The sequence below is a fragment of the Ptychodera flava genome, chromosome 9 (genome assembly GCF_041260155.1).
Source record: "Ptychodera flava strain L36383 chromosome 9, AS_Pfla_20210202, whole genome shotgun sequence".
Lineage (NCBI taxonomy): Eukaryota > Metazoa > Hemichordata > Enteropneusta > Ptychoderidae > Ptychodera > Ptychodera flava.
In genome coordinates, this window is record NC_091936.1 from 27,433,546 (window position 1) to 27,699,228 (window position 265,683).

Sequence of the window (265,683 nt, forward strand, 5' to 3'; positions counted from 1 at the left end):
AACCCTATGTAATCTATCAAGATGTTTTAGGAGAAGTATCAGAAACACAAAATACAAAGGACGTCTAGTCTGTATAACTCAACATAGATATGCACTCTCTTCTGATTTATGTACTGCATGCGTATAAGTAATTAATATGTATGTATGTATGTATGTATGTATGTATGTATGTATGTATGTATGTATGTATGTATGTATGTATGTATGTATGTATGTATGTATGTATGTATGTATGTATGTATGTATGTATGTATGTATGTATGTATGTATGTATGTATGTATGTATGTATGTATGTATGTATGTATGTATGTATGTATGTATGTATGTATGTATGTATGTATGTATGTACGTACGTATGTATGTATGTATGTATGTATGTATGTATGTATGTATGTATGTATGTATGTATGTATGTATGTATGTATGTATGTATGTCTGTATGCATGCATGGATGCATGTATGTATGTATGTATGTATGTATGTATGTATGTATGTATGTATGTATGTGTGTGTGTGTGTGCACAGGGGCTCATAAATGGTTATTGAAGTCAATATTACAGAGTTTTTCTTTCTTTTTAAATGTTACAAATAAACCACTGCAGCTGAAGAGCACAACATTTGTGTAGCTGTCTTTTGTGTTGCTTGTATTGGCATGTATAGTGCGTCCTCGTATGTTTCCCCCAGCAGCTGCAGGTAAAGACATAGACAACAATGTTTTATGCAATGTTTAGTTTTGTTCTTGCTATACTGCACTTTCCGAAGTGTGTTGTTATGCAATAAAGTGATTAAAGAAAGTAAATGTGACCTTTAGTTCCGTGACCTCTAGCCATGCCTATTTCCTGCCCTGCCCTCGCTATGCTTACTGTACTAATTTCCCAAATTAGTACAGTAAACACAGTGACGTCTGTACGCATGGCCAGTAGGCATGGCCAGAGGAATTGGCTAGAGGGGTCACGGAACTAAAGGTCGTATTTACATATGATCACACACCCCATTGAGGGCGCACTATACATGCCAATACAAGCCACACAAAAGACAGCTACACAAATGTTGTGCTCTTCAGCTGCAGTGGTTTATTTATAACATTTAAAAACAAAGAAAAACTCTGTAAGATTGACTTCAATAACCACTTATGAGCCCCTGTGGTGTGTGCGTGCGTGCGTGCGTGCGTGCGTACGTATGTACGTACGTACGTACGTGTATGTATGTATGTATGTATGTATGTATGTATGTATGTATGTATGTATGTATGTATGTATGTATGTTTGTGGAAGGACGCACGAGGGACGGACGGACAAACGGATGGACGAATGGGGAATGGATGCAACTACGTATGGTATACCGGTAGGTGTGTAAAATATACGTAGGAAAGAGGAATTGAAGTTTATCTGGGTAAACGTTTGCCAACTTTGTTTCTTTCTTTTCCTGTTTTTGTCTTCAAAATAGGTGCACGTGCGAAACACATGGTAACAACCAGTTGCATGTCGATGATGGTTCTGTTCAGTCTGATGGCTATCAGCTTGTTCTGAACGTCCAGGTTACACAAAATGCAGGTCTAGAAAGAAATACAGCATTTCACACCTGTGTATGTAGAATAGATGGTCCAGGACCAAGGCTGCACACAATATTAAGCCCTCATCGTTTCATGTAATCAAGATAACGCGATATAAGTAGCTTGAATTTGTGATTGTTGTTATCATAAATTTCAATGTTTAATAAATCGAAACAACAACGCAGATTTTGTCATCTTTTTCTCAGTGTCATGAATTAAGTTTAAATGAGCTCTTTATATCACAATTTGTTGCTGTGTCAAAACTTCAGCGTTATACTTGTACCATTACCTTGTCAAATTTTAGCTCTAAGCTTTCCCTTGAGTATCACTATGTTACAAGACTTTTAGATTGTGGATATATTGTGGATTTATCAACAACATTCATATTAAAATAATGTTATAACAATAATCGAGGGTGGATGACAGAAATATTAAGAATTAGCTAAAGCAATATGAAAGCACCTATGCTTTTTTGATCTGAACAACAAACTTGCCTGTAATACTATTTTTCGGGTAATGAATCTTAATTGCGATGGCTTTATTCTCGAATAGAAGTTCAGATTTGTTGAATTCATCCAATTTTACCACCTTGATACACCATAGCTGAAAGTTGAATGGTTTCCGTGATCAATAAATTAAGCATCATTTTGCTTTTACGTCTACAGTCTAATCCCTGCTAATCAGACGACACAGACGATGTCATTGTATTTTTCTTTCGCAATAAATTGAAACTTTGCTGTGAAACTAGTATCCATCGTTCTTGTGTTATTGTTGACACTTAATCTTTACAAGTCTTTCATTTATTATTTCGGGGGGGGGGGGAGTCACTGTACAAAGTTTGGAACTAGCGGAACAAATTACCCAACATTTTGTGATATTTGAAATTCAAAATGGCCGCCATCTCTGTTTTAACTCTGTGGGGAAAAATTAAATTCTGGATTTTCGAAAATTGGACGGTAATAAGCCCCCACAGGGCTATATCAGAAAATAATTGTAGAAATTTGAGAGTCCGACTATCTGTCCCCGAGGCGCGTTCTACCTTTAAAAACATGATGACAACCGTGCCGAAAAGGACCTTCGAATCGACTTCAACGCCTTTAGTGACCAGCGACTTGTCCGAAGATATGATACTGTCGGGTGTACGATTTATGTAGCAGCCTTTGAACGAATTCACGGGAACATAATCACATCCTTCATTATTCAACAACACGCTCAGTCAGTCTAACCAGTGGTATGAGAGTTTGTGCCGTACAACAAAAACAGGATAACGATCAGATAGACCAACTTCGGGAACACACACGTATAAAAAATTCATTTGGGCAACTGACATAGACATGATCAAGGAGAGTTATTGACATTGGTCTGGTGAAAACCAAGACGCAGACAAGCTGTGTAAAATTCAGTGAATCCACTTAAAAACGTAGTGATTGTTACCATTCTGGGATGATAAAAAGTTAAAATTGAAATCTCTCAAAACGACAATTTCTTTATCTTCAAGAAACAGAGTTTCAATAAATAATTCGATTTCTTTGTCTATTCAGGTGGCCTATAAACTCCAACAACAATCAGTGGGCATGCGCTACTCATTTCAAGTTTGAAAACAATCATTATAACACGCTCCAGGCTCATTCGTGTTACGTCACGTGACGGGAAAATAGATACGTCTAGTCCCCACAGATTAGACAAAAGTGACGTAAGAGGGTATATTTGAAAGACTTTTCCCTAGGGAAATAGTTTCTGACCAAATTTGGAAAAGTGATCGGTCACGTGACCGTAGTGTCGTCTTCAGCTTTGATGACTGAATTAGACTCATTTTCTCTTCTGCGTTTGAACATAATTTTGGACTTAACAAGCGCAAGAAGCCCAGCCCCAAATAACGATGATCTAGATACAATCAACCGACACCGATGATCTAGACACAGTCGACCGACATCAACGATCATACGACGTTAAAAAAGTCGACAAATCCACACTATGACTATAGAATTTATGCGCCCGTCAAACTATTCACAGATTTTCTCAGAAAACAAAATCATGTTGACAGTCAAATCAATCTGCGTTGCGAGGACTGTGGACGGCCCCGCTGTTGTCAACACATTCAGAGACTTTCGTTTTTCCATTCTCGGGATTCGAAAATTGAAGTGTAGAGGGCGTTGCACTGGAAGAATACCTTCGTTACAACCACAGCATTAAGTGCTGTAAGACCGATAAATTTGTGATTGACCCATCGCAAACTATTATTTTCAGCGTTACGCTACACCGTACCTTGGATTAACAGGGCCAAGCGGATATCTCGGATGCTAATCTGATCATCTAAATGGATAATCAGATTGCATTGATATTATGGGTAAATATCCACAAATCACGAAATTGTTTGCTTTACCAAAAGATCGACCTCAGACAGTGGAAAATGCTTCTTATAAAGCCATCAAGTCCCAAAAGTACATCTTCCCTAAACCACTTCGCTCCAAGTGCCAGTTCGTCCTACATAGCTTCACCCAAAAATTACCAATTGCATGTACATTGCTTAAGGTTTAGTTCTTTCGCTTGGAAAGCGCATCCCAGTACTTCTGTACGCTTGAGCAAAAATATACTGAATATATATAGTTTTCTTTCACATTTTAGGTTTATTTTTGTTAGTTTTCTTTGGTCAAACTCTCAACATGAAAATAACACAAACCAGGAGTGCTTACATACACCATTAATATTTCGACGCAAGGCAGAATCAACAAGACAATCACAACCGAGCACAGCGTACATGTGATCCCAGAGATATTTACGTTTTCTTCGTCCTTGACGCAACGTCATTCAAAATATTTAATTTTCCCCGTGACATGAAATGGCGCCGATTCAGCTAGTCTACGCCCGTCAGGATATAAGAAACAGAGCCGTTTTTGCCTTTCACCGGCTTTCGACTTGACAATGCATTTCGTAGCCAGTGCCGGGTCTGCTAACTAGACTTGTCATGAGAATTTGAACTTTTCTTTCCCATATGGCTAAGTATTTCTACTTAAATAAATAAATAAATAAATAAATAAATAAATAAATAATTCTTATTAAATTCTATCGTACTTGTGATGCCAAGACATTTTCACAGTCTTGAGGAGCTGAGCCTTCTTCAAAAGACTGCATGTATAAATCTGTTATATCGGTCCATGTGCATGAATTGCACGCGCAAACGGTTCTTCGCCGCCACATAGAGATGGCGCTATTGCTCGTCCAGAAAAAAGTCTGCTATGTTATTGTGAATGGGTTTCAACAAAAGTTGCAGGAAACATATTTTTTTCAGAATCTTAGAAAAAGGGAAAGTCGCTGCGATAGGTCTATAGGAATGATATGTTTTTTCAGCAATCTCGATTGCTCATAGGTTATTTCTTTTAAAATAATTGTCATAAAGCAACATGTTTCTCTTTCGCAATATCAATTTAAACCTTGCAAGGTTGAAGTACTGATGAAAACGCTAAACGTTCCTTACTGTAAAGAGAGCATGTAGGGCCTAGGCGTCCGCTCAGTACTTTCATTTCTGGGCTTTGCGAAAACCTTTATGGGCAAGGAAAATTGCAATTCTTCAACGCCGGGCTTTAACGTTCAGTTATTGCCAGGACGGCCGTGTTCTGAGCTGTGGCACTATGTACATGTACTTCGTGCTCGGCAACCTGTTGATATCAACGCGAGTAATCACGGCGTCCACTTTCACTTGATCTCGCGATAGTTCAAACGAGACTTTACCCTCTTGCGTGATCTCGTCATGTATGAACAGACTCGGCACTTCCGTAAACTCTGTGAGCCAGGCAGCGAGCCGAGTTACTAGTTCAGTGCAGTGTAGTGCAGCGTCGTAGTAGCATCGCTACAAGTCACTACATGTTGTAGACTACGCTTGTTGTGCAAGTTTTGTCTGTGGTAACCGAGTTACCATTCTACCTGATGTTTTGATGGTGTGATGAGCCCGAGATTCATGAAGCCCTTGGTGTTATTCGCAATCCCGGGGCTATACCTGGTCTACCGCTACAACCAGTACCGACAAGAAAAACAGGAGCGGAGTAAAGACCACAGAAAGATCACGGAGAAAGAACTACAGGCGCTCCACCACAAAATTGTAAGTTTTTGGCACTACTTCTTTTATAATAAATGTAACTTGTTCTTATATCAACGGGGAGGGGGTCAGCAAAAATATGGTAATCCGTTGACTGAGTCACTGAGTGCGTTCGTATTTATATCACTGCAGATCGGCAAATCTGCAGATATTATATCAAAATTTATATACGAAAACTGTCTTTCAGCACATTGTTCGTTTTCTTCGCCCAAAGTCAATTTTCAAGTAACAAGCGGGCGAAATTGCTTTGCTTTTCAATCGGTCAGTTGGCGACTGCTTTTTGCATGAGAACGGAGGAATTCCTCCATATACATTTTGGAAGGCGTTCCACGGACTTGCTCAGTGCAGCTGCAGTGAAGTGGTAGCCAGCGTCGCGTACGCGTGTCTCGCCCATACATGTTGTACAGACTCGATTCATAATTATGTTTACACATCTTTCAGTGATATATGCTATCAATTTTATTAATAGTTGGTCGTCCTGAGGCGTCGGTAACAGTAGGTTGGTGTTACGCCGCATCGGTGACACGGTGCTCTTCGCTCGCTCGTCTCCCAGTTACCAAAACCGCTGTGACGGTTTGTTTACCTTTCGCCTGTTGACAAAATGAATGGATGTAAGAATCCCTGTAAACAAACAAAATGTATTCCACATCCCACTGTGAATTATTTATGCCTTACCAGTGAATTGGAGCCGTCATTGATCGAAAGCTACCTGTTCCTTTGTTTCCCATCGATTCCTTCCGGTTTTATTCAATAACGCTCCTTTGTTGATCTGTCTTCGGCGTATCTGCTGATTGTCTCCGGTTAATAACGTTGAGATATCGCGGGTAAAATCGCCTTTTCGTGCGATAAACCATCGTGACTCGAGAGCTTTCCTTGTCCAACACGCTATTTAGCCTCTCCAGAAATCCAAGCTTTCAAGTGTTTAAAAAAAAGTGTGGCTGCTAGCAAAATTATATACCAGCGGAACTTTTTTCAATTTTTCAAAATAAACATGGAAGCGCTTTTACTATAGAAATCATTTAAATTCACAAAGATAGCAATGCCTTTAACTCCAGTCAGGAATTTTGTAAGCTTATTATTTCAAGTGTTTTATCAGTGAAATTGTTGATAATATACTGGCATAACAAACCTAGATGTCAATATCTGTAATGGAGATGGCATGTTCTATGAGAACTAGCATAAATGAGGTGGCACATTGTGAGAGTTGTCCTTATGTTTAAACTTTTAAAAATTGAAAAAAAACCAGCTTTGTTCTAAATAAATTTGATTTTCCTTTGATATTACCGATGTGAACATCTGAATGGATTCACTGGAGATTTGTTTGAACATAATGAAATTAAAAAATATGTCTAAATGTTTGCTTGGAACAGGGTGTTATGTAATGTTTTCCCATCAGATTGGTGGTGGAAAAGACAAAAATAGATTCAAACACAAAATGAAATTCATATGGCAGCTGGAAAATTGTGCTATCTTCATTTTTTAAATTTTAACAAATTTTCGCTGAACGAGTGTGATATGTTTAAGACATCAGGGATTCCTGTTCCTGTATTTTGTGGGTCTGTATTTGAAATCCTGCCGGTAGGATACATCCTTAACTCATTTGTGAATCACTTACATGCACATATTTATAAACTGTGAGACCTGCAGTAAAACACAGGCCTGGGATGTTTCTCTCTTGCGAGATCAGTTTAAACCATGTTATGTGACTAAACTTTCTTTGGCATACCTATCTCCTACCAACCTGTTCACCCCAGTTCTTCGTAAACAGGTCCACATTTACTATTGATAAAAAATATGTGAGGACCAAACCATAGTGATGAAAGGTTATATTGCACTACGATACATAGTCAAGAATCCGGCTTCCAAACAGGTCATGCTTGGTGATATACTGTAAGCCAAAAGCTTGCAGTTAATTATCTCAATTACCAATAGTCCATCTTTTACTTTTTAGGGATTCAATTGTGATTTTTATACTGCTCTTCCTTGGGAGGATGATAGTTTTAACCCTCTCAACACCATGGTTTGTCCCAAACCCATTGTAACCAATGGTGAGTGTGGACCTGTTTACAGGAAATAGGGGGATGAACAGGCTAAAACCCTCTGAGCGCCAATTTTGGTCACCTTTATAAAATATACCCTAGTCAATTTTTTCAAGTTTTTGCCAAAATTTTGATAAACAACTGTAGTCAATGAAATGTGATGTTCATTTGGTCCAAAATTATCAAAAAATTTCATAAAAGTTCATAAAATTGGCAAAATGTTGCATTTAAATTTTGGTGGGAAACATTACAGCACTCAAAGGGTTAATCGGTAACGAAAAGTATCAATAGGATTCAGCTTAGAATGCTGGGAATACCCTGTATCTAAATGTACAAATATCAATGCAAGAAACATGTATTGTGGTATTTTCATCGTGCTTGTATAACATAAAAAATATAACAGAAAAATAGTAGTAGAAAATATGTGAATGTTATTCCTATATGTATCACAAAGGAAATAATACCACATTCTCATCACAATACCTCTACGTGTAATTCAACAAATGTAGGAGTAAACATGCATATAAAATAAATAGTGCCATAAAAATGAATAAAAAAGTAAATCAATGTCAATGTACATAAACTGCTTTCATATTTTATAAATCATAAAAGAAATATTAGCCACAATCATATAACCACACAATTATATACTGAGACAAAATGGGAATAAACACGAATAAAAAATAAATTAGTGATGATTATTATTCATTACATTTATTATATTTTATATATTACTTTTTCCTGAATAATTAAGAGTTAATCAGTTTACATAAAATGTTAACATTTCACTACTGAAATAAATTTTTAAGATGTATTTTGTTCAGTATTACTTGTCATCTTTTCCTTTGTTTAATGTGGAAGCTGCAAACTTTGACACACCCATGCAGTACAGGCATGCTTTTACTCATATATAGTAATATAAATATATCTCTGTACAGGAGGCAAATCGTATGTTGAGCAGAACTGATGATTGTATGGCAGATGTGTGCTAGACTTAATGATTCAAATACACCATGTTGTCTTAGTGGGTTGTTTATGTAATGATTCATCATGATTGTTTGTCGTAGGCGAATGGCCCTCTTTTTTTGCGACCAGCATAATTGACTAGGTCGGTTGACATTTCACGTGGGCTGTGTGGACAACGGAAGTGTCGTCAGAGCCAAAAACCATTGGTATTGACAGAGGGAGATCAACATATTGTTGATTATGTGATGCATACTGTATAAAAACTAATCCTTTTTCAGCAAAGGAGAGGTCATGTTGAGAAGATGGTCTGGTGTGTAAATTTTAATACCCCAACCAGCAGAGAAATCAGTTTACTTTTATCTCAATAGAAAGTTCGTTGAACTCAATGTCAAGGTCATAGAAAACAATGTGTTTGATTTATTACTTTTACTTTGGTTTTTCTAGTTTTTCATTTTTGTGAACTGGAGAATTAAAATGAAGATGAAAATTTAATGTGATTTATAGAGACTGAACAAAATTATTTGTAATAATGTTTTGTACTGAAAATTTCCTGAGTTGTATTTTAACCTAAGTTCTATTGCCTTAGCACAATAAAAATGGGTGATCATGTCTTTTTCCTTTGATTTTTTAGGAAGAGTGTCAAATATATAATTCAAACCTACATACTAGCACACTTCATGGTAATAATAGTGTGTATAAATTATTTCAACAGAGCCTCTGGGTTTAGATATTTCAAAAAAGCAATATTAGCGTCATGGGAGCTTGATTGAAGAATTCACCACGCAAATGATTGAACTTCTGCCTCCAGCAGCAATGATCACACCCTTTGTGAGAGTTTGTGGTTCGAAATTTTATCACACTGACGAGGGAATATGGTATCAAGAATAATATGCATTATGCAGTCTTCCCCCATATATCCTCCAAACAAATATCCCTTTACTGTCTAACACAGACTGATGCATTTCAGCACAGACATGGAGCATGCTACATGTATAAATGCTGTTTGAAAACTATATATATATATATATATATATATATATATATATATATATATATATATATATATATATATATAATATATATATATATATATATAGTATATATATATATTGATATTGATATATTATATTATACATATATGTGTGTTGTATATATAGACAGATTGTACACCTTGATATTTGACTATATATTGTTATAAAATCATATGTAAATATATCATTCTCTCTCTCTCTCTCTCTCTCTCTCTCTCTCTCTCTCTCTCTCTCTCTCTCTCTATATATATATATATATATATATATATATATATATATATATATATATATATATATATATATATATATATATATTTTAAGATCTCCCATTTAAAGATCATGAGTATGAAATTTGAGAGATGAACATTTTGTTTATTGGGTGTATTCTTCAATTTCATGTGTATAATCCATGTCAGTTTGATGGCATTGAGACCTATTCAATTGATGTAATAATGTTGAGAATAGACGTTCAAAGAGTTACATGCCATTACAAAATACCAGTAAGAAATTTTGTCACCCCATTTTACTTCAACTTGTCACTATAACTTATAAGTACAAAATTCAGGGAATGGAATATTATGTTGTAATCAGCAGAAGATGGTGATTGACTTGCACAGTGCAACACAATAATTTCTGTCAGCAATACAGAAAGACATGCACATATTGATTAGTTAATGCCGCGTCGTAGATCATACTCTCTCCAGGAATAGTTTTGTAATTCTACACAATGTCTCTAGCTCCTATGAACACCGCTGGTGTGTAAGCCTGCATGCATGAATTGAAATTTTGATTGCATAATACAGAAGAAATGAATGAAAGACTGTAGAAATGCATTCCAAATGTCCCCTACGACCCACACAATATATTACTCTGTTAAGTAACTGCTCCACAGGGAGTGTTTAAAACTCTGACTTGAACATCGATGAACAGCATTTTCCAAGAAAGTGTCTTGCTCCACAGGGAGTGTTTAAAACTGTGACTTGAACATCGATGAACAGCGTTTCCAAGAAAGTGTCTTTCAAATGTAATTTATTTCCATATTTATTCTTCATAATGGAAAACATGTCATGACAGTTATCTACTTGGTGCAGAATCACCTTCGGTGCTTGCTGCCAATAGAATAATCAGGAGAGGTCTCTTTAACTGTAGTTATGATCTACATTTTATAAGAGAACTGCACGGTTTGCAGACTTTAGATAGAAATTGACTGAATTCTTCACTTTTTTTAAAATTAAATAATCGCCATTTCTAACTGAAGTATATTGCAAGGATGTGTATATAGTTGCTGCAATGTTGTCCATGTGTATACACTAATCCTCTGAGTGCTGTAATTTTTCCCACCAAAATTTTACTGCCACATTTTATCAATCTTTTATGAATTTTTCTGAATTTTTTTAATAATTTTAGACCAAATGGAAATCATATTTTATTTGCTACAGTTTTTTATCAAAATTTTGGCAAAAATCTGAGAAAAAATTGACTGTGGTATATTTTATAAAGGTGAGAAAAATTGACGTTGGCGCTGAAAGGATTAAATAGTGAATGATTTTAGGCCAGTAAATTAGAAAGAGCATGATTTTAGACCAATGATTCAGAAAATGAATGCCACCGATCATATTCTCATTTTAAAATCACTCAGTTTAAAAGTTTATATGCATACTCAAACTGTACTATTTGATTCTGTTTGAATAAATGAATGCCTTTAGGTAGCAGGGATGCCTTATACATATGTATGAGTCAAAGCTTAGGCTAAAACGATGCTATATACAACCATTTCTAAGGATAACAGAAAAAATTTAAAAATACCTAGTCATCATGCAATTTCATAAAGATACACAATATTTCAAAATGGTTGACATTAATACTCACTGACAGGTTTTTGTATCAGTTCAGTTTGATATTGACTGTTCACATGGTTTGTGTGTCCTTTGATTCCCTATTAAAGTTTCATTTAGTTTACAGTAATTGCCGTCACTAATCCAACGGTACAAACAAAGACATCATGAATTCTGAAGCTATGTTTTTCCTGTATCTGTTTTCCGTACATTATTTAAACAATGGGAGGCAATTTCACAGTATATAATGAGACCATGGCATTGAAAAAAATTGCCTTTAAATTACATAACGTAAGTGCAATACAGTATGTGATATTTACTCTCCAATTTAACTGTGATGGTTTATTTGAAAATACGGGGATCCAGTGACTTACAAATCAGTTTTGTTTCCTTATCATAAACATTTGCAGCTTATCAGAAATGGCAATATTGGAACAGTCTGTTGCCATTTCTTGGGGAATGAGTCACAGCTCTGCAGGGATCTGAGTTGCATTTTACTTTCCATAGTGACACGCTGGAGAGCTTTGTAGCTTCATCAGTGCACGAAAAACACTGTAGCAGTATATAATTACATGTGTATATTCTATCAATATTTCACTGAGATTTGTCCCACACACTATTTAAAAAGTGGGACTTTCATAAATGAAACCAGAGAAAAGAACACGTACATGTACCAGCATTAACGTGTTCACCCCAACATTCCTGTAGCCAGGTCCAGATTCACCATTTATGACAATGAGTTTGGGCAAAACCATGCTGGTGAAGGGGTTCAACCGCAGTTCATACTGTGTGATTGGTATATGGTAATTTAGCAGTCTGTTTGGAAGGTGTAGATGTTAAAAGCATATGCTGACATCTTTTTAGTGGAAATTGTGTTTTTTAATATTTTCTTGTTAAAAAGAACGTCAGTTCAAGTAATCCTACCAATCAAAATTTCAATGGGAAAAGATGGCATCTCTAATTTAAGTGCTCCTAACTTTGTTAAATGTCAGATAAAATCACGCAAAATGATTAAATTGAGTAAAGACAGTTACTTTAATGGTAGGGAAACAAAGGTTACCGTCTAATTTGAAAAGGAAGTGTACTTTAATTATGTAAATACAAATAATTATTTTTGATGGGAACATCATAGGTGTACTGTAGTACAGTGTAGTTTGCATGGAAGTATAGTGATTTTATAGTGATAGTGGTGTCAAAATTTTAATGAGGTTAGTGTATAAGGAGATCACGGTACCGGGTCCTGTGTGTTTTATTCAAGGCGTAGACCATTTCTCTCGTTACAAAATATGAAATTTATTTTGATGTATATACTTCCCATCCTTACTCATCACAGCATCGTGGTATGCTTCTAGCTTTTAAGATGCGATAGAGTCTCACCAGTGATCCATTAAATTTTGAACGAGCCGACGCAATAAAATATTCTCCTTAAGATTTTCAGTTTTTGATGGTAGGATTGACTTTGTCACTGTTTTGCAGTCGTGATATACCCGGTATGACGTAGCTAGCAGTTCATAATAGGCATATATGATCCTTCAGTACGTGGCTTGTGATGGAATTATTCACACGCACATACCTCTAAGTGAAAGCTCTATCATCAGTATTCTAAATTTAATTTCGCCCTGGCGACATTGATGTAATATGTCTCATTGAAAATTGTTATTAAGGCCACTCATGCCTATTAGTTAAAAATAATGGAAATATTGCAGAAAAAATATGAGCCACATTTTAAGGGCAACAATGATAAATTGACAGTTATCAGGTGTGACATGCCATACATAACATGGCAGTCACTCCAATGCTACAAGCTGACATCTTTTCACCGCTTTCAAATATTTTGACATTCTGTAAATGACACTGATTTAAAAACGTGAAAAATGAATTCTCTGTCAAGAGTCTTTGAGTATATTAGAAAAAAAGTGGCTCCCTTATTGACCCCAAGTGACACATGTGTATACACATGTACAAGTTCTTATAGGAGAGCAATTACTGGGGAATGTTGAACTAGCTGCAACCATCGGTGCAGCTGCATTAGTGTAAATTTTGCACTCTGGTGGCTAATAGGAATTATGTAAAAAAATCACAAGGGGCATATGCATCGTGAGTCTCATTTAACATGCATGAAGAGGCCAATTTAGTGCCCCTATGCAATGTGATGAATTGACGAAATTGATGAAGCTTGATCGAAAATGGAAATTACATCACTTCACTCCATGAATTTCAAAGAACTTCTCAATGGAAGCAATGCTGAGAGGCTCATTATAAATCTATCATAATATCAGCCTGAAATATAGGTATTTGACATATATATATATATATATATATATATATATATATATATATATATATATATATATATATATATATATATATATATATATATGTATATATGTATGTATGTATATATGTATATATGTATACACACACACACACAAATACACACACACACATACGGTAGATGCTTGAACAGAGCAACCTTATCTTTAAATTGAAACAGCTCACTGAAATAATTGAAGTATCATTTAGGAATCTAAACAAGATCACACATTGCTCTTCTTGTCAGATATATGATGTTTCTATGTACTTTCTGTTGATGATATGCAAACTTATAAAACCATCAGTAGCAATTTTACCCAAAACAATCTTAATATATGTGTTGATTGGAAAATGACAACTTCTTCAGTCAAAATGTGAATATTATTATATATATTGTATAGTGTTTAAGAAAATCCTTTCATTGTTTACCGGCAGATATATTTACTGTTGACAGGAGCTGAGCCAATTGTATTCAATATTTTGTCTACACCATTATCCTATGGATGTAGGTTGAGCAGGAAAATTGTAAATATTTCACTTTTATAAAATTCAGGTAGTATGCGCCTCGAAAGTGAAAGACTTAACCTCTTGCTCAAACTTTCTTAAAGAAATCTTTCAACCATTTTTTTTCAAAATTAAGCATAAAAATTAGGGGTCACCATGCAAATTTTGGTACTAGAGATACAAATAACTCAACATTTTGTGATGTTTGAAATTCAAAATGGCTGCCATCCCTGTATTTTTGACACCAAGTGCTTTAAAATGAACCCTCACAAGTGGTATATCAGAAAAGAATTGTAAAAGTTTGAGAGTCCAAATATCTGTCCCTGAGGCGCATCGTACCTTAAGAACAGTTTCTGTAATCTGCAGAGTTATATTTCTGTAATCTGCAGAGTTATATTTCATGAGGTACAGATTTGTGAAATTGGAAGTCCAAGTGATGAAGGCAGGCATTCATAATGCAAATAAGACCCTCTCATTTTAAGGTAGAACTTGCCTTGGGGACAGAGAGTGGGACTCTCAAACTTCTACAATTCTTTTCTGATCTACCACTTGCGGGAGCTCATTTCAAAGCTCTTGGAGAAAGAAAAACTTCAGCGGCTTAGTTTTTTGAAAATCCAAAATTATATTTTTCCCCCCACAGAGTTAACACAAGAATGGCAGCCATTTTGAGTTTCAAGTATTGTGAAATATTGGGTAATTTGTTTCGCTAGTTCCAAACTTTGCACAGCGACCCCAGATTTTTATTGTTGATTTGGTTAGAGAATGGTTGAAAGTTTCATTCAGGAAAGTTTGAGCAAAAGTTTAAGTCTTTCACTTTCGAAGTGCATACTACCTTAATGTTAATAGCCAATCGAATAAAATGGTATATTTTGCTCCAAACTTTATTGACTTGGCATAGCAACAAAACATTTCAATATTCCATAAACCTACAATTTAGTACTTCAATTGACATTTAGATTGCAATATGCAATAGAGAAGTTGAGTGTTCGAAGACATATAAAACATTCAACTGTATTAATTACCATGACAACCACTGGTCTGTCAGCTCGAAATGTATATCAAATAAGATTTCTGAGAAGTTTATCAGGGGCACTCAACCTACAGATTTCAAGAGGTAGATGTACTCACTAGAGGTTTATACTATTCTGAGGTACTACTTTGTGGAGAAAATTACATTTTAGAGGGTGATTGAAAGTTTGCAACATTGATTTTCCTTCCACAATGATTTGGGAGGTCCCGTCGTGTTATTCCATGACAGGAAGACTCCCTACTGACTCCCTCACTGTTACAAATGCTCCCTTCAGCCCTCTTCCCAGCTCACTGAGCTCCCAACCGCCCTCTCTCCTCTGCATTATCTTTACCCTCACCACAGACAAATAACCCATGAAAACAACCTAATCCCCTTTTCACAGCTGTCTTGAGAGCTTAAAAATTTTCCTTCAGTTTCTCACTTGACACAAGCAGGAAATTCCCTTGCCTGTTCAGGATGATAAATTTTTTCTGCCTCATGTACACCCATTCCCTGCTACTTGACATATGAGAAAAATACATACCCGTCTGCCAAGAAATGGCTTGTGAATGTCTTTTTTCAGCATTTATACCACTATTGTCACCTTGTTAAATGTGAAAATGCATGCCATATGCAAATTAATAATATGCATGATTGCATATTTGTTTATAACGGCTAGATTAGGCTTCTCGATGTCATTCAAATGTTGGATGTCTAGTGTACGAGTATTGAATCATATGTTTGTGACATTTAATACAAATGAAGGCAGCTTCTATATGATCATGCATGTAAAAGTTATCTGTCAAGAAACAAAATTATCACATCACATAATTCTTTGATGAAACATGCAGGGTTCAATTGGCACTGACTATTACTTTCCGAAGATTATAGAGAGTCGAATCTATGTGCCAAGCTAGAACGGTAATTGTAACTACAGTATTGGCTGACATGTTCACAGTTGTGACTCTAAGCGTAAAATTATATCATCAATACTAGGGTATATAAATTGCCTGAGGCTGTAATTACTCATCTAGTACCGAGAGAAGAGTCTAATTGGGCTGAACATGGCTACTACATGACATTTCAGTGCACTCTTCAATTCACTCGTCAATGCTAAATTGTTATTTTTTGTTTTGAGGTCTTGCTCTGCAGCATAAAAGAGAATTTCTGTGCAAATGTCGCCATCCATAACAGATGGACTGTCAGAACCATAACGAGGAGAGAGTTTTCTTTCTCTGAAGCCTTTTGAGAGTAATTGCAGATGGCAGTGAAACGGCGAGGTGTGAGTGTTAATTACGTGAAAACATCTGAGGACTATTTTCGCTAAGTGCTTTCATCTGCTTAGAAGTAACAGAAATGGCTCTCAGAAGTATAGTCACGGCTGGCAAGTAATTTGACCTTTCAGAGCCGTGAAAATTGTAGAGAAGGCTCGTTACCATAGCGAGTGAAAAGTACATGGACTTTATCCCCCGAAAATTAAACCTCTCAATTATGTTACAGAAGAAATGTCTTTTAAATGCAGAATGTACGTGTTGTATATACGGGACTTGATTGCTATCAGAGAGAAATGGAAAAGTTTCAAACATTCTCTTTTGCTGATGTCAGCGTCATGTAACTTAATTTCACTTCAGGGTCCCCATCAGTGTCATATTACGAACGTGGCGTGATTTATTGAATGTGAGATAATTAGAGAAAAAAATGTTAATGATGTCCATTGTGATATTTATTGGAAATTTGGATGCTGCCCCAAGCTGCAATCACACCAAATTAGAGGATGGTAATTATATTAGATGGCTTTGATAGGCAGAACTCAACAAAACACCATGCTCTGCAAAGAACGAGTATCAAAACATTTGCGACTATTTCCTCTGTTTTCAGCATGTGACCAGGTGCAATTTTTGGTAAATTTGATTTTTCTCCAGTGATGTTTGTTGCTCTTTTGCCCCGTCTAGGATAATCAGAAATGTGAAAAAACCACTCAATGAAATTATGTTTTGCAATAAAGTAATAGGTAGAACAGATTCTTTGTATATGTTCATGGCAAGGCCTGATCAAGTGACATAATTAAGCGAGTCATAATTACGGTAAACCAACAAAACTAAAACTAACTTGTCTGGGAAATACAAGCCATAGAGTTTAAATGGAAAAGTTTCAACATGTGTACAACATACTCAGCTGGCTGCTGTCAACTGCTTGTGTATCTTCTGATTCTCCATAGATATTCTCCTGACTCCTTCAATTCACATAAAGGTACATTGAATTTAGTGAACGCTGACATGTCCATGGCTGCGGTTTCTGAAGTTGATAATTGTAATGTTGATGACAGTGAAGATAAACTGCCTAGTCTCATGATGGCAATCAGACTTTATGTTTGTATACACCGCAGGTTTGACTTTGATAGACTTTATTAATTTTCTTTTACCCTGAAGGGTTACAGATTACCATTGCTGTGATGAATTCAGTTGAAAGTTACTTACAAATGCCCATTTTTTTTAACTTGCTGTCCAAACTAACTCCCATGAGATCTGTTTTGATGTGATAAATCTTCAATTATTATGCCTATCAAAGGTTCGAATGTGGATGCTTTTTTTATTCAAACAGTACTTCCTCTGTTAATTGTTTTGAAATCAAATTTTTGATATCTTTTGTCTTGAGCAGTAGCACAAATTTCGCAATGCAACTTTTTAAGTTGAAGAATAAAAAAACAAATCGGAAAGCAACTCTTACTGCAGGCTGAAATCAGAGATTTTTGTTTGAAACAGATTTATTTAGAAACTGAAAAACTAAGTTTTTAATTAACAAGAGTGGATCTGCAGAAAGTGAAAATAAATATTCTAAAGCCTGTAGTGTGCTCAACTAAGCACAGCACAGTAGAGAACGTACAGAACAGCACAGCATGACACTCTAAAATTGACACCACTAAAGCACATAGGGGCAACAACCAAAGTTGCACGTTCACAGATAAGTCAGAAAGTGCCACTTGCTGACCACTTCTACAGGACAAAAAGTACATGAAGCAAGCAATAATCTGTGGGTAGGAGAATAGTAACTCAACGTCAAAAGTGAAAGTGTTTGCAAGATGGTTGGTTCTGCTGCTCCATTGCATATGATAGAGATAAGCAAACTTGAAGTCCTTTGTCTATGTTCATTAATGTGTAAGTATTGTACCTGTCTCCATAAAGTGTGAATTACTGTAAAACAAGTCTTTTTAGCTGGTATCCTTTTTCAGCTAATTTAGCTAAGTATTTAAATCGCTAATTTAAGATACCCCTGATTTAAACTTTTCCCCATATTTACTGTGGTGGAAATATCCTTTCAGCCTAAATTAAAAACCCACTGATTGCAATGAAAATCCAAAATCGCTAAAAAGGCATGCAGCTACATGTAATTCAAAGTGTTTTACAGTATTGTGTGCATTTTACATCACACTCAAAATGTTCTAGTCTTACAGTCTTGCAATACACATTTCCAACCGAAAATTCATCTCGGTAACTCATTTGTAGCACTATTGAGACATTTATGCAGATTTAAACCTATTGGTTGTATTGCTTCCAATAGTATCTAATAATATCTATGCCAGCTAGTTCTCTGATAAAATGTCTTTCAGTATATCAAATATGCTCTTAGACTCTTCCCTGAAAAGCTTCCAATCTATCATCAAATGCTTCAAGGCAGACTCACTAAGATAAAAAGTCTTTGAAGGCGCAGAGTTACATACTATGCAGAACTCTTTATCAGTGAATGATGATGCAGGTTCCCCCATATCAAATCAGTAAAGTGTTCAAATAAAAGTAGCTGTATCAGATTTGCATAAAGCGACTAATTGATGCTGGTCAGATTGAAAATTAGCTACGTGTACCAGCATATGAAGCTGGATACAGTACATAAATTGTTGAATCTCCAGGAATAAACCACAGGTAGCAATTTCTGATAATGGTCACAGATCTCATTGAAGTAATTGAAAGCTGATACTGATATTGCACTGTACTGGTAGTTACTTGCCGTCCCAATTAAAAAACATCAGTGTAGTCTGTGCGTGCCAATCCATCAAATGTGAAAACAAGGGCTGTGAGTAACTTAGGGCTATGTGAAACCCAGGGCTATGAGAACCAAGGGCTATTAAACCAACTGAAGGCTATTTTCAATGCACAAGTTGTTTGTTCATGGGAGCTCATTTTAACATGGCAATTACTGTAGTCGCTACTCTTTGAGTCAGTATATGCTGCATTTGGAATTTTTTTGCGTGAGAAAGATCACCTATGTGTGTCATTATTTGCTGGTTTACTTCAATTGTATTTGACAGTAACAACTTTAATACAGGACAATTATAGTATCTCCACTGATGTGACAACAGGCAATTTCCAGTTTTTATTGATCATTTCTTTGACAAATTGGGGTTTCGTTAAAAAGCACTGCAAAGTTTCTTAGGTGTACGGTTTGAAATTCCATAATGTTGAGCAATTAATGCAGACATCGAAAGATCAAAGGTCATACTTTCAAATATTCCTTTTCAAGTGATACATCTGTCTTTGTGCAACTTCAACATAATGAAACGCATCAGTACAAGACCGTACGAGCAGAATTTAAGTGAGCAAACTAGCATTTTAGATTGCCACTTTTTTCAAATTCTCTACCACTTTACAGAATGTGAAATTGATGAAATTAATGATTTATGTGATTTTTCAGATATGAAAGGTTCCAACGCAGAATGTACAATTATGACACTGCATATCAACAGCTTTACTTTAATAAGGAAATAATTGCTGTAACATTGAGAGCTATATCACCAGTACTGGCAAATTGGATACCTCATGCTGAGCCTTAAACCTTGGTTGAATGTTTATTCTATATTGCCTCAGTGGAGATTTTTTATTATTCTGATTGAAAGTTCTGAATATTATTAGCATAATTTAAAATGGATATTTGTTGACAAGTGTATCCACTAAAGCTTTGCTATAGGAGCATCACTAGCTGGGTGATAGCTTTGAGTGACATCCGCATCAATGCTGAAGAAAAACAATGGATCAAAGGGATTGAGTCGTGTTGTGATTGGCTCAATAAAAATTACGCTCCCATTGCTGTTTATCAACAATGTAGAGCTTCATGTAGCTGATATGTTTATGATATGACTTGCAACTGACATAATACCCTAAGGCATTATGAGGTATATTGGAAATTTTCACCCCAGAGGCAAATGGGACGCACATGAACAAACCTCATGAGCAGGACTGTTAAATAATATTGTTTTTGTTACGCCATAATCATTACATGCAGTTCACTTTTCAAAATCAATTTTCACCATTTCTTAAGAGTTTTTCAGAATCATTGCCTTATGCTCTTCAGGAAAACCTTTTTGAAAATTAGTCTTGCACATATCAAATTACTTGCACAATAAAATGCTAGTTTCCTAAAAAATCTTCACCAAGAAGTCAGATGGAACAACGCATTGTGCATTGAGTTCATCAGGATAACACTCACATCTCCCTGTCATTGTTTCAAACATTATCCCAGTCAATTACTATGAAAATGTTAATAACACATTCCTGGCTTACTGCCTGACATTTCTGAAGGCTGACATTAATCTTGCTCCTTATGTGTAAGTTGTTCATTAAACCACCTGTACTACTTTGCATGTGTGAAGATGAAGTGTTGCCTATAGTCCCACGGCACCGGGATTTGTCCATTTCTAGTAATTAGCTTACAGGTGTCTGGCATTGCATCCATCTCAAAAAAGTGGCGTTGAGACGGGATGTAATTATCCCCGGGCAACGATTTATCAATTTGGAGTTAGATTGTTAACATTTCATTGAGTGGAAATATACGATGCTCACCGTGTAAGTGATTTATTAGCAAAATAGCGCACACCTGTGATGGACAAAGTGGAGAGATTGTACATTTATCTAAGAAAACTATGTGTTATTGTACCTCCAGGGCATAGTTTTCTACTGTAGTGCTCCCTGATGTGTGATCGGCGAGTACTTTTCTGTAAATTAAAGCTTGTAACCATCCTTGGGCACTTTGCCATGCCTTGTGGAAGGCTATAGCAAGGTGAAAAAGAAAACGAATCCCAATTTCATCCGCGTATATTTCATGATGTTCCTTTCAGCGAATCTTGCCCAACGAAATGTTTGATAACATAAGTCAGGTGCTGCCAACTGGTAAATTTCATGAATTTCGCAAAATCATCACAAAACATGTTTTGAAGGCTGATATACCGATTTTTCGTATTTTTGACCTTGACCCAAAATTTGGAGGGGAAAGTAGAGCTGTTCGTAACTGCCCTCCCACTGGCATACACGGAAAATATGCCCTCCCACTGAATTTTGATGCCCGCTGCCCTCCAGTATCTATAGTCTGCCCGCTCCCCACTCCCCACAACATTTCACGCTCCCCTCTGCCCTCTCCCCACTACTGAAATTTCCCATTGCCAACTAGATGCCTACTAGGCAACCCAGATCAACGCAAACCGTGGGAGCAGCTGGCAGTATAGCTTGGAACATTGCTCCCCTCTAAGTAAGGCGCTAAATCTCCCCTCAAGTTCTATCAACCACGCCGCTTTCCCCTCACTCTACGTATCTTCTGGTGCCCACTGTCAAAAATTTTCTCCCCGCCCACTGAAAATAGTGAAATTTCTTCCCTGCCCACAGTAAATATAGATTTTTCCTCCCCGCCCGCTGATTAGTTTTGAAATTTGCCCGCCCGCTGAAAAACTGCACGAACACCTTTTTGCACGAACAGCTTAGTTGGCAGCACCTGATAAGTATGTCCATGTGTTGTACTACTAATGTCACGCAAAAGTTTCAGGCAAATACGCAGGACTTTCATACTTTGAGTGCGTGCATATCATTCCAACATTATTTTATTGCAGCAATGTGCTAATGCATAATTATTTTTATCTTATCCGAAAGGGTCAAGCTACATTTCTTTATTCATTTCTTTGGAAACTGTATTATACAGTTGAAGGACAAGCTAATGCATGTGAATAATTGTTGTTTCCGGAATTTTTCATGCATTTAAAGTAACTTGAAAATTTCAATTATGGCAAAACAGAAGGGAGCATTCCATTTCTGTGTTGACTTTTATAATGTTGCCGAAAGTTTTGATGATTTTGAATGACTGATCATATGAGGGCATCTATAGCAATTTTTTGAATAACAACCATGTTTTCATTTTCGAGCGACTTGGTTATACTACACACGTGATTGTTGCATTATTAAACATCCAGTATAATTAACACCATTCTAAAATGTAAATTTTAAAACATCTAGATTGGTCTTGTCCAATCAAGACTTAACAGGCAGTAGTAAATGAGGAAGCACATTGCAGGCAGCATGTTGGTCACAATCTTATTAACTTAGGTATAGTGCTTTTGTCAAAGATGGTGATTTTACAAGGCTCCCAAGTCATTTTACAGGGGTTCCAACATAGAAATGCCGAAGAAAAAACAGTTGGCCTTTATCTGAAACTGAAGTCCTGCACTAACCATTGATGATTGCTAATAAAGTGAATGAAAGGGAGATTACTTAATGGTTACTTGTTAAAATACACCTCAACTTAGGAACAGGTGTACAAGAAAAAACTGACAGAAGTCAGCTTGTCCTCAAATTTAAAAAAACATATCTAAAATATAGCAATATCTGGAGTCTGTTTGAAAGTTAAGTTTTATCTATATGAGTACCCAACACCTTTTCTGCTATCTTTTGAGCATGTGAAATTTTGTGACACATAAAATATACTCTCACGCATGTGAAACGGTGCAATTTCAGATTTACAGATTTTTCTTGAATATAAAAAACCAAAAAGTGTTTCTAGGAAATCATCATACCAACCAATGGTGCATGTGAATACTGAAAAGGGTGCGTATATACCAGCGGCAGTTTTTCTTCTGGCAAAAACATGATTTGAGTGCATTAATGTCTTTACTTGTTTCAGCATAAAGCTTGTGCAAGGTAGATTTGCATGTAATGACAGGAGCTTTAATGAGCCACAAACATTGACATGCCTTTTTTGAAAATAGAGCAGCATACAGATCTGGATTTTGTGTGAAGGGACATGCACATGAATAATCATGATTGTGTGATGTATTCTTTGAAAGACATATATTCTGTTATTCTTCTTTCTTACAAGTTAGAATTGCCCAGAAATTGGCGTTCAGAGCCCATCAAAACTTGCCAATTAAGTCAGCGATTATTAATTTTTTTTGTATGAGCTACCTAAGTTTTGTGACACAACCACATTTTGATAGGTGGATTAACTGGGGAGCCCTGAAACTGCCAAGCTAAGCTGTGTAATTAAGACCGTCACATTCTTGCACAGTGGGCATTCCAAGAACTTCAAGGTGTATTTTCAAGATGGCAGGCAACAGGCACAGAAGGAAAAGGATTAGAGAATGTAGATGCACTATTTAAGGTAGAGTGCGCCTCAGGGACAGATGTTTGGACTTGTTTGGTCCACCACTTGTAGGCATCGGTGCAGCAGTGGTGTAACTTGTCTATGTGAAGAGGGTAACTGTAGTCTAACTCATAAATGAGCAATTATCCACAGTAATTCAGATACAGTGTAAAGCTCAACAAATCACATCTGGATTCTCTTGTGTTCAATAAAGCACCCTGCCTGTTCAAGTTGCTTAGCATAGTAGAGATGGCTTGTGCATAGACAAAATATTATGGGATGTAAAATTTTCAGAAATTATAAATCTTGCAAGAAATGTTCAAGACTTAGCAAAGGCAGTTACAGATGTTGCAATTATTCCTTCATGTCCTTAAGGGGTGTTTTCTGTTGACTACTATAAATGGTTGTACTGGCAATGAAGTTACTAAGTGCAAGCAAATTGAATTACAGTATGAGGAAAACTCATTAGTGGTACAAAAGTCCTAAATGACAGACTTCTTTAATGGGAAAGTATTTTGTTAAGTCAATCAGTTTGAAAGGTTTTATGTCTTCTTACTGATTGGCACGAATGCCCTGCAGAAGAAAAAAGAGCGGCACTAAAAAAGAAAGGTTGGACTTTTAAAATAAATGAAATGGTACTTCAGCAACCAAATACCACTTGACAAAGTGTCGTTTACAAAGGATGATGTGCGTCTCTGTGACCTTCTGATTTCAGACAGATCTGGAAACAAGATAAACCAGCTGCATCAATGTACGGACACTACAGATTCAGTGAAAAATTTACTCAATACTTACTATAGACTCAAGCCATTTAGGTTGAAACTTTTCTTCACAGTTCCCTCTTAGTTTAGTTGTCCGTCCATCGCAATGAAAGGGCTAGCATTCCTAATCCTCTTCTCCTGCAATTCCGATTTACTTGATGGAATTTCTTTTAGTGAATTTTTGCACAGTAACACCATATTGAATTCATGATAAGCAAGTAGCGTATACACTTACATTTAGTGACCTGCTTGAAATTTTGACAAGTGATAAGACAGGGAAGCATATTTTTGAAATTTTCCTTATGACTCAGTGGACAAAGGATGATTTCTAAGAAATTATACATATTTGACACATGTTATCTCTTTATGATGGGGTAGTGGATGGATATGATGAATATATGTTATATATATATATCAAAATCAAAATGCCAAAGTTCAAGTCTACAGTTTATTACGCAATCAGTTGGGAAAACTAAAGAATACTGGTTATGAGTTTATGCTAAAATGTTTGAAAGTACAACATTATCCTAGGGGCAACATGTTTCTACAAAATAGATTTATGATTATATCAGCTAAAATAAAATAATATTGATGTAAGGAGTCTATCATAAGGAGAACTGGGCCCACTATAGTTCAGTTTCATCATTCATCTTTTGGTCTCTGTTCAATGATATTGGCTAGTTTTATCCTATGCACGGAGGGAGAACATTACACGGCTAACAGAATAAATTTTTGCTTTTCACCAAACCTTGTAAACCTCCCACATCTACCATACTTCTTTGAACTAGATTCAATATGAAAGCGTGTCTTCACGGCAATGTTTACTCGGCAATTTAGGTCAGCAAAAGCTCAAAATCTGTCTGCATGGAAACCGTGAAGATATTCCACTTAACAATTCCAGGTTGAATATTAGAAGAGCTCTTGATGACTCATGCAATGTTTGATTATCTTTCTACAGTTGGTATTCAACGCTTTCAATAGCTGTTCACTCTCTTGTAAAAAGCTAACCTGAAGGCTTTTCTTTCTTCTTGAAGAGAAATTTTGCTGATTTTGTTGTTGAAATGTGGTATATGAGAAGCACTTGATTAGCTTCATGATAAGTACTCTACTTATCAAGTATAATGGTGCGTACATTTTGAACAAAATTTTCTGTTTGTCTGTAAATTAACTTGTATGAGTGCATGCCATGGTTAGTCCTCGGGGGAACTTATGAATTGGGTGGCATGTATGTGTGTGTGAGTGCATCTGTGCATATGCTTGTGTGTCCATGGAGATATCTTAGACTTGCTCAGGCTGATATCTTTGAAATTTGCACAAGGATAACATGTACATTATGACGTACATGTGCACGTAGATTGGTTTTGTGATATGATCCAATTTGGCTGTAAGGTAGCCATTTTGTTTCTATTTTTTTCATGTTTACTCCCATTAGACACACCTCCACTGAAACATATAAGCACAAACAAAGACAACAGACCATGATTGACACATGCACGTCAAAAACTCGACCAGTAATTTGAATCTTTATCCAAATACTTGAAAGACTTGGTTCTCTTTATCTACTATGTTATGTACACAACTTCACAAACTACTTTAAACGTAATGTACATGCATATGCAACTGTCCAGCTTGGATGATTGTCCCTGTAGCTTTACTATAATTTCATTTGTGCTTTATATATCAACAGTGCACATGCACATCAATACAAGGTCAACACTTGCTTAGTCATTTTCCAGATATGCTTTAACCAATTACAAGTCACGTCATGATTTCTGTCAATGGTTTCCGAATTTATTAACCAAACAGGGACTATGTCATTTACAGTGACTTGTTCAAACAATGATAGTAACAATTTTTGTTTGTTTATTTCCATGGTAACTTCCATTCCCCCCACACTCATCATGACCTGAGTTCAATTAGTCTAGAACATTCTCAAGGTCACTGCCCTTGAGACCTCACAACCTTGAATTCAATTAGTCATGTTTGGAATGTTCTGGAAAGTTGATTAGTTGTGTAAGAGAGATAATTTTAGAACAGTAATTAGCATGTCAATAAAAGTTCTAGATTGTTCTTATATGCCTTTATAAAAGGGACGTGCACAGCTTCCAGTCAGACTTTTGGGATCGTGTCTCTTGTGTGTTACTAAACTCCAGCAGTAGTCATTCTCAAGACTTTTCAAGACCTTCACTGCCAACGCTGGATTTATACTGTGGACTTTGTGCAGCTTCAAGCCTGCAAGGACTGTTCATTCATCCAACTGACTGTTACAACTCTGAGACTGGAGCTTTGCCGTCCCAGCTGAGATAAGTAGTCTGTACACTTTTAAAGCTTGTACTCTATCCCTGACTTAGCAATTAGTTTTTTTTCGTAATAAATTTTGTTTAAACGTTAACTGCTGAGTTCACCCTTTTGTTCGTTTTCTCTGCACGTAACAAATTGGGGGCTCGTCCGGGATACGAATATTTTGAGCCGTTTGACAACATTTTGCCTGCCTTTTTTAAAAACTACAGTATTCTGTGAACTCAGCGAAATTTAATCATGGCGGAATTTAAACCAGAGGAAATGGATGACCTTGATCAGGACACATTTGATTCCCTCAGAAAAGACAACCTCATAGCACTGGCCAATTTCCTTAAAGTAGATGTCCAAAGATCTATGCGCAAGCGAGAAATACAGTTCAAGATTGCAAAACATTTAGTTAATTCTGGCCATTTTGAGGAGTCTGCCTTAAAAGATTATGAGCCTGAGTCTTCCTTCGAACTCAAAAAATTGGAATTGAAATACAGGCAGATTTCGAGCTAAAAAAATTGGCATTAGAAAAAGAAAAAGAATTACAAATGAAAGAAAAAGAATTACAAATGGAAAAGGAGAGACAGGCATTAGAAAAAGAAAAATACAAATGCAGTTAGAAATGGAAGAAAGACAGAAAGAGAGGGAATTGGAAATGAAAGAAAAAGAATTGCAAATGGAAGAAAGACAAAGGGAGAAAGAAAGAGAGGAAAAAGAAAAGGAAAGAGAATTAGCAGAACACCGACTGCAGTTAGAAATGAGACGTTTAGAGCTTGGAAAGTCAGGAAAATTCTTCCCTTCAGACGGTTTTGACATCACTAAGCATTTCAGGCTAGTTCCCCCTTTCCAAGAAAAGGATGTTGATAAATATTTCCTTCATTTTGAGAAAGTTGCTCAGAGTCTGAATTGGCCTAAGGAGTCCTGGTCTATGCTTTTGCAGAGTGCTTTGGTGGGTAAAGCCAGAGAAATTTACATTCAGTTGTCAGTAGAGCAGGCTTCAAATTATGATTCTGTGAAGGAATTAATTCTCAAGGGCTATGAGTTGGTGCCTGAAGCTTATCGTCAGAAATTTAGGGATTGTGAGAAGGCGAAAGATCAAACTTATGTTGAATTTGCACGAACAAAAGAACAACTGTTTGACCGTTGGTGCTCTTCTGAAAAGGTCAGTCAGAATTATGACAAATTACGACAGCTTTTTTGATTGAGGAATTTAAGAGGTGCATCCGGAGTGACATCAAGACGTTTATCAATGAACAAAAGGCAGATACATTGGAGGTTGCTGCACGTTTGGCCGATGATTATTCATTGACCCACAAATCTTCATTTCTCAGCAAACCACCCCAGTCCTTTTCATACAGAAACAATGCAGGTAAATTTAACTCCTCCTTTTCATCCAAGAATTTCTCAAAGGAGAGTAGAAAATCAAATGACAACAGTTCACAAAATTCAAGTAACACTCCCACATCATCAGATCCCAAGTCTCAATCTCCTTCTGACAAACAGTTCGGTACACTTACTTGTAATTATTGCAAGAAAGACGGCCGTTTAATGTCAGATTGTTTCAAATTGAAAAGAAAACGTGAAGGTCAAAGTGGTCAAAGTGGATCTAAGCCAACCGGCTTTATTTCTTCATCAACTCATTTAGAGTCTAATAATGTGTACAACACATTTTCTGAGGTTAAACCCCTCTTATCCCCAATTAATGAGGTCAAGGTCAATTCTTCTCAAGATAGCATTATGGGTATTTTCGAGCCATTTATTCAAATGGTTTTATATCACTTTCTAGTGATTTCTCTTCCGCTACCCCTGTCAAAATTTAAGAGATACCGGGGCTTCCCAGTCTCTTTTGTTGGCAGATACCCTGCCATTTTCTGAAAAGTCATTTTCAGGTTCTAAAGTTCTTATTAAGGGGTAGATTGTAATGACTACATTCCTGTTCCTCTCCATAATGTCTATTTGTCTTCGGACTTTGTTTCTGGACCTGTGACTTTAGGTATTAGGCCTTTTTTGCCTTTTGAAGGGATTCACCTTCTTCTCGGAAACGACCTTGCTGGGGACAAGGTCATTACTAATCCACTTGTGACTGATAATCCTAGTTTAGATCAGGATCCAGAGTCAATTGAACAAGAGATACCCGATTTATTTCCTTCGTGTGCAATTACTCGAGCCATGTCAAAGAAAACTTCCGAGAATCAAAATACTCTCAAAAATAATGTCACAGATGTTGACTTAAATGACACCTTTCTCAGTCAGGTGTTTGACACGGATCATTCCGTTATCCCTCATGGATTTGAAACTTCCAGTAAAACTTCTGCTGACCAAAGTCAGACATTTTCTAGATCAAATCTCATTGCAGAACAACACAAAGACCCAGATATTTTGTCTTTGTTTGACAGGGTAGATGATGAAGGTAAAACTTCAGATAGCTCTGTTTCCTATTATACAAAATCTGGTATCCTCATGCGTAAATGGAGACCTCCAGATGTTTTGGTTGATGACGATTGGGCTATAAAACATCAATTGTGGTTCCAAAGCCCTACCGTGCTGAAATGTTGCGCCTGGCCCATGAAACGCCCTGGGCTGGTCACTTAGGAGTCAGGAAAACTTATCATAAAATTCTCAGTCACTTTTATTGGCCTAATCTCAGGCAGGATGTAGCACATTTCTGTAAAACTTGTCACACATGTCAAGTGGTAGGAAAGCCAAATCAGACCATTCCAAAGGCCCCTTTACAGCCAATTCCTGCATTTCAAGAACCATTTAGTAGGATTCTAATAGACTGTGTTGGGCCCCTACCAAAAACAAGATCAGGAAATGAGTACATGCTGACAATTATGTGTACATCAACTCGGTTCCCAGAAGCCATACCACTGAGAAACTATAAAGACAAAGACTATAGTGAGAGCTTTAGTCAAATTTTTCACTTTATTTGGCCTCCCTAAATGTGTCCAGTCCGATCAAGGCTCCAACTTTATGTCTGGTATTTTTCAACAAGTAATGGATCAGCTAGGCATTAAACAGTATAGGTCGTCCGCCTATCATCCAGAAAGTCAGGGTGCTCTTGAGCGATTTCATCAAACTTTGAAAAACATGATTAGGACCTACTGTTTTGACACAGAGAAGCAGTGGGATGAAGGAATTCATTTTCTGCTCTTTGCTGTTAGAGAGTCAATTCAAGAGTCTCTTGGTTTTAGCCCATTTGAGCTTGTATTTGGACATACAGTCCGTGGCCCACTTAAGCTCGTTAAAGAGAAATTCCTATCAGACGATGATGATTGTCTGAATATTTTGCAATATGTGTCAGATTTTCGTACAAAACTCTCTAAAGCATGTGAATTAGCCAGAGAAAATCTTGAGTCATCTCAGCAGTCAATGAAAATCAAATATGATAAAAGCACCTCAAAACGGAAGTTTGAACCAGGTCAAAAAGTTCTTGTTCTACTTCCGGTTCCTGGCAAACCACTCCATGCTCGTTACTTTGGGCCATACCTAATTGATAAGAAATTGAGTGATTTAAATTACATCATAATAACACCTGACAGGCGAAAACAAAAACAGCTATGTCACATAAATATGCTTAAGCCATATTTTGATAGGGATAATCCTACTATAACTCAGCCTGTCAGTGCAGTCAGTTCAAACCATTATGAAGATAGTGATACTGAAACTGACTTGAGTGAAAATACTCTAAACTCAAAGCTGGGCTCGGTCAAGCTTCAGAACTCAGAAATCCTGGAGAAGCTGGAGTCTACAAAGTTGGCACACCTCCAGCCAGAACACAACAAACAGCTGAAAGAACCAATCCATGAACATTTGTTCCAAGACATTCCAACGAGGACAAACATCACCTATCACAACGAAGATGTCTGCGACAGTAATCCAGTGGAACAACATCCAGACAGACTGAAAGCGGAATATCTCCAGGAGGAAGCCAAGTATTTGCCGAACAATGACTTTATAGAACTCAATACAAATAACCGGACTTTGCCATGCATACTTTATGCCAAATTCAGTGCCATTTCAAGTTTTCCAATACCAAATTGCAAGAGGATAGTCATGGGACCGATCATCCTGTTTGCTATTTTTAACAAATTTAGCAAATTAACAAATCCCAGAGAAACCAATCCAGAGAAACTACTCTACAATTGAAAAAGAGTGTTTATCTTTGATATTAGCTTTACAGCATTTTGAAGTTTATGTTACTTCTTCAAATCAGCCAATAGTGGTTTATATTGATCACAACCCTCTTGTTTTTCTGCAGAAATTTAAAGGCAAAAATCAGAGATTGCTAAGATGGAGTTTAATGTTACAGGAGTTTAATCTTGACATTAGACATATCAAAGGCAGAGACAATTTAATTGCAGACTGTCTCTCTCGTATTTAGAGTTTATTGTTGTTCACTTTCAAGAAATTTTACTTTAGAGTAAAACAAAATTTGAGTACTTAAATCCTTTTCAAGATTACATTTGTAAAAGAAAGATTTTTCTTTGAAAAATTTTCTTTTTTTTGAAGAGGGGTGTGTTATGTAGGTCATTCCCCCCACACTCATCATGACCTGAGTTCAATTAGTCTAGAACATTCTCAGGTCACTGCCCTTGATGACCTCACAACCTTGAATTCAATTAGTCATGTTTGGAATGTTCTGGAAAGTTGATTAGTTGTGTAAGAGAGATAATTTTAGAACAGTATTAGCATGTCAATAAAAGTTCTAGATTGTTCTTATATGCCTTTATAAAAGGGACGTGCACAGCTTCCAGTCAGACTTTTGGGATCGTGTCTCTTGTGTGTTACTAAACTCCAGCAGTAGTCATTCTCAAGACTTTCAAGACCTTCACTGTCAACGCTGGATTTATACTGTGGACTTTGTGCAGCTTCAAGCCTGCAAGGACTGTTCATTCATCCAACTGACTGTTACAACTCTGAGACTGGAGCTTTGCCGTCCCAGCTGAGATAAGTAGTCTGTACACTTTTAAAGCTTGTACTCTATCCCTGACTTAGCAATTAGTTTTATTTTTCGTAATAATTTTGTTTAAACGTTAACTGCTGAGTTCACCCTTTTGTTCGTTTTCTCTGCACGTAACATGTGATATTCAGAACTGTGATTTGTTAACTACATGCAGTGAAAACTTCATAACAGTCAATATGTCTGTAAAACGTGGAATGTAGTACATGTATTTGATGGGTTGGATGAAAATGTGGGACTTTAATGAGATTGCAAAAACTGAAATATCCTATTTGGATGGTTTTAGAAATCTCATCTATTTTTGAGTGATCACATTTCATCTTGAATTTATACAGGACTTAATTGCCGTATGTGATATTCACTAGTAATGTACCATATAATGAGAATTGGGGTCAGACAATTTACAAGCATTCATAAGAGTGTGCTATTGTTACTCTGAACACGACACGGTATGCAGATATCAGTTTGTACACTCTGAAATATGATGTTGTTAGGCTCGTTTCATGGAAAAGATTACATATATGGGGCATTGTGGCTTGAAATATTGCGACAGTCAATCATGTTCACCAAGCGCATACACCACCCAAAGAAAGAATACTGTAACAATAGATTTGGAAAAGATAGCATCATTTTGCAATCACTTATCGGCACACTGATGACATTGATGGAATACATGTCTTAAGATCAGTCTGAACTGGTATTATTGTGAGCTCGGTGTTTCAACGTTTAATTGGAATTTATGTGTTTCTTGGCACCGTATTACAACACGGTGTCCTTGGGAAATGATTTACAGGGCGCTCAAATTTTTAAAAATCTCCTTTCGCTGTCAGTTTACTTGCAGCTTTACCCGAGAGCTGTATTTTTCATCAGTTTTCATGCAGTCAGATTTCCCAGGAATGTGTAATTATGTTGCATTCACTAATTGTCACAAAAATTCTATAATTAGATTCATTCAAGTTTAATGCCACTATAATTTAATATATTGATTGAACAAAGTCACATGCCGGTCCTAGTTCATCGAGATGAATGTCATATCAGCAGATAACTTAGAGTTTAAATTGGATTGAATGATGACAGAATATATCCTCATTGTAGCAGTTTGTATTGTTTTTACTATTGGAATGAGTGGTAACCATGGCATTATTTCCAGTTTTCAAGTTCAGTTGTAAGTTTGAATGTGAAATGTGTTTCTAATGAATTAGTTTTCCAAAATTATACTGCAAATAAATGAATGATTAGCTCAGATGTTAGAGTTTGTTACCGCTCAGGATCTGGGATTCAGGACTCATATTGTAAAGTGTAAACGGGAAGAGGTCCAAATGGCAATGGAACTCAAGCAGGATAACAGATTTTAATATTTGCGTATTCAGACTTGTTTATAATATCGCACTCTTACAAGATTTGGTTTGCTATCACCAAGTCCATGATCACTTAATAAATAAGATTGCTTTTTAAATATCCAATTAAGAGCACTGCTTATCAAATAGGTCGTGTTATTTGTCATTATCAGTTGTTCTATGTCAATGTCTGTTGATCAATTCATGTCTTCAGGAAATCATTTCCCTGAATTTTAGTTTGTTTGTTGATATTTTTTCATTCAGATTACATTCAATTCTGATTGTCAAAACTGAATTTTTGACAATATTTCTATAGTAATATTTGGTCAACACCTCAGATACAAACTTGTTTGGTTTTGGTGTTATAGATTCAGACGGATGTGTTCTCATGTTGATTTGCTCAATTATGGCAAATGCGCTGATAGTTACAGTGCTCTTCTTGATATTTCATGTCAGGCTTCTCAAAGCATGTATATTATTATTGTACAATTATAATGGGGAAAGTCACTGGTGTACATAACCAAATGGGAGTGTATAGTCACTGGTGCTATTTTTATCGACTATGAAAATGCTGCATGCAGTGAATAAGCAGGTCTTGCCGGGGAAGACGGCAACTCTCTCAAGGAAAAGAGTATCAAATTACATCATCTCTCACCAAATACTGTCCTGTATAATCCAAAGATCAGAGTCTTTTGTGAAACAGTACACCAGTACTTGTAAGGCTAATACAGCAATTTGTATTATGTTTCTAAAATCTGCTACGTCGATGAAGATTAACAGTGAGAAAGGTGATATTAACACATTCTGTATTTCACGGCAAAATATCAAAGTCAGGGGTTAGCTTACTTGTGATATATAGGTTTGTTTGGAAGATGGTAGGACGATTGCCTGAACGTTTCCATTCCATTACATGATCATAAAAAAGTATGTGTGGGCGGATCATGAAGTATCCTGGGTCTGGATGAAATCGTTAAATCTTTTCATTGTGTAGGTGTGGTATAAATTGTGTACGTACATGTAAGATAGTGCTGCCCTTGCAGATCAATGTTTGATTGGGTTCGCTGCACGGAAAATGTGAAAGCCATTTGCGTCAATAGCTAGATGTGTCTTCCGGAGTTGTCCAAACATTGCGCAGATGTCATGAACTGATTTCCAGGGATGTTGTGAATTTCTTCAACAGAAATTGTTTGGAAAAATACTGAAAAAATTGTAATATGAAAGTCTGCTTTCAGAGTGATCTTACTGCATTTTGTTGCTGCAGGTAGTATAAAAATGTTATGTACTGTATTTTATGCATTATATGAAGTCATGAGCATTTGAAAGATTTTCAAATTTGAATACATATTTTTAATCCAGATCACATGGACACCAGCGCCGTCTGAGAATTTAATATGCATGATTGTATGTATATGCTTGATTGAAATTCTGCTTGTGAGCTCAGGTAACCATGGCTCTTGTTAAGCATGTCTTTTGAACCGTTGGCAGAGAGTACGTTGCGCACTACAGGGCAAGAAAAGAAGTCGGTAATCAGCATTCAGCAGGCGTAGTCCAAGACATGCACAAGTGAATCATTCTGCAGAAAGTGTTCAATGCAATAGTTCAGGGAGAAAATTGAATGTGTGAAGAGCTATGCGTGCATATGCTATGTGTCTAACCTTGTGTAATGATGTTATTGAGAGTGAGGATGCAGAAAGGTGCATCCACACTTGTTCACGGTATATTTTTCAATGAATACTTGCAAAGAGTTTGATTTTAAGTGGCATATATATTCTTGTCAATCCAAACTGTTTTACATCAGCTAGGTCATATTTTAGCTATTTCCAACTATTCTGTTGACTCAAGCCCATTCATCTATATATTTCCGTGTTTTGATGTCCAACTTTGCTCAGAGAAAACAAAAGAATTTTTTGTTGTTGAAGGTATTACATACCGTAGAATGTGTACTTTACAATGTACAGAACAAAATCAATGACAGAAAGGCACTTAAAAACCATTGGGTCACTTCCCAATGACTTGCCCCTTGCAGTACATACATGTAACATCAGCTGCGATGTCATGAAAATTATTTTATATTTTATATTATATTATATTTTTTTAACCCTTTGAGTGCTGTAATTTTTCCCACCAAAATTTTAGTGCAACATTTTAACAATTTCAATGAATTTTTCTATAATTTTCTTTATTATTTTGGACCAAACGGACATCAAATTTCATTAGCAACAGGTTTTCATCAAAATTTTGCCAAATATCTGAAAAAATTTGACTGAGTTACATTTTATAAATGTGACAAAAGTTGACTTTGGTGCTCAAAGGTTTTCAACAACATTGCAAAAATGTTTTGATTTTAATGTACAGACATCATGCATCGCAGAAACTCATGTACATGAATTTGTAGCATGCTTCATTCTTCTGTCTGTATCATACTAAGATTTGTCAGAAATTCTGGTTTCCTAATGATGAGACCGTTGAAACTGAAAGTCATAAATAAAGTTGACTTTTTAACTCGTATATATCTCAGCAAAAGTAGTTCAAACAGTTAATCTTCAAGGTCAACATGTAAATATTCACTGTCACTGCTTCGGGTGGTTCTGCATCTTAATGCACTTTGATTTGAGATAAAAGGCAGTTTTTATCACTTTGAAACACAAAGCTACATGTATGATTGTTAGAAACAATATAATTCAAGACTTGCTTTGCAGTTTACTGCTGGCTGTTTGAAACTATTTATGTCTGGCTAAATGAACTGGTACATCTCACCATCAACAAAAGACCAATGAGTTCAAATTAGTCTGTGTGTGTTGAAATTGTTAGATACTACCCTCGATCTACAAATGGCCTGTACATGTACATCCCTGAGAAAGCTGTGAACCCCGATATCATGATAAATGGCGACTGGGTGTGAGGAATCAATCTTCAACAATCAAGCTAAGCATTACCCGGAGCTGTGACTGTAAATTAAGAGTAACAAAACACTACAGTGTTATGTATATCTCACAACCGCTGACTTCAAATGAAAATTTCAGTATTGCCTGATGAAATGTGAATCGTACATTCAGCGAGTCAAACCCCCATCGCTCACAGTCACATGGCCACAAATTCCAATTTGCATCTAATTGAAATAAAGGGGAGTGATTCCCTATTAAACTGGCATGGCCTGAAATTGAAATTCAAACGGGGGAAAAATGCAGTCGCTAATAAAAGCAATTTAAGCTAAACAGGGAAATCCATTAACAGTGCTAATTCCATCAAACTAGAGGGCTCCATCATGTTACTGTGCTAAATAAGAATTCCAGTCAGGTATCCGAGAAGTCTCCAAAGCTTCAGTTTAATCAGGCAGGCGAAATCCATAGTGACAAGCTACGGTGAGAATGTTTCTTATTTCCGCCTCCCGGTGCTGATTGTTTTGACTGCTACTAGTCTCAAGTGGACGGTTTTTCTTGTAAAATGGAAATTATGAGAATAAAATCTCAACAGAATACATGTAAGTATGTGATGCGTCCTTGTCGTGATGAATTGCAATGCCCCGCTAGGAATTACTTTTTTCTCATCTTCTTCTTCTGTGGTTTCAAAACTGGCATGAAGTTTCTATCGAAGCTACAGTACAGCTGCTCTGTACTCACAGCCATGCTTTCACAGAGTATTACGGTATTTGAGTTCAAAGAACTGTAATGTGTAGCTCTCTGAAGCATTGATGCAGATTACTTGTTGTCTTCAAGTAATTTTGCTCCAGGCTCTTTAGCAGAACAAGGTAAAAACTAGTTACTATGTACATTAGCTTGAAGTGTAATGACAGAAATGTAAACACTCTTCTTCCCAGCAGACATTTTTATATTGAACTTACTATATGAATAACATATTTCTGAAGGCATAATGTAGGTCTACATATCTCTTGCTAACATTTACCCAGTAATCTATGAGCTCTGAAATGTTTACCATGGATGTTTTGAAAATTGACTGAAAAAATTCCATACAAAAACTTTGAATGCTTCTTTCTCTCTGTGTCATGCACTACCTTGTTCTAAAAATGTTGTTACAAAACGTCAACTCTGTTTGTGTTTTTGCTTTATTTGGAAGTACTAAAATTGGTCTGTCCAGACTGAGGTAGACTTTCTAAGAATTCAGCCAGCCCAAGTGAGTCACTGCTGCCATTGTGCCGGGCACTGTAAGTCTTATGCGGCCATTTGCCAACATCATTAATACTAATCGTGAAAGTCCCGAAGATGATTAGTACACCAAAGCACTCTTAGACTATTTGCCTATACTGTTCTCGTGTACCAGCATGTGAATTCCTGTTCTTGAAGCAGCTGAAACCAAAGACAATTAAGCTATTCCCTTTCATTACCTTGAAGTTAGCCCAGACGATGTCATCTTTGATAGCTTGTCTTTATCACTCTGTCAGCACGTATTTGCTCATATTCTTCTCCCTTGATAGCTGCATTGGATCTTGTTATCGGGAAAAAATCTGATTTGCATCAGTAATTCATACTGCATGGTCATATAGTCAGACTGTTGCGGTAGCCCAGCTAGTATATATGTGTGTGTGTGCATTCGCATTTTTCTTGGCTATGAGAGACGCAGTAGTGCAAGCTCTATGTTTGTTTCTAATAGGATTGATAGTTTTGATGCTCTTTTACGAAAGCAAATGTATAGTCTGATGAAAAGAATATCTTACAGTGAAAATACAATTGTAAGAATGGTCAATGATGTACTGTTTTACAGTTCTGACTTGCGTAACCTGTGGAGAAAGTCGATCTTTCATGGTTAGTGAATGAATTTATATATGGATAGTATATCCAACACCATTTTTTTTGTATCACAGTATCTGTATTTCCTTTGTGTAATTTATATGGACTAATGTTGTCCGAAATAAACAAATAATAAAAAATAATAATAATAATTCTGACTGCCCTTCAGGTACTGCCCATGTAATAAATTCTGAGCACTCTCAAGTGAATACGCTCTCTTATCAGATAGTTTTGCCTATGTAACTTTAATCTATCAAAACCTTGGTCAATTTTCCGGCTACTTAAGCTTGCTCTGAGGCAGGTCTAGGGTCACAGACACAAAATGCAAAGATTTATTCTGCATATTGCTTTGCAATTGATTTTATGCTTATTGCATTTCAAAACGCGTGGCCTCTTGACCGTTACATTCCAAGCTAAAATACCAGTCAGCCTTAAAATGGTACAAGCACTGAGACGACAAAAAAAAAAAATCCATATTTTGTAATGAACGGTTAATTGAAAAATTCTACTGTACTGCCTGCACTGTCCACATATGGAATGTCGTGACAGTACAAGAGATTTTATGTCCAGATTTGATAGCTGTACAAATCGATGTTGTCTGGTTAATAGAAAACGCATCAGATCATTCTGTGATTCTGTATTGCCTGTATGGATGATTGACTGCAGTAATCAAAATAGTTGATCAGTCCACATTATGGCCTGTAGCAGCTGTATCATCTGAAATTGTCAGATGCTTGCCATCAAAAGATTTTTTCCCCTTTTCAGTACAATAATGTAATCTGCCAGCTTTTGCAGGGACAAATGGAAATTTATCAAATGTTGCATCCATCTGAAAATACCAGGTGAAAAATACTTGTACGTAGGTTCAGTCAATTAAATGTAAATTTATGTATTTGCTATTCCTCTAAAATATTCTGTCTGTTTCTGCAGTAAAAAGGTTTTGAAAGATGCAGAACGTACTGTTTAATGTGATCTGAAAACAATAGGCTTTAATACTGCAAATTATCCAAATGAGAAGACATGTTTTAATATCAATTGTGTGAGCAAACATGTCAAGTATTCACTGATGGTTTTGTTGTTGCCATCTGGCAATGTTTAATCATTGGAGTGAGAGAAGGAGAGTTTCAAAGGGATCAGAGCCGTTGAAGAAGCGACTGCAGGCATTTTGTTTGCTTTTTAACATGAGTATCGAATCAAGTCCGGCAGATCAAATTTTCAACCATTATCCATGCTTCAACTTACCAGCATTTACGTCACATAATTTCAACAACAAATTACTGGTCTATTGCTTTCCTTGCAACAAAGTGGCAAATTTGTCCATCAGATTCCTATTTACGGTAACGTTAAAGGTTGTCAAATTTGATATAGAAAATGGAACACAAAAAATGCTGAAGTTGCTATTGAGCATCCTGCCCAGAAGGTACCCATGTCATGATGTCAGATTAAGCAATTTTTCCAGCTTGCCTCTTCAGTATGGATAAAGTGCATGGCTTTTATCTGTCTAATCGGTGGACAAAATGGTATGAATGTTTTAAATGTAGCTGAAAGAAAGTCACTGTCACTTTAAATTTAATAGTTATTTCACTATAACTGACTCCGCAATCTGAACTTCAAAATTGCTATATCCAGGTTGCATCTGTTTTGAAATCACCCATGTATCCTTTAATAACACCTCATAACAAATTACAAGTTTGACACCAACAGTATTCAAATTTTTAACAATAGGCAATTCAGAATTGGAAATCAATAATACTTTGTTCCATAAACTCAATTTCTTGTTGTTATAGATGTTATGAAATTTTTATAAATGCGATGATTGGAATTATAATTTATGATTCTGTATAGTTATTGTTTGATAGCATTAGCGGAACAATGTCGAAATAGCATCAAATTTTTATGTCTTTTTTCTCTTAAAAATTACACAGTCTAGTTTTTGCAAAAAGCAGTGCCACTCAGTTGGCCAGTTTGTGTGATTACCAAAAGGCTATTCGAACGATTAGGTCAAGGAAAGCATATTCTAATATATTGCTGACAGAATCGATAATCAATATTTATTTTCAACTTCTATAAAATATGGCTCAAATTTTGTCAATGAATGGAAGCCAAGGTCAACTACACAACCCAATAGCAGTGAACTACCTGTACTGCTGTGTGAAATGAGAATTTGAGTATGCAGGTTCATAGTCAGGCAAAAACTCTTGCATGAATACAGGAAAGGGTATATTGATTCTTTCTTCTTCATGACGACATCCTCACAATAGCACCATTCCCCTGGCAATTTATGGCCCCAATCAGCCTGTTTTCTGTCATTCTGATGAAAACTTTTGAAAAACATCAATAAAAGATCGACCTGAATTTGCTCATAGAAAGAGGAAGTGAGCGGCCATAAATTTCCATCTGTGCCATAGTGTATGTATGCCGAGCAATTTAATTTCATTACCAGATCATTGCTTTTCATCATTTATAGCAATGGTAAATCTAGATCCACACTTGCTTTATTTGTGATAATGGCCTTCTAATAGATTCTGGGACAAATTAAAGTCACTTTATAGCAGAAAAATTTGACAATGACATTTTTCTTGATTAATGATCCTTTATGGCCTACCTTCAATAAAAGGCAAAGTGACACTTTGTAATGTCTCAAAAAACGAGCACAAATTTTCCATCACAATCCTGAGGAAAGTGCTGTTATATTACTTCAGTACTCAGAGGTGATCGCAGAGTGTTGGATTGTCATGCATCTCACTCCATTGAAGGATATAAAAATAACTGCAATACAAAGCAATTAAGCCGATTAAAATGCTGCTTAAGTAAATCCATTTTTACAAGCCTGGTGCCTAATTTTATTAATACCTATATTCCTCTGTTGACACAGTATTTAGAATACCTCGGCCGTATCCAATGTTTTGGCTCCTTAGTCATCTATGTTTGAAAAGACGACAAACAAAACTTAATGGTTTGAAAAATGATGGATCAACATCATTAAAATGATCGATTGGCAAACAGTGTTTGTTTTAGGGTATATTTTATGTAATTATTCTACAGCGAAATGATGAGATTTTACAAGACTGTAATTTTCTTTGCGATGTGATTTATTTTGTGTGTAGGTATTTATGAGACAAAAGCCTCTCGATCAGAAATGGCAGTTTCATTAGAGAAATCTTAGAGAGTTTCTGTGTTTACATTTGAAATTGCATTGAGTAGCAATTCTATATACACTGCTAGGCTGCCAGTTACATTGACTGGGGGATAAATGGAAACTAAGAAAATAATTTGTCAAGCCTTAGGATATGAGTGATACTGTGTCTAAATCAGAAAATGATTATTGTATTTATAAAATTTAGACTTTAAATTAAGGTGGCATCGCACTTAACTGACACATTTTTAAAGGTGACGTGAAAACCCTCCCCATACTAGCTAACTTTCAACCAGCAGAGAATGCAAAGTTTATTATGGTAGCAATGGTGTACTTGCAGGAAAAATGCAGTACATATTTGGGGTAACAGCACAATTTTTGTATCAAAAGTAGTGTTTCAAGAATAAAATGTAAAAATTTCACATAATTTGAACCATCTGGAATGGACTTAAATTCTCTTGAAATGTTGACAATGGGAATAAAAGATAGCCAGGAAATTGCATCATTTACATCAATGTCATTGTGCATAATGTACACTTGTAACTCTCCCAACTTAAGACTGCTTGTCTTGCTATGCTACCAGTGAATGCTACCAATATTTCAATCTTGGTGTAACAAATTACTGACTTTAGGCAAGCACTGCTGCGTAACATTGTAGAACTGCCAGTACCGGTATAATATATTGTATTTTAGTTGGAGAATGAATACAAACTGTTTGTTTCCTGTCATAATTATTTGTTAAACTCTTCACTTCCCGGCTCAAAGTTTTGCGAGAAAAAAAAATCACTTTATCAAACAAGTGTGTCATCATAATTTGTGTGCATGCTTTCATTTAATTATTTAGGTATTGTATCAGGCCAGATAAGGTTCTTACAAAGATATAGTAATCTGCATTAACATTGATAGTTGGGTCAAGTTTTACCCAGGGCATGTAAACCTGGAGATTTTGAATTCAAAAGCTGTATATTTAGTTAATATGTACAGCGTGTACCCAGGAGACACACTTGATAAGAACAGGCCTGCCTGGCAGTTCCTTCTCAAAATGAAACCGTGTATAAATAGGATTCAGTTGATGCTAACATTACAGAGTCCCCGTTGTCTTGCATCCTAATGAGTTATCTGAATATTAAACACAGGCATACAAGAATTGGATGCCGGAAATATGCCTATTCCTGTAGTGTTTCACTTCAATAAATCGGGTCTCAGTTCTTCATTTCCGCAATGTTCCAGATGTCTTTCAAAATCAAGGAAATGAAACGGGAGACAAGAGTTCGGAAGCTTTCCAAATCCAGGGTACAGGTAGATGTGGGCAGGATCTAATTGAAATGAATCTTCCATGGAGAGACTGTGTTGTAATTCGTAAGTGTATAGAAGTTTAATATTGCTCTGTTGCAGGTACATGTCTTTCCCAAGCTACCACAAAAGCAATTATACACAAAATCACACCTCTATTGAAAACTGATATCTGCTCATGACACTTTCCTTATCTACCATGAGTATTTCAGATATTAAAAAATATTTTTTAAGTATGTTTAATGTTTATGATCAATGGTTAGATCATAATATATTTTTGATAATTACACCTTTCAGCGGTTTTTATTTTGTAAATGTCTGCATTTGTCCATTGGACTGATAAAAACCCATGTACTTTCATCAAAGATTGCTTTGTACCTAGATGCCAAATTTTCTTTCCAATATATATTCTCATATTTGTGCAGAATGCAATCACCATATGTGTAAACAGTGATATAAATGCAACGTTTCCTGTATCATTAATGAAAAGGTGAACCAGCTGTTCATGCGTAAGATGTATTCAATCGTCAGGGTAGCGAAAGAGATCCGTGGGTTTTTTCGAATGAAAAAAAAAAATTTTGCACAAATTGCGTGTACACATGCCATTGATGAAAAAGTTCATCGCTAGCGTGATGTATTGAACATTTGAAGAGCAATATGTTTGCTGCAGAGCCGGGCTGTTGTTATTGAACATGAAATGTAATTGAAAGAGAATTTGAATTTCTGAGCCTGGTTACTATACAAAGATTTTCATTAAGCTGTGATGACGATGGGGGGGGGGGGGGGGGGGGGGGCAAAGGGTAGTAAAATGTAATCACAGTGTGATAAAAAGATGTGAAAATACCAGAGAGATCTGTAAGTGCTGTACACTTCATACAGTGGCTGTACAATAAAGAAATATCTCAAGAATAATGATCCAGTCTTTCAACCTTTAGTAATCTTATTCTTGTCAAAGAATGCCTTTCACAGTGAATAAGTAATTGACTAAGAAATACACTAGCTGGAATAATACTGAACCATAATATAGGCTTTGTATGATCTCAATATTTTTCAATCTCGCCTGTTTTATATATTCATTCAAAAGTAGTGCAGTCTGATATATATATATATATATATATATATATATATATATATATATATATATATATATATATATATATATATATATATGGTGTACATATGTGCTATTGAATAGCAAAACATATTTCTTTAATTCATATATCTACACAGGAAGAAATAATTGAATACTAGTCTATATGCGGATGCAATGCCAGTATTCTAAAAATATATATGGTGTATATATGTGCTATTGAATAGCAAAACATATTTCTTTAATTCATATATCTACAGAAAGAAATAATTGAATACTAGTCTATATGCGGATGCAATGCCAGTATCCTAAAAATAATGTTCTATATATGTATGTATGTTACCTCTGTCCATTAATAACAGTATGCAGCCAACTTTATATCCCTCAATCTTGTGTATTTATTGAAGAACCTACCATTGAGTTGCAACCTTTGTTGATATCGTGAGTGATGAAACTAGTCCCTTCACAAACATAAAAACCCACAAAGCTGTTAGGATATTTTTAGCATAGAAATATCGATTGGTTCTTTTTCAAAAGCGTACATGTACTAGACAGGAAATTTTCTGTGGGACTCTCGTACTGAATTTGTAAATGTTTGTTTAATAGCTCAGACATTGATCTTTTATGTATACATCAGAAAAAAATGGCAAAATGCTGAACAAATGTCAGCAATTTTTGTGGTAAAGAGCCAACAGATATTAATCATCTACTTTTTCAATTTATTAATCGTGTATATATAACACATATTAGGCATATATAAGAATAATGTTTATTACAGTAAAAATTGTTATATTATACTCAAAGTTTCAGGCTGTCATGAGCTTTCAAAACTTCAAATTCATGTTTTTCCCCAATTTTTAAATCAATTTAATAACATTTCTTCTGCATAGCCAGCAAACTCATGAAGGTGCATGAGTTAAGGGAAAAAATGTTCTTAACCCTTTGAGCGCCAAAGTCAATTTGTGTCTCCTTTAGAAAATATACTCCAGTCAATTTTTTTTCGGATTTTTGTCAAAATTTTGATAACAAACTCCAGCTAATAAAATGTGATATCCAATTGGTCCAAAATTATTCCAAAATTTCAGAAAAATTCATAAAAAATTGGAAAAATGTGGCAGTAAAATTTTTGTGGGAAAAATTACAGCACTCAAAGGGTTAATATTCTAACAGACAAGAGGAGCCAAATTTATTTCTACTACAAACACTCAAACCTGGTTGAATTTCACATCTCTATGATGTGCAACGGCACAAAGTACACATTTTACTGTGAGAACTGCTTCTATTTTGTGCATCGTAACAGGGATTTGCCTATCAATATTCCATTAGACTCATACTAAAAGGGAAAATTTGTTAAATGGCCACTACACTCTACAATAAATCACCAGAAGGATAATTAAATCTTGTAGTTTTGCAAACAAAATTAATCAAGATCAATGCTCACGTGTTGACTTAACTAGTAAAAGATGTGTGGGAGTCAAATATGAACACTTGCAATACACACAGTGGTGTCTATTTCAAGTTGCAATCATAAATTTCACATGGACAACATGGACACGACGTTTTTACCAGCTGTCATGCTTCTCTCTTGTTTTCTCTGTCTGTCTGTGTCTGTGTCTGTCTGTCTGTCTTTCTCTCTCTCTCTCCATATATATATATATATATATATATATATATATATATATATATATATATATTTCAATTTATACACATTTCAATTTATATATGTTTTTGTCTATTTTATCTCTTGTATTTGTCTGCTTTGCTTTGTGGTAACGACCCAAGCTCAGTACTTTGTTCTCAAGAAACACTACAATTCTTCATTTGATATTAGCAACAAGTGACATCTAAAATAATATGTTCGCTAGAACCTACACTCTTAAATTTGTCCTTGAAAATATGAAGCTGTCTATCAAACTTTCGGCACTTAGTTTTTTAGCTCCGCTGTCAGCGACGCGGAGCTTATCAAATAGGTTGATTTTCCGCTGTCGTCTGTCGTCGTCGTCGTCCGTCAACAATTGCCTTCTCCTCTGAAACTGCAAGTCCAATTGCTTTGAAATTTTATATGCAGTTCACTTGGGTTGATCTCACTTAAGTTTCTTCAAATTGTGGTGAAATTTGCATATTTGTATTTTTAGGGCATTTTTTGGTGTTTTTGGTAAAAAAATCTTCTTCTCTGAAACCGCGTGTCCGATTGCTTTGAAATTTGATATGCTGTTTACTTAGGGTGACTTCAGTCAGATTTATTCAAATCATGGTGTAATTTGCATATTTGTATTTTTAAGGCAATTTTTGTCATTTTTGGTAAAAAATCTTTAAAAATCTTCTTCTTCAAAACTACCAGTCAGATAGCTTTGATATTTGGTACATATGTCCCTAGGGATGATCTATTTGAGATCTATTCAAATTGTGCAGAAATATGCAAATTTGCATTTTTAAGGCAATTTTTGCCATTTTTGGTCAAAAAATGTATTTCTCAAAAAGTACTGGTCTGATATTTTTGAAATTTGGTATAAGGGTTTTTATAGATGAACTGATAAAATCTGTAATTTTGAATTTTTCGTTAATATTTGCCATTTTTGGTCAAAAAATGTGTAGTTTCAAAACTACTCATCTGATAGCTTTTTAATTTGGTATACAGGTTCCTACAGATGAATTGAATGATATTCATTGAAATTATGATGAAATCTGCAATTTTGTATTTTTGGGGCAATTTTTGCCATTTTTGGTCAAAAAATGTGTATTTCCAAAACTACTCATCTTATAGCTTTTCAATTTGGTATACAGGTTTCTATAGATGAACTAAATTTGATCTTTTGAAGTTATGATGAAATCTGCAATTTTTGTTTTTTGGGGGCAATTGTTGCCATTTTTGGTCAGAAAATTTTATTCTCAAAAAACTACTCATCAGATAGCTTTGGTTGACATGTTCTTAGGGATGATTCGATGTGATATATTCAAAGTATGATGAAATCTTCTATTGTGTATTTTTGCAGCTATTTTAGCCACTTTTTTCTGGCCACTGCATTGAGCTATCAAAGATTTCCACCTTCTTCATCAACATGTGTCAAAAATAGTTATTCTCTACATAAACACGGCGGAGCTATATCGGCGGCTAGGTCGCTTGTTTTAAATTCAGATTTTCAATCACTCTAATGGTACTAGAGCAGACATGCTCTCCCATCAACTGATGAAAATAGTTATCAAATAGCAAATCCCTCAGCTCAGATAAGACATTTTTTTCTATTGTTGTGTCATACAGATAGCAGTGCTTAAATGGTGAATGGAGTGAGCCGCAGGGATTTTTTCCAAATTCTATTCAATATACTGAGTCGGAGATAACAACATCCTGTCCACTGATAAGCACAATTCTTTCACAAAACTGTAGCAGTGAAACTTTTATCAACGTACTGGAGAAAACCATTTTGATTTATATTTGTAGCTATGTAGGTATGCTATTGCTATGCAGATTCCACTGTGCATGACAATGGCATGGCTCTTGTTCTGGAAACCTGGCAGGCACTGGCAAATATCACCTCATAAAATTGTATGGCGGATCATTATTAATATTCTTTGTCTGAATCCAGCCATCTGATTGGCTGAAGCGAGGGTAAAAGTTCTCAACCGGAAGAATGACAGCGGCGACTGGTAAATAATGTACAATAAATGGAAATCTATAAAAAAATATTTGATTTGCTGTGACAAAACTTTGTTGGCATAACATATGTAAACTCTTGGTACTTGTTGGTTTTTTTTGAGAGAGTTCAACATGCAAAGATGTTAGATTCTAAGCTTCGCTTTTACATTTTCCAGAAAATGAGTGACAACTCTTTCAACATGTGTGATTTATCTCCTACCAAATGTTGTGATTGAAATAACAACGTTGCCCATATTTCTGAAATTTTATTGTACTACATTGTATAATAAAGTCATAAACAGTGTAAGTTTATGTTGCGTAGTAGACATAAAAAGCCTCTGCGACAATTATTATTTCCTCCTAAGAATCACCTTCTTTTGCTTGGCAGTTATTCCCTTTGAAATATATGCTCTTTTCCTCAGAAAGGTTCAGATATCCACCACCCAGGACCCTCAGTTTGCTGTTTATGACAACATGTGTAGCCATCTGTATCCGTATCATGTAATAAACCTTGTGAAATTCTCTCTACTTGGAACTGCTTGTTAATTCTCACAGTGCAGGGAATCACTGAAAATTAAGCTAAAGGCTGCACTTAGCTGCTATATTTGCATCTTTGTTGTTGTAAATTCACCAACACCAAATCCTTTAGACTTTGTACATCTTTGTAAACAGTGATCTTCTAGGTATAATGCACTCTGCCTATATTGCATAAAGTGATACTTACAGTCACAAAAAAAATACTGATATCAAATATGAAGTTACCAAAGCAATAATGTGTTAACACAAAATTCAATTTGCACTATTTGTTGTCCGTCAGGAAATAATGATTTTGATCATTGATTTGTGAGCACATGCAAAGCATTTTGATCATACATTGTTTCTTTTCATCATTGTAAACATAAGCTTTATCTCGATAAGGTAAAAATAACATAAACAACAAAGTACTTTGATGAGAAGCTTATAACTAAATTGTTAATCTTGGAGTTACATTTATTATAATGTTTGCATACAGTAATGTGTGTCCCTTTGTGGTTGATGAAAAACTGACCCATTTTTCATTATGATATTTTTCCTGATAAGGATTGAGCCTGTTGTCATTTTGTGATCTAGATAACCAGACCATATAATGGTTAGATTTGTCCCCTGAAATTAGGTATCGCCATTTTGCGATACAATAAAGTTAGATAATGTTCAATGCATGGCATTTAATGATCTAGTCGTGTCCATAAAGTGTGTACTGATTTCCCCCTGTAATTCCTGTAAAACAATCATCTTCTCAGATATTGCCACCATCAACATTGACTCCAAATCTGATCTATTATTAGTATACCAGCTGCAAAATCTACTTCGCGTACAATGGTTGGTATCTAAACTAGGATTTTACCATCATTAAACGCAGAAAATACAGAATAAATAAATGAAAACTTAGAAATACACCATCTGGTGACCTTGCGTACAGTCTAGACTGCAATCTTCAGAACCAGACATGTTTCTTATCTTGTATTAACCTCTACTGCTCTAAAATTGTTGAACTCCAACCCATCGTAATATGTTGACGGAAGGAATGGGCTCTCATCAATGTTTTATAACAGTTTAGATTTAGGAGGACTAATTCTGTAGGAGATGGAAGCAATTTCCTTATCCCAGGAAAAAAAATTGAAATCCATTTTTCTGTCAATTAGCTCTGACACTGTAAGTACGGTCTTGGCATACTGATCAGTTTTATGGTTTAGTTGATGATCCTTAGCATACAACGTTGCTTAAAGCCAGCCATTTATTTCACTGTTATTAGTTCCAGCCCAATTTTGTAACATTATGATGTATAGTATTGTCAATCTATGTTGACAAACAGCCAGCACCTTGTACCCAGATACCCGAACCGGATACATGATATGTCAAAGGATCTTGAAAAATGCAAACTTTTAACTATTTAACTGTGTGATAGGTCTATCATTTGAATATGCATTGAAAGCATTAAATGCTACATCTGTTTTGAAATCAAGAAAGTCAAAATAAATAATTATGGTATTCTATAAAAAATATAATTATCAAAAATTTTGACAACTATATAGTCTTCTGAATTCATTAGCTAGTCGCACTTTCACATCCATGTCTACTTGTCATATGGAAAATATGTAATTTGGATGAATGTGAATTCTGAAGGCAACAAAAGCAGATAACCTTTATGATGAATTTGTTCATAAAGTCAGAGAACCTTGAGTATTGCATGGGTCACAGTCACATGTCCACACAGCCAGCTCACCTCTATGTTACACACGTATTCTCCATAATGGTAGACACTGAAAAGTATTATACACATTAATAAAGTATGTGATAAAATGCCAGTGTTTGCTCAGCCTGCAAGCGATCAATGACATTCACACAATAATTTGACATTAGGAATTTTGACAAGTGCGATGGCATCTATTTATACACTAGGAATTACGAGATAGAGGATAATAAAAGTGACAAATTTCATCTTTTATTTTTAATGTCATTTGATATACCATGATTGTATAATAATTGGTGGTGTCAGGATGAATGACCTGGTGATACTTCAAAGCAGGAAAGTCAAGAAAATAGGCACTTTTATGTGGTGAGGATATTTTAGATTTTTGAAAAAGTAAATTGATAATCAGCACTAGTGTGTCTAGCTAAAATGGTAACGTGTCCTTTGTAACCTTAGGGTCCCATCTGTGTCCACCCACTCACAGGGTCCATCTTGTAATTCATCACAGAAGTGGTTACAACTCAGACAATTGATAAATTTAACTTTTTACAGTGCTGCCCACATACAAGCTGCCTCTTTGCATTTATCAATTACTTTTTTTTCTTCTGTAATACCTACATGCGGTGTGTGTTTGGTTAGCTTAAAAATGAAATGGCAGTCATGATGTACCATTTCCAGTGACTATTCTTTTGGTAATAATCAACTGTTAATAAAATGTTATAGTTTGCTCTGCCTCATGTTTTCTTGATCACTAAGAACTTATTATGTATGTATAATAAAAATACCCTGAGCCGAACATTTCATATAAATAGCAGTTTCTTTCAGAGGTTGGATTTTTACCACCAACTAGTTAGCCCCTATTCCCTGTAAACAAGTCCACAATCACCATTGATTACAAAATATAATTTGGGCAAAACCATGTCATGAAAGGGTCATAAACCTACATTTACAGGGTGTTTTTTCCGAAGGGATCAGGTGTTTCTTGCACAATATCTTTAGTTTGTCACATCTTTGCGCCTTGTCCTCTGTCATGCTGTACTTTTAGGCAACTCAATTCATTGTGATGCTGTAATCTCACCATCTTAACACCTAAACATGTGTGAATGGAGACACTGAGAAAAAAACAAAATAAGGAATTAGAGAGAAACTTCGGCGAGAAAATTCCTACCTCTCTGGTTCATGTGCCACTTAACCTGTCTGGGTTACCCAGTTACCCAGGCAGCGAAGTACGTCTGCTTTATGATAATCAGTATGGAACTGTACATCTATTTGTGCTAATGCTCCTGCAGATAGCTCTTGCCAAAGCATCAATGCTGAAGTATATAGACTTACAAATACACCATCTACTCATAGCTTGTCAATGTCAATGTGACACACAAATTGCAGCCATATCCAACTGCAGGCTCCTTGACTGTCACACATAAAAAGTGAAGAAGGAAAACGTCACTGACTGTTCCACAGTAAACTACAAAATGACCTCAAACTTGGTAAAAAAAACAGTAATCGTTGTAAATGCATAATGTACATGTAATGTTGAATTGCTAGTACATGTCAAACACTTGTTTTTCGTAGGTTTTATCTTGCCCACATGATTTATTTCAAACGTCAGTTTCCCTTAGGAAACAACTGAAAACATGCATTGCACAAACCCAGAATGTCCTCTACAAAAAAAAATATGGGATTTAAACTTTTGTCATTTGGTTTGCGTCTATGTCATTGATTTTACAATGTCATAAGGTGTTTGCTTTGAAAATCTATGTTCTTGTCAACGTGAACGGTTAGTTGTAATTATTAGAATCCGACACAGTGTTAGTAACTTTGAAGTCCTTGTGTTTTAGTTTTGTTGCTCTCATATTGTTCATATGCCCATAGACCAATCGCCTGTATGTATTATGTAAAGTTACCACTACTGTTCCCATGAAGGCCACAAATTTACCATCGAATCTTTAGCCAGGAAAGTTGTCATGACATCAGTATTTTTACAGACTCTAGCTGGCAGTTGAAGGCAACCCAAGTTGGAAGGTTGTACTCAGAATTGTCACAATTAAGCTCAGTTGTGAACCTTCTGTTAGAGAAGTGAAGATGTGGAAAAGTGATATTTGCACTGATGGTTTGCCAAATGAGTCAGTATTGTAGGTTGTGAGTTTTCATAAAAATAAAACCCTATATATGCAAATATTTAGTGCTGCCAGAAACTCAAAATTTTAAAAAATGTTTTACAAACGAATGAGTAAAAATACAATTTATTCCTTCGGGAGATTATTTCTGTGAAAGGAAGACACGACAATTTAAAATAAAGTATTGGACACATCTGTTGTTTTGTACTCCAGCAGTCAAAGCCGGTCTCTGTCTCTCTTCAATACCCACAGAATTTCTGTCATATCACTGGATATTGTCACAACTGACAGACCACATGTTACCGAACACATGAGGGCCCCCGCAATCGCAATCCCGACCGGATATGCAATAATCAACAACAAACACAGAGCTTTTATAGCAGTGTCAGCTGTTCAAACTTTGCTACAATGATACAAAGAAATGATAGACAAGTCTTATAAAGCAGTCAACCTCGGGCATGTACAGCTATTATGCAGTGCTGGAGAAATATCCCACGATTCATTCTGATCTAGCTGCACCATTCTCAGTGAAGTTTGGCTATCCCTGATGCATTGATAAATCTATTGAAAGTGTTCTACAGAGCACGCCATTCTTTTTTATTCCAAATTTGAGCATTTTTGACTGAGAAAAGAAACAGCATTTTCTCAAGAAATCTGTCCTATACAGAGGCCACTGTTTGGGAAAGTAGTTGAACCCATTTTGTTTTACAAAAGAATATCAACATTTTCCACTTGCTAATACAGAAGAATTTACAAGTTAAACTATCAGTCGGTCATTAAGTTGCTTCTTATAAGTGGTGCTGAAACCGTCATTGTAATATCTGAATTATTAATTTATTCAGATCCTTTGTACTTTTGTACGGAGAGCAAATATTTTAAGAGACAGACAAGGTCCAATTGTACAAATCAAAGAGAATTGTGGGCAATTTGAAACATTGTGTATTTCACTGAGACATAATCATGCAGAGCTTAAAGGACACATGGAGAATAAAAGATGTGCCAATTGGCCATGGATAAAGACATAGCAGTACTGTAGTAAATCTGTATCAAACTTTGTATACATGTAAAAGAGGTTATTGGATCAGGCCAAGGTTTCTTTGAAACTCAACCGCTGTTGATAACAACCATTGAGCAAAGATGGATATTTATATCACAATTTTACCACATGAACATGTCATAATCACAATCACTTTACAATGTGAACTGGTCATGATTATCACATTGTCATATGAACTGATCTTGATTTTTTTTTAGCAATAAATATTCCTAACTTTCATTCATCTACTTTTATCTTACAGGAGAAACTACTATTAAAACTTGAACGATATGATGTTGACAAATCAACCTCAGAGGATGATGAGGTAAGAAAACAAACTGTTCAACAAACAAACAAATGCAGAGGGACTTCGTGTTTTATTCAAAGCAGAAACCTTAATGGTCCATTCGGTTTGAACAGTTCTTCAGAAAATGAGGAGTTGACTTAGATCAATCTTCCTGCCCTAATGAAAATAAAATTAATGGCCACATTTTCTTAGGTACTCAAATCCTGCCCAGCTGAGTTGAAATGAAGTTAGCCTTTAATTAGATTGCAGGGAGAAAGATTTTGATGCTGGACTTTGACGAGGATAATTGCTTATACATATTTAGGAAAATTTAACGTAATGAACGTTAGTTGAATTTCTTGAAGAATCCTGTAATGAGGTCATTGGCTATCACATTAATGATCGTTGTAATTTCTTTGCTCATTTACAGCATGTTCATTTAATTACATGCAAAATGCAAGATCATTCTAGATTTCATTTTTCACTGATATTCTTTGTCTAGAATCTTCTTGAATTCCCCTGAATGTTTTTATAACATTGTCGAAAATAATATACATGCTGGTCATGTACTTACGCGTCTTTCTGTTGGGGCCAAAGTTTTCCCTTGTGGCGTAATTTTGTAGAATGGCAGAATTCAAGGCATTAAGGTAATTGAATTTACATCATACATGTAGACAAGTGACTCGTTTAAGCAATGCAATTATGGTGGAAAACACTGAATGGAGTATTGTGAATCGAAAAAACTTCATGACTGTGATGGGCAGTGTTGCCAAAAGATTGGAAGAATCTTATGGTTCTGCGGGCTGATGAGGGGCTAGTGAAAGTTGAACATGCAAGTATGCAGTCGTTGTCCAATTGAGTTACAGTAAATTTGTGTACATACCTGCTTATGTGTGAGATTGTGTATACCTTTGTGTGTGTGTCTGTCTATATATATGTGTGTGTGTGTGTGTGTGTGTGTGTGTGTGTGTGTGTGTGTGTGTGTGTATTGGTCACATGGTATACACTTTTTTAATGAACAATACAACAAAATTAGAATTATGCACCACAAAAAGCTATATGTTGGTAAATATCTATCATTAATGAACTGCAAATGAGCATGGCAATATAATTTCAGAATTGTTGCGTGCCAGCTGTTCTGTCCATACATTACAAATGAATATTTCATACGCTTACATTGTACATTTGTTTCGTATCTAGGTGTTTCTATGAAGTAATAAATGTACTCAATAAATGTAATAAATTTTATATATTATTCGTAAATTCCATTTCAATTGACAGGTGTATTTTGTGAATTTATTGTTCTCTAAAATACTTATAAATTTACATAAAGTACAGAAACTATGAATTATGAGAATTAAAAGAAAAAATTCAATATTTTTAATTACAGGGTTGTGCCTACTATTGCAAGGAATCGTTAAGTAGTTTGCATGCATCGGTATATGGTTCTTATTTGCGTATGCTCTGAATTGTGGCAGTTTAACTATTAATAGCTCATATATTGGGGCACTGTTTCTGTGAGACAAAGACTCCATATTGATTTTAGGTCTGACGTTTTATATACTGCCTTCATCAAATAAACACACTGCTTGTGGCACAAACCTATTCACCGTTGTGAACTGATTGGAATTCCTTTCCCTTTGCTGCGCCGAGAGACGTTCTCTGTTTGGTGTCAGGGAATATGAATTAATTTCTAAAATGAATCAGTCATTTTCAAAAAGCATTGTAGCGTCGACACGCATCTACATGTGAAATGCCGTCCATCCAGTTACCCTGGGGGCATTTACACAATGTATAACGTACATGCGAGATGCGTGCTCAGATCCGTTGACTTAGGGGAAATCACGCCTTAAAGGGACGCCACAGATTAAACAGAAAGAATTGTTTTCATCTGAAATATTTATCAGCTAGTGCATTTTTGTCTATTATATCGCTGTTAAAATTCTCTTGAAATGCAGCTGTTTGAATTTGATCAATACTGAATACGCCATTTCAACTCTCACTTCACACTCCATGTATAGAAGTCTTTTGAGAGAGAATGAATTATTGTGTATATAAGAGTTCTCATTTACCACTTATATGAATTAGGTATTTGTTAACGATGACTATGTTTTCCATGAGGATGTGAAAACAGCAATATGCAAATTGAATGTTCTTTGCAAGTATAGAAATATGACATTTATCACAATAACATACTGTATATACTGTATGACATAGTCACTGTATAGACTTCTTATGATAGAAACATACCAGTTTACCATAATCTATAGGATATATATATGGAAGACTTTTTTCATATTACACTGATATCCATTTGCTAATGTTTTTGTGTCCTGTTTTTTTGTCTGTTCCTTCTTCACAGTGTGTTGTGTGCATCAACGCCAAAGCAACTATGCACACATTTCCCTGCGGACACAAAGTGGTCTGTCGCAAGTGTTTTGTGAAAACCATACAGGTAGCCGTTTCACAGAGGCTCTTGCCGCTGCGGTGCGTGATCTGCAGATCCAAGATACTGAAATTGAAGCAGACCGTCTCACTTTCTGTACTGTAAGCAGCGAAGAAGGAGTATATATGACCAACACGGACTCAGAGACTGTATAGTGTGTTAAAAAAGTATCCAAATTTTGAACAATCCAGAGGCTTTTATTAGAAAAAACAAACAAACAGAAAAACAAAAACAAAAATAAAAAACAGCATATGAATTCACCGTGGAAAGTTTGTAAACACTTAGCTGTGGACAGTCATTTTACGAGAAACTTGATGGCTTCCAATTTAATGTACATTAAGTCAAGAGCTCAGTGTGCAGTTTAAATCTGCGTCCATCCATATTTTTCCTACGTGTGTATGGGTACACGGATATGAATGCTTTGTAGCTAAAACATCTGGTAAGAATAAGTCAGTAATTATGGCGTGTTTCGTAGGATATGTTATTTACATATTTCAAGCCATGTTTCCCCGCGTCTGAGGCTCTACGCCATCTTCCACCGTCATGCTTACCCCTATGTCGTCATGGTAACCTGTGTTGTCAAATCATTGTCTCCCCATAAAGTCAAAATTGTACACCAACCATCCATGTAGTGATAAAAAGGGTTTTATAATAGTTACGATGTAGTTTTATAGTTAGAGTTTCTCAGTTTTTGATTTCACCATTTCTAGGTTTGCAATGAAGAGATGTTCCTGTGTGTATAACACAGCTGTGATCAGCCAAGGCTAGGGGTTTGTTATCAGGCCTGGTGCCATGATACTCTTTGCATTCCAATTTTAATGGATTATTGAAAAGTTTGTTCAGCGATACACATTGCCGGCAATATATTCAAGTGCAAATATTGAAATTGTTCTTTCAAGCTGTAAGAAGGAAGAGACGATGACTCTAAGTACTTGTTGACTCTGTTCATTTTCGCTTTCTTTTTTGTTAAATATATGCACAGTTAATTATGTCAACTTGATATCATGTATGTTTGCAAGAAGCTTTGACTATAGTTCATGCAAAGAAGCTGCATGTACATTTGGGTGCTTTTTTTTTATTTTTGTGAATGCAATTCCACGATCATTGCAATTATCTGTCAAGTGATATCATTTTATTTGCCAAAGGTCTCTCTTTGAAAATATTCCCCTAACATTCTTATGCCATTGCTGTCAAATACATCGAACACTATTAAACACTACATCGAAGATATGTGGACCAAAATTCCTGTACATTCAATGTGTTTCAGTGGTTACACGGATATTTGTGTTCAATGCATGAGTTCAGCTTGAAACCTGACTATTCAAATAATTTCTTTGGAGCATAACAAAGGAAAGTGAACTGTGTAAAAAAGCAAGGTTTTGGACAAATATTGAAAAATTAATCAAAAGTGACAATTGGCGCAGTATACACAAAGCAAGTGAAAAGTTAAATTACTCAAAAGCAGGCCGTCAAATCGTTTTTCATAAAAATAACTATAAGGTTATATAAAACCACTTTACTTTATAGTTTAGCCTCTGATTTTTCAAGCGATATGCTAAGCTATTTTCATTTGTAAATTAGAGTTTAAGAAAGGCCACAAGTTAATCAGAGTTTTGCCCCAAGTTACTGGGCGATGATGGATATGTATATACTTCAGCTGTGACATCACTGAAGAGTTAGACAACAATGAATAACTTTTTGTTTTATTCTTCGTAAGTTAAATGTTTTTCTTGCAATATTATGTTTTAAACTATCGCTTTAATTTAAGACAAAAGGTTTTGGTAAATTATTGACAAGAAGGACGGAATAATTAAGGCATACCAGTGTTGAAACTTTTTTTAAGAAAGACTTCTTGATTTGATTAGTCCATCCTTTTATTCCTGCCACCCCAATTTCCCTGTTGAAATGGCCACCTTTGTCATGGAAAACAATTGGGCTATTCGAAGTTTTGGTAGTGAAAAGGTTAAAACAACCAAGGAAATACAATAAATACATCCAAGTCAGTAAGCGTGCACATCTTTTTAAAGCATGGGTGGGAAATATAATTAAAACTGGGGCAGCTGTAGTTTAAGTAGTAAAGATCCGTTGTACTTACATTCCCGTGATATGGACATTTTAAGGATCAGTAGCTGTAACTCGTGATGTTTTTTCACCATGTTCATTTCTTTGTATCAGCTGTAATTTCAAGGTCATGTTCACTAGCTGCCTTTGTCTGTCCAGGTTGTCCTGACTCTCTGTATGTTCATTTCATCGCTGATTGGCCAGTACCATCTACTATAACATTGACTTTCATCTTTTGCACTGCATTGCAGCAGTGCTTTTCGCCCAGAAAAGCCACCATAGAGTGCATTGGTGCAATAAACATGTGTATATATGTGAAAAAAGTGAGTTACAGCTACTGTTCTTTAAAATAGCTAGTTTATAGACATATAGGTAGCACTGTTCATAAGTCTTGAGTACTTAGATTTGAAGACGTTATCCGCCTTATTCGGGGCAGAGAACCAGCGATGTGCAAAAATTTGTGTAAAAAAACATCATTTTCAAGGTTGACTAAGTCACTGCATAATTAAAGAGGACAAATAATGAACAATACAAAATGTTTGTGTACTGTGGTGTATGTGTATTTGTAGAGTCTTTTCAAATGATGATTGAATGATGCAAAATAATATTTTAATTATCTTTGTGTGATACACTTTAGAGTCCTTGTAGCTTGTTTTGACTGACTCATAGTGTGTATAAACAACAATGTTGACAATGCAAATATGGAAATTTATCGATCCTAAGGAATTTTCAAATGTCCCTTTCACAAAGTTTGTGATGTGAAATTGGAGCATGTTTGTGAGCTCTGAAAGCTTTTTATTTGCCATGAAACCCAGCACATTCAATATTTAGGTCAGAAGATGCTGTAGGGGCTATCTGGATTGATACAAATCTGTATGAACTCACTGAGTTGACAACTGCTATGTGTTCAAAGGTTATTCAACTCGGCTAAAACAACATCAACAACAATAATCATGATGGTTTACCCATACCACCAATTTCAGTTTGTTCATTGTCAAATATTATTTTGCTAATATTATTGGAACACCACATTGGAATAAATGAAAATCTGGATTGCCAAATCTCAGACTCTTATTGTTTGGAGAAATTTGCAAATATACACCCGAGTATACTGTAGTCTAATTCCTTAATCTCTGCTGTAATAACAATTATCCCAGCATTATCATGCTAAATTTATTGACGGAGGTATTCTTATCAAAGTAACTATTTCTTAAAAGCAGTAAATAACATCATTTTTATCATCATGTTTTTAACAGACTGGAAATGCATCTTTTTGTGCAGGAAACATTATTGTATGACAGTTTTGAAAAACTTTGGTGTTCAGTGATAGTCACCTAGGGCCAAAAATTTGTCGATTTCCAATCCTTTTAGAATGTTAAGGAAAGCTGCGCATCAAAATAACTGCTAAAAGCTGATTGGATGAAATGCCACCAGGTAAATTTGAATACCCAATAGATGTGCATGGTAGGGCAGTTCATGACTATCTGGCCTCAGGGAGATAATGAAATGGTTTTCTCTGGGCTGGACAACTTGTCTGTTCTCTGCACTGCTGGTAGATTTGCAGTTTAATGTTATGGAATTCATTTCTTGTACAAATAATATGTTACAGGCTCAGCGGGGATTTCCAACATACAGTTCCAATTATTATCATTAAAACTTGTACAACTGAGTGTCAGCTTGTCGCTATAACATCCAGGGAGGAATACAAAATGCAACAGGAAAAGTGCCAGGTTGTAAAATGACATGTAAAAATGTTTTTCTTTAGGAACGTCTGAATTTGTCAAGACCAGGAAACTCTTTCATGAATGTGTTAAACATTCTTTCATACGATGAAACAATGATGAACCGGGGCAATGCACTCACGTTGTATCAAACTAATTTTTCTGTTTTCCATTCCTGTCAGATTTACGACGTACACTGTAAGCGCATATGTATGATTGATGTGGGAAAGATTTTCTAATCCTTTCCATAACATGAGTGTATGACAAATCACTCCCTGGAGATGCGCACAAGTCGTCCCCCATGTAGGCTGTGATACAGCGCTGATCATGCAACCGTGACCGCTGGGCACCTGGCATTCACACAGCTGTAGATTATCAGACAATGCGGGTCTGTGTACACTTTACTCTCTTGAGTAGAAATCACACAGGAGCTGACAAACCTCCGCAGGTGGAGGTGTCCAGTGAGAAGTGATTGCACAAACTGTGCTTAACACAGTCTGTTCATGATTAATAGCAGCTCACACAGCTTCCAGAATGGTTTGTTTCTTATAGTGCACAATGGTATGTTCCAGCAAGTCCATCTATCATATTTCTCAAATATTTTTTTTTCCATTTTTATTCAATTTCTGTTTCAAACAAAAGTATAAAGCATTGCACCTTATAAAGTCACTGTGATAGATACATCGTTCAAAACGCGACATGGCATGGTTGTATTCTATTGAAAGAGCCGCAGTTCCAAAATATGAATTTCAGCAACGTTGAAATGTTTTTATTTTCTTAATGCTATATATATGAATTATCCCCAAGGCAAACAATATGTAATTCCTTTGGCCCTTGTAAAAACACTGTGTGTGGACATGTGTAATATTTCACAGGGTAGTCAGTGCCACTCTTGGTACATTAATGCTGGTTAATTTATGATTTTGTTCTCTTATAAAATTCGGGAAGATGCAAGAACGTATTCCCAGCACAGTCTGTACAACATTGGTGTCATGGAATGTTTTAGCTATGGAAGTCAAATTACCGTGACAACATTGAACGTATAAATGGGTGAAATTTTGCTCATTGGCCATGTGAACATCAGTTCTGGAGCCTGAAATGGCCTGGAAAAAAGAGCATCTCTCTATCTCTCTCTGTGTCTTTTCGATATCTGCCAAGTCACTGATGGCGCATCACTCCATTGAAAGTAATTATAAGGAAACAGACTGATGCAGGAACATGTCTCAGTATAAGTTCTGTTTCTTTTCTGTGTACATACAAGGCTAGAATGCCAATTAATGCCCAAGCTAGGTTACAGTAGAACATTATATGTCTCTGCCTAACTTTACTTCTATTGATCAAATGTGTAGTATGTAACGTGATGGGTAAACTTGAACTCCATGCATGAGGTAAGATCTTAGATTCATCCATTCCTAGTCCTGTCTAGCAAAGAATACGGGTCAACTTTAAGTACACACTACGTGCTAATATTTATATGTAAATCTCAGCACACCATTGTGAAAGCTTTGGAAGAGTATTCCATCTCAAAATTCTTCCACGTAGATAAAGAATTCAGATTTTTATTCACATTGAAGTCTTATTCAAGATCTGGGTTGAGTGAGAATTTCCCAATTCACTGCGAGTTCAAAGGAGAATACTGCAAGATTCCTCGGGCAAGGACGTAGAGTGGAAACTGTACCAACCTCATTAAAACACTTTCATACAGGTGACATTCCTCTACATATGACTGAACTTTGAAACTGAAACTGACAGAGGGGGCATCTGCTTTGCAAATTGGCAATTTTTGCTGTTTCATCCTTCATCTTTATCGTTAATGTTTATGGCACGACTTACATGTATGTATATAATACCACAGATATATATGACGAAACGTGTCATTGGTTTTTTTGATTTTCACAAAATCATGAGTAAACAGGACAACAATGGCGTAAAAGTAAGCTTTAGGACTCAAAGCATCAGCATACATTTTGACAACTGGGAAGGTAGTGTTAAAAGTGGTTATCTTAAGGTGGAACGCACCTCGGGGACAGACATTCAGACTCTCAAACTTTTACAATTCTCTTCTGATATACCACATGTGGGGGTTCATTTTAAAGCTCTTGGTGAAAGAAAACTTTTCACTGGCAAAGTTTTTCGAAATTCGAAAACTTTTATTTTTCTCTATAGAGTTAATACAGGGATGGCGGCCATTTTGAATTTCCAATATCGGTAAATCTTGGGTAATTTGTTTCTCTAGTACAAAAAATTGCACGGTGACCCCCTATTTTTATTCTTGATTTTGAAAGAGAATGATTGAAAGATCCCTTGAGGAAAGTTAGAGCAAAAGTTGAAGTCTTTCACTTTCGAGATGCATACTACCTTAATGAGTGTAGCCTGTGAAATATTTTCTATTGTTAAGAAGGACTCTCACAGGTATGCTTAGGCCACTCTTGGCATGAATATCCTTTGACAGCTGTGACTGATTTTGTTTTGGTGAAAAGCTTCAAAGCAATACACATGCTTTTCTGAGTAAGATGTAATGTAATGTAGATTGTTCTATTTATGTTTCAAGGACTCTGGTCCATATACAAAGGAGATTTGTAAGAAAATGGTGGTGTAGAGCTGAAGTGTAGATTTTACAGTGACCTTCATTATGCGTTTGAGATTTCAAGATGCTGCCCAACATACAGCTGTGGAAATAAAAGCACACTCAGCCTGGGAGTTTATTTGAACTTGTTTTGTTAGACTATTGGGATTAAGTGTATCCATGGGTGTGTGTCCATGCAACTGAGATTTTTCTCTTTAAGTAGTAGAAGGTATCAATCATACAAAAGGCTGTCACCAATACACAAAGCTGATGCTTCAAGAATGCACAGAATTTGACATAAAATATTGCCATCTGGTACTGCGATAAAGATCATAAATGACTGGAAACAAGCAAACTTTTCTGTACAAAGTGTGCGTATTCAACAATTCAAATGTGATGACTTCACAATGACTGCAATGCTGGCATCACAATTTTCAGTGAGGTTAACCTTTTTCTCCCATGATGCATTGCAGTGGTAGTCTGCATCTGTGAGAACTGACTGTTTTGTAAGTGTTCACAAATTTTTCATTAATTTGCAGAATTTTTGTGGTCACACGCTGAATTCTTCTGTCCGTGCTATTTCCTATCACTCATAATATGCAGGCAACAGTATTTTCAACTCGGCATTTTTTCATAAAGACAGCGCATACATATATCTATCAACAGATGCTGCCAATTTTATGGCTTAGGACGACCCCATTCCGGGTAAGGAAATAGGTTAATGCTCAATACAGACTCATTTCAGCGCAATCAGACAAGGCCTGGCCACAAATGGACCTACATGTACATCTAACACAGATGTTTTCAAATCTCATTAAACTAGAATACACTGTCCATCAGGAACACACATCATCTCAGAGGGGGCCGACACACTTACTGCACTGGCATCAATAAGTAATAACAATAATAGCAACATGGAGCAGTAAATTATTTGCATGAGAATTTATTTTTGCATAATTCATTGCCTACGCCATTAGCAGCCATTGCCAGTACAACAATTTGGAACTTACATGCACACAAATAAATATGAGCAGCTTGAGGCAGAAACTTCACAAGTCTGGTTTTGCATGGAAATATGCTCTGCAAACTACATTTAAAATGTTTTCACACTCCATTCTGTCATAAACAAGAAATTATCGTCAAAGTGTTTGCCCCGTTTTCATACATGAGGCACAGTACTCGCTGAGCACAAATAAACGAACAATACAACTGCTTACCAGCATACGATAATGCTTGACAATTCACTCTCAATTTCTTCTTGAAAACAAGCATACCTTACAACGTCTCAAGATTCTGAATACCTTCTGACATTATAAATTAACAAGACATATACTTTCGCCTTTTTGGACATTGTCTTTCTTGTTTTGGTTGTAAAATACATTTGGGATTTTAAAAAATATAAACCTTGACCAATTCTCATCATAAAAAATCTCACTGAAATGTACAAATTACTGCTGCTCACATTTGCGGTACTCTTTCTCACTTACTTTTTCAAAAGCATCACAAAAGTAATGCATTTAGGTAGTACATGCCTTTGAACTGAAAAACTGAAAGGCTTAAACTTTTGCCCAAATTTTCCCCATGGACTCTAACCCATTCTCTTTCAAACTCAAGAAGAAATTTCTGGGGTCACCATGCAAATTTTGGTATTGAGGAAAAAAAAAATTACCTGGCATTAATGGACACTTGAAATTCAAAATGGCCGCCATCCCTGTGTTAACTCTATGGGGAAAAGTCAAATTGTTGATTTTCACAAATACAAGACATTGAGAACTTCAAAATGAGCCCCCCTCCAACACACACGTTCAGCCTATCAGTATTGTAAAAACTTCAGAGTCTGAATATGTGTTCCCAAAGTGCATTCTAACTTTGCATGGCTTGTATTCTAGACCACTGTCTTGTCAAGTCATTCAGAATTAGTTGTATTCTCACAATATGAATCTTCTGATATGTGCACATTTTACAGAAAATTCTTGCATAATAAGCGTAATGGAATTATTCAAATAGTTCTTGAAACTCATGTCCTTTCAGAGCTAAATTGTTCAAGTTTTACAACAAAGCATATACTTGAACAAACTCTCGTACATGTTATGACTAATTTCAGGTTGCTATAACCTAAGCGTGTACAAAACAGCAGAGAATTGCCCATTTTTGTTCAAGTGTTCTGATTTGATGTTGGTACAGAGACCCACTTTGCTCCAGACATGACCGGGCACTGTGTGTTCTACATTCTACATAGAATGGAGTGTCAGTCAGTACAGTGTATGGCTTAAAAATTTACATAAAAGACCGACAAACTTATGTCATATCAGGCATTGCAGTTTATTTGCAGATGTGGGTCCCACACACAGGTACCTTTGGCAATGGGTTTATTTAAAGACTGTTTTCCTCTGATTGATGGACTTTTTCATTAAAGCTCTTCTGCTTTCATCTTGTTTCTGCTCCACGTTACTAACAGTCAGATGATAATAATGGCAGTACAAGTAGCCATTTTAGACACTGGTGTAGAAAGATGAGACGTGATTAGAGCCAAAGATGCAGGCTAGGTCCATCCTACACAGGGTATCTGGACTGTTGCAATGATGACTAAAACAACAGTTGCCAAGCTGGATCTATACTAAACAGGTTATCTGGATTGTTGGCAGCGGTGATCAGAGCCACCAACGCCAGGCTGGATCCATCCTACACAGGTTATCTGGACTGTTGGCAGTGGTGATTAGAGCCACGGATGCCAGGCTGGATCCATCCGGCACAGATTATCCGGACTGTTGGCAGCGGCCACCAGAGTACTAACTTTACTGTCACCTCCCTCAAACTGAGCAAGATCTGCAAAACATAAATAAAATACAAATATGAACCATTCTGCTAGGAATAGACTTGAAGTGATGATTAAATGTGCATTGTATGGCTCTGTGTTTTGACCATCTGGGAAATTATCAAGGCTTAGAGGATATCTTGTCTACTATTTAAAGGATTAAAAAACGTGTGAAACCAGCCACATGCAGACGACTTTAATTTCTGTAATAACAGCATATTTACTTGATTTCTATCAAGCATAAATTGAAATTGTTGTATCTATTAAACCCACCTATTATCGCCAAGGTTAAAATCACCCCAGACGCTAATCAGATGGTATTTTTCACATGTATTAATGAATATTGGAGTACTTTTAGCAATCTCAATTGATTTTTGTAATCCATTACAGCGGCCGCTGCAATAATGTTATCAGTCTGAATTTAATACCACGCACCGCAACATAACATGTGTTCTCTTACTTGCAAATGTACCAGACTGCATTAGACAGCTGAACTATAAAACGTAGTAAAACATTTCTACTGAAAGAAAAATGTCTATCATATTAAAATTATCAAATCAATTGATTCCCAAGACATATGGTGAAATTAACCCCTGGTTTTTAACTCATTATGAAAACTTGCCGCTGAACAGCTTTCATAGCCAGCCAGCTGCTGGCCACACATATGGCAAAACCTTGCTAGATTGCAGACAGAGAGACACAAACCAGTGTGTTGGACATACAACTCATAGAAAGTACAAAAATGCTTGGAAAACTACTGGCTGCTCGAAACAGTCTTTTGCATTTGAATAAGATGACCTTTAAACTCAATGGCACTGTAAAAATCGAGGAGTTGTGATATGTTGAAATAACACTTGCAATTATATTACTTCTGTCAGCGAGAGCTAATGCTTAACAACTTGGAAATTTACACAATCTGAGCAAACACGCATATTACACAGGTCTGTCACTTTTTTCCCTCCAAGAACATCTGCATGAAGAAAGATATATCACTGCTCTTAGTCTGAGTGCACGCTGACATTTGCGACCGTACTTCAACGCGGTCATAAATGGATGCAGTCAGCAAAGTTTCTCGTTAATAATTGAACAGGCAGAGCTGGAGTTCTTTGTGTTCGGCTTCAGGGGAGTGACTTGAAGGATGTGTTAATGAGAGCACTTTAAACCAATTTCACTCAGAAAAAAAACTACTCCTGACCAGAGTTACAAGTCTGGCTCCGATTAACTCCTTTCCAGTATGTGAGATCATTAACACAAGACGCACTCATCCATGCTTCATCTCAGGTCCCCCCTACATGTAACATTAATCTAAAGAAAGACATTTCCTGTATTACCAGGCCAACAAAATAGAAAAGAGGACTTGCACTTAAATTTGCTGCCATTAAAAATAGATGTTCTGGTCAGGCTAGAATCCCATTCGATTGTGTACACTGGCAATCTACATGTACTTGCAGCAAGTTCAATGGTGCATGTCAATGTGTGATGGAATTAAGCAGATTACACTGTCTCGAACATACCATTTCTTGAATTTCTTGAACTTGGCTTTAAAAAACTCACAAAAACTCCCCAAAATTCTCACGATTAAAAAAAAAACCTGCGGTAGTTTTTATTTTCTGTTACTGACAAGCTAAATATTAAAATACTGTAACTGAATGGTATCAATTACAACTTCAGATTTGTTACTCAATACAGCATTGTACGCATAACAATGCCTGCTGCTGATAAAAATTCAAAAAATATTTTCTTTGTCCGTATATGTTTCCAGCTGCAGCTCATGGTTTGACCCTCTACATAAGATTTTCATATTTTTCATCACACTACAGCAGTAAAAAGCATCACACTTTTTTTCAACCTCGACTGTAAGATTTTTTCAACATGTAGTACAAAATTTTCGGGTCAGCAATATGAGGATATATCCATTACCTCATTGGGAATCAATCCAATTGTCAATGAATAGATTTTCTGGGTTTCTTTACTCGTTATCTTCAAGGAGAATATCAATCCATCACATTCCCCCCTCCCCCCCCCCCATGAATATCAATATTTATGCCAGAGACCCTCATAATTTACATTGTGGATGTTACTTGATTCAATAAATCAGAAAAAATAAATAATATACTGACTAGTTATCTACAAAGTACTCACGCGAAAAGTAGACTAAAAACTATTACAAAATTTGAAACAAATGAGTAACAGCAGAATTAACAAGAAAGAATGAATTAAAGATGAAAAAACTGCAAAAAAGGGGGAAATACGTGTTGAGAATATGCATTTGTTAGCTTAACAGCCAATTATGATGTGCATTTAAGTCCTAAATTTAATTAAACGAGAGAGTATCTCTGTTAGATGCATTTGATGGAGACACAGAACATTGCTCTTAAAAGAAGAAACGCCGGCATGAATTTTAATAGTCTGTGACTGACCCATGTTATGTCTAGCACGTTCGATTTGTGATCTCCATGGCGGCTTTGATTGTTGTCTTAATTGGGACCAAAGCAACTATCCAGAATAAAAATACAACACACAGATGGGCAAAGTTGGTAAGCAGAATCGTTAAGGCCCTCTTCTTGGATTGCTGTTGGCTATTTGGATTTCTCTTTTATTCAATTACTGGCAGTTTATTTTACAACAGTTTCACTGAGTTCCTGTCTCTGAAAACTCCTGAGTGGTGTGTACACGGAGTGCATGAGAAATAAAGTTTTAATCTGAAGATCACAGTGTGGATGTTTGGAAAAACCATCAGTATGACTCCTTATCTTGACCTTATAAAATGATTTCACAGCTTTTTCATTCTGTGGCTGAAACTTAACTGGACAATGCTACCTCTGGCCGATACCATTGCAAGACAAGAGTTTTGAATGTGACCTCTGGCAGATACCAAATGTTGCAAGACTAGGGCTTCGAATGGTACCTCTGGTAGATACCATTGCAAGACTAGGGGGTTTTGAATGCTACCTCTGGCAGATATTATTGCAAGAACAGGGTTGAACAGATTACTACAGGGTAATCATGATTGTTTTATTATCCGGAATGGAAGTTCTAAAAGTTAAGGTCCTTCATCATCACACAGTAAATGACATCAAATGTTAGAACATTTTGTTACCAAACACTTCTCTTATCTTGTAACCCTTTCACTCATATTTTCAAGCATTGAAAACAATGGGGATGTACCAAAATATGGTGGTGAAGGGGTGTTTAACATTCTGCAATCAACCCAGTATTATCTGTCCAGTGGCATGCAATACATGCAATATAAAACCTAACACACAGCACTATCTCTAAGGATGTGTACAGAGATGAAGCAATGGGAATACAACAGATCGTCATGAACACATACTATGGTTTCATTCAAACAAGGTACACCTTGGAGATGTTGAAGGAACGTCTCACTTACTTTGTAGTCTCGTCATGATTGCGACAACCGCTTTATTAACAATGCTGATCAGTGCTTCACTGTCCATATCCTGGGGTTGTGTACTAGCTGTCTGTTTCTCCTCTTGATTCTGGGAGGAGGGGGGAAAAGAGATGAAAAAAGTGAAATTATGAACAGGATCTCTCTCTTCACTATTGTACCTGAAAGTCAGCGAACCTCCGTACATTAATCTGACATTAACTGTTATTAGGTATTTTGTCATCAACTGCTATGTCAAATCTCTTCTCATTGGCTTATTCTACGAAACTTTCTATAAACAGAAAGCATACAGCCAATAAGCTTGGTGCTTTATGAAAATTGACAAAATCATTTTCATAAGCGCTGTATGGGTAAAACATGAAATTTATTAAAACCAGCAGGAAAGCTGGATTTTGAAGTTGAAGCTTTCAGACCCTGAGGAATCTTGCTCACATTTTAATGACGGTCTCTCTGCATGAACTGTGAACACGTTCGATGACAGAAAGTCATTTCCGGTTCATGAAAGCTGGAAGATCAGCTTAGCAACTTGATATTCCGCACTGGACACATTTTAGCTCACTCCTTGCACGGTCATGTCACGCGCTGCATACAAATGGCACATCTCCAACCTAGACAAGCTTGATCATTACCCGACTTTTTTTTTCTCCTCCCTGAATTCCATTACTCAGACCTATTTATAGATTTGAACATCTAATGCTGCATGCATATGGAAACCCTGGCCACAGGTCTCTAAGCTATACAACATTACTTTCAGTGTGCATATTCTCGTGCTATTTCCCACGGGTAAAAATAACCCCTCTCTTATTTAGACTTCACAATGGAAAAGAGAGCCGCAATCCAGTCTTGAACACACTGCCTCTAGGCTGACAAAAACACTCTCTAAATACCTGTCTAATGCGTTTTACCCCTTTGCCGGGAATTTGCCTGGCAAACATGACAGTTAACATTGGAATACACGCAAATGAAAAGCAATTTGAATGATTACTTTTTTTTCTTCAGCGATATTGCACAGCCATTGGACCACACAATTACTTTCTGCCGTTATACGCTCAGCATTTTTTCAGAGATTAGTAGAACTGCCCTAAATTGCAATCCTGGGGAGTTTTTTGACTTCAACTTTCTCTTCAGAGTGAATCAGTGATTCTGGATTTTGATTAACACAGACAGGCCTGATGGAACCAGTATGAGACTCAGTGATCAGTCAAGTACTTAATAAAACAAGATTCTAATCTGCTTTTATGTTTCGGCTACTTACAGACTGCGGGTGAATTGACTTCTGCCCTAAGAATGTCTGTCTACTGACGTTTTAATGAGATCTCCAATGCCAGCATCGGCATTGCACTTGTGTTTCATTATTGAACAAGTCAAGAAAGCAGCCTAGCACCAGTAACTGCTATGATATTGTTCTACAGTGATTTTTATTTTACTTAAAATAATATTGAAATCATCTATTTCTACCTGTTACCTATTAATTTGTATACAGGAATAAATTTAAACCAAGACATCACAAGAGAATATGAAAATCTGACAAGAATTATCATGACACACTTTTCAGTGATGTTTAGATGACAATGACAAAACTGGCCCTGAAACGAAAATTTCATCATGATTTGCATAAATTCGAATGAGTTCAACCAAAGAAACATACAAACCAAATTCCTAGGCTATCTGACAAGCTATCTCACCGATGAGGTTTGACCACAAAACAAAAGAAGAAAGAATTAACAAAATAAAATTTGCAAATTATACGATCTGATCCCTAGACCAAGGCTGAATGAGCTCATCCCTAGAAATCTACACATCAAATTTCAAAAGTATTGGAGAGCTTTAAAGGGAAGATTTTAGAAAATAATTCTCAAATTGTGCAAAGTTTATGTTATTACACTGAATTATTATACTGGATTAGTGCATCTCTAGCAATACTTCCACTGAATACCAATTTGAAAACAATTTGACAAGTAGCTTGTGGGAAGAAGTTTTGGCTTTCATGAAAGTTTGTAGATAATGACAGACGCTGATGGAGAGTCACCTGTTCGATAAGCTCTGGGTTGTTGACAGCTGAGATAAAAAAAAAGCAATCTCCTGGTTCCTTGGCTGTAGGCTGAACAAACTAGTGCCCGAGTCTAATCAAGGGCAGCGATGACTCATACATGAAAGTTTGTGGTTGTGAAAGCTATCGATTGTGGATACAGATTTGGCTTTTTTTTGCTCTTTTAACAAGAATGCAGCTCTCACAGGCAGATCTGAAAATCGTTAAAGGCATCAGAATTTAACTTTGCAAAGACCAGTGATTGAAGGCATAGAAACACTCATGATGTATGATAATCAGTGATTGTAGAAATCAAAACAATGTAGTATTTGGAGCATATGATCTCTCTGCCAGTTTTTCAATGTAAACTTGTACAAAACCTGATGTTTACAAAGTGCTTTGATCAAGAAAACTGCAAACTGGGAGAGATCACCACTCTGTTTGAGTTGCAGCACGATACATTCTAATACACAGAATACATGCACCATGGTTAAAAGCCATCAACAGTTATGTCTTTTATAGATCCATTGCAGTGAATAATTTGACAACTACGCAATTTTTTTTGTTGAATCCTGGGTTAATTAGATAGACATGACCCTATCAGTTTGAAAAATTTATGGACCATATTGTAATAACCTTTGGCACGCTTCGGCCTTTTGTGACGTCAGTTTTTTTTCTCCGAATGAACCTTGTAATTTTAACAACTTATCAATGACAATTAATCCTGAAATGAAATACTGGAATTGGCTTCAAAGAACACTATTCCTATGATACTGGGGTGTCGTTTACTGGGACAGTACATGTACCTCTCCTACCACACAGGCAAGAGCTCTCCATGAAAATTTCAACACCTTTTTTACAATGTAAATATAGTTCCCTCTTTCCACAAAGTATATTCTGGTTGATATTTGGATCATGGTATTTTTAGGGTTTTTGACAAAGACAGGTACTAAGGTAGAAAAACAAAAACATTTTTTTCCTGTTTTCTTTAAATAAAGCACATAAATATATTATGGCAGTGTTTAATACCATCACTACACAAACATCACTACACCAAAATACCAATTTTCCTCATTTTCAGTTCTTGACATAAACCATTCCATTCAAAGCTTCCAGTCTTGCCTTTCTTTCGAACTGAATGCCGAATACTGCCCTCTATTGCCAATATTGGAAAATGTGATATTCATAGCAGCTTTGCCCTATTTTTTTATGTCCTACCTCTTGAGGGAGCCACTCAGAATGAAAGGAGAAAAGACTCCTTTACAACTCTATCAATTCAGTGAAACAATTCACATTTAATAAAATAAAATTGTTGCAAAAAAATCCCATGCTGCAGAGAAAGCTTGATGCAGAGACACAATCGACCACTCTGGTATTTTTAGATGAATTCTCACCTTTTTATCCCAGTAGATTATTTCGTCTCTGAGTATTGCTTTGAGTAAACTTGGCAGTTTGAAGTTTGGCTGTACAAAGCACCTTGCCACTGCTATCATTGAGGCAGTAAGGACACCACTGACACCAACTGATGTCAGGAATTCCGCAACGTTGGGCGTCAGACGGAATGGTACTGGACGATTAGCATCCAAATCACCTGTTACAAAATGAGCAATTCAATATTAATTTCAGAAAGGGCAAACATTAAAACACAGAGTGGCATTTATGGAGCTGTACACACCATACATATATGTCACTATATGACATCTAAACACAGCATAGCATTTACAGACCTGTTCACACCATACATTTCACTGTTTGCTGTTTACACACAGTGTGGCATTTTTGGACCTGTACACACCATACATATATGTCACGGTTGACATTCAGTATCATATTCTAAATATGTATCAGTGTGCTGTGCGATGAACAATGCAAGAACTTAAAACAATGTTTCTGCTTATGCCAAAAATGTTAAGGGCCATTTGGTCATTTTCATGACCTCTACATGACCTTCTACCAAGCATATAAAGTGTTTGGTCAGTGAAGTCTTCCCAATTGACACTTCAGGCTTGTATTTGCATCATTTTTCTGCCATCTATCAAATATTACAAGCAACATGTAGGATTATTTTCCAAACAATTAAGTAACTTGTTGATATACAGCAGCAATCTGGGTCACTGTAGCATTGTACAATTGGTCTTTAGTGACAATTGTGTCCTCTGTAACATTTATACAAAATGACAATTTTCTGACCATTTCACAGTTTTACATTGTAATATCTTCTACACACACCAACAAACCCTAAGGAGTTGATATTTCATGTATGTAGATTCTCACCTGTGGTGTCATCGACATCAAACCTGAAGTAGAAGACAGACAACTGGCCGCTGTCTTGCCCTATCTGTAGCATTTCTGGATTGAGACGGGTTAGATGAAGAACAAACTCTGCAAAGCCCAGCAGTGCCAGCTGCAATGTACACTGTAATCAAGAATTATATATAATGTTGAAAATCGATATCCACAATCAGTGATAAGGGTACCAAGGTTTTAACATACACATAGTATCAAGTAAACAAGTACACTCAAAAGTAGAACAGTAACAATACCTACCCTCTTCCCTAATTCCCTGAGTATGTCCAAGAGCCCTTTGAAAACTTTTGGTTATACATTTGCATAACTACTTTAAGGGCACAAAACAAGGCACATGAAATGCAAGATTTCGTTAAATTTGAGGCAAAGTTGATTTCAGAAAAATCTAATGGGCATTTAGTGTAGCCAGTTCCCAAATCTAAGAAATGGTGTTTTAGAAACAACTCCAAATAAACACAATTAACCATTCCATTCAATATATGCACTGGTGGATGTCTGTCATACCTGTTTTCTGAATGTCCAGTAATCTGTGGCTCCAGGGAATGTGTGAAGTGCCCATTCCTTGAGCAGACCTCTTGGTACCATGTTGGTCTGTACATCTTTGAGTATGTCTCTGAGAACTTGGTGACTGGCCTGGGATCCCCTGGACTGCACTGTAGCCAGCCTTTCATAGTACCTCACTACTGGGGCATCATGTTCTATCTGTTTCTTGCTACATCGCTGTGTTGGCATGGGTAACAGAAAAACAATGTATTTCAGAGGTGTTCAGAATTTTGGAATAGGAGGAAAATTAAGACGGACAGGTAGCGAGGGGAAGGGAAGAACTCTCAGGTGTTTTTCTATTCATTGGTGAACCACTTTTTGATGGGAAAAGTCAGCAAAATTAGTGAGCCATTGATAAATTTGTCCCAGGAGTGGTTCAAAATGAATATACTGACAGCTATGATCCCTCCATAGTCTAAGTGACAATTTTCCTTCTGTTTACTACTTGCTGACTTTCAAGAACACTTTGATAATTTTATACAAAATATAAAATTTGTTACACCTTTGGTGCGACTTACTTTCATCACTTTGAGAAAGCCTCTACATACAAAAAGGTTGACTACAAGGTAAAATTTTGCCATCGTATGAAAAACACTTTGATTTTTACTTTGCTAAGAATTACATGTCTGCTTTCTGATGTAAATTGCTATGAAAATTTTGCAACATTCAAATAACAGTACTATGATGTATTTGACTATGACAAAATATTTTACTGAGAAGCTTTGTGGTCAATGATTACCTGTTTGTAGATATCATTCAATGATATTGAGGTGGGATTGTCTTCTACAAGTCTCATCTGGGGAGACACTGCTATCACTCTGGGTACAGTGAAGTACAGATGACGTTTGGCAGTTTCCTGAAAACGTTATAATACACACTGTCATTAGATCAGGGCTCAGTCTCCTGTAACACTATACGATATGAATGTGCGCTCTTTACATGCACTTGTTTGACATATCACAGACATGACACATATCAGGCAATCCTATTACTTTTCTGTTTATGCCCTCTGGTGATACCAGCCAAACTTACCAGTATGTTTTAATCCGGTTACTTTTTAATGTTTGACAAGGACTGCATCACACTAGTGAATGTTTATATCAACTGATGACATGTGCAAAGTGTACAGTCACTTTGTTTCTGGAGTGGGAGACGATTTAATACTATGCCAGCACTGGACTTGAAATAAATACCACCTGGCACAACAGCTATGTTGAAATTAATCAGGGCTCTATGTTTAATCTGTTCAGCAGTTTACATGGAAAAGAAAAACTACAGATAAGAACAGCCACTGTCATCAGATATGAGGTTCTGGGCAACGTAAGGACTCAAGTGATGAAATTGTGGTTATCCTGCGTAAAAATCTGGCAGTCCTAAAAGAAGTGAGCATGAATCAGTGAATCACGCTACAATCAAATTTTCTGTGAATCTCAACAGAGAAATAGAGATTATAAAGGTGCCATACATACCTTTCTCTTGATCAAGAAATAATTGAGCATTCTGAGTAATTGTAGAACCCTTTCTTCCCGTCTAGATTCATTTAAACATCCATCGTTGACCACTAAGTAGGGATAAATCTGAAATAAGAGAAATAACACAGTGAATGATGATAGCAGTGAAGGGGAAACTAATTCTTAACATATCGTTATTGTTTTCCCAGGCTCATAAAATGTTAAACAGTACACTGTGTCATTACACTTGTTTCTGACTGGTTGTGTCTCAGTGAAAGTGTCATATATTAAGGCACTACAAATGTAAAAATTCTGTTGTAAAAATCTTTCATTTCAAGACTGGCTCACTGAATCTTGTGACAAATAAGAGACAGATCCAGTCTTTGAAGTACACAATTCAGTGTTTATGAACATTCTCTATTGATAAGGAGTCATTATTGTCAGATATGCATACCTAAACAATACTCGTGAATACGTGTCGTATAAAGGAAACCATTTCATTGCTACTACAGCATTTATGTTAACCAGCCTTGGGATGGGAAACATTATGAACTGAACATAAATATCATGTGTGGGTAAAAAAAAAAACAAACAGATGAACCACAACTTTTCAATCTTACCTTTCCATTCTGACCTCTGATATACAGTCGTCTTGCAGCTGTGTTATGTTTCTGTACAATGTCTACCTTTGGCATAAACCTGGCAATTCTCACATAGTAGTGACTGTGCTTTGGAAGCAGGAATTCACCAGGAAGATCAATTTCCGCCGTGTTGGTGGAGAAATTACTCAAGAAACGACATTTCTCCTCGATCAAGAAAGACCTGAGTGTAAAAAGTAGAAGAAATCAAATGAAGGAAAGCAAAAGAATAAAATTTGAAATCTCAATCCCAGGTTTTTTGATTAGTTCTTGTTGACATTGAGTACTTACATAGTGTAAGCCCTTTGTTTTCCATTGAAATATTTATCAAGTTGGTCAATTTGCTTTTAGTTATTACTGATAAATGACCTGCCTCTTTAAAAATAACTTACATACAACCATGGACAAAGTGTAGTAATATGATTACATTATGAATTATATTGATTCATCACTTTTGGAATATTCTTGATTTAAAATTCAAGTGCTGAATATCATTATTCATTTGAAATAATCAGTTTTAACATTATGCGTCATAATAAGTCATAAAGCTGACACATACTTGTCTAAAGATAGGCTGTAAAATGCCTTACAGTAAAACTGACTGAGAGACATCTGATTCAAGTAAAATTCAGTTTTGTTACATCAATTTCACTCTCTCAGTCTAACTTGATAGAGTCAGTGGTGTTAGATCATCCCCTTACTTTGGCAGTAATTTTGTCTTGGCTTCAAGAATCTTGATCCACTTCTTCAGTTTGGCGATCAGGTTGTGCAACTTCATGGATCCCGGCAGTGAGAAGTCAAAATCCGTGGTGAACTGCCCCTTCAGTCTCTGGAATACCGGATCCTGAGCCGTGGCCTGGGCCCTCCTGGCCAGCGACTCCGATGCTGAGCTGGAGAATGTGGTAGCTACGCTGGAGACATTCTCTATACCAACGCCAAAAGTGCTGACCAACTTCTTGACAAAGTTGAGAGTGTGGGGAGTCACCTGAGCTTCAGCAACTGTCAATGGAACAAAGAAACCACAGCTTTTTCAGAATATCATCAGAGAGAGGGGAACTTCTCAAAGGAAATACAAAGCATTGTTCGGTGATAGCTATATTTTACATGTTCTATTGAAACACCTAGTAATGATTGTTGGTATTGAAACATTCACCAGAAATGTAGTATGGTGTAACAATTCATTTATGATTATTTTTCTAAGTTCTGAGGAAGCAATTTTTTCACAATAATGAAAATGGAAAACAACAAAGTTTTGCCGTTTCCATGGTGAGCACACAGCACATCAACTCACCTGCACCTCTGTTTTCGAATGCCACAGCCTGACACTTGGCAAGTGCCTGTCTCAGCTGCCTGAGTACTTCCTCGTACCAGTTCTCCCTGAACCACACCATCTAAGCAACACAATTGCAAAACATTGCATCAATGCACACAGATACACCAATCAGAGTTACAGTCATAAAATACACAAAATATTCACCACAGAGTTTTTCTCAGATTGTTCAGCTAAAACTGTGAGTGACGTTACCATACGCTAGTTCTGATGACGCTTAAAACCCGGTGTGGGGTATAAAAGACCCCTAAAACATCGAAAATTCATAATGGCGCTTGAGTGACAACTGGCAACAGCAAGGTAGACCACTCCATGAAAATCAGCGGAAGTGATTCTCCAACAAACACTATTGGCATACCATAAACATAGACTGTTTCATTAACACATAGGCCATACAGGTATCCGCAAAGTTTCACGAAGCATTTTAAAATTACGACGACTGGGGGAAAAATTGCTTTCGTAACAAAGGAAATGGCCCTAAGGGAACAGTCATTCTGTGATTCAAACAATTGTCAATCATTCAGTGACGTGCAGAGGTGTAAACTGGTCAAACATTTGCTGTACATACGAGAACAATTACAATGTAAACAAACCATGTATACGCTTAGAGTTACATATATATCAGCGTGCACACAGGATGAAAAGTTCGTGGTTGTCATAAACTATTTTACTAACAAGCTTTTATGATGCAATGACATTGCAAAAGTGAGCCATTTTCGGTCGTGACTTAGCAAGAGATGAGTCAGTACCGGTACGATGTATTCTTCCGAAAAGTGGTTACACTGTATTTTACAGAACTGCAGGCAGAGTCCATAGTTTGTATTGACAATCACATCGAAAACAACAAGCCTCTATGATCAATTTAATTCCAGTCAGTCAAAGAGAGCCAATTTTTTAAACAGCCTCCCCCCCGAATCTATGGCTGAAAGTACCGGTACGCTACAGTCGCTTTTGATATAAATGCTAGCTTGCCCGAACAGCCGTATGGTTTATGTATATGTACACGTGTTCTCACACATGGCAATGACATGTCGTGTTCGGAGGGCTGGTAAGGTTTTGACATACCGGCTGGCCAAGTAACGTTTGGACTTCTGTTATGAGAATTAAACAAAGCTTGTAAGACATCAAAACAGTTGAAACATTGTATTTGTCAATGTCATTTCAAGGTGAGCAAGTGAGCGTCATCATCCCGATCTTCTTTGAAAGGCTTAGGCCTAAGAGGAAAAGTGTGTCCAAGATCGGCTCATTGACTTGGCACTGCATCGTAAGATTTCGACAAAGGATGGACTTTAACTTCTTTGATAATGACGATATCTATGAACCAAGTCCGTAGTTGATCCCATTTCTCCGAAAATAAAAACACAACTCGTGATGAGTTGTCCGAGGTCACCCTCAAAGCAACGGAGCAGCCGACCTCGATCCCTTACAGATATCGTGGTACGCAAGATTAAGGAAATCTCGATCCTTCCGTGATGTAGTGAACTTACTTTATTTTTTTATTTTAGCGATCGGTCATGACGTCGTGTCGTTCACCTATTTCCCACCATTTAATCCCGACCGTGTTTCTCAGTCAATGTTATGATCGGTAATTCGTGATTTCAACATACCAAATTGCCAGCTTCGGATTATTTTTAATTGTTTATTACTTTCTTGACGATTATTTCCACTAAATGTATGTACGTTGCCATTTCCGTATGTAGATAGATATGGCGGTCAGTAGCCGAATCATTCTCGAGCGATGACATGACCCCAAAACTTCAGTAAATCAACTCAACAAAAACTTCAGTAGATTAACTCAGCACGCTCCTGTTTTTATGAAATTGGTATTTTTTCCTCCTTTCTTTTTTCTTTCGGGTATTGCGAAGGCTGTACCTAAGCTTATAGTCAGAGCGTGAGTTGAGAGCAAACAGATTACGCAGATAATACGAACGATAGCAACCGTTACTAACAGACTCATTATGCAGAGCCATGCCCCAAAACGCCCACCCAACCTTGGCATTAATCCGGATCCCGGTCCATTTCGCCCCGGGCTTTAAAGCACATTAGAAGACTAAGACATGTATTTCATATCAGTTATATAGCAAATATCATTTCCCTTGGTCTTTAGTTTTTTCTGCTGTATACTATCTTGTTGCTACAACATTTTCTCTGCATAGTCCTCTAAAGGGACATTTGAATCAGCAAACAACGACCAGGTCTCTCACTTACTGCTAAACTCAGCTATCATGAAACCCTGTCTCTCCCATTTGTGTCAGCTCTACTACATCACTTGAAACAATAGGGAAGGTTCAAAGTCTGGCAGTAAACAGGCAAAAAAGCCAAACACCAAACAGTGTCCGCTTACATTTGACACGATCCTTTAATTATAGTCTCACTGAGACCAAAATCCACTAAAGGCAACCTACCTGATCCACAATGCCTTCCAACGAAGACAGCAATGGAGGGTGGATATCTCTCTGCATGTGCATGATACGACTGCAACGCCACATCGGGGCAGTTGCTCGGATGGGTCCAGGATCTGATGTACTGCTGGTGGACTGATTTGCAGACTGTGAGGCTGATGGTTGGGCACCTTCTAAACACCATGGGTTATTAGGAAAAAGGAAAGTCCAGCTTTTGATGTATGTACTGGTAAAATTTCATACGATCAAATCATCATAAGGTAATATTTGTTTTGATGTGCTTGAGTATACCAGCATACAGGCTGTACATGTAGTGCAATTTTGTATCATTGTATACTAGATTTGGGCTGTACAAAATTCACTAAGAATCTCTACCACATAGTCATTATGAAGTAGCTAACATACGGCTTAGGTACTGTTTTGTACCATTTGCCTATTTGTGCTTTTTTTAATTCAGTATAAAAATCTCTATTCCTGATATGATATAAAGCTGACGTACATATGCAATGTTTTCCCTATGTACAGTACACTCCAATGAAATCCTATTTTCCAGCGGAAACACCATGCACACTGACAAGCTTCAATCTGAATCTAAATGTGTTCATCAACTGCAACTCAACACTGATTTCAAAGCCACAGTGTAACCACTACATACCTTGCCCAGCCGATGAGGATGTTGTAGTAGTGGTAGCTGCAGCTGCCTGTGAATCTGTCGCTGTGTGACCTGCGATCTGAGCAAGTGCAGATGTCCCTGTCAACGCAGCTGTGGCGGCAACTTGTGAGGCACTGGGTGTTGTAGTCACCGTTGCAGTTGTTGTTGGTGTGGAAGTAGTTTCAGTGCTGTCTCCTGTCTTGCTACCACTCCTCGTAACGTTGACGGCAAGGGAGGCTTCACCACTTTTATCTACAATAGTGAAATTTCCAATAATTGTCAGACGCAAGTGGGCAAACAAACCATTTAATGTAAACTATACTCAGATTTGACATACATTAATCTGTCGGCTGAAAGCATGATGTGCATTGCAGAGATATGTAAGTTATCAGGAAAGCATACAGACAGAAAATATATTTTGTGTTTCCTTGTCCATATTCTACTCTAAAATAACGGTGTATGCCATTGATGTTACCACATCTCTGCTTTGCTTATTCAATTCACAAAGTCACCTAAATATTCATTCACATAAAATTTTGATATGGTAGTTCTTGACATCAGACATGAACACAAAAAAACACACATATTCCAATGCATTCATCTACTTGTGTTTACGCACACAGGAATATACGTTAGCATGTGTGCACACATGTATATAGCCATATAATGAACTCATATTAAAACTGATTATTAAAGTGGACATCATGTCCATACGACAATAAATCTGATCAACCACAAATAACACATATAACTGTATCTACAGATATGGAGACTGAACATGGACTGACTGACAGATCAGGATCGGTGTGAGAATGGATGGCTTACTTACATCTTTCCCTCTGTTCAATCTTCAAAGTAAGATATAGTGTTCTGATAGGGAAATAGACAGCCTGTGGGTAAACTTTACCAACCTGACCCAGCAGAGTCAGTATTAGTCTGCCCTCTGTGCGAATCAGACATGTCAACAGCTGTGGAATCCTGCCAAAGAAAGTGGTTAGAAAAAAATAAAATTTTGAGGTGACGGGCTGTGGTTTTATAAATCTTTCAGTAATCTGGTCAGAGATACTTTTCTGATTACCCTTGCTGTTGGTCAACACAAATGTGGCTGGAAAAATGCTGGTAGGACATTGTGAAAAGCGAACAACTTGCATTAGATAAGTTTTGTTTTTCCAAAAGTTGACTACATTGTCATCCATAGAGGCTTTCAGTTCGATTCAGAAATGTCAATGATAATAAAATAGTAATCAAAATTTTGGCATATCTTGATGAATATCTTACGCTATGCATCACAGCAGCTGAAACTGTATCAATTTGCACATTTGAAAAACACAAATTCCTAGTTGAAATCCATGAAATAAAAGGCTCTGATGTATTTACCATGGTAGCCACTGTATGGGTGGAACTCCAACACAATACTTGTCAACAGCTTCAGCTAGGCTGGATTTCTCATCATCATAGGTGAGTAACCACAACACTTTGGCGAGATACTTCCTGGATTTGCTTTCATTCTGATGTCGACAGGCATGTAAGTAGCAAGTGATGGCGTATACACCGTAGTTTATTTGCCTAGAGTGAACAATAAAGAAAATATTTCAATGTGTCATTACTATTTGTTGCCTATATTCACAAATATATTTTCCTGAATCTTTGTCAGTTTTTGTGTGCATAACAGCTGGTTTTCCTCATAATCAATTGATTGATATGGTAAAGCTACCACAATATTTGGTATAAGTTTACAGGAGTCTGGTTTTAAGTATAACACTCACACCCCACACCCCTTTTCCCAATAGACAGGTTCAATCTATACATAGAAAATAATGGCTTGTATCAAAGATTGGTGATAACACATTGAATGAGGATGACACATTAAAATTAAGGAAGAACGCACCTCAGAGACAGATATTTACACTCTCGAATTGTTAACGACACTTTTCTGATCCTCTGTTTGTGGGTCTCATTTTGAAGTTCATGAAGTAAAGTTTTCACTGGCTTATTTTCTTAAAAATTGAAAATCTAATTTATCCTCATGGAGTTAACACAGGGATGGACGCCATTTTGAATTTCAAATGTTGGTAAATATTAGGTAATTTGCTTCTCTGGTACCAAACTTTGCACCTTGACACACACTACAATAGCCTCACACATTGATGAAATTATGGCATGAACAACTTACCTATCCTTGGTTTCTTTGGTAAATAGCAATTCTAAATAGTCTCCCCACAGTGCCCAGGCTTTGACCAGTGTGTCATGCATCTGTACAGCAGCTGAGAATGCCTTGTTAGCTTCCTCAGACCTGGAAAACCAAAAGAAATCATACAGTCCAGGGTAAATTCTCCTACACAAGTACCCAGACTGAGTCAACTGTTATGTGAAAAAAAAAAGATGACTTCTCAAAGTTATGACACTGATAGCAAAATGTGAGAAAGTGAGGCAACAAGATTGATTCCCACAGGTGTTATGTATTTCACACTACACTGAATCCTAGAATTATAATTAGTTCTCTAGTAAAGCACACTGGAATCAACCAAGAAAACTGACATTCAGACTCTTAAAATCTTACAGTTTTTTGCCCATTTAACTATAATTTGCGTTGACTCATTATCAATCTCATAGACAGAGCACACCAAGTTGCCATCATCTTTTTTTGAGACGACTGAATCTTTGATATTTCTTACACAGAATTAACAAAGAGAAATGGCCATTTTCAGAAGACTGTATATTTGAAGAAACTTACTTCTAACATTCAATGATTAGCACTGCGACCCACTGGTTTATTCTTGATTATGAAAGAGGATAGCTTAAAATTTCATTGAGCATGGTGGAAATTTAAAAATTACATTGTTTTAGGTGGCTATTCATCTTCTTAACCCTCAGAGTGCTGTAATTTTTCCGCCAAAATTTTGTGCAAAGTTTTACAAATTTTTATTAATTTTTCTATAATTTTTGTGATAACTTTGGACCAAATGGACATAACATTTCATTGGCTACAGTTTTTCATCATAATTTAGGTAAAAATCTGAAAAAAATTTGACTGGGTATATTTTGTAAAGGCAACAAAAAATTGACTTTGGCACTCAAAGGGTTGATTAAACACCTACCTTCCAATCTGTGACAGGAACATTCCTTTCAGAGCATAGAACTCTGCTGTCATTTCTTTTGTGAAGTACTTCAAGTTTGTAGACTCAATGACTTCAAGTCCTTCTTGTAATTCATTCTTTCCCATTGTGCCGGCCATCTGTAGATAGCACTTCACTTGCTGCCGGATCTTCTGGAAGCAGTCGACTATCGGAACACTTGGTATAGTGTGAATGCTGCAAAACAATGGTCAATGGATGCACATTATGCATGCATTCATGGAGGATGAGGGGGTGTTAAGAAAAATATCATCTGACCATGCATCACAGAGTTCTGATTTCAATTTTCAGATGTTTTCATTTCTATGAGGACAATACCTTTCTACACTGTGCAACTCAGCACACTGAAATACCCAGTATCTAGCTTTGTGGACAAAAGCTGTGAATTAATTATGTATACTGTTCTTGTTGATGGGTAGACGGATGGATGAATGTAAAAGCCAAGACTACGATTCATTTTGACAATAAATTAATATTTCAAATTTGAGGCTTCAGAGGACAAACTAGTACCAGTAAAGCACATTGTTGTGTAAGAATGCTGCCTGAGTGATGAATTTACAGGAAAATGGTAGAATTTAAACTGAATTTCTTCACTCACCGACTGAGCCAATCCAGACAGGTCCCTGTCAATCCCTGTTTCCTGGCAATCTTGCCGTAGTAGATGATAGACTGGGCTGATGCGTGCACACCAAGCATTGAATGGCTCGAAGATTGCTACAGACAAGTCAAACAAAATTTTATATTACTGTGTATATGGAAGCTAAATACAAAGAACTGCACTGTAAAGAAAACTTCCATCAACCATACACACTTGCTGGAGTTTACATTTATGATAACAGTACATGAAATCATTTCACTGATATTACAGACTTTTCCCGATTAAACTAAGTACTGCTTCGCGTACCATTGTTTCAAGTGATACTCTGATCTTTCATTTGCCAAGATCTGTCAAACTGTAGCAATTCTACGACCTTTTGACTAAAGCCAGGGATTTCATTAAGAGCCAGCAGCCGGCGAAATTGACCGGTTACTCTCACGATTTCGCCGGCTACTTTTTTGGAAAATTTTGAGTCTTTCATCGCTAAAATATGTTTTACCTTCTGAAATGGATCGGACAAGTATCACAAGCTGTGCTATCAAACTATTCAACAGGTTTTATGTGAAACAAAGTAGTAGACGAGTGACTACTACGATCGCCGTGCAGCACAGTCTAGCTATACTGCCTGAATAAAAATCGGAATTGCAACGGACGATTCTATTGGCTACCTGAATTGCTGACTCCTCTGTGGTGCCTTTATATTCGCCAATGAAAACGTGCGTACTACACCTGTCGGCCGTCATAAGCTCAATTCAAAATGGCCGATAAACAACTGAAGGAGCGATCACAAGGTCAAGCTTCGCTGTACGATCGTGGGTTTTAAAGTGCACCAAAGAACAAGAGAAGGATAATTACGTGGATTTAAACTGTTTTCGAAGGCAATGGTCTGATTTTTTCTCAGAAAAACATTCCCGATTATTAGAGTTCGAATTTTAGTAGGTCGACGTGCGTTGCACTATTTTTTACATCCATGCACTGCCGTAGCCGTAAGTGTGAACGTATAGGCCTATATAACCAGCTGGAGGTATGATATGTAAGCCTACTGCTTTTCGGTCTATCCACGCCAATAAGAACGCGTCTAGAGTGGTTGAAAATACCAGCACACCTCTGAACTCACTTCAAAAACGATCGTCAGGTTAAATCCATATGTGAGCTTCTGAACGTACAAATTTTCATATCCTATATCAAGGTTCTTACTTTGCATACCCATAAGCTTATAGGCCTGTCAAATAACCTTGAGGATCTTGGTTTCTATTTGCGAAGTATGGTCATTGTTGTCATTTTTAATTATTATTGAAAAATAAATTATCCTTTTAACCTCCCTAGAGGTATAAAAGTTCTTCGTTTACAGATTTTCATACCCAACATCAGGGTTCTTAAGTTTAAGCATATGAAAAGTTTCTCGTGGCAGTTGCAAGCCCCCTACTTTTTTATTTTGGCCCCCTACTTCAAAACTTAGTGAAACCCCTGAAAGCTAAAGTGTTTCATCAAATATCATATTCAATTAGTTTGATTTTTGTTCTTCATTAATTGTATTCTATCATTCACATGAGTAGGTCTTACCGGATCATGAGTTGCATGGTTGTCATAGGATGACACTATTGTCAGGTAATGGTGTTGTCTCCACATGAAGATGTCACTCCAGTGTGACAAATCATCAGATACCATTGGAAGACGATTCCTGAAATGAGAATCCAGTCCAGGTTTGACAAATCATTGTGAAGTGTCGTGACATCTCAAAAGAATCACTGGACATGACTGTGAACAAAGGTACCATTGGTTGGAGGAAGAAAATACACACAGAAGATTAAGGAGTAATACACTGCATCTTTTCATTATTGGAAAACAAGTTTTCAAAATCATTTATAGTGAAACTCACCACTTAGTATAAGCTAGCATTGTGCTTCTGCAAGCCAATCATTTTCATGATTGATGTGGATGTGAAATTCCAAACCACCAACACGTCACACATCAAGGTACAGTAATTTTCAAAACAATTAAAGTTATCTGTCAGAGATTAACCTGTTCACCCCTAATGCCCTGTAAACAGGTCCAAAATCACCATTTGATAACAATGGGTTTGGGCCAAACCATGGCATTGAAAGGGTTCAATGGCATTTTCCTGGCTTACCTCCATGTCTTCACGATAGCTTTCATGTCATGGATGCTGGAATTACGACCAATGTTTGCCTGTTGTAAACCCTGGTGTATTTGAGCTGCCTCTTGTAGTTCAATGATACGTTGGGCAGCCTGAAAAATAAAATGTAATGACAGAAAACATTATACCCATGACAATTTTAACCAGTTTGTCGCATTTGGTTAATTATCAGAAAATTGTAAAGTCTGATACTGTACCTGTAAAAGGACAAAATAAATTCCTATGCCATGGTATTCTAGTGAAGGTTATAAAGGTGAAGAGTTTGAAAAAGTATGATTTCTCACACTGACCAATCATGAGGACTGTTTCAGAATCACTGTTCTGACCAACATTAAAAAACACTTTTCTATTGGTTGGAAGTCACAACACATGCTCAGCTTTCACTTGTCCACTGCATAGTTGTACCAACAAAGCATGCAACTTTCTATAACTCCTTGTCACACATACAGAATGCTAAAAGGAAAAGTTACTTCTGTTGCAACTATTTTGAAGTAAATACTGACCTGTAAGAGGGGTGTGTGTATGTGTGAAACAACAACTGGTAATCTTCTCCATTCTTTGATGGCTTGGCTGCTGGACATCTCTACTAAACGTTCAATCTGAAAATATGATACAAATACATTTATTTCTGTTACTCACGGAAATAATAAGTAAACAAATGAAATTTTCATCATTTGGTGAGATAAGTATTGTGTAAGCCAATGAACAGAAACAGTTGTGAAAATCTGAGGGTAATCAAAACACAGACAGACAGACAGACAGACAACAGACGAGAGAGAGAGAGAGAGAGAGAGAGAGAGAGAGAGAGAGAGAGAGAGAGAGAGAGAGAGAGAGAGAGAGAGAGAGAGAGAGAGAGCTACACACACAAAATGTCAGAGCATGAATCAATGTACACTTACAAGATTGAGATGATGTTCATCAGGATGGCATATTGCCAGATAACCTCTGTACATGTTGACTTTCCATGCTAACTCCCTTGGACAGCTCAATTCAACCTGGGATAGCAAAACACAGTACCAACTATTAATTACCAAAAAGCACATAGCTTACATGGCTTGCATAGGTAGTCTTTTTCACCAGCATCAAACTTCTCAGTTCAGATATCAGAGGCAAACTAATTACATGGTGGATGTGGAAAAAGACATCAGAGTTTGCTTTGAACAGTGTGTTCGTAAGGAGAGTGCATGTTCCTGGTGCCATTTCTGTTTTTCTATCCAAGAATATACCTGCCAAGTATGCTCAGTAATTGTTAATCACCCAAACTTCACAAATCACATATTGATGTGTTGTTACCTGGGCTAATGCTTCTTTCATAACAGACCAGTTTGGAACTCTCCAAGCGCTCTCCAGGACCAGATGTGGGTTGGTGTGACCTTTGGCATTCCCATAATCCATCAGTAGGTCCCACTGACTCAGCTCTTTGGAACACCTTATCCAGTGCTCTTCCCAGAGGCTGTATTCTGGGAAAACTGCTGGGAAGGCTGGACGGGAGTTGTGTTCAGTTCTTGCTTTGCTCATGGCCTGTGTGTAAGTGACAGATGAAACAATATTAAAATCTTCTAAGACGATATCAATATCAATCTCCGCTACAAGATGTGTTTAAAATGCATATGTTTCATTTACAATAAAATTTGAAAAATCTTGAAATTGCTATGGCATGATTTATTACTGTAACACTGACATTAAAAAGAGAAGACAAATTTGATTTTGCCTTTAATATTATTGATCCTGAAAACTACAGTGAGATGGTGAGTTTTCTAACACTTCGTTCTAAAACATTATCATGTTGAATTCCCTGTACTGCAATAAAGTGTGATACCTCTATGGACAGCATAAAGTGAACAGTTGAAAAATTGCATGAAAGGAATGCTAGCAGAATATGAGTGGGAAGACGAAAGAAATGAGCTAACCATTTCATATGCAGTCTGTGCCTGGTCAAAGAAACCTTGCTGTTCATAAGCTATGGCTGTAGCTGTCTCTGGGTACCGACATCTCTTCTGCCACAGACCTGCCCACATATCTTCCTCTTGTAACAGCTCGTACAGCTCTGATAGTGAATCCAAGGTTTCCTGGTGAAATAGAAGATGAATTTATTGTGATTACACAAAAGCTGTTTGTATTCTGAGTCAATCATAGTATTGATCAAACACAATAATATTGGAATAAGAATGAAATCACACTAAATTTTTACATCCTGAAATGAATGTCTCCATCCTAGTCATGTGAGAATGTCACTTCAACAATGTTAAAAATAATTTGTAACTGCTGCAAAGGCTGTTGATTGGCTTAATAAACATCTAGAAGACTACAAGAGTAATGAGGGGATCATACAATGGAATTCAAATGGACCAAGTTACAAACAAAACCATGAGCAAAAACGCACAGCAAAATGCGTGTATTTCTGAACAGGTTTGTACAATCATCTAGATTTCTGTGTACCAACATTGTGGGATCTCCTGGGCATACTGAGTCTAAAGAACACTGTATCCTTACTATTTCAGAGTAGAACACTGAAGAATGTCATGTTTTCTGGCCATTGTTATTTCATTGTTGATATCCATAGGAGAAACACAAAAATGTAGCACCCTTCCTCATCATATACTGCAGAGTACTTGATGAACATTCCTAAGATGAGCTTTTCCTTTCATCAAATCATTGCAAAAGTATGCTTCCTGAGTTCTTTCAACCAACTACACTGTGTAGTTGAAGACTCAGGGCAAAGAGAATGGCTGCACTCACTTGTTGTGGTTGAATGATGGCTTCCTGGTCATAATATTCACTGGCCGCCCTAGGTCGTATTGGTGCATTGAACCCACTGTCAACGGCATTCTGTTCTAACATCAGTGTACTGCGATGCCAAAGGTTGTGAGTCTTTCCAAGGTACTGTGGTGAGGAAGTAGTTAGACTTTAAATTTGTTTGATAAGGATGGCAATTTGCAATGCATAAATCAACAGTGGTATGGTAGTCTACATTGATGTTAAAGGGTTGTTTAGTCAAAAAGAAAAACACATATTTTTTTTTTCCAACCAGATTCTCATTCCTCCCAATTTGGATATGATAAAGTGTGTCATCATGGGATGAAACATTTGAACTACTGCCTTGTGCTCTCACTTTCCTTCACATTTTAAATTTAAAAAGTACAAGTGCTCAAATTGTGCCAAGTCTCACTGATAGGTCTATATATCTTGAAATTGAAGGTGTTCTGCTTTCTGGCCATTTGCAAAATTCATCATTATACTCTGATGAACTGACTCCTGGGACAATTACAGTCAACCAATAACCATACAGGACAGTCCAGAATGAGTAACACACACACACCTTGAGTACACTAGGTCTGATTGGTATGGCTGGCACACAGTGTGATATTGATTCCACAAAAGTGTTGATAGCACTTGGCTGGCACTCTCTCTGGTGTTGGTGACTGCCACTGCACAGGAACGGAACCATCTCTGCTGCTAAACTCTACAGAAAACAATGCAGAAAACAACTTGAAATTTCCATCTAAACTATTCTGAACTTCCATTATTATCACTTGTCTTTCTATGAAAACATAACAACCTTGAGTTTTAAACAACAACAAGTTACCCACAGTCCCTTCTGGTAGGCCTCAATCTGGCCTGCTGTATACCTTGTGGAGTATCCATTTGGTATAGTCAAATAACAAAATCTCTCTGCTCTTTCAGGCAAGACAGCAAACAAATATATGCATATATATTTCACAAAGAATCAAATAAATGCAAATATGAGTGTAAGGAAGTGTCCTGTCACTGATTGCATGCCTATCTGGAACAATCTTGCATTTACTTATTAAATTTGTCATAATATCCTCCTATTGTTGGAATGTAGGCACAATGACATGCATGCTTTTGGAGAATTTTTACTGCTCTGAAAAGGTATATAATATATGAACAATGGCCAAGACTGTAGCAGAGTTTTTATTCTGTGTTGTTTGTTTTCACAGTCTGACTCACCATCTGTTGTCTGTCTGTTAGTATTTTCCACAGTCTTGGGAACATTTCAATCCAGAGACAGTGTGACAGGTCAGAACTGCTGTGACACAGCTGAGACAAGGCTTTCAGGAATGAATATGTCTGAAAATATAGAGATAAAACACATCAACATTTTACATTTGCTACATGGTATCAGCACACAGTGGTTGGAGAACATCAATATCACTCGCTGTCCGTACGTCACTACACAGCTGTTGATCTGTATCTCAATGCCATGTACCCTCTGCAGTGGTCACCCATTACACTAGTTACACATTAATACTCAATCTCAGGGATGCAAGCTTACCTTGACGTCTCTGATAGACTCAATAAACTTGCTGTGTCTTGTGGTCAGAGCCTGTAGCTGTTGTTTTGGATCAGCTGGTGTCTTCAAGGATTGCTGGAGATGTGACGTGGATGCCATCATATCACCACCTCCACCGTCAGGGTGGGCCAGCTCTATGTCAATTTCAACATCCTAGATAACACAACGAGATAAAACAAAACAACTGTCAAATGGCTGTAAAATGCAGTGATAAATTTTGATAAAAATTGTCTCACTTAATAATTAAATTCTATTTCCTGTTTTGAAAACTTTGATAATTAAATTTTCATGTTAAATCAAACAGAATGCATCTATGTGACATTTGTAAATGTCAAAAAAAATCTAAAATTTTCTTCATCTTCCCCCTACTCCAATTAAGTACGTTATGGGTATGAAATTCCTTGGTGGAGTCATGACTTTCCCAATACATGTACTTCAAAAGTTTTAATTTGGCATTAATCAAAGACACATAATGTACACGCTTTAGAAAAAGATATCTTGGTATGATGGTCTTAACAAAGAACTTTTGTTAAATTTCAACAGTGACAACATATTGAGCATAACATGAGCCCCGCGCAACTAAGTTTTATCATGGCTTTTTTATGCGGGTATCTAATCAATGTCTGACCCACTGCCTGCTTGGCTGAGGCTGGGTTACAGTATGACACGGCACATGACCTCTCACCTCATCTTTGTGTGCATCAATAGTCTCCACATCCATGGGTTCCTCTTTGATGATATTGGTGATGGAGAACGCTTCTCTGTCCTGACTGTCGGCCAGATTGATGACAGACATGATGGCTGGCAACAGATGATTGGTGGAGGAACTGTTTATGGACACGCCACTTACACCAACTGCAACTATTAACTGTTGATGAAGAGATCAGTAAAATATAGTAAGACTGCCTATACACTATTGTCCTAGGTATTTACTTTTTATGCTGAATGTTTGGCAGGCAAATCATGTGATCATATTGGACTGAGCTGCAAAGCAGAAATTGACTTCAGAATAGTGCTTCAGCGTGAATCACATTTGTCAACATATTTACTTTGTTCCAATCAAGACAAGATAAGACATCATTCTTTGTTTACAGAAAAAAAAAGGAGAACTCCAGTTGCAATCCAAATTTGTATAAATTATGATGGATCACACATTCAAATTGCATGTGGATGATGTAAGTTTGTACAAACTTCTGTTAACTGACACGTGTGAGTTTATTTCCTCCAAGTCACAAAACCTCATGGACCTTCCAAAGATTTTTCCAACAGCTCTCAAAGAGTATGTGAGGTCAAAAATGCCATTTTCTAGGAGTGACTTCACAGTCACTGCATCTAATTTTTTTTTCATGATAATCAAAACAAAATTTCATGGTAGCAAGGGTATACAATAGTTGAATCAATTTTTAATAAAGTGAATTTCGGTTTTCAAGGACTTTCAAGGAACGATTTAAAATTCTTGGACTTCTGGGAGCACATAAACTTGTCACTTTTTTACGCAATGGTGTCACAAAGTTTTATCAATGAAGTCCGCATCTTTGATGGTAAAGTATCTTAAGAAGGCTATCACAAACCTCTATGCACTGTTTGACCCAGAAGTGTGTTCCCATGGCCTCCCAATTCTGAGAACACGTGATGTACAGAAGTCGTTCATACAGACGTTTCCTCATACTGTTATCAAATACCTGAAACATTAAAGAAGCAAATTGATCAGCATGTTTAAAATTTCAAAAGAAAGTCAAAGTTTCTTCATATGGAAACACTTGAAAAGTGATAAACTACAATGAACGAATTTTTGACCACAATTGTTTTTCTTGAACTTAATGTCGACGTACTCAACATTCAACTTTCACTTTCTCAGCTTTTAGACTATTATTGAGAAATTCCTCACATTTTTGTGTTGTAGTGTGTTGACTTTAACTTTATAGGTTTCTTTAATTTCAAATGCTTAGTTGACAGATAATTTTGCTATATAATCAATATTCATCAGGCAATTTCAGATAATTGAAGAGTGAAACAATCTTTTTTTAATTCTTTTTCTGGTCTGTAGGTCTGGGAATGAAAATTGAGTAAAACTGAGGTTTTGCCGCAATGCCAAAACTTGATTTATGCAACAGCTACTACAATGGAAACTAAAATTGATTACTCACTTCAAAAAATTTTTCTCGTATGTGTGGTTGGTTACATCGAAGGCCTGCCAGGAAAGCTGGTTCTAGTTTGGCTGTCAGTTCAGTGCCTGTCAGGGTCTCATCCCTAATTATGAAAACAACAAACAAAACAAATAAACAATCAAATAAACAGTGAACCAATCGACTTCATATTGTGAATCATACCCACTGATAAAGAGTCCAGCTCACCTAGTATGTTTTCACGATTTGCATATGCTTTGCATATATGCAAATGTGTAGGGCAACAAATATTAATATATGACTCACGAAAATTGTATTATTGACTTTACCTGTAAACATAGTTGACAAGCTCCAGGAATTGCGCATTGAGTTCCAAGTCATCAGGGAATCTCTTCTCAACATACTGCATCATTTTCACCAGGAGGACGGACTTCTCGCGGGGTGATGGTGACTGGTTGATGGCAATTGGACTCTGAAGGTGGACATGGAAACAAACACGATTAAAGCTGCAGGCAGCCTTGGTGGGGCCCAAGCAAGTTGAGCTCATTTGTGCATATTAATGATTCAATAGTGCTGGTGGCATCTGCATCTTAATAATTAAGACAGTGCTTTGTCCAGGAAATTAAAACTGATGTCTACAAAAAGACAGATGATAAGGATATGATGTTTCCCGGACACTTGAAATTTGGTTGTTCAATGATATGACAAGCAGGGATTCCAAGTCAAGAATAATGGTAATACCAATTGACAACAAATGGTATTGTCAGACAAGGGCCAGAGTATCTTCAAACTTTTGAAATTTCTGAACTCTTTGATTTAGTCCTTGAATTTACTTGAGTTAGCCCAAAAAATTATATCTGTAATATCTAAAACTATTATGAGTCACGGAAAACATTCTTGAGTCTGTGGCGTGTAAAATTGGCAAAGACTGCACACTGCATACACTACATTTGTATGTGCAAGTTATAAGTGGCTTTCAATCTGGATACTGATTTCACACATTCATGGCATTGACCTTGAACATAGGACAGACACAAGCGAAGTTCATAAACATCATAAAATTTCCAATTTCCAACGATTCATATTGGGTCAGAGGTTTCTGATATCAAAGACCTCCTGATGTACAATAGACACAGGATAAATTTTGCAAATGCTGATGCAAGGTTTCTACCTTGTTTTTGATCCAGTCTTCTACTGTCTTGGTGATGGCTTTGAGCACCTTGGCCTCCGGTGACTTCTCTATCAACAGTATCAGTATCATCTGGATGAAATTCCGTCTCATTTCAGTGCTCATCACACCTACCCTGTTCTTCACTAGATCCAAACTCACAATCAGCAGATCACTGGTTACTGATGGAAAATCACACATAATAATGTTGTTACCAACTGAAATTCCCACTTTCCGAATGGCAGCAGATTCTCGACAGGGCAGGACAGGAATAACAAATACTGCAACTTGCCCTCATAAATGTCTATAAAGTCGTTCTATCATCACCACTGTCTGTTTTTAGCTGACTTCTAAAAGTTTATGAGAATTAGCCAACCTTAGTTTCGATTATAAAGTGTTCCATAAATGGGGAGCACATACAGAAAAGGCTCTACTGCCATAAAAAAGCAGTCTTACAGGCTGACTTATACAAAACAAAAGTATGATAACTAATTGTGTAAGTTATCTCATTTTCAAATTTATGTTGAAATTCTTATTGACTGAGAACATATGTCAGTGTCAATAACTGTCGTGAAATTCCCTCTCATGTGTCTATGGGCTTCCAGATTTCAACATGGGACACCCACTTCGACATAACTTGGGTTGCTGGTACTATCAGAAAGCAAAATCAATGTAAAAGGCCGGGTCAATGTTGGAATGAAACTAGTGGAAAGTTAGCATAAGAAAAGTACAACAAATCAATGTGTAAAATACAAGACAGAGGGATAAAATGTAGGAGACAGGATAGATTTCTACTTATAATTTGTAAGATTTCTCACCTCAGCATCATTATGAGCACTTTGCATGAGCAAGTAGTTTTCATGACCTATTCTATAAAACTGGCAGTCTTGCAACAATAGGTTCATCAAATTAACCCTTTCACCCCCATTTCTATGTACAGAGGTCCAACCTTACCATAGAAAACAATAGGATTGGGAGAAACCATGGTGGAGAAAGGGTTAAAGAACACATACACAAGGAGGGATTTAGTATCAACTGATCCAATCTCAACAAAATACAACTACCTGGGGTAGATTCTCCGGTTGTTGTCGGCGAGAGATGTTCTCGTGTCATCTTTACTAGGGACCTCATGAAGACAGAGATGAGTCTGTCGATGTAGCAGGGATTTGACATACATGCTGATTTCAGAATCATCAGGGTGCCAAACAGACTGGCTGGATTGCCGCTAGCTGACCTGAAAATGTAAAATCATATATATGGTGATCTGTATGGATATTTTGCCATCATGAATGACTACTATCGTGACAGATTTTTCTATTTCTGTTAGTTTGCAAGAGTAAATTTCAGACTTTGCTATATCCTCGTAAGACTTCGACAACATTAGCTGTAACTAGCAGTTGATTTGGCTACCAACTCAAATACTAACAAATGTTGGTGCACACAGTTCTTATACAAAAATAGATTTGACTGTCCCAAAACTAAACTTATACAGTATTCCTGCACAAGCCCACTTAACTACGACCAAATCACCATCACATGGTGTGATTTGCAGGGCAGTCTATACTCTGGCTCTCTGTCCACCACTCACTGTTACTTACTTTTCATAGTTTGTCAGTCCTTCGTAGATAACTTTTCCAACGCTTGCATAGAGACACTCTAGTTCCTCATACTTGGAGGCAACATTACCGACTGTAACAAGAAATGACAAACATTTTATATCAAGGATTATAACTGTTTTCATTTATATGACAACCTTGGACTGTTATGAATAATCCCCTACTACTCTCTTCACTTTTTTCTACAAGAGTCAACACCGTGTCCTAAAAATACAATGTGACTGGATGATAATTGACATGGGAAAAGAAGTAGATATGGGAACCAATCTATTTGAAATCTATCAGCAATCTATTTGAAAACTAGAAAATGAACACATCACTTGCCATCAGAAGCCAAAATAAAAACATTTTTCTACATGACAGTGAAGCATAATGATTATTATGTCATAGTCTCCTTCAAGTCCTCAGTCCTTCAAGTCTTCAACTGGCAGTCTTTGGTAATACACAACAAAGGTATTGACACAAACTGGTAAAATTCCATTCAACTAACAAAATGGACACTAAATTGAGCAGTTTTCATTTCTCTTACTCCTTAAGATTTCAAAATTACACAAATGAAAAGGAAGTAAAGTAAATGATAACAAAATTATCACACAATGAATGTGACATTACTGGTGGGAAGAGAGTGGAACTAAACAAATTTTAAAATATATTTTGTTTATGTTATTTGATTTCTCTCATTTAATGCACCAATGATATATAAATGCTGCATTTGAAATATTGAGTACAAAGTATTTCTACTGGACACAGGAGCAAATAATACTATAATAGTTGACTTACTGGACTCCGTTGGGAAGAGATTCATGAGTTTGGTGAGCAAATTATGAACAGCCCTGATCACTTTAGAGTTAGAACAGGTCATGCAAGCCGCAATGCCACGCTGCAATGGTTTGAAACTAACCAAGATCTGCTGCTTGTTCTGAAAATACCGTAATTGGAGAAGAAAAAAAGAGACATATTAACAATTTTAACATTTGTTATCCTAATTCAGTCACCCATGTTTTGTGGTGAAAAGTGGTGTTTACCTTTGCTATTCTTTCCAAAGAATAATCTTACCTGCTTTATACTATCACACCCACTTCCGTATATAATGATAGCATTGGAAACAAGTGGGATATACCAATTCTGATTGTGAAACGGTTAGGGAAATGCATCTGTCAAATGTAGCATAAATCATGAACAACAACCTTTCAAGTACTTTATCAAATTTAACTTGTATTGTCATTGACAGTACATTTGAGCATCGATATTTCATGATGCAACTTTCCTTTTCAGATAGAGTCCCGTACTTTGAGCATTGCCGATTTACTTTGGTCAAAAAGTATATCTGAAATGAAAGTATGGAGCATAAACAGCACTAATGCTACAACTTTTACATAACTGAACTATTTCTGCTTGTATAGACGTTCACAGCCTCTTGGAAGTTGGAAAACTGAAGGTACAGCAATGTAAATGTAACTCAATACTTGACTTTGATGTTAAAAAAAAACATTTATAGCCAAGACTTGAGATGATCAAATCTTTGTCAGACAATAACACACCCTCTGAGAACTTGTTTGAGTAAAGAGATCACTTACCAACACACCCAAGAGGAAAGTCAGAACTTCCAGACCAACACAGATATTTGCATAGTTGGCTTGGGCTGGAGGATCCTGTTAGGAGACAGAGAGAACAATATCGAGAACAGTGTGTAAAATATGATCGCATCAACTGACAAATAAAAGGATCACCCTGTATACATATATTTATAAATGTATGGAAGCTATTGCATTGCAGTATTCAATCAGTTTCTTTGCAGAAAGTAGTTGCTGACCTTCACTGCCAAGCGTTAAGTCAGAATAGTAGCATGTAATCAAAAGATACATCTAACATTGGTAAAGTCATATCAAGAATATAGGAATTCTGAAGAAAGTTGCAGCTTAGAATAGAAACACAGGAACTGTCAGTGAAAGACAAACAACGAACTGAATGGTATGTTACTCTGCTATTCAATGTGTGAAAAATTGTTTCAGCAATGTCATTTCTGTAAGACAAACAAATCTACCATCTTTCGAGAAAGCTATGTAACTCACTGATATTTTGGCTATTTCATTTAGCTCAGCTGAACAAGTTAAAATTTGCTTCACGAAAGAGATTTAAAAGAGGCTTTTTTGAACATAGCACTCCACTTCATAGAACCCCCTCCCAACAAAAAATATCATGACACACAAGTGTTCAAGTTCATCTGTGTTAGCATGGAATGATTCTGCATGCAATCTTACCAATGTCATGAAGAGTTTATCAAACCAGGCTAGTTTCAGATCAGCTTGGGGAAACACTTCAGGGCGTACGGCCATCTTGAGCAACTGAACACAACGTCTGGACAGCAATTCACCAGGAGATCCAATGGTGGTGGCTGCCTCATTGACTTGACATGCAATACGCAGCAGGAAATTGACAACAGAGTCTGCGTATATCTTGTCAATGGGCTTGTTGTGATCCAAAGATACACTACGGGATCCCTGGAAATATCAATGCAAACAACATGAATAGCTAACATCTCTTCTAAGAGGATAGCTATAAATTTAGATAAATATTTTCACTATTTTTGTTCTATAAGAAATACACTTTTATTCATCTCTTCAAAGAACATTGAGATGAAAATATTAGCTCTGCAAACACTAAGCATTGTAAACAAATATGAAATGGTATTGTTGACAAGTGAATTCTAGTCTGGACTTCAATTCTGCCGTCAACAATAACACTAGATGTCACACACGTACAGACTTTACAGCAAGTTGAACATTAGACATTTTGACATAATATTTTGAGTAGAACAATAAACTATTTCACACATGGAACAAAAAAACTGTAAAATACATTACAAGTTGCAGCTTATGGAACATTCAATATTCAAGTGCTCTTTCAATATTCATTGGACTTTTACTGAAAGCGGGTCATCTGGGAATAACTACACCTTGGGTAAAGTTACAAACACCAATATCTGTTGTGTATGAGTATGTACACTGAAACATGGCCAGGTGTCAACACTTACACTGGCTGAAGCATGTCTGACTCTCTTAAGGTCAGGCTGACCTTCAGCGGGTGATGATGCAGCTCTTTTCATGGCTAACCCTGAGGTGAGTGCAGGCACTGCCTCCATCACAGGCTCACTGGGTTCTTGATCTTCCTTGATTCTCTGTAACTCCCACTTGATGATTACCTCGGCTAAATCTACGGCCAGTTTGCGGTGTTCGATGGTAGCCTTGGAGAGAGTGAACAGACAAATGCTGTATTATTCATCTGATGTTTCACATAACTTATCTTTATTCATCTATGCAAAGTGTACCTATAACTACTGTTTATGTATGCAAATCAAATTATATTGACTTATTATCATGGGTAAACGGTCCAATGCATGCTTATATACTAACTTTACAAAATCTTTTCCTCAACACGCATATATTATAAAGTCGATGTACATCATGCAGTGTATGTTGTCAGGAATTTGAAAATTCAGAAATGTTTTGATATCTTTAGTAGAACTACTTTTGGCATGTTATTATGACTCACATAATTTGAGTTCCCTCACAAGGAACACTTACATTGGCAGTGAATCCTAATCTGTGTACAGAATTCACCATATTCTGAATCAGATGCTGTCTCACAGGGTAGTACACTTTGTAGTGACGAACCAGCAGTTGTCTGTAAATAAATATCAGCATTATAATGATATGAGGGAAGACAGTGTGGATAAAATATAGGTTCATGCAGATATCGTACTCTGACACAGATGGTTGAAGTGATGTTTAACTCTTTTATCCAATGTCACTATTACATAGGTATCACCAAAATATACAAGGCAATCAAATGTAATTTTGAAGCTATGTATAACCATGATATAAAAGGTGAGAGATTTTGCCTAGGTGTGCTGCTGAAAAAGGTATACAAGAAAATTTGGTAATTTTGAACCTATTTCATGTAAAGGAAAAGCACTGACAAGGCACAATCAATACATGTGGTAGAAAGTTCCCAGTATATCAAATTACTCATTGACACTATGCACACACTTGTGCACCAGGAAACACAGAATTTCCCTTGAAATAAGTATGAGATTTTTATGAACTTACAGCATATGAACCAACTGAGCCACTGTGTGGCCTTCCTCCACTATGATCTTCTTGGTCCAGTGAGTGAGCATAGTCTACAAACAAACAAACCAAATGAGAATCAGCCAATCACACGCACAGTACAACTAAAGGCTGCTTCTTTTCTTTATAGTAGAACTTCACATACACACAAACTTGAATACATCTTCATACTGCCTGAGTGAGCTCAAAATGTAGCACAATTGATACTGTATCAAAAATAATCAGCATGGATGCATTCAATAATATTGAAAACTGAAAGACACTTGAACTTTGATGGTAATGATAATACCAAGTACAAATCAAATTTTAGAGCAAACCCTTACATTTCCTTCCTCCATTCTGGTTGGCAATGCTGGTGTCAGTATTTCAAGGGCTTGTCTCACCACGGCTCTGGCCTCCACAGCGTGGGCTTTCAGTAAACTATGGAACACCTGTGTAAAACAAGATTTACAATGAAACATCTCAACAGGATTACCACCAGACTAAAACTGTAATCTGAAGCTGTTCAGTCTGTTTACATACTCCAACAGAAAAATGGAAAGAATTATTTAGATCAAATTAAATATCGTATGAAGACAATGAGACGTCATTTGAAATCAGCCCTACACACTGGTGAGTTATGGTTATCAGAGACTCTGAATGATAACAGATGAAACACTATTGCAAGAAAATCATCAAACATGGTACACTATGCCATTAACTGTACATTACATGCAACCCTAACAGGAAAACGAAAGCACCAAACTATCTTTGTATGAAAGCCATTGTTGACATTACCTGTAGTACAATCCTCTTGTGAATGGCAAACTTGGCAATGATGTGGGACAGCAGTAGATGTCCATGGTACTTGGTAGCTGGATCTACACAATTCTTAGGAATCAGACAGGGCCATGCAAATGTCATCAGACGCCGCAGTTTGTTACCTTGTTTCCTGTGGAGCAATCACACAACAGTTCCTGTATTTGATATGTGCAGGGGAATCTGAAAGTGATTCTTAGGCTGAATCACAGAAATGTTTACAAGATCCTTAAAAGTCATTCAGATTCACATTCAGATGCCAGAATTTCTTCCATCCATGCATGACACACTATCCAAATAGCACCTCATTGTGACAGCCTGGCTGAATCCATTGCAATGAACAATGATGATGGCAGTGTGCCCTCTAACCTTTTTGAGTCATTACAGGAAGTTCCTACACTTTCTTGGATCAGCCCTGCACAAATACATGTAATGTGTCAAATTTTCTTTGCGTAACAGAGGACTCTGGAGTCAGTGACAGGGTCCATTGGTTTATATTCACTGGAGGGTGAGTACAAATATACAAAAGATACAACTTGGAACATGATAAAGTCCTTACTTGTCAGCAGCATCGTGAATGTGTGGAGCAGCATTCTCAACCAGCAGCGCTGAGAACTGAAGCAGCAGAATTCGGACAGCGTCTGACATTCCGTATGGATTCTCTGGATCTATCAGTCTGCTGATGAACACACTGATGATGTTGTCCTGGCTATCCTGCCCTGGGTTTGGAGGTCCACCAATCAGCTATTGAGACAAGGCAAACAGGACCTATTGCATGATCTGTAAACATTCCATATTTGGCACACTCTCAGATGCTAACACTCCATATTAGGCACATTCAGAGACTAACACTCCATATAAGGCACACTCTCAGATACTAACACTCCATATTAGGCATACTCTCTCAGATACTAACACTCCATATTAGGCACACACTCTCAGATACTAACACTCCATATTAGGCATACTCTCTCAGATACTAGCACTCCATATTAGGCACACACTCTCAGATACTAACACTTCAAATAGCCTTGTTCACGGTTACAGGTATGTTACTAAATATAGCTGTACGCGACATCGGACACGCAGCTTGAAATGCGGACAAATTTTCTCAATGTTGCATGCGTGGCTGTTTTTGCAGCTTGTACTCTGAGTTGTGAATATGTTTTTTAGTATTCACTGTTACACTTGCAGTCGCCCACTGAGATGTATTTTCGTCGTTCCTGCATGCGTAATTTTCAAAAGCGTAATCTAAAAATGTGGACAAATATTTATTTTTGCATATTAATGAGAGAACAGTGACGTAAACTGTGAACGGCCCTATTAGGCCATACTCTCTCAGATACTAACACTCCAAATTAGGCATACTCTCTCTGACACCAGCACTCCATATTAGGCATACTCTCTCAGATATGGACACTCCATATAAGGCATACTCTCTCAGATACTAACACTCCAAATTAGGCATACTCTCTCTGACACTAACACTCCATATTAGGCATACTCTCTCAGATACTAACACTCCATATAAGGCACACTCTCAGATACTAACACTCCATATTAGGCATACTCTCTCAGATACTAACACTCCATATTAGGCATACTCTCTCAGATACTAACACTCCATATTAGGCATACTCTCTCAGATACTAACACTCCATATTAGGCATACTCTCTCAGATACTAACACTCCATATTAGGCACACACTCTCTCAGATACTAACACTCCATATTAGGCATACTCTCTCAGATACTAACACTCCATATTAGGCATACTCTCTCAGATACTAACACTCCATATTAGGCATACTCTCTCAGATACTAACACTCCATATTAGGCATACTCTCTCAGATACTAACACTCCATATTAGGCATACTCTCTCAGATACTAACACTCTATTTACTGTTACATTCATCTATCAATTTTGAAAAAAGACCTCAGCAAACAGTACCACTTTGACAACTTAAAGAAGACTATGGAGATCTCGTTTTCATTTCAAGTGGTGAGTTTGGCAACTAAGTGTTCAGCTCTGCATTGGTATGTGAATAAACTTTGGTCAAAGTTATGTTTATTTTCAGGGACTAAACATGTTTGGTCTTTGTAAATTCATCAGGGATGGCACTGTTTTAATGGAGTACTGTGTGGTGACATCTGGCTGGTTACATATATAACACAACAGAAATTTTGACTTGCAGCTTTGAAGCATTTGTTTGGATGGTGCTGTTGGAAGACCATTTTAGTCTCTTTCTGATTTCTATTTGGTTTCAATCATACCTGTTCCCCATCACCTCTGTCAAATGCAGCGGAGAATGTTGGGATGATGACATACTGCAGAGCTTTGGCTTTCAAAACTTGAGGAAAGCTCTGATCGCGAAACAAATCAACAAACTTGAAGAAGACTGCCCTCTTCTGTTCAACAGAGTAACCCTGAGGAGAAAATAGAGAAGTGTGAATATTTGACATCATGATTGTTTGAAATGCTGTGTACATGTTCTGCCTGTCCTTCTAATGATGTCACAAGATTGCATTCTTGCTTCTGTAAGTCTAGGATGTTTGATGGAAAATGAAAAGTTTGTTCAAACGCCCCTGTAAACAGGTTCATACTTACCATGGATGACAATCAGTTTGGTCACACAATGGTGATGAAAGGGTTAGGGAACTTTAAGGATCGGCCTCATCGTACAGAGTGACAGTAAAAAAAATTTTTACTGTTCTACTATTTACTGATAGCCGCATAGAAAACTAAAATGAAAGCTAGGAAAAACGAATCTCATCTACATGAACATCTCCACTTCAATATTTCCCAATGAGTAAACAAAAAGGTCATGATGAACATCGAGAATTGAAAAGTTTTAATGATATGATTCTCTGCCTAAGAGAGGTATTGGAAGGATTAGGAAAGGTTTGAAACTTTCAGGGCACAAAAACTGAAAATTTAATTGGGATGACGCTTTTTCATTGCAAGTCAAAGTGTAAACTAATGCATTTCTGGAACCCTCGTATATCATGTATGAAAGACATGCATCATATGATGGAGATGCAACCGTTCTTACAGGTATTGACTACAAAATATTAAAATGGTTTTGTGAGGTCCTGATTCTGAATACAAAATAAGCATGGAAAAATGGCAAATTAAAATCCCTTACCTGGGCAACTTCCTTTTCCAAGAACTCTTTGAAGAAATGGAAATTTGGCAGGAATCGGTTGACAAACACACGCAACAACTGGAACAGCAGTTCAACTTCATTGGGATGATGTCTGGAATGAAAATCATCAAAAATGGTTTAGTTTTTATGCACGAAGAACAAATCATGTTGAATTAAATCAACAGGCAATGAAATTGACAGAGTTTGAGCTGGCGTATACCCTGGAAAACTTCAGAGTATAATACTGACATGTCGTAAACTACCGGATGTAATTTGACACACTGCATATGTTCAGGCACATGTGAAACCCTCAAAATCAGTATTCTGTTTGGGAATGTGTCAAGATGTCAGTGGTATCATTGTCTTCACGTTTCTTTCAGGCTGAAGAATAGACCAAGGCAGTCATGAATGCATTTTGAATACACTTAACAGAACACTGAATACAAAACCAGTCTCTTTCTGCAACATGATACCGTGTGAATCAATACTCACTTAACATAGTTCAGCAGACACTTGACAAGTAGCTTGGGTTCGTCCCAGTGGACAACACCGACATTGTCATTCCTGTGCCTGTCTTGGAATGTATCCGACACCCAGATTCTCCGCAGGTGACTCTCCTGGCATAAAGGGAAGAATAAAGATCATAGGATATGACTGATAATATGACTGAAACATTTTAGTTTCTTCAGATGAGTGCTGGGCAAATGTCCATAGCTCTTTGATTCAGGAGTGTTTTTTACACAATGCCAAGATTAGGGTTACCATGAATTCCAGCCTGGATCACTGCACATTGGCATCTTGTTGGTTGCAATATAAAAATGAATTACATCAATTTTACGTCTAAAAAAAAGGCCAGATTTTGTCCCCTTTATCAGATTTCTGAAATGCAAACAAGCACTTTAATAGTGACATTCAATAGGCAGTATCGGTGTCTCAAAATGACAACTTACCACGACAGGACTTTGGGGCAGCCATTTCTCATCAAACTTCACCAGTAAGCTGATGATGAGGATAGCTTGGTATTGTAGTTCCAGTCTGACTACATCATTGGGGCTGGCTGGTCGACCGGCAGGCTGTGAACCCACAAAATATGTACAAATGCTTTTAGAATCGTATTGAACATTACAGCTTTTCCTAATCACATCATCAGTCCTGTGCGAACAAGACAATTTATTTTATAAAACATCTTATGACAGGGAAAGCTTCAGATATATTTGTCTCCTCTTGAATGAATTTTGGGAGATGCGCAGTGGTGCAAAAGTTTCTAAGGCAAAATGTATAAAACAGGCAATTACAAGTCCTGTGTTCAAGCAAGATCACTTTCCGGTCAATTGGAAGCAATATGAAAATAAATATATAATTCACACTTAACACCAGCTGCTTCAGTGTCTTTCTTGGGTGTTCATCATACAGCTATCACAGTGACAGTGAGGTACATGTACTTACCTGTGGTTTTGTGAAGGCAAGGTTGACAAGTCTCAGTGTATTGGTCTGTAACACGTCTCTAAATGGCTTGGCCTTCTCATTCTTCAGGAAATTCTGCAAGTTACCATTGAACACAAAAAAATCAACAAATACTGGAATGTGACCCTTCACTCTGTTTTCCTCGATTGAGATCAAATTTTGGCATTGGCAATAAAAATAAAATTGTAAAAAAATCACTTTACGTTATATTACAAATACTTCAAGTTATATTACAAATAGTAATACTGAGGAAAGTTATTTTTTGGACTTACGGTAAACATTCTATTCCAGGATTGCTCCTTTAGATTATTCTCAGCTGTGAACAATTCCACTGTCTGATTTGGATAGCGGAGCAGGAATTTCAACAGCGGTTCACGGAATGGACTGCCAGACTGGAGGAAAGAAACAACGTTATTCCTTGGAAGTCTCCATCTGAAGAGATTACATACTATTTCTAAATTTCTAAACACAAATTTAAGAATTTCTGCACTGATCAGGAACAAAACTTCACCAAATTCATAATATTAGACTTATCAGTAAATTGTGAATTTCAATATTTTGTCTCTAAAATACGAATTTTTCTTCATTGACGTATACTTCTATTTTGTTTGTTAATGAACAAACACTTAAAAACGCACACTTTTAAACAATGAGTATACAAGTAGAAGTGTACATAAAAATATCCATATCAAATACATGTGTATATTTTCAAACAACGTATGCAAGTTAGAGCATATGTTAGAGATACTGTAAAATCAAATACGGGTTGAGCATAGAATTTCATTGAATCTATTTGGCTAATGTCTTCTTATTAACACATAATTGTCCTGTGAACATATGCAAACTGTCTCAATATTCTGCATAAAGTCTATGTAATAATGTAATGATTTCAGTCTAGTGTTAAATATACTTCAAAATTCAAAGATCAGTCTATGGTGCTACCATTGTCTATGGTGTTAGACAGTCTGTATCAATGCATTTTAGTCAAAGCTGAACTTCACATAGGGACCAAGAAGGCAGCTTCCCCAGTCACAGATTAAACATTTCAAAATTCATTGATGAAAATTTAACCTTTACCTCAAGACACAGGTCCTTCTCAGCTTTCAAAGTCAGCTGCACCAGCGGCTCAATCATCTTCTGCGAGGCGGCCGGAATGGCGTGGAAGATGTTGATGATGGCCGAACAAATCTTGAGTTCTTGACCGTTGCTTTTGGTCCCCCCTTTCTGTGATATGACAGAAACATCCAGCCATTTCTTCAAATGCGCCTACGTTTTACAGATTAGATGAAAAGAAAAAAAAACCAACATTCTACTACAAGCAACACAAGACATGCAGGCATGGGGAATCATAGTCAGGAATATGGGTGGTGGGGGATTTAAAACAACAGGGGGAACAAATTAGTCGCAACTCATAATTTTTGGTGACCAGTATGACAGTTTAATTAACAGGAGAAATTAACTTGTGGACCAATGTAGAAAATGTTACTATTTTCCTTCATAAATGGCTACAAAGCATGCTCAGGGTAATAGCTTGCCACAAACACTGCACTAACACATCACTTTGCCAGATAACTATCCTTTCTGGAGATGGTCAACTAAAAACGTGGGAAATGATTGATGTTAATGGTAAGGTTTATACGTGGGAGACAAGTCTTAGCTTGATTCCACAAGGGATTGTGACTAAATACATTCTTTCTTTCTCTTTTTTGTCCACTGTTTATAATTTTTCTGAGATTTTTGTCTTGCTATCCAGCAATCTGTGTTGTCATCCTACTTTTTTTTTTGAAAGTTGAAAAGCTAGAAAGTTGAACACAAACTTTGCACCCGATGACATTATAAAATATAATTTTACAACAGAGGTACACACATTTTACAGAGTCTGTGTATATGGACAGGACATAGCCAAATACCAGTGGTGTTTTTGCAATTACACAGTTTACAGTTTTAATATCATTAAATGCACAGACATTTTGTCAAAAAGAAGTAAAAATATTGTCAAGTGGATCATGTGGTACACAAACTTGCTTTTTGAACTAATATTTAGGAGAAAATTTATCTTGATATGAAGTGATATTGCGATGTGTCACACACTCTTAACTTAATCATAATTTCAATGTTCTGTAGGATGAAAATTTTCATTCAACTTTTCATATTTTTCCTGAGGGACTGTTTAAAATCTAATCTTGTTTATTACCGGTACATTCAACTTTACATGGCAATGAAAGGACAGTTTATACACAGTAAATAAAAAAGAGACGATGAAGTAGTATGATATAGAGACACAAAATTCTACTTTACCAGCAGCTGATCACAAAGTCTTTCATTGAAGGTGTTTGGAAAGAGTTGAGTGAGACTGTACAACCTTTGGATGACATTGGCAGACAGACTTCTGTAGTCTCCCAGCATCAGTAGTAATGGCCGCATACTACTGTGTACCAAATCAGTGTCGATTTGGGTTCCACTGATGAACTGTACGTACAATGACAAAGATATTAGGTTAGTTATTCTCATTCTGGAAACTGTCACAGAAAGTGAGCTGAATTTATAAAGGATATGACAGAGGGCGTTTCAACAATCATCTTCTAGCCCAACTGATTTGTGGATAGCTGTGTGACTCCACTAAAATACAATTTTATCCACTAAAATTAATTTTTATCATTAATACCACAACTGAGGTTTTCTACCCCAAATATATACCCTTCATCCTTTGAGTAAACTATTGCTACCATACTAAATTTAGATTCTCCACTTTTTGAAAATAGTGTGAGGGGGTGTTCATGTCATTTTTGATCAGAAATATTGCTTTGAAAAAAAACTGTGTTCCTTCAGTACAATGCCACCTTAAACAGTGTCCAATATGCAGTCATTCTATATTCCAAAGTAAATACACACGTCATGTGGCTTCTCTAACAAAATTAAAACACAGAGCTTAAACAGTGCTATATAAAAATCAATTTATCAGATGATGTGTATGTTGCATATACTGGTATTATCAAAGTAAATTGGTAATATCTGAGATAAAGGCAATCCCTCCGACAAATTGAGATTTTTCTGTACTCATCACCTTTTTCATACACTTTGTACCAGCTTCTTGCAGCTCTGCTGTTGCCGAGGTCAGCGCTTTGTACAGAACGCCAAATATTTTATCCCGGACTTGTGGAATGTAATGACAGGCAGCCAAGGCATCTGTGAAGAAATGCAAACGAAAAATGTGTGGGTCACAAAACTTTCATTCTATTTCCTGTTTATTTTTCTCTTTATTGGATTCTAAATCACACCAGATATGGTACATTTACCAACTTGAATGAGCCTAATTATTTCAGGATACTTTCCTGGAATACCAAAACGATAAACTATGGAAATCAAACAATGGAAATCTTGTTACGATGCAACCACTACAGACTAATTTTCTCCAAGAATCTGCCCCCTGACCTGCAATATTTGAAGTAACCTAAACACATTTGGAAACAACATATTTGTATCAAGCTTTACGGAATACCTTGGAATGTATTTACATATCTCGATGGAAGTGTACTGTAATATTGTACCATACTAGCTCTACAATGGTACTTTCTCAGTCCTGGAGTTAGCTTGTTACACTGTAACTACTTGAAGATACTTACTGAGAGCACTGATTCTGAGAGGTACCAGTGAGGGCACTGACTTGTAACACGGTAGTTTTACCAGGACAGCATCCTCCGCTTCACATAAATTCAACAACTATTCAAGAAATAAAAATAATAGAAAAAATATTTATCAAAGGCTACCTGAATATATATAGACATGAACTTGAGTTTAAATAATTACTATATGAAGAATTCTATACTACATCATTCCATTCCATTTTTTACAAGCTTTCAAAAAGAAGATTTAGAATTATATTTATTCAGACTTTAAAGAGTGTTTGTCCCCTGTTCCTTTTTTTACTGTACATGGTATGTCTTTGATTTTTTCACTCTTTCATTGTCTATATTATTCCTCGTTTTTTTTTTATTTTGGTGGGAGTGATTTTGATTAATCTTGGCTTCTTTAGAATTTTCATTTCATATGGAAACAATTTTTAACATTTTGTGTGTTATCCTCAGACGTTGTGATAGTCAGTGAAATTTTTTTTTTCTGTCACTATAATTCAGTGTATTGATGTTTGAAAGTCCTATTCTTGTTCTGAGTATTTTACCTGATAAAATCAAATCAAATCAAATGCACGCAAAGCATACAAATCCTTTTGGACTAAACGACTTTGCTGGGCTCAGATTTGTCAAGAGACTGCTGGACCAAAGATTTTTCCTTCCATCTTACCTCTGTAAAGAAGACCTTGTGCTCAACAATGTTCAAATCAATGGTGAACAGCCTGGGTTGCAGAGTGGTGCAGAATGTGTTGCCGTCCATCAAACCTATCTGGGCGTTGGCTGGCTGGTGTCTCAGCAAGTGTTTCTTGGGCGGAATCATGTCCACCAAGACATCCTTGTGTGGTTCCATAATCTCTGTCACACTCTTCTTGGTGACTTTGGCCAGAACTCGCAGAGAATGCATTGCCTGATAAAAATGAGGATACATGCAAAGATGAGTGTCACTGAAAGAATAAACTGAAAGAATAAACTGAAAGATGTTCAGGTTTGAGCTCTATGAATAGTTAATTTTAAGAATTGCGATAACAAGCAACATCAATTGGCGTATTTGAGTAGGTCATTTGAAATCAAATCTACAATTCGTAACATTTTGATGTGTAGAAAATTGTCCTAAATATCTGGCGAATTCTGCAAACTTTGTTTTTATTGCCAAGATCACCGTTTATAACCGTTATTATAGCTCTCATCTGCAGTACACAAGTACAGTACTAACAATCCACACAAACCTGATCTCTGACAGTCTGGTTCGGTGATGTGACTTCCCTGACAAGTTCACGAGTGACCTCATAGAAGGACTTCTTCTGAGCCGCACCCAAGCCCACATCCTTGGCGTCTTTCTCGTTCAGAGGAGATGCACACTTGGTGAGGAGATTCTCCAGATTAGACCTTGCCATGTCCAGGGCACCACTGGATACCTGTACAACAAAGGGGATCCAACTGATTATAGTGCTAGTACAGCCTTCTATTACCTTGAGCCACTGAGTCATACATGTAGGTCATACATTGATGTCTTATAGTCACACATCCTCCATTCCTTTAACCGTTTGAGCGCCAAAGTGCATTTTTGTCGTCTTTATAAAATGTACCCCAGTGAAAATTTTTCAAATTTTTGCCAAAATTTTGATAAACAAGTCATTGACAATGACATAGTCCCCACTTGTAATAGGAGTATTAGTCTTGAGGGGGCAGGGAAATGAGGTCATTAAGAAGTATCACTAAAGTGTATTATGTTCAGATCTATGGACACATAGGTCTATGTCATTGTTCCCAATTTGAAACAAGAGGCATGTCTAAGTTATGGTTCTAAATCGGGAAAAAAGATCAAACCTCTAGCTGTATTGGCCAGCCAAGAAATACATATGTGCATAATAAATGAGGTACAAGATGTGACATCTTAAGGTAGTTATCCTATCAAATTGAAGCGTAAAGAACTTGTGATTACTGAGTTATGCATATATATGCATATTCAAGGTCAAAGGTCATCAAGGTCATGTGACATTTTGAAAAAAAACATTGTATTGCTAATTAATCCATATATGCCAAAATTCAGATCTCTAGCTCTATTGGCTTGCCCACAATTATATATGGGCATAATTAACGAAGTAAAGCATGTGTTGTCATAAGGTCTCCCATCCTACTAAATAAAAAGGACATAGCACTTGTGGTTACTTATTTATTGACATAATCATGTATTTTAGGTAAAAGGTTATCGAGGTCACATGACATTTTGTCAAAAAATTTCTATCCTATAGTCTATCCCTATATACTAAAATCATACATTTACTTCTATTGGCTTGTTCAAATTAGATATGCACATAATGAATGAGGTACAATATGTGGCGTCATAAGGTGTCCCATCATACCAAATATGAAGGGTGTAGCACTTGTGGTTCCTGAGTTATGGACAAATATGTATATTTGGGGTCAAAGGTCACCGAGGTCACGTGACATTTTGTCAAAAAAATTGTATTGCTAAGTTATCCCTACATACCAAAAATCAGACCTCTAGCTCTATTGGCTCACTTAAAATTAGATATGCACATAATTAATAAGGAACAATATGTGGCGTCATAAGGTGTCCCATCATACCATATATGAAGGGTGTAGCACTTGTGGTTACTGAGTTATGGACAAATATGTATATTTGAGGTCAAAGGTCACCAAGGTCACGTGACATTTTGTCAAAAAAATTGTATTGCTAAGTTATCCCTATATACCAAAAATCAGACCTCTAGCTCTATTCGCTCACTCAAAATTAGATATGTGCATAATTAATGAGGTACAATATGTGGCGTCATAAGGTGTCCCATCATACCAAATATGAAGGGTGTAGCATTTGTGGTTACTGAGTTTTGGACAAATATGTATATTTGAGGTCAAAGGTCATTGAGGTCACATTACATTTTTCAAAATAATTGTATTGCTAAGTTATCCCTATATACCAAAAATCACACCTCTAGCTCTTTTGGCTCGCTCAAAATTACATATGCGCATAATTAATGAGGTACAATATGTGGCGTCATAAGGTGTCCCATCATACCAAATATGAAGAGTGTAGCACTTGTGGTTACTGAGTTATGCACAAATATGTATATTTGAGGTCAAAGGTCATTGAGATCACTTGACATTTTGTCAAAAAAATTGTATTGCTAAGTTATCCCTACATACCAAAAATCAGACCTCTGGCTCTATTGGCTCGCTGAAAATTAGATATGCACATAATTAATGAGGTACAATATGTGGTGTCATAAGGTGTCCCATCATACCAAATATGAAGGGTGTAGCATTAGTGATTACTGAGTTATGGACAAATATGTATATTTGAGGTTAAAGGTCACCAAGGTCACGTGACATTTTGTCAAAAAAATTGTATTGCTAAGTTATCCATATATACCAAAAATCAGACCTCTAGCTCTATTGGCTCGCTCAAAATTAGATATGCACATAATTAATGAGGTACAATATGTGGCGTCATAGGGTGTCCCATCATACCATATATGAAAGGTTTAGCACTTGTGGTTACTGAGTTATGGACAAATATGTATATTCGAGGTCAAAGGTCACCAAGGTCACATGACATTTGTCAAAGTGTCTGAGATATCTGCGTGAACGGATGGACTCACGGACTGACATGACCCAATCTATGAGCCCCCTGGACTTTATCTGTGGGGACTAAAAACTGTGTCACTGCATCCTTTGTGCAATATGAATACGATGAGAAACTAAATTTTTATTTATCTTGGCCTTATACATGGGAGCCTATGTACTGGCTTATACATGGGAGTCTATGGACTGCCTTATACATGGGAGTCTATGGACTTCCTTATACATGGGAGTCCATGGACTGCCTTATACATGGGAGTCTATGGACTGCCTTATACATGGGAGTCTATGGTCTGCCTTATACATGGGAGTCTATGGACTGCCTAAAACATGGGAGTCTATGGTCTGCCTTATACATGGGAGTCTATGGTCTGCCTTACACATGGGAGTCTATGGAGGTGAAAACTAAAAAGTCCTCTAACACGGCCAAATTTAATCGCATTGTGAAACAAATCAACGTGCATCTGTATGAGGTATGGTACTATCCTTGTACCAAGTTTGAACGAAATCGCTCCAGGCGTCTCTGAGATATCTGCGTGAACGGACGGACGGACGCACGGACGCACGGACGGACGCACGCACGGACATGACCAAACCTATAAGTCCCCCCGGACGGTGTCCGTGGGGACTAAAAAATGTAGCCAATGAAATGTGATGTCCATTTGGTCCAAAATTATCAAAAAATTACAGAAAAATTCATAAAATTGGTAAAACGTTGCACTAAAGTTTTGGTTGGAAAAAGGAAAGCACTCAAAGGGTTAACTACCAGATGACACAAAATGTATGGTTACAAGGCTGGGCACTTCTTAAATACTAAAATACTCTATGATGTCAGTTTTAGTCTCCTTATGATAGGTAATCCAGGATACTATAGAAGCAAACTTTTTCACGTGCAGCTGACCTCTGGTAATGCCTGGGAATATATCTGATCTATACGAACCTCTCCCTGCAAGTCCATCATCACAAAGAGTAAAGCTTTGAGACACATAAACTGATGCTGTAACACCCATCGCATTGACATCTTCTCCATCAGGAACTTGATAGCAATGCAGCCTCCTAGCTTGGCGTACCAGGCCCTCTGGTAGCAGCATGCACACATCTTTTCAACCACGTACTCAAACAGAGGTAGTTGGCATGCCTGCCATACAGAAGTTGTATGAGAATATACGGTACATTAGAAAATCATAGATGTAGGTGGTTGGGAGATTGTTGTTGACAGTTTCTGTCTGTGCACTATGTGAACTTTTACTGTAGCAATCATTCCTTTCCTCTGGTTTGCTTCAACAAAAGAATGTCTCACCCGATATGTACATAATTTGAACAAAATTTCAGCGGTTTTGGGATCTGAAATTTCACATGCATGAAATAAGTTTGATCTGTGATGTTTTTGGAACAAAAAAAGTAAAGAACTTGTAAAAACTTAATGAACACAGGAAAATTTTGAACATCCATTATTACTAACACTTGCTGACGCATAGATTGTACATATATTTACAAATTAATGATGGTTTTCACTGAAGGATAGAACTGTGCCAGAAACTACACAAATGCCAGACAGACCTTGATAGTTTAAAGGTTAAAGGGACACAGTCAGCCATTTTTCATGAATTTTATTTGATACGAGATACTACTTATATTGTTTGACATGTTGAAAGATACTGAATAAATGGGTGACCATGCATATATTCAACCTGGTTTTAGACAAATTCCATAAAACCCTTGCAAAACTGAATTAACGGTCATGACCATTAATTCATTTTCGTGATGGTTTCATGTATCGTGTCTAAAACCGGGGTCGAATATATGCATAGTCACCCATTCATTCAGTATCTTTCAACATGTCAAACAATACAAGTAGTATCTCATATCAAACAAAATTCATGAAAAATGGCCGACTTTGTCCCTTTATACTGACCCTTTCTTTGGACCCCATGATGGCAGTGGCCGTATCAACCATTAGACTCATTGCTAACTGGCCAGTTTTGCATAGTTCTTTCTCTTCATGGGCCATGCATGCCGCGATGGCATCCACCATGACATGGGGGTCCATTCCTTGCTGGATGTGTTGCTTGTTTGACACAGGCAATGGTCCTGTACAGGGAGAAAATTTGAACACATTGATTGAGAACTTCAATGATGAAAGATACCATGAAAATTGACTCCACCATGAATATTTCTTCTCCACAATTTGCGGAGTCCCTTGCACATGAACTGCAATATTCACATTGAATTTCTCCCACACATGCATACACTGTATTTTGTCACTGAAACTTTTATATTTCAAGAATCAACATTTATCGAAGTGTTCATCATTCCACTTAACTAAGCCATCCACAAGTATCCATTTTGAGAGAGAACTCATAACATTCCCCATAACATTTTTGTTTGCACACCATTCAAGTGTCTCTACTACATGTAAAACATTTTTGTCAACAAAAAGTTTCATTCACTATAGTTGTTACCAGTAATTAGAGGGTTTGAAATGTTCTCTTTACATGGATACCTTTATAAACAGAATGTATAAATTGTTCAGTGTTGGAATTCTGGCCAAGTTTAAGATCACACTTTTTCTGACATTATTTTGCATTTGCACCGATTTTGATACTTTTTCCGATCAAACCCAACCGGAGAAGATTTTTGTACCTTGTAAACGATTTGAAAAAATCTCATTTTATGGTTTCAGAGTTGCAGACAATGGTGAAACCTCAGGACTTGGCACAGTCTCCAATGCATCAACAACATCAATAACTTTTTTTTATTGGGAAGATACTACATGTATTCTCTTCATAAAACATTAAAAGAAGGTATCTGCGATAGCAGCAAGTTACAACTTGAGTGTAAGTTTCTATTACAAGTGTCGCAATTTACAAAACACTTGATGGCATTGGAAAAATTTAGCAGCAAAGATAAGTGATGCATAAAAAAAGAATCAATAGTTTGACCGCACATGTCTACTACAAGAAGTCAAAATTGCAATATTGTGTTTTGGGACTTTTCAAAATAGAAAACTTACCATGTCAATGATTCTATTTGATGAAACTAGAAAACGGAGTTCACCATTGATTTGGCAGAGTTATCCCAAAATCAGGCCTTTATGAAGTTTAGTGAAAAATATTCATTGAAGATTCCTTTTACACAATAACTCATTATGAGAAAAATTACTTTTTACTCTCTAAAAGTAAATGATTACTGTAAAGATAGTACCTTCCTACTTCTCAGTTTCAGTGAAAGTCAACAATTTTATGATTAAGAACAAAACTGCATGAGTTTGATTCCTAAAGACAGTAAAGGTGATAAAAAAAGTGTTGACTATTATGAAGGCAATAAAAACTATATTTCCAGTCAGTCAGTGTAACAAATTCAAACATGGTGTAATTTTACACATCATATAAACATAATTTATATTGCTTTAAAATCTGTTCAAGGCCTTGGATGCTGAAAAACTAACATTTCTAAGTGACTGGAGTACACAAGTAGAGAATGCGCAAACACACAAACACTGACACCCTGTATCACTGAAAAGACTTACCGCCTTGCTGCACCACGGCAACCAGAGTATAGTGCTTGACAATGTTGACCAGGAAAGGCAGTGATTGGCTCCTCAGATCTTTAATTGTAGCTGCCACTGAAAGGAAAAAAGCAAAGATTATCACTTTTGGGTTGGTAGGCTGGAGACCAAATACCCCACAGAAAAGGCAAACATAATGACCCTAACGACAGAAATATTTCAACTGTCATTTGGTGCTTTGATAAAGTCTTTCAGAACTTTCCAAAACTCATTTTGTCCATTTTTACAATTCTAGGGTTTCACACATTGCATCTCAGTGCACAAATGTCATTCACTGATGTATGTCCATACAGAGGTAAACTCATGAATCAAATGATACAATACGTTATACACGTCTATTTCACATGGAGTTCTCAGACAAAAGATAATGTTTTCTTACATTAAATCTTCACTTTGCTCTTTGTACCCATGCAAGTAGTGGTGTTGAAATTATCTTTCTTATTCTATAATTTTCTTACACAATTCATTTACAGACAACTGGGAACGTGTCACGTTTCACGTTCACGTAAGATTTTATTGTGTTTACGTTGTCGGCTTCTACAAAAGTTTTTGTCACCTTACAACCTTGACTGTAGCAGTACACAAACCAGTTTGTGTAGTGTACATGCTAAAATCAACAATGAGCTATTTTCAGCAACGTGGATGCCACAGGCACACAGTAATAAATAGCTCAGATTTATTTTGACAAATCGATTTCAGAGCATGGACAGGGAGAGTCAACATTCTTCACTTTTTTTTATGGACCGAGCTTCTTTTGACTCAGTGAGCTATCATTTTGTCAACCGTTGGTCGAGCCCTTGTGGGTAAACTCAAATCTTGAAAAGATCTTCAATCAAGCATAACATGTGTAAGCAGAATTATCATAACAATAGGTAAGGCCAGACGTGCTGTTAACCCTATTTTGTATTCAACCCAGCACTACCAAGGCATTCCAGATTTTTTATGCTCCAAAAAATAACACCCTTTTTCAAAACGAATAATTTAAATTTGATATTTGAATAATCAAATACCATGTCTGCACCTTCAAGTACTCAATCATTGCTGTATAAATCCAAATAATAATTTGAAATTTTTTATTGTAGATTTAAAATTTATTATTCCCTGCTAATTTTTCACTCTAGAAAAGTAAAATTGTAGATTTCATGATGCCACTCATAAAATATAGGTCACAGGAGTCATTTTATGCTTGTGTTAGGATGCGGCAGTTGGCAAACAGGAGATCTCCTTATCTACAGGTTATCAGGACGTTCTGTGTATGGTCTGTCACGGGCAGCTGAGAGCTGAGTAAACATGCATAATGCATTAAATAGCACCACTAAACAATAGCACAGGGCCAGACGAGTTAAGGGGGATCAGACAGACAGCAGTGCAATGGCGGCCAGGTATCCTCCTCGAGTGGAAATCCACGAGGATTTCCTGACCTGCATGGTGTGCCTTCTGCCACCACTCTTTCTGTGAGAAGTGTCTAGTGAACCTTGTCGACAAGAAGAATAGGATAGAGTGTCCCATGTGCCGGGAACTATGCAGGTTGCCCACGGGCGGTGTGACACAGCTGACGGCTAGCTTCTACATCAACAGCATTTTGGAGTTGGTGGAGAGGCAAAAGCTGGGTGACGCCAATCCAGAGTGCAGCAGTTGCCAGCAGGGGACTCGGACTCACAGGTGTGTGGACTGTGGTTTAAATATATGTGATATATGCACTAATGCACATAGAAATATCCCCACAACAAAGGACCACAGCATTCTGACCCTGGCTGAGTACGAACAGGCCAGGGCCAAAGATCCGTCCATGTACTGTACGACGCACACGGAAAATGAACTCAAATTTTACTGCGAGACCTGTCAGGCGCCGTTCTGCCTCACATGTGGGGAGACTGCACACACGCCGCCGGAACACAAGCACAGGGAACTGAGCGACGCTGCAAAGGAATGCACAAAAAAACTGGAAGAGCAGGTCGCAATGCTCAAGAAGAAGCAGGATGTGATCCAGGAAACAGCGAGGGAAATCAGGGACATGGAACAGCAGCGCCTGGATCAGTACAAGGAACAAGAGGAGAACATCAGGAAGCACACGGCGGCCATGATAGCAACCCTGACTGTGAACCTCAGAGCTGAGGAAACCAAACTTCTGGAGGTACTAAAAGCCAAATTTGACAAGGTCAAGGACGCTCAAAAGGCAGAGAGTGGGAAATTACAGTCTAAGGAAGAACTCATTGAAAACACCCTAAAGACCGTGGAAAATTTACTCCGGGACGGGAATGATCCCCAAATCCTATCAACATACACAGAAACATCAAAATGTCTGCAGCAGCTTGTTGCTATGGATACAAAGATCAAAGGGAAAGTGGGTGTCTTTCCCAAGTTCAGGCCGCACACAAAGACAATGGAAGGAAGCATAGGATCAGTGTCATCGTCAGATGCCTATGCGAAATTTGGAAAACATCAAAAAAAGAAAACTTACGCAAAGTTGAAGAAATGCCAGGAATGGACAACCAGGTTGGATGCACTGTCCAATATTTCCATCAAGTTGCCCTGTGTACCGTGCACTGTGCGAGTGCAGGACCAGATCAGCATCCCAATAGAGTCAGTACAGGAGAAAGTCATCAATGTCCAGGATATGGAAGCCGAGCTGCTGGAACCTAACGGAAACCACAGACGCTTACAGGTAGAACAACTCTCAGAAAGAAAGACTGGGACTACGTACAGGGTATTGATAAAGGGATGTGTTGTGGGGAGGCAGTTGTTATCAGTGAAAATAGGGGAACACCACATTAAAGGCTCCCCCAGTTGCATTCAGGTACAGCCACCTTGGAGACTGGAAAAGACGTTCGGCAGCCAAGGAGACAAGCCGGGACAGTTCAGTATGCCGTGTGGGGTCACAATCAACAAGGACGGACAAATAGTTGTCGCTGACCGCGAGAATAACAGGATTCAGGTGCTACACATCAGGACTGGGAAATGTCTCAAGATAGTTCAGTGTGGAGGTCTGAGCAAGCCATTCAAACCGTTTGACATTGCAATACACAATAACATGTGTTACATTGCAGATATCAAAAACAATCGTGTTATAGTGTGCGACGAGGGCAGTAAGGTGATCCAGTGTTTTGGGCAGACCAATCTTAAGTACCCATGGGGCATTGCAGTTAACCCTACCAACAACAACGTGTATGTTGTCAACAGTGGACTTCATACTATCTCTGTATTTTCTGCTCATGATGGAGAGTTTGTCAAATCCTTTGGCAGCAAGGGAAGTGGGCCAGGTCAGATGAACTACCCGACGTACATAGCCATCAACAGTCTGGGCCATGTTATCGTGTCAGACTGGGGAAACTATCGTATTCAGGTTTTCAACGCAGAGGGGCAATTCCTGTTCACTTTTGGAAGTCGGGACAGCCAGCGGGGTCAGTCTGACAAGCCCGCTGGACTTGCAGTTGACACTGCCGATAACATTTACGTCAGCTTTGACTCCGGAAACCAGGGCGTTCACAAATTCGACAGCACGGGCACTTTCATTTGTAATGTCGGCGATGCCAACTGTGGAGTTGCAGTTACCCAGGATGTGCCCTGCAAAGTTGTGGCGATAAAGAGTGATCAGAACGAAGCAAGTGTTAAAGTATTTGCCTGATACAGACTTATCACCAAACTATGAACTCTGACCTTCAAACAACATGACCTTACAGGAAAGTCAAAGGTCAACGTGTGCTCCACTTCTTAAGTATTATCAAACATCAAACAAGCTTAATCAGACCAGAGCTGTGAAGACCTTGACAAGGTTTATCAAAATGAATCAGAGAAAATAATAGGCCAGTCAATTTATTGGATATGAATCATTTTCAAGCGATGGATTCTAATAAAATCCTACTTATTTACGACACCATGACAGCCAGAGAGCCAGTTTTAAATTCTTGTTAGACAGTGTAATACTTCAGTGCAATACAACTTGCGATGGAAATGTATGACTTTGTTACCATGGTAACAGGCAGAGATATCAATTTTCATGCAAATTAATACTCTGGATCACCTCTTCTCGCTTAAAAAACCAAATCTGCTTCAGAAAACAGATTCTACTGTTTTACATGAAGACTGATACTGTTGGATTTTTGGTGTACCTGTATACAGTTTTGAAAACTTCCACACTAAATGTGAAACTTCAAGTTACTCAAACTACCTGTTGGCAGCTTATACATCATGATGACATATTTGATGCACAAAACCAAACTTTTTTCTATTTATTTTTTGAGGTCAAATTCACAACATTCTTTTTTACATGTAACCATTACATCCTAAGGTTGAAACTGCATGCTGCCTACATGTAGTTTTCAAATGTATTGCTGTGTGGGCTGACTGTAACTTCAGCTGCTAGAATTATTAGCAAAAAGCTGTGAGGTATAAGTGTTGTGACAAAGACAGGCAAAATAAACAAGATTTGGTCAATTCTCAAAGCTCAGGGCATGATGTATTCGGAAACTGAGGTTGAAGTGGTGATAAGAATGCCATGGTCTCACCAATCAATATGGCGTGACCTGGCTTTGCTTCAACACATTTCAAAACTCTTTCACGTGTACGTGCAAAAATTTACTAAAAGGTGACAAGAATCAGTTCTCATTCTTTGAAATTATTTGGGCAAGACATGGAGAGGCATTGCTTCTTTCAGATTCAGCCCTACCCTCATGTACACTTCACAACTGCTCTTTGCGTTGCCTTCTCATCTCACACACGGAGTCACAGACATGTGCAATAAATCATGGGGCACACACAAAAAACTCAACTGACAGCTTGGCCGCATTTCAACTGAGTTCTGTAATACGTGCATTGGAACTAACTGGTACACCCAATCAACCAAACAGCCGGACTACACAAATAGCTCTGTTGCCAGCCTTCAAAATCTCTATCAGTACATCAGATATGAGGTGTAAATTGATATTGGAAGAGTTAGAGTGAATTGAAAGGACCTTTTAAACACCAGCCAGCCAACATCTGTCCTGATAGTTTGATAGATACACATGTATTATCACCTGTGCGATAATAATCAGTTTGTCTATCATCATACCCAGCTCATGTGCCTTGTCGTGATTTTCAATCAATAACTCAAACAATGACATAAAATTATTGATTCTGTGTTCTGAGTCAAGAGGCTGAACACAAACTACAGATTGTAATACAGCTTCCATGTTTTCTACTGTCTTGTTATGTGGCACTGATTCACAATACCTTTTGATATCAACTAAAAAGAGTTTTTATGCACGTCTCTAGCTACATAATCTATTTATCACGAACTCCCGACCCTCACAAATCTCTAGGCTATTTTGGGATTAATTGCGAAATACTGTCTGTGTTCAATAATCTTAACTGTAGCCCGTCATGCAGTCATTTTCACACCTTTTTAGCGTGGGGTTATCAATCATTATAGTAAATCGATTTACAGAATAAAAAAACATGCATTTATGGAGTTTTTTTCTTCGGATTCAGAACGACTTGACATGATCCTGACATGATAAGCTTTAGCATGCAAAGTCCAGCTTATAAAATGCTGCCAGTTCAAGGCAAAATGTCATATCAAATCCCTGTTTAACTGATAATAAAAGGGCTGAGTCATTATAATTTGATGTTTGCAACTGTAAATCAGAGCGGACAATTGATGACCACATTAACATAATCTGCTTCTTACGACAGATAGTTTTAAACTTTTACTAAAACTTTCCTCAAGGCAACTTTGAACCATCCTTTTCCATAATCAAGAATTACAGTGGAAAGTCTTGGTACTTGTGTGACACTGTGTAAAGCACCAGTGAACATTTTGATGGATACTGGGTGCTATATAAATCATATCCTATCGTATCGTATCGTACAAAGATGAGGAATAGAGAAGCCAATTACCGAAATGAGCCATTATTTGATATTCAAAATGACTCCTTTGCTTTCCCTGTGTTTACTCTAGGGGAAAAGTTTATTTTCAAATTCCAATGGAACGAGAAGAAGATGTAGTAAACGCCATTAAAAGTCGACACGATATATGTTGTAAAAAATTTGACAGCTTGAAAAACTGTCTGTCTTAAACATAGTAAAATTAGCTTGATTCCACACAGATACAAAACATCATAAAAAGTGCAAAAACACAATTTCGAGGTGAAAAAATTCATGAACATTACAAACTGTATAACTGCACAGGGCATGTCAAAATACACAAACTAGATTTGTTTAAACTTCCTCTAATACTCTTTATCTAAAACAAGTATAGACTATTCAAACGTGTAGACAAGATTGGTATCAAACAATATTAACTGATACGCAAATACTGACTGATATTAGAGCAGCTATGATTTATAAGTGGTTTCAGAAATGGGTAAACCAAAAAAGATAGGAGTCCAGATGCCATCTTTCACCAAAAATAATGGTTAAACCTGATTTTGAATTTTATTACTATTTGAAATAAAATTATATAATATTTAGTAATTTTAGATTAATAGAGAAGCTTTCAAAATTGCTATGCTACATGATGTATACAGACATTATTACAGGCAGACACGAGACAGACACATGCAAATAAACACATTTGTCACATGCAATAGTTGTCAAATGACTCAAACAATAATTCACTTCAATGATTTACAGGTTTTGTGAATATTTGCTCCACATAAACAGCCATCAATGGCCACGCAAACAGCTGTACGGTGTGTTACTGATGTAGGGCAATGTGTATGAACACTGAAAAACATTGAATAACAATATATCACAGGGTTAAGGACGTGAATAAGTGATGCAATGGGAGGCCTACTTTTTCACCATGCTTGAAGCAGCACAAGTCTGGAGTAGTTTTACATTTGTTTTTCCCAGGTTTTGCATCTGGGCAACCAGGCAGCTTGATGTGTAAATAATATAAAGCCCCTCTACACTGTGTGTGTTTAAGCTTTTCATCCACTTCATGCATACAATATACTCAGTGTTTGTAACACGAGACAAACTGTAAAATGACGAGTAGGATATTTGGGCAAGTACAAGTCAAAGCACGTGCTGCCACGTTACGAGGTCATTAAGACTGAATATGCACCCTCTGGAGTTCTTATACAGACCTGATTACAGGGCTACTTGGTCATTAAAATCATTATACACCAGTTGGGGCTGTTACTGCCGATCAGGGTTATCAGTGTCGCAGAGTAACATTGAGTACATACCTATCAGAGCTGTTAGGGCCTGTTCACACGTTGTCCTGCTCACAATGTCTCTACACTTGTACAAGGGTTGAGTCGGTCTGGGAATGTCTGAACTTGTGAAACTGAAAAAAATATAAGTTCTATGTGTTAGATTTGCTTCAAAGACTGTAACACGAAGGTCACTCTTTCATCAGCTAGCATTGAACTCAGAATCTAACTAAAAGAGCTATCTATATGTGTGTGATGTGTCCATTTTATGCTATACATTTCAAATATTCCATGACATTTAACCCTTTTCCTGCGAAGTCCATATTTCACCACCAGGTCAAGATGGTTAAAATTAATGAAACACAAACTATTCCATATGATGTATTTTAACATAATACTGTACATTTGAAGGCTTTTGAAAACATAATACTGTAAAGTTGGTTTTTTTTGGACAAAAGATGCTATAACATACCAAGCCAAGTGGGTGAAAATACGTCATTTTTTAGCTCAATACCGCTTTTTACTGACTCGGCTGATGGAGAAGTGATACAGTTATTACTGTCTGGCAGGAAAAGGGTTAAAATTCCATAAAAGTTCTACCAAAAACTAGACATTTAGGTCAACTTATTAATCTTATTGGATGCCATAAAATCAAATAAATGAAACTTGGGCTGACATTAAAATTTTAAACCAACTACAGAATCAATCACTTACTGTAAATTTGTGTGCTGTAAAATGTATCTCATGTGTTAAACATTCCACAAAATTTGGAATTAGAAAAAAATATAACCACCAGTGCACATTGAAGCGAAATTGTTGTGATTTATTCAGAATATGACATGGGAACTGGCATGTAAATGTCATCAAACATTTATGACATTGGGTTTTAATTTTACTGGAAAATTCAGGGGACTGGGAATAGAAGATGTTTTGGTTTGATATGTTTTTATTGACTGGTCAATCAATAATGGTACAGTTTGATCTTCCCCACATATGTATAGAACGGTGCTTGTGAAAACAGTAAAAGAGAAAAAAATCATGGCAGGAGGGAGGGAGCGGGAAAGAGACACAGAGACAGCGAGAGAGAGACAGAGAGAGAGACAGAGGGAGAGAGAGACAGAGACAGACAGACAGAGACAGACAGAAAAACAGACACAGACAGACAGACAGGGAGGGTATATTTGCTTGAGTTTGTCTCACCTGTGATGGGAGAGTATCTTGTGCATGGTGTACTTATCATCATCTCTGTTCAATGCACTGACAATGAATCCTTTGACAACTTCCCAGGCTTGGCGACGATAGTAAGCATCGGTAGACGCTGATTTCAGGGAATTCAGCGCTGTTTCTATCACCTAAAGAAATCATACATCATGTGAAATATTAGAAATGATTTATACAATGAAACCACTAAATGCTGATCAGAATAAAACTTTGATACGCTCCGACATCATGTTTTTAGTTTTCACTACACAACATATTTTGGCAAGATTTAATGCAGACGCAGCTACTTTTTGAAAATTAATCTGTTCCACTGGGCCCATTTGACATAAAAATATTTTAACATAAAGAGCTAGTCAGATACATACCTTTTGTACTGGCAAGGCAACTGGTGTTTTGCAGTCCTGGAAACACACTACAATGCATGGACCCACTGATTCCTCTTCCTTGTAGGTAAGCTGGGAGAAAAAGAGAGCAAAAAACTTGTCAATTGTGCCATACTTTGATGATTATTTGACAGAAAAAGTCATAATGATTATGGTTGCAAGACAGTTTGCGATTTTCTGAAAGCTGAAATGCGTGAGTTGTGACTTCTACCTCACATATTACATTGAATATATGTCTTGGGCCTGTATGCTGAACATAATCAATGATACATGATGGAACAAACTGAGAGTTAATTTGTAAGATTTCTAAAAATCTGGCCAACAAACCAACACTGCTGACTTTGGAAGTGTGCAGTCTCTATGAATAAATTATCAAATCACTGTTACAATTACTATTCACAGTGGCATAGTCAGTGGAAATTTGGATATTACAACGCTTCTTTTAGGAACAAAAAACCCTAACTTCAATACAAACACAAGAAAATATCCAAATTTACACATCTGATGACCCCTTTAACAAGGTGCTAACTCACCTTTTGTGGTTCCTTCAGCATTTTCCTGTTGCTTCCTCCAAATTTTCCAAGAACTCGGAATGCAACATGGGCAATGTTGTCATTTGGATTGCGAAGAGTTCTCCACAGGGCCTGTAGAAATTAAGGATCAGATAAAATTTGTAGTACAGAAAATCAAATGATAGATGATCATCCGCATTTGACCATCGAGAAATATTTTATCAAAATTAGAATTTCTGACAACAAAGTCGTTGCTGTTCAACCATAGCATAAACAAATTCAAGTTACAATTACAGGAAATGAGATGTATAACTTTACAGATCAAATTTAAAATCAGTGTTGTCTTACAAAAAAATGCAGACCAAAGATGATGGTAGCTTTCATTACAAAAATAAAATGAAGGATTTTGATGGTGCATATATGAAATATTGAAGGTGTCCATTAGTACACAAGCATAATTCAAAATAACAGCATGTAATTGATACATTCTTGTTTTTTTTTATTTTTAAAATGTACTAAATCACATAAATAAAACATTTCTAAACACTGAATTGATAGTTACAGAAACACAACCTATCCGTCTGACATTCTGTTCTCCTGATGACTAAAAGAAGGCTTATGGATGTGAAGTATTATAGGACACTACTACTGTGGAATATTCTGTTGGACTTACCTGCATGAGTTCGGCTCTGACAGGCTGGATGTGTTCATACAAGAAATCTGGCTGCAAATTATCGACGCACAGCTCAAGAGTGCGGAGCCCCTGAAATGTCAAATAAACAAAAAAGACAGAAGTCAGCATATCAGTTTCAAGTCCTTCCACCCCTGTTTCTGCATGCAGAAGTCCAGCTTTGCACTTCAGAACAACAGGTTTATACCAAAATTTGGCTGTGGAGGGGCAACATGGTAAACATGACATTTACTAGAATATCTTATGTCATGCCAATACTGACAAGAGAAGTAAAAATAAAACATTACTATGAAAATTATTTATCATAGAATAATCAGGAGACAAGTTGAAATGTTAGCCACTAACCTGACTGACTAAGGTCTGGGAACCATTGAGAGCCGAGACCAGTGGGTCCATCAACATTGGTAGGTACGGTAGCAAGGAACTGAGCCTGACTGGTACTGTGAGGCATAACTCAACAAAAAGATCCTTCATGTGTTGTTTGTGTAAGCCACTCTGGAGAACATTGAGGCCTGTGAAAAAGAAAAAATAACAATGAAAAGAACATCGCCCAGTATGTAACCTCTGTGATGTTTTCACACAAGACATACTGTATACGACTCTGCTACAACTTGCTACAGCAAACCATAGGAAATAAGTATGGCCACAAGTGCTTCAAAACGGTACAGAAGCATCCATAGATAAAAATAACCAAGGGGAGAAATTATGGGACAGCAGGGACACTAGCATGGAATCTGAAACTTTATGATTTTGTTAGCTGCACAGTACAGTATCTAACCTTGCAGTAGATTTGGCAGCAACGGTAGAAACTCCTGGTATAGCAGGTCATGGCTTCCTCCTCCAATGGACCTGAATAGCGCCCTCAGTAGTAGGAAGTAGTTGTAGGGTTCCTTGGCTGTGGTGGCTAGCTCCATGGAACGGTTCACTATCTTGTGAAGATGGGGCTGGAAAAGAAAAACAAAATTACAGTGGTAATTTATGCTACAAGAGCATATCAAGTTGCATCCTGTACTTCATAATTTGAAACCTCTTCCCATAGGCCAGGATCACATATTTTTGTTCCTAAAATAGTCCGAAATTAATTTCAGATGAAACGAAAACATTTACAATGTAGAAGACATGTAAGCATCGATACACAAGTAGCAAACTGATCAATGATTTGAGACTAGCATTACCTTGAGCATTTGTTCATTTTCTGCAGCAAAGAGTGACACAGATCCAAATACCAACTTGAATAGCTTCAGGTACAGATTAGACCGCTCCATGTTGGCTGTGGATAAATCAAAATAAAGTTTACATTTCACAGTCCAGATGTGTAATTATCATCAGTTCTCTTGCTTACAGCCTACTTTTCATTGGCACTTTACACTCTTGATGTCTGCTGAGATTACGATAAACACAGAATTCAATGTAAAAATTGTTCCTTATATGTGACACTCTTGTGTGCATATGTATGATACAGGGAGTAACACTAGCCAACTATTATAGAAGCAACAGTCAAATTCTGGCCCTAAATTGTTTCTACAAGCTGTCTTGAAATGAATTTCCTCTGAAAAAACCTTTAACTTTCAACCTTTTTCACCAGTACAGTTTTCACTGCACTGGCAAAGAATGCAGCAAATTAGGTAAGAAACAAAAGTAACTCAAACTACAGCATATGATGGCACTGTTCAAACTTCGCCACTAGGTGTTTGGTGGATTGTTCTTGAATTCTTTCGTTTTCTGTTATTATATCACAGACAGACCTTTCACACTTTGTAATTCACTTTGTTCCAACCTTCTGAGATGTAAAACTTCAAGAAAACAGTGAGTTCAGACAACTCATTTTGTCCGTAAAAATGCTCTCAGAAGAGCTACAATTAACCCTTTGAACCCGGCTCGGACAAAAATGTCCGCATGATGTAATATGTCACCAGGAGGTCAGGGTGCAAAGGGTTAATGTCTACAGTCACACAGAAAACAAGTCATTGTCAATGACATAGTCCCATCTTAGTTAGTGAATTTGGAAATCATTGACAGAAATTATGGTCATATTGGATTGTATCACAGAACAAATTGACGTGCATATATGTATGATATAGGAAGTAATCCTTGTACCAAGTTTGAAAGAAATTGCTCCAGGCATCTCTGAGATATCTGAGTGAACGGACAAACAGACGCACACACAAATGACCAAATCTATTAAGTCTCCTCGGACTTTGTCTGCAGGGACTAATAACCAAGACATTTGATGCAAACATAACACTTACTTCCCATCTCTTCCAGTCTATCCAGGAGATACTCCACTAGTATGGTAGCAAAGGTAGCAGATGTGGTGGGATTGGCCAGGAAGGAATTGGCCACGATTTGAAGTGCATAGTTGTTGTAGATCCTCTCCACTACAAAGTCAATGGTTGTGGCAAAGATCTCCTTGAAGGTCAAAGGGTGCATCATTGTGAACTGAAACACAAAACGTGTCAAGTGTGAGTACAGAAGTCATACAATCAAATTTTACTACACTTTGAAAAATACTTCCCCTTGAGCAACACTGCATGCAATATAATCCTTTCTCGTGTTGAGTTTCATGCATATGCTGATTTTGCACATTATTTCAGTTTATCTGAAAGTCTTCTTTGACTTTCTGCCAGCTGGTTGTTCAAAATCAGTATGAAGATCAAGGTACCCATACGATCTCTGTGACACTTGTTATTGAGACATATCCTATCATTATCACGTCAAGTCAGTAAAAATTCACTCCATTTACGTAAGTCTGAATAAGACATGTTGATTAAATCATTTGCATGTACATTTTTTTACATCTTCAATACCATAAGGACCAATCTGTTTTAATATGTTATACAATATACATTCTGTTTTGCTGATTTCAACCAACAAAACCTAAAGATCCACACGCAAAAAGGTTGAAAACAACAATTTGGCAGATAATGTACTAATTACTGTGTAGGACCTATAGGACCTTGCTTTTTTGCATAGTTTGATAGGTTTCATTTGCACACTTGACAGACTCATCGCTTATTTACTCACAACACCAGCAAAGTGTTCCAGGACTTCTTTTTCTTCTTTAAGTCTGACAGTCTGACAGTTTGCTGGTCTGATTAGACTGGTACCCGTCGGTGACACTGTCACCTGATAGATGTCCAGTGCTTGCATTGCTGTCAAAGTGGGTAAATACATGGGATGAGATTAGAAGGTTCATGACCTTGCCCTTCCAATCATGAGTACCCGTACAACTAAATACACTTAGGCACTCGATAACAACTTCATTTTGCACAAAAGGAATACAGTGTGTGTGTGTGTGTGTGTGTGTGTGTGTGTGTGTGTGTGTGTGTGTGCAAGGAAAGGAAACATCAGGTTTCATTGAGATGAAAGTCCTGAAAAGTCTAAAACAGGCGTATAACTTCTCTCCGAGTTTTCAGGGCAGAAATGTCACATAAATGTGTAATAATCACATTTGACATTCCTCCACATATTTATACAATCATCAGCCCCACACTTCCAAAACTGCATAATTAACTATGGGTGGTATGTATCAACATGACCATACAATTTATAATTGCATTATCAGTAGGTCATACTAGGCAGAATTCATCATTAGCATCAGTGAAAGTCTATTATGTGCATTCTAACAGCTGCATCTGGTCACTTTTCACTGTTTGGGGAATTTGAACCTTTAACTTGTCAATGCTCTTCCAAGTATGTTCGAGCAAGCTATAATTTTAAAACATAATTTCAAAACTTACCATATTTGACCAATTTCACAAAGACTGCAGTCTCCTTGGGTTGGAACTGTTTGTTCTGTACATATGAAGAATCTGGAAGTTGACAGAAATTTGCACTTTGAGAATGAATTCAGACATGGCTAAGATAAAGTTTGTTCTCCAGCACAACTGACCGATCCTAAAGTTTTACCTTGCCTTCCTACTATTCCTACAATTCCTTAAACTCATTACACATGGAATGATAAATAATTTGGAAACAAACCAGAGAAAAGATGAATAGCACTTGTACTTGTCCATGTTCTTTGAAAGAGTAGCAACGGGACTTATAGCAAATTCATAGTAATTGAAACTATATTATACTATCTTGTAATTTGAAACAATGACTATGAAATAAAGCGATGCCAATGGTATACAGACTATTGAGAAAACTGCTATAATAAATAGTGTGATACTTGCTATAGGTAACATTCATCCAATGACTATTGCCCATGTGATTGTCAACCAATGCAATTTACAGAATTTTACATTCAATATTTTAAGTATAGGTACCAAACAAGCTTTCTGTAGTATTGAATTTGAAAGAAAAATTATCAACTAGAATACGTGGATTTTCAAATAATGGATCTTGATGATCGTACAAATATTACATATAAAAGTGATTAGATATAGGTTCTAACCTCCTGGTGCTTTGCATGTTCCAACTCCCCAGGTGATTGTCTTCACACCACAGACGAGAGTCTTGACAAGACTGCGGCAATCAGAGACTGAATAGTTGTTGTACTGAGTTGAGCTGGAAGGCAGGTAACTCTTTGCCTTGTTGTCTTCCTTCTCCTTTTCCTTGCCATCCCCTGGGCCTGGGGTGGGTGGGGGTGCAGGGGTGGGTGGGAACGCCGTGGGTGGGACTGTTAGCAGCGGTGTGGAGGGAGTTGGAGGGGCCGTCGTCAGTGGGGTGGAGGGTGTGGAGAGAGCCGCTGGGGTTGGTGGAGCTGTGGTGCTGGCTGCTGCGGCAGTGACTGCAGCCACTGCTGCCTGGGTAGCTGCCTTATCACTTTGGTTCTCTTGTTGCTGTCGGCTGGAAGCAGGAAATAATACAGTCAGTGGCAATCTCTGCCAGAGGAACAAAGTTGTTGGCAGCATGTGAAACCGATTTGATGAATACACACTCTTCAAATAGCAGAAACACTGAAAACATGGAGATACCCAAGTATTCAACATTTCAAATTTATTGAGTTCTTTCACACACTAAAATACCAGCTCTCATCAATTCACAAGTTCACATTCCATTTCACAGTGACAGTTCATTCTTTGTCTTTGCGAGAGGTGAACTTGAGTCCGTTTAGTTGATCATTTGTTTGTATGGAGATTCCCTCTTCTCTGAGTCTAAATCACTATTCAAGAAATGCATTTTCTGCACTTTTCACATACTCTCCCATCACAGGTGAGACAGCTCTCTCTCTCTCTCTCTCTCTCTCTCTCTCTCTCTCTCTCTCTCTCTCTCTCTCTCTCTCTCTCTCTCTCTCTCTCTCTCTCTCTCTCTCTCTCTCTCTCTCTCCTCCCTCCCTCCCTCCCCCCCTCCCCCTCCCTCCCTCCCTCCCTCCCTCCCTCCCTCTCTCTCTCTCTCTCTCTCTCTCTCTCTCTCTCTCTCTCTCTCTCTCTCTCTCTCTCTCTCTCTCTCTCAATGTGCACTGTATAGATACATACCAAAGTACACACGTCCATACACACAAACACACAACGAGAAACACACTCAACACACTTACCATTTCTGGAATATGACTGGTAGTTGTCTCTTGGCAATGGTGTGGAATTTAAGAACAAACACTTCCAACATTCGCATCAGAATCTCTCTGCCCTGCTAAAAGATGGAAATGTTGGTACCAAGCCGTGGTACACAGGCCCCAGTGAGCATAGTTAAACCATTAGTTTACAAAGCATGGACATGCAGTTAGCATACTCACCCTTTAACCCCCACTTCTCTGTATAGAGGCCCAACCTTACCATAGATAAATACGGGATTGGGTCAAACCATGGTGGTAAAAGGGTTAAAAACAGAAGTATGAAAGAGCTTAATGGTTGTGATTATGAATCAAATACTATAGTTAAATGGTAATGAGTGCGGACAGTTATGTGTGTAATGGAATTATTCCATCAATGATATTATTGATTTTACCACATTTAGAAAACTATCACCTCTTTTTTACCATGGTGTGTTCATCCCATTCTTCGAGAGGAGACTCCTGCTGTCAAACACTTTGCTGCAATATGGTAGGGATCACTTACACTGCTAACTTACATACACATTTATTAGTCTGATGAGTTTTTAACTTTACATACATGTAGTTGATTGTGTTATATCTTAATTTACAGAGTTTAGGGAATACATCCCTTGAGGGGGCGAGACTAAACTTTCTGGATAGTGGATTTTTTGCATGACCAAAGATTTGATGAGAACAAGACACATAATGGGAGCATTTTGCATCATTTATGTCACCAATGGATGTCTGCACTGACATTCTTTGCATGGACCAGTGTGTAAATGAGTGATGAATTGAAGCAACAACAGCAAGCTTTGGGGCTGTTTGTAATATTCAACAGAGTTCATTGGTGATGTCAAACACTGCTAAATATTATCAGTCTAGCAGGCATCATTTTGTCACTCAAAACACCATCATTTTACATCAATCTTAGAATCAAATGTTAGAGTTGAATTACTTCTGTGTTACTAGGTTTGTGCATCCATTTATTCCAAGAGATCCTCAAGTGCATTGTCTTTAGAGAAATATCTCTTGTACATGCAAAATTTTCAAAAGCATTCCAGTGCAACCGATCCAACCGATGCAACCGATCAATTAAACTTACACACCATGAACTTGTCCAAGACAGAAGAAAGAGGGCATTCCTCAACTGACTACGGGTTACTTACAACTTTAGAAGTTTACATTTGAAGTAATGTTTAACAGTATAAACCACTGTAAACCTGAAATTTACAACTTCAAGGTTGTGCATTTCACATAAATGACGATAGTTCACTCACGTTTCCCTTGTCTTGGTCACTCTTCTGTCTGATGCACTCTACCAAGTTCAAGAGTAGTTTACACGACATGGTCTGAATGCTACAGGGTAGGGACTCATCATGGACGTTCTTGCTGAACAGATGGACGGCTAGAGACAGATCATTGAGGGGTAGCTGCTGACGCACATGGTGGACCAAGTCAGCTAGTGTGCTGTATGCAAGGGGTCTGCCGACAAAAAATGAGAAATATTAATAATTTCCATTATTTTCACATCATGAGTTCACTTATGTTGCAGCAAATATCATCAATGATCTGGTATAACTTCACAACTTTTACTAAAATTCATGACAGCATGTCGAGAGCAGCATTTCTTGCACCGATAGATTCAACAGATTGTATCGCCAGGTTTCAGATTTGTTGCCTTTTTTATAACAAAGCCGTAGAAGGACAGGTGTCTCCCTACTTTTAAAACACCATCTCCAGCAAACCACTCCTAGTTTTCCTTATTGTATCATTGAATATGTATGATATATATGAGAAATGGCCACATTCAGATACAGCTTTACAAGTTTCCTAATTGGAAACGTGAAGTCACTCCTAATGCAATCTTTCCCTAAGACTTACCCTTGGCTATTGTACGTTTTCGAGAGCACTGATTTTCTCTTGGGGAAGACAAGCGTGGTCTGGTGCACAATAGCATGTTACAAATAAGTCTATGTACCACATGAACACTGTAACCCTTTTTGTTGGTGTTGTAGCTAAATAGTTACTCAGAATTTTTGCTGACAAACATTTCACTGTGTCATTAAACCCTCCCTTTTGTTTTACAGCTTGGAAGAATGAAATTGTTCCAAATTTAAAAAGTGACGCATAACCAGAAACTACCTTAGTGATTCCTTGCAAGTCCATCCACTGCCAATCAGAATGTTTTCATCAAACAACTTGTCAATGTGAGGGACAAATCCTGCCAAGAAAATGACACACACATATTTCGAAAAACATGATCACATTCGTGTATATTACAATTTACAAATAATCCTTTTACCATAAAGTTTTGGAACAATCAAATTGTTCACATGATAAATTTGGATGTATTCATTAAGTTAGTACACGCCATGAAACTGAAAGATTTAACTTTTGCTAAAACATTCCAGACTAAAACTTTTAAATATTTGATATTCAAAATGGTGCCATGTAAACTCTAATGTGAAAATTACATTTTTTTATTTTCACAAAAACGAGATGTTGAAAACCTCATTTAAAGTAGATCAGCTATTAAAGTGTTGGAAAAATTTGAGTTTGATAAACTGTCTGCAAGGCAAATTCTATCTAAAATGTTGTTGCAAATATTTCCTGAGTCCTTTACCAGATTTGTTCTTTCTGTCAATTTGTACTGAATTTTATTGATGTGTATGGTAAAATGGAAAGATAACTTTAGTAGAGAGAATCTACAGCAAGTTCCTCAAAGTAACTCTGGTGTGATAATCATTGAATGTGTAGCAATACAGTACACTGTGAAGATCAAGATAACTGGGGAGATTGCAGTGCATCATAGAACACTCACTGTTTCTGAGATCAGTCGCTAGGATGTGCCTGGCCGCTATCAATAATTCCTTTCTTAGGTGAGCAACTTCCTGAGGGCAGTATGTAAACAATCCCAGCATGCCCTTCACCATCTGTTGTGAGTAGGAATTCACCAGCTCCTGCAACACACACAGAGAGGAGGCATATTAAAGATAGTTGTGTACGAGGGATGCCGGTATCTACTGAACTGGCTTCAGTAGGAATTTATCTAGTTTTCTGAATTATATTTCCCAAGTGTCAGTATTTTGTAAAACTGACTCCTCATTTGTTAAAGATGAGATATTTACCAGCGCTGATGTACAAAGTAATGATTGAAGAAGTGCTATGATAAAGAAATATATAAAACCAAATATGAGCTAATAAAAATCTTCCTTGGGAAATAAAATCCTTTTTGAGTTGAAGAATATGATGGATGACTGAAATTTTTCTGTATCTTATCTTCAAAACTTTGACTCAGAAGTCAGACATGCCACAGGTATTACCTATATGTTCTATTCTCTGAATGAAAACTCACCTGATAGATTCTAATAATGTAAGCCAGGAAAGACAACGTCTTGATTTGGGCAGCTATAAAATCAACATACATTTCCTTGTTGAAGTTGGGTGACGCCCTGCAAGAAACAGTATACATGTATTAGGTAATTTATCACTGAAATAATTGTAGATTGTCACAACCAGTAGCATGTTAGCCTTGGGCACAAATTTTTTTGTTGAATGTTGATATGGTAACATGACAAGTAATAAAGAAACAACATCGTGAATAAAACTGAGATTTGAGTCAGTCTTAAGTCATTCGTTGATGAGGTGGCAAAACTTCTTGCGTTACTAATTGATCTTGTATTTACAATTTTACATCCATCTTGGATTCAAGGGCATTCAATGGAAAGTGACAGCCTCCTGTCTTGTAGGTTGTTTTGTTCCCTCCAACTCAATGCTCCATGCAACATTCTGTTCAATACTTCATAGCATATTTGGAATCCTTCCTGTTCACTGCCATGCAACTTCCCCTCTAACAAGATGTAACTTTTCCATCTCACTGGGACAGTGTTACATTTTCTTTCTCACCTTGCTTGCTGTGAAGGCTGCAGCACTATGGTGTTCATGATGAGAGGTATGAACTCAGCAACCACATTGTGTACATTTTGTTTGTACAATTGATACATCAGCACAACTATGATTGGCAGCTCTGCTAGTACTTTAAGTGAGTTCACCCCCTTGGGAACAATAGTTTGCTATGAAAATGGAAAATGAAAAGGGAGTAAATTGAAAATGAAACACATAGAAAAAGAAAATTTGGAGAAAAGAGGATATATCCATCAAGAATTTGACTAAAAATAGTCGGGCAAAGCAAATTTTTACTGACACTTGCATTTGTACAAACACGTTTTTCATAAATCAATTTCTCACTTCTCTCTCTATGTGTGTGTGTGTGTGTGTGTGTGCACGCGCACCTGCGTGTCTGTATCTGTATGTGAGTAAAATCTGTAAACCATCATAAATCTGATCACTGGAAAACATGAGTTCTCTGACGGGAGTTTTCTGACTGAAGTCTCTTACCTGTTGTTTCTGTCCATCAGCTGTGGTGGTGGTGTACGTTGTTGGACTGGCAAAGCCTAGTGAGCCAACGTTGCTGGGATCAGGGGGAGCGGCCCCAGTCTGTACTTCAAAACTTTTCTGCTCACATAGTTGAAGGAGGGATAAATTTGTTTCAACAGGGTGAGCAAATTATTTTGATCTTGAGGTTATTCCCATGCATTCTGAAGAATTTCAAGCTGAATTACATGTAAATTTATGAACCACAGTGACATATATGTAACTCATAATACATCCAGTGCAAAAAATCACATATTTACGTGAAATACTTGGGATCTTTTTTATCTCCAAGAAAAACACAACAGAAGTAAACATGACATATTCAAAATATTTCATGCAGTCAATATTTCACTTACCATGTTGTGAGCTAAATCTTTGTAGATGTTCTTCACAAATTGTAGAAACTGTTGGATCTGCAGGGGAAAAAATTACAGATATGTCAAACAAGGGAGAGACAAACAACAGTTCCAATGGTAGCATTCGCTCTCACAGCTGGCTACAACCACAAGATGAAGCCCTCCCCTGTCCTTGCCAATACATTGGTGTAGCTTTGCTCAGAACCTGACCCAGGGTTCCCGCCACCCAGTTTGCCAATTGGGACAAAAATCTTTAAATGGCTAATACAACTTAAATTTGATGATCAGACTGGAAAACAAATCATTCTCAATACCCTTAAGATTACATCTAATATTACTGGACAGTGTATTACTCTTTGTTCTATATACAGGAGACACTATTTGTTACTATAAGACAATCTGTTAATTCTATTATGCAAGTTACCCCATCACACAGTTGCCAAAATAACCTTGTCTATGGGAAAGCCCCATCCAAAATTAGACAGCCTTGATAGTATTTTCAAGAGTATATATCAAACTTTTTCTCAACAACATACTGCATACCCTCACATTTCTGTATGCATCTGGACTGAGAAGATCTTTCCCTAATTTTGATGAATCGACTAATGGTTGCTATAACTGGCTAAAATTTTCAATATTTCGCTAACTAATTCGTAACAGAGCGTTGTGGACATAAGATGTATCAGTGTAAGGCAGAGATAAGAAGCAGCATAGCAAATGAGGGGCAGTAAGACAGACATTGTTTACTATTCACTCACCTCTGCTGATATCTGTGGTCTGAACTGCTTGTGCAGTTCAATGATAATTCTGAGACACACGAGTACATTGTCTTCATTTTCACGTTCCAGCAAACGAAACATGAGTTGTAAGATATCCTTGATGTACTGCTTGAGATGATCATTGGTCGGAATACGGTGGATGATCTCTAGGAGTAGCTTTCGAAGTTGCTAATAATTGATTATATCAAAAATGATGTAAATTGTCGACACTGTCTCCCATTTCAATATGATAATCCAGTGTATTTGTACCCTTTTGCAAATTTCACACCCAGCCATTTTTGGAATATGAATTTCATATATCACGAGACTTTATTTATCTTGCTGGGCAAATGATCCTATATGTTCTGTTGTTGGTATAGCTCAACATGGAGTGAGAATTTTGACGTATTCATTCTACAACTAGGGTAAGATTGACTCCTGCTAAAGGTTGACATGTTTTGAGTATTTTGCTGTAACCATCTCTACCGTAAAACACTCTGAATAAAGCTGCATGCTTTTTTAGCATTTTCAGATATTCTTTGCAATCCACAGGTTTTAATTAGTTAAAAAGACGTTCTAGTAAATATGGGAAAAGTTTAAATTGGTGAATTGACATACTTAGCTAAATCTGCTTAAAAAGGATGCTAGCTGAAAAGACATGTTTTTCACTAGTTTCTATGATGGCAGTGACAATTATGCTTCCATCAATAAACATGGTAAGATATCACCACAATGAAGACTTGTTTGTGTTGCTGCCTTCCTTCACACCTCCCCTTTGACAGACCTGCATTACAAATCCATCTACGTATTTACAGCCAAGTTAAAAAAATATTTCCTAACACCATTATAAGATACTTTTCCTGATTTCTTCGAAACCCTTCTACAACTTTTAAAAATTTCCTGTATCTCTTCCAATTTGTACATTCATTATCTTGCTACTCAGCCCCTGCAGAGGCGATGAAACCCTTCCTTAACTCTGTAAACATCTTGTTCCATCGTAATGTTTGCTTTTTACCTGTGAACTGGTTTCAGCAATGAACTGAGGTTCTTCATCCTGCAGGACTTTCAGAAACCGTGGAATGGCGTGTTCTAAGAATGCTGGGTAGTGAACGGAAGACACAATCGTCTGCACAGAAATATAAAGCAATAATATTATCAACCTTCCAAGCACTTGCAGCTTTTTAAATGGCGCAACACTGTACAGGTAAAAATTGACGAATGTCATCTTTTGATTCAAGATATGTTCATATGTACACTCAGTGTGACATTTTTCGGACAGGGTAGTAAATTTCGCCCAAAGTCGTTTCGTAAATAACCAGCAATACGAAATCTTATTACCATACCTTTCGAAACTTTACTGTGGTTATCCTCAAACTCAGTTGACACGACGGGAGTGGTATTTCGGGGTCAAAGTTGCCAAAGTTTTGACCCCATGTCGATGGCGTAGTAATCGGACTGCAATCCCAGAAATCGGACGTCGTGTTTGGAATGTGATTAGGAGCTAAGTATTGATAATTTGAAACTTCAAACCACCGATTTTTAATTTCGATGTGTTTAGAAAACTGTATATAAGAATATTTCATGATAATTAGTTATGTTTAATCCATGGACGACTCAACTATATTTCGACGTGTATAGCGCTTAGATATCGGACACGGGCTGTCTCCGTGTGTGTTGCTTTCGGCACCTTGTATCGTACGGTGTGGCTAACTTCGCTAAGTTTGTTCAGTGAGTAGTACTTATAATTGTTTCCATTGCATATTTTGTTTGTATTTAAATCGCACAGGCATTATTTAATAAAATAGCGAGTATATTTCATCGTATGGAATTATTTACCTGTCAAGTTTTTACGCGGTAAGTCACTTTAAGTTACTACGTTTACACATGCTAAATATTAATTGTCTGTCCAAAAACTTGTACACTTCTTACGTTCATTAAATGTACTTTTTTCTCGAAACAACTGCGCAGTTTTCATTAAAACTACATGCAATCGTAGCGAACAATGGAAAGAATATTTTCAACATCATTATTCTCCCCCACATTCGAAATTCAATGCTAAATCAGGACTTTAGTCAAAATTTCAGTTACTTTGACCTGACGGCAGTATGTTGACAGTATCACTGACGCGGTATCAGACGACAATTTGTGACCGCCGCTCGTAGCGAGCTCGATGGCTTCTACCAAAAAAACTATCGAAAACGGGACAACAGTGTCACCTGACTTAATATGAGGTCACACGACCTGTAAAACGCTATCGATACGGAGCGAAGTGAGTGTAACTAAAAGCATGTCACTAAATGTCCGAAAACTGAGGTCGTCCGAAAACTGTCACACTGAGTGTAGTGTGAGTGGGCACACAGTATGAGCTGAGCATGTGATCAGATTACACTCTTGAACATACATGTTAAGTCAGTGAAAAAGGGTTTGGGCTGACTCAGTAGGCTGGTAAAGGATAGCTCTGGAAGGAAAAGTTAACATGTAGGTGAGAAGAAGAAAATTTTACATTTTGTTCCTGTCATGCCAATTTCTCATTTTTGAAACTGGCAACCACCTACTGGTAGGTAAAATTTTTGACTAGATTACCTGAAAACACAGACTCTAACCTGCAGACTCTAACCTGCATATCTACTTACTTCAAAATTTTCACTGATATCTTGAGCTGCTTTCAGCCTGCCATCATCCTCTGCAATGAAACATACAACGCATCAATATCAAGAGGCATGAGGCTTGCATTGCAAGGAACAATACATAGAGGTCATTGGTCAACAGAGGCAGTCAGATCTTATCAGCACGTTGCTCATCGTCCAGTGACTTCTGTCTGGATCAAGTGTGATGCAGATGAGATGAAACAGAAGAGAAAGACGACAGACAAGATGATGAGATGGAAGGTGAAATGATACTTGATGACCAGAGAGCACTGGTTGACTCACTTTCCTTGTCATGTTTCTACATCATTCTGCTTCTGTATGTGGTTGACCCATTATTATCTACGTCCCTCTGTCCACGCATGGTTTCAGTTTCACAGCACAAGCACAGGAGAATACAGGGTGAATCAAAAGAACACCGGATTGAATCCTCATTATAAAAGCAATGGAGTTTGCTTAGGGTGCCGTCCTATACCTTTGTGAAACATCAATCTCAGATTCAGTTTGAAAGAAAATACAATCCTTCTTGGATAAATCAGTTTCCTTTGACAGTCATTGTACTAGTGTCATCTAATGTAACTAAAAACCCACTACAATACCCCGATAATAGACATATCTTACTGGGATTTTTAACGCACTTACGTGCATTAGGATCGGTAAGGATTGACGCCCAGTTGCGGAACTTGGAGATCTGTGCAGCAGCGTCAACGGGGGCTGTGGAGGGCGTTCCAGTGGCTGCTCCAGGTGTGGTAGGTGTGGTGGCAGCACTGCCTGCTTGTTGTGGCTGAGGCATTTTTCATGGACTTCGACGATCAAACACAGAACTGTCATTCATTTAGTACCTGTATGTGTAACAAAAAATAAGTTTAAATGTAAGTATGTGTGGTTCTGAACTTGTCATTTGAAAACTGTTCAATCAAAAGTGGGCAATGGATCACATGGTTATAATGTACTTCTTTTCTGTTTGCTCCTTATAACTCTTGCCACAGATTGAATTTGAAGTCAGGTATACTGTACGTCGCGTTGGAAAGCTAATATCTAATAAGTATTCCCAACAGTAGTTTTAAAAGCGAATTGAAATATTTTTGGCAGACCCAGTTCAGTACTTAAACTCTTACAATCCTACTTGCCACTATATTGTCCAACTTTGCCACAAAAACAATACATTTGTTCTGAATTTTTGCAGTAAAATGGTGAAAAACAACATCAGTCATTACTACATTTGTTGTTATTTTTGCCTGTCCCTTGTTTTATCCCATGATTCTCACACAGGAGAAAGATAATTTTTCCCATGGAGTTGCTACTTTGAAATCTATCTGTCAACAAACTTGGCATAGGTTGTCCATAAACACAATAGGGCTAATCATGATTGTAGGTTTATTTCTAAACTAAAAAGTACAAAGTTTGACATCCCTGTAAATGCAAATTCCACAAATCTAGTCAAAAATTTTGGATAAAAATTTATTTTTACATATCAATTATGGAGCAATTATAGAACGTTGATATCATTGGGTAAATCCCTACATATTTTCAATTATGTGTCATATTATTTTTTTTTTTAATTTTACATCATTTCTTTGAAAAATTATCAACTGGAATGTGATGGAGGGCCACAGCTTCACATGCCTCGCCTTGGATGTTGAAAGGTGTCATATTCATATACAAGTGAAAGTGACCAGAACGTCTGGGAGTTTCTTAATATTCAGAAGATAGAATATAAAGCTAAAACAGAAATGGTCCGGATAAATGTAAAGAAATTGACTGAAATGAAAGAAAGGGTCAGTCAATGAAAGAAAGAGAACATCATAGCTGACCAGCAGTCTTCTCAGAACAGGTCTATTTAGCTGAAATTGGCGAGCTCTAAATGTACGAAGTACAGATAAATAGCAAAGTGGTTTTTGAGACGAAGTGACTTTGAACTTGTTGTATTAGGGGCTTCGCGAAGCAACGATCGAAGAGCCTGTGCTTTGAATCCCATGCCCATGGATTACAGTGCAAGGTACATCGTTACAGGGAAACGGCATTTTACGTCAATGCAGGGAGAACAATATATGACCCATAATTCAAATCTCATTTACCCTTCATTCAGTAACATCAATATAATGACTAAACAGGGTAAATTTGATCGTTATGGGATACAATATATCTTTGATACAATCAGTCTTCAATGAAGTTCCACACAATGCAAGCAACATTTCATCACGGCATGGCAAGCAGCATGCATGACATCAAAACGCATACGCTAATTTTCGTACATATCAACTAGTGATCTTCATAAACCTTAGTGATACTAAATTATTGAAAGAAATCAATTACTTTGTAAGTATTAAAATACTACAATACCTGACAATTATTGCAAAATTTTGGCAGTAAACGACAGGATTCCTTACGAACGCCTTACTAGTCCGCCATTTTACCTCACACCTTCAAATTCGATGGTGTATACAACCTCGTTCAGAAATAAACCAAGTTTTGCAAAATAGAACTAATGTTTTAAAACATTTTTAAAATAAAAAATAAATATTGAGGTTCTGAAACTTATTTGTGTTTTTTAATTTTGATGATTAGATACTCGATTCGATAAACCTTTGAATTTCTATCATCATTACTAAAAGTAATAATGTAGAGCCTGAAAAGGATCTAGCCTCGATGTGAAATAACATCAACGTTGAATGAAAATGGTTTCTGCTTGTGCAGAAAGCAGGTGACGAGCCAGGAACTGCCACCATACCCATCACGAAAGACTTCACATGATCACTAGTTCGTCAGTTTGAAAAGTAAGTTGTCCAACATTTCTATGTATGGCGAAATTTATCACTTCTTTAAAGAGGAAAGGCTGCAGTGAAATGCAAGATTCCAGTATCAACAACATCCAACATACGACAAGAACAACGTGGGGATGATGTTCTTTGATGTAAAAACGTAATTTCTTCTTAAATGCAGAATTCTATAGCCTTATTTTGGGAGGAAAGTCCAGAAGACACTCACTTTTTCACAACATTTCAAAATTTACCGAAGTTGACGCATATTTCGTCATTCCATTGTTTCGCGCGCGACATTTGATACGACAACATGAACCCCAAGGAGCTGAAGTAGGTTAATTTTTCAAAGGCAACAGCTCCCTCACTGGGCTCTCGGTTCGTCTCTGTTGTTTTACCACGGACTCCGCAAATTTTAACACAGACAATATAACATTCTTTGTCCGTAAATGTGTATGTTTCTAGCAAGTTCAATTCGTGTTGCTCTAGTACATGATGGCTACATCATGGAAATGTAAAAACCACGAGTTTCTGATAGTTGCTACATATTTACACCATGATGTCTTTTTATTTCATGGCATTAGCTCTGCAGACTGCATAGCTGGCTACTACCAGCTATGTCTCCCCATAGCCCTGCAGACTCCGCACCGGTTTCATGGAGGAACGTTTTCTCGGTGAAAACAGTCGATTTAGAATCCAAAACTTGTGTTGACATTTGTTTTTAGCACAATTGCCTCATCTAAGCATAAAATGTGCTCAGCTGCACTTGTAAACTTATGCAAAGCCCACTTTTCTGTCTCTATGCGAGGAAACCATCTACTTCTGTATCTGCTGCCATTGCGATGCCAGGCTAATCCTTCAAAAATGACTATGGACGCTGGCGCGGATGATTTCCTAGCACAGCGACACAAAAGTAAACTTTGCGTAAGTTTAAATTACAAGTGCGACTTAGCACATTATTTACCTAGACAAGGTAGGTATGCCCGAAAACGAAGGTAGACACAAGTTTTTGATTCAAAATTGGCCGTTTTCTGAAGGAAAATCTTCCTGCATGAAAATTATATTGTTTCAGCATTTTAGCCTATGGCAGTCAGAAGGGCTGAGATGGGAGGTGTAGCCAGTAAAATACAGCCCTGTTATGCAGAGCTAAACATGTATATATAGCAACAGAGATGCATGCATTAGTTTTGACCATTGTTATATTGTATATCTTTTCACAGTGGAAAACTATGAATTGGGAGAGACTGTGGAAGTAGAAATCACAGACTTGCCTCCTAATGTGGAAACGGCTGAAAGTAATGAAGTGATTCAGATGAGAGTGTTGTATGGAAGTAAGATATGGAATTTGATGGGTTTTGCCCTTAAAAAGATTAAGGTACGCATTTATTATTTAATTTTCTGTGCTGGGTGCTTTAGATATTTGTGTATGAAAAATATTGAAAATTTTAAAGTAAGCATTCATGCCTTCATTCTTCTCAAATTCAAGTTTATCAATGGAAGATGCAAATGTACAAGAGTTATCGACTTTGAAGATTAATGCTGTCCACCTGGAAAAATATCAATTGCATGAAAAGGCAATTTTATATTAATGTTGAAGTTTGCTATGATTTGCGTGACGATGAGCTTAAAGGAACTTTGCAGATATCCATTACAAACCTGGTGTTATATAAACATCTTGCAGAGAGATGAGAAAGAAAGTAAAACAGGCTGCAAACTGTATACTGCCCTCTGTAGTCTGAAGTGAAAGAATGAAGTTTACCCCTAAGGTTTACGTGAATAATGTGCTGCGTGAGTTAATACAAAAATGCAAAAAGAAAACGGAAAAAATTCCCCAAACCTCTGTTTATCGTCTTTTCCAGACAGTATGTGGTCACATATTGAATTCATAAAACACCAACAACAAGCTGAGTATCTTTTTAATTAAAGTCTTGACAATATCCATTGCTTTGAAATGTGTGCATCATACATGTACGCACTGTTAATGTTCAATATCTCAAGAAGAATCCTTTCCAGGAAAGTGCAACAGATAAACTTCCATGGTATTAGGAGCAGAACCTGAGATACAAAGACTGCTGTTCCCTTCTAAATGTTTTCATCAAATGACAAGAAAATAAATGGTTGTGAAATAGTCCATACTTATTTGCCTAGAATTTATGAATTTGCCTGTAAGTGTATAGAACAGTGTATAGACATGAAAGAAACTATGCAAACTTGTTAAGCATGTGAAGTCCCTTGGACATTTTCTTTCTGAATTTTTGATATTGTAAGGTTTCAATTAGCTGCAATAATTGTAGCCGACTGGCCTTTGTTTGCCGTGTTGGCTATTCAGCCCCGGCCTACAGCTAGGCTTCAATTGACTACATGCGTTGGAATGAATTTAGTACATTTATCTCATTATACTTCTTCATGTGAACTGAACAGCAACTACTGACGTTGATGTTCATAGAAAAAGATGTAAATGACAATTATTCCTGTTTAAGCATAGGCCAAAGTTGATAAGTAAGGGATTGTATGAATTTTGAAAATCAAACTTGAATGATTTTGTATAAGGTAGAGTGTGTATCTCAAGGACAAATATTCACACCGTAAAAATGTTCAAGTTCATTGCTAGTTTGCTGTTTGTGTGGACCCATTTTGAAACCTGTGGAGCAGATAAAGTTTTTGCCATCTTGTTTGTGCGAAAATTGATATTTTAACATTTCCAAAGAAAATGAAGTATTAAATTGCAAGATGGTGTGCTTTGTACAAACTTCCTTTCCCAAAACATTCAAATAACCAGAAAATTCAGTACAATTCATAGAAATTTTAATGATACATTCTGCAGATAAACTTAAAGTGGCCATAAGTAAGAAAAATTTTTAATGCTAGTGATCACCCAAGAAGCCATGACCAGAAGCAATTCTTTTAAGTTTTTTTGGCCTGTATAGAATGACAGTTGATTTGATCAGACAGTGTAGTCCCATGAGGAGGAAGACTGAATGATACCAGTAGTCTGTGTACTTCTATGTATGTCAGACTTCTGCAGATTCAAATCCAAACTCTTGTGTTGTACACTAAGTCTTGGTAAAGCCATGTTCAAAAAGTGTTCTATATATTCCAAGAAGATACAGCTTTCTGAAATTTTAAATTTATTCACATAATTTTTTAGCTACATAGTATTATAGTAAGCCTGATTGACATTTTAGTTTTATTCAGAGAACACAACCCTCCCGTAATCATCCCTGGTAGACAGTGCCTAGAGTGTAAAATCGTTGTCTTTGTCCCTGGGGACACCATGATTTGGCCCAAGCCTATTGTTGGTGATTTTTGACCTGTTATAGCGAATCAAGGTGAACAGGTAAAGTGGCCCTTATAAGAAACAATAATAGTTAACAGAAACAGTGGTTAAAGAGAAAAAAATCTCTGGGGAAAATTAATATGCTGTTCACTTTACATTATTTTATTTTTGGTTATACGAACTGTATAAAACTACCATGTAATAACTGGCCATGCTTAGGTTGACTCAATACTGAGATTCAGTCTCCTTTTATTCTTCCTTTTGAAATTAACAGTTGTCCACTGGTAGAATTCATTTCTTTTGAATTAATATCCAGAATTATTTCAGTCAATGTGAGTACATTCCTCACAAATGTTTGAGTGATCCATTTTTTCACAAAATGATTACTCTCACCAGTGTCTGAAGTTACATTATTCAAACATGAATATTTGAATGATGTAGAAATTGGCAATTTTGAAACGATATTATTGAAAGAACTGACAAAAATGTTAGAATGTACATTTAGATTCTTTTGAAAAAGAGTAAGAATGATAATGAGAACAAGCAAATGAGTAAATGTTAGATAACTTGTACGCTAAACTCTGTTTCTCTGTTGCCATCAAAACTTACAGGGTAACTTTGTACTTTGCTGCCCTCTGTAGTTGTCTTTTGGAGATGCTTTTGTCTTATTAAGCATGCCAAGTGCGGAGCCTGTGCCATCAGTGTACAAAGCTGGTTCAAAGATTTATGTCAGTACAGTTCATTCTCATATTTGTGTAAATGGCCTGATGACTAATTTGTGGAAAGGTAAAATGACAACTTTTACTCATCAGCAGCTGTATTGCTCATAGACTGAAATCAAAGTACGCCTTATGCTCACCCGCTTTAAGTACATGGTCTCAGAAAGCCATCAATCATTTTCCTTTCCACTGAAGGGAAGGAGCATTTATTAAGTCTAATTTCTGTCATGAAAATTGTGAATTCTTGATATTCTTTGGACAAAAATGTTGACCTGTGGTTCTGACGTCGCATTAGCCATCAAGATTAGCGTAATAAGGCTGTGATGACTGTAATAAGACTGTGCATGTTGAAGTCCGTCAAGTCTGTCTCCAAAGTGCAATGTACGGTGAAAAAATGACTGGAGGGTATAATTACATATCCTGACTTGAAATAGCTGAATGGAACTTAAGTATACGGTGAGGTAATGCTAGCAGGTCTAATCAGCTGAACAAGGTATTCAGTGGTTCATTAGAGTTCAAAATTGAGTCGGGGTTAGGAACGGGTTAACAGCTCATTAACGTCAGTGTGTCATCCGCGTTGCATTATTTCACCACTATTCATGAATTATTGCGAAATATAAGCACAAAAAAGACATCTCATACATGACTCCAGACATATTCAGACAATGACACATAAAAATCTCAGCAGGTCAACCGATAAAGAGAATTAGATAGGACTTCTACACTTTCCTCCTGGTGGAGAGTAAACAAATTTGGTTCCAAATACATGCGTATTTTGAACACTCCACTTATACATTCATCTTCAATATGCATGAAACTCAACCTAAACAAACACTGAGTGATAATCGCTATAGCATACCCCATACATCATGAGTCAAACTCATATACCTATTACCACAGCCCTTTTTCAGTCATTACGGAGTGCCTTATTTTAATTGGAATAAGAGACTAACCATGCAACCAAAATATTTTAATTGTTTCACAAATTGGCATTCACTTCAGATATACGACATACTTTTTTTTGTCACTCAAATTATTCGCTATAAATTAATTAACTCCTGCCCTCTGACTGCCAATTTATTTGAGAAACCATCGCCTATACATCAGAAAAATATTTAATCTTCTGTGTAGTTTGAGCATTTTTCAGAATTTTTTAATTGCATTAATGTAAATCCAGTGTAATGCCTTGTAGACAGGGAGACTAGTGTGCATGTATATCCATTTTGTATCATGGAAGATGTATAAAAGCATGTGCTGCCAAGGCTGAGCTTGAGATACAATAAGCAAAATACAGATAAAGATAATTCAGGTGCTTGCGTCTGTTTTGTAAAGCTAGGCAAGCAGACTGTTGAGATAGCAATCGTACCCAGATATGTGCATTGAACCCAACCACAAATGCAACAATATCGACTCGGTGACAAATACTACAAGGAGAAGTGGCGAACAGCTGTTCCACAAAGTCAGTACAGATCGGAGAAAGTTAACCAGGTTCCTGCCGTGCGTCCTCGGTTTTGCGGTTTTGTAAAAGTTGGCCGGGAATTCAGCTATCAAATGAACCGTCACTAAAAAGGCCATGTAGTGAAATGGTCTTCTGCCCCAGGGTCAGACACCAATAAAAACCACAGAAAATGCCCAGGATACAATCTCATCCAATACAAATGACGGTCATTAGACTATTGAGTATGTTTTTATTGCTCGCTTCATAATTAACCTGTACGGTTTATCTCCAGGAGGAACAAGTACGGAAAGTTGTGTGGAATGGCTCAGGACACGCTGTCACCAAAGCCGTTACTTGTGCAGAGATCATGAAAAGGAAAGTCAAGAATTTACACCAAAACACACAGATATATTACAAAAGGTACAAAATATCTACTTTATTTGTCAGTCACAGGATGTAGAATTCCTGTTGTGCTTGTATTCTTAATGAGAGCTTCCCAGGTTTATCCAGATGGGTGTGAAGTAATATCATGTTATCAAGCACAGTTGTATTGCGTTGAATAAGATAAGTTGCCTTGCATTCAGCTTATTCCAATTCATAACCCAGTCCAGTACTTATATATGTATGAAGACGTGACCATGTTGCAGTTTATTTACATCTTTCCTTGTGCAACTTTACAGAAAATATCTGTTCTACAAAAAAAACTCAATTTTGATACAGTGGTTATGACAAAATGATCCAAATCGAACCGTTCAAACAGTGATCTCAATCCATTTGAAAATCACAGGTTTCACCAGCATATCAGTGATAATGAATACAGTGCATCGGGAGAGTACAGATCGCCAGGAGCCAGAAAGTCAGATTTTATGGAGAAAAGATTAAAATTTGGCATAAAATCACAAGAAGAACCCCCATAATATACATTATAGTCATGTTTAAGTATGAGCAGTTAACAGCCAGACTTGAAAATATAAGAACGAGACAACGCACAATTGCTCTAATAAATTGCAATCCATCTCACAGTAGAGTTTTAGTTCACATCACCCCAGGAATGACCAGAAGTGAAACTTACGTGCACAAAGGTGATAAGGGTCATTAGCGGCCGTGAGTCATCCCCCCAACACTTACACTATTGATTTGAGCACCTAAAGAATAAATACCTGGCCATAAAGCTCAGATATATTGCCCATCTCATGATTGGATAAATCATCAAGGAACATCAAAAGACGTACGAAAGGAGCTGCGATATATCACGTCAAATCGATGGCGAGAGATTTATACGGCTTCCGAGAGTGATTTGCAGTAAATTGAAATGATAACATAAAGTTTTATGAATCGGAAAGGTGCATTTCCATTCCAAGACCAGGAAATTCCTGAAATACTGTATACACAGACGAGACTGAAGGGAGATTACTTCAGATGGTGAATTAATGATTCAAGTCAGCAGACTTGTGATTTTGCGTTTTATCTTCTCAATTAAACCAGCGTAGTATGCATCTTCAGCCGAGAAACTTTTAAGACCGTCTTTCTAATCTCTGAGGAACTTCATTTGAATCTGCAGCGTATTTACTGTATAGATTCTACCCCGGCGAGAAACAAGTCTGGATAGTTTTGTGATACCAGACTGCCCACGCAAAATTGAAACGATAGCTTCTTGCATGTAATGGAGCCATAAAATGAACTGAAGTCGGTTCACAGGGGCATTTCAGCCTTCCCATCTGTGCATGGCTTCATTGCCTGCAAGAGTTGTTCAAATTCCACAAACCAGTTGCAGAGTGGTGTAGGAATGCTTTAACCAGTTATATAGTAAGCTTCCTCTCCATCACAGCTTTAATAAATGTGATTTGCCTTTTATAAAAACGTTCTGTGAGGCAGTCACTAGGGTTTTTATTGAAAACAAAAATTTTTTATTAAATACAACATGTATATACATGAATTGTACAAGGAAACATTAGATGGTGAAAAGAACATAAGATTCAACTCATTGCTTCGGTTACCATATAAAATAAGTTCACTCTACATTGGTTCCAAATCGATCTCAGCAGTTGTAGCAAATTTCTCTCTAACTTTTTTATATCAGAGTTGAAGACATCTGGAAACCCAAACTCGAAGGCTTGGACAGGTATGTAAAATAAACTTTTCTTATCATCTGTTCTTTTGTTTGTTTATTTATTTGTTTGTTTGTTTGTTCTGGGTTTTTTAAAACACTTATAGTATTTTTAGTATTTCCCATATCAATGCTATTCATAGTCATATGCAGTACAGTTGGTATTCTGAGTTGTCTGGAATGATCTGTCTGGCTATTCTGCAGTCACCACTGAATTCGTTTCAGTTCAGCTCAGTTCAAGTACAACACTGACCCACGTAGATGTAGAACATTTCATACACCTAACGAAATTACACATAGCAGTTGTAACAAATTACAAAAGTTGCGCTAAACACATAATGGACAATCTACATCCTGGTAGGTTTGTAATGGACACAGCTTAAGTACAGAAAACTTCAAAAGTATTCTTCTTGTGTAATGGAACCATTAGTTTTTGTGGTAGAAAACAGTATGAAAGTTGTCATCGTAAGACTTTTCTATATTGCCAAATTCATGGCTGCTCCTGAACTAAAACTTTAATGATAGAGTTCAGGTTTAAACTAGAACTCAAAGTGAGAGTCCTAAAAGTGGCTTGGTTCTGAGTTATTGACCTTTGCAAATTAGGTCATCATCTTGATACAACAGAGCACCAGGGGCAGTCAGTGGTATTAATATTTATGTGAAAAAGGAATATCTTGTCCATGCATGGTCATGACAAGCACTGTAAACACGACTGAAGATCTGCTCGTCAATGTGTGATCTGTTACAGATAAACATCACAGTCGTCATGGTTACGTGCATTGCGCATGCAAATAATTGCACAGACTGTCACACATTTAGGTCAAAATTTGTTGAAAACAAATTCCTGAGGATCCAACTTGTCGAAATAATTCTAATCATTATCAGTAGACTGCTAATGTGAGTTGATATCAATTAAGGGTCTGATACCCGTAGTGTGTTGTCAGCTGTCACAGTAACAGGCAGTTCCGTCAGTGGCAATAACGGTGGTGGAAAATTTGTTATCGTCTGTTAAGTTTTCAGCCACAGATTCAAATTCAAATGATGACAAATTGTTAAGTATGAGTGCTCAGTCCTTCTGTGACGTGGCCACCGAAGCTGGTCGTCATGGCAGCCAATCATCGTCAACTCAACATTCATTTGTTTTCATCAGTAGCTCACAGATGTTTGCTGGTTGCCATACACTCAAAAGTCTATGTGTGTCGGACAAGTGTTCAAATTCATTGAAGTACACTATGTTTTTATGTAATTAACAATGATAAAATGTCCATGGCTACTATATGTAGAGAAATTCAAATAAAAGGAAAAATCGGTGATCGCTTTTAAATCAATGATAGGAATAGACCTAAGACCATTAACCCTTTTCCTGCCAAGTCGGTGAAAATCGGGTCGAAATTCGGTGTAGCCAGAATCTGAGCACCAGCGGCTGTTACCCTGCCGAGTCGGTGGATTTCCATACCCCGTATCCTGCAAAGTCAATGGCACTTGCAGCTATGCCTTGTGCATTTCCAGGTTATCTGAGGACAGGTTTTCTGACGAGGGATGCCTTTTCCTCTCAAAATGGGTTCACTGGGGTTCGAACGACAGGGAAAGGTGAAGAAACCTATCTGCCAGTCCCCTACACCTGTGCCATTCCAGATCAAAACCACGTCTTTCAAAAGCAAATTTATGTGGAGACTCATGAGGCTTGTCCATTTTTCCCAGTCCTTTCACCCGAACGTATCTGCATTACTGTTAAACTTGGATAAATTTTTTACCATTTTATGTAAATACCCTGATATCTTAAGCTGAAAATCATGGACATGTCATATGCTTTATTCATGAAAACGTCACTGGGAGATGCAGCAGTAAATTTTCATCTGTATGAAGAGGTGATATAGCCAAGAGGAACCATGGCAGGCAGAACACAACTTTCTACTTGTCCTTATCTGTTCCTGAAGTTGCCTTCATTTTTTTTTAAGATTTTCATACAAGTTTGATGAACAGTCCTCATGCACGGAATATCCTAACTCCAAAGAGTTCTTGAATGCGTGTTATCAAGGAGACTCACAATGCTTAGAACCTGTACAATTTTCTGTCAAGTCACAGCTTTGAGACTGTTTTCTAAGTTATGACTTAATTGAAATTATGTGCCTTGGTTTAGTGAGATGGTGTTGTTGTTTTCATCCATCCAATCTTTCTATTCCATAATAGTTAACAAAAACTAGCTCGTTTAATAATTTGTGTGATGATGCACTTGATATTGGTAATGCTAAGATACAGGTTTCAATCATATCTCATTGAACATTTTCACACCAGTATAAATTCTTCCCACGTAATGTATATAACCATTCTCCTGATACAGGACAAGTTCAAGGTTCTGTCCTCAACCCAGTATTCCCTAATTTTATGCATCTCATTCACCCATTGTCAATGCCATTCGCAGTTCCCAAGGGCATCATCTGTACACCATCAACTCTCATTGATATCCTGCCTTAAAGCAAGCCACAATGCCCGAATCACAGTCTTCAATCATTTATGTCAGAAACCTGATGTCGGTTACATTAATTATGTCACAACAGAAAAATAATTCTGTTTGCTGCAAAAAATTGTCCCTCAAAATTAGCATTTGGAAGACCTGGAAATACTAAAACAATATTTCCAGCAAATCGTCAGGCAAAGAACGTTGATGTTTTTCACATTCCTGTCAACTCAAACAGTAATAATTTTATGTAATCTCTGTTCCACTGCATTTCACAAGCACAACCTTTTCTGTATCTTATCAGCAGCAGTTATTTACAACTGTCATTATATACTCTAAATTTATGCTCTAAGATCATGTTAATACATGAGATAATATGAATGTTTTTTTCCTGTGCTATCTACTTTATGTGTGTACATCTTCATTGTATGGTAATTGGTATCTCATCGTATTTACCAGCTCATCATCTAAAAGAAAAACACTACAATCTGCATGTGTAACCTTCATGAGGTTGTTAACACCTACTCAGTAACACGTCTGATGCCATTGCTCAATACTTTGCCAAATTCATTGGTCCGTGATCCATCTGTAAACTTTGTAGAAATCCAGGAATGAATTACAAATATAGCAAGTTGATATTTTGCCTTTTTTCTCTCTTTGTGGAAGAATATCCCATCGATACTTTCCTCTTCATTGTGTAATATTTGATATTTTGAAACATAAGCTTATCATATATCTTGATGGGGTAGGCTTTCCTTATGAATTTTCGGGGCATCCCAGCTTTCTGTATATCATTTCAGTGTTGGTTATTTTGTCCATTCATCCATAAGTTTCTGTGAATGCTCACATGTTATACTTGCCTGTGTGACTAATTACCCAGATCAGTCTGTTTACTCCTGCCAGTGTGCTTTTTTCATGATGGTCATGATGATGATGATGATGACACCACACATTTACATGTCACCTCAATCTAAATGAAACTAGGCCATGGACTAGACGATACAAACAAGCCGAAATACACTTGTAACACAGAATACACACCATTTCAAATGTACTTTTTGATACACCTAGTCAGGACAGATAGCCAGTACTTCAAAACATGGCAGGAGAGTCAGTGTTTGTACCTGGCAACTTCCTGTCATTGTATGCCAAAAGTTCTCAGACAATTGTTTCACAACTTCAAGTCATATCCTGTGTTTACTCACATAAATATTGATTGTGTTCATGGAGCAAAAAGGTGTATTTGAATAGGTGTGTATCCAGACTAATGTGAAGGAAATCATATAAAAAATAATCTATTTGCAAGTGAGAGCATTAAAAAACACTCCCTGGCATTCAAGCCACTGTATGACAAGTTATCTCCTTCAAACATGGTGAAAGTTATCACTGGTGTTCTCAATCATCATCTTGGACACGTCAGATGCAACTACTTACATCAAGTGTGTCATCTTCCATGTCACTGCCCTTGGCTTGATACTCAGAGCCAATGCTGTCGGAGAATTTTTTTGTCGTTGATTTTATATCGAGATACCTTTACAACTTCTCTGCTTTTCAATGCCGGAAATATTACACACAAGTATATGTTTTCATGGATTTTACAGATTTTAATTTTTTTAGTACAAACATTGGCATTTACATTTACCTTTAACGTGGCCTATACAGGTGATATTTGTACATCATGGTGTTATCAATTGATTGAGTTTATTACACAGTCTCTTAGAAATGACTATGAACAGCTTCATTGATACCATACTCCATCTCAACAAGTAAATGTATGCAGTACCAGACAGACCCCTTTCATCCATCCATCAAATTCCATGGTGCAATCAGCTATGAATGGCATGTTTACATTTGGTATTATCAAAGGTTTTTAGAAAACACCGGAAAGTACCTCACGTCACCTCCGAGGTATCTAAACCGAATACAAGACCGACTTGTTTTTTTCTTCATGTGAAATATCATGATGCAATCTGTGGAGAAACTTTTCACTTGAATCTGTGAAATGCCATGATGTAAGCCGCCAAAAATAGCAAACTGTACAAAAACATCATTTAGATCGAAAGCGATTGTAATAAAAATCACATGATTGTTGCTTACCCACCCACCCACTCGCTGACTACAATAAGGGGGTCGGTTTCTTACTGTGACCTATTGGCGGACTCTTTTTGGCCTATGGATCCCGTTCAAGGACCCTTGGAAGATACTAATTAATGAACATTTTACTATCAAAGTATCACATGCTTTCCATGTGATCCACACCCTTCTCCAATTTTTGTTTTGTCATTATCCTGCAGAAAAACCAGCAAAACAACGTTATAGCAAAACTTACTGGAAATGTCATTATGAACTGCAGTTATACTGCATACACAACTCTGTGCCACATTTGCAATATGAGTAACTCAGGTACCAAAAAAAAATGACTTTGTTGCATTTGTGTTTTTTACTTCATCACAATTACTGTTCTGGAAATATTATATGTCCAGTTGTAAGATTTCTTTCAATTACAGTTTTATTTACATAAAAACTGGAGAGGTTTTGAAATATTTCTGCAAGCAAAATTATACATTAGAGATTAAAATAACAGACATATCCGTTTACTGTAACTTATCAAGCTGTTTTGTAATTTACTAATTGCACAGACGTAGATGTAAATATCAATGTTGTTAAAGAAAAGTGCAATCCCCATTGAATAGCGCCCTCATGCACTCAGCTTGTGCCAGGTTTGTCCCTTTCCATCGGTTAATACATGCAAATGTTGCAACAGGGAAAAGTTGTAGAAGATGATGTCATTGCCTAAATTTGGAAAAGAAAAGTTGACAGGCAAGAGCAATCTGTAAATGTTGAGCTGAGATTCAGGATTTTGAAATAGTTTGACATGAAATTACACTGCTGTTTATAATAGTGCAAGTAAAAAATTCAAGAGCAGAGAAATCCACATTGCTTTGACGATGATACATGTAGTACATTTCCTCACGTATGATTGGTTTTCAATAGGTTGTCTGAAGTTCTGTTTTGGTAATGGAAACAAAAAAGCATGTTACCATCATGGTTGTACACTCCCAAGGGCCACATGTACATGATACACTCAGTGTTAATGTGTTTGTCAAACAAAGTGTATGATCTGTTGTACATTCCTGCCCTATTTATACAGTGCGAAATAAATGCAACTTAATATGCATATAAATTCAGTGTTTTATGTTACCACGACAATGTATACCAAAACATTGTTTCATGTCTCTGGCAGCTTCCCCTGGACTCATGTCAATGCCTCTTTATATGCTCATCTTTGCTAGTAAGAAATCACTTGAAAGTGTGTTTGTGGGAGGATGCATACAAATGTCTTGAAAACCTATCTTGCAGATCAAGTAGATAAGTCTTTCATAGCACCATGAAGTCAAGACCAATTGACGGGGCCAGTTTCACGTCTTCATAGAACTGTTTCACGTCTTCACAGAACTGGTTGCAATATTGCGTCCAAGTCAGTTGTGTCCACTGGTGAGGTCCCTTATCAACTATCAGTGTCACTTCAGCCTACTTTTTCCATGTAATACTACAATAGTTTTTGTGTGACAGAAAGAGAGGCAAGCTGTTTCCAGGGACCTGCAAAAGTATAATGACCCACTGCAGAATGAAACTCAAATAAACTTGCAGGCTAAAGTAGTTCCTGTTCTTGATACAAAGTCAGGCTACCCACAGTACTACCTGTGGAGTTGTGGATATCACCTCCCCACCTCTAGCCAATATTCATCCCTGGGAATTGAAACATGAAGTTTTCAGTGATCCTAGATTTCCTGTTACATGTGTGTCAAGTAGTGAAGACATGGGTTTTATCAGTGGTTCAGTTGATATACGGCATTGTACAACCTGCTGTTGGGAAGTTTCTAAAGTATTTCATATAGGTTTATAGCCTTGTTTCATTGTAATGTTTACATACCTAATCTTGCTGGGCAGGTAAAGCCCAGAAAGTCACAGCTTAACATTTTTCTAGTGCTATGATAAGTCCAGTTGATATACAGCATTATATTATAACAGTGTATTGATGACGCAAATGCAGCGATCTGATCTGTCAAGACATGAGAAAAACTGTGGTATATTCGGGATATACCACGGTTGACACACACGTGAACTCTTGGCAAGTGCAAAAAATCCTTTTTTGACGTTTCATTCCAGAATTTCAATATAATTTTATGATTTAATAGCAGTAAAGCACGCCCAGCGACAGTATATCACAAAATTTTGACCAGTCCACTTCATATATGCACTGGCTATCGCTCGTGCATACATGTCATGAACTGGTCAAAATCTCGTGGTATACGAGCGGTATACCGTCACTGGGTGTGCTTTATTGCTTAATTATACAACCTGTTGTTGGGAAGTTTCTGAAGTATTTCATATAAGTTTACAGCCTATATACAATGTATTATACAACCTGTTGTTGGGAAGTTTCTGAAGTATTTCATATAAGTTTACAGCCTATATACAATGTATGAGGGCTACTATCAAAACAGAGCTCTGTAAATAGTTAGGGCACATTGTCTAGTATGTCAGCAAACACTTCTGATTAGTCAGTAAAAATATCTTTCAAGTGCTTCTCCGTTTTTCCCCCTATTTGTGATTACAAATTATAAGCATGCCAAAGGTACCAGCACTTCCTATTCCAAATTACACCGGTATTTGTTACTTCATGGCACACAATTGTACTCGAGTTGTAATAACCTTACTTGTCCTTCCTGGTTTTTTTCAAGTGCTTTTCAAGGAAATGATAAACGGCCAATGAAATACAATATTGAAATATTACTCAGTAACAATATTGAAATATTTACTCAGCAAACTGGCAGTAACATGTTTTTCTGAAAAATTTAGCAGGATTCAGAAGTTAGAAATAATAGTCTGTAGGGAGGTCTACAGTTTTGACACTCAGCTTCAAATGACTTTATATTATATCACCTTCATTTTATGCCAAGTGTATTATTTGACTATTGTTTAAGTATATGCATATTTGGAGATAATAACTTAACCCTTTGAGTGCCAACGTCAATTTTTCTCACCTTTATAAAATATACCACTGTCAATTTTTCTCAGATTTTTGCCAAAATTTTGATAAAAAACTGTAGCCAATAAAACATGATGTCCAATTGGTCCAAAATTATCAAAAAATTTCGGAAAAATTCATAAAAGATTGGTAAAATGTGGCAGTAAAATTTTGGTGGGAAAAATTACAGCACTCAAAGGGTTAATCAATGGAGCATATTGATGTGTTACATCTCATGCAATTTTTAGATAGCAGTGAAGCAAGTCACTATGTAATGGAATCGAGAGTACATGTAGCATGCATCTCGAAAGTGAAAGACTTAAACTTTTGCTCAAACTTTCCTCAATGAAACTTTCAACTATTCTCTTACCAAATCAAGAATAAAAATTAGGGGTCACTCTGCAAAGTTTGGAACTAGAGAAACAAATTACCATTCATTTACTGATATTTAAAATTCAAAATGGCGACCATCCCTATATTAACTCTATGGGGAAAAAATAAAATTTCCAATTTTTACAAAACGAAGACCATGGAAATGTTTCTTACACCAAGAGCTTTAAAAAGAACCCCCACAAATGATAGACAAGAAAAGTATTGAACAGGTTGTAGAGCCCGAATAGATGTCAGCAAGGCACATTTTACCTTTACTGCAGTAACCTGTTTCAGGCAAGTTATCATTCATCACCGACAGGACCTTTTCTGTATGTTTTCTTCTAAAGACAAACTGTAGAATTACAAAACTTTACATGTAGGCTCTAACTTTACAGGTATTGTTTCTTAAATAGACTACAACAGATAAGGATGCACAACTAGATCTTTGAAATGAGTTGTCGGGACATTAATCAGTAAACAAGTTTTTTCCATCCAAGGTTTCACATTTTTTATGGGAAGGCACACTTTGCATAATACCTTTTTCCCAGAATTTCGTTTTCTTTCACTTTGCCGTCATATAACTATATTTCATTGCAATGGCAATTTCAGTGACTAACACTTTGCAGTTTTTCCCATTCTTATCCATCCTCGCACTCTATGGATTGATCCATCCCTAATGGTAAAACCATCCATCCTCATATCAAAGATCCTCAACTCTGTATGCTTGTTTTCTCATTTTTGGACATATAGAGAGCTATTATGTAGAAATCAGAAAAATGTAAGGGTAGATATTTTTTCATTTTTGTGAAATCATTAAAAAAATCAAGCAATGTTATTCAGAATTGGACGGTGTCTTTTGAAGAACATTGAGCCATATCGTTGCTTGCCCTGGGGTGCCTTTAAGATAGAATGCGCCTCAGGGACAGATATTCGGACTTTCAATTTTTTTCAATACTTTTCTGATCTACCTCTTGTGGGTACTCCTTTTTAAGCTCTTGGAGTAAGAAGAATTTTCATTGTCTTAGTTTTTCAAATGTGGAAAATTTTGTTTTCACCCATACAGTTAACACAGAGATGGTGGCCATTTTGAATTTCAAATACATGCATCAGTAAATGTCAGGTAATTTGTTTCTCCAGTACCAGACTTTGCACGGTGATCCTGAGTTTTATTTCTTGATTTTGTAAGAGTATGGTTTCAAGTATTGTTTAGGAAAGTTTGAAAAAAGTTCAAGTATTTCACTTTCAAGGCACGTACTACCTTAATGGTGAAGAAACACAAATATACCCCCTAAGATGATAGTAAATTGCACTACAGGTTAGTACGGGCCCAGTATTCATTAGTCCTGTGGAAAATTAAGCAAATTCAGTATAACTTGTACCATAACCAACTTAAATCACCTTCCTCTTTTTTGTGCAAACATTGCTAAACCACTTCACTAAAATAGTAAAATGAAATAAGTGTGAAGAGATACTGCTGAGTCGAAAATTGTGGTCAGAATCAAGTGAACTCTGGCTAAGGGCAAAGTAATGATGGCTCCAAATGGAGTGAGATCAGACTCCTAAGTGATTTCAAATCGGTTTGGAGTGAGAAAGCTTCCAGGGACCCGTAATCATGTCCTATTCCCAAAGATAAATCCACTGAGAGAGGCAGGACAAGTTCTGTAGGGACACCGCCTGAATTGTTCACTTCAGGACATATACGAACAATCCAATTTGAAGGAGCATAAAAAAGTCAAATAACTATTACATGCATATTAGTGGATGATCCTTTTCGAAGGGTCAAACCGCTTTTTCTCTCCAGACGTTCCTCTTTTTTTAACGAGGCAGACAACATTACCAGAGATGATCTGCAACTTAATGATGCGGTTGCCCCAGCAACCCCAGACTCTATGCCTAAATGGAGATGCGATCTACATGATGACTTCGAAAAAAAAGAGGGGAATCCGAACCGTAGGAGTAAAAGTCGTTGTGATTGATTGGGTGACATGAAAATCAATGAGGTGTTATAGGCTGTATCTGTGCAAGACAGTGCTGTCGTAACGGGCACTCATTTCCTGTGGCCTTGTCTCCCGATGTGGTGAGTGTGGTTCAGTTGGTTAATTGAAGCTGAGACGACCGGGCACTGTATGACAGACGCTCGCCATGCAGTGGGAGTCACTGTGATTAAAGCAGACGTGACAACGAGACTTCCGCTATCAGATACGCAAGTCAAGGCATTGCCGAGAAAAGAAAAAATAGCACGAGCTAAAGCAATGAGACTGACATCTCACACAAATGTAAACCAGATCAGAAGTGTATGTGTTGTGATGTGAAATCGTTAACAATCTTCGTCAATTATCTGGAGTCGAGAAGATGTTTAATTTCAATGAAAAGAATAATGTGTGGTAATTTGTTTTCATTATGTTGGAATGAAGTCTGGTATTTCCTGTCACCGCTTTATTAGAAATGCGATAACTCCACATGCAGTGTTGAATCACAGCTCTGACACAGGCACCAGAGGAAGTGTTAATTGTACATCACATTAAAAAAAAACGGAAGTATAAAAGTCTTCTGAAGGCCTGATATGTCAACAAGCTCTTCGTCCACAGAAACTCTGAATAAGTGACCCTGTGTGTTTTATCTCCTTTGATATGGACATAGGAACCTATCATTGTTTCATTGACAAATTCCAAGATACACGTGATGATGAGATGTAAAACACTTCCTTGAGGTCGTGACCTGACCCAATTTTACTGCTCTTTCACTCCCGGAAGCATGAAACATAACTGTGGGCTGTTTACCACTGACACATGTTTCAACCCCAAATATTTATGACCCTGATTGCTCTGGCATGAGAGGACACCAGGTTGTAACCCTTTGTGTTTCATTCCCCCGAACGGCTTGTCATCATTGCAGCGCTGGTGTGGCAGTGCCATTGATTCCAGTTCCCAGCTTGTTTGATGGGGCCAATCGGAGACGGGAGAATCACAGGCAGTAAAGCCTGATTGATCGCTTGGAGGGTTTATCATCGCTTTACATTCACCTGCTGTTTCTTTCATTACTTCTTATCGGTGCCAGCAGCTCTCAATAAGTCATATTCTAGCCATCTGTGCTTCACTTGTAAATTGTGAATTCTTCTTTGAGGATGTAGCCCTGACTGTTATTGATGGACTTGTTTGTGACAAAATCCAATATGCCTCAAGAAGTGAACTGCTTGGTTGTTTCCTTGCATAATGTGAGTTTTTATAATGTGAGTTTTTCACATTTCTTGAAGCAAGATCATTTTGATATATCATATCAGTACAGTATCGTATCAGTGTTTCAGATTAATTTAGCTTCTCATTGGTCGTTTCACAGGTGATCTGGTTTATCGATCAGACACCTGCTGGCACACCTTATTGGCTGATTACCAGGTTCCTAGGCGGCATGTATTCTTATTGGATTGATAGAATGACCATTTCATTCCCAGCAGAGCTATTTGTAACATGTCTGTCGTCTGCTGCTTGATTTTAATAATAATTGCCATTTAGTGGCTCACATTGGAGTGCGTGAGCATGCTTGTGTATCAGGTTGGTGGTATGGTTGACAAACTGAGTAGGCGGGATCATTATCAGCCAATCAACCAAACAGCAAGCCAGGTGGACCCCAGGCTGACAAGTATGTATGCAAATCAGCCCATCTGAGAGATATTTTGCCAATCAGGTCCTGCTGAATGGATGGATAGCCTACTACATCCTTCAAGTTGATAGGTTGGCACACATAGATTGATAAACCATCCAGGCTGACATATCGGGTTAGGATTGCACTGATGTGCAGCATCTCGGAAGCTTTGAGCCAATCGATTTGCTGAAACTGATTGTTCTTATTGAATATTTTCAAACAGCCAATCAGGTAGAGAATAGCCCTGGTTTCAGACTCCTCAAGTTGCTGTAAATAATTACAATTACCAATTCGACATAGTCTTCTGAGCCGCTGCACATTGTCAGCTAGGATGAACCCACCAACCATCTGTTAACTTACCAAGAGTGGTTGCTTTGTTGTGAGATAGGGCTTCAGATTTGTCAACATCGTGGTGTCGTTTTCTGTTTTAGTTGTTTTTGCACACAGCCTGACAAACATGTACACTTCCATTACAGCATAGACGGTAGAAGCAGGGTTCTCGCTTCTACTATCTATGAATGATTAGCGGGAGAAAACTACAAATAGCCTGATGTTTGTGAGAGCATCCCAGTTCAATCACCTGTCCTTTATGGAAAATATTTTTCTTTTGATACACTGAAACAGAAATAAAATTTCATGAGGCGCATGACCCTTGAAAACTTCCTGGAAGTCTGTCATGAAAATCTGTGTTTCCGTAAGTGCACCCTTTTAATAGTATGGTAATGTTCATCGTATGTTTTTACTATACTGATAAATCCAGATTTTCAAAGATATGACCATGTTTTACATGTATTGCATTCTGTAATATCAGTAGCCTAAAAAATAATTAAAATTATTTGCTAGAGCTACAGTGTACATATCGGAATCCCTTATGGTGCAAAGCAATATCACTGCCCCAGCTGCAAAGTCGAAAAAAAGTGATATTAAGGTAGAATGCGCCTCAGGGACAGATGACCGGACTGTCAAACTTTTACAATATTCTTTTGGCCTACAACTTGTGAGGGCTTATTTTGAAGCTTATGGAGTAAATAAAGTTTTTACTGGCTTAGTTTTGTGAAGATTAGGAATTTTATTTTCTCCATAGAGATAACACAGGGATGGCGGCCATTTTGAATTTCAAACATCTGTATATATATTGGGTATAATTTGTTTCTCCAGCAGCAAAATTTGAATGGTCATTCCCAATTTTTATTCTTGATTTTGAAAGAGAATGGTTGAAAGTTTCTTTGAGGAAAATTTGGCAAAAGTTTTAAGTCTTTCACTTTCGAGGTGCGAACTACCTTAAGCCAAAACTGTGTATAAGTTCACCCACTTGACATAGTACATGATAACAGGTTTTGGTAGTAAAAATGATGTCAACAGTATCTCTGTCATCAGGGCCTTCAAATGCTAGAGACTGTTACAATAAAATGTGACATGTCAAACATGTTATGCCTCGCTGGTTTTTACCAACGTGACCTGATGGTGATATATGGACTAGCAGGGTAATAGTTAACATGAAAGATAAACACAGTAATGAAAAAGAAGTGAAAATACCACAAATGGCCATTTTTATGGGAAATTACATGTATTTTCATGTCCGAAATGTTGAAATGGTAAGACACCTGCAAAGGCATTGACAGGTATCTTGACTTGCACAACACCGTTTCCACTATGTGAACCTTCTTGTTAAATAAAGCAGAATGAAATTTTATGGGTCAGCTTGGAGACAGTCCAATCAGTGGCTGATTAGAGGTAATGTGTCGGCTGTCCTAAATCATTACCGCTGAAAACCATCCCTGAAGTAATATCTTTTCATGAGCAGAGTGAGCACTATTTGTGAGAGAGAGAGAGAGAGAGAGAGAGAGAGAGAGAGAGAGAGAGAGAGAGAGAGAGACTGACAGACAAACAAACAGGCACGGAGACAGACAAAGATAGAGATACATAAAAACAACAACATACACATGAAGATACATGTAGATGACAAAGATTGAGTGACAGAAACAGACAGGCAGACAAACAGGTACATGAAAGGAAAGAGACACAGGTAGAGACAGAGATGTAAAAATAATACCTAAAGAGTGTATGTGGTATAAGCAGAACGGAAGGTTAGATTTTTTCATATCCACGTGCAATGGCTGAAACTCTACAGCATGAATGACCTGCAAGAACAGAGTATAAAATCTACTAATCTCTTTATCTTTGACTTTAAGTGGCATCGTATAGATTACTGGGAACCAATACAAAAGGACATGAGTGATAGAAACACAGAAAAACAGTTTAACTTGTCATAGGAACTCATCCCGGGTAACTCATCAGGGGTGTGGCAGCAAAGTAATTGATTGTATAGATCAATAAAGCATATTGGGCGGTCATACATCATTAGTTCTTAATCATTAACTGTGTCATTAGCTTTTATTAAACATGTATCATTATTGTTGTGTGCAAAGCGTGATCTGTATACCACCTTAACCTTCTCTGACATCTCCGTGAAAAGCAATTTAGGCGATTACAAATTACAGTTTTCATGTACATGTATTCTGCTCCAAAGCTTTTCCCATATGGTACTGCTTGACCTTGGTGTTAATGTGCGATACCCTTGAGCAGGGCACTTCACTTCTCATGGCTTCTCCCTTAGTCTAAAATAATGGGTACCTCATCATGTAATTTGCATTTTGGAATATGGAATAAACAAATAAATAAATAAGTAATGAAATAAATAAACAAATAGACGCATGGTATCCTATAAACTTTTTGGTAGGTGTATGTACGTATATTTGGGCGAGTGTTATTATTTCGTTCAATTGTATTTTTTTTTTTATTTACCTTTGTCAAGTGTTATGAAAATCAACTGCAAAATGTGTTGCAATGCTACATGCTAATGAAACAAAATGGAGTCCATTTGCCCGATAAATGAAAAAATCTGACTCAGGAAAGAAATGGAAACTGCTGACTCATCACTTTTTCATCACGGGTCAAAATGCTTTATGAACTCGGTCTCATTATCAAGAGCAGTGACATGAAAAATTTGTTTGAGTTCAAATTTGATTTTGTTTGAGTGAACTGCAGATTAAGTTTCATAGAAATGGCAGTGCCCCTAACAAAGTAGATTTTCTTATAACAACTCATAGAAGTTTTAAAAAGCAAATGGTGTGAATCGTATATGAATCTCATCTTAATAATAGAAATGTCTGAAACCATAACATTATACTGTTAATTTTTAATTGATCTTTTTTTCATATTGTGAATGCTAATATGTATATCTTGAGGGAGAAAATTGCTAACCTATTCAAATCTAATATCAAGAGAAGAGCTGATTTAGTCCAGTCAAGAACTCATTAAGTGTGGACTGTTTGTAAAGAATGGCACGTACAGTTTGCGTTCCATTCATTGCTACATGGTGAAACTATTTTCAAACACTCAACAAATTCACTGTCTAAATATTCCACCAATGTCGTTGCTCTTGTCAGTTGACCCACGACTCTACAGCTATATAGGAATGAGTGTCACAAGCCCACATGTGATGGAGCATGCCGGTCATATTTGCATGTGAGCCATGTTGTGGCTTTTCTGCACGCAACAGTGCTGTATGCAAAACTGTGCAGAATTATCGTAACCCTTTGAGTGCTGCAATTTTCTGCCAAAATTTTTGTGCAACATTTTACCACTTATTATGAATTTTTGTATAATCCTTTTGATAATTTTAGACCAAATGGGCAGCACTTTCCATAGGCTACAGTTTTTGATCAAAATTTTAAGAAAAATCTGAAAAAAATTGTTCAAACCTGAAAAATTGTCCGCGTTATTTTCTATATAGGTGAAAAAAATTGACTCTGGCACTCAAAGGGTTAAGACTTTTACTAAAATTAACTTTCTCTTCTTTAATTCCATGCTTCTACCAAATGTCACTCTGTTAATATGTCGCCATCAAAGAGAGATTAAATCTTTAAACTTTCAACAAAATAAAAAAAACATATCTTTAGGTCAGTATGGTCTATTAAAGTAAAATGACTAAAATGTCAAAAAGAAATGTTTTTCATGATTGTTAATTGCAGCATGAAAATTAAAAACTCAGCAATCACAATGCTTAATTGCCAATTGACATTTATATCTACCGGTATACTGTTTTAATTACGCCAACATTAAACATGGGACAGTCTCCATGCAGAGTATACATGCGCCAACTACATATGAATATGGATGTGGATCCATTCACCAAGTAATTGTTCCGCCACCGTGAAATATTTTAATCAACTGCTTCCTGACTGGTAGCTAGGAAACCACTAAGTGAGCTCATCAGTGCCCAAACTTCACTGTTAGCTGATGCTTACTCACTGTACTGTGTTTGTGCCGGCTCTCTAGTTGGGATTTTCTCAATTTTTTTTTTTCTCCCAGAGAGCCGATTACCGCTTCCGTTGCAGCAGAATGATTTAAAACGGAGTCGGAAGTTTTTAATCAAGGCGGTACTGTGGGTAATTGATGGCAAAACAAACGATGGAGATTGCAAGGGTCATTGCCCGGCAATGGTTGACACTCCCCCAGCCCTATGGCGATCATCACCATCGTCTACAAGTCGAGTGTTTATTATTTGTATCTTCAAGACGTGAAGGTTACCTCCTGTTTTCTTCGCAGACTGAAAAGAATGCCTGGGCGAAACCTTGGTTGCCTTGGTTACATCACTACAAAGATGAATGCGGGCAATGTTCATTACACGAATGTGAATATGGCATAATACTTGAAAAGTGATTTTGAGGCCCAGGGTTCGATCCAAACTGTACTAGGAACAAAAAAAACATTACTGGTCAAAATATTATCAGTGGAGTGTCATTGGAAAATGGGGGTAATGCTTTGAATAGGCTAATATCTAAATGTCATTCAGAATAAACTGAACATTTAATACAAATATGTTGAAAGAAATACACTCATCACATACTTTAATATTATAATAGTAATATTTCTAAGTCATAGAGAAAATAATTTGTTGTAGTGTATTCAAACTGTATTTGTCCAATAGGTATGCACACAATAAAGACTTTCCTTTTTCTCCCTGTTCTTGTGTATGCATTTCCATCTGTGAACATTATATATGAAAACAATTCATTGCAAAATACGGCAATGCAGCTTTGACTCTGTAGAGGCAAACATTCCATCTCCTATCCAAATTCTTTCTCCAAAATGTGAGAACTGTCATTTGGCAAGGTAACAAACATAGGGTGTGTGAGGAATATGATAAAACCCTCACACACTGTAATGTAGACAATTGGGTAACAGCTAGCTCAGGCAGGCCTTGCCAAGAACAAACACTTTTGCCATATTGAAGACTGATAGCCTGGCCATCTTGAGATAATATATGATGTGTAAACATGTATACATAATTGTATGTGCAGATGCGAAATATACCGGTACATGCAAATGCCTGTGTCTATACATGTACATGTATGTTCATGATACCAATATGTATACACCATGTACGTTTTACTCTATAATGTGCAGGGTATTAGATGTAGGAATAGAGCATCTCAATTTGTGTTGAAAAATAATCAATTAAAAACGACTTGTGAAAGACCTCCCCTTTTCAAAGTTGCTCAACGAACCATGATTTCCAGAAAATGCAATTAAGCCCAACTGAGCCATGCTTGTAAGTAAGTCTGCTGTTCACATCATTTATTAAGATACCAGTTGATTCACTGTGGTACTCAACCTCCTCTTTCCTCTAGGAATTTAGGATTCTCATAGCTATCTCAAAGACAATTCTCTTGACACACAGAGACTGTACATCAACCTGTTGATTCTCTCTTCAAACAGCTGTTTCATTTCTCAAAGGTTAAAGGTCAAAGTTCAGGAGGAAGAATGTCATAACTCGACGTTATCAATGGTTTGCTTTATTTTCCCTCAGAGAACAATGAAATACATGAAATGCATGTCAAGAGATTTTCCGAATGCAAAAGTGATCGGAAAATAGGTGCCAAGTTACACAAAAATGATTATATATGTGCCAAATTCTTGAAATGAGGCTATCAGCTGCTGATATTGTTTTTATTAGTTCCACGGACCGCTCTGGAACCATCATGTTTTTTATGTTTTTTTCCACCAACTGAGTTATTTATGATGTTTTAAGATTTGAATCACATTGAGTGAGGTATCTGTTCACCAATGTACTGTCTGGGTTCTGTAGCATATGTGAATAACACAAGAACCAAGGCCTGAATTTGTCAAGATATTCTGTAGATATACCTTTCCAGTAACCACAAGACAAGTTATAAAAGCAGCCAGTAGTAGCTCAAACAATCTTTTAACACCAATAATGTTAATGTACCCACCCTTTTTAATTGGTGTAAAAACATTTTCTGATTTTATTTTTTTAAAATGTTAAAAAAATATTAAGATTTCATCTTTATCCACAAATTTTTGTCACACCTGAAGAACACTCCAGGCCTCCAGGCATATCTTCAAGCTTCCTTATAGTATGAATCAGTGTGTGTCTGAGGGTGCTTTTATTGATGAATAAATATGAACATACCCCTAGGATGGTGTTGAATTGCACCATAGCGTAGTAGTGGCCCAGTATTATGTCCTTCAGTCTTGCCAGTTCTCTCTTTTTACAGAGATCCTTAGATGATTTAAATAATGTCCGTGATTCAAGTCCTAGAATATCCGATGTCACTTCACCATGTGGTCATTTTAATAATGCCAATTATACGTTGTACTATAATGCATCAGCTGCAATAATAGAATTCACCATCACTGCCACTCCTGTGTTCATATACTTTTGGAAATATTCCTTGATCTCTGTTTATAACAAAATATATTTATATCAAATTTCAACAAATGTTTTTCATGTTTACAGATATTCTTCTCCTGTCCCGATTCCAACTGCAAATTTCAGTGCTCTGCGTATCTCCCATTGCTGATGTTTACTGTGGTTTGTCTGAGCTAAGTACCCCAATGAGAAATACGTAAGATATCACTGGCCACAGATAACTGTTTTCTTTGCTGTGAAATGTTTAATCATGGCTGTTAGAAAGTAATTTCACTGTATTTGAGTCAAATTTTAATGTAGATTGCCTTTGCTTTTCCTACATTATCATAAAACTCAGGTGTGACACACAACTCTTTGCAGACTATTTTTTTAATGGCTGTTCATTTATCTCAAGAAATATGATATATTGCTTATGTTTCCTTAGTACTCCAAAATCAACACAGAACACAACCGCAGGGCGGAAATTATAACCGGTTGTTTGCGTAGTATTTCATGCGATATATTTTCATAGTGGTGAGAAATCATAATTTTCTTAATAGGAAAACTGAAGCAGTCTCTTTACTTTTCGGCTTGTGTTACAGGTGTGCCTGCCGATATCCTGCAACGGGCCAATAAATTAAAGTAAATATCGATTTCTAAGAATACACAATACTAACATTGGATTAATATTACAAAATATGACTTTCATTATGTTTAAAAACTCCATAATATAACTTACATATCATTTATGTATATATTTTACAAAAGTGTACTCCCTACCATAGCAGATCTGTTGGATGTGTTGAAAGTTGCAGTTATTAACATATGAAATGATTGCTCCAGAACCAGAGGTGTAGGCAAACCCTAAAAGTCCCCTTGTGGAAAACCCTGTCGCACTAGCACTCATCATGATGGCCAATTTTTATAGTATTATATAAACATGCTTTTCAGTACACAGTATGCATTAAAATTGAGAGATTCAGTCTTGTACCAGTATGGCTGCTCTCCAATCCAAACCGTAACCATGGTTAGAGACTGCAGATCACACCATACATAACTTGGTCTTCCAGTCTACACACATGTACATTATTGCCCTGTCTTGCCAAGTGGGTTGCTTGTCGATTCCACTGCCAAGTGGGTCAGTGTTCTATTCCGCTGGCTGGTTTACATAGAAACACAAGTAGAATGAGCAAAATGTGTAAGAGGAAAGAGGCACACAACAGAAAGACCACAGGATGAAATGTTATCCATGTCGGCACAGTTTGCCATTGTTAACATCAACCTGTATATGCAGTCCCAGGGTGTATTCAGTTTCCCCATCCTGCCATCAGTTTGGTCTTATATGTTCACGGAGCTGTGACAGATAAGAATGAGTTCACAAGAATTAAACTGAGGTGGAAATCACTCTCACATTACATGTAAAATTTGTACATGGTCCCTCATGTGGGTGGCGGGACCATGATTTGTATATTAAGGCAAGCGCCAATATTTTACACAAATAAGCCTGAAAAGTAAATTGTTGTGAAATTTGCACAAATTTAAACATGTGATGCAGATAGCAACATCACATGATTCTAACATAACCAGGGTAAATAAACAAACACTGTGTTTTCAATTACGAGAGGCATCTCAGATGAACTTTTGTTGCCATCATTGAATAGATGATATAGCCAAACCATCTGGCATCGTTCAAACTTAATCACCTGTTTATAAACTTAATCACCTGTTTACCGGGAACAAGGCCACTGAATAGCATTCGTGTAGCCAACCATATTAAAGCACCATTAGCACTTATCTTTGATGTATGTTGCAGTGGTTTTATTTTGTCTTCAACATATTGTTTCTAGCTCTACTCTCAAAATCATATTGAAATATGAAGTGTCCAATTTTTTGAACACAGCTTATTAATATGCAATTTCCAATGATACTGAAAACATTAATTTTAGTCTTGAGTAGAAATCTTCTATCAATGAAGACATTGCATATTTTATACAAGCATTTTATACAAGCATTTTATACTTTGCATCTCAACATATTCTCAGGAGAAGAGAATAAGAAAATCGCAGTTTCTAGTACAAAATCAAATTATTACCTTAAAGTTACAGCTGTATCCCTTCAACACTTTCTACATCAAAATATACAGTAGCCCCTATAAAGTTAATGAGTTGATATACAGTTTACATGGCAACACATTTCCTTCTATATTGATAAATGTACACCGGAGGGAAAAGTTTGCGCGGTCACCGATAACGGAAAGAGTACAATGTACATGTACTTGACTTTAATAGAGTGTTGATATACTGTTGTATCTTGTTTCAGTGTGACATGCTGTTCCCATCGCTCACCTAACTCTTTCTTTCGTCAGTGCAATGGATGTTTAATTGCCAAAAGATTGCAGGGAGAAACAACTGCAACTAATATTTCATTCAGAAGCCAGACGTTTAATTGATTGTGTTTTGTCTTAGATCAGTGAAGTGGCATCATCTGTCTGTGCAGGAACTCAAGGATATATGGTAACACACTGCCAGAAAATTGCACCTACCGGTACATTTATAACTAACCCAAGCATGTCATACTCATAGCTTTGTCTTTAGCCTCTCCGTAGCTTTGGTATTGTACCCCAAAAAATTTACTTCCTGCATCGTGCTCTGATTTTTTGTCAAAGCCATAAACCTTATTTTACTGTGAATGGACTCAAGCCTAAAAAAAATTACATCACTTGCATCCCCTTGAAGTCAATCACCCAATGTGTCCCTCTAGTAATTGGCTGTAATGATCATGCCATGGGAGTTGGGGTACGACCAATTACGGCACACCTCAATCTCTTGGATACTAGAAATAAGTTTACTTTGCAGCTCTGCCTGAGTCATGTGGGGACATGGGTTGAGACATGAGTCCTTTCACAGTCAAATGAGTAGTTTTCTGACTTTGAAAGAAAATCATGGGTTAAGACTTGAGTCTGTTCACAGTCAAATGACTAGTTTTCTGGCTTTCAAAGAAAATTAGAGCGTGGCACTAGAAATAAGTTTTGGGGTATCGTACTAGAACTACGGACAGGTTCTAGACAACTCATAGCTGGGAACTTACTGTATGCATACAATACTGCACTTCACAGCAACCGTACACACTGATTCTAGCAACCTTTGATCCCTAAAAATAATATTCACATGGTACATCATCCATGGGGGTTTGGTTTTCTCAGACCATTCAGCTGTGAAGGTTTGCAACAAGGGCACTTCAATACACTGGAAGGTTCCGATTTCTTGCAAGTGAAATTTCTTTTGCATGCAAAAAGTTGGCAATGTTTATGATTTTAACGATAGTAAAAGAAATTCCACACGTATAGACTCTTGTGGTAGCATCCGTAAAAATCTAAGAGACTAAAAAGTTTGACAACTGTGTCTTTCCAAAACTTCACAAATACCACTCGATGCAGATTGGAAATAGCCATTCAGATATTTGTAGGTGACCTTTGATCTCTGTGTGGTCAGGCTAATTTAATCTTAATGGAATTGAGGTGCTGCACAGAAAATGTATAAGTAGTCAGTCGTCTTGTCAAACTCTCTTGAAATAGGAAACTCCGGTTCTATTTTTCAACACATGAAGTTTGTAATTGTTGACGTTTGACCTCATGAGGGTAGAATGGAATTTGTGGAGTATAATTAAACCAAAAGTGGTCAGCAGAAATGTACTGGCAAGCTGTTGTAGATTCTTCCATGTACATGAAACCTTGGTTGATTATTGAGGGAAGCATTGAAATTTTACTTTACCACTTATGTATTCTTCATTGAGTCAGGGAAGAAGTTGGAAACCAAGTTACTTCACACATTTCAAACACCCCCCCCACCCCCACCCCCCCACCCCATCATCCAGTCTTCATGTCATTATTATCTTAGAAACTACTGCAGTAACATCAAATCAAAATTTGGTTATGAAAGAGTAAATTTCAACCCCTACCAGTATATCAGAAAAAAGAACATCACTGAAAGCAGGAGTTAGGCAATCGGGTCTGTGGCACAATGAACAGATGACACAGGTCTGATTGATGTTTTGAAGATTGACCATGTAAGTTCAGACAAACAAAGTTTGATGAACATAACTTTTTAAAGTGAATGACATTTTTATCCAGTCAAAGATCAGGTGACAGTGCATATACATACAGTAATATCCTCTAGGTACAAAATTATGTTACCCATTTGGCATTTATTGCAGGTATCAAAGCATTTGTGTCAAAAAGAGCATGCTGGGAAATTTGCTCATGATGATTGATGAATACTAGAGAACTTTCTTCATGCTTTAAGCGGTAGTCTTTCTATCGTTTGCAAAGTCTATACATTAAATAAGTCAAAGTCGGTTGACACGTATTGGTATCTCCAGAAAGTCAGTCTCTCTCTCTCTCTCTCTCTCTCTCTCTCTCTCTCTCTCTCTCTCTCTCTCTCTCTCTCTCTCTCACACACACACACACACACACACACACATACACACACACACACACACACACACGCACACACACTGAATGGACCGGTACCCGTTGCTGTGCCCCATTCATACTTCACACACTCCTACCAACAAACTAAAACAAGACTGTACAGCAGACCATGGTGTTAATGTTGTCGCCCTCAGCCCTTCCCTTCTAGCTAGCAACAAGCAAGGCCTTAATCCCATATTCATTTCTCTAAGTCAATTAGTCAGTCATGTGAAGTTGTCCTGTCGTACATTTGAACATGTAGCATCTACGTAAAAGTCGTATCTTCAAAGGACATGCTTAAATACTTTTGATGATTTGATATCAGAATGTTTTCATGTGTTGCTGAGAGCCTACAAATGGAATGCCGAAAAGCCTTTCAGTATTGAAAGCCGACTTTTGGGGCACACCCAACGCCTAGTTATTTGGTGATGAGTGATTCAGACATTAGAAAAAGCAGAAATAGGCTGCTGTTATCATCTCATTGCTTGTCAACAAGCATCTATCGGCACCAGGGTACTTTACCATTTGTACTGTATCAAGTGCCCCAAGGTGCATATGTCATCGGGGGTTCTGTATGTTTTCTGTGCGCTTGTGTGTACGTATATGCTGGAAATTTGAAGCACATTTGACATACAAAAAGTGCCTGCACGTCTAACATATTAAATGAAAAACAAATGAAATACAGGGCATGATCATGCGATTATTATGGAATTATTAGTGTTATTTGTTAATATAAACAAAGCATACTTTAAGTCTGTCAGTACTGAGGTCTGATTGAACAGCGCCCTCAGTGTGCAGTCAAATAGTGTATTTATGACTATCACAAACTGCCATACATAGGTTGGTGTATTTGCCAAGTGATGATCATTTGTATTAATGTAGTAAAGGATGATTTTTATCAATTTCAAAAATATGTGCATGCTATAGAGTAATAAGTTCAAAACCGAGGGACATGTACGTCTTCTCTGACATGGATGCTAGTCCAAAATAAACGAACATAATTATACAGAAGTGGATGCCATGCTACTTCAGCCTTAATTATCCACTTGCAAAGCACTGCATTGAAAGATGTTCTGCATCAGGTCTACAGTAGAATCAATCAAACCAGAGAGAAAACTGAATACTCCAAATCCAAATGAGAAAAGTCAACTTAGGATAATATTTATGAAGTTGAAGTAGTAGGTTCAAGTCGCTGAGACTCAAGTGGAACAAAATAACAAATAAACGAGATCTTTAGAATTCATGGTATTTCTGGAACTAAATTGATCCAGCTGTGTTTCAAGTATGAATCTGAGTGTTGACAGTTAAGAGATAAGAAACTTTATATTGTAAATGAAAGTATCCATCAGTGTTCTAGTTCATTCTGACAGGCTCCTTCGTTCAAACTCTGAAAGGATATTATCTAAACTGTCAATAATCCTCACAACGACTCGTGCAAGCTAGCGATGTGATTGGAGTTGTTCATACATTACATATCTGAAAGTTTAGAAGGTCACCTGGTCGCTGAGAATCCAGCTAAGTCCAACCTGCAGGGCTGGATCACTGCTTCGGCTTCTGTGAACATCTGTTCGATCCAGCGCCAGACGCTTTATTAGTCAGAAGGTGCTAGACGGTAGAAAGTTCATGGAAATGTAGAGAGTTCATTCATTGGACACCTCGGCGCTTCATGACTTTTGCAGTGATGCAGGGTAGCAATGCTCAGATTTGAACAGGTACGACGCGTGGAGTCCTAAGCTGAATAAGTGATTTTCATTGGTTTAAGAAGTTATACACTTCAGACATATTGAACATTCTGTAACAAAGTACTCTGCATATCCAGATGAATCAGACTCGCATGTCTAGCTACTAGAGTGGTTGAAATCGCACTTGAAGTATGAAGGCCAAAAAAAAAAAGAAATGTTTCTGGTCAGGTCTTTCTTTAAAAAATGGTGCGGCGACGCGCATTTTATTTTTCTTTATTTTTATTTTTTTTCCCTCAAGGGAGGGAGGAGGGTCAGTTTTATAGTTTTATCAATATAGTCACATATATACTGTTCATGCAGTCACTGATCATGCCCCCCAAAGAATTTTCTCTTTCTCTTCAGCCATTTTGGTTTGGTGTCAGCCACGGCTGCCGGCCACAAACAGAAAGAAAAAGGGTGATGCGCTGTTGTTCAAGTGACGCGTGCGCTGACCAGAAACATTTCTTTTTCTTTTTTTGGCCTAATAGGAAAAATTTTATTAATTTTTCATCACACCATGGTGTAAGATTATTGTCCATACTTTCAGAGACAAGACAGGAGGAATTATTGTCTGTCATTAAGATATATCTTTGCAGTTTTGAGGACAGATCTCTGAGGAAACATTGACTTCCCATGATACGTCACATTGAAATGAAATATCACAAATGACTCAAATATGATGTTATTTAGATTGTTGAGATTAATCTCAACTGTGATTTTCCAAAATTCTAACCTTTCTAAGGGGAACATGGACGGACCACTACGGCAGTATAATCAAGTGTTAATTGGCCTTTTTCATCAAAAAAATAAACACTGAACAAACAAAAGTTGAAGGCAAAATTGTTCCCAAAAATATGAAAAAAACTGCAAGTGGCTGAGCCAAAGATTTTCAAGGTACATGTAACGTTATTGTTACGAGAGTTGTTTATATCCACAAGATTTTGCATCTCCAAAGGTTATCAAGCTATCTTAAGGGATATCTGCCCTTTATACTTTAATCAGGGATTTCCTTGAGAAACAAGCCCCAGAGACAATGATCATATTGAGTATGTACATACAGGGTCCCATAAAAGCAAATAAATAAAAAAACTAAATTTGATCAAGGTTGTAACCTATACGGATTCTAAAGCACTTCTCAGTAGTTTTACGGTATTGCATACGTGAGAGCCATAAACTACTATCAAAAATTTTACGACCAAGAGGATATTTTTTTCGTTGGGCAAGCCTTGATGTATATGCCCTGCTGGTTTTTAAACCATGAACGGTGGGTGTCTTTAAAAAAAATCAGCGAAAATTATCATGTATATAATATCATAATGATCTTTTCAATTATTCTAAAGGTGCCCCTACTTGTGGCTAATGACTTTTTTAACCCCATACAGAAATTGCATATCCTGGCAATGTGTACTGGCTTGGGTGTTATGTACAGGCAGTTGCCATAGCCGTTTAATATCAAAGTGTTTGAAGATTACGCATCAAAATTGAGAAAGTCACTCTAATGTAGCGTAATGATATGGCGTGATTGCTCTACCTCAGGAAAACTGCCATGGGTTAGCATGAGTGATCAAATCCCCAGCTCAAAGAAGTACGCCAGGGGATCTGTAAAAAGAAAAAGAGACCTGGTATAATGCAAACCTTATAAAATCTTAGGTTATGTTTTGAAAATAAAAATGAGCCATTGATATGATTAGAAATATAAAGCTATTGCAGTGCGTTTTCTTTATTGTTTGACTTACGGCGGTTGCAAATATCTGTGAATTTGATGGATCACTGCAATGCAGATTGGAGATGGTGATGTAGTTGTTAAATGACAAAACCCAGACTTACTGGTGTCTCTAGCCAATTTCACTTGACTACATGAATAGCAACGACACATTAGCTCATCACGTCTTGGCAGATAAATTCCGTTTCCAACTCTGAAATGTTTTTTTTTTCTGAGGCAAAATGAAATGAGATCAGGTGTTAGTTGAAGGTCGAGTCAGTCAGATTGTCCATGTTGTGTAGTATTCCTTATGTTGACTCGTCTGAGGGGGCTGACTTGCAGAGAAGCATGCGCTGCCTGCCCATCACGTTACCATGCTGTGTGGGATGTGATGCCGCAAAAATGCCTGATTTTGTCACGATTTTCGGTATTCAAGAGCTGACGTACAAGTGCGGAAATGGCAGCTCTGTGCAATAAAACAGCGAACAAAAGCGGCATGTTAAAAAAAAACTCAACAAACTTGTAACAAACAAATTTCTTTCAACTTTCAATCAAGCATTCCTTTCAATGCAGACATGCGTCAGGGCAGCGAAACATTGATATTCTGGGCATGTCCGCAATATTCAATGCTCCGTCAAGCAATCAACTGATGGTCCTCCTTTCTTTCACATCACTGTACTGCACTGCCATCCTTCACCTTATGCAGTGTCTAGAAATTTTCATAGGCAGCACTGATGAATAGAGACATCACTGTATACAAAGTGTCATTTACTTGACGTCAGTGATGATAGGAAACTGATGCTCTCGGTTGATACAGAATCTATACTCTTGATTTATTTTCAAGAAACTGTTGTGTGATTGTTAATATTAGGAAACATTTGTTCTGCAGTAATACTGTCATTCCGAGTTCATATGAAGAAAAGTGTACAATTCATTACTATGATGTTTTCTAGCTTATGGTATACCATGTTTGTTAAGGACTACATGAAGTAGCTACATGTTACAAGGGGTTCCCTCAGCATTTAGCTTTATTAGGGAACTGCAATAAACCACAATTCCCAAATGATTTACATCCTGTTACCATACAGAAAAACATTTCAAAATACAAGAATCCATAATGCGTACCATCATTTGGGTTCATAGGATAAACAGTGTGTGAAGTCCACCATTAAAGGTATACTGCCACCTTTTTCAATTTTTCCACAGTCACCATGGAGAGGGAAAATATAACCAATCACAGATTTTATGCGGGTGGCCACTTTTTAAAACCAGCATTCCTTGAGTACCAAGGAACGCCCCTTTGCCCATATATGGGCATATTTAGAATACAGGTGACTGCATACCTTTAACATCATAAAGCTCATTTCTCATTGCCTCCTCAGGGGAAAACAGCCTTTTCACAGTAATCATATTTGTCAACATTCAAAATTTTGAATGTACGTAACATGAAACATCATAATTTTTGACATCAAAAGTAGAACTGGATGTGCGTACTTCAACTTTGATATGAGAGGCCAAGCACACCCAAAATACTGGAAGCTTATTGGCACAAAGTAATAACATGATATGTTAGTACTGTAATTTTTACCCCATGGCTCTCTTTTGGTTCAACTTCAGAAGCACTGTACGTGCTATACAGTGCCATTTCAGCATCAAATGTGGAAATGAAGCAATTAGTGAAGTCATGAGGTTTATACTGAAGCTCCCATGTCAACTGCGAGTTAACTCCGTATCCAGGAAAACTGAGAGTTATTACCTTGTGGGGATATTAGATTATTGATGCATCAGGTGGAATAGCCTGGTATCAAATGAGGTGAACATAACTGTGACTGAAGATTATTGATCTTAATAAGGAGCTTCGAGAAAACGACGAAGACTCCACTACGAACTGGTCAAACAAAAAATCATGAATGCGCTAACTTAGGCACAAAGTGTGAAGAGATTAAGATTAAGAGGCTGTTTGAAAAGGCATCTTATTTGACATCAGTCTTCACTTTATTTTAAGATTTAAATCACTTGAATTGATGATGGATATGTTCCCAAATTTCCGGTTTGACTTTCAAATTGACTCAGGAAGGACTTAAGAAATCTGTTGTGTATGAAGGGCACTAGCCCTGACTGATGGCTACTTGAATTGCACTTGATCCTGTGCACTGGCCAAGAGATGAATGCATCTCTCAGTCAGGTATGTTTCAAAATCAAAGGGTCAAGATTCCCCCCAGCCCAGGGAAGGACAATGATACCCCTACCCTGCTGTTTTGCAGGGATGCCGTCATTTCCATCTGGAGTTCAGAGAAATACCTCTCCCAGGGTCTTGTAAATCTCTTCTCGCGAGGGTCTCTTACATCTGATGCCCTGGAACGTGTTCGGGTAACATCTGTGTCATCATGTTTTGGAATGCTTTTGTTCAGAGAACAAAGGGAATCCAAAAAGCATGATATAAATTTTCCCACCTGGTGCAAGCAAGCTGATCATCCAACAAATATTCATCATTTTGCAACCTTGTAATCGTTTTTATGGATTCAAATGTCAGGAAAAGGACAGGAGCATGGAACCTTTGAAGAGGGTTAGAAACACCAAGTTTGGATTCAATGAGTCGACTGTCATTCTCCTCTTACAAGAGATACCCGAGATCTGACAGTGTCCTGTCCAAGCACTTGCCTTTCAGGAAGGCAGATTGGGCAAAGATAATAAGTGCAGAATCTCATAAAGAAAGTGAAATGCCCAGACACTAGACACGGAATATCACTTGATGCGAGGCTATTTGCCATGATTTTGTACATTACATGTATGTTGTGCTGCCTCTGTACCAAATCCGTAAAAGAAAAAAATGCATAAAGGACATACTTCTAAAGTGTATTCTCATCTAAAATATTTAGTGCGTTTTTAAAGTGCCTTCATTTCTAAGTTTATGACGGGTTTGCGCATTGAGTAAGAACTAAATTATAGATGCTTTGAAATTAGGACTAGTATTTTTAAAGCCTTTCAGCCCACTGAGAATCTACCAGCCACAGTGGCAGAAGAGTGAAACAATTATGTTGAAGTATTTTTGTTGACAAAAAGTAGGACAGTGGTGAAAATGATATTATAATAGTAGTTGATGGGCATGTAGCTTTTAGAAATATTGGAAATCTCTCAACGCCCCTCTCTCTTAGCCACCCCACTCCTCTCAAGGGCATCACATGACGCTGATCTCATCATCTTCACAGATGTTGAGGGGATAGTCTGAATCACGCGGGACGTACATCCCCAACCATATGACTGTACATTGCATCACACCCAAGTCACATGCTTTCTAAAGAGGGGCAGGGTTAATGCACCAGACAAGGCCATCAGAGATTAGCAGACATCATATCTGGGTCATCTAATGACGCCCTCCATCTGTTTGCATCAGAGTGCAGCCCACATCCTCCCATTTTTTACACACAAAAAAATTACTATATATGTCAAGCATATTAGTCATCCATTTGCTCCTGTAATCTGAGTACCAATATGAGGCTGTCGCCATGGTAATCACTTCAGAAGTTCTCTCTCTTCAGCTATTCCCATTGTGATGAAAGGATCAACATTCTTGTAGAAGTACTAAGCATCAGAATTATTGTTCTTGGCAGTTCTCCTTCTTCTTTTTGTTGAAAAAAGTCACATAAAAGTATAGCAAAGATTTGAGAAATCTTTCTAAATTTTCCAATGGTACTGCTAATGTTATGAGAACTAAGGAATCTTCAGCTGTTGTTGCAAATGCTGTATGCATACAATATACAATAGGGTTTGCCGACATGTTTCCGTGTAGCCTCACTATAAGGATGTCTGCAAGAGTGGAAATTGTTGATGGGTTTATGGGAAGAAGTGAATTTTTTTTGTTTGTTAGTTGTTGAGCGTTACGGCATGTGGTTCAGGTGTTTGCTTAATTCATGTGTACATGCACGTAAAGATGGAGAATATTTGGACCCTTGCTAAGTCAACGCTGTCTGTTTTATGTGCAACCTGTTTGTCAAAATCACACCACTCCATCTTTGATAGCAAAATGCTGTGTGACTTGCACCCGGGTAAAACTAGCAACTCTTTAAGGTGTGATCTAGTAAAAAAGCCATTCTACGGTATTGTAAGGCCAAGAAAAATAAAAAGTTTGTTTCTCATCCTCATGTGCGTCAATTCAAACCCGTTACGTCAACCTTTTTTTTCTGCTCATGAGGCAATAAAAACAAAAACGCAAAAATACGTGACAATAGTGCATAACGCAGTGCTGTATAAAACAGAACTGTGAACAAAATAACTGACACTAACATTCCATTTAGAACTGTACACATATGTCACTTATATTAAGCTGTCAAAACTGTGCATTGCTGAACTAAAAGTCAAACCGCAGAACTGTTGCTGTACAAAAATACTAAACACTGCTGTGCATTTATCTCTGCATGCATTCCTATGTTGTTTTCATGTTTTTTGCGTGTTCTTGTTGGTTGAAGAATAAAAAAAATTGAGAAGAAAAAACCCTGCGTCACCGCATCATTTTTGCAATATGTGTAGGATGAGAAACAAACTTTTTATTTATCTTGGCCTGAGTGGCTATGTTGATATACATACCGGTATTACAGAAATTGTTGTCTGTCAGTCATTTTAAATGGAGGCTTTGTTGTGAGTTGTAGTTTTTAAAAACCATTTTGGGACAAATTGCATATTTTTGTAGGCCTACCTATCTATGACTTTGTTCTGCAGTACATGGTGTACACATTTTGAACTGCTCGGACTTGGATTGATTGTCTCTGGTATTCTGAACATTTCCATAAGTCCCAAACCCAGATACAATAAAACCTGACTAAACTGAACCATCCAGGAACTGAGAATATTGTTCGGTTTGGAGAGGTGTTTGGTTTCAGTTTAGACAGGTTTCCAGTTTAGACAGAATTTGGTTTAGACAAGTTTCACTGTTTTTTTCTCGAGTTTTTCTCTGCTGGTCATATAACCCTATTTCTGCAGGACGGTATTACATTTTTATGTACCAAGTCAGTAAAAAAGCTTTATTGAGCCAAAACAGTACTTACTTTCACTCACGTGGCTTGGCTTGTTATTGCAGCTTTAGACTGTTGAAGTCATGATTGGCAGTATCTAGGTTTTCAGAGCGCTCACGTGTTCAATATTTTGCTAAAATCACCATATGTGACATGTGCTACTAGTTTTAACCAACTTGACCTGACAGTGAAATTATAATGAACTTTGCAGGATAACGGTTAACATTTCATCAACCACCTGTTAGGATTTGAAATCATTTTGTATATTTTAAATATATATAGTGATGATGATCTCAAGTATGTCCAGAATAGAATGCTGAATGCATGAAGGTCACAATCTTTTACCATCAAATTTTATAAAGCATGTCAATCCTGCACAGTAAAAATATTGAATTTTAATTCAGTTCTAGTGAAGTGAAAGCATCAAATTTAGCCATTACATGCATTTGTACAGTTTCCATTTTGAAAAAAATGACCCCTTTACTACTATACATGTTCCAAAAAGTATTTGCCATCTGACTGCTCTCTCTTAATTCAGATATGTAAATTTATGTATGTTGGGCATCGAGACCGTTTGCATTTACAGGGTAGCTTTGAAATTTTCAAGGACACAAGAGATCAAAAACTGGGGTTCGGGTGAAAAATCGAGACAGTTGCGACAGACAGGGTATTAGTTTGTAGGTCGTGTGAATGAGAGGGCAAAGGTTGCCCTGTCCACTTCCCTTTGTTAGGCAACAGTCACATATCCACAAGTAGCAAGAATTTCACTGGAAATGCAAGACTGTACTTTGACAGCATGTACCAGATTCACAGAGCCATGAGGATGTCAGGGTACACTAGGACTGCAGGGCTATCTTTACTGCAGGGCTATCTTTAACTTACAGTGTAAAAGAATTAATTACGGAAGAATTACCAAGCTTCGTATTGGAGAGACTGGCCTTTACATGTTTAATGATGCAGTATCGAACCTTTTTGCAATATTGTGCTTACAGTGTGATGTCAAGGTTTTTTTCCCACAGATATACAGCTGGCAGGAATGTTTCCCTTTTTCACACATCAAGGACAATGATAGCATGTCCGAAAAAAATACTTCACCTGCAACTCCATTCTCGCTAATATTCAAATCCTAAAATGGATTTGTACCATAGAGAGGATATTTTTTCCATAATGCCAACCTCGTTGTCCTTGCTTGAAGTCATCCACCTCAAATAAACTTTCCATCAACTCCACCCTCGAACAAGAATTTAGGTGAACCATGCATACACGTACATCCTGAATGCTAAATTTGAGGTCTGATTATGCGGGTTATTATAATACATACTGATATTGATTGTTTCGTTCTCATGTGTAATGACACGAAATGGAGAAATCCATTATTCAAAAGTTCTGTATCTTACTCACTAAACCAGTGGTATACAAACTGGATGGAGATAATTTCATCATTTTGTGTTAACTAATATCAGGATAAATGCAATTCCCACTAAAATTTGATTGAATATACGGTACATGACCTGTGGACACACGCACATGCAGTCACCTGACAAAGAGGAGTCGAGTGTACAGCCATCATGGTGGGCATACAAAGGTCTATTTTTAAGTGTATCAACATCAAAAATAGAAATGTTACGAGTGAATCGTGACTGGTATGTGTCTCCGGTGCGGTGTACACCTGCTGCCCAGTAAATGTATCCAACAGATATGTACATTTTCTGTTTTGCCATGCCAAATTTTCGATTCCAGTTGAGTCATGCATTCAGCATTGCTGGGGTATGCTATCTTGCTAGAGATTCTGATTCTGATACAGTCAGTTGCACAACATTTCATAATAAATGAAGTCCAACAATCCGAAACCCGTGGTGATCGTGTTACCAAGCCTTGCACCCCATTTTCTGAATTTGCTGTTTCCTGCATTGTATCTAAAGTTAATACTCAGAAAGAGGGACCAAGGACGAGGAGAAAAGGTGGAACAAAACAGAAAATATCACAGTTTATATAGTACATGTATGTATATGAAATGCTATAGATCTTTATGAAATATATTTGAACTGAAAATGTGTCTTTTTTAAAACAAATGGGTATCTTGTACTTTTTGAAAGACTGAATACAGAAAGCCCGTCGTGAATTAAAGATCAATGGAAATGAAAAAGACCTACAAACTGCTTCTCCAAAAATGCTCTCATCTAACTCACATACCGGCACTGTTGTTCAAAAATTGTGATGAACCTTGCTTCTGAGGTAAGGTATAAGTATTTTCACAGAGATTAACATTTTGCAATGGCTTTATAGCAAAATGTAGCATTTGGGTTTCCCAAAGATAAAAAGATAAGAAAAAATGTATTGATATTTTTATAGTTCTTGTCTTCTTTTGCTTGAATTTTTCCTGCATTTTCACAAATGATATTATTTGAAGTATAAAATTGATCTGTTTTCAAATAGAAATGGTTTAAATGGTTAAAATTTTCCTTATATAGACTTATGAACAAAGTTTATAAGTGTTTCAATTTCGAGGCACAAACTCCCTTAAACTGAATGCTTTCAAATTCACCAGTATAGGGGCATACGGTGCACCCATTTTTGTGTGTTTGTGTGTACTTCTCTAATTTACACTTTATCAGATTTTGTTTTTTACAGAATTTTAAATCCAATAAAATATTTTGCTTCCTAAGCAATCTCATAAAGAATATGTGCATTTTACCAACTTATTTGGACCTATTATTACAGCAGCTGAGTAATTCAAACTGTTTCTGGTAGTGGTTTAGAAAGATTTTTGGATATAGATTTATTGCAGTAAAAAACTAAAAACAGGTTTTTAATAGTTTGATGACATTTATTTGCTTTGTTTATCACTCAATCAGTTTTATTTTCCATACATTGAACCAAGTTGATATGAAATTTCAAGACTTTCCGACATTCCCCCCCAAGCAATTTTCCTCTGTTTGTAACAGTAACACACAGCTTCCTGAGTGAAAAACAAAGTTGTTTTCCAATATGAACAGAATGTCATGTAATACGACTTGGTGTTCAACCAATCCCACAAGACAAGCATAGACATACCCCTAAGGTGTCTGCTTTTCCATTCTGGCTGACATTTCATAGGTAACATTTCCAGCATGATTCAATATTCTCAAAAGTAGCTGTGTCATTGTGACAGCATTTCACCCCACCCATCAGCTGTAACTTTCCATGAACCCGTCAAAAGCTTACTAAGCTTACTAAAGATAGATATAATGAAAAAAAACAGTCGCTAGAACCCTGGACAACAAACAAGTAATATTTCCTAGAAGCTTTCAAATCCTTGCGTTCATCTGTCACATGTCAAATATAGATGCGCTAACATAGACAGGCTGTGTAACTATACCATACAATTGTACAAAAAAAAATCTAGCGATATTTCTACTGGCACATAAAACTGCTATAGACAAACAACATTTCCTAAAAATGCTTTTGTCCTCACGTTCACCTGTTGCATGTCAAATATCGATACACTGAAAGGAAGAAGTTGTGTATTTCTACAATTGTACAAAATACAATCTAGCAATGTTTTTACTAGCACATAAAATTGCCACAGACAAATGATATTTCTCTGGAAACATTTCATTCCTCACATTCCCCGTTTGCATGTCAAACAAAACAGGTTGAAAGAACAGGTTGTGTACCTGTACTGTTGTAAAAAATACAATCTAGCAATTTTTTTACCAGCACATATAATTGCTACAGACTTTGAAAGCGCTTTTTTGTCAACTACTCATTACTCACACACTATTTATTCTAACAACAAAAAAATTACCAAATTTAAATGAACACAGAGGAGATACCGGTACATAAGATTTAAAAACTTAACCCTTTCTCCACAATGGTTTGGCCTAAACCCATTGTTGTAAACAGTCCGGGTTATGTCCATAGAGAGGATATTACGATTGACCAATCAGCGAACCTGCCGCCGCGACGTCATGAATAATTAACCTTGCAAACCTTGGCTCGTACATTGCAACGAGTTTGGAACTTTTCGGCTTGATTTCGCCCTTTATTTTTAGCACTGGGTAGTTTTTAGATGTAGACATTACGCACAATGTTCAGTGCGGCCGAGATGGTGACCGACACAAGTGGACAGTACATTGAAAATTACTTATTTGGATGAATTTCCTGGCCGGGTACGGCTCCTAGAAATCAGCATTTGACCCTTGTAAATCTACAGTAAGTTATTTGTCGCCAAATATCGCCTATTTTTGGCCAAATTTCAATTTAAACCTTGCCAACTGCAGTATGGAGAATTTTTCAAGCTTTGCAAAGATGGGTCAACTGTTTTAGTCGGTCATCGGAGCCCGATGGAGCACGATTTTTCGATCACCATGCATTGCCCGGTACGATTGACCCTTCGCTCAGAAAAACGCGCGCCGGATCAATCGCCGAGAAGTTAACCAAAAGCTGGAAAAGAGAAGGAAAAACGTCCAATAACTCTTTGTCGAATATGGTCAATGGTTGTGAGAAACTCAGAAAACTATTCCTGAAGAAATCTTACAATTTTTAACATGGTAGAACGTCGCCAATCGACTGGAGCTAAGATACTTCCCCGGGTAGCCAACAGTCTCACTCGATCGGTGGATCTGTCAGGTCATATCGCGATCTGAACGAAGTGAACCAACGTAACCTTTGACCCTTGTACATATACAGTACGTGATTGGTTCTTGCCTTAATTTCATTACATATACGATACGCCATTGGCTCTTCCCTACTATCCTCTATATGGACATAACCCATTGGTAAACAGTGATTTTGGTCCTGTTCACAGGCAATCAGGATGCACAGGTTAGAGGACTACTTTTCCTTAGTACTATAGGAATGTCAGTTTGAACAGCACATAATTATTCATGAACAGCCAACCAGCCAGTATTCAGAACTTGTAAAGATAAGGCGATTTTGCATGTGAATATGCCATTTCAAACATACTTCAACAAAATCAAAGTGTACAGAGGAAAATAATAGCTACCGGGTATTCACTGTTTTTGCCCATCATCCTCCACCATGCCACAAAATCTCCCTGCTTCCCCTCTCTCAACTAAAACACTCCCTTGTGCCATCTCTTTGCTATGCTTTCCATTGGCAAAATCCTAAAAACAACTAGATCATGCTTCGCTCTCTGCCCAACCCATTAGATGTTTTTCATCTTGCCTGCTGTGCAGTAGAGTCTACTCAATTTTTCAAGGTATGCAAAGAGATTGTCTGAGATGGGAGTTAGTTCTGGGTACTTGGGGAATTTACCATGAATAACACTTTCTAAAAATAATCTTTAGGCACTTTCAGTTGTGGAGCTATTTATACTATCTGTACCTTAATATATGAATGTTGTAATGCTCAGAATTATCCCTTGGATGAACTGTATAGAACAGACAGAAAAGAGTGGCTGCCAAGTGATATTTGATGGATGAGATGAGTTGTACATATCAGCCTATAATTTCACGGTATGATAACCTGCTACGGTAATTTTTGTCTCCTTCCTGTCCAGTAGCCTTACTCAATAACAGTTTTATCAATGGAAAAAGACATATTATAATATTTAATGAGGTTTAGTTAATAAACTCATTTATCATTTCGTGGATCAAATGTCAATTCAAGGCATTGATATTAGTATCACTGCCGTGCAGCTGATTCATAATGACATAAAATAGTACCAACCTTTTCAGTTGAAGGTCAGTTCACTCCCAGAGGACCAACATTACAGATAAAAACCATCAACTTTGTGCCGTCAAAAAGCCATTCTCTTCCAATGATAATGACTTGCGGGCCATGTGCAATATAACAAGTTTAAATTTACAACTAAATCGCATAATTCTATGTTGCATTGTGCTAGAAACCTTATGATATTATTTTTTCATGAGAGATGTTTTTATTTTCCTATTAAAAATGGAGAACTTTTCAAGCAAGGGAATCAGTGTACGTTGGTATTGTCAGTACTTTAGAGTCAGAAATGCATCTTCGCGGATTTGCCATCAAAAGAGTACGTCTTACCCTTCGCTCTGATACCAGTGGCACTCATTATGTCATACTCCTTATGAGGCTTCACTCTGCTAAATGTAACAAAAACGTATGATTGAGAGAACAAAAAAGGTACATAGTTAAGTTAAAAAAGAACTTGCAAAAAACATTTATACTGAGTGAGATGTAGGTGGACACCCAGACACACACAGATGAACCGCCCTCAAATTTCACAGCAATGGTTTATTAGTGCCAGTCTGGGAATATATAGATACATTAAAATACCTGTACAACAATAGCACCAAAGAATAATGCTATTTATTTTACATGTTTTCAGACCAGAGACATGTTTCCAGACCAGAACGCATTTTTGTGTAGTAAGTTGTGAGTAATGTGCCTACATTTGTTCTCCATTATATTGGTACCACAGCGTGTTCATTTTTAGCCGGATGCCGGCCAAATTGACCGGCTACATTCGTATTTTGGCCGGCTACTTTTCAGCACTGTTTCGCTCTCTGGCCCGGAAATTCTGGTTTTGATAACAATATTTTGATTTTTTTTGGTGGTCTTGCAAGCCGGAGATAATATTTCAGAAGTGCCGATGTGGCTATATCATGTAGTCTAGCAATTTACGCGGTGAACTTGTTGCTATCACTGTAGTACCGTGATCAGCGAACGTGTTATACCATACTGGGAATCACTCTCGAGGTCAACCTTGCTTGCCCGATCACAGGCCGAATTATTCCGACGTTCACGTCGCGTCGGGTATAGCCGATACAATTACGTTATGCCGCGAATAGCCGACCATTTCCAAGTGAAACCGACTTTTGTTTCGCTCAAACCCGGAAGAGAAAGTCGACGCTTGAGAGCTTTGGTTTCTGCGTAAGAGTATAGAGTAAGAGTAGGGCCTTGTCTGATGGGTTTGGTAGGTTTTAATCGAATCTAAAGCGACCAAAAGTTACTGAGTCTTATTAGTCCCCGCGGACGAAAGTCCGGCGGGGACTTATACATTGGTCCCGTCCGTGTGCGTCCGTCCGTCCGTCCGTCAGTCGTCCGTCCGTCCGTCCGTCATCAACAGTTTCTCAGACACTGCTGAACCAATTTTGTTCAAACTTGGCACAAAGGCATAGCACTATGACCTACAGATGCACATCGATTTATTTTGCAATACGATCCAATATGGCCGCCAGACGGCCATTTTATTACGATTTTTCATGTACAGAGCCATAACTCAGGCATGTTTCAACCGAGTTTATTCAAAGTTGGTACAAGGACAATGACCAATGTCATTTATATGCATGTCGATTTTTTTTTTGATATGATTCAATATGGCCGCCAGGCGGCCATTTCGTTTCAATTTTTTCATGTACAGAGCCATAACTCAGGCATATCTCAACCGATTTTGTTCAAAGTTGGTACAAAGACATTGACCTATGTCATATATATGCATGTCGATTTGTTTGTGATACAATCCAATATGGCCGCCAGGCGGCCATTTTGTTTCGATTTTCCATGTACAGAGCCATAAGTCAGGCATATCTCAACCGATTTTATTCAAGGTTGGTACAAGGACATTGACCTATGTCGTATATATGCATGTCAATTTGTTTTGTGATACGATCCAATATGGCTGCCAGACGGCCATTTTGTTTCAATTTTTTCATGTACAGAGCCATAACTCAGGCATATCTCAACCGATTTTATTCAAAGTTGGTACAAGGACATTGACCTATGTCATATATATGCACATTGATTTGTTTTGTATGCGATCCAATATGGCTGCTGTGCAGCCATTTTGTTATGATTTTTTCGTGTACAGAGCCATAATTCAGGCATATCTCAACCGATTTTATTCAAAGTTGGTACAAAGGACATTGACCTATGTCATACATATGCACATTGATTTGTTTTGTGATACGATCCAATATGGCCGCCTTGTGGCCATTTTTTTTACGATTTTCCATGTCCTGAACCATAACTCAGACATGTATCAAGCAAATTTATTTAAAGTTGGTACAAGGACATTGACTTATACCGTAGTATACATATGTACTTCAATATAAATATGTACTTTGATTTGTTTCTCGATATGGTCCGATATGGCCACATGGTGGCAATTTTGTTATGGTTTTTTTCATGTCGAGAGCCATGACTCTGGCAAGTCTCAACTGATTTTATTCAAAGTTTGTAACTGGACATTGACTTATGTCATACATATACATGTTGATTTTTTAAACAATAAGATCATATATCGCTGCGTGGCGGCGATCTTGTTACGATTTTCTCATATACTGAGCCATAACTCAGACATATTTCCACCAGTATCATTCAAAGTTGGTACAAGGACATTGACATATTTCATACATGCTCGTCAATTTGTTTCATGTCATGTAGCAGTATCATGTCAATTATTGAACTTTCATAATTAGGCTGATATGTCAAGAAATACTGCATCAAATTTCATGAAACTTTGTACACATGTTAAGCTCACATTGCTTTAACAGTGAAAAGACATTTATCAGTGTCATTTTAATTAATTTGTAATTGCATATGTAATGAACTTTCCTAATTAGAGTGATATATCCACAAATACAACGTCAAATTTGATGAAACTTGATACAGATGATCTCATAGTGTTGTAATACTGCATTAAACTTTATGAAATATGGTACCGGTGATAATCTATTAGTGTTAGGATAGTATGAAAAAATGTTTTGCAACATCCTGTCAACTAATTCCCAGTTGACTCATTAATGACCTTTAGGATAGTGGCCTACATTGGTTTTATGTTTTCATCACCATGGAACTCATTCTTGGCCATTGAGTGCCATCTGTATCAAAGTATTTTTATCACAGGACCTGTAATCAAAGTACCCATTAGCAAGCGGGGACTGTGTCATCAACGATGACTTGTTTTTCATACTTTGAAACGCCATGTCAATCCATCCGTGCTCAATCACGATGCCAATATTCAAGTCGATCGACATCGCGTTTTGTGGAGGGGCCATGGTTGTGTGCATCGCTGAAGAGAAAGTCGACGCTAAACTTTGATTTTCTGCGTAAGAGTAGGACTTTGTCTGTTGGTTTTGGGAGGTGTAGATCAAATCAAAATAAAAAAAAAATTACTTGGTCTCACTTTTCGTACTTTTGAAACGCTACGTTGATCACAGTGTCAAATTTCAGGTCGACCAATATCGCGTTGTGTGTACTGTCCTACAATTGACTGCCGGTGCTTTGTACACACACGGTGTAGTACAGGCTGGCGTTCGGTGTCGTTAGTTTGAGGTTTTATCAAACATGAACACTGAAATTTATCTCTCTTTTTCAATTATATTCAACATCACCAAAAAATCCATAATCAGCTCGCAGATTCGTTTTATTGTGAAATTAGTACAGTGAATTAAAATCACTGAAAATTGTGTTCCTATAATTCATTGAATTGAATAAACTGTTTGATTTTACTGTATCTTCAATCAAGTTTATTTAAATCAGTAAAAAACTTTGTATAGCCAGGCTGGTCAGGATTCTAGCGGATCATTTTCTGGGTTGTGAAAACCCCTATTCTATGATGCATGAAAAAATGCCATTTCAAAATGTTTGTTGAAGTCATGAGCTAAGATGATTCTACACCACAGTCTGGTGAAATTTTGCTATTATCCTTGTCAACTGGATACAGTTGACAGGCCCGTGTGATATCAAATTAATTTTTCTTACGTTTGTAAAAACTGTATCCCTTGAAAACATGTTGTAATTGACAATGATAATGATTATTCTGTATGCTGAAATGGTCTTTAATTATACTGTACAAGAATGCACAAAATTACTCCAAAATGTCTTCAAAATTTAAAAATTTCTTGCCCACCCGTCCCTGAAACCCTCCCCCTGTGTGTATGTTGGAATAGCCTTTTATACACTGTATAAGAATGCATGAAATTGCTCAGAAATGTCTTCAATTTAAAAAATAATACTTGAACACCCCCCCCCCCCCCCCCCCGGGGGAACCTGGTTGCACACAGAAGCTAACCGCCTACTTTCTTAATTTCCGCCTACTTCAAAATTTTTTGAGAACCCTGTACCATAATACAAATGAGACATTACGGCAACTGTTCCCTTGTACTTAAAGAGTTAAACAGACAAAAGACATTATACAGTATTATTATGGATATGTTATTTTCAGATAAATATTTGACCTGCTGCTTGCTTTCATGTAAACAAATTATATTTTCAACTTTGTAACAGTCTATATTCCAACATTTTTTACCTGCAGAAAGAAATGTTCCCTGTATCTTAAAATACTGCAATACTTTGTTATGTTTAAGTGACAGGCCTAAACCCATCCAGTTAACCCCCCCACCCCATCCCACCCTACCTTGAGAGTTTGGTATAAGCTTATTGTTATCATACTATTGCTGGACTTCTAAACTGTGTAAAGAGGGGTTGCAGGGAGTCATTTGACGTTTGCATTTTTCCCAGTTCAGTCTATTATCCAAACTATGTCTGACAGACCAATTCATCACTGAAGCAATTAGATTCAATACAATTCACGTTTGACATGACTGATAACAATCAAAAGTGTTTGAAAATGGTGGTCACCCATCACAAAACAGGCCAGTGGCTGTGTATTTAGAACCAATAGCAAAATAATTTTTCACTAAACTAATTCACTATTAAAACTAGCTGTGTAATTTATTGGAGAAGGCATATTTCTTATTTGATGAATTACTTCTTTTAATTAAAGAGTTCCAAATCACAATATTTTCTTTTACCCAGAAAACATACATTATAAGGTATGTCGACCTATGTCATACATTGAGAGTGTACGTTTTTCGCTGTCAGCTCAACTTTGGTGAAAGCATTTACCCCAGAGAATACACACCTATCACCTGCAATCAATGGTATATATTAGACAATCTCAGCAGTACCGTATGGCTGCACCTTGGTTGGAGCATATTGACTCTTTGGAATCCAGGCTTTTATTTTGTATCGCTTTGCTTTTATAAAGTATAGCCTCAGCAGCTGATTGATCGATTGATTGATTGATTTAGAATGTGAGTATGGTGCCAGGTGTCATGCCGCTGTATTCTGTTCATTTCCATACATCTGTGAGATACAAAATCTTGTGCTACCACTTTCTTGGGATTTGAATTCATCTCTGTATTAAATGTACCGTACTGGGGATGACATTAAGGAGACAAACCTTTTGGCCAGTTTAAATGAGTCAGACTGCAAGGCAATGAAAGGTATGGCATTACACACGGTCAAACATAGGAGTACTTCTGAACAATCACCAACTATCAAATTTTGTGCATGTTCTGTATTGTGGTGCTGTTTGATCAGGTTGCCTGTTAAATGGACCTGACATCGATCTTTTCTAATATCTTGTGAACATCAGTCAAATGTTTGTGGGACTGCTTTAGCAAAACACAGGGTAAAACCAGTTTATGTCGTCATCTTCCCATCCAGTACTGGGTACACTAAAAAACTATCATACCTTATGTCCATTTATATCAAACAAAATCAGCAGGTACTCTCCTGCTATACATGCCACCTAAAACCAAATCATTGGCAGAAGGTACACATAAGCAGCTTAGATATTATCAAAATACAATAGACTACCACAGGAATTTGCTGTAAAAAGCACAAGTAACAGTCAAAATGTCAATCCACATACTGATAATAAGAATTACCTATAATGAGTACCGGTATAGTGATGTAGGAAAATTGTTGGATATTTAGTAAATGACATTTTTAAATAAATTTCAAAAAAATGTTCTGTTTGGCAATTTAGAAAATCTCATCTGTATCAACTGATAGTGTAATAATTGAAATTGACAGCCAAGTTACCGTGTAGTATTTTAATGTAAGCTTAAGTAGATTTAAACCTTCCAGGAATGTTCCTTTATGAACTGTTTGTATTGGTAAAGGGTAATAACTTAATCTTAAATGCATCTATCCTTCCTGTGTGTTTTGCAAGGTCACATAATAACAGCAATACTATGAATCCTCATTAGACAGCTTTCAACGCTTTCATTTGTCAAAATTGTGATAATCATATATCGGGAAGGACTTTCACAAAATCCTCTTGATGTAAAGCTGTCCATACAATACAGTTACAAGGGTGTTACATAATCATTTGCTTGCTAAAATAATACCCCCAAAAATACTCATTGTGTTCTGTACAGGTATGAGAGTAATAAGAATCAATTACATTTGTCCCCGGGGACGAAATTAATACTGTCAATACTGACCGTCAATGCAAAATGAAAATGATAGTTCAGTGATATGTGTGCTGTACTTGAAAGTCATAATTTGTTCAAACGCCCCGTGAAATCATGATGATTTACTTTGTAACCTACAATGTTCAGTGCGCTGTAGGTTTTGGGAAGATCGTGAAGTATCACGGCATTTTCCTTAATTTTTTCAACCAGCACGTTCCTGCATCATCACAATGGATAAATCTTGAATCTGGCAGGTGTCCAGAGTAGGACTGTGACCTTGACAAGAGAATAATATGGTGACAAGTCTGTGTTCAGCTTGCACTCTACTATCGCATTAATAAATAAAAGAGTATTTTTAGAAAAAACGTGAGCGGGAACTGTACTTTAGAGACAATAAAAAACCATCTACTGTAATAAAAGCCAGCACATCAGAAGTTTTAACATTAAAGGATGATTCATCCACAAGCAAATGGGATACTCTGTTTTGGCGTACTGTAAAAAATACTGCAAGGTGAATTTTAATTTGAACATTATTTTTTGTGAGTTTTATACTCAATGAGTATCAATCAGTGATAATTTTTTGGATCTTATTCCATGCATCTTAGGATAAGGGGAGTTCTAAGCAATCTGCAAGTCTAATACCTGGTACACAACCCCCTGCTAATCAATAATTTTAATTAAAACCATGAGTGTAAAAGCAGCAAAATAGCCATCAGAGGTTTAATTTCAATGCCTTGACATGATTTCCAACTTAACCAAACATGTTCTCCTGATCATTACATCAAAATGATAATCAGGAATGGCATTAAACTTGGCATTCTGATACAAAGATACAGCATTGAACCAGTCATTCTCTCACAAGATGGATCAATTTCGAGTTTTAACTTTGATAAGTGAAGCTATAACACAGATAACGGTGATGGTTTTTTCCCCCAAATACATGGAAATGGCCCCTTTGACATTTAATTATTGGTCTCAAGTGTACTAAGACGTTGACACTCTGTTTAAAATGTGAATTAAAATGCCATTATCCTTGATGGTTCATCGTAGATGAGTTCACAAAAGATTATCTGACGCCAAATGTCTAGTTCCGATAAACTCTGGAAAAGTACAAATATACCGTACCAGTATCATACATGTAGTAGTTTCATCATCCAGTGCTGCTTAAACTAGATTATAGACCCCCCCCCCCCCCCCGAGAAACAAGGGTCTATGACTAGATTAACCTTTTGGCCAGTTTCCCAGTGTGTACATCTAATTAAAAGCATGGCACAAGTAGTGCTGGCAGGAAATAAAAAAAACACATTGAAATAAAAAACACATCAAAAGGATGTCAACCTTCACTCATTTGATGGCTCTGATGAACTTTCCCAGCCATACATTCTAGTGAGTTCAGAAAGATTCTTAACCCAACGGTTTAACCCGTGCACTTGCTCATGACAGCCTCTACCTCACAGCGTTCCAGGGTCACATCCAACCAGCAGATGTAAGTTAAACATGAAACAAAACGATCCCATGAACATGTGAAGTGAGGAAAGCCGTATTTTTGGAATTGCGGCCCTGGCTAATTTGTGCGGTGTCATGCGATACAATTGATGTGTTCAACAATGATTATGATTTATGATAATAAAAACAATCACACTGTCTTGGTATTTATCCAAGTAAACTGTCCCCAAGTGACCTCTCTCAGAAGACAAAAGAGAAACCTTGACCACAGTATTAATGCTCAATTCAATAATATTTACATCCACTAAACATCACGTAGAGAAACTGTTTATATATTTATTTATTCCCCAATCAACTCGATGCCAGCATTAATATGTATTTACGAGATTTTTTGCTGGCAGGTTGTTCTCAAGTCTTTTGCAATTAGAAAACAAACAGGCTATGTAAATATTTTTTTTGTTTTTCAATTGTGTATGACCTAGTTGTAGCACGTTCCTTGCATGAAGTTATGCTATAGTTGAACTTTAATCAACATTGTAATAAAAAAGCCTCAATCAGTGATTGTGAAATCAGAGTGGTCCCTCCCCATTGAAACAGTTTGCGAAAAACATCACAATAATATATTTTTGTTACGACAAACTGATATGTTGTGATTAATGCACACTTATGAATACCGGTACTTCAAAAGTTGATTTTATACTCAATTTTACTGTTGTACACTTTCAAATAAACATTTGTTCCACACAAGACATATTGGTCAACCTAGTATTGGTGTATGCTATTTTATTAGGTGCTCAGCTACCAATAAAGAAGCAAATATTTGCCTGTATTTTCCAACAAATATCGCTTGTATCACACCCCTTCAACAAGCGACATATATTTTTTCTTTTCAGAACGACCCAAACCAACTGCCACTTCCCGGCATCTCTCATTTATCAAGACATGTTGTTTGCAAAATTGTTATTTACAAAAGTCTTTGACTTTGAATTCAGATGCCGGTGAACTTGGCAGTCAGAGTGCCACCCAGAAAGCCAGGTCGTTGGCCTAACCTTGACAAAAGAATCACTTGTACGATTGTAAAATAACAAATATCTGTAAATTAGTTTGTTATTAATCTGTCATATTTTAAACTTGCCCTTAAACTCATGCCCCGTAATTTGACCTAGGTGAAAATGAATTTTAATTGAATACAATACTGAATGAATAATTTTGTTTTTCTGCATGTCAACATTTTCATCATTATTTATAACATCCATCAAATACATTTACATCTGTCAAATATAATTGATGCTGAGGTTTAAGTTTAGGAAATCTCAGTTCAGCAGGTGAATGTGCCCGAATGTAAATAACCATGAAAATATCAGATAGAGGCAACTTCAGGGCACTGCTAAATTGGAAAATTCTGCTATTCTGACAGACACTCTTTCTGACAACCTACTGTACGTGGAGAACAGTGACAATTAGTCTTTGGTTAAAGGGAAACAGTTACAATCATGTTGGTTTATTTCCCAAGTTGTGTTCCACTAGAGAACTGGGTTTTGTTTGTCCACTTAACTGGAAGACGTTTTTGTGTTGGCCATCCCTGCTGTCATCCAGTCTATTCATGCAATATGCATCTAGTTTTCAATCGGGTTTGAACCCACAACAAACGGCATCAGTCGCCTAGCGGAGAGGCCACAGAGAGAACCGCTCGGCTAAATCTCCACTCCAAAAAAGAGTGGTTCAATAGCCGGCTTAGTTGTTACATTTTTCTGACTGAGACCGCTCCACACATTGTAGAGTTCGTGAAGCACTCGCGCACACATACTCACTATAGTATCACACATCGCACGTACAAACTTTATCGAAGCGAAGAAATGAATTCATCATTTTAACTGGGCGAATGATATGCATTTACTTTTTAGGTAAACATTCAGAATTATTGTAGGTACATGCCATAGGTACATGTATTTTACTCACCGGAACAGTTAATATTAGCTTCCAACAGTGCCATAAGATTGTGACTTTGACACCTATAAAATAGTAAAGATGTCACTCTTGTATATTTGTTTTAATTTTACTAAAATGATCCTGGCCCATTTTCATATATACCGGTTAATCGAACAATATGAGTGTGCCTAATTAATAGTGGAAAGCCACTTGTGCAAGATTTGTTAGGCGAGAGCTATGAAGATCTATCTGCCACTTGGTAGGGGCAGTGTGTACTGACTGTAAGTCACTGAAATCATCTATCTGCCACTTGGTAGGGGCAGTGTGTACTGTAAGTTACTGAAATCATCTATCCGCCACTTGGTAGGGGCAGTGTGTACTGTAAGTTACTGAAATCATCTATCTGCCACTTGGTAGGGGCAGTGTGTACTGTAAGTTACTGAAATCATCTATCTGCCACTTTGTAGGGGCAGATTGTACTGTAAGTTACTGAAATCATCTACCTGCCACTTTGTAGGGGCAGATTGTACTGTAAGTTACTGAAATCATCTATCTGCCACTTGGTAGGGGCAGTGTGTACTGTAAGTTACTGAAATCATCTATCTGCCACTTTGTAGGGGCAGTGTGTACTGTAAGTTACTGAAATCATCTATCTGCCACTTTGTAGGGGCAGTGTGTACTGTAAGTTACTGAAATCATCTATCTACCACTTGGTAGGGGCAGTGCGTATTGTAAGTTACTGAAATCATCTATCTGCCACTTTGTAGGGGCAGTGCGTATTGTAAGTTACTGAAATCATCTATCTACCACTTGGTAGGGGCAGTGTGTACTGTAAGTTACTGAAATCATCTATCTGCCACTTGGTAGGGGCAGTGTGTACTGTAAGTTACTGAAATCATCTATCTGCCACTTTGTAGGGGCAGTGTGTACTGTAAGTTACTGAAATCATCTATCTGCCACTTGGTAGGGGCAGTGCGTATTGTAAGTTACTGAAATTTCCATTCGGCTTACACAAATGAAGTTTTGCCTTGGGTGACATTTGTATGTACAGTTATAGGAGGAGGATGTATCCAGGCCATGAAAGCTATTGGGTCATCGTCCATTGAGGTTACACCATAGACAGTAGAGTGTTCCTCCCTCAACTGTCTAAGGTTAACGTGACATTCAGATCAATGCAAACTACCCACTACGTTGTGGTTAATGACCATCAGTGCCTTTCCACCAGTCCCAGTACATCCATCTCACTGTGGCATAGCATGATATTATTATAACGGCATTGCGTGAGTGTTCAAGAGCAGGCCACAAGTGTACCTATGTGAGTGTCAATGGTCTCCAGCCGTAAGGACACAATAATCCATATGGTGGGGCCATAACATTTACATGCATTTTGACACGGAAAATTATGTTTGCACTTCAAAAACGTTTGACAAAAGTTCCATTTGCAAATTTGTTGATTGATTTTCCATGTAGCATACAGCGTTTTAGCATCTCCTGTGTTCACCGGTGCCATTGAACCAGAATCCTATTAACCAGTCTGTACACAGTGTAGTACCGTAGACTGGAGAGTTACAGTTGTTCCAATTCAAACAGCATATGGATGTTGGATGTATGTCAGGTCATATAATATTAAGTACATAATATAATCACACAACTCACACTTGCGTGTACTGGTATTATATTAATGGTGATCAACTGAGCAGTAATATCATTGGTGCCGTTCCATTTCGTGGTTCTAATCACAGTATAGTCATCATGTCTACCAGAAGCATTATAAATTTCTACCCTTGTGGCAACTTATCTCGGTCGCTCAAAATTTTATGCAGAACAAAAAGTATGTAGTACAAGGATAGGGATTACTAGTTATTTATCAGTTGCTGTGATGGTTTTAATCACAATGACAAATGAACTGACCAGAAACTCATTTTCCTTCAGCTGACCAGATGAGACACGTAAAAAAGACTTGTTGAGTAAATCATCATAAACAGTGATATTAATAAGTTATTAAGCTTCTAGGAATCACCCAGTCTTCATTTAAAGTAGCTTTTCTCAGACACAAGGCAAAAAAATTGTTATTCCATTTATTTTCTTGGTAAGATAAGAGACAATGAATTCCAGTGAATTCCAGCAATAAAATAAATGAAACTGAATGCCCAGTTACTGCTGGTATATTACTGCCTAAAAGTAAGTAATAAATATGTTTTTAATCAACTCACTCTTTTGTAAAACAACTGTACCAGCATCACTACTGTTTTACCAGGAAAATAATTAGTGTTATTCGTTATTTGTGGATGCCACTTTGCAAAATTGGCAAAAGTTGAAGTGGCAATTCTATGTATAAATTTTTTTTCTTCCCACTACCCAATTTGCTATTGTGATGGTTCTGATCATCAAGTCAACCTGATGCAGATTTCTTCAACCATACAACCAATAAGATTTTCTATTAGTGAAATTTAATGTTTTTTTTCATAGATGTTGCATCTGTCTTTCTGTATAATTGCATTTCTCATAAGCAGATTGAGTTTCCGATGTGTTTACACTGGTATGAAAAAACAAAATACGAGGTTTCATGATACAGGCATATGAAGACTGGTTGTCTGACTCCCAGGGTCCCCCCAGTCTACATGTAATTGGCGATCTGCCAGATTGTTTTGGTGTTCCCTATTTCCATGCCCTCAATATCCTATGGATATCAACCAATGGACAGCTAACATGATAAATCGTGTCTGCACTTTCTGTTTATCAAAATTAATCAATTGTTAACCAATGAGAAATGTGGTGCAAATGCCAGTATCATATTGACATAACATAAATTTGAAAAATCATATAGAGAAAGAGTTATTTTTCTTTTTGTTATTTTATGCGATGTCTGTCACAACTTTGTAATGTACATTACTGTGTAACAGCTGGGCATGCCTGACATTTACAAAACACTCAGTTATTTGATTAAATGTGCTTTTTTCTTGGTAATCTATAGCCCTAAAATCATTTTCTGACGCAAACAGACACAACCATGATTCAGCCCATGCACAAAAGTTGTTTCATTTGAAAATCAGTGGGTAATATTTATAAATAGCAAGCCACACCTGTTGATTGTTTGAGAACTGTTCTGATGCTTAAACTACTTTTTCTACATTTAAATCTGCTCACTAGTCAGTTTGCTCTCAGCAATTTCATGAAATTCAGTGTATATATACAAGAAATATGCAAGAAATGGAAACTACAGATCTCCAAGTATTTACAATCTCAAGCCTGTAAGAGTCGATGATATGATTGTTATCAAAATACTATAAGAGTTCAAGTTGCATTTTAAAATTGATGCATCTTTTAAATTTGTCAACTTAAAACTGAACTGTAGGGCATAGCTTAATCATCACCTTATCAACTCCACTGTTATTACGTATATCTAAGGCCATCTCCCACATCCACTGTAATTTCATTATGTTAATTGTATTTTTACAGTTAATGGTTACTCTTAACCTTCCGAAGTCAAAGGCTCTGCCGTAATTTATAGTTAAGTGTTTTATACCTGTCATGGTTAAGTGGAATTTCCTGGATCTATTGATTTTTGAACATGGTTTGTTTACAGTGCAAATGCAGCGAGAAATTTTATGACAGCTTTCTGTGAACATAAAAGTTACATCAAAACGGCCTTGCGCAGGAGAAAAGCACCGTTTTCTGTGACTCTTCAAAAAGTAGATGCACGATCAAAGGAATTCGCTGGTTTTTATGCAGTATTATATACCTTATACTTGATATGAAAAAAGTAATATAAAAGAGATATTTGTGAAAGGTGTCAAAATCCTTATGCTAAGTTCCATGGTTAGATAATCTAAAAACCGAAGTACTTCACCAGAGGGCCTCAACCCTCTTCAAACGAACATGACCAAGACTTGTCTTGAAAAAAGGAATATTTGCAGATGATGAATAATTGATTGCACGAAGTCATAACTCTTCTGAAAAGTATGGAAGGTAATCATTTGCACCCAACCCTGTACAGGTGAGAATCTACCGTAAATGCTTTGTGTGTGGTTCTTAATGAGAACATTTATTAAGGAAACATAATGAAAGCTTATTCAAACTTCTTTCCCTTAATGTTTATAGACTTATCTCCCCAACGTCTAGCGGTGCTCTCGCTTTGCAATCACAGCTGGGAGCCATTTTCAAATAGGTCAGCTAATCTCATAGAAAGAAAGGGAAAGGGGCCAGATTTTCAGAACCAGACACAACAAAATCATCGCAATCCGAGGATTCAATTTTCATACCATTAATAATTAATGGCATCGCTGATATTTCCTCAAGCAGATGTCACTTGCAAAAATTTATATCAGTTTTCATCCGGGTTGCAATTCTTTGTTTCATGTGGAAAGTCTGCCCAGGCAGAGAAGTTTGGTGAAAAATCTACCTTGTTTTCAGCCTTCTTGTGACATTTGTTGAAATGAATTTCACAATGTGGAGCTGTGACTGTCAGTGTGGTGGGATTTGCTACCTTTTGGACAGGAGCCAAGTATTCTAATTGGGACACAGTAACCACTGTACCTGTGTATTTGCTGTCTGGGCATCACCCTTTCCTGGCTGTATTTATGCCAGGTTCCATGCTACACAGTACATTTGCCTAACCTTGATCGGCTGGAAGTACTAAAATTATCTCACCCTATTTCCGAGGTTCCATCTGTTCGCTGGGGTTGCAGGATGCATATTGGTTAAACCAGCCAACTGCAATTATTTGCCATGATAGCAATTGCATCGATTTTACCATAATACACTCCAAGTAAATTCTGAAAATGGTTTTCAGCACATTAGCAGTTGTAAAGGATAGTACAGTGAACTGTATCTCCGGCTGGTCTACTACCAATTGTAAAAAAATTTTATTCAAATTACAGTTCTATAGCCAACATGTATGTCAAGTTGTATAACATGTCACATTGGAAACAGCTCTCAAATGAAAATTTTCAACCACAGTGTACGTTAACATGTGTATAGCATTTTAAGATTTTCTGGCCCGAAAGATAATGATTCTTCACAAGGTTTGAGCTCTTCAAATAAAAAGTAGGTACCTGAATTTTAACATAACAATAGAAAATAGGTATCATTTTTTGTGTTAAATCCCATTGGTAGTATTTGTTACCTTGTCCATGTTTATAGGTAAATTGAAGTATACACGACAGATTATAAGAGACAATAGTTGAGCCTTGGAGGGAAAATGTAATCGACAGCGATCAATTTCTTTTGATGGCTGAGGTACCCGGCAGTCTGAGATATTTTGTTGTTCTCGGTTTCCAAGTAATCTTGTCTGTCTGCAATCTCTGCAAATTGATCAGTTTCAGACTATCAGGGGAGAGCCCTGCGGGGAGTGTCTTGCCAATCTGCCTCGTCTGCAACATAGCGCACAGGTAAATGACCACCTGTTAATGTGACTACAGTTGAATGGTGAATTAAGCCCTGCTGGCAACTCCCGAGGCAAGGCAATGTCACTACACAGGCAATGAACTTGAAAAATGAATAAGGCGGACTTTATATGATGGAAAGGTGTTTTTATAGACTCCATGTACCTTAAGCTCACTAGGTGGTCAATGTCATCACACTCTGTCAAGCTGTTTTTGTCAGTCTGTTTGTCCGTATACAGAATTTATTGACCCCATTAACTCAAATCTAGTGAACTGAATAAGACAATTGAGTCTAGTGTATGTGGCTCACATGAGCAGGAAAAATTTGCATAATTGCTTGTTCATAAATGTCAGACATTATCCGTAATGATGGAGTAAAATTTGTGTATTGTGCCATTTGTTAGTAAAAAAAATTTCAAAATGATTTATATTTGTAAAATAACTTTAAAATTGATTTTTGTATTGTTATTAATGACTGAATTAAGATTTTTTCAAATGATTATGAAATTTATAAATGACATAATTATTGGCTTAATGCTCTACCAATAGGTTAAAACATTTCTGAAACTTTTTCTGATGGCTATAGCTTTCAAATTTATGTGAGTAGGTTCCTGGCAATGCAACTTCTTCTAGATTTATTGAAATTTTGGCGCATTTGACATATTTAACCTACTCCTCCCAATTCCTAATAAACAGGTCCACAATCACTGTTGATAACAATGGGTGTGGACCAAACCTTAGCAGTGAACGCGTTAAACTTTTGGAGGTAATTTTGCCATTTTTTGTGAAAAGAATCTTTTCTTAAATTGCTTGTCTGAAAACGTTCATGTTTTAAGTCTGTAGATTCCTTGAAACGTCTGCCTTCAGGTTTGTACTTTTAACTTCTACCAATCGTTTTTGTGTAATATTCTTGTTCAGAAATATTTTTACTCAGAAATACCGTATAATCAAAACATAATGAGACTAGTACATTCCTTTTGTCTTCATGCTTGGTTTTCAGATCCTTTGTACGGTACTTATTCAAGTCCAGCGAAAAAATTCTGATCATTTTTTCCACATGAGAATAATAATAATGGTATTGTGGTCATTTTCATTTTGTCCATCACAACTGCATATTATGATGGCTATGAAAGTCTGACTTTGACATCGGTATGTGGAATATGCTACTAGCTGAGATTCCAACCATGGCATCCTGATAATTAAGTCGTATTTGAAATCTCGCAGGGATTGTAAAGGAGCTGAACAAATAACACAAGACATTAGGTACATAAAACTGGAAAACACCTGAAAAGAGAAATAGCCCACAGGCATGCCGGCACAATCAAAACCTGAAGTTTTATTGCTATACCCCACACTGAGCACTCTTAAATGTGTTTGTATCAATAAGCAGCATGTTATTTCTCTTGTTTTGTTGAAAGAATGGCAATTGGAAGAAATCAGCAGTCTTTTTACAGGGTCATTTACAGGTCATGTGACAATGTTGAATCAAATGTTTATGGCTGTGTAAAGCGTTCAAAACAATCTTCAGCTGTAGAATTGGAGTAAATATTTCTGTCAACATAACACAGAGAGAGCTAAACAAATTTCCTTCAGCCTGCTTTAAAAATGCATGACAGTAGCTATTATTAGAAAACAATTTGGAGTGGGCGAGAAATGTTTACGCTACAGAATTTCAAGATGGATTAAAGACATTGTTCAGTGCAACCTCAAATATTGGTGTTTCTACTTGAGCATTGTGCTTGAGCTGTTTTATTAAAAGTAAACAGCAAACCATACATGTGTGAAGTTTTCACATCTGTGGTTTAATTTTCATGCAATTGCTAAGAAAAGCTGAAGGTATTTTTACTTGCTCCGTAACCCCTATCTGTATGTACCAAATGAATTAGGTGTGGTTTGCAGGACTGTGTTTTGTTACTGGCTGCACCTCCAACCACAGCCCTACTGACTCCGTAGGCTAAACTACAGATGTTGCTTTGGTTACGTGGTGAAAAGTTTTCCTGCTGAAAATGGTAGATTTTGAATCCAAAACTTGCGTCAATCTTCGTTTTCAAGCATACCGATACATACCTTGTCTTGACACATGATGCGCTCAGCTGCACTAAAAAACTTATGCAAAGCCCACTGTTTTGTCTCTATGTGAGGAAACTGTCCATATCCGGTGAACAATGGTGGTGGATGTGGATGGTTTCCTGGCATAGAGACAGAAAAGGGGGCTTTGTGTAAGTTGTTCACTTGTAAACTCACCCACATTTGATCGAAAACGAAGGTCGACTCAAGTTTTGGGATTCAAATTTGGCTGTTTTCAGCGGGCAAATCTTCCTCCATGAAACTGATGCAGCATCAGCGGCTATGGAACTCAGGTGGGAGGCGTCGTCGATAACAACATACAGCCTTGCCAAGCCATGCAGAGCTATTCTAATTTTAAATTCTAAGAAAACGTACATATTACATGGAATTACTTCATGATTACTGCCAGGAAATTCTCCTGATTGTATTTGTGTGGAAATTGATTAATGTTTATCTAAATGTACAAGGAAGAACCTAAGTTCAGTGTGATTTGTCCTATTCAGCTCCTATCTCTATACAATTTTCCGTATACCGGTAATATAAAGGTCTTATCAAACAATCAAAGACAATGAGTTATGACAAGGATCTGTAGTGTTAAGATTAAGCACACAAGAGCTTTGCAGAAGTTTCTGCCTGTATCTTCATCCAATTAGATGAGTTTTACATGTTGGCAGGAAATTGGCAATGAAATGTCAAAGTTCCTATCTTCCATCTTTGCACATACCGGTATAAAGCTATTGACATTTCCAAACGGTTAAAGTGTTTTTGTCAGTCAGAAGTGCGTGCATATTGAGATCAAGGTCTGTCTGTAAGAATGTTCATAACAAGACTAGGTCTGTTATACTCATTCATAGTCCGTTCATATCTATCTCTCAGTCAGTTTGTTGCCGGCAATGACGTCCCAAGACCACCATGATGCTTTAATAGATAGCAAAGACAGATTACATCTACAAATCATATGCGTCCTTGTGCGTAGTGACAGATATTAGTCTGGGATGGCACGGTCATAATTGTAAAAGCTATCATCATTAGAGGCATCTGATGCAAGATGATGGTTTGGTATGTCACATGTAACCATGGCAATACCCAAACAATTATAAAGGCTGTTGTGGTCACAAGACAGGGCCTGAAAAATAATTGCAAAGCTTTGACATAATACTCTTAACTTGGTCCATTTGCTCAGCGAAAAGCTCCATAGGTTAATTTCATCATATTTGAATTTATGACAAATAGATGCCTCTAATTAGCTGAGATAATTATGAGTCATGATGAATTACCTCTGGTATCGTTATGTAATGCGCAGATGTTCTGTTTATTGTCCAGATACCCCACTTGCAATCCTCGCTGTTCAGGCCACATTTATCTGTAGGACACAATGTTGTAGGAAATTTTCGAAAGATAAAATATAATTCAGGTGTTAGATTTATCCAGGAAGAAATTTTTGCCCGAGTAATGAAAATTGACTGTTTTATTACTGGTTATTTATTTATTTGTTTGTTTGTTTTTTTGGTCATTTATCTATTTTTTATTTTACTTTATTAATTTACTTATTATTTGTTTATTGTCTATTTATTTGTGGATTTATTTATTTGTGTATATGTTAGTGTATTTGCTTCTTATTGACTCGCTTGTTTTCTTCGTTCCTTTGTCTTCCCTCACGGATCTCAAAAAACTGTGGCATATACATAATTTGTAATTGATGAATTCTTATGGTCAATATAAAAATCGATAATGCCTATGAGACCTTGCTCAGGTACAGTGTTTTGTAATGCTTGTCAAAGAATTCTGGCAACAGGTGTCTGTCTGTCTGCCTGTCTGTCCCTGGATGTGCAGATGTGGACTGTGTTTTTATTATGCATTGACATACTGGATTTGATCTTCACTGGCCAGCATGTTTTCCATATTGTTTGTGTGAACCAAAGAATGGCACGGAAAAAATTGTCTCTTATATGTCCTGAACCATTGTACATGTATTCTTATTTTGTGAGTTTTAATCATGCTATGAAGGGTGATTTTCAACTCTTTAAGTATTCAATTGAAACAGAAAGCAATAGAATAACCGGAAGCAGTGCTTTCATGCTGCATTGTAAATTTTCAACTGATCAAAATGTCGTGGAGGGCTCGTCGTATGCAGATTCTGTCAGGAAGAGTGTGGTGAGCTGTAAACACCTGAACAAAAAAGACAGTAAGCATGGAAGTGAGGGGATAGCTTCAAGGATAAATTGTCTTGAGGGATTTAGTATCAGAGCTTCAGATAACAAGATCATAAAACCTTCATCCCCGCATCAGAGATGACCAACCTGGTCACCTATTCATGTCCAGACAGCAACTAATCAAAAATGAAACCAAAGGCTTCGGAGAAGTGGGCACGATTCCCAGCTAGTCATATCCCCCTTGCATTTGTAGGATATCTGGGTTACAGAAAATGCGGCCGGTGTGCCTCACCTTTTCAGGTAGACTGCTGTCTGGATATCACAACTCATTCCTCACATACAAATGAGCTTCTGGACGTTCTGTGCTGTAATTGGACAGTAAGATTCTTTCAACTAAATATTTATCAGAAATGAAAGAAAACACCTTGAACTCACATTTCTTACAAAATGTCATGTCATTTGTGTAATACGTATAATACCAATTTATACGTATTGTTTGTTTTCAAATGCCAGACACATTATGGTTACTTATGGCCACCTTGTGGTTCTCAGTATTTATTTGACATTTGTTTCAATTTGCAATTGAAAGCAATAGACAACTTAATACTTAAACTGAGCACTTTTCATACTTTCCAACTGTGTTTTCATTCTTGATGGTACATTATTACAGGTGTTTATTTAAGCTGTTGCTTGTTGCTCCTTTATTAAGATTTATATATATTCTGTCATATTTGGTTGAATTCAAGTACTGGCATCTGAGTGTAAGTATAATTACACATTTTGTTCTGCATACTTACCAATCCAAGCAGAATTATCTCAGAATCTGAAATTGTTGAATGATCAAGGCACCATGTCAGCCTCTCTCCCCCACATAATTCTCTGATGGTCCAATATTGCCTTTATTTATAAACAAAGGGTTGTACCAATTTTTGAAGTATTAAGGGATGGGAGCGTAATTTCAAGATGATTGATAAGTGTAGATAATATTTTTCACAGGATTCAAGTTTTTTGTAGGTGATTGCCTGCAAACCTACAGCTGTTGTCATAGTCATCATAATGTATATGTACTTTATCATATATTAAGGCTGAATGAAATGTGCCTTGAGAACAGATTTTATAGCTCACAAAATCTCACTTTTTCAACCTGCAGTCTGAGTTTCGAGCTTAGAGACTAAATTTTTTTTTTTTTGGCAGATATTGTCCAACTTTTTCAAACTATGAGAATGTGACTTGGGCAAATATCCAGCGGTGGTTGACTTAATAAATGAAGAGGAATCATCGACAGCCTTACTATTCATGTGACTTTAATAGTACTCTATATGGACTGCTAAAACATCATGTGTTATGATTTGTGTCAAGGCTACTGTATTGAATTTGTACAAGCACAGCCTCAATGAACTCAATAAGACACCGTAAAACCCAAGGTTCATTAATGATTCATAATTTTTATCAATAAATGAAGCACTTATCACTGAGCCTAATTTTTATTGAATCACATGTATGATATATATATATATATATATATATATATATATATATATATATATATATATATATATATATATATATATATATATATATATATATATATATATATATATATATATATATATATATATAAAACAAAGCAGGTCAAGACGCACGAACTCAGGACACCAAGCTCTTCATTTATAAAATTTCTTACACCGACGTTTCGTTGGAGTAATCCCACTTTATCAAGGTTAAAACAATAAAAAAGACGAGCAGAAACCAATATATACCGGTATATATATTATATATATACACATGTATATATATGTATATTGGTGTATATATATATACACACACACACACACACACACATACATCTTTCCTTTTAGTGTCAATATTTGGTTTCCTACCTAATTGTTTGTTTCTGCCTAATTGAGGCTTCATGGACACGACTTGTTCAGTTATCTGTGAATCAGTTAATCTGTAAATCAACAGTCTGCCTTGAAACAAGATCATCCCCATTGCATTGAATGGTACTCTCCACTTTTTGCAGTCAAATATAGGAACTTTGATCAAACAGAAGGCAGAGTTTTTTTTTCAGGATAACTTATAATTTAAAACACCATTGTTTTGCAGTAGATACTTTGAATATGTGTTTGGAGCAACTGTGATGGTAGTCTCACCCTATGTATGGTCACTATTTGTCCTTTGTACTTCATAAAACATGTAGAAACTTCCCCACCAGGAACACATTCATGAACTCGACTGATTGGTATTAAAATTAAAAGAGGTCACGCTTTTTCCTGGTGCCAGGAAAAATACACCTCTTCATGCTCTGCGCCATTCAACTGAAATCAGTTGTGGTTGTAAACTACCTGTATAAAAAATCTTCTCAAATATTGATATAGGATATATCAGTGAAATAAATAAATTAATTAATTAATTAATTTTAAAAAAGCCGCTTTTGTCTCATATCATAATGTTTTGATTTTATATCAAGCCTTGTTTGCTCTGTGCAGTAGTTTGTCATGTTTCCATTCCTGACAATTATGATAGGCCATTGCCCTGATACAGGAAGGTTGCCATGTCCTAGTTGTTGATGACTGTCAGCTATGGTGAAATGATGAATAATAGTCCTTCAGTTGACAAGATCATATGCGCCCTGCATTCTCCTGATATGGGCTGACAGTGATGTAGAAATTCCAAAGTTTTCAATTAGATGTGTGCAATATGTCATTCACAACAGTGTATGCTGTCATCTGATTTTAAAGCTACGTTTTTGCCATCGTTCCTTGTCATGCATGCAAATACTATCAATACATCCAGGAAACTGACATGAAATGACAGAAAACCAATATCGGTCTCTGGAGCAAAACTTATAACTGTCAGTCAGGTATTTCAGGAGTGATATACGTGACATCGTCTGACATAGTATGACATAAGTAATCATAAATTTAATAGGCTAGGGCATATTGCTGCCCAAGTGATGAGTTTCAACTGATTTGGTGTGGGCTATGTAAGCGTTGAATGTGAAAAGCTCTGTGTTGTAATGTTTGATCAATATATTTTGTTTTAGCCAAAATGGATATAAAAGTCACTTTTTAACTATAAAATTGGATATAGGCATGTCTTCATGGCATTTGCTTTTCTTTGCCATAACACTGATCAACAACACAACCCCGAAAACCAAGAATATTTAACAAAACATATTATTATGTAATCTAAAGAGAAATGGAGATCAGTCTTTTCTGTTATTTTGCCGACAAATAAAAGCAAAGGTGGAATTGGGAAAATTATCAATTTGAAGATCAACATGTCACTCCATATTGTATTTATTGAAATTTCATTCAGGGGGCTATATGGACATATTGAAATACCTGACAATGTACATTTGCCTGACAAAACAGAACTGACTGATCAGGCAGGCCGACTGCATAAGTACTGTCAAGCACAAATGGCCAATCTAGGGGAATTGAGGGCTGTGGTGCGGTAATTGTGGGGAATTTACAATTTCATTAGAACATGTCAAAAGCAAGTTCTGTGTCGTAAAGAACCGGATGAGCATTTTAGAAGTCTATTCTTAACAGCAGTCTTTAAGGAGTATTTGTCAGTTCTTCAGTCTGCTGCACCATATATGAGTACTCGGTGCATCCCTCTGTAACTCCTACTTTCCATTCAGGAAATGCTTTCCCTTTTGTAATAACTTGCCTATTTTTATCTGTTGTCAACATTTAGAAATTGATGTTTATTCAGCAATAAAATTAACAAAGCAAACCTGAATGAAATATTACGGTCTTCAAGGTAATTCTTTGTAACTTTTCTTCCCCTCCCCTATTTGCAAATCCTAAAAGCATTTAAAACAATTGGTTTCTTACACCAAAAGTCAATGATACATGAGTTTAATTAATTTTGTTATGGAAGACAATTGTAAACTGTCTTAAACTGTCTCAATAAATTTACGAAAGCGCGCTTTATAGGGTTCATTGTACATATTACAAAATAATAAAATTTGATGACACCAATTATATTGAAATCACAGGAGAAAATGGTGTTTCCATGGTGATGAACAGAACAACACTCATCAAAAAAAGGACTGCAAGTTAAATTTCTCCATTTATTAGCAGATCAGTCATGACAAGGTTTGCACATAGATATCTCCATGACAACAAAGGCCACATAAAAATTTCCCAACCTGAAAAGTAGCAGAATATCTTAGCTACACTACTGTTGGGGCATATAACAGGTTGCTTTTTCCTCGCAAACTCTCTGTATTCCTGAGCGAGGGAAAATCTTACGGTAAATACCGGTAATCTGAACATCTGTGTGCCAGGGTGTTAAAACTGACAGTAAACCTGTTTTACTGTTAAAGTCATCCTAATACAAACTTTTGTTTATGAACCGTCTGAACAACATTGTAAATGATAATATTTGAATATTTCAAGTTCAAGTTGAAATAATCGTCAATAATTTACAAATAAGAAGACATGCTTCTCAACATAATTAGCAGTATCTCTGTGTTCAAAAATGGATCTATCCTGCCCAGATTCTGCACCAGTTGAGTGCAGTGACATGCTTCTCAACATAATTGGCAGTATCTCTGCTTTTAAAAATATTGGTCTATCCTACATGGATTCTGCACCAGTTGAGTGCTGTGACATGCCTTTCAAAATATAAACTGACAATATCTCTCAACTCAAAATATGGGTCTATCCTGCCCGGATTCTGCACCAGTTGAATGCAGTGACATGCTTCTTAATATAATTGCCAGAATCTCTGCTTAAAATATATGGGTCTATCCTACCCGGATTCTGCACCAGTTGAGTGCAGTGACATGCTTCTCGAAATATAAACTGGCAATATCTCTCAACTCAAAATATAGGTCTATCCTGCCCGGATTCTACACCAGCTGAATGCAGTGACATGCTTCTTAACATAATGGGTAATATTTCTGAATTCAAAATGTGTGGCTATCCTGCCCAGCTACTGCACCAGTTGTAGCAGCTTATCAGAAACTATTGGTTCACTTCTGAAATTATCACCACTGATGAATAGTCTTAACAACCACTCATTACATGCTTCGATGTGAGTGTAAATCAGTGCATAGATTTGAATATGAACATTCGGGGAGTTAGAGGGCCATGTGAACGATGTACTGACTAGTATTTTCCATAATTACCCAGTCCACTGAAGCCCTTTGACGTTTTCGACAGCAAAGTAAATACTTAATCATGCTAGATGTAAAATATCCATGAGCACACTGCTATTTTGACTGTCATTAAAATCTGTTTGATACTAGTCGATAATGGTAAAATTGTTTGAGAATGCCCTGCATGTAACTTAATGGTATCTAGTATTAGCTGTGAAGAGGCATGTAATAAAAATATTATTGCCTGAATATATGGCTTTATGTGCCCTCGCAGCAGGAGACAATTTGCCCTCTAGGCAAATTGTCACCTGCTCTCGGGAACATAAACCCGTGTATTCAGGCATATATGACCACTAATTGTCAGGGTTAACATTCACACAAGAAACTGATATCTACCGGTATTTTTCTGTGGCCCTGAGTCAGGTTTAACATGCATGTCCTTTAAATACATATAATGTCAGCCTTTTGCAATACGTGTGTGATATTTATTATCAGTAAAGAGTAGTTCAACTGTTGTCAATTGCTTAATGCCATCATGAGTATTTAAAGGACGTGCATGTTAACCCTGACTCAGGGCCACAGAAAAATACCGGTAGATATCAGTTTCTTGTGTGAATGTTAACCCTGACAATCAGTGGTCATGCAGATTGACAGTATTCTTAACATGCTATACTGACATTCTTTGAGTAGTGAATGTGTTTTACTCCAGAAAAACAAAAGTCCAGGTTTAAACCACTGCCAAAGGATATTAAAAGAACTAGTCACTGAGAAGCAAAATGGACAGGTTTTCTTGTGAGAATCAACACATTTTTGAAAGAAATTTTGAAATGCATGCTGACTTGGATGGACATATGAATTTTAATTTGTTTTTTAGACATAATCTGATGAAGTAATGGCCCATAATTTGATGATAACCTGTTGATTTACATGGAATAAACACATAAATATTCTCTATCTGTGACAGCTAATGGGAAAAATATCAAAAGTTTTAATTGTTATGGTAAAGAATACTATTTATGATAGTTTTCTGTGGTAAACACCTTGGTTCTGTAAACTCTACAACGAGTACATTGACTGGAGAGTGTGTACTGGACACCTTCTCACGGGTTATGCAAATTGGCTTGCGACAACTAGTCTGTTACATCAGTGTAGCATTAAAAAAAATGTGTGAGATATTAAAGCAAAACATCCTGTTAAAATCATACTGTATAGTTTTCTTCATTTAATAAATACATGATGGCATTCTTCTGTGAATTATGAAAGTTATCTGGTGCTGTTTCTACCCTTACAGTTGGCAAGTTGAAGCAAGATATCAATGTTGCCCAACAGATCCATGGTATGATAATGGACAGGGGGTGTTTTGCTGAATTGCTGTGTGAAACACAAAGCTTAATGACTCCGGCTTTTTCTCATTATCAACACAGCCCAATGCTGCAACCTTGCAATGTTATTTTTTTTTAATGAAATCAGTCATAATCAGGCAAACTAAACTTCTTCATGGACGTAGCTTAAATTTTGAAAAAACAATGAGAGCCATTGAGGTATCAATCAATGGAACAAACTAGATAGGTTGTTGTCAGGGCCAGTACATGTCATGTTCCATAGTGAATGTCTTTTTTTCAGAAGTACAGACCGGCCAGCATGTTGCCCAGAGAATAATAAAACCTCAGAGATAATTTTGTATCATTAACATTTTTTAATTTTGCTGTCATTCCATGTCCTTTACATGTGCCTTCACCATTAGATAGTTTTTTAGATCTGTTGGTCGAAATGATTGCAAGTCAACATACCTGAATGCAGCTAACCAGGGTGTTTACCTCTTTGGTAAATATAATAGTAAACACAAAACGTTTTTCAAGGAAATCCCTAAAGTATTACCTTCTGACTTGACAGTGCAAGAACAGAAAGTATAACAATGTCTCCATCATCAGAATCTCAACATGGTAAGATGAAGACAGCGATGAAATTTTTATCATGCTGCGTCTGTTCAGTAATTAGCATTGGAAATACATCAGTGGTTCATGTACTTTAGTTTTACATGTTCTTTGTTCGTGAAGTCATCCTTTCCAATGTAAACTGCCAAAGCTGTGTAAACCTTCAACAAAGCAGTCTGAATGCCAAGCTGTTACAGGACCGGCTGGCAAGATCTGCGATAACCGATCCAACTTAATGATAATGTACAATAGGGACTGAATGTGCAGAGTAAATATTGTCTGCTTTGATATGGATCAGCCTCACCTCCGTTTGACATAAGCACAGTGGAATTTTTAAAATATCAGAAATTATTTCAGCTTTTGATTTTTCTAGCTGAATTGTGAAGTCTTAAACATGATGATTTGTGCAGGTTTAATATGAATTACCTAATGATAATAATAAAGTATTATTGTCTGAGTAAAATTTGTACATTTTGAATAAATAATTTCAAACCTCGAAGTTTACAGTTATATATAGATATTTAAAAGTATATTGTCACCTGTTCCAATTTTGCCACGGTTGCCATGGAAAGAGAAAATCTAACCAATCACAGATTTTAAGCTGGTGGCCACTTTTTAAAAACAGTGCCCCCACATGGGCATTTTGAATACCAAGGAACGCCCCTTTGACCATATATGGGCATATTTAGATTACAGGTGACTACTGTATACCTTTAAAAAAAATATGTGTGTACCGTACATATCTCACATAGCTAATTGAATTATCAATTTACTTAGTTTTCTGATTACATTCACAAAAAAGATCCTCATAATGCTCTACTTATAAATCAGCTGTGTACTGCAATCAGATGGGAAGGTATCAAAAAACACAGCCGTTGAGAGAGCTTCATTTTTGGGCAGTGGGGGATGGGTGGGGGGCCGGGGGTTGGTTCGATGGTTACAGAGTAAATTTTTGAGGGATTGTTCCCTTCAGTTTTTACTTTAAGAGCACTCCCAGGGTGGTTCATTATGAAGATATTAGTTGATAAAAGGTTTGGACGGCTGAATGCTGTGATACATGTGAGCATTGGCAAATTCTAAATGTCAAATTCACATGATTATTTGAGCTTACATATTTCACTTTAGTACAGTACAGTTTTCTATTAAGATCTGTTGAAGTGTAAATTCAGCAACTGTAATTATAGTTTCATGTTAATCTTGTCAACGCAAACAACACTTTTAATCTCAGTATTAACAAGGATTGGATGGGTACTTGATTTGGCAATGATCGAAGTGCAGTAACCTTGGTTACGGTTTTTTCCATAACTGGATCAAGAGCATGACGTCAATTTATCAAGGAACTCCTAAGTGTAATGCTATTTTTATCTTACAGTTCATTCGCTGTCAATCGAATTCATGCCCATGTGCATTGTACATACAGTTCTCCTTAGGTCAAAGGTGAAAGTTCGCTCGTACTTCTGCTGTCATTTCTCCCACTATGCATTTAATACTGACTGATATTTCCAATAAAGAGAGTTTGTCATCCTTATCTATTTTAATCTCTCAATTGTGTAAAATGAATTTCTGCTTGTCCCTGACACACTTACATATTCAAGTTTGTGGTAATGTCATCACCAAATTTGAACAAAATTTATATTGTCTTATATAAGGCCATCATAGTAATAAACTAAATATAATTTTCATAAATGTAAGGGTGGAGAAAACGAGCACTGATGTGGACCTTCCGCCAAATATCAGCACCCCCTGTTTCCTCATTCATGATAGTTTTTGAACCAAATAAAGTCCCCGCGGACGAAGTCCGGCGGGGACTTATAGATTGGGTCCCGTCCGTGTGCGTCCGTCCGTCCGTCCGTCCGTCCGTCCGTCCGTCCGTCTGTCATCAACAGTTTCTCAGACACTGCTGAACCAATTTTGTTCAAACTTGGCACAAAGGCATAGCACTATGACCTACAGATGCACATCGATTTATTTTGCAATACGATCCAATATGGCCGCCAGACGGCCATTTTATTACGATTTTTTCATGTACAGAGCCATAACTCAGGCATGTTTCAACCGAGTTTATTCAAAGTTGGTACAAGGACAATGACCAATGTCATTTATATGCATGTCGATTTTTTTTTTGATACGATCCAATATGGCCGCCAGGCGGCCATTTTGTTACGATTTTCTTCATGTACAGAGCCATAACTCAGGCATATCTCAACCGATTTTATTCAAAGTTGGTACAAGGACATTGACCTATGTCATATATATGCATGTCAATTTGTTTTGTGATACGATCCAATATGGCCGCCAGGTGGCCATTTTGTTTCAATGTTTTCGTGTACAGAGCCATAACTCAGGCATATCTCAACCGATTTTATTCAAAGTTGGTACAACGACATTGGCCTATGTTATATATATGCACATTGATTTGTTTTGTGATGCGATCCAATATGGCTGCTGTGCAGCCTTTTTGTTATGATTTTTTCGTGTACAGAGCCATAATTCAGGCATATCTCAACCGATTTTATTCAAAGTTGGTACAAGGACATTGACCTATGTCATACATATGCACATTGATTTGTTTTGTGATACGATCCAATATGGCCGCCTTGTGGCCATTTTTTTATGATTTTCCATGTCCTGAACCATAACTCAGACATGTATCAAGCAAATTTATTCAAAGTTGGTACAAGGACATTGACTTATAGTATACATGTGTACTTCGATATACATATGTACTTTGATTTGTTTCTCGATATGGTCCGATATGGCCACATGATGGCAATTTTGTTATGGTTTTTTTCATGTCGAGAGCCATGACTCTGGCAAGTCTCAACTGATTTTATTCAAAGTTTGTAACTGGACATTGACTTATGTCATACATATACATGTTGATTTTTTAAACAGTAAGATCAAATATCCCTGCGTGGCGGCGATTTTTTCACGATTTTCTCATGTACTGAGCCATAACCCAGACATATTTCCATCAGTATCATTCAAACTTGGTACAAGGACATTGACATATTTCATACGTGCTCGTCAATTGTTTCATGTCATGTAGCAGTATCATGTCAATTATTGAACTTTCATAATTAGGCTGATATGTCAAGAAATACTGCATCAAATTTCATAAAACTTTGTACACATGTTAAGCTCACATTGCTTTAACAGTGAAAAAGACATTTATCAGTGTCATTTTAATTAATTTGTAATTGCATATGTAATGAACTTTCCTAATTAGAGTGATATATCCACAAATACAACGTCAAATTTGATGAAACTTGATACAGATGTTGATCTCATAGTGTTGTAAATACTGCATTAAACTTTATGAAATATGGTACCGGTGATAATCTATTAGTGTTAGGATAGTATGAAAAAATGTTTTGCAACATCCTGTCAACTAATTCCCAGTTGACTCATTGAATGACCTTTAGGATAGTGGCCTACATTTGTTTTATGTTTTCATCACCATGGAACTCATTCTTGGCCATTGAGTGCCATCTGTATCAAAGTATTTTTATCACAGGACCTGTAATCAAAGTACCCATTAGCAAGCGGGGACTGTGTCATCAACGATGACTTGTTAAATTTCAAGAACCAAATAATGTCCTCTCCCCAATTTTGTGGATCGCTTTCATTGCAGTATTGAAGATATCATATTTATGAATGATTTCTATTCCATATGGTAACCTTGAGAGAAACCCAGTCATGCTAAGCTGACAGCATACAAAGAATGTCACCTGAGGTGAACTGTAATGCCTTACAGAGCAATCTACGACATACAAAGTTAATTTGACAAAATTCCCTCACCAGACTGATTAACAAATTTCAGCAATACTGCTGAGGAAAAAAAAACTAATGGACAGTGTAAGAAAATCAATGTCAATTCACAGTGAAGGGTATTTTCTCCATCACAATTCCAAAATCATGAAAAATACTAATGTTTCTGTTTATTTGTAGAAAATGATAGCTATAATAGAGATAACACTCGCCAAGCAGTAACAGACATGATAACATACAATTCTTCAGATGATATGAATTTATTGTAGAAGCCAGAAAGCTAACTCTATTGAAAATCTTGTCTTGGATAGGAAATCTGCCTCGGTGCCTTTACTCTCAGAGTTCACATATACCTCTCCAGACAACCCACGCAGTATTTTATATTTTCACTACAAGAACACCTTGGGGCATTTCAAACCCACCCACTAATCAATAGAAGCAAATAAAGCCCTGAGTTTCAATTACAGGGGTGAAATGATTTATGGTTATGCCCATTCTAACCAAATTAAACACAGAGAAAATAAATCCATTAATTGTACTATTTTTCACTGTTTCTTTTTCCTGCATCAGGTTGAAGGTAAACCGAGCCATACCAGCCATTAGCATAACACTTTCCAAAGACCAGTTGGATAAGGATGCACCTGGGTAAGTCATTTTATATGTAAATTTATTCTCTTTCCCTATGCAAATAACATCACAGCGATTTGAAAAATTTACATTTAATCCTCTTTTTCCCAAGTGCTACTTATTTCTATGGTTTTCTATGGAGCCTGGTAGAAAGAGGATTAAATTTTCACACTTCAAGAATGCAAATATACTTTCTTTCCACTCTTTTCAGAAATTATTTTCATCTTGGTGCCTACAAATCAGACTTAATCTGTGTATTTCAATATGTGAATACGAGAGCGGAAACTTAGAATAACTAGAGTTTAAATCTCTGTAAGGTGTTACAGTTAACCTCAGGTGATTTTCTTGTCAGAATGAAGTTGACCATATAGTATGCCCTCCTCCCCTTGAATTGTCACACAATGGAATGATCCAATGATGTGCAATATTGGATAGGCTATATCATCAAGTATACACAGATGCAAACAGAAAGCATGTCTAAATACGGTGCCCTGAGTTGTGTGTGTGTGTAAGACGTGAGAATTGCAGAGTTCTGACATTGTGTATTTTTTTCATGAGCAATTTGAATGTGAATGAACTGTCATTTGAGTTCACGGAGGGAAAAAAACAACTCCCACTCAGGTGTGACAGCAGAATGGAAGTGATGACTTGCGTAGGAAATTACATCATATAGTAATGATTGTTATCATCTGTTATACACTTGTGAGATTAAAATACACACAATGAATGAAAAAATAATTAAAATCTTCAGACACAAAATAAAAAATTGATAAGTTGTTAACCAAATACAAGCTGCCACATGTACAAGAAGTCCTTCACATTGAGTCTACTGAGAGGAAACTTGACAGACGTAGTGACTTATTGAATCGGCTGCAACACCTACGCATATTTTGGATTAGCATATCAATAGGATGAGGGTGCACTGAGTGCATTGCCCTAATGATGGACTGGTAAAGGTACTGCAGTGCTATTTTATTTCCTCAAGTTTATTTTATAATACGGGTTTTTTTTGTGTGTATTCTCATGACCTTTATTTTATTTGTTAGCCGGCAAATAATATTTCTAAGGTCCGCAGAACATCCATGAATTCCATGCGTTCTTAAGTATCTCAAGGTAACTACGAGCACAGACAGTTGTCTCCTGCGGCAATTCAAGTAGACGAGAATGACATTTTCAGAGAGTTCCAGCATTGTTTAGAATCTTCAGCATCCATTATATATCCCTAGCCCCAATTTCTATAAAACCAATACGGTACTTTGTCATAGTATACATTCTAGCACACTATTATCAAGAATTTGAAATGTTTTATGAAGACTTTTCATATTTGCGATCATTTCATAAACATTTTATACTATATTTTTGAAATTTCTTGGCCTGTCAGCATCAATGAAATTGCCATTTTCTTCCGGTCCATTTTGATCTGTTTTTCATCACCTCTTTATTCCATCGTGCTATCCTTTTCTATCCTTTCCCACGATGTCTACAATGATAATCTATTCCTGATGTGTTCTATTTTATTCTCCCGCTGTCTGTTCAGCGTGACTTACTCCCCAGTGTTTGCTCTTTTCATTATAATTTTCTTTTTCATTATAATTTTCTTTCTTCCCCATCCCATTCAAATCTGCCCATTCTTCATTTTCTCTTTAAGGTTCAATACATCTCTCGCTTGTCCAATCAACGTTCTTTATGAGGAATATTTCTGCCATTCATAATTTAGATCATTGTTAATTTTCATCAGTAAAGCAGCTGTTTTGAATTAATGATCCAATAAAAAGGAAAATGACACAGTTTTTGTTGGTACAGAAATTCCACAAGAGGTCATGCTTTTAGAATCGACAAAATTACTGACAGACATGTAAAACGTGACCGTACTGTCGTGACGTGCAATTTCAAATGACTGAGCTGCCTGTGTTTGTTGTGTATACAGTGAAGTGTTGTACAGAATGAGTGACTAATATGAAAACCATTGATGTGACAGCCTTCAATTGTTTTGTAGAAATATTGAAGTAAAAAAGATGCCGTAGAAAGGGGTGATTACAAAGCTTTGGGCGTATTCAGTACATCCTGTCATGTGATAGTACTCAGGTGAACAAACACATTAATCTTGCAATTTCGTGGGTGCTGTCCAAGGGAATAAATTATGTTGACAGTCTGTAACAGTTATATCTTAAAGTATGCGATGAATTAATAAAGATTTTTTTGATATCTGAAGTCAAGCCCAAGTTCCACAATAGTGGTCAAACAAACAGTAAATTCTGTAGGTATATTGTCTCATTAAATGATCAAAGATTGCCAAAATTTCATACAACACCATTGTTTTTTATTTATTTATCGGCATTTTCACAATTGAGTGTACCAACTTTTGTTCTTGAGTGTTACGGAAAACATTCTAAAAAACTATTTTACAGTATATATTTACTCTTGTGATAGCTTTTTGAGTAAGATTTTCTGAGCAAATCAAAGCAAAAATTACAAAAATCGGACCATGTTTGGCAAAGATATGGCATCTTTTGTGGTGTGAAAATGGTCAAATTTGACTGTTACGAAGGTACACTGCATTTTTCAACTTTAAGAAAATGCTGTTTTCATAATGTAAACTCTAGTAAAGGTACATGTTTTTTCTTTCTGTGTGGTCTTAAGGATGTCTAATACAAGTAGTAAGTAACGCCATGGCATGCTATTCACCAGTTGATTAATACCATTAATAAATCCAAAAATAGCCCATCGTTACGGATTTTGCGTTTTTCATTATGGACAATTAACCCAGTGTATAACTTGGTTCTAATGTATAGTTATTTTGTAAAATGTTGTTAAAATCCATTGCAGGTATCTGTTAAGTACTGTAATAAACTCTACTGTCATAAGCATCCATTCTTTATTTCAAGAATTTGCCAAAGACTCAGCCTAAATTTTCCGGAAATTTATGTAGTGTCCGTACCCCACCATTTAATTCCACACCTATATTTGGCTTTCAGCAAACAAAGGTAAAATACATATTGTAGTACTTGGTATAGATGAATGATATATGCATTCATCTTAGACAATCACCATTTAAAAATTTATATATGAATTATAGGCCAAATGTAGTGTCCGTACCCCCCATGTAGTGTCCGTACCCCTTTTCCAGTGGATTACACTGATTTGGATTCGACTGAAGTAAAAGGTTTGATATACCCCTAGTACACTGCTGAGTGGTTTAATTATAATGTAACCATGTATAATCAGTGTGAAGTCAAACATTAAAATGTAATTTCAATTGACAGATGGATTCAATAAGGTAATTGGGGGTCAACACAACACACACTACATTTTTGTACAGGAATTTTGCCCTGGATAAAAAATAGTGCCAATGACTTTGTAGCTACAATATACTGGTACATGGATGGTATGGAAGATGTACATAGTATACTACTAGATATAGTGAGTGCACAGGTCCTATTCTAATGGCAGAAGAAATGTTTAATTTCGGCTCACACTAGCAGACACCCCCAACTTACCCCTATATACCGGTACACAGATATTCATCAATAGTCAACATAGAAAACTGCCATCAGGGCCTATACTTTAAATAGTTTCTTTGCTGTCTGTCTCTGACATAAGGTGGACTCTTATACAATCAGGCGATTGGATAAAAAGTCTTGAAACATCAATGTTTATTAGACAAGGGGTTCCTGAGATGATCATTCACTAAATATGCCAAATAGCAATAACTTGATGCTGCTCAATGCCTTTCAGGGCAAGTACATCTCTATATCAACAATATGTGCCAGTATAGTAAGTGTCATTAAATGTGATGCATTACTTTTTGAAGCTTGAGCTCACATTATCTACAACACTACGGTAATTCACCTAGCATAGCAGTCAGTTAGCTAAAACCCCTCGAAATAGACATTTCAACAACTGGCCTAGCATCTGAAATAACTGTGCTGTGATATTTAAGAGAAATCAAATGATAGGTTTGAATCAGCTGGCAAAACCTCAATTAATATTAATAGCACTAGTGATAATAATGATTCTTGCATAAATATAAAAAATAGCGTTGCTCGCATCTAAAAAAACGAAAAAAAAACGAAGTACATGTTTCTGTTTCCTGTTTTTCACTTGCAAACAAAAAGTGCTATTTGTATTTGCAAAAGGGTTTAATTTTCAATGTTTAGATAGTAGTCTGTTTTAATGACCAATTTTCAATTTTGAAGATCAACAGTAAAAATTTGGTGGCCCAAACTTGAAATGTTTGGATATCAAATTAAAGGCATTGCTCGCGATCCCTGGGATCGCCTTTGTTCTAGAAGTCTGTAAGAGGATTATGGAGGTGTGATAGCCTTTTGTTTTCCACTGAAATTGTAATCTGGTGGGTAAATTTTCTGATGAGACAGTCTGGTGCCAACGCATGCCTTTAAAGTAATACACAGACAAAGTCGGAATATAAGGTGCAATATACACACCAACTAAACTGATAAGAATAAGACTACCAACAGCTTCAATGATATCAAATGTTGGACGTCAGTCAAAAAAAATTTCAATTATTTCCCAGTTGTGTAAGTAGTATGTGTAACACAAAATGTGAATAATTATTGGTTTCAGATAAAAGTATAACTATAATTTGACAATTATTGTACGCAAATATATTGGAAGTCAACATGATTGTCCACAAAAAGCTGAAAGTTGTAATCAAAAGCAGAAAAACACCGGTCATTTGTTCAATGATCTATGATAAATTCACACCTTGGAAGGAACAAATTTATATTGTGTCAGAGAGTTAGGTAGTCAAATTTGTTGTTTACTCTGTTTGTGTGTGGAGTGACCTGACATCATCCTAAATTGCTCATGTTCTTAATCATGTTTATGAGTTGCACTGCGCTATAGTCTGCTCCATAGTGTGATGATTTACTTAATCAACCAATGGCCTGTCAACTGTCTGTATGTTTATATAAAACACAATGATTGGACTAAGACAGATACTACCGTATGTTCACATTCACAAAATTTAGGTCGGACCTGGGCAAGGTTACAATAATCCTCTGTGGGGAAAAAATTTGGTTCATCTTCACATTTTACAGGACCAGCCTAGTTTTGCCAAAAAAATTAATCTAACTACTAAATGACACTTGAACTACAGAGACATCTCCAGTATTGGTTTCATGAACTTTATGAGACAGAATTGGACTTGCAGATTGTACAGAAATGCATGTAACAAGTGCACAGTGTTTCTGATGTCTTTGTTAACTAATGCCTTTCTTTCAAGTAATGTTTATCAAATGATGTGGTCCCACTTGTGGAGCAAAACCTGGTGGAAGATATTGTGTTGAGAACATGGAATGATAAAGACTGGAGCGAAACTTTTAGGTTCAGTTGGGATCATCTTGGTCCAGACATGACCCAAATTTTGAGGCAGTACTGGATTCCCCTATTGCCCAGCCAAAACTAGACCGATTCTGGCCTGACCTAGAGTGTCCATATCGACAATATTGAGTTGACTCAAAACCTGGGCTGGCCCAGGGCTGACATAAACTACTCAATGTAAAAATGACATGTACTGGAGTCTGTATTCACAGTAGAGTGCATCTTGCCACATGGCATTCTTGTGGATACAAATCTCTTATCAGTGTTTGGGTATCCCTCAACGAAATATTAGCTAGAGTTGATCCACTATATTATACATGTGTCATAAATAACCTCAGATTTGTTTTCTGTGTCAACTTTCACTACAAACTGATACCAAATATGACTACATTGTTTTCACAGTTTAAAAAACTGTCTTAAAAGATATCTGGATTGGTATAGGTTATTTCAGGTCGCAGACTAAAGATTAGCTCCAAAAATACAAAATTACGGCCATGTTCCCCCCCCCCCCTCCAAGTTTGAAGAAATATGTTGGCTTAGTTTGTGTCTTTAGATTTTTTAACTAAAATTTGCAAAAATTGCCTCCAAAACACAAATTTATTATTTTTCCTGAAGCTGTATGAAATTATCTAAGTATATCCTAAGTCATCTGTATACCGAATATCAAAGCTTATGCGATAGATGAGAACATATGAATTGATTGTTCAGTGAATCTAGTGAATCAGTTGTGTGTTGGGTTGGTTTCCTTCAGTTGACTAATAAGATAAAACAATTTTGTTTCTCTACACATGACATTGACAAGAGACACTTATCTCATGAAGAGTAAATTTCATTATTTCAAGTACTAAAATGACATATTTCTACATCAAGCAGTTTGTTGATAAAATGTTATCTTGACAGGTCCACTGATACAACTGTTATGTTGCAACTTGACCTTTTTCAAAATTATTGATCTGTCTTTAAAAACAGTTGTCTTTTCTTCCAGTAGCATAAATATGTCATATTGACCAGTATTTGGCTTGTCAACACACATGTACAAGCATTGCCATTTTTTGTTCAATGAATTTTAGTTCAGACTTAACTTTAGTAGAAAACAATTTTAATGCATGTTGTGTAGTGTCCATACCCCACCCCACAAATTAGTTAAATACAACTATTAATCAGTGAGTAGGGTTAATATTAGAAATTTTATAGCTTGATGATTTTACTGTTTTATCAAAAAACTTAAAAGTTTTCAATTTGTTCTTATTGTTGATGCTAAATTTATATTTGAGTGTTGTTCTCTGAATAACATTAAACCATGAACCATAAATATAGTTTAATAATATCTTCAATTAATTACACTGTGGTTAAAAGTTTACAGGATGAGGCAAAATGGAAAGAAAACCATGTTTCTTCATCAATTAATCAGCTATTATTTCTACACTAAATGTAAATGATCAGCTTCAGTACAGGTTTGCTTTGGGCTGGTGTTGTAGTGTCCGTACCCCTTGTACATACTTTATGAAATATTTTGATGAGTCTTTCCAACATGGACTAACATATGAAAATATGCTATATATCATAGCTATGCATGCTGCCAATTATCATTTTAAGTTTTGGGATTCACTGTGGAAGATTATCAAGCAATAATTGAAATGTGTTCGTTGTTCTTTCAAAAATAAAGTGTTTCCTTTGTTTTGGTATGAAGGACAACATTGTATACACCCGGTGGAATTCAAAGATTCTCTACAAAAGTCATTTTATGATGTAAGGCTAACTGTATTGATTTGCATTTGGTAAAAGTATTGTTTATTCTCCCCTAAATTTTGCAATGGTGCAAAATCTTTTCTTAATTTTCTAAATTTTGTAGTGTCCGTACCCCATGTAAGGGTACGATAAAGAAGGCCTGTTTATTATGGAACTAAGACAGTTTGTGCAAAACCATTTCTGCACTATATATGTGGCATATGTACCTAAGTCCTGGTAAGGTTTTCACAGTAAAACAATGAGGTTGAAATTTGGCCATTTTTGACCCCTACTTTGTACACTCAATTGTGAAAATGCCGTATGTATCGATTATTCTGAGCACTCAAGTTATATGTGTACCTTGAATGGCAGTTTCAAATGGCACAAATACTATTATATATATAATAGAGATATTGATAAAATGTTGCTACAAATAGAAACAAGGGACAATGCTAGGATATCCTTAACCCTTTGAGTGATGTAATTTTTTCCCACCAAATTTTAGTGCCACATTTTACCAATTTTTATGAAGTTTTCTGTCAATTTTGGACCAATTTCATTGGCTACAGTTCTTTATCAAAATTTTGGTAAAAATCTGAAAAAAATTGACTGGGGTACATTTTATAAAGACGACAAAAATTGACTTTGGTGCTGAAAGGGTTAATATCAATACACCCACATAAAAATATTCCTATCTCTTCACACAAGTGTCTATTGACAAACGGGATTATTACACGAGATATGGTCTACGTGTTATGGCCTTTTTACAGTGTAGTGTCACTTATTCCTGTGTCGTCCAGTAAAATATATTCCCCAAATGATATCAATAACGCCTACAATGACTTCCAGAGAAGATGATGTTAACCAAACAACACGCAACACCTCAATAGCTAGCCAATATTCTATTCTACTCCATGCGTTACATGTATGTAATATTCATCCATCATAATCCTTATTTCTATTGATTTCCATATTACTTCATTTTATGGCATATCCTGTGCTTATATGACCATCCATCAATTTTGACTTCTGTCCTTTCCGCTACAGTGCCTCTCATGGTGCTTGTCGTTGTGTAACATGTCATGAATTTCTTTTTCCAAATTTGGAAATATTCCCGCACCAATAGATTGTGACTCAAAGTCGTTCTACTTTGTGATGTCTTTAAGTGAGCGGGTGCCATTTTGGAAGGTTTTCACACACATTGTGTAGTGTTGTTCTCTGCCAGGTTTAATTATTACTGATGGTCAAAGTTATGTCACAATGCCAACACCGGACACCATACCATAATTAACATCACTAATGAGATGCTGTCTTAATTGCCCAGACTTCCCATAATCTCTATATATTCCAACCTCAAACCATGTTTTCCAGTGAAATTTGATATCCACTAGGGGGATATATGCTTTTTCCTCATCACAACAGAAATCATAATATCAATGAGACATTTTCTTCCAGCAGTTATAATCTTGTGCTCCAAAGCTTCAAATTGCAGAATGATATACAATTCAAGTTAAAAATTCAACGTTGAAATGACAATTCAGTTTTTCAAATTCTTTCACAGACTTTTCAAAATTTCCAGAAAGTGTGGTTTACAGAATTCATGCAATATCTTAGCAACCATCCATCGTAAAGTACTCATATGTGAAAAAAGCTAGAAAACAGAGGTTTGATATTTTTTTATTTCAAATGTACCCAGCAATCATGTGTTGCATTTGGACTCAATGAAGCATAGAAACCATCATAAACTGCGACATCATTCCATGTTGTTGCATATAGTATGTGTCGATTCGTTATCAAAGTGAATTTGTATTTTTGATCGTTTGTGGTTTACATAAACAAGGCCTCATTGAATACAAGCTGTATACAGAGCATTCCTAAGAATATCGGAAAGAAACTTTCTGGTTGAAACACAGTACTCAGTAGATGTTCGCAAAGTTCAATTTTTTTAATGTCTTTTTTATGCCAATTACTATTAGATCCCTAAAAATATTAGCCATTCAAGTTCAAGACAAGTTAGTTACCATCACAGTGAAATTTTGATATTTAAAAAAAAAATACAAACATGTACCGGTATCTGGTAAACCATTGACAGTTATCGTTGAACAGTGTACTCTGATCAGATGAAGAGCTCAGCGGAAATACTTTTGAACTGAATGTACATCAAACATAATATTTTGCACACTTTGTATAAAACAAAATAGAACAAAATTCATTCTGGCAATTATAGACTGTTATTGGAGGCGAAGAAGGGCTTCTGGTAAATATGGGAATCCGAAAGATGGTTTAGAACACAACTATATTACGTCTTTTCTACTTGGTTCTTCTTGACTTTGATCTTGCTTGAACAGTGTAAAAATCAGTAAGATATTAGCATTTTCTGTACTCCATATCATATTGTCATTTCATTTTGGTTTATCTGATGTCCCACATAGAAATTAATGCAATGTTTGCACTTCTGTTCCTGACTTCCATTCTCAATTTCATAATTCATTTTATTTAAAAGGTGCGTCTTTCACCATGATTGATTCATTTCTGAAATGTATGCATTTGCCGGCATGCGTCAAGCGTACACCGGAAATGACTGTCTCTCAAATTGCGTTTATTATAAATGATGTCCATAAATTTTGGCATTTAATTTATATAAAAGTTAATTCTGTGACTTGCCTTTGTATGAAACGTGATATGCCCAGCTGGTACATTTTATGCTCATGTTCACCAGCTTCCGCCAGGGTCATCCGAGGATTCATAAGGTAAAAGCTCCAATAATTCACCCACAAAACAGCATAACCTTTTTGCGCAAAGTTGGATTTATACTGGTACTCTCTCATAGGCTGAAGTAAGATGATATTTTTTCAGTTTTCATATTCTAACTACAAACTATGTCACAGCAGATTAAAAGACGACAAATTTTGTATATTGGTTTTACATGTTGCATACAGAGCTGTGGCTGCTGAAGGCAGTATGCGCCTCAAAAACGAAAGACTTAATTTAAACCTTTTTTCAAACTTTCCTCAACGAAATTTCAACCATTTTCCTTCACAATCAAGAATACAAATCACAGGTCACAGTGCAAATTTTGGTACTAGAGAACAATTACCTCAAATTTACCAATATATGAGATTCATTGACGGCCATCCATATGATAACAGTATGGGAAAAAATATATTTTCGATGTCTACAAAGTAATGTAGTAAAATTTTATTCACTCCAACAGCTTCAAAATGAGCCCACACAAACGGTAGATCAGAAATGTATTGTAAAAATTTGAGAGTCCAAATATCTGTCCCCAACGTGCACTCCACCCTAACCCATATATAGCTAACAAATCTTATTGCATCTATTAAACAAAACCCTCCCCCCCACCTCCTCCCTCCCAAAAGAAAAAAAGTTTGAAAGTGTAAATCAGATGAGGAAATAAGGATTTAACTTCCCTGAAACAGGGTAATAAAATAGCTAAAATAAGCTTGTTGCAGTTCAGTTGCAGGTTTTAGAACAACAACATTTCAATACAAAGTCAGTGATTGAGTATCAGGCATATGAACAGTTTCCATTACATAAGTATGGCACAATAATAATCCAAACAGAGCTAAAGCCCTGTCCTAAAGGCTCTGAGTTGCAGTCGCATCAGTGATGTATATGTTTTAATTATCTATGGCTACTCGGTAAAAGGCAAAGAGGCAAAACCAGTACTTTTATACCCTTTTGTACCGGTACACATGGGTTGGTTTCCTGGGGTTGGTTTGTACCGCCATCACGTTAAGTCTTGGGCATAATGAGTTTGTGGAACACATTACGTCCTTTTTATTCCAGAGTAGAACCATTGAGAAGAAAAATATCGTACTTATCAGGGTGATTAAGGATGGCTGGTAGACTTTTTAGAAAATATTGTTTGACAAGTGGTTGTTGCATTACTTCTAGAAAATAAGCCAGACCTATGACATCACATACTCACCAAGAGACACCCCCCCCCCCCAATGTCAATGGTTTAACCATTGCATAAACTGTAGCACATTTACAACTGCATAAAATTGCTGTCTCTGCTTGCATCTCAAATAAAAATGTAATCCACAATTATTTTTACTCACACAAAACTCGGCTATGCACAGCAAAAGGGCTTGTCAGTCCATTACTTATGCTGTATACATGTACCGGTACTTGCCTGATTTGTATTTACTATTAATACAGTGTTACCAAATTCATTGTTTCCACATCCTCCAATAATTGCCCATTTTTCTGTCAGTGTGTTACTCGTTGATTGGTAGTGCATCATATCGGATGCTGCATTGCTCTCAGTTTGGGTGGCATATGCTGACATTACTGGCAAATCACTTGGCCAGATATCTCTGTGATCTGAAGTGTTGACAGCGGATAATCTCATTGTACATGAAAGGAAAGTGGCAGATAGCTGAGCTGCAGATACCCTCTTGTTGACACTGTTGGCATCCATCAAGTCGTCTGGCATCAGTGACTGCCTCTTCTGGCCAATCTCAACCAAAACAGTTTTCAACCTCCGAAGATTATAGCTGATTGATAGATTTCAATTATTTACAGCAACGTACAGGAGTCTGAAAACTCAAGCTGTTGTGAAGCTTATTGGCTGTTTTTAAATACTTCACTGTTGTCAACCAATAACCTACAAGTTTCCAAGACGCTGCACATTGCCAGCTATTCAAACGTGATTCTGACCAAAAGTATAAAGTATTACTTACACCCTTGCTATGCACATCAAAGCACAGGGAAGTCTGGCTCCTTTTTTGTTATTTGTTTGTTTTCTTATTTGTTAAAGTATGTTTGTTTATTTGTTATGTAAGATAATTTCCACGTACAAAAAAGAACCAAGAAAAAGTTGTATTTGTATTCATGCCTGTAAATAAAGAACAGTGTTCGTTCGTCCATTTGTTTGTTTATTTTTTTGTTTTTATTTATACGTTTGTTTACAAGTACAGGCAATAAATGATACAATCCCACTTTGAAATGAAGCATACCCTGCCTTTGCAAAGAGGAGTAAGCACTCATTTGTAGGTGTCCACCACTCTCTCTGAATACTTAGTAATAAACAAACAAACAAACAAACATGAGCACTAACACAGCTCTTTTTCGCTTCTGTATGGAAATAATCATATGTAACAAATAAACAAACATGCATACACAAACAAACAAACAAACAAGGAGCCAGAGTTCCTTGTGATCAGAGGTAAAGTTGGTTGCAATGGAATTTAAGCATGTGGAATGCCTCGGCATGTGTGTATGTGTGTTGCCCTCCGCTAGATGCTTTCGGATGATCCAACCATAACACACAAGGGATTGTGACTACATGTACATACTCTCAATGGGTCAGATAGTGCGTTATTGGTGCTACATGAATATGCACCATTGATAATGAGTCATTACCATGGGGTTTGCATATGTTCACCACCACATTTTGGCCAAATCCTGGGATCTGTGTATATATGTTCACCACCAAATTTTGGCCAAATCCTAGGATCTGTGTATGTGTGTTCACCACCAAATTTTGGCCAAATCCTTCCCTCTGACAAAGTTGTACCACTGTATTGAGAAATGGGGTGAAATGGTTAAAAAAGTACTCATTAACACACTTTACATAAATAATTAACAAATATCATATTGTCACGCTTCAAACGATGGATGGGACAAATGTGTTAAACACAAAAGTGCCCAGAGTATAGGGTAACACAGCAAAACTTTTGTGCTTGAACTTAACAGTGTCGTACAGTGAGGAGTACCGTAGGGTTGTGCAATTCCTGGAATTTCCTCAGTTGCAGCATATGTCTGCCTTTATTAGACCGGTCAAACCCCATTGTCTGCAAATGTGGTCACCTTGCACTCATTGTAAAGCCAAGTTCAGAAAGAGTTCTGTGCATTCTGAAAAGACACATTCTTTTGTCAGATATTTCTGTCGCATGACAAATTTTGTCGTATATGTTGGCATTTCAACAAAACGTACTACCAGTAAAGCTCGTAGGCAAACAATTCGTTTCACAATAAATCAAGTGCTCTGGGTGTGAAATTTTGGCATTTAAACCAATCTGTAGAGAAGTATAGTGACAAATGGGTCTATTGACCCTTTCATCATGTTTATCCTGGTTCTCCAGCCAAATAGAATGTCCCATTGCCCCATGAACAATGGCGTTTCACTGTAAGTGCCATTGTTTTGGCATTTTATTTTAGCAGTTGATTTCACATTCACAAAGTCTTTCAATTTAAATGAAGACTTGATCATTTTCATTGCGGGGGAAAATTATCCCAACGATTGTTATAACAGTAATATACAGTACGTCTTCCAACTTAAATACTTGTTCACATTGTTAACCAAAGGAAACTTCAAAATATTGGTCTTTGATAATCAAGAATAATAATTTAGTGCATCGTTCAAGTTATTGGATTGAAGAAACAAATCGACTCAAATTTGACAAAATATTGTTTTCAAGATGGCTGCTGATTTCTCAGTGAACTCAGTGAGAAATTATGAACTTTTAATTTTCGCAAAAACAATCTGCTGAAAACACAAACTACATTCTCAACAAACTGTACATCGGCAACTACAAACAATGTATTTTGGTTCAATTATCTATTCCTGAGGATGGTATATCATTGATTTTGATCCTAGCGGAATTGTACAACCCAATTATGTGTTCATTATGCAATACAGCACAATGTATCCAGGAAATTTGTTTATATATCCAACCATTTATTAACTTCTGTGAGACAGCAGTGGAGTGTACCCCTTTCTTTCACAAGTATTCCGTGAATTTAAAGCAGCCACGTCTGAGATGCAAGATTTGCTTCTGAGTTCAGATCTCTTAAATTCCATCCCTGAACAGACACCGTCATTACATCCCCTCATTGATGTGACGTATTGCCGCAGGTTTCAACATGTATAAGCCGTGAAATGTGAAGCTCCGAGCTAGTAAGACAAGACGGGATTACAGATCGCTTGTGAAAGTTATTACCGAACACCTAAAGTCACTTGGGAAGTTAAGTCCATACTCGGAAGACGCTGTGTTGAATTCAGGGCAGCTTGTTCTTTGAAACATTTCTGAGCTTCAATTTCACTCTGTGGTTAGCTCAAGTGATGTTTTTTGTTTTGACTTGCCCTAAGGATGCTTGAACTCACACTATCTTCTTTCTATAAACATGTCAATAATTATTACCCATTGACTATTCAATTTAAGCTCAGGGCAAAAATGGCCCAGCTCTTCAAGTGTTCAGAGGATTAAGAGATTTAGCGAATTCTGACTGCAACCTCAGAACTGAAGACTATTTATTTATTTATTTACCTATTTATTTATTTATTTAGTTGGTCTGCATTTTTGGTTGGTTGGAATTTCCATACTGCATATCATGACAGTCATTCCAGGAGACAATTTGTCTGAAATATGAACTTTAACGAACTTTAATTCATTATTTCCTTCTGTAATTTTGACTCACTACCTTTAAAAAGTAAAAGTAAAAATTCAGGTCCTAGTGCAACTTTTTGAACAGAAAGAATCACATTTCTCAAACTTGCCGATGTTGAAAAAACACAAAATGGCAACCGTTCTTGGTTTTAGGTTTATTGGCAAAATTAGTGATGATTTCTCTGAAACAAAAATCATTGACTTTTCAATGTATTGCTAGTTTCCAAGCTTAGCCAACCTCTACAAAAGTTTAAGTTAATCTCGCAAAGAATGGTCAGCTTTATTAACCCTTTAAGTGCCGTAATTTTTCCCACCAAAATTTTAGTGCAACATTTTACCATTTTTATGAATTTCCCTGTAATTTTTTGATAATTTTGAACAAAATGGACATCATATTTCATTTTCTACAGTTTTTTATCAAAATTTTGGCAAAAATCTGAAAAAATTGACTGGGGTATATTTTGTAGAGGTGACAAAAATTGACTTTGGCGCTCAAAGGGTTAAGAATACAGATGTGGGTCCAAGCCATGTTATGTTCTGCCCTAACAAATGATAGATCAGTAATTTGAGTGTGATATCAATTGAACTAATGCTGCTTGGCAGTATTTCCCCCTGCTGGATAGAGGTGATTTGAGAAATAGGTAAATCAAATCCAATAGAGAATGAAAAAAAAATACTGAGCGGGTTCCGCAGCCCAGATGCTGTAACACATCAGAAATCTGACTGTAGCATTATTACAAACGAGTTAAGAACTTTCAAAGGTGTCATAAACATGTCATTCTGACAGACGAAAATGCTATCTCTGGTACTGTAAATCTTAACAAATTGGTTCTATCTTTTTTATGGAGGGAATGAAATGCACGTTAGAAGGTCGGCGTCTCATTTTCCTTCGATACAAGTTTGAAATAAACGCAGAACTCTTCAGATGGAAGCCTGCAGATGCAAAGGTCGATCTGAATTGCACTTTGATGTCAAAGGTATCATTGTTTCATACATTTTAATGGTTGAGCACGCTGGGCAATATACAGTGTAGCTCTGTCTGCCCTGAAATATGACAGTGAGCCAACCAGGGTCTTTGCTTTGATTTCCAATGTACAAGCAAAAAAAACCAGGGTCCTTTGCTGTGTGTCTGTCTGATCACAGTGATGGAGGGACTGTGGTCTGACAGATAGGAAGGTTCATGCACATACTTATCAGGTTCTCAGACAAGTTCAATTGAAGTGCGAAACCATGTCTGTCATCACATGCACTTCAATTGTATTTGCTGATCAATGATTGTTGCTTGTACTGTATATAGTGTGTTGTATCCAAAGCAATGTTTTATATTTTATTTCCACACTTATCTGGAGTGAAACCTGATGGGAATTAAGCTGTGTTGTTTTTTTACTCTTGGTAAGTTTCAGGGGAAAAATCTACAGCTCAAAGTAACAGATCATGTATGAGGTATTGTGAAGTCCAACATTTTAATCATGCCATGAATACCCAGCATACGCAAACACACACAGCTCACCCCACCCACAGACACATACACACACCCCTTGCAAATGGAATAGTCCGTAAGTACTGGAATAAACCACATTGACGAAAGGAATAGTAGCCTATCCAACTTGACATATGAACTGCAACTGTTAGCAATGGGCCTTGGAGTTCAAAAATAAAATTCTGTGTGCAATATTGACAAAAACAAATGTTAGCTTTGGACCATATGGTTAAAAAAACAAACTCCAAAGTGTGATATTGACAATGGAATATAGATATAAACACCATCCACATTTAGTATTATTAGACGATATTGTAGCATTCAATTCAGCGAAGGAACTGGCATAATTTTCATTGTCTCTATGTAAAAAAAAAACATGTCCATTTTTGCCCACAAGTTTTGATCAGTTTGTACCTCAGAAGAGAAATCCAATGTTGAATTATGAATACCAGGTTGTGGAGAATACCTTAAAATTCAGCGGCCTTAGCAACAAAGATAATAGGCCGATCGCATTCATGAGCAGGGCTCATATTGATTATTTTTGCCTTTAATTTGTTGCCTCCCTTTCATGCAATAACGTACTGGGAATCTCTTGATATTTGCACTTGTTGTCACTGAAGTGAAAACATATCCATCGTCAACAGTGCAAGCAAAATTTTTTTAAAGCGATAAACAACAGATGTCTCCTGCGCGACTTCAAGACCCATTTTTCGTGACATGAAACGTGGCTCAGGAATGGCAGAAATGTCGTTGCCGCTAGATGAGCATGGGTTGTATTTTATCTCTCTTGTTGACAGAGTCAGCTGTCATGAGTTGGCCAACTAATTAGCCAGCTTTTGGGGGGGAGGGGGCAGTAGTTGAAACAATATCCGTTAGTTTCCTCAGCTGGGCGATGAATGCATCAATGAAGAATGATCAGTGTTACTAAGTTTGTACAAGCACGTGGACTGCCTCGCATGCTTGACTGTATATGGTGCGGCGGTCACAAGACAATGACTCAGCATATTTCATTCCTTTCCACAATTATACCCTTGTTAGCATACAATCAGCTGTGGTGGGAAAGAGTTTGAAGAACTCTCTTGACCTCCGGGAGAACCAGTCATCCGATCTCCCAGTCATTGTTTTAACTCCTGTCCATAGTGGCATGATTTATGGGCCTTCCATTGCCGACTTTCCTCCTTTGCGGTCAGGCCTAGCTGGTCCTTGGGTTTATGATCTTGTAATTGTTGAATAACAAAGCCATATATCCGTATATAAAGATTTGACATAGTACGCCTGCACAGATAGTGTCTCAGGTTGTATATACACAATGGGTTGTAAGTCGTCCAACCTCCTCCCTATCCCACCCCACCCTGGTGATATCTCAACGTAGTCATGTGAGTGTGTGACCTTTGAACTTGTTTGTGTGATCTTCAAGGATGAATAGTGTATGTATCATAGATGTTTCTATCTATAATTACTATGAACAGTCTTGTTTTCGATTTTGTCTTCCAGATACCAGGCTCCAAACTCCACTGAAGGGTTGTGGGCGTCACAGACATCAGAAGTATCGCAGTCTGCGGGGAAAAAGAGAAAACAGTCCAGTCAAAAGGGCACTGGGCGGCAGAAGAAACAGCAGGAACACAAGAAGAGTAGTCAGAAACAGAGATCATCAGGTGCTCAAGGAGACGGTTACCTTGACAACACGAGTAAAAAGCAGAAGGAGAGAGCCAGAGATGATGTACCTGATACTGGTGAAGAGAGAGCAAGTGGGGCCTGCAGGAAGGGTGACAGAATCAATGACAGTGCACAAGCAAAGAACTTTAACAAATCTAGACAGCATAGTGGGAGGGGGCAGCATGGGGGGAGGGGTAGAGGGTATCACCACGGTTACAGAGGCAGAGGAAGAGGAGAAGCTGGTGGCCGGGGACAGAAAAGCCCTCAGGTGACCAAGAGCGTTGAAACAGGAACCGAGCGTGAACAAACAGGAGACTAGCCGAATTAAACCAAAACAGTTAACATGATCGAAACCTTAAATACAGGATTCAAAAATATGCCCTGATGAAACGTCTCGTGTTTGGGTAATTCTGTAAACTGGAAATTAAAACACATTTATTTTTCAAGATAATTTCTTGTTTGCCAATATGTACATCCTTCAAGAGTGTCCCATGTCATTGTACTTCCTTGAAAAAGGTCTCAATTTCTGCCATAAAATCTTTTTACTGGCATTTCCTCACACATTAGAAATGGGGAACTTTATGTTCCATTTGGTATCAAGTGTTACTGGGAAGGAAAGAGCACTCAGCAGTCTCCGTTTTTTCTCCATTTCTGGTCAGCCGAACACATAGACATTCATACTGAATTAAAAATAGCCTTAAAAATGTCTGTCTGAATCCCTGCCAAATACATTCAGATACTGAATGTCAGTGTCCGGAAGAAGCAAAAAAATATTCTGATGACGGTTATCATGTTCAAAATAGACGGTGGAAGTTTTTGAATTTTTAGATTATATTTGATCAGCCTCATGTAGGCCATAGGAATCACACGCAAGTTAAGACCCTGTCTTCACTTCTGTTTCTTTTTTTCACTTCCATACTCTGCATAGAGACATTGTGATTCAGAGGGTAGAAATCTCAACAGCCTTAGAACAAATTATACACTCATTTGTACTGTGGATTTAAATTATCTGTGTTGAGGAAAAGAGTATTTTGTCACAACTTGTCAAAAGACGTACAACTGGCTCAGCTTGTCTCTGTGACTATTAATTGCTGAGTCAGCATTTTTTTCGCACAATTGGATGGTTCACCTTGATGTTGATTTTACCGTTTGCTTCCTCTGATCAATACCATAGCATTCACATATCTGTTCACCAATCCTCAGGGGTTTTTTTGCCTACAGAAAACGTAACAATGATAATAACGCATCTTATCTCGATAACATCTGCCTGAATGACTTGAAATGGATCCGTTCATTTCTTCATACATCAGAAGGAAAAAAATTGTCGCAAAATTTACGAGGATGTCTTTTATTTTTTTTAAAGGAACGTTTCAGTCAATACAAAAAAATGTAGCAAAATTCACGAGGATGTCTTTTTTCTTTTTTAAAATAACGTTTCAGTTGATTGTCTATGAGAAAAGGCTGACCTGAGTGTTTAGGTCGCTATTTGAAAACTGGTGCCGTATATCCTCCCATTCCATTTAACCCTGACACCCCCGTTTCACTGAAAATGGATGAACCATACTATTGAACACCGGAAGAAAACTACTGCTTTGATGCTTCAGTGCAAAGAAAAATTCGATTCAGCAGTTTTCCTTCATTTAATTAACCGCACAAAGCGTTTTTCTTCAAAGGTGTTTCTATACTATTGGTGAAATTGTAGATTCTTTTAAAAACATGGTTATGTAAAATACTGGTCGATGAGGTCTGTGTGTACTTTCTGAATGAAATGCTCACGCCAAATGTCCCGTGTAACAGAAATACTTAATAGCTTTTCATTTACGTTCTTTTTCATCAATGGTTGTAGAGTACCTGAAAGCGTTGCCAGGACATGCCGGAAGCCACCAAACCTCTCAGCTGCTCACGGCCGTAAAATCATGAAGCATGCTTAATGGCGTTTACGAGTACAATGGAAACACAGCCCCGATTCACTAAATATTGGAAAACTTCGTGATGCCGGCTTGGGATAATGACGGTGGGAATGGATGGGTTGTGACGCAAATGTGGACAAGGATTCAAGTTAAGCCAAACGGAATATTGGCTTACCTGACACGAATATTATTTTTAGAAACACCGGTCTCAGACAACGCTAATATTTCGTTGAGAACAAGTCTGTGGGATTTTTCCCAGGTTAGGGAGTGGCTTATCTAGTAATGTTTTTTATATCCTACATGTGGTAATAACCATCAATGCCTTTGACAAAACTATTAGAATATTCAACAAATCGCCAAGAGTCCTCAACATTTGTCAATCGACACAGCTCAGAAAGGTGAATGGTTTGGTTCATTGGCTATAGCTATTAAGGTTCACGTCTTCTCGTGCTGTCACATCGTTGAGCAAAAATAGTTGATTGATGTCTTTCAGAGGTATTATGCTGTAGGTTCCGGAAGTTATGGTTTCGCTTCACAACCGCGAGAAAACGTTTTTTCTCGGTGAAAAGTTCGTTAGGCTCTGTGTTGTAACATGACGTGTGCAGTGTCAAACCTGAACACCAAATTTGCGGATATTGACCCGATCTGTTTGTTGCCAGATTAAGACTCAAAATGCAAAATAGTGATTAACATACCACAAACGGTTCAAATTCACACCATGATCCTTTCCTTCCAAATGTTTTTCCAAAAACTTAGTTGAAATAGGAACATATGCACCATATCCAGTACCATTAATGAAAACAGATTTACGCTCTGAAATTTTTTTCTAATTTTAATGCACAAGTATAAATTTTGTTCTAATTTTGTACGAATATGATTCAGCTTACTAGTATTGGAAACGGAATGTGACCTAGTTCATGTAACACCAATAAATCTCTGCTTGATAGAAAACTGTAAACACAGAAATATTTTATGGTACCACCACTGATTGGGGATATTTGTCAAACTTGAAAACTCATACTCATTTAAACTGTCATATCTTTCAAGGTAAGGTATATCAAGTTTAAACTAATTTAAATAAGGGTAGCTATAGTCACGTCTGGAGGAATCAGTACAACATTTTCACTATTTTTAGCTGTGTTGAACGCAGCAGCCAATCACCAGACGTGATTCAAATAGCCACATTGCCATTAACAGAAATTATTTTGTGGGTTTTGCCGGCCAATTTCACCAGGGTTTATCAGTTGCTGATTGGCAGGGTGGCAAATTATTGCTTCAGGGGATACTGCTGTGCCGGGGAGTTCACGTTTCCTGTGGTTTTCTCTGTCGTTTTTGAAGAGGCTGTGATGTGATCAGACAGATGCAGTGGAGAAGACGTCTAATTCTAAGCTAGATCACGAGATAATTTCATCCTGACGGTCAAATTCTCAAGTATGTTTTTCCTGAGGCTGGGTGAGATGTAGATTCTAGAGTTGAATTGGCATGCCGTTCAAACTTGAAGTATCTTGATTGGTTACTTGAATGCTGATTGACGACCTCATATCAATGACTACATGTATCTATACTTTACTTTCACAACACAGAAAACTTCAGGCACCTTGCAGGAGATCAAGCATTTTTCAAAGCAGAACAATGACCCCCACCAGACGATCATCATAAACATACAGTGGTTCAGCCTAAACTCAAGAAACTTTTAAGTTTCATTCAGGCTTAAAGATTGCCATGAAGCACATTAATTTCACGGTGGAAATTGTGATGAGAACTGCTATCAAATCCTTCAAGCATAACCTTAGACTTTTTGTGTGACTTTTTATCTCCGGATAAAAAATTTTTCCTGACAGAAAGTTCTACATCTTTCCGGGATGGATATTCATGCCAGAATGGCTAGCGTTTCTATAGTACATGCCTTCACGACTGACTGACGATGTCAGTGCCTTGCACCAATACGCCTCAAACAACCCATCTAATTGTTTTCCATCGAGTAGTGCAGCCCCTATGCACAGGGACCTGGAGGTGAAGGGTTGAAGCAAATGTTTCTTGTCATCAACGGTTTGAGTTTTGGGCTGATCTGCTTTCCTGGTGGTATTATTTACCACTTCCTAACAGTGTGGAATTTCAGTCACCTCTGAACTTTCAGCTCACTCATACAAATAATTTTCGCTGCTTTGATATTTGTCACTTGTTTTAATGCACTCACTCATGACCTCTTCAACCCCTGCACTCCCAATGGTCTGGTCTGTTAGGGATACCCAATACAATTACAATAGGAGATATTGTCTTGTACTGTGCTGTACTGCACTGCTCAGGAATTTTATTTGGGGTGGTGTCAGTGAAAAAGACCAGAAACGGCCTTCTTCCTGACACATGTTCAGGATCAGAAAGGCAACTTGACCTTCAACATTTTTTTTTAACACCAGTTTTCATTTGAACTCCACAATTAATATAGGGAGGGGGTGTTTTGATTGGAGAAGTCCATTCCAAAGCTGTCATTTTCTTATTTAAAAAAAACATGGAAAGTCTTCGTAATATCAAATAGACTGACTTGTTGTGGAATCATTGCAATAAATGAACTACTCATTTCATATAATGGTACAGGTTTACACTCTTTGAAATAATTCAACCACTTTTGTAGTTGCTGTGTGATCAACATGATAAAAAGAAGCAATATATATTTATGATACATTCGTCAAGGCATTGGATTTTGAACTTCAGGAATTGCTGCCTTCTTCAATTTAGTATATAACTGAGAAGGTGTCCCTTTGAAACAAGTACACTTGCATGTAAGCAAAATGACTGTCGTGACCACTGACCAGGTAAACACGAAAGTGCCTGTCACTGTCTGTACATTACTTCCTGATTCTTAAAAGAAAAACACATTTGTTGGTATCCAAGATTAGGCTCATTTATACATGAACATTCTAAATAATGCAGGATAAAAGATTTCAACAGGTGTTTGCACCTTTCATTTGGAAGCATTAAGCTGTTGTTTGTCTGGTGTGAGTGAAGCATCAATCTGGCTATCCAGCTACTTGGTTGAAACAGTGGTCACTCCAAATTGTGAGGCCAGACTGTTGGCTTTACACATTTCCATACACTTGGAGACTGTGAAGAAAGCCAACCAATTAGTTGGCTGGAACTGATTGGTCTCAATGAAAAACAGCCAATCACGTGTAGAATAGCCCAAGTTTCAGACTCCTTAAGTTGCTGTAAATAATGATAATCTACCAATCAGATATAACTCTCTGAGCTGCTGTATATTGCCAGAAAAAGTGACAACAGTTTTAATTGACTTTGGCAAATAATGGTGAAAACTTGCTAACCTTCAGTTGTCTCCAAAGGCACATCTCTGCCTAGTGAATCCCACCACCCCTTCTCTGTATATGTAGATCAACCCATCCTTATCACAAGCTATGGGTGTGTACCAAAGTCTGGTGAGGAAGGGTTAAATCAAGCTACCTATAAAAAGTAAATTTGTGTAGGAACTGAAGATTAACAGTACAGAGAAAATATTACATCCTTGGGCCCAGCAGAAAAAGTGGTTTGTTACTTGTCTTTGACGTTTGGCTAACGAGATGGTAATGCAGCTTTCTCTCCTGTCTTCCCCTCCCCTTCCTCCAGTCTCACTATTTTGGTATAGGAGTATAAGTCATTCCTTTATATTGACGTTAAAATACTTTCTCTTGCCATTTTGGCAAGTATAGTGCGGAAGGCAACTCCATAAATAGAGTATCCATTCATGGGAGAGCCATTTGATTTCAGGGGTGTGGGAAATGGATACGGCAGCAATTTTTTCTATTGTTAATTCTGCATTTATTTATCTCCGTATGCAGAAGCAATGTAAATCTGCTAGAACATTTTTGTCTCAAGCCATTACAGGATAATTTTTTTGTCTCCGCCTACCGACAATTTTTTTCAAAAAACCCTCCCCGCCCATCCCGAAATCAAATGGTTCTCCCCTTAGCGTGTCAGCCAGTTATTTGGGAATACAAAAGTAGGAAGGGAAAAAATGACGTAGGCGATGTCCAGAAAGAAATTCAATTTATTTTCCTTATCTAGTTAGTGAAGAAAATTAAACAAGCATGAAGAAAACGAGCGGCGGAAAAAAAATGTTGCTTTGTAATAGAAGCTGGATCACTGTAATTGTCTAACAATTAAATTCTAGACTAATAATTGTTATGCATCACTAATTTTCTAATGAAAAACGATGATCTGTTGTTTTAAAGTATTCATTTTGCTTTCGCCGACCAGCATTGTTTCTATGCCCCATTGGTTCGGTAGGTAAACATCACTAAAGATCACTAAAGCCTGATTTCCAGGGCATCTCGGCTGCTTACAGTGGCCCTTGAAGGATGTTGCTGTCTCCTTGAAGTAGAAAACGTTCGCGAAAATCGACGTAACAGTAACCCTAGCATTTGTTCGTTTTTCGCCGCACTATATTAAATTACAACTGAATTCCGCACTATATTAAATTACAACTGAATTCCGGAGTCCTACCCAGCTTTAGCATGACAAGCCTTTCCGACCCTGTTACCGTGTATACAGGGTCCGACTTTTTCATGGAAAACTTTGGAATTCCGGGGGAAGATGTGATGGTGGGGAGTGATTTTTGCCCAGTATTCATCTCACATTATTATGTGCATATACACGGCATGGACGTGCTGTCAGTGTGAAAGTACTTTTGTAGTGTACGAGAAAATAACGATTATGCATCGACAACTGATATACCGGGAGAAGCAGCAGGCTTTGAATTTCGAGATGATGAAGACAACAGTTGCTGCACCCTATATACATCAACTGCTTTCGTCTGAGTTGCACAATAATAAAATCTGGTCCCCCACACGGTGGCAAGTCAAAGTTCAGGAAGGAAGCTGTGTTATACATGAAATCATACGTTGGACCAATATTTAGATATGAAATAATAATAATAGTAATCACCATCATCGTCATAATTAAGATGAAGTAGGCCTAAGGGCGACGACAAATTTAAAGGGACCAAGTCGCCCATTTTTTCATGAATTTTGTTTGATACAAGATTGTTTGACATGTTGAAAGATACTGAAAGAATGGGTGACTATGACTCTGGTTTTAGACACGATACATGAAACCATAGCGAAAATGAATTAATAGTCATGACCATTAATTAATTTTCGCCATGGTTTCATTTAATTTGACTAAAATCGGGGTCGAATATATGCATGGTCAGCCATTCAATCAGTATCTTTCAACATGTCAGACAATATAAGTAGTATCTCGTATCAAACAAAATTCATGAAAAATGGGCGACTTTGTCCCTTTAATAGTCGAACACAATTTTTCAGAAAGAAGCCTTGTCAATTGCTCTTTCACAGTTAATTTTCTTCTTCCATTATGTAATCTAGTGTACACATAGAGGCATCACCTGTTACCGACTTGCTAAAAAACCCCACAGATGTCAAAACATGTTTCTCTGTTCGCTGACTCACAGATTCTGGAGCGCTAGATAGTAACGACAACAACAACCATTTACTACTTTCTGATCTGATACATTGCCCAAAATATCACTTTTCTCAGAGAGAGAGAAAGAGAGAGAGAGAGAGATTTATTTCACTGCGACCTTGCAGTTGCACACGTAGTCAGGTCACACGACCGTCTAGCGTCTAGACTCAAGTCCATGATTCGCATGCAGACGTACATGCATAAGTTCTTTCCAACGTGCACGAAAATAAAATAAATATTTCATGTGAGTCGGCAAGTTGACGAGAAATGGACTTCAACGTCGACGACACTCACAGGTGCACGTGCACTTTCTATTATTCTCTTTCGAGTCATAATAAACAAGAATGACCTCGGAGTGAACGGTCATTGCCTTATGCAAATGTCTTTTTCGCGGAACGATCACGACACGACTATTTTGTTACGAAAATGCAAATAGACCTCAATATCCAGGAATGGGACTGGGTCGAACAACTGCCTTGATTATTTCAGACATCCTTTATTACAGTGCACTTTTCTCAGAAATAATTCTAGTAATGACACCGCATAATAAAATTTTCCATCACGAGCAGGAAAGTGAAATCCAGATTACGTCATCGGAAGAGCGCGCTGCGATACCGAGCGCGCAGTTGTGGTGTCGTCAAGCTTACAGTGCACCGTACCCTATTTGACAGTATTTGTAGATATGACGGGCTGTTCTCGTTTCATGGTTGCTGTACGTATACAGTTTTGATTTGCATTACGCGTAAGTCAAATACATCCTGGGTATGTGGCTAAACACGTAGCGTGGTCTTCAGGGCTGGCGCAAAAACGGCAAATTACGAGTGTGTTTTAAGAGATCAGGTACATCTATCTATCTATCTATCTATCTGAAGCATAAGAGGATATATATATATATATATATATATATATATATATATATATATATATATATATATATATATATATATCGAGAACAAGAGGATAAATAAACCTGAAGAACCATCGAAAAATTGACCTTCACCATACTGGGAGAAAGTGCAGGCTGTTCCTAGCGTACGATACATTATTTAAATTTCGGAGACGCGCTCTCGCTTTGACCAATGTCCTCTTCCGCCACGGATAGCATGTCTCGTCCTACGTGAAGCATTTTTTGATTAAGTCATAAAACTTCAAATGTTGTATGTTTGTCGAGCAGTCCAATCGTCCTAGAGTCGCTTGATTTTTTAAAACAACTACCTAAGACACCATTTATTGGCCCTTCTCTTTTAAGACATGTGGCACGAGAAAATAATTTTCAGCGTCGAATATTTCGGTTAAAAAATGTATAGGCTATTGGGTTTCCATGTGAATAGAAATAACAGATTCGTTGTCCATCGATCGCATGCCGGTATATCTGTTATTGCACAAACTCCCCCTGGGCGCGAACTACATATCTGATAGGGCTTGGGAAAGTCCATAGACAGTACAGAAACCGTCTATGGCAAATCCAAACACCTCGCCACAGCACTGTTTTGCCGTTTGAAGAACTCTATCTGTGGCAAGTGTTCAACCTGCTACCTCCCATATACTCTAGCCTAGATTCCTTTTCCGTCCGCTTGCCTCCGTACCTCCGTCCCCACTACCGGACGGAGGTACGGAGGCAAGCGGACGGAAAAGGAATCTAGGCTACATATACTCTGACCCACACAGGATTTATACAATTTCTACAACTAATCCGTATAGTATTGCTAACCCCCTCCTGCAACAGCCCAACACTTCGTTTACTTTTGTCGTTAACTCATGGCAGAGGGCATCACTGGGGAATTTCCGTGAGAATTAGGCTACACGCAAAGGGTTACGATGACATCATGGTAACTTTTATTCTCTATTTCAATTAATTTGTTTATCACAGTGCGAAACTCAACTGAATCACGGGAATAAAACCAGGAAATATCAAGTATTTCCACATATAGATCATGGAATGTTCCGGTTTTTTCAATTGTGTTTTAATTTTTTTATTATTTTTTTTGTTTTTAAAGGACCCGTTAGGCCTAATTCCTAATGAAACGCGGAACTTTTTACCTTATATTTGGTTCACGCGCTATCACGACGTGGAATAAATCTGTCACGTTTGCTATAAATACGGAAGATGTTCTTACCTCAGCTCTTTGGCTTTTCATCCGAATTGCGGCGTTAATCGGTATTTACAACACTTCTGTCTGGACAAACGACGGGTTCGTTACAAAAAAAAAGGTCAACAAACTTGATCGTGAAGGTACGTTACAATTCCTGATCGTAAGCCTGCAGTCGTCTGGGGTTTCATGTGCTCTGTCCCAGTCCCAAGATATTTTGCCAAAGGCCTTCAAATTGTACTACTTGTGGAACTTGAAGTATTTATAAGTGACTGAAGCGAGGCAGCTACTATATAGGAAAGATGCGTTTGATTGACCACAGTATTGCCAAAGTTAGGCGCATAACAATTTAAGTTCAAAATATTGAACTGAGGCATATTTTACTGAAGGCCTATTATGGTTCTATATAGGCCTAAACGTAGTTGTATTGTAGCATAGAGAACAACTATTATGAAACGTTTCTTTCAACTTAAACGACGGACGCAAATAAGATCACAATATCTCATGATATGGTCGCTTGTGGTTCGATGCACGGCGAAGGCCCATATCTTTCACATGCTTACAGAGGCCTTCGCCATGTATCGAACCATAATAAGCGACTGTTGTCTCATGATGAATGAAAAAGACATTTCATCTCCTTGACGTTAGACGTATATGTTCAAGATCGATCACCGAGGTGATGGGTTGAATAAACTAATTGTTCATCTCTCAAAACGGTTTTATCCGTATTTCGATAATCAACTTAACGTCCAACTCATATAGAGCGGTAGTAGGCCTATTTGGTGCAACAGTGTACTTTTAGTGTGCTACTGTAATAATTAAAACATATAGTAATCACTGTTAGGGCCTACTGAACAAATGATTATTTTTCCAAAGCCATCGCTAAGTAACTTTTAAATATATATCGGCTGTCTACAGAAAAGTAGATTTATGCCTTCTTTAAGACGTCGGTCTAACGAAGAGAACTCGTTTTCATTCACCACAAGTACAGGTAAGTGCGTCTAATTCGATACTTTCACTTGTGCGCAACTGTTGTAGGACTGTTCCAACGTTTCTATGGAACTATTTATGTAAATATGCAAATTTGTTATTGTGGTTATTTATATGGGTGGTCTTAGTAAACAATACCGCAAGATAAATGCAAGGAATGCTTCAGATCTCAACCGACGACGCACTTAATAGCTGTAGTCCCTCCCACTGAGAAATGTCTGCTAGTGATCCTCAAGACGCCATACATTGACGAGTGCACGTATGTGTTCGATAATCAACAGAAGTCACTGAGAAACGTTCGAACATTGCCAACGCGAATTTGTATCGATGCGAGTTTTGCTTTCGTCTGTGCAGCTTGGGCGGAAATGTTTATAAATTCATTAGATTGATAACTGCGCAACTTCGTAAACTGCTAACGGACACTGCGCCATCATGAATATTTATCAGCCTCACGTCTAGCGGGGTGGCTGATTATAAATAACACAGCCCGGGTTCAAGCACACACTGCACACAGGCGGTTTTACATTTCGATCTCTCAATGCAGGCAGCAGAGGAGAAGCAGCAGTGTGTAGGCGTTCGGAATTGGCTGGGTTGTACAACGCAGAAGATTGTCTCTTTATTCAGAGAATTCGGAGAATTGGTGACACAATCTTGCATGAGTTCGACAAGCCAAAACGCCAACACCATGGTGAACTTTGAATCGAGGACGGTTGTAGTTGATTATATATTTTACAAACTGAACAGCCGAGGTTTGGAGTGGCCAACATGTCCTAGGCTGTCCCCTCCGACCAGAGTGAATTTCACCATGAGAGCGTTAGGCGACGAATTTGAACAGAGATACAGGGACGTTTTCCAAGGAATGTGTGATCAGCTTCATATAACACCGAGTACGGCGTATCCTACCTTCACGGCGGTTACCAATGAATTGTTCACGGAAGGTGTGACCTGGGGAAGGATTGTGGCTTTGTACGCTTTCGGCGGCGCGTTAGCAGTACAGTGTGTTGAACGAGAGATGGCCCAGTATGTGAATCGAATTGTCGACTGGGTCACTCAATATACAGACAATAATTTAGCACAGTGGATCACGGAAAACGGGAATTGGGTAGGTATTTTAACAGACATCTATCTGCACCGACCACCCGTGTACCGTACCCCATTTTTTTCCATCGTAAGAGAGACAAAACTTCCCTGAGATTCTCAGAGGAAACATTTCAGACCGTTTTCATTGATGGAGGCAGCACGTGCATCACTGAGTGAGAAACGGCTGTACTCGCACACTGCCAGTGAACGCCATGCCCTTGCAGCATTGCCATTTTTATGAATGAAATTTTAGAATTTCAAGCACGCACTCAGGGCAGTGAAACAGTCAGGAGAACGGAATTTAAAGCTGCCAATATTTTCTATCAGTATCTGTCTCAAACTCTCCTTGGATGTTGTATTCCGTGTGTAGCCCCTTTTTTCCATCAGAAATTTCGGCATTGTTCTTTTGTCTGGAAAAATGGCAAATGTGTACTGCTGCATCCTTTACCGGCCCTTACGTTCTTCATCGCTCGTAGTAACCGGTACAAAATAGTAATACTACGGTCCCCGTCTTTCGTCTGCCTAAACCGTGATAGTCGCTTTTTTTCATCCTAAGGCAACAAGATTATTTTGTTCAGCGTATTTTTACTACTGGTTCTTCACTTTTTACAACCCATCTGTTCTGGTAGTTTGTCAGTACCATGAATTATTAAATATTAAGAAATTTTTTTGTGTAATTTTTCATAAAATATGTGCAATTCTGGCCTGCTAAATTCTTTGCTTTTTTTAAAATAATTATTTGCATAATATCCTGTTAAAACCAACTCTTGCTTTTATTCTTCATTGAAAAAATTAAGAAAATGTGTTGTCAAAGCCACAGCCATGCAAATGCAAAAAAAATAATTTCACATTTTCGTACAAATCAAAAATCAAAATAAAATGCACAATTTCCTGATACTTATGGCTTGTATTTGTAGCGCAAAAAATAGCACATATCCTTAAAAAGTATTGAGAACAAAATACGGATGTTTCTTCTTGTGCTTTTTCCAAAATGGGAAGTCCAAACCTATAAGGAAATGGTTGAATTACCCCAAATACTTAAAATAGCCATAATGACTAGGTTGTTTCTACAATAATTTGGTATGCTGACATCATTAACTGTGGACTTGGCTCACTGAGAGAAAGGAAAATTCATACAATTTTAAAATTGACAATTATGTGTTTTAAAAATTCAATGATATATTATATATGACCCATATTGGACTGCCCTATCACTGAAATCAGTTAAACATTAATTATATGAATCTAACCTGGGTAGGTGATGTTACCCCAATTTTAACATTCTGTCATGAACGAGAGATACTCTCTCTCGCACATGCTTCCTTCATGACTGAAATAGATTTTCTCGTGACTGGCATATTTGATTTGAAAAGCCATCGTAGAAATAATTCATGAGGCCGTTGCAAGTGGATATTGAAGGCAGAATGAAAGCTTGTTTGGCTGCCATGGCATTGCTTGCAAATAAATTGGAATGGATATGGAAATGTGGTTTTTTGTTTTCAAAGAATCTTGCAGAAGCATAATCATGAAAGGCATTTTGAGTAGAAATATTATTTTATCAAGCTGCTCGTAGTATTTCTGCCTATTTGATAAAGTATTGCTTTTAAAATGCTAGTTACGTCAACCAGTGTGTTAGTATTACACTAAATCAAATTGCGTTGCGTCAGAGACATTTCCGGCTGAACTGTTTCCAATCTACGGCGTTCATGAAATATTCAAGACATAATGAGTTTCACCTTTTTTTCCAGATTTTGCTAGAAAATAAAACGCCATGTTTGAATATTCAAAACTGGTGACTGTTTGACATTTCAAATGGCTGCCTCATTTGCATACATATATGCAGGGATATAGAGGGCGGTACTTTCGCTTTGCCAAATATGGCTATTCATGGCAGACTGCAGCTGAACTAAGGGTGACAATTGTCATTCACACCATTGCGGCCGAAATTCAATAACCTAGCAACAATTCATGTAGAATTTTCACATTATTTTGTCATGTACAACGCAAACAACAGTGAAAAAAGACATCTGATGAACCTCTGTATTTGACCATAGCAAATGATTATTTTCTGTCATAATTGTTTGAATACATGGCAAAACAGTATGGGGAAGGGATATGGTCTGCAGGTATGGATGTAGAACAGTGAATACATTTCGACCAATGTCTACAAATTTAAGACTTCTATGGCAAACCGCATAATCAGCTGTTCAATGGAAATATTTCAAATATTCGAACTGGCTTTTAAAAGTTGTTATGTAACTTTATTGAATGGTATTACGTAATCATATTGATCCTGCAAAGAATGCTCTTGAATGCAGAAAATTCACACGTCGCGATTTTGCGATATGCTTACAAAAGTATTCACCGGTAAATGTTATCAAATAAGAACAGGTGTAAGACAGGTGTAAAGTTTGGTCAATTCATCGCTATAGAAAGGTTTTACTTCTGATAACATTCTGTAGGCGGGATTTGGATTTTTTAAACAATTGTGTTCAGTAATCTAAATGAAAATGAACCCAGCATTGTGTAATATAGCTTGAAGGTCGGTGATACCCTGCGCTACAGATTCAACATCCCCCAGATCCATGACTTCCTCTGATCCAGGACTCTAAATTTAGAAAATCAGAGCAAGGTCTAGAAAATGAGGAAACTATGCAATGCATATCATGAGGAAAAGCGGGAAAGGCTAAGATTACCATGGATTAGGCTAGGAGTGCTACAAAGTGGGTCCCTGTAATGAGAATTTTAAGATGGAAAAGGCTCACCTGTTTATTCAATCTGAATAATGTAACCCCTTTGAATAAAAAAGGGGAGGCTTTAGAAAAAACAGAGAGCCCTGAAATCGAAATGCGGAGTTGACACTGTCCTAGAAGGATATTCTAATGAACAGGGTGTGTGCAAGCTTTCAGTACAACATATAAAACAAGGTAGACTGTCAACGTCCAAAGCTATGAATTAAATGGGGATTGCATGATAGCAACAAGTTTAGAGGCAAGATTTGTCTAAGTGTGGGGAGAAATTACTTCGGCACAATATTAAATGAAAACCTGTATATACAAAAAAGTTGATGCAACGATACATATCTTGGCTATATATTTTGTTGTTAGGTAACCTAAAATTTATCCAAGTAAAATTAATAACTGCTACCTCAATTGACTGGCGGCAGATTCAGCACTTGTAAATTGCTTAGGTGCGGTATATCCAACTGTATATGTAAAAAAATAACCACAAGAATTTCATTGTGGTTCACCAGGAAGCGGGACATATTCTTGTCGCTAAGATTAAGAGCTACCTTCTTCTATTGTTGTTGACATACCTACCAACAGTCATGTCAACAAAGGTAGAGATATTTGTTGTTGGACAAACGGGCTGCCATGGTGCCAATGCATTGATTGCCCTGTTTGTCTTGATCTGCCTTTGTGTTTTATGGCTGTTTCTTATCAGATATTTCATATGCTTCTTGACAGGACGGACTTGTACAATTCCATTCAGGAGCCGGCGACAACCCTCCCACATGGCCGTCAGGAAAGACACTCTTTGGCGTTGCTGCCCTCGGACTTGTAACTATTGGAGCAACGCTGTTTGCAAAGACATAAATAAAAAAAACAAAAAAACAGATGGAGAGAACAAGAAAGAACAATGCAAGAATTTCCAAACATAAATATGTGTATTATAGTCTTTGGAGGGAGAACCAAGTTCTTTCTGTGTTGTGTAAACCCTGTGGATTCGTGTGTATTTGATGTGCCTATCTGTTTTACCACGGCCAGTGCTCTCGACATGTAACAGAGGACCGAGCCTTGTTTTGCGATCAAGCTGACTACTGCATTATTTTTTTGCGAGTTGCCGTCTGGCGGATCAGCGTGTGACCATCGACCAGACCTCTTTTGTGGGAAAAAAAAAAGGCGTGGGAAAAATGCTATGGGTACGGCCGCCCACTGAAAGTGGAATGAAGGGAAACTATTTACAATGGTATTGTCCTGCTGCATTTGAAAAGGAGACAAGCAAAGACTATGTGCGTCTTAACCGACTTGAAGACTGAAGCTGTGCACATTTAGCAGGACAGAAAAGAAACAAATGACGGTGAAGTAGTCCTGTCTATAAGGGATGAAGTTCAAAGTGACTCATAATTATAGCTTAAATTTATTGTACAAGTACGAACTTTATGGTACTAGCATATGTGATTTTCATCTTTTTGTTACACTTTCAAGGTGATATATTTAAAATACGCGTCTGATATCATATTCATTTACAACGTTGATTGGCAGTTTTTGTTGGTCCGCTGTTTGTCCGCTACCCAATCTTTTTTTCTAATTTTATTGACACAGTATTGAAGGCAGTTGGGTTTGTCGGTTACACAACTTAAATTTTCAAAGATTCAGTGCTTGAAAAAATCCAGTTATTAAAAAAACACAGTTGTTGTTGTTGTTGTTTAATCAAAGTTGTACAGTTCGCTGAGTCATAATCACAATTCCATAGGTTTTTTTTTTACCATGATTTTGCGTCACTGCATTTCCATAAGTCGCAGTACTGATCTGTGTATGTAGCCGTGTCTCTTCTCACACAAGGTCATCTCTAATGTGCCCGGTCATTCACCACCTATAACCTTCAAATCAGCCAATCCACAGGTCTTTACAGTCAAGGACATGACACGTCTAGCACAAATTTATGATGAGTATGACAAAAAATATACACTTGCTATGATTCAAAAAATATTCCTGGCTGGCTACATCCTGTCGCGTATTATTGCCACTGTACTAATCATGATCATGCACCATATATATGTACATATATACATAAACTCTATTTAAAAAAACACTGATGTATATCATCTCGTTACTGAAATATTCTGCAGGATTTCTTTCATTTTCGAACTTGAAGCTTACATCCATACAAAAAGGAATAGTGAAACGATATACTAAATAAACAAGTTGGTTTCACTTTCCCGTGTCAACATGATTAGTGGGTTCAGCTTGTTAGATTTCTAGTGATACCTTTCATATATCTCGATCAAAACGTCTGATGTCGCTTTTGGCAAACCAGCATATCAATACCTGCTCAGAAATTTGTTCTGTTGTTGTAAATTACACTGAAATATATTCAGTGCGTAATTAGCTATACTAGAATTTATGCTGTTAGTTAACTGACTCTTGAATAATGGAGAAATTTCTGTTTTTTAATAGTATGTAAATATAGCTGCAGTTACACAGGGTAATATGGTCATGTGCCGCCCGTAGAAAGGCAGTGTTTTAGGGCTGCACATGTAACACAGCTGGCCTGACATTTCTATCTTAGATATTGTAGAATTCTGCTCTGCAGAAAGCCGATAAAACACACATCACTCTTGCGTTGAAACAGGCAGCACCCAAGCCCCAATAAACAGAGTACCCCTTAGGCTGTTTGAAAAATAACAATCTGACAGGTTTTTGGAGGGAGGGAGGGGTGAAGTCAAATGAAAGCAGCTGAGTTCAAGAGATCACTGGCATATCCTGACACCTCTGTTTTCAATAAGGAGTGATAAATGAAGGGAGCCTTGTTACCATGGTAACAACCATGAGGTTAATTTTATTAGGGAGGGACTGTTAGCCATCCTGATTAGACCGAGGCATGACATTAAAGAGAGGAGGGGATCAGTGGATAACTGACACCAAAACAAGCATATGTCAATCAAGAATTGTCACAATGGAAGACACAGTTGATGAGCCACACCTAGGGTATCCATCATTGACATTATGATGGCAGATTTATTGACCAATTTGTCTATTCTTAATACAAGGCATAAAGCATCACTCTGTCTACTCTGGAAACTGTCTGTCCGCAACAAGCTTCAATGTCCTTTGGTGTGAGACTCCTGTAAAACGTACAAATTGATGATGAAAGCTTAACCCCAGTAATGCCGTGGCAATGAAAGAAGTGTTTGCTGGGATAGAAAGGTATTCTCTCTGATGTGCATGCAGTTGCGATATACATGTACTGCCTGATAAACTGCTCAGCGTGTTTGTCAATGTAGGAGGCCCACAGTAAAGGTATTGCATAGACTCAAAATATCCCTCCCAAAATTTCAGTCCATAAAAAAGAAAAACAATGTTCCCGGCTATCATTCAAAAGAATGTCAAAATCCTGTTAAATTTCCAAATTTTTTGAAAGTATCTATTCTGTATTGTCACTTTTCATAGTCTGCTTGAATTATGTTCTGGCATTTGACAATTTTAGTCTGGATGAGTCTGTGAAAAGCGATGCGTGTATATGTCACGTTGTAATGCCTACAGGACTCTGTGCAGTGTGACCTTGGATACACTCTGCCTGTTTCTCTTGATCATAAAAGATTAACAAAATGAAAGAAATCCTAGCGTGCCTAGTCTATTTTAGAAAAAAATTCTTGTAAATGTCACTTTTCTTAAAAAAACAAAGACAAAAAATATCAAGTCATGGAAATGTACCTTTCATTTCTTGTAATAATCTCATGAGTTTTCTCAAAGTTGAAGGGGTAGGGGGAGGGGAAAAAAGGGGGTCAGCGGACTATTCATGCTGTCCATCACCGCCCACACACATACCTCTGTACCCATTGTGTAGCAACCTCCGTGGCTATTAAGCAACAAACACAATGGGACTGAGGAATTCGTTCCCAAAGTTTGCCTAACCCATAGGCATTCAACATATGTCTAATCAAGCCAAGAAAATGAAACTTGTGTTTGTGGGCTTTTATCTCACCTCAGTTGGGGCTTTAAATTCTTCTGATATCGATATCACAAGGTAGACTTTCGTTTCTTCCATACTGTAGAAAGAATACAATAATCTTTAAAATTTGGGTCAGGCAAACCCCTGCACTGCATGTATACAGCCATGCTCTGTAACACCGGCCATATTTATTCCACAGTCTCCCCAATCACCCTCCCTAGCTAGATCCCCTTAATCCCACCATTGAGTGGACTTAGCCCACACACCCCTCCGGGAAAGTGTGGAATGTACCCACTTGCACAAGGGTCAACCTGCAGAACCTGAAATATACAGACAGGGCAGTATTCCAAGCAAAGATTTCTTTAAGTTAACAAGTAATGGTATAGACTAGCATGTATACCTTTCTGTCTAAAAGTGTCATTTTTCTCTGTATTATTATTTATTCCAAGACCGCCTTGTAGCAGTTTCTTTTTTTGTTTTTTTTCAATATTTACTGAATTTTCAAACAAAAGTGTATCAGCTGTATTTTCTCCCAATCTTTCAGATGTTTGATGTAATTTTATTATCCCATATCAGTTCAATGAATACCAGTGTATAGCATACATGTCAGACAGAGAGTCTCTGATCTAGGTTTATTTATCTGTGTTATGTATTATGTGGATGTATTTCAAGGCATCCAGTTATGTATGCAATTCCATGTGTGGGTGGGTAGCTCTGTTACCATTTGGCATAATACCAAACTATTTAGCTTTTTTTTTTTTTCCATTGGTAGCATTTATATCTGATATCCATGGAATTTGCGCAAACACGTTATCGGAAATAGTGTATGGAATGGGGAGTACCCACAGGGTGACTGGAACTGTGAATGCATAGTTTCTTTGTAGACCGACTCCACCCCACTCAGTTGAAATGCCCTCAAGCACAAATGTAAAGGAGTATTTCAATCAACATGTGTTCTATTAAGGGACTATTTTATTCAATGGTAATCGGCTTTTGCCTTCAACTAAAAGACATAGCCCAGTGATTTGTGTGCATAAATCACAGAGTTTGTTTCAAATAGTTGATGAAGATGAGATGTTTTCAACGTCATGCCCGTGGCTTGTAACATTGGCATGCCAATTCCTGTATACCAAGTCCTTCACACCATGTGAGTGTGTAAATTTTAGTTAGTCCAAGTATCACCTGAGTTTCAGCCTTTTGATAAAAAAAACATTCATTTTGTCTTGTTGAAATGTGCTTGTTGCAACCAGAATTGATGTGACCTCCAGAGTCCAAATATGTTCCTAATAATGACCGTGACATACTCGTGCACTGCCTCTGGCTGCCAAAAATCAGCAGGCATCTATAGCTCGACTGGACGAAGAGAACGCCAAATCCAGCCAGTTTGTCAATGTTGAATCATTGACAGTCGGCAGAAGCGGTTAATGCCACGACGACAGAAAGAGACAGGCCTTCAAAGGACTGGGCAGTGCCAGCGTTCATACAAGTGACATTTTGTAAAATTCTGCCAACTCATCAAACCTAGCGTCTGTCTATTTCTGATAGGTGTGACCTCAGTTGAAGTATGATAAGGGTTTATATTACAGTTGATAAGAGAAGGAAACCACCGTAGTAGTAGGAGACTTCATTATTTTTTTTTCCTTTTCATGGTCAAATTTCACATAAACAGTGATAGTGAAACCAAAATTTACAAAGAAGGGGCGATGTACTTGTCTTTAGTTGATAATTTGTATTGGTTGTATTGTTTAGTGATCTGTACTACAAACCTTCAAAAAGTGAGGGGAGATGCAATATATCATGGTTTTCCATTGAGACAACAGCTTGAATCGTTTTCCATGTTTTATGTTTTGATGATATGGGATTATTTTTTTGCTTTTGTTGATTTGCTATTCTCATTTTATTTATCTGCTCTACGCATGCTTGCGATTTGTATAATCCATTAAGGTTGAATCGGGAAGAAAGAAAGGTCGAGTTGAGGAGTCTGTACTGCGGGACTGATTTTCAATTATGTGTGGCATGTGCGTGCGGTTGTTGCTAGGCAACACCAGGCTTAACTGGACGGTTATTGATATTGCGCCCGTGGAGAGGCCGGTGAACTTGGCAATGACTTGGCACGTATATTCTGAGGAAGGGGGGGGGGAGTTCAGAACCATCCGTGAAGAGGGCACAGCAGTCAACCCGGTCACTTGGCCGATTCAGTGTTAACGTTTTCGTTGTAATTTTCAACAACAGCCAGATATTAACAGTAGGCTAGCAGATTTACATTGTTTTGTCTTGAAATTGCAGAGTTTTAATGTCATTTGGATTTTTATTTGGCTATTGCATCAATTTGCTGTATTGTCTGCCGTTTCTGAAAGATTATTTATAACGCTTGTCATTACCGTCATCTTTTCCGTCTGGTACTTTAAACACCAACAGTGCATCTTATGATCGGACTAGAAAACATTTGTTGTTTTAAAAACCGTACAGGGTCAAGCTCTAAGACAATCCACTTCTCATCTTTCATCCAAGCCTATACTTTTCCTTGTTTCTCAGCACACTGGTACAAATAGCCCATTGTGACCTTTTTATGTATATTGTATGTTATGTACATACCCATGTTAAAGCTTATCACATATGGTGAAAAAACAAAGTAAAATATCAATTGATTCCCAAGGGAACGCAAATGTGTCTGTGAAGGTTTTATTTCTTGCCATGTCCGTGAACTTGATTGTTCTTTATTTGTTGCTCTTTCTCTGGATGACTGGATACGTCTGCGAAGCGATGCCGAGTAATTACCCTGCCGCAGAGCTATAGGTCCTGCAAACTTCCAAATTAAACAAGAGTAATTCACTCAGTCTCTATCACCAGGGTGCATTGGGGCATGACCCCGAAGGTCACTGAACTTTCAAGAACAGCCAGCGCTCTGGGACTACATACACCCCCTCCCCCTCCCCTCTCCCGAAATGATCGTGTTGTACGTCTTTTAAATTCAGTGTGCCACAAACATGTAACCGAATGCTCCAAATCTTTTCACAGTAGACTAACTGGTGACATTTTTACATGAAGCGAAAAAGGTAGTATGCGCCTCGAAAGTGAAAGACTTGCACTTTTGCTCAAACTTTGCTCAAGGAACCTTTCAACTATTCTCTTTCAAAATCGAGAATAAAAATCGGGGGTCACCGTGCAAATTTTGGTACTAGAGAAACAAGATTTACCAATATTTGAAATTCAAAATGGCCGCCCTCTCTGTGTTAACTCTATGCCTGGATAAAAATAAAATTTTCGACTTTGGATAAAGCTAAGACTGTGAAAATTTTTCTTGCACCAAGACCTTTAAAATGAGCGCCAACAAGTTGTATATCAGAAAAGAATTGTGAAAGTTTTGAGAGTCAGAATGTGTGTCCCGAGGCGTGTTCTACCGTAATCAGAGAGATGATATCGTCAACACATGAACACGAGAGATATGAAGACTAGTGTAATTTTTACAGATGACACTCCACGAGGAAACGAAAACAATAGAGTGAAATTTCATTTCTATTTTAAGAAAAATTAACTCTTTTTGGTTGAGCAAATAAGTCAATCAATCATCTGCAATGCTAAAAGTTGACGAGTTAAGGTCAAAATCTTGTCCCAAAATGGATTACCTTGTGCTTCAACACTTTCAACCCTCAGGCTGTACTTTGAAAAAAAGTGATCCAAGTACTCTCCCAGGTCAAGAGACGAGAGGAGGGGTTCGAAAACAAAGGAAAGGTCAATGATAAAATGTTTTCCAACAGAGAGATGTAAACACGAAGTGGAAATTTGCATTGATTTGGACGTGCGTGTACAATATGCGAATGAAAATTTATTATTTACCATTTATCCGAAGCAGAAATTCCCAATTTCCAGAGTTTGAACAGTTCTGCATGTAGCATGTGTAGCCTGAGCCTCGAGCAAACCCGACCCCCCCCCCCCCCCCAACCCACCCCCCCCCCCCTGCCCCCGTCTTTCGCTGGTACGAGAAAAATTGTCTCACTTACGGAGACAAACTTACATAGGAACTCCCTATTCAGAATAATTTTGCCTTTATATTTAGTCCACACCCTTCAAGAAAATACGAGTTGCCTGAAATAATGGTTGATGTGAGTGGGTAAGTATGTGAAAAATTGGGTCAGTATTTCCAAACGTAGCTAGGCCAACGAAATTGAGCCGCCCAATCTAAACAATGTTGTCAACGTGGAACATTTTCGAAACAATCGGTTTTTTCAACGTCCATGCAGTATCTAACCGGAAAGGACGACCTGCTCACAGTCACACCGACAACAGTTCGGAAATTTCCGAACGTTTCCGAACGCGCCAAATTTATGTTTCTGCGGGGCGGGGTGGGGACAAATGCGAATAGTATAATCCCATGTTATAATTGGAACACATTGCCCTTGACCACAGGCTGGCAAGATCGCCAACATATCATTCACAAAACTCTTCGATCGGGAAGCAGATAATTAGACTGAATGTGCCAATGTCCCCAGGGGAACAGACACAATCATTAAGGTAAATTAGGCCAATCTAATCGAAGGCCGGCAAGGAACAACAGAAAGTCAGCTGGTTGCAAGTTTGTTAATGATAAAAGGCTCAGTAGTCCAAGCCTGGTGATCCACACTAATATTTCATTCACTCAAAAGTGTGCAACAATTTTTGTAGGTGAATAATAAAATAAACTGATAAACAAACCGTCACATCTTCCTTGGCTACGATCGGACAAGTATACTCTGATTTGAAGTGTTTAGTTTGATTGAAGACGTCAGCCCCGGGACCTTGCATTGATAAACGTGTTTACGTTGAAGTGACGAACGTAAAGCTGTAAGTCGCGTTGATTGATTTCAGCGAAAGAGGTGCTCTCGGAGCGAGGGTCATCATGTAGTGACGTAATTGGCCACTACCCGGCAGTTTCTGCCGTCACCGAAGCTGTATAATTGTGTGCAAAATAAATTGCTTAATACCAAAGTCAGTTATTTTTTATTCGACGTGCCTGTTACCTGAAGATGTGTGACGTCAGAAAACAAAAGAACATCACTTCTCGCAAGATAGTAGTCCTGAATCTCTCTCTCTCTCTCTCTCTCTCTCTCTCTCTCTCTCTCTCTCTCTCTCTCTCTCTCTCTTTATAAAATGGTATTTAAATACAGGTTTCTGAGATCTTGGCAGTTTTTATCTATCTACCTGCACCAAAGTGTTCTTAGAGACATGTGCAGTATTTTTACGAACCAGCCTTCCTTCGTGACGTCTGCGAACGTATGCAGCGCTTGCCGCATCACGTGCACCATTTTCAGCCTAGCACCATGGAGGAGAAATAAAGATTTATCTCGAGACGATCACAGGCAATCAGACTGTTAAATTCATATAATACCAGTGGAGAGGAGAATGTATTACAAGATATTCCCGTCGGAACCGTCAAGCCTATAAAATTTTAAGTGAGCGATCGAATAAATGACAACGGTCGGTAACTTTAATACGTATTGCCGTTTTTGAAAGCACGATTTCAAAAACATGCTATCATTCATAAACCGGGATTTAGTTCCAGTTTTGGCCTAAAAAACCTCGTTTACTCGATATGTCTGGCACTGTATAGATGGACTGTGTTACCGCACTACATCTGAGTGTCTGTAGTCCAAGAGAGATGTTCTTTTGATAATGTCCACCTATGAACCACTGAACACCTTAATCATATTTACTAGTACAACACTTCTTTTTGCCTCTGGACAAACTCTCTTTCCTGGCCCCGATACGTCCTAATTTACGTGTATCTTATGCATTCTTGACATGACTTGTTGGCCCATTTCTGCCTGTGTGTCTGTGTGTCTGTCTGAGAGAGAGAGAGAGAGAGAGAGAGAGAGAGAGAGAGAGAGAGAGAGAGAGAGAGAGAGAGAGAGAGAGACTGTGAGAGGTCGGATGTCTTCGTTAGCGCCAAATGGTTGGTTAAGTCGTATTTGCAAACAATAGGTTACGCCGGAAACTGAACGCAAATGACATGTTAAAAACAAATTGCCTTCTTTGTAACCCATGAGATACCCCAGGCTGCAAGTTGTTTTGTGACTTTCGACGGCTTTCCGTTTAAAATGAAGATTTCGTAAAATGGTATACAATTCTCACATGTATTACAGTATTCCTTACCCCTCTCTCTCTCTCTCTCTCTCTCTCTCTCTCTCTCTCTCTCTCTCTCTCTCTCTCTCTCTCTCTCTCTCTCTCTCTCAACACACACACAAACATGGCAGCAAGAGGGTTAGTATCAGAAAAGAAAAGACAAAAAATTAAAAATTAATATTTCATTTCTTCTTGCATTGCGTTTGCGCAAAAGCCAGCACTTTTCACAATGAAGTGTCGAAAGGAAACTTCAGGGCAATGGGCGTCTTGCATGAGGTCCAAGACTTGGTTGGACGGGTTCTTCAACCTGTATGGCGTGAGTAAGCAGCCGAGGACCCTACGTGGCTCTAAGCTTTCTGTCCCGTAAAAGACCGAGCAATGACGTCACGCACGTCACGTATATCAACTTATAAAGTTGAGAAAAGAGGCAGTGGTCGATCGCCTCTGGTTTCAGCTGGAGAATTTGTAACAATATTCGGTGTGGGGGGGGGGGGGTTACTAACCCATGACTCATCGCGTTGGAACGTTACACTAGGAGATCCAGTCAAGAATGGCGCACCTTAGCATACCACAGTGGTGACCCTGGGTAGGCCTTTAAAAAACCACGATAGCACGTGACGTCAGCTCAATACGACATATGAATAGGACAAAGTTGAATAATGGATTCACTGATATGACATCATCGCCCGTTTTGGCCGCAAAGCTTTCTATCGGCGGTCGATGTCCATGGTCGCAAGATGCCTGGATTCTAGGTCATTTTATGTTTCTTAAATTCGAACTGCTATGTTCCTAACATCCGTGGGGTAGTCGAATTCCAGTACACTTCACTTTCGCATTACGCAATGAGAAGGAGTGCGTATTATAAAGCACTCTAAAGCACGCCATAAAAACATGTACTGAATAGTATCATGTAGTCACAGAACTGCACATTCTTAACACTTTAGAATCATGGAAAGGCTTCCCAAACAAATTTCTCTTCCTTTTAGGGCGAAATAGAACTACTGCCAAGTATTTTTGCCCCGCTCATGCCACCCGGTACCCAGAGAATGGTTGTAGGGCAGTCGAAGCATTTGTCATGTCAACGAAGACTTTCTCCTCCTACAGTCCTGAGGATATGTCACACTTTCGTGAATTGGACCCTTTTCATGACTTTATACCATCGATAGATGTGATGGTGAGATCTGCCTTTCTAACACGTCTATTATTTATCTCACAGCTTCAGTAACATGTACGCAGACCTTTCCCCCGTCAGCTAAAGTAGATTAAAGTAAATGCGATCGATTACAAAGTCATGCATACATAAGTTCAACAGGTCCAAAAGCCATTGGTAATTTATGGAGGTTTCTCTATGATAATGATGATCGAGGTGTACTCTGAAGAAGTTGACTTGAAGTAGTCGATTGGTTGGCGTAATGAAAGCAATCAGGGGTCGTGGTGTTTTAAATTACCTATAGGCTTTGATCGATATCGTAGACTTTGTCTAGCCTTGTCGGACTGGCTACATTTATGGTGGTAAACTAGCGTACCTAACAATCGATAATTCTTGGCCGACTTAAAGTGTAACATGTAGGTCTTGGGAATTACGGTGACGTGGCGGTAGCGCTCGCTACTTTCTTTGACTTGCAACTTTATCGAGATGCAAGAAAAGTTCTGGACTGAACCAAGACAATGGAGGGCAAGACAATGTACGTTTTCTGCTGTGAAATTTGCATACAATCATCATTGTCTATGCCAGCGATCGTTGGGAAGTTGACTTACTTGTATTTTTCCGCTCGAAGTTTAGAACAGTCATCGATCACATCAACAATTTTGCGTCAGAAATATTTTGTCCACTCAGCAAAATCGGATTTGCTGACTGGCCCAACAAAATCTTCAGAGTTTGATTTTTAACAATCCTTCAGAGTTTAAAGTCAGAGTAGTCCGTCGATACATACCTATTTTCTATTAAACTTCTACCCGTCTTACCGGCCCTTTCTTGAAATGCGAATACAAATTCACACGGAGATACACTTTCGAAAATTCTGGTTTAACAGTGGCTGTACCGATGGTTTGTTAGTAGGATTTGGTGTTAAGTGAGACGAAATTGCCTTGTTTAATTCGATATGTTAACGTTGTGGCTAAACCGAGAGAAATTTTACAGGATACTGTTTCATGGGAGTAGAAGTTCCCCCAAGGGCATATTTACACAAAGTTAAAACAATTTTAAAGCCGACCCCTTTCTGTCTCCTGGGGTATAAACGCTTTGATCTCCGCAGTACTTCCAGTCATCGACATATCTCTACCTATTACAGGGGTATGCAGGCGTGGGTGGCAATTGCGTCAACACTGTACCTAAAAGCATCACTGAGAGGTGAATTTCCATTGATATGGTCGCCAGTCAGGGAACCAGTGCTCTTTGAACGGAAAAACACGTCGAAGACATCTTCGGGAAAAAATGGAAAAGGTATAGACTCCAAACACATTAGCATCGATGCTGGCGAACGAAAGTTCTGTCAGGGCCCCGTAAGAGGAAAAACAAAAAGCGCCGTGAGAAGACACTGCAGCCATAGAGGGCGTACTATAGCATAAGGGGATTATGTGACTCCGGGAGATCCCCGTCCTTCGCTTTTCTGAGTTTATAAGGCGCAGAGCATGGCTGAACTAGGAAAAAAATAAATAAAACAAATCAGATAACCCTTAAAAGTTTGTGACGTATAATACCTCAAAGCTTAATGCAAACCTGGACCTATCAGATTTTGTCGGACATTTAAATATCTATATTGATTTCCATAACAACAAGCGACCACACAGCCGGAGCTACGTTCATTTGCCAGGCACTTGTGGTTCGATACACGGCGAATGCCCCTGTAAATATTGAACAGATCTTTCTAATATGTACGCATCACGTACTGCCGATTGAAACAATTCAGGCCATCAGACTGTGGAAACTGCATGGCCCGATCAGCGGATATCCGAGACGCTGGTATTGCGCCCTATAACTTTCGAAAGTTCGTCTAAGTAGAACGACTGTTTTATACGTGTTTTGGAACATGATGCCGTGTTTTTGTGGGTCAATGCTCAGCATCAGCCGGTCGACCAGGGACGCCGTTCGATGTCATCCTGTGTTCTGATATTATTTCCTACTTTAAACAGATTATATGTTTTATTTTGAAACGTGATGCAATATTTTTAGGTGGATTTTAACCTCTGTAGGAATTAAGGCCAGTCATGGGGTTTTGATGTGATACAGTTGGTTTCGCACACTGTCTCTGTCGTTAATAACTGCGATTACATTTCAAAACGTACGCCAGCGAAGGGACAACGTTTGATTGTATTTTCAATATTTTGTTTTGTAAATAACCTGAAGCTTATTCGCATATTGAAGACAATAAAGATATTTTTGGTAGGAAGTGAAAATATTCATTTTGATTTCAAAGAGCATCCAAGGACTTCAGATGTGAGATAGTTGCTTTCCGTTGACAGTGGTATTTATCATCTAATACACGAAGTGTCATGTCTGAATATCTTACAATGCTCTACTTACAAGTTTTTGCCCTGATAATCCCTCTTTACAATAACCTGATGTCTTAATTGTCCACCGACATTTCCTGGAATATGTTGCAGCACAGTCCCTGAGTAAGTAGTTCCGTAGTTCTATAGAGGGACAGCATCTGCGAGAAGGTTTGTGAATTCTGTTTTTTTTTGTTTTGTTTGTTGTTTTTTTCTGTTAAGTTGCAACGGATTCCCGTTATTCCGTGCCAGAGGTAACATCGAGGCTATTCCGTATGTTGGCAATTCATACCACACATATTTATAGAGTCTGTTGTAGTACTGTTGAACTGTAGATTCCATTGTACACATTTCAGGTCAAACAAAAAATATCATACATGCAGTGATTTGTACGACACTGATGAAAAAAACGGAAGGTTTTGAAATACAGTTTGTCGTTCTGCTTCTAGAATCTCATCGAAACGCGGCCTATTTATGTGATGTTCAATTTTAATTTCATCATCCGAAATTTTAGTCTGGGCTGAAAGAAGTTCGCCAACATAGCACACAGTGAGTTGTGTTTGTCAAGACTCATACTTTCTCTGCACTACACCTTACTTTAGTTGGAAGATGAAGAATAAAAATACAAGTAAGCTGTGCAGTGAAAATAGCGGACCCTGAGTTATGATGATAATACTGGCACCCAATACAACGATAACATGATTGATGTGATCAGAAAATTACTATCAGAAAATTTCAAAATGTACGTCAGATCAGACTTTACCGAACCCTTTACTTCGAAAATCAGAAAGCTGAAAGTTTTCCACTTGAAGGGTGAAGCTCAAGTTGCAGGCAATTGAAAAGCAATGGCAACGGTGAATCGAAGCAGACGATTATTTTGAAATCTTGACTGAATTTAATGCTGACATCGAAAAGAACTCGACATACTGAAAACCAGTCAGATACAAGAAGAAGTCACGCAAAACCTTCAACGTTTACAGCATTGAGATCAATGTGTGTCGGATAACATTCAACACTTCAACATACACATTCTTGAAGAGATAGAAACGTAAAAAGCAAAAACTCAACAGAACATGAAGAATTAATTTATAGATGTGAAGTAGATAAGCACACACATAAAGCTTAAAGGCCTATGTTGGTGCCAGATTGTCTCATTATAAAAATTTAATTGGCTACAATTTTAATGGAAAACCATAGGCTATCACACCTCCATAATCCTCATACATACTAGAACAAAGGCGATCACAGGGATCGCCAAAATTGCCTTTAAAATCGTAGATCTTGACAATTTCGTTGACAATTTTTTGTATTTTTGCATTTTTGCAAGTGATGATCTCAATCTGTGCTGTGTACATACAGTATGTGATTATGTAAAACCAATTTTACTGTCTAAATTCAAGAATAACAAGGACTACTACTGGCACATATGTACACTTAGTGTCGACAATGACATAGAGATGAATCCTATTATCCGGTCCGCATGGCTCGGTCAGGTCGGCATGGTACAATCTCTCTAACCAACGTTGTCTTGAGAGAGTCGCTGTCCTAATGGACACCCTTGGCCAGCCAGGTACCGTTTGGTCTTAAATTGGCACTGGGATTACCTCGAAGCAAAACCTTGCATTTTCACATAGGTGCATTTTCACCCCGAAACACTGTGATTTGAGTACCCAATACCGAAACACGAAAATTGCACGAATGTTTGGTTATGTAATGAAAACGGCCGATTATTATGATTACACAGACTTCGATGACCGCTCCTGGGTAGGGGAGAAATTAAGGGACTGGTCAGTTTCTTCGGCCGGGGGGGGGGGGGGGCGGTGGATTATTTTTTGCCGACGTCAAAAAGTGGCTGACCCCCCTATTCCAATTTTCGAAAACAGGCTGACCCCCCTATTCCAGCTTTCGAAAACAGGGTGACCCCCCTGCGCGCGACAAAGGTAAAACAAAAGGTGGATAATTCAGTGTGTGTGTGTATATATATATATATATATATATATATATAATATATATATATATATATATATATATATATATATATATATATATATATATACAATTTAAATATAATTTTCTGTAATGTACAGACCACTGAGACAAGGTGTGTAGTGGTCTTAAACAATAAATTATTATTATTAAACATTCAGTCATTCCGTGTTTTAATGAAATTGTTGTCATGTCAGTTGTACAATAGGAACTTAAAAGTGTCAATTCTAAAGTTTGAATACAGTGTTTTGAATGAGCTGTGAATGTACCCCACTCTTTTTATACTAAAGCAGATGTCCAGAACTGTTGTAAGAAAAATGTGATTGTGAAATATTAGTGCATGTTGCTTTCTAACACTGAATTCTCATAGAGGAAACAGAAAAGTATCAGGAACTTGTCATGCTTTTCATATGAACTGCAGATTTCATAATGATCAGTACACTTTGCAAAACAGACTTTCAATTTACAGACATCAAGATATATCTGACAATGTCAGTGACATAATATCTCTGATATATTAATTTACTGCGCCCGAAGGGCGCGCCGAAAAATATTAAACATCCAGATATCTCTAATATATATACATATCTGATATATGAAAGTCATGCAGCTGAAGGGCATGCTAAAAGATATTGTTTGATATTTAAAAGAAATGCGCCCAAAGGGCGTGCAGAAAAATTTTAAACATACAAGTATGTCAGATATATATATATGTCTGATATATTAAAGTTTTGCACTAAGGCGGGGCTCTGAAAAATGTCTTATTATTATTAAAGTTATGCGCCCGAAGGGCGCGCCGAAAAATGCAACTGAATGATGAAATTTGTGGCTGGCACAATGCATTTTTCGCAAGTATGAGCCATGTCGAAATTAAAAAACACACTGACCCCCCTATTGGGCATTTCAAAAACATGGTGACCCCCCTACCACCAAAGTCAAAAACAGGGTGACCCCTCCCCCATGAATCCACCGCCCCCCCCAGGCTGAAGAAACCGACCAGTCCCTAAAAGAAATAAGAGGGCAGCCCTGTCACTTTTGCTCTGCAAGTTCATATTTACGGGAAGAAAAACATCGATATACTTGCCAAGGTGAGATAATAGGACAGATAACAATTATATTAATATCATGGCAAAGTGACTTCAGAGTATGTCGAACGAAAACATGCAGAGAATAACCTCTATTTCGTGTAATGTTTTGTACGCTTGAACAAGGCCGGCCTTTCAGATTTGATAATTTCAAACAAAAAAATCAATTGACCTCCAACCTCTTTTAGAAACAATGGCAACCTTTGCAATTCAATGAAATATGACGACACCCCCTGGATTTGACCGGGCTCCATACCAAATATAAGTGAATTAAACGATCACGTGCCGCTATGCATGATCGATTTTCTTTGATATGTTCACTGTCTGCTGTGAGATACCTTGCCATTTTAAATTTAATGTAGCGACCTTGAAACATACCTTTTCGGAGAAGAATTGGTAAAACGCAAATATTTATTATCAAATGTCAAATCTTTTAAGGGGATGGCGCGCCAGTTTTGCGAGATGTTCACTTCCCAGAGTTTATGATATTTTACACTTTGGAACTCTTGCTCGTCGTGAAGGGTATTTTTCAGTTTTGCGACAGAAAAGATATCATAGATCTATGATTATCATTTTCTTACAAATATAAAAATACTGAAAAAATAAGGGGAAAATGAAGAAATAAACGCGTAGATTTCTTTCGCCTTTTGTGATCATGCGTTCTTCTTTCCAAAACACGTGTAACATGGAGAGTGTGAATGTTTACAGGAATTCCACTGTATTTTAATTGTAAAGTCGTGAAATTACTTTTCGTAAAATCAGCTGGTTTTCCCAGTGACTAACATGGTCCGGGATTTAATGCTTCATCCATTATCAAAGGCATCTGTTTTCTCGGAAAAAAGGAAATGACACACACTTTGTTGACCTTGCGGTCATTGCCAAATCTAGCTCTGTTTAGGCATACATCAGCTTATTGTTACGTCATCTCTTTTTACGTCATCTGAAGCGATAGATTCTGTAACAATTGAAAGATGGAGGTATCCGAGGAAGGTCTGAGTAGTATTAAATTGCGCTTGTAAGTCTGAGAATTGGCACAGTCACCCGTGATCTA

At 37.2% G+C, this 265,683-nt stretch overlaps 5 protein-coding genes across 11 annotated transcripts in view; 4 read left to right on the top strand and 1 right to left on the bottom strand.

The window, feature by feature from the left end:
* Window positions 1-2,301, top strand: part of LOC139139648 (uncharacterized) — a 14,525-nt gene extending 12,224 nt beyond the window's left edge. For both annotated transcript variants that reach the window (XM_070708515.1, XM_070708513.1), the window contains exon 5: window positions 1,448-2,301. In XM_070708515.1, the coding sequence (XP_070564616.1) occupies window positions 1,448-1,530 (83 nt within the window). In that variant the 3' untranslated portion in view covers window positions 1,531-2,301. The remainder of the gene's footprint in view (window positions 1-1,447) is intronic.
* Window positions 2,302-5,283: 2,982 nt separating this feature from the next.
* LOC139140524 (uncharacterized) lies at window positions 5,284-57,694 on the top strand. Its single transcript, XM_070709852.1, has 3 exons — window positions 5,284-5,649; window positions 52,628-52,690; window positions 55,014-57,694. The coding sequence occupies exons 1-3, from the start codon at window positions 5,494-5,496 to the stop codon at window positions 55,200-55,202; spliced, it is 408 nt and encodes a 135-aa protein (XP_070565953.1). The 5' UTR covers window positions 5,284-5,493; the 3' UTR covers window positions 55,203-57,694.
* A 4,678-nt stretch (window positions 57,695-62,372) lies between these two features.
* LOC139140525 (transformation/transcription domain-associated protein-like) lies at window positions 62,373-140,510 on the bottom strand. Of its 6 annotated transcripts, none has more exons than XM_070709858.1 (83): window positions 140,435-140,510; window positions 138,734-138,933; window positions 138,080-138,129; window positions 136,462-136,572; window positions 135,447-135,635; window positions 134,689-134,745; window positions 134,297-134,413; window positions 133,805-133,971; window positions 133,254-133,350; window positions 132,720-132,858; window positions 132,041-132,119; window positions 131,176-131,380; window positions 129,902-129,993; window positions 128,819-129,213; window positions 128,163-128,234; window positions 127,447-127,574; window positions 126,672-126,861; window positions 125,598-125,692; window positions 125,201-125,366; window positions 124,768-124,934; window positions 124,405-124,494; window positions 123,753-123,863; window positions 123,202-123,291; window positions 122,816-122,967; window positions 121,649-121,749; window positions 114,438-114,533; window positions 112,824-112,999; window positions 111,849-112,046; window positions 108,532-108,720; window positions 107,976-108,212; window positions 107,300-107,396; window positions 106,741-106,862; window positions 105,975-106,145; window positions 104,754-104,942; window positions 103,949-104,068; window positions 103,659-103,751; window positions 103,163-103,285; window positions 102,705-102,829; window positions 102,213-102,324; window positions 101,341-101,493; window positions 99,624-99,808; window positions 99,044-99,197; window positions 98,590-98,697; window positions 98,246-98,319; window positions 97,721-97,820; window positions 97,171-97,380; window positions 96,398-96,637; window positions 95,714-95,788; window positions 94,917-95,055; window positions 94,119-94,209; window positions 93,582-93,754; window positions 92,524-92,702; window positions 91,682-91,824; window positions 91,374-91,476; window positions 90,798-90,908; window positions 89,912-90,094; window positions 89,209-89,379; window positions 88,884-89,003; window positions 88,231-88,374; window positions 87,651-87,794; window positions 86,822-86,980; window positions 86,205-86,432; window positions 85,811-85,906; window positions 85,415-85,510; window positions 84,885-85,003; window positions 84,317-84,434; window positions 82,754-82,869; window positions 82,120-82,332; window positions 81,195-81,314; window positions 80,399-80,587; window positions 79,851-79,999; window positions 79,025-79,273; window positions 78,373-78,542; window positions 75,929-76,028; window positions 75,339-75,636; window positions 74,620-74,821; window positions 74,018-74,125; window positions 73,288-73,404; window positions 72,510-72,725; window positions 71,973-72,114; window positions 71,093-71,289; window positions 67,652-67,760; window positions 62,373-64,271 (listed from the first exon to the last, which is right to left on the bottom strand). In XM_070709858.1, the coding sequence occupies exons 2-83, from the start codon at window positions 138,882-138,884 to the stop codon at window positions 64,162-64,164; spliced, it is 11,880 nt and encodes a 3,959-aa protein (XP_070565959.1). In that variant the 5' UTR covers window positions 138,885-138,933; window positions 140,435-140,510; the 3' UTR covers window positions 62,373-64,161. The 6 variants fall into 6 exon arrangements, with proteins under 6 accessions (XP_070565959.1, XP_070565957.1, XP_070565958.1 ...); XM_070709856.1 differs by having other exon boundaries at window positions 129,902-129,996; XM_070709857.1 differs by having other exon boundaries at window positions 93,585-93,754; window positions 138,713-138,933.
* A 226-nt stretch (window positions 140,511-140,736) lies between these two features.
* LOC139140527 (ribonuclease P protein subunit p25-like protein) lies at window positions 140,737-234,204 on the top strand. Its single transcript, XM_070709859.1, has 6 exons — window positions 140,737-140,868; window positions 142,071-142,225; window positions 146,577-146,704; window positions 148,365-148,406; window positions 216,072-216,146; window positions 233,592-234,204. Coding segments are annotated over exons 1-6 (882 nt in total). The 5' UTR covers window positions 140,737-140,867; the 3' UTR covers window positions 234,073-234,204.
* Window positions 234,205-243,024: 8,820 nt separating this feature from the next.
* Window positions 243,025-254,633, top strand: LOC139140528 (bcl-2-like protein 2). The gene is made up of 2 exons (XM_070709860.1): window positions 243,025-245,320; window positions 248,766-254,633. The coding sequence occupies exons 1-2, from the start codon at window positions 244,757-244,759 to the stop codon at window positions 248,892-248,894; spliced, it is 693 nt and encodes a 230-aa protein (XP_070565961.1). The 5' UTR covers window positions 243,025-244,756; the 3' UTR covers window positions 248,895-254,633.
* Window positions 254,634-265,683: the final 11,050 nt, after the last annotated feature.

Excerpts from the sequence above, each read along its gene's own strand:
- LOC139140528 (XM_070709860.1), top strand. The coding sequence starts at position 244,757 with ATGCAGGCAGCAGAGGAGAAGCAGCAGTGTGTAGGCGTTCGGAATTGG. Across the intron at positions 245,321-248,765 it reads TCACGGAAAACGGGAATTGG|GACGGACTTGTACAATTCCA; the intron begins GTAGGTATTTTA and ends GCTTCTTGACAG.
- LOC139140525 (XM_070709853.1), bottom strand. The coding sequence starts at position 138,884 with ATGCCTCAGCCACAACAAGCAGGCAGTGCTGCCACCACACCTACCACA. Across the intron at positions 101,494-102,212 it reads TGGAAAAGGAAGTTGCCCAG|GGTTACTCTGTTGAACAGAA; the intron begins GTAAGGGATTTT and ends TTTTCTCCTCAG. Across the intron at positions 90,909-91,373 it reads TACGAGAAAAATTTTTTGAA|GTATTTGATAACAGTATGAG; the intron begins GTGAGTAATCAA and ends TTAATGTTTCAG.
- LOC139140527 (XM_070709859.1), top strand. Across the intron at positions 146,705-148,364 it reads ACACAGATATATTACAAAAG|AGTTGAAGACATCTGGAAAC; the intron begins GTACAAAATATC and ends TTTTTATATCAG. Across the intron at positions 216,147-233,591 it reads TTGGATAAGGATGCACCTGG|ATACCAGGCTCCAAACTCCA; the intron begins GTAAGTCATTTT and ends TTTGTCTTCCAG.
- LOC139140524 (XM_070709852.1), top strand. The coding sequence starts at position 5,494 with ATGAGCCCGAGATTCATGAAGCCCTTGGTGTTATTCGCAATCCCGGGG. Across the intron at positions 5,650-52,627 it reads AGGCGCTCCACCACAAAATT|GAGAAACTACTATTAAAACT; the intron begins GTAAGTTTTTGG and ends TTTATCTTACAG. Across the intron at positions 52,691-55,013 it reads CAACCTCAGAGGATGATGAG|TGTGTTGTGTGCATCAACGC; the intron begins GTAAGAAAACAA and ends CCTTCTTCACAG.